Source organism: Pan paniscus, chromosome 1 (assembly GCF_029289425.2).
Source record: "Pan paniscus chromosome 1, NHGRI_mPanPan1-v2.0_pri, whole genome shotgun sequence".
Classification (NCBI taxonomy): domain Eukaryota; kingdom Metazoa; phylum Chordata; class Mammalia; order Primates; family Hominidae; genus Pan; species Pan paniscus.
This window is the reverse complement of record NC_073249.2, coordinates 98,551,815-98,797,235: the sequence shown is the minus strand read 5'-3', so window position 1 is coordinate 98,797,235 and position 245,421 is coordinate 98,551,815. Positions and strand designations below refer to the sequence as shown.

The window sequence follows — 245,421 nt, the reverse complement described above, 5'->3', positions numbered from 1 at the left end:
GCGATTCTCCTGCCTCAGCCTCCCAAGTAGCTGGGATTATAGGCATGTGTCACCACGCCCAGATAATTTTTTTTTTTTTTTTTTTTTTGTATTTTTAGTAGAGATGGGGTTTCTCCACATTGGTCAGGCTGGTCTCAAACTCCCGACCTCAGGTGATCCACCTGCCTTGGCCTCCCAAAGTGTTGGGATTACAGGCGTGAGCCACCACGCCCGGCCAGAAACACAACGGTTTCTACTGGTTTTTTTGCTTGTTTGTGTAAAGAGCAACTTTGAGAGGGATATATGGAGTCTGGAAAGGAGAACAAATTGCCTTCCTAGACTCAACCAAGACTGGACCCCACTAGAAAATGCACTCTCCTCCCCAAAACCCGCCCCCTCACAGGAGGCAGGGTTTTTCTTTTGGGCAAACCTGCTTCTGGGGAGAGGAGTGGCAAAACCTGTTTTGAAGATGAGGTTACCTCCCTTCCACACCTCCCTCCTTGGAGGCAAGAGCTACAACGGCTGAGACAGAAAAGAGGTAAGGAAGTGTTGGGGGCTGGGACAACCAGCTCCCCAACAACTCCTAGGTGTTTAAAGAAGGAGGCAGGAAGACTTGTGAAGATGGGAACTATACAAGAGGCAGGAAAAAAGACAGATGTTGGGTAAGTAAGATCTTGGCTCACTTGATTGGTAACAGTGAATAAACAGTCCGGAGAGACTTCCCCACCACCCAGCTCTTACCGGGTCAAATCTCGGGTTCCTCAAGGAGACAAGACTGTAAGAGAATTTGCAGAGAAGAGATGAGGGTGGTTTTAGGTAGGAAATGTCAGTATGGTATGGAACTGGGGAACAGGATTCCAGGATAATTCCCTGGTTTAAAAATCAAGGAAGTTTCTATAATATGTTGTACCTGATAAATCTTCCTGTGTTCTTTTATTTTCTAACCCTCACCCTCCAGAATGGCCATCAGGAAAGCTGAACCAGAACTGAGTTTAGGTCCAGGTTCTCGTTCCGGCAAATCTTTCTCCTTACCTTCTTCCTCCACCCCTCCACCTATGCCATGTTTTCCCTTAGCCACTCCCCAGCTCGGTGGAGGAAAGGCAGGCCTGACTAGGTACTGTCTTCCCGACTTTGCTCAGTGATAGCTGGGTGGGTATAGCTGGGTTCCAGCCACTTGTAATGTGGGACATCTCTCACCCCAACTTTGTAGGTGGAGCAACTGCTACAGAGGTAAATATGATTAACTTTACATTCCATCTCTCATCTGCTCCCAAACTTAACAGCAGGTAATCTGCTTCTAGCAAGTGGTGAAGGTAAGAGAAACATCTGTATAGGAGGCAAGAGATCTGAGTCCTTTTGAAGGCCTATCCTCTGCTCTGTATCTCAATTACTGTTCTTCATTTCAATTATTCTTACCTACTATTCAGTTCCCTTGATCTTTTCTTCTTGGGGGCTGTCTTAGGGTCAGGGAGATTGCAGAAGCACCAGAACTAGGAGCAGCCCTGAGACATGGGGAGTTGGAGCTGAAGGAGGAATGGCAGGATGAAGAATTCCCTAGGTGAGGACGTGTGAGGGTGGCTGGGAGAAGGGAGGGATGGTCACGAATGGACGGAGGGGATGGCACGGCGGCTCATGGCTGTAATCCCAGCACTTTGGGAGGCCGAGGCAGGTGGATCACCTGAGGTCAGGAGTTTGAGACCAGCCTGACCAACACGGTGAAATCCCGTCTCCACTAAAAATACAAAATTAGCCAGGTGTGGTGGCGCATGCCTGTAATCCCAGCTACTCGGGAGGCTGAGGCAGGAGAATCACTTGAACCTGGGAGGCAGAGGTTGTAGTGAGCTGAGATTGTGCCATTACACCTGAGCTTGGGCAACAAGAGTGAAACTCTGTCTCAAAAAAAAAAAAAAAAACAAAAAACAAATGGACACAGGGATGGTGAATTAGGACTTGAAGGAAAAAAATGGGAAAAAGAAAACAGAGGCCGGGCGTGGTGGCTGATGCCTGTAATCCCAGCACTTTGGGAGGCCGAGGCAGGTGGATCACTTGAGCTCAGAAGTTCAAGACTGCTCTGGGCAACATGGCATAACCCCATCTCTACAAAAATACAAAATTTAGCCAAGTGTGGTGGTGCACACCTGTAGTCCCAGCTACTCGGGAGGCTGAGGTGGGAGGATCGCTTGAACCCTGGAGGTAGAGGCTGCAGTGAGCTGTGATTGTGCCACTGCATTCCAGCCTGGGCAACAGAGTAAGACCCTGTCTCAAAAAAACAATTAAAAAAAAAGCAGCATAGGTGATAAAATCATGGTGGGGAGAGAGAACCTATATATTGAGTCCTGGCTTGATGCCTTTGGTGTATATGTCTGCCGCCTTTTAATCTCTTCCCCTCTAGATTGCTTCCTGAGGAGGCTGGCACTTCTGAAGATCCTGAAGACCCTAAAGGAGATTCACAGGCAGGTAGGTCAAGTAGAAACCAGGCCTCAAGTTCTTGATTCTAGTCCAGTAAAGGGCTATGCCACCTCTATCCTTTTACAGTTCCATTTCCCCCTTTTCCCAAATCTCCCCTGCGTGAGTCCTTCTTCAGCATTCACCCCATATTATCACTTTCACATACAGGAATTCTAGCCCTCTCGGCGCTCCAACACACACACCCATCTTGGTTCTCTTTTTCCCCCTTTCTCCAGCTGCAGGTACCCCCAGCACTTTAGCCCTGTGTGGCCAGCGCCCCATGCGCAAGCGTCTTTCTGCCCCAGAGTTGCGGCTGAGTCTGACTAAGGGGCCTGGAAATGATGGAGCTTCACCCACCCAGTCTGCACCTTCCTCTCCTGATGGCAGTTCTGACCTGGAGATAGACGAATTGGAGACACCTTCAGACTCGGAGCAGCTGGACAGTGGACATGAATTTGAATGGGAAGGTGGGAAACAAACCAGAGGACTCAGCTGGTAGAAGTAGAGGCTAGAGCTAAAGGATCAGGATGGACTTAATGGGACTGCAGTTAGAACTAATAAGGTGGGACCAAGGGCTACGGCCAGCAAAATTAGTTTCCTCAAATGGAACTTGGGCTTATAGGTCCAATGTGAGAGTAGTCAGTAGAGGGGGAGGGGAGCCCATTGTTTATTAAGGAAAATTTAATTGAATGCCTGTTACATACTATCATGTATAGGACTGGGGTTATAAAGATGAATAAGAGGGGGCCTACAGGGAATTCTCTGCTTAGTAGGAAATAAACATATATAAAAATAATTGCAGTTAAAGGTTATGATCTATATATGTGTAGGGTACAGTGTAGACAGGGAGAAGGAAAAGGTCAGTTCTGCCTGAGAGATGTTAGGAAAGGCTTCATGAAGGAGATGATTCTGAGCTAAGTGTTGAAAACTGAAGCTGACATTTATCAGGTAGTTGGAGAGAGGGCATTCTAAGGAGAAGAAGCAGAAGCAACTCAAGCAATAGCATGGCATGTTGGGGAATTCAAAGTATGAGCATGACTATTTTAATATGAAGGGCCGGGAGGTGAAGAGAGAATGACAAAAGATAGTGCTGCTGGGTTAAGTAGAAAAAGGTCACATCATGGAGGCCCTTGCTGCCATGCTAAGGAGTTTAGGTTTTATCTTATAGACAATAGGGAGTCATGATAAGTTTTTTTGTTTTTTGTTTTTGATACAGAGTCTTGCCCTGTTGCCCAGGCTAGAGTAGAGTGGTGTGATATAGGCTTACTGCAACCTCTGCTTCCTGGGTTCAAGTGGTTCTTGTTCCTCAGCCTCCTGAGTAGCTGAGATTACAGACGTATGCTACCACGTGTGGCTAATTTTTATATTTTTAGTAGAGATGGGGTTTCGCCATGTTGGCCAGGCTGATCTTGAGCTCCTGGCCTCAAGTGATCCGCCTGCCTTGGCCTCCCAGTGTGCTGGGATTACAGGTGTGAGCCACCATGCCTGGCCCAGTAAGGTTTTAATCAAAGGAGTAACATGATCAAATTTAATGAGTCTGAAAAGATTGGAAACAACCTAAAGATCCAGCAGTAAGGTATTACGTTTGTTATGGTGCATCCATCCAATGGAATACTAAATACTAGGCAACATTTTGTTTTTGAGACAGTCTTGCTCTGTTGCCCAGTCTGGAGTGCAATGGCACAATCTTGGCTCACTGCAGCCTCAACCTCCTAGGCTCAAGCAATCCTCCTGCCTCAGCCTCCCAAGTATCTGGGACTATAGGCCCACGCCACCAAACCTGGCTAATTTTTATATATTTTTGTAGAGACAGGGTCTTGCTATGTTGCCCAGGCTGGTCTTGAACTCCTGGCCTCAAGCAATCCTCCTGCCTCAGTCTCCCAAAGTGTTGGGATTACAGGCATGAGCCACTGTACTCGGCTATGCAACTATTTTTTAAAATGAAGCAGTTCTTAGGCTGGGAGCGGTGGCTCACGCCTGTAATCCCAGCACTTTGGGAGGCTGAGGCAGGTGGATCACCTGAGGTCAGGAGTTCAAGACCAGCCTGAGCAACATGGAGAAAGCCCATCTCTACTAAAAATACAAAATTAGCTGGGTATGGTGGCACACACCTGTAATCCCAGCTACTTGGGAGGCTGAGGCAGGAGAATCGCTTGAACCGGTGAGGTGGAGGTTGCGGTGAGCCGAGACTGCGTCACTGCACTCCAGCCTGGGCGACAAGAGCAAAACTCCATCTCAAAAAAAAAAAAAAAAAAAAAGAAGCAGCTCTTTCTATTGCTATGGAAAGATCATGCAGAATGGTGGGTATAATATATTATCATTTGAATAAAAAGCTAAAGAGGCTGGGTGCAGTGGCTCATTCCTGTAATCCCAACACTTTGGGAGGCTGAGGAGGGCAGATCATCCGAGCCCAGGAGTTGGGACCAGCCTGGGCAACAAAGTGAAACCCTATTTCTACAAAAAAAATTTTTTTTAAATTGGCCGGGCTTTGTGGCACAGACCTGTAGTCCCAGCTACTCGGGAGGCTGAGGTGGGAGGATCACCTGAGCCTGGGAAGTAGAGGTTGTAGTGAGCCAAGATCATGCCACTCCACTCCAGCCTGGAAGACAGAGTGAGACCCTGTCTCAAAAAAAAAGGTAGAGAAGAAAGGAAAGCTTGCTCTAGCAGTGGTATAGAGGGTCTATTGGAAAAAAACAGACTAGAGGCAGGGAAAGCAGTAAGGAGGCTAGTACCAAGGCCAGGTGAGAAATACTAAGAACCCAAACCAGGATAGCAGTAGTGGAAAGGATGATGAAAGAATATCATAGAGATAGATGGATGACAATCTGGAGTCCAGTTCATTTCAGGGCTGATAGAGAAGAAAGAGTTTCACATGACATGCAGTTTTCTCACTAGCCAGGCATGCTGATGTGTACCCATAGCCCTAGCTACTTGGGAAGCTGGGGTGGGAGTATCACTTGAGCCCAGGAGGTCAAAGCTGCAGTGAGCAAAGGTCGAGCCACTGTACCCCAGCTTGGATAGCAGAGTCAGTCCCTGTCTCTAAAAGAAAACAACAACAACAACAATAATAATAATATAATTTTCTCATTCAGGCAGCTAGATGGATTCAGTCATTCATCAATACAGGAAATATGGCTGGGCACGGTGGCTCATGCCTGTAATCCTAGCACTTTGGGATGCCAAGGCAGGTAGATCACCTGAGGTCAGGAGTTTGAGACAAGCCTGGCCAACATGGCAAAACCTCGTCTCTACTAAAAATACAAAAAATTTGCCAGGCATGGGGGCGTGCACCTGTAGTACCAGCTACTCGGGAGGCTGAGGCAGGAGAATCACTTGAACCTGGGAGGCGGAGGTTGCAGTGAGCCAAGATCGCACCACTGCACTCCAGCCTGGGCAACAGAGCAAGACTCCATCTCAGAAAAAAAAAAGGAAATAGGAAATATGAGGGAGAATAAGAATAATAATTTATTTATTATTATTATTATTATTATTATTTTTGAGACAGAGTCTCACTCTTGTTGCCCAGGCTGTATTATTATTATTTTTTTAGAGACAAAGTCTCACTCTGTCACCCAGGCTAGAGTGCAGTGGTATGATCATAGTTCACTGCAGCCTTGAACTCCTGGGCGTGAGTGATCTTCCCACCTTGGCCTCCCAAAGCAGAAAAGAATGATTTTGAGTTCCATTTTTTTGTTGTTGTTGTTATTGTTTTGTAATTTGTAATTTTATTATTTTTTAAATTTTTTGTAAAGATGAGGTCTCACTTTGTTGCCCAGGCTGGTCTCAAACTCCTGGCTTCAAGCAATCTTCCTGCCTTGGCCTCCCAAAGTGCTGGGATTACAGGCACGAGCCACTGAGCACAACCTTGAGTTCCCTTTTGAATCTGGTGATTTGTTGATGACAAGCAGACACGAAGTGAAGATGTACACTCTAGGCATTTAGGGATACGGCTAGAGTCAAAACAGAAGCCTGGGTTAGAGGCTAGGTGTGGTAGCTCATGCCTCTAATCCCAGCATTTTGGGAGGCCAAGGTGGACTGATTGCTTTGAACTCAGGAGTTCAAGACCAGCCTAGGCAACATGGCAAAACCCTGTTTCTACAAAAAATACAAAAATTAGCTGGGCATGGTGGTGCATGCCTGTAGTTCCAGCTACATGGGAGCCTGAAGCTAGAGAATCGCTTGAGCCCGGGAAGTGGAGGTTGCAGTGAGCTGAGATCCCACCACTGCACTCCAGCCTGGGTGACAGAGTGAGACTCTGTCTCAAAAAAAAGGAAAAAAAAAAAAAAAGAATCAAGGAAAAAATTGAGTAATGACAGATTAGAGTAACAAACTAGGAATCTGAGGAAGTTACAAAAAACTGAAGGTAGGAAATCTGCCTTGTTGATCCTTCCCCATCCCTCTCTTTTAGATGAACTACCCCGGGCAGAGGGTCTGGGCACCAGTGAGACAGCTGAAAGGCTGGGCCGAGGTTGTATGTGGGATGTGACTGGAGAAGATGGACATCACTGGAGGGTGTTCCGAATGGGACCACGGGAGCAGCGCGTAGACATGACTGTCATTGAACCCTATAAGAAAGTCCTGTCTCATGGAGGTAATGGCTAGCATAATGCAGGTGTTAAGAGCTATGGCTTCTTAATAAAATGCCTAAGCTGGAGACTCAGTCATTGGATCCAAAATCTATCCTGGAACTTTCAGAGACCCTCAGAGTCCCTCAACTTAAACAGATATACTATCTGTCAATACATATTTGTTGACCAAATGAATTTTCCCCTTACACTCTCCAGGTTACCACGGTGATGGCCTCAATGCTGTCATCCTTTTTGCTTCCTGTTATCTACCCAGAAGCAGCATCCCCAACTACACCTATGTCATGGAACACTTGTTTAGGTGAGGTGGAAGGCCTGAAGGGCTACAGGGCAGTGTTAGGGAGGGAAAAGTAAAAAAGAACTCCTTCAAATATCAGTAGCTGATGGGAGAGTCTACAGTAATGTTCCTCTCACTCTCTGAAGCCCCCAACACATACCTTCCCTGCAATTTCATCCCCCCAGGTATATGGTGGGAACTCTGGAGCTGCTAGTAGCTGAAAATTACCTGCTTGTTCATTTGAGTGGAGGCACAAGCAGGGCCCAAGTTCCACCTCTAAGCTGGATACGTCAGTGTTACCGTACCCTGGATCGGCGGTGAGACCTGGGATGAGAGGGCTACAACTCTCTATCTCATCTTTTTTTCCCCATCTTTCTGTTATTTCTTCTTCCATTTAGTCCTTTTCCTATTTTCTTTGTCCTTTTACGTTCCTTTCCCAGCTCTTTTGTCTTCTGTCTTCTCTTGGAGTCAAGGAAATCTAGCTTCAAATCCTGCTGTTACCACATTACCGTTTACTAGCTGTATGGCTTTGGACAAGTCACTTAACCTCTCTGGGCTTCAGCTTCAGTTTTTTTGGTTTTTTTTTTTTTTTTTTTTTTTTTGAGACAGGATCTGGCTGTGTCATCCAGACTGGAGTGCAGTGGCACGATCTCGGCTCACTGCCACCTCTGCCTGCCAGGCTCAAGCGATCCTCCCACCTCAGCCTCCCAAGTAGCTGGGACTACAGGCATGGGCCACCATGCCCAGCTAACTTTTGTATTTTTTATAGAGATGGAGTTTCACCATTTTGCCCAGGCTGGTCTCAAACTCCTGAGCTCAAGTGATCTGCCCGCCTCCACCTCCCAAAATGCTGAGATTATAGGCATGAGCCACTGCACCCAGCCACTTCAGCTTCTTTATCTGTAAAATGGCAATAGTTATACTTTTGCCACTGGGTATTTGTGAAAATCGAGTAAATTAGTGTGGCATATTGCCTGGCACACAGAAAGCACTCTTCTCTCAGTCTTGCCATTTATTTCCCTTTCCACACCTCCATTATCTTCTTCTCTGCCTTCATCACTGACCTATGTGTCTTCTCTGTCACCAGGCTGCAGTGCAGTGGTACGATCTTGGCTCGCTGCAACCTCTCCCTCCCTGGCTCAAGCCATCCTCCCACCTCAGCCTTCCAAGTAGCTGGGAGTACAGGCATGCGCCACCACCATGCCTAGCTAATTTTTGTATTTTTGTTGTTGTTGTTAGAGACAGGGTTTTGCCATGTTTCTCAGGCCAGTCTTGAACTCCTGAGCTCAGGTGATCTGCCTGCCTTGGCCTCCCAAAGTGCTGGGATTACAGGTGTGAGCCACTGTGCCTGGCCCTGTGTCTTCTTTTCCTTCTCAGGTTTTTTTTTTTCCCCCTTTTGGTTCCCCCATCTCCATTTGCTCACATTTCTCTTCTTGCCCCCTTTCCTTTTTTCGTCCTTGCTGGTCTTCTTCCACCTAGAGTTTTATAAGTAATCTTGGTCATGGAGCGATGTAGAAGCATGCAAAAGGAACTTACGCGAGGGTAGAGCACAAGATGGAAATGGAGCAGAAAAAGACCAGGTGGTCGGGCGCGGTGGCTCACGTCTGTAATCCCAGCACTTTGGAAGGCCGAGGCGGGCAGATCACGAGGTCAGGAGATCGAGACCATGGTGAAACCCCGTCTCTACTAAAAATACAAAAAATTAGCCAGGCACGGTGGCGGGCGCCTGTAGTCCCAGCTACTCAGGAGGCTGAGGCAGGAGAATGGCGTGAACCCGGGAAGCAGAGCTTACAGGGAGCTGAGATAGTGCCACTACACTCCAGCCCAGGCAACAGAGTGAGACTCCGTCTCAAAAAAAAAAAAAAAAAAAAAAAAAATCTTGAGAGTTTTTTTTAAAATGAGGATCATGGAGGGCTAAATAAGATGGGTGGAGCTGAGATTACAGCTGACGGAATGGGGATTAGACCCAAGTACCAGAGAAATCTAGAAACTAGAGAAGTGAATGAAGGAAGTTACAGTACAGAAAACAGTTCCACTTGATCTTCACACATAAAGGTGGAAGAAGAAATAGGATGATCTCATGTTGTTTTTCAGGCTACGGAAAAACCTGCGAGCCCTGGTGGTTGTCCATGCTACATGGTATGTGAAAGCATTTCTGGCACTGCTTCGGCCCTTCATCAGGTACTAGTTCTAGGAACAAGGACTCCTTTCTCCTTCCCCCCATTTTCAAAATCAAGATTAGGATCTTTCTCCACCTTGATTCTTTCTAGCCTTAACCACTCTACTTCTACATTTTTCTTTGCAAGGATTTTTGGGAACCCTTCTCCCAATACAAAACACAGTTGATTTATTCTCTCTTTTCAGTTCCAAATTCACACGAAAAATCCGTTTTCTGGACAGCCTGGGGGAGCTGGCCCAACTCATATCCCTGGATCAAGTCCACATCCCTGAAGCTGTCAGACAGTGAGTTTCACACTTAAGAATAAAGCTTTGGGGTGGGATGTGTAAAGCCAATCTCTACTTTTTTAATGCCTTGGGGGACATACAAAAGAACGAAAAGCTAGAGGGCCCTGTTTTCGGGTGCTTTAATGTATATGGGGAAACTGCACACACCCAGAGAAGAAATGAAGGACACTACTGCATCCAACAAGAATAAATGAAAAAAAAAAAAAAAACCTATACATATAAGTGCAGAGGCAATAAGGAATAAAGGAATAATCACAGTGCAGAGGAGATTCAGACTGGCCCTAGAAATTAGGAAGAGATGTGTTGGCAGTGAACAGATGATATCCAGTGGGGGAGAGGGTGTTAGGGAGCAAAAGTGCTAAAGATGACTCAACCCAATCATCTAGCTCTTCCAATTCACCTGGCTTCTCTCCCCAAACCAGAAAATAAAACCCAAGTCCTACCCCCTGAACCACTTCTCTCCTCCCCCTCTCCCTCTCCTAGGCTGGACCGGGATCTCCATGGCTCAGGAGGGACCTAGCACAGGACTGGATAAAGGGCCTTAGAACCAGTTAGTGATCTGCCTACACCCGAATCCCTGAAACATCTGAACTGTTTTGTAAATCATCTTATCCCCAACCTCAGTACCACCGGATCTTCACTTTCTCAGTGGGATTTTGTCCTTTGCATGACCCTACTTTCAGCAGGGCTTTGAGGCTGGGAAACTGATCTGCTGGGTGACTTTCATTCCAGTTGCTGGGACGGAAGGCTGAATGTAGGGTCATTTTGTATGGGATATGCAGAGCTCTGGGTTTTTTTGTTTTTTGTTTTTTGAGACGGAGTCTCGCTCTGTCGCCAGGCTGGAGTGCAGTGGTGCGACCTCGGCTCACTGCAACCTCCGCCTCCCGGTTCAAGCCATTCTTCTGCCTCAGCCTCAGCGAGTAGCTGAGACTACCGGCGCACGCCACCACGCCCAGCTAATTGTTTTGTATTTTTAGTAGAGACGGGGTTTCACCATGTTGGCCAGGATGGTCTCGATCTCTTGACCTCGTGATCTGCCCGCCTCGGCCTCCCAAAGTGCCGAGATTACAGGTGTGAGCCACCGCGCCCGGCCAGAGCTCTGGGTTTTAATCCTACTTTAGCTGTAGAACCTTGGGCAAATAACTTCATCTTTTTGGGTCCTAATTTTCCTCCTGTCTAACTGGAGGGACTGTGATCCTTCCACCTTGGATGGAAGAGGCTTACCTGACAGCCAGCCTGCCTGCTGGGAGCCAGGAGAGTCAGCTCATTAAATCTTGAAGAACCGCTGTATGCCCTTTTTCCTTCTAAGTCATGTCTGCTGCCTGTGAGCCTGGGAAGGAGTGCTTTCAAAACCTGTATTTTTGCCCTCTTTAGTAAATTTAGAACTGTAGAGGCTAATAAACTGCGATGAGACATTTAAGCTCTGCTCCAAAGAAGTGAACGACTCTTTCACCACCCCTTGCATCCCAAACCTTCGGTTCTGGCAGAGTTCTTGCCGCAGAGGTTCCTTAGGAGCACCCCGCGCGGCCCGCGCGAGCGCGCCTGCGCGTCGAACCCCACCCCCTTCCCCGCGGGCCTCGGTTCAAACGACCCGGTGGGTCTACAGCGGAAGGGAGGGAGCGAAGGTAGGAGGCAGGGCTTGCCTCACTGGCCACCCTCCCAACCCCAAGAGCCCAGCCCCATGGTCCCCGCCGCCGGCGCGCTGCTGTGGGTCCTGCTGCTGAATCTGGGTCCCCGGGCGGCGGGGGCCCAAGGCCTGACCCAGACTCCGACCGAAATGCAGCGGGTCAGTTTACGCTTTGGGGGCCCCATGACCCGCAGCTACCGGAGCACCGCCCGGACTGGTCTTCCCCGGAAGACAAGGATAATCCTAGAGGACGAGAATGATGCCATGGCCGACGCCGACCGCCTGGCTGGACCAGCGGCTGCCGAGCTCTTGGCCGCCACGGTGTCCACCGGCTTTAGCCGGTCGTCCGCCATTAACGAGGAGGATGGGTCTTCAGAAGAGGGGGTTGTGATTAATGCCGGAAAGGATAGCACCAGCAGAGAGCTTCCCAGTGCGACTCCCAATACAGCGGGGAGTTCCAGCACGAGGTTTATAGCCAATAGTCAGGAGCCTGAAATCAGGCTGACTTCAAGCCTGCCGCGCTCCCCCGGGAGGTCTACTGAGGACCTGCCAGGCTCGGAGGCCACCCTGAGCCAGTGGTCCACACCTGGGTCTACCCCGAGCCGGTGGCCGTCACCCTCACCCACAGCCATGCCATCTCCTGAGGATCTGCGGCTGGTGCTGATGCCCTGGGGCCCGTGGCACTGCCACTGCAAGTCGGGCACCATGAGCCGGAGCCGGTCTGGGAAGCTGCACGGCCTTTCCGGGCGCCTTCGAGTTGGGGCGCTGAGCCAGCTCCGCACGGAGCACAAGCCTTGCACCTATCAACAATGTCCCTGCAACCGACTTCGGGAAGAGTGCCCCCTGGACACAAGTCTCTGTACTGACACCAACTGTGCCTCTCAGAGCACCACCAGTACCAGGACCACCACTACCCCCTTCCCCACCATCCACCTCAGAAGCAGTCCCACCCTGCCACCCGCCAGCCCCTGCCCAGCCCTGGCTTTTTGGAAACGGGTCAGGATTGGCCTGGAGGATATTTGGAATAGCCTCTCTTCAGTGTTCACAGAGATGCAACCAGTAAGTGTTTGGTGATGAGCCAGGGTCTTTGTTGACGGATCTGAAAAGTCCTGGTATCTAAAACCCGGTTGCTAAGCCAGCCAGTGTTGCTTACATGAACTGTTACTGACTTACCTGGTTATTGATTCATAACATGCATTGGTTATTCACATTGTTAGCCATTGATTCCACCTATTATTTATTGAGCAACTACTGGTTGGTCATTAGGTAAAATGTCTTACTGCTCATTAGGTGATTATTGACCAAATAGTTAAGATTGGAAATATTTTTTTTTTTTCAAGACAAGAGTTTCACTCTTATTGCCGAGGCTGGAGTGCAATGGCGTGATCTTGGCTCACTGCAACCTCTGCCTCCCAGGTTCAAGCAATTCTCCTGCCTCAGCCTCTTGAGTAGCTGGGATTACAGGCACCCACCACCACACCCGGCTAATTTTTTTTTTTTTTTTTTTAGAAGAGACAGCATTTTACCATGTTGGCCAGGCTGGTCTAGAACTCCTGACCTCAAGTGATCCACCCGCCTCGGCCTCCCAAAGTGCTGGGATTATAGGCATGAGCCACCATGCCTGGCCCTGGAAATTCTTTCTCTGTTTTTTTCACAGACAAGATCTCGCTATCTTGCCCAGGCTGGTCTTAAACTCCTGGGCTCAAGCAATTCTCCTGCCTCAGCCTTCCAAAGTGCTGGGATTACAGGCATGAGCTACTGTGCCCCTGACCATAAGACTTTTTTTTCGAGACAGGGTCTCTCTCTCATCACTCAGGCTGGAGTGTGGTGGCGCAGTCACAACTCACTGCACCCTCCATCTTCTGGGCTCAAGCAATCCTCCCACCTTAGCCTGCTGAATAGCTGGGACTACAGACGTGCACCACCATGCCTGGCTAACAAGATCTCGCTATGTTGCCCAGGCTGGTCTCCAACTCCTGAGCTCAAGGATCTGCCCACCTTGGCCTTCCAGAATTCTGGGATTACAGACATGAGCCACTGTGCCCGGCCCATAAAGTCTTTTTGATGCACAGATAATTAACAGATATGAAGGATCTTAATCAATTAATAGTTTTGACCTAATACAGCTTAACAGCAACAAGTGCCAAAATTTGAGGTCTTACTATGTGCACTTTACCTGAATCGATCCTCACATCCTATGAGGTATTATTATCCCTGCTTTTCAGATGAAGAAACTGAGGTTTACAAAGCTATTAACTGGCAGAGCCACGAGATTTAAACCAGGTTTGACACCAGTGCCCACTCTCTTCACCACTACCATTTGGGAGTACTGTCCTTCCGGGACAAGGAAGGATAGTCCTCTGCTTTTCCCAGAATTAGCAAAGGTTCTGACTGACTTGATAAGGTAGTCTCAATTGATACGGATGATAGGACTTTGAGGAGGGAAAGGTAATAAAGCTTACACTTGGTCATTTTGCTTGTTTCTGTTTTTCTCCTTGTGTGTCCAATACCATTATTGCATACAAAAATAAGTAAGGGGTGGGCAGTAGGGTTGAGGGAATATGGGTTTGTGGGAGGGGGAGATGAAGCAAGGAAGGGAAAAGAATATAGATGTGGTTGTAATTTCCCTTTTTCTCTATTTTTTTTTCTTACGCAGATAGACAGAAACCAGAGGTAATGGCCACTTCATCCACATGAGGAGATGTCAGTATCTCAACCTCTCTTGCCCTTTCAATCCTAGCACCCACTAGATATTTTTAGTACAGAAAAACAAAACTGGAAAACACATTGTTTGGTCTTGTGTTTCTTTACAGAGGTACCTGAGGGAGGAGAGACATAAATCCCTTCATCCCTAAGACTGAACTATGTAACTAGCAGCCTCTGGCTTGTTTTCTACTCCCTGTCCCTCAGGATAAAATGTTGATATTGCTCATTTTCCTCATTTCCAACATTGTTTTAAAACAAGTACTTCTTTTACAGGCTTGAAAAATCTCAAATAAACGCTAAGAAAAGGGAGTAGGAAGAACAAGGAGTTGAGCCCTTGAAAGATGACAGTGGTCTTCTTGCCTTCATGCTTGGCCCTCTCTCCTCAAAAGGGCAACGTTGGTACAAAATTCCATCTCAGCCACTTTCGAGGAGTTATCTTCATTAGCTATATCCATCCTTTAATCCAACACACACCTGCAATGATTACTGTGCAACTATTTTGCTTAATTTTTTATTTGAAAAAATGTATTTAAAAGTCCAACAACTTTTTAATATAAATTACGACTCTCAAACCCATTCCCATCACTTTATTAGTGATGGTAGCATACGTATTAGAGAAGGTAGCTAAAGGCAAGAGAGCACCAAAGGAAAAAGACTGTGTCCAAAGAACAGGTATTAGAATGAGGCCGAAGATCACGGTGACCAGAGATTTCTAGGAGTCTCTAACCTTTCCACCCTATCCTGTTAACCCTTTAGATCTCTAGTATAACACTCAGGCTACTGAGGTATTTTAGAGCAACAAGCTGGGTTACTTTCAGAGCAACCAGCTTGAATGGAACTGAGAGTAAATTGGGAATGTATGACCAATCTTAGACCCTGAAAAATGGCAGAAAATACATGGAAATTTGAAAAAAAAAAAAAAAAAAAAAAGAATAGAACCTCAGTCACTGTTCTGTAGGGATAAGCAAACTGAATGGGTGGTGGAATTGGCAGAATGGATACCAGTTCCTACATTCCTGACCCCACTACCCTAAAACAGGATGTTTCCTGTTGCAAAGCTAATGAGACCCCACCCTTCTTGTCTCAGAGCAGGCAGGAGCTCATCTGTCTTGTTCTGCCTTCCTAATTACCCTGGAAGGGCCAGAACGAAGAACACCTGAGAATACTGAAAGTGCCTAAAGACCCCTGCTCCTACGTTGTTTTCCCATTTAAAGCAGACTCTTCAGCCAGGGGGCAGTGGGACCTGGTCTTCAGACAAAACTCCCTGAGTCTAATGTGTGTCTAGGACTAGGGCACAGAAATAGAGCTTAAAATTTGGGGAGGATAAGGAGTGTATCTACTGCTTCTCTCTCCCCTTTCCCCAATCCTACCATACCCTGTTCATATCTCTACACTGCAGGAACCACTTCTCCAGAGGGCGAGAATGGAGGAGGGGGACCTGTCCATCACAGCAACATGCGAACACAAGCAAAACACTGAATAAAGAATTGTTTGGAGATTATGTGCAGCCCTACTGAGCCTCATTTATATGGGCTCCTAGTTGATCCATGGCTCGGGCTTAAGATGAGTAACATGATGAGGGTAGCGTGCCAAGCAGAAATCACTTCAGAGAAAAATATCTTGACTTTAGAGTTGTGGTTCTCAAATGGAGGCGATTTTGCCCCCTAGGAGAAATTTGGCAATGTATAGAGACATTTTTGGTTGTCATAACTAGAGTGGGCCAGGGATGCTGCTAAATATCCTGTAATGCACAAAATAGGAAACAGGTTTTCCTTACAAAGAACACTTCAGCCCAAAATGTCAAAGGCATCTCGGTTGTGAAACCCTGTTCTAGATAGAGCCTCTCCCTGCTCCCGTGCTGTGAGGATCTTAAGACTCCTAAACTCACAGATGATTGTTTTCAACCTATTTATCTCACCATCCTCAATGATCAGAAGTCCACCTTGAGATGGACTTACTCCTAGTTCTGCCGCATTCTGGGTTTCTTTCCAGACCCCTCTTCCTCCTCTCACCTGGGCCAGCAGGGAGGTTGGCAGAGGGCAGGAAAGATGCCCCAAAACTTAAATGGAATGTCATCAGGTGAAGAGCTACCTCTTACCTTAACTCTTATTCGGTGGGAAACAAGGTTCCTAATAGGGATAGAGTTAAGGGCGGAGGCAACAGCAGGATGAGGATAATTGAGAGAACCTGAATTAAATTTTTAATATTTTAAAAAAGGAAAGTTGCTGGGAAGCTGGTAAACAGAAACAGAAGATTAGAGGCCTAACTAGAGAAAGAGACACTGGTGTTAGCAGAGAGATATTGAGGGGCTGTAAGCCTAAGGTTTGAAATCTAAAGATAGAGTGGAAAAGGGAGTAGGCACCCCCACCAGCCCCTGCTTGACATCTGCTTTAGTTCATTCCAGGAGGAAGGAGGAGAAGGGCAGGGAGGTAGGGAGCTTCTCAGCAAAGCCAGCTTCAGCTTTGATAATCTCACCCACCTACCCCATTTAAGGAGTTCCAGGTTTAAGAGTTTAAAAACAGGTGGCACCCAGACCATCATTCAGGAGACAGGAACTCATTCCAGGTTCCTAGAGAACTCCTATCTCAGACCTGAGGGTTTCCAGGGCTTCAGCTGAGCTCCTCTGGCTAACCAGTAGTCACTTGATCAGTCCTGCTGCCTTGACCCCATCTCCAGGAGGGGCTATAGCCAGAGGGAGTAGAGGGAGTCCAGCCCCCAAGCCTTGTGAGGCACTGTTAGGCAGATAGGGAAAAGAGGGGTCCTTAGATCACTGGTTCAAGGAGGGATCTGGTAGGGGCAGCATTTCTTCTGGGCTGGAAACAGAATGGGGGTTTCAAGATGGCAGAACCTGAAATAAAAAAAAAGTTTTTCTTAAAGAAGATTAGCCTCAAAGAAAACCAAGGCTTTAGGAAGAAGGCACTACCTAGCGCAGACTTTAAGCTATTTCCACAGTGTGTTCTTTACTTCTGTCTGCACAACACCCTCTCAGTCTTTCTATATCCTACATTCTTTTTTTTTTTTTTTGAGACGGAATCTCACTCTGTTGCCCAGGCTGGAGTGCAGTGGCGCAATCTAGACTCACTGCAACCTCTACCTCCCGAGTTCAAATGATTCTTCGGCCTCAGCCGCCTGAGTAACTGGGATTACAGGCGTGTGCCATCATGCCTGGCTAATTTTTGTACTTTTAGTAGAGACAGGGGTTCACCATGTTGGCCAGGCTGGTCTCAAACTCCTGACCTCAAGTCATCTGCTGACCTCGGCCTCCCAAAGTGCTGGGATTATAGGCGTTAGCCACCATGCCCGGCCTAGATCCTACATTCTTGAATCTTCCCTTCTAATTCCTATCTCCCATTCTTTTTTTATATTTTGAGATAGAGTCTCGCTCTATCACACAGGCTGGAGTGCAGTGGCGCGATCTCAGCTCACTGTAACCTCCGCCTCCCGGGTTCAAGTGATTCTCATGCCTCAGCCTCCCAGGTAGATGGGACTACAGGAGCACGCCACTGTGCCCGGCTAATTTTTGTATTTTTTGGTAGATACAGGGTTTTGCCTCGTTGGCCAGGCTGGTCTTGAACTCCTGGCCTCAAGTGATCCACCCATCTCGGCCTCCTAAAGTGCTGGGATTACAGGCATAAGCCACCATGCCCGGCCACACCTCCCTTTCTTGCATAAGATCAGGGTTCTGAGTCAGGGTATCAGGTTGTGCTGTTATGGGGGCTGAGGTGTTGGATGGGTTTCTCTAATCACTCACCATTCCATTATTGGAGCTATAAGCCCCTAGAATTGCTCCATGGCCTATCTCGGTTTCCCTTGGATCTCATCTGCTCCTGAACTGCACCTGTCTGTAAAAAAACCGATGTGAGACACCTTCTAAGTCTTCATATCCTACAGTAAGAACTCTACTTTGTGCCTTCCAGGGAAGAGGCTGACGCCATCTCCTTGACAATAGCAGCCATCTGCTAACCACCATTCCTCCTAGGGGAGTCTCAATGCCTCTTTTCACACTGGCCTTCATGAGGATGAGGTAAAATGGGTCTTTTACTAATAATATTCCCTCACAGTGGATTCTCCCCTATATATCTGAGTTTCAGGATCTGAGAAAAGACTATCTCTAGACCCATTTCCCTTATTTTGGGAACAGAAGCGCATCTTAGACATTATTTAGGATGAAGGTGCTCAGCTTTTTTCCTGTCCCAACACTCCTAAATATATGATTTACTGTGGCACTGAGATAGCAGTTCTTAATTAGGAGAAGGGAGAGTTATAAGTTTTTGGAAAAAGCCCTCCAACTATTAAGATATATATACCCCCTACCCCAGTGAAGAACAATCTGCTAAGTTGTAAAGATGAGAGAACCTAGGCCCAGACACCTAAAATGCCAGGTCTCGGGTTTCCACAACTGGTGACCAGGACTAGAATCCCAGGTTTTTACTTCCCCATTGAGTATTTTCATATGTCCCTAGCTTGAACTTTCAAAAAGAGGGAACGGTTATAGACCTCACCCCTGTATCAACCTCTCCCCATTTCCTTGTTACCATGGCAAGTCCATCTCCGGCCCCCATCTCCCCTGAGCCAATGTGAGTCAGGTGGACAAAATTCATTGGTTCCCCAATCATGGTCCGGTCAATCCGTCTTCTCTTCTTCTTCTGCTTGGAGAAGATAAGGAGTCATGTCTTAAGGCCCCTCCTCCAGTCAGCACGGAGGAAGGGAAAAGAGTCTTCAAAACCACTGAAAAGCTAAGGGCCTGGTGGGAAGAGGGGATGTGGCATTTTAACAGGGAAATCACTGGGGCATGAAAGACAAAGCTGGAACAACAAAAGCACACAGAAGACATGAACCAGAGTAGTGAGGGCAGTGGCCTGCAGAGTGAACACTGGACAAAGAAAGGACATGTCAAAGTCACCTCTGACTGATGACGAAATAATGGGGAAAACTGACAGGTATGCAGCTCCACCTACAAACCCCACCCAGCTCAGAATGGACAGGAACAGGAGGTAATAGCTAGGACTATTCACTTCTTCCATCACCCAGTCCCCTTTGTTCCACATATACAGCTGCCTGACCATCGAAGCTCCTGACACAGAGGGAGGCAAGAAGTGTGCTTTTTTAGATGGCAGATCCTAGATGGTGTGGCTACCTCACAGCACACGGTAACTGACTGCTCTTTGGGTTAGGATGGGGGGTGGGGAGACTCACCGGCTGGGGTTTCTCTACCACACAGCAGCCCAGTTTGTGCCAAAATTCACTCATGTTCCCTGATGGTTCCAGCTTCACTCCTCTGTCTGAGGCCCCAAAGGGCTCTATCCCTGGTGTTTGGACAACCCACTCCTCACTCTCCCCAGATACACCACCACCCTGGGTTCACTCAGCCGGATGGGTCCAGACAAAGTGGAATCCCTGGAACCTTTAACTGAGCAGTGAAGGTCAGTGTCTCAGAGCCTGAGAGATGAACAGGACCAGAGAGAGAGGTGGGCAGGCAGGCACAAGGTTATGTCTTCCTCAGACTCGGAACCCTGGATTAGAAGAAAGTAAAAAGAAAGATCAGTGAGAAATCTCCCCCTCCCCCAATCCTTGAGAAACCTCCTGATGAGCCTATATCTTCCCAGTCCTCCCTGAGAGGCCCTAGACCTGTACACCAACACTCATTCCCAAACACTATGAACCTCAGTTTGACTCTAAAAAAAAGGAACAGAACCAAAAGGACACCAAGGGGTTAAGGAGCAGTGGCTGGTGGTACCAAGGGAGAGGAAGGGGGCTAGAAGCACTTAGAGTTAAGAGGATGGGCGAGGACCAAAGGATAGTGGCAGAAATTAGCAAAGTTTGGGGTGATACAAGCTCCAGCTCCCTTCTCTCTGAGTTTAGGGCAGAAGGGGAGGGGCATTTAAGTGACTCTGAAGAGGAAATAGTGGTTTTTTGTTCTCACAAACAAGGTCTCCACCCTGTCCCTGCCTTTTTTCTTACCTTGCCCTGAACGCCTAGAGTTTCTTTAAGAACAGGAGAGCCCTGGACCACTGAGGTCCTAGGAGACTAACTGGCAGGTTGGCCCTCAGGAAAGACTTTCTACAATAAGGAATTTCTTCCCTTTCTGTTTGCTGCCCTATTCCTCCTGATTTCCCTCCAGTGAAATCCAATCCCTCCCAGAAGCCAGTCAGCAGTTCCTTTATTACCTGACCTTGAGATCCTTCCTGAAGGCTGTGTACATTCTGTTTATCTGTGTCCTGTATCACTGCACTCCTGTGTGTACACCTCTGTTTGCACATGCGTGGCATGGCCATATCTCCACGTGTGTCCAGTACAGATCATCTGTGTACAGGTTGTGGGTACATGTGCCAGGTATCTTCTGTCCCATGAGGAATATTTTCCCCACCGTCCACATGTCCTATCTGCCACTCTGCTCTGCCTCACACCCTATAGGGCCCAGGCTCCCCTCCAGCTGTGACCTGTTCTCCCCTCCCTCCTCACCAATTCTATCCTCAAGCTTCATCAGTGAACCAGACATAAGGAACTTTCCAATAGTACTAGTGTCCAAGGAAGAACTTCCTCCCTTCTCACTACTGCCAGCCAGGGTAGGACACATCTGGGTTTCTTCTTAGACTCACTTGCATTTCCCCAGTCCTATAGTACAGACAATCTCAAAGATTCCAAAAAGGGCAGTTTCATAAATATGACACTTTAACATGAACAGCAATCTCCCTTTCTTGCAGGCCGGGAACCCTGATGCTTTGGCACCCTAGACCGATTAAAAAACAAGAGATAGGCCGGGCGTGGTGGCTCACGCCTGTAATCCCAGCACTTTGGGAGGCCAAGGTGGGCGGATCACCTGAGGTCAGGAGTTCCAGACCAGCCTGGCCAACATGGTGAAACCCCATCTCTGCTAAAAATACAAAAGATTAGCTGGGCGTGGTGGCGGATGCCTGTAATCCCAGCTACTTGGGAGGCTGAGGCAGGAGAATCGCTTGAACCGGAGATTGCAGTGAGCCGAGATCGCCATTGCACTCCAGCCTGGGCAACAAGAGCGAAACTCCGCCTCAAAAAAAACACACACACAAAAAGGAGATAGCAGGGTGTGGTAGCATGTGCCTGTCATCCCAGCTACTGGGGAGGCTGAGGCAGGAGGATCACTTGAGCCCAAGAGTTGCGGCTACAGTGAGCCATGTTTGCACCCCTGCACTCCAGCCTGGGTGACAGGACAAGACCCTGTCTCAAATACAAAACACACACACACACACACACACACACACACACAGAGGCTTTTTTTTTTTTTTTTTTAACAGCCTTGAGATGAGATCACACAAACACTCAAATGTAGCTTCTAGGGGAGGGGAGAACCCAGGAGGCTGGGCTTTCTCTTACTTCTCTTCTCACCACTGGAAGGGAGGAGTAAACAGAAGGAGCGGAAGCTAAAACACGCTGTCCAGAGAGGGGCGCTGTGGTCAGTGGGACGTCAGTGAGTCAGTCATAGGGTTTGTCCTGATGGTGGTGGTGGCAGGTGGTAAGGGTTGGGGAAAAATGAAGAATTAGAGGAAACCCCCAACACCAGCAGGCAGGCTGTACTGTGACTAGACTCTCCCTCAACATCCCCCACTCTGCTCAAAGCTGAGGGACAGAGGTGGATAGTGCTGGGAGGGAAGAGAAGAGAGGGGGAGGAGAAGGAAAGAGGGAAAGGGGCAGTGGAGAGAACAAGGCCATTTCTGTTTCTTTTCCAGGGACCTGACCAGAGCTGGGTGGAGGGAAAGCGTGTGTGTGGGACTTGGCATGAAATGACCAATGATGACGAGAAGTGACCAGGAAATTCCATTCCCTAGGACATTAGGGTCTCTGAAACTTGAGGGTGGGGTCAGAGTGTGAAGAAGACAGGTCAGGGTGAATGTGATGGTAGCGCAGGGCAGTGGGGGATGGGAACAAAGCCAGAAAAGGAAGTAAGAGCCACTGGCGGCCACTCTTCTTTAAAGCAGCCAGAAGAGAGTGGGTTGAGGAAAAATGAAGTCCTGAGCTGGTCAGCCCAGGCGGAAGAGCCACCCGATTCCAACCCCACAGTGAATAGGGAAGGGGCTGAGAAAACAGGAGGGATGAGGATTAGACCTCATAAGGCCACGTCCTGAGAGCCAAGTGGTGCTCAGAACTCGACCTCTCTGAGTTCCAAATGGCAAGAGTGAAATATGGAACCGGGAAAGCCACCCCCCGCCCCCACCAAGATCACACTAGGACTTGAGGGTCTCAGAGCTGTTGGGAGGTGAGCAGAAGGGATGGGAAAGAGGTGCCAGGGAGGAAGGATGTACAGGCTAGTTCTCTGGTCCTATTCGGGCCCCAAACCGGTTCTCCCGGTCCCACCGCCTCTGGCCCTAAGGCCTCCAACCCGCGGCCTGACAAGCCCTCACATGAAGCAGCTGGAGAGAAAGAAAGAATCGAGAGAATGGCATGGGCAATTCTGGCTAGAAGCCCGGGGCAGCAGCTGGTCCCTGTGTGGAGACCCCGAGACATGGAGGGCTGCTGAGGGACTCTGGAGAAGCGGAGTGGACTCCATATTTCAGCCAAGTGACAGGCCCAACACCAACCTTCCCCTTCCCCAGGAAAGGTCTTCTGGGGGCTTAAGAGGAAAGAGGGCTAGGCCCTAAGCCTCCCCTCCCCAAATATATTCAATCACACAGATTCCATATCTGTCTCCCCCCCACTACACAACTCTACCTAGACGTTCTCTGCTGTTCCCAACCCTTAACCGGACTGGGACCTCTCTGGGAATCTTTCGGACCCTCTCCCTCCCACCTCCCCCAACATTCCAGTTCCTTCTTTTCCTTCTACTCTTCAGCGGCCTCAGCCTGCGCACCCCAGGAGCGTGGATGACTACGGCCACCCCGGGCGCGCACCCCTTTCCCACCACCCCAGCATCTCTGCAGCCCAGGACACCCGCCTCCCCCACACCCCGCATCCGGTGTGTCTCCGCCTGGCCCGGCCGGCGCGGCAGGCGGGCCAGGTGACCAACTGCACGGCCTCACCTGCTCTTCTCCACCATCCAGACGTTCAGCTACAGCTGGTGGGGGTGAGGGACTCTGCTCCGTGGCCGCTAGTGTGGGCTTCCCGGGCTAGCTCTGCGGCGAGGTGGGGGAGCCGAGTACGAGCCGGCAGAGGTGGGGCCGGCTGAGGGCGGAAGCGGCGGCGAAGCGATTACGAAACCCGTCCGGCTCGGAGCCGGGCGCACTGCTCCCCTCTGGACTGCGGAGGCACTGCACTGCGCGGGACGTGGGAAGGTGCCTCTGCCGCCCCTCAAGGCCGCCGCCCCTGCGGGGAGAACTGGAGAATGCGGACACCTAGATGAGGGCCTGGCACCCAAGCTGGGGCCCCCGGAATCTCACGTTCCCTTTACTCGCCAGGCATTTCGGGGCAAAACGAAGCGGAGCCCCCCAAACCCCCAGACCTAACCAAGTTCAGAGATTCGCAGAAGCACGCCCCCCACCCCAAATTTATTGTGCTCTACCCAAAATGGAATAGGACTAGGTTTATTTACCCATTGTGAGGGTAGAGAGGCGAGTCTGGAGGAGCAGGGATTGGGAGAAGGGGTGGAAAAATACTCTGATTCTTAAAAATACTTTGTAACCTAAAGTCCTTAAATTGTGGAAGAAAGGAACACTCCTCCTTTCCATTGTAGTCTAGAGTTAAGATTTCAAATCCATAAATTAGAGGACCTAAAATTAGAGGGCAATTAACTGCTCATTCATTGGGCCCCCAGTCAGCACGGGGGTGCTGGAAGAGATCGGGAATAATAGCGCAGACCAATGAGCCTAGGGAGATGCTTTCATCGTCTCTCCTTCCCTCAAGTGTTCTGGAACCTATCATTTGAATTAGCCGAGTCAGGCAGGAGGGGGCGGGGAATCCTTCCGCCCTTCTTAGGAGGGGCTGCATTGCAGGGGGAGAGTGAACTGACAGACTCAGTCACTGAAGAGGGAAAAGGAGTGAGAAGACAAAGCCGTCAAAGCCCCAACAGCTTTGTATTTCTCCAGCCCGGCGCAGACCCCGGAGCTCCCGAGGCACTCCCTCCATCTTTGGAACACGCCGGTAATTGATTGATAACAGGTAAACCAAACTGAGGGAGGGGCAGGGGGCTGCAAAGATAGAAGAGCGGCTGCTTATGGTTAGATTGAAAGACCCCACATGAGGTGGGGGACAGCTGAAGAGGAGAGAAGGGGGCGCTATGAACAATGGGTAGTTATTTCTTCACAGCATCCATGCCTTGTTACCTTATACAGACCATTAATTTCTAACAATTTACTTGTAGTTATTTCTCAGCACCTACCTCATTTCAAGTATCCTTTTCTGTAATTTATTGTCCTGTGTATTTAATATCTTCAGTCTACTTATCTTCCTTTTCAAACCATAATTTGTTTTACCAGCTGTTTAATTTTTAGTCCTACTGTATCTCTCTGTCCTCTACTTCCCTATACTTGCAATTTTTTTCTGTAGTGTTCTATGTTTCTCTGTAGGAGGGAGTTTGGGAGGGGGTTATATGGGATAATGTTGGGTGTAATCCTGACCTTTCTTTGGATAATCTCTTTCATTCCACCTCGAATCTTTGCTCCAAAGAAAGAGGGAGCCTAGGGTAGGAAAGGTGGGGGCCTCTGTGTTGGAGAACTGCCTGATTCCATAGTGAAATCAGTATAGCCCACAGGAGCTAGGTATGGGGACAGATTCTGGAAAAGAATGATTTGCAGCTCAGTGGAATTGGTGGAGGAATGCTAATAGGAAAATCCAAGCTCTGACTGAGGCACACATTATGAGATGTCAGAGAGGTTCTGCTCCCCTCTACCACCACCACCACCTTGTCCTTCCCCCTTCCCCATGGTGGCAGCATGACACAGCAAGGCCCTGTTGAGTAGGCCTTGGATGCCCACAAAGGGTCTGGACAAAGGATATTTGGGCGTGTCTGTGTGGCTCCGAGAGTGTATCTTTCTAATCTATACATTTGCTAATCATGTATCTCTAAGAACAGAGTGATAATTAGATATTGCCTTTGCCTAAAATACCCGGATAATTTAAAGTGAAGGATAGTGGGAAGCATTTATTGAACATATATTGTGGTACAAGGCACTGTCAAAACCCTTTAAGTAAATGATACCATTTAAGATAATGAAAGATGTAAAGATAGATGAAGTAGGGCTGGAGAGCATTTGTGGAGGGGAAGGGGAAGCTAGCCAAAAAAGGATCTTTTGCGAAATTTGGAGTATTTGATAATTAAATCCATACTATATTAAATCAAAAATGTCATTACTATTTACATTAGTGAATAGCATTTTAACTTCAATTTTCTGTGTAGTATTACTTTATGTTCTTGACTTGATTTTAATGCCACGTATGTTTGCATGCATGTCTTTCTTGAATGTATTTGGTACCCTGTGTACATGTCTCTGGGTCAATGACATAGAGATTTTAGGCCTTTTGAGTTAATATTTCATAAAATTTGCTTTAGCTTTTTAAATTGCAAGATAGCTCTACCAAACACTCACGGACTGTTTGAGCAGTTTTTTATACATACTCTGGTTGTAAGAAAAGGAGTCAGTTTGTCGAAGAGCTTTTTTTTTTTTCTCAGATTCTAGCTTGCTCTACTGCCCTTTGCTTTTCCCCATTCAGATCACAATTACAGGAACAATCACCTAACCCACAGAAAATCTATTCTTCGGCAACTAAGAATTCTTTTAAGTTTTGGGAATACTGGTATAGGGTTATATAAAGCTGTTGGCAACTATCCATGTACAACACAAAAAGGGATGGGATCAGATTGGGAATTATGAGACCTGGATTCTATACAAACTGGCTGGAAGTCTTCCCAAGTCATTAATTTCTAAGATGTCTTCTAGTTTTAAAATTCTATGATTTTTCCCCCCATGATTCTATTTTTTTTTTTTTTAAAGATGGAGTCTCGCTCTGTTGCCCAGGCTGGAGTGCAGTGGTGCAATCTTGGCTCACTGCAACCTCCGCCTCCTCAGTTCAAGCGATTCTCCTGCCTCAGCCTCCCGAGTAGCTGGGATTATAGGCGCCTGCCACCACACCTGGCTAATTTTTGTATTTTGAGTAAAGACGGGGTTTCACTATCTTGGCCAGGCTGGTCTCGAATTCCTGACCTTGTGATCCACCTGCCTCGGCCTCCCAAAGTGCTGAGATTACAGGCGTGTGCCACCGCGCCTGGCCCCATGATTCTATTTTTTAAAGAGCCTATAATGTGCCCTGCATTATACTAAACTCATTCTGGAGAAGACTTGTCAGGGAGGATAGAGAAAAGAACCCAGCTAGCTGTGAAAATAACTGGTAACAGTAAGAATCCCTGTAGCCACAAGTCCATAACAGTATTGACTCCTAGGGTATGCTTCTTGGAATCTCTATAGTCCCAGATTTAAGCAGTGGGTGGTTGGTTAATGGATACAACCATTTTTTGTAGCTCTCTTTCTGCACACGTCTCTGCAAAGTACTATGGAGATTATCAGAGTTGGGTATCATAGGATGATGACCTCACCTTTCCAACATGCTCCCCGACCCTGCTGCAATCCCGGCATCACCCTCCTTCTAAGCAGCTTCTCTGCTGAGTAATGCTCAGTTCCCAGGGTTTATTTTGGAACTTAAACTAAGAAAAAGAACAACTCAGAATTCACTTTCAACATTAAAAACATCCTAGCCTACCCACTCACCATTCCTGAAGCCCCCACACACTCACACATCACTGTGTTCTAGATTAACACTTTCTTTTTCTGCCTTAGTACAGTCATTTCACATTATACTGGAGCATTCTGGAACCTATTTAAGGCCATTATTTAGGAGTCTCTGGCCTGGTGAGACCCAATAGGGTGTGTTGGAGAAAGGCCTTTTGAAACTTGGGGTTCTGTTTTTGGAGGTGATAGAATGTTCTTTCTGCTCCTTTGGGAACATTTCAACTAATGCTTCTTTTTTAAATTTTTATTTATTTATTATTATTATTATTGAGACGGAGTCTTGCTCTTTCACCCAGGCTGGAGTGCAGTGGCGCTATCTCAGCTCACCGCAAGCTCCGCCTCCCAGGTTCGCGCCATTCTCCTGCCTCAGCCTCCCAAGTAGCTGGGACTACAGGCGCCCACCACCGCGCCCGGCTTAATATTTGTACTTTTAGTAGAGACGGGGTTTCACCGTGTTAGCCAGGATGGTCTCAATCTCCTGACCTCGTGATCCACCCGCCTCGGCCTCCCAAAGTGCTGGGATTACAGGCGTAAGCCACCACGCCCGACCACAACTAATGCTTCTTGACCCTTGGCTAGTAAGTAGCAGGGTGGAGGCTGTAGGCAGCTCTAATAGTCCTATAATATCAGGCAGGGCTTGGGTAGAATGAGTAGAGAAAGTGATAGATCCATTAACGCATGGAAGAGTATCTGATTCTGTTAAAAGACCTTCTTCCAATCTGAAGTTTACTTTAAATCCAAATGGATTTCCAATCCATTTGCTCTCATTATCATCAGTATACTCGAGCACTGGGATCAGAGAAAAGAGATCCCTGTTACAGCATAGGAAAGTTATTTATTTATTTATTTATTTATTATTACTTTTTTTGAGATGGAGTTTCGCTCGTTGCCCAGGCTGGAGTGCAATGGCGAGATCTCGGCTCACTGCAACCTCCACCTCCCAGGTTCAAGCAATTTTCCTGCCTCAGCCTCCCAAATAACTGGGATTACAGGCATGCGCCACCTCATCTGGCTAATTTTGTATTTTTAATAGAGACAGGATTTCACCATGTTGGTTGGGCTGGTCTTGAACTCCTCACCTCCTGATCTGCCTGCCTCAGCCTCCCAAAGTGCTGGGATTATAGGCGTAAGCCACTGCAGCTGGCCAGGAAAGTTCTTTTAGCACCTGGGTTTTGTTCTGAAGGAGAGGTAGGCTAGAGAGAAATGGATTGTTAAGGCTTACCTGTGGGCTAATATATGGGAATGGCAAGGTATTAATTAAATAGTGAGGGAAAGTTAATCAGCAGCCTTGAATGGCTTTGTGTACAAAGCCCACCACTTGTGTACAGAGAAAGTAGATTGGTTTTTACCCTTGGGGAAACTCCTAGGTATGGGGACAGATTCTGGAAAAGAATGATTATTTGCAACTCAGTGGAACTGGTGAGGGAATGCTAATAGGAAAATCCAAGCTCTGACTGAGGCACGCATGGTGAGATGCCAGAGAGCTTCTGCTCCCCTCTACCACCACCTTGTCCTCCCCCTTTCCCCATGGTGGCAGCATGACACAGCAAGGCCCTGTTGAGTAGGCCTTGGATGACCACAAAGGGTCTGGACAAAGGATGTTTGGGCGTGTCTGTGTGGCTCCGAGAGAGTGTATCTTTCTAATCTACATATTTGCTAATCATGTATCTCTAAGAACAGAGTGATAATTAGATATTGCCTTTGCCTAAAATACCCGGATAATTTAAAGTGAAGGATAGTGGGAAGCATTTATTGAATATATATTGTGGTACAAGGCACTGTCAACCCTTTAAGTAAATGATACCGTTTAAGATAATGATAGATGTAAAGATAGATGAAGTAGGGGTGGAGAGCATTTGTGGAGGGGAAGGGGAAGCTAGCCAAAAAAGGGGTCTTTTGCAAAATTTGGAGTATTTGATAATTAAATCCATACTATATTAAATCAAAAATTTCATTACTATTTACATTAGTGAATAGCACTTTAACTTCAATTTTCCGTGTAGTCTTATTTTATGTTCTTGACTTGATTTTAATGCCACATATGCTTGCATGCATGTGTTTCTTGAATGTATTTGGTACCCTGTGTACATGTCTCTGGGTCAATGACATAGAGGTTTTAGGCCTTCTGAGTTAATATTTCATAACATTTGCTTTAGCTTTTTAAATTGCAAGATAGCTCTGCCAAACCCTCAGGGACTATTTGAGCAGTTTTTTATTCATACTCTGGTTGTAAGAAAAGGGGTCAATTTGTCAAAGAGCTTTTTGTTTTTCTCAGATTCTAGCTTGCTCTCTACTGCCCTTTGCTTTTCCCCATTCAGAAGGCAATAAGGCCATCCCTATACATAAAATACATTAACAGTGATCTGTAATCCCAAACTGATGGAGTTAGGTAAAACTCTACAGGGTGTTGAGGGAGATGCTGGAGGAAATAGAGTAGATGAAGCTGAGTAAAAGTTTAAGGAAGTCATCTGGAAGAGGTGAGTTTATAGTAGGATTTAGAAGGCAAGAAGGAAAATAGAAAGCAGAAAAGTCACGGAAGGCCTTTTCACACATACCATGAGCTATTAAACCAAAGTCAGGAGGAAGTCAAATATTTTTAAGTATAATAGGAGTTTGGGCTAGGGGAACGGGGGTTCCTCTATAGACTTGGAGTTTTTTGTTTGTTTTGTTTTGTCTTTTTGTTTTTTGAGACAGGGTCTCACTCTATTCCCCAGGCTGGAGTGCAGTGGCACAATCTCAGCCCACTGGAACCTCTGCTTCCTAGGCTCAAGTGATTCTCCCACTCAGCCTCCCAAGTAGCTGGGACTACAGGCGTGCACCACCAGGCCCAGCTAATTTTTTGTATTTTTTGTAGACGGAGTTTTGCCATGTTGCCCAGGCAGGTCTGGAACTCCTAGTCTCAAGCCATCCGCCTGCCTTAGCCTCCCAAAGTGCTGGGAATACAGGTGTGAGCCACTGAGCTCTTGAATGGAGTCCTGAAATGTGGAAAGTCTTTTTTTTTAGACAGAATCTTGCTCTGTTGCCCAGGTTGGAAGGCTCACTGCAACCTCACCCTGCTGGATTCCAGCAATTCTCGTGCCTCAGCCTCCCTAGTAGCTGGGACCACAGGCACAAACCACCATGCCTGGCTAATTTTTTGTATTTTTAGTAGAGGCAGGGTTTCCCCATGTTGGACAGGCTGGTCTCAAACTCCTGGCCTCAAGTGATCCGCCCACTCTGCCTCCCAAACTTCTGAGATCACAGGCATGAGCCACCACACCTGGCTGAAACGTGGAAAGTATTTTAAGGTGGAGAATGGAGAGAGTTAAGCAAGACAGGAATGAGCATAACTGTGACAGAGGATATACCACTGCTGGGAAGAATGGGCTAGATTTTGGAAGGCCTTGAAAATCAGACCCAAGATCAATTTGATGCAATAGATGGTAAATAAGTCATTCCAAGATGGGAAGAAGTTTAGAAAATAGTAGAAATTCGGCCGGGCGCGGTGACTCACGCCTGTAATCCCAGCACTTTGGGAGGCCGAAGCAGGCAGATCACGAGGTCAGGAGATCGAGACCATCCTGGCTAACATGGTGAAACCCCATCTCTACTAAAAAATACAAAAAATTGGCCGGGCGTGGTGGTGGGCACCTGTAGTCCCAGATACTCGGGAGGCTGAGGCAGGAGAATGGTGTGAGCCCAGGAGGTGGAGCTTGCAGTGAGCCAAGATCGTGCCACTGCACTCCAGCCTGGGCGACAGAGCAAGACTCCGTCTCATTGAGAGAAAAAAAAAAAAAAAAAAAGTAGAAATTCATAATAAAGGGTTTCTGAAGCTTGTCCAAGGGAACTTGGATTCTCTCCAGAGGCAATTGGGGAGGGTGAGTTTCTTTTTTTTCCTCCCCAAATTCCTTTTTACTGGTGGGATTGGAGGATATACAATTTTCTTTAATAGAAAAAAAAAAAAGAAATTCCTTTTTACTGGTATGTGGAGTATCTAAGCAAGGAAAGGCCATGGGCCACAAAGAAGTTGCTGTAGCATGAAGACTGACAAGTGGTTTCTTTCTAGGAAGCTATGAGGGACCCTGTGAGTAGCCAGTACAGTTCCTTTCTTTTCTGGAGGATGCCCATCCCAGAACTGGATCTGTCGGAGCTGGAAGGCCTGGGTCTGTCAGATACAGCCACCTACAAGGTCAAAGACAGCAGCGTTGGCAAAATGATCGGGCAAGCAACTACAGCAGACCAGGAGAAAAACCCTGAAGGTGATGGCCTCCTTGAGTACAGCACCTTCAACTTCTGGAGAGCTCCCATTGCCAGCATCCACTCCTTCGAACTGGACTTGCTCTAAGGCCAAGACTTCTCTCTCCCATCACCTTGCCCTCATTGTCCTCCCTCTCAAGCCCCTTCCTTTCCACTCCTTTCCCATTTTAATCTTGTTCTCTCCCTACTGTGTTGGTGGTGCTGATGAATCTGCCAGAGTTGAGTTCTATGTATTTATTTATCTATCTGTCTACTCCATTTCTCTCAAAAGCCCTCAAGTCACAAAGTAAATGGTTCAAGCAATGGAGTACTGGGTCACAGGGATTCCTCCTTTCCCCCCCAAATATTAACTCCAGAAACTAGGCCTGACTGGGGACACCTGAGAGTAGTATAGTAGTGCAAAATGGAAGACTGATTTTTGACTCTATTTTAATCAGCTTCAGAGATTCCTTAAACCTTCCTAATTTCCTGCTCCAGGGCAGTAAACACAAATATTTCTTCAAGGGGTGATGAAAACCTCGGAAGTTTTAATTTGAGGTTATCTGCTACGAAACAGTATTTCTAAAAGGCTAAAGTGATAAGTCTCTTGCTTTTTTTTGATCCTGCTCTTATATTCTTTTTTTTCCTCAGAGAAATCAGGAGGGTAGTTAGAGGTATAAAACAGGAGGAAATATTATGGAAAATGAAAATAGGGAAAATAATTGAATCATTTTAGAAGTAGCTAATTTCTTTTCTCAAGAGTGTCCCTTCTTCAAACCTACTCACTTTACAACTTTGCTCCTAACTGTGGGTTGAAAACTCTAGCTAAAGAAAGTTATCAAATCTTAACATGCATTCCTACTATTATGATAGTTTTTAAGGTTTCAATTCAGTCTTCTGAACGGCATAAGTCCTATTTTAGCCTTACCTCCTGCATTTGCAATACGTAATACTGATCAGTGGGCACAGTTCTTCAGCTACATTGAGACCCTGAAATGAACAATTATATTCTGACTCGACATCTTGTCCCCAATCCTTCCAAAAATATTGATGGTGATTTGTGCTACCATTTACTCCTTTATTTAATAAAGACATTCAATCCCAGGACTGGAGTCTAGTTTTCTCTCTTCACAAGAAAAGCCATAGAAATCTGAGAAATTAGCCTTGCTTTCACACTTAGCTTATACATCTTTTTTTTCTTTTTTATTTTTGAGACAGGGTCCCACTCTGTCACCCAGGCTGGAGTGCAGTGGCGGGGATCACCGCTCACTGCAACCTCCACCCACCAGGGTCAAGGGATCCTCCCACCTCAGGCTCCCAGGTAGCTGGGATTACAGGCGCCTGCCACCAGGCCTGGTTAATTTTTGTATTTTTCATAGAGACGGGGTTTCACCATGTTGGCCAGGCTGGTCTCTAACTCCTGACCTCAGGTGATCTGCCCGCCTTAGCCTCTCAAAGTGCTGAGATTACAGGCGTGAGCCACTGAGCCCGGCCTCATTTTATCTTTCTATAATAATATTCAACTTAGAGGAAGAATGATTTGAATAGCATTTAGACATTAGATGGTGAACTTCACATTGAACAGATAATGAAAGGGCAAAATCAACTTAAAATTAGAAAAGTAGTTAGGGAGACAGGTACAACCACTCTTCTGCTTGCCCACTAACTACCAACATTATATTTCAGGTAATAATTCTCCTAGGTGCCTAAGAAGATAAACGAATTCACTCAAATATGTTATCTGCTTAACTTCTGGTTTTTGTGTGCCTACTATAGGAAAGCACTGAGCCAAACAGAATGTAAACGGGAATGAGACAAGACTCCAACTCTCAAAAGAGAAACTGTAAATACCAATATGGATAGGATAGAATTGGGCAGTGTACTATAAATAAGGATGACACTATACCCTAAATAAGGATGATCTAGAGAAGTCCCCAGGTGGGAGAAAAAAAGACAAATCCTCCCTCTAGGCCATGAAAAGCCCACATCTAAAGACGGTCCCAGTCTAACGAAGAATGGGGCCAGGAAGGATAAGTAGTGCGTCCTTTTCTATTTTTACTGAGTTTTGAAGGGCCCCTTCAGAGTCCTTCAGCCATGGCAATTGGTGGGTGGAGACAGGGATCAACTGTTTGGTAAATAAAGTGACTAAATGGATTTGCAAACTCATGCTCCATCCTCTTGCAGGCCTCCAAAAAGAAATGACTCAGGCCGGGCGCGGTGGCTCACGCCTGTAATCCCAGCACTTCGGGAGGCCGAGGCGGGCGAATCACTTGAGGTCAGGAGTTCGAGACCAGCCTGGCCAACATGGTAAAATAAAACCCCATCTCTACTAAAAATACAAAAATTAGCCCAGCGTGGTGGCGGACGCCTGTAATCCCAGCTGCTGGGGAGGCTGAGGCAGGACAATCACTTGAACCCGGGAGGCAGAGGTTGCAGCGAACCGAGGTCACGCCACTGCACTTCAGCCTGGGCGACGGACGAAGCGAGACTCCGTCTCAAAAAAAAAAGGCCGCGCGCGGTGGGTCACGCCTGTAATCCCAGCACTTTGGGAGGCCGAGGCGGGTGGATCACGATGTCAGGAAATCGAGACCATCCTAGCTAACACGGTGAAACCCCGTCTCCACTAAAAATACAAAAAAATCTCCGGGCGTGGTGGCGGGTGCCTGCAGTCCCAGCTACTCCGGAGGCTGAGGCAGGAGAATGGCGTGAGCCCGGGAGACGGAGCATGCAGCGAGCCGAGATCGAGCCACTGCACTCCAGCCTGGGCGACAGAGCGAGACTCCGTCTCAAAAAAAAAAAAAAAGAAAGAAAGAAAGAAAGAAAAGAAATGACTCAGTTATTTGTTTCACTGTTCTCACTGACAGCTTGGCTCTGGGGTCCTTACATTCGGGCTGTAACTGGAAAAATGTGTCCATCAGGCACCAGAACCCAATGCACAAAGCCAGGAACGTCCCAAACAGCTGCAGCCGAGGTTGGGATAAGGAAACGAGGCTTTCCTGTCAAACTAAACCTGGCCGCCCCAGACCCCGAAGAAGCAGCCAAGAGTTAAGACGCAATCTGCATGACTGACGCACGATGCGAGTCTCCCTCAGCGGTTCGCCAGGTTCTTGGCGCCAACACCAGACCCAGGATCCGTCCCCTGCTGGAACTATTCAGACGCGCAAGATACGTAACCAGCAGTCCTCCGCCCCGTTAAATAGTCCTGCCTAGCATGCCTCGGTGACGCACTTTTCCACCTCAGAAGTGCCTCAGCAGAAAGGCGATGAGCCTCGGGGGTGCATCATCTTTCTGTTAGAATGGGAGCATGAGTTTTCCCTTCACAGATTCCTCCGCCAGAAATCTTACTCGCGGCGCCTTCATTTCCGGGTCCGCCATTTTGTTGCCTCTGTTTCTCCACGAGGGGGGGTTAAAGGCCCCCAAAACATGCACACATGAAAAGGGCAAAAAGTAACCGTCCTTGACAGGGAGTCTTAACTAGAGAAGGAAACGGGACTAAACTGGCGGGCTCCGTGGAAGCGTGGCCGGCAGCGTCCCGGACGAGGAGGTGAGGAGGAAAGAAGAGATGTGTGGACTCCGGGGGGCGTCAGGGCTGGAAAGGAAAGTGCCGTGAGAAGTCACACCGCTTCCCAGCCCAGCCTCGGACTTCTGGGTGCAGACCTCGCGGCTCCCCGTCACTGAAGCGGGGGCAGCGGGGGGAGGGGGACGGGGAGGAAGGGGATGCTGTCGGGAGGAAGGGGAGGGGACTGGAAGGAGGTGAAGAAGGGGGTGGGTGTAAGACCTGGGGCTGGGGAGCTGGACCAAGGGAAGCCCAGGCCGCGGAGGTGACCACTAGGGGGCGGCGCGGAGCCGGGGCCGAGGCCTGTCGCCGAGGCTGAGTTTGGCCCCCTGCCCCAAATTGGTTCCCATCTTTCAGACAGACATTGGTGTGAGGAACTGTAGGGTTTATGATAGAGAGGGAAACGGCGACTCTCTCATTATCTGACCCTAATAATGACCTGAAAGATTACTAGTGAACTCGGTATTCTGAATGAGAGCAGTACGGGCCCCGCCTCTGCTTTTTTGCTCTTTTTTTTTTTTTTTCAAAACTGAGTCTTGCTCTGTCACCCAGGCTGGAGTGCAGTGGCGCGATTTCGGCTCACTGCAACCTCCAGCTCACTGCAACCTCCGCTTCCCGGGTTCAAGCGATTCTCCTGCCTCAGCCTCCCGAGTAGCTGGGATTACAGGCGTGCGCCACCATGCACGGCTAATTTTTGTATATTTTTAATAGAGACGGGGTTTCACCATGTTAGCCAGGCTGGTCTCGAACTCCTGACCTTAGGGGATCCGCCCGCCTTGGCCTTCCAAAGTGCTGGGATTGCAGGCGTGAGCCACGGCTCCCGGCCTCGCCTCTGCTTCTTTCACAGTTGTTTGTACAGCTGGCCGCCCAGTGGGGACTTGAGCAATACTAAAAGAACCATAGATTCTTCCATTGCAATTCTGAAAACAGGCTGTCTCCTGTTTTCACATACTTCCTTGAGCCAGAGGTCATCCCATTCCTCTCCCTTTTCCCAAAAGGGCTTTCTCTCTAGGGGGTGCCCCCCAACCCAACGTCTTTGGAAAAGGACAGTCTATGGCTTACTATCAACGATGTAACAAAATTTTGGCCATCCAAGACCATATTTTCATCTAATCACTTGGTCCACCCAATCCAGTAGAGATGTTCTTAGGCATGTATTTTCACACGTGCTTTGATGACAATAAAGAGAAAACTGCCCCATCCAGATTCTTAAATAAACAAAAGTAATTACTCTAATTATCTTGGATAATAGAGTACTTTGTTGTCAAGAGCTCAAGCACTTCATGAATTATTAAAACACACACTTATTGAAAGGTTTTGGCCGGGCGCAGTGGCTCACGCCTGTAATCCCAGCATTTTGGGAAGCTGAGGTGGGAGGATCCCTTTAGCCCTGGAGTTCTAGACCAGCCTGGGCGAAATAGGGAGACCCCTGTCGGTACAGAGAAAAAAAAATTATTTTTAATCAGCTGGGCGTGGTAGTGCCCACTGGTGGTCCCAGCTACTCGGGAAACTGAGGTGGGAGGATCGCTTGAGGTCGAGGCTGCAGTGAGCCGTGATTGCACCACTGCACTCCAGCCTGGACCACAGAGTGAGGCCCTGTCTCTTTAAAAAAGCAAACAGGCCGGGCGTGGTGGCTCTGGCCTGTAATCCCAGCACTTTGGGAGGCCGAGGTGGGTGGATCACCTGAGGTCAGGAGTTCGACACCAGCCTGGCTAACATGGTGAAACCCCATTTCTACTAAAAATACAAAAAATTAGCCGGGCGTGGTGGCACACACCTGTAATCCCAGCTACCCAGGAGGCTGAGGCAGGAGAATGGCTTGAACCCGGCAGGCAGAGGTTGCAGTGAGACAGGATCGCGCCATTGTACTCCAGCTTGGGCAACAGGAGCAAAACTCCATCACAAACAAACAAACAAACAAACATACTTTATCCAGTCCCCTATTGATATATATTTAGGTTCTTTTCAATCTTTTTATTTCTTTTTATTTTTAGTTTTACTTTTAGAGACAGGGTCTTGCTCAGTACTTTATCCCATCCCCTATTGACATATATTTAGGTTCTTTTCCATCTTTTTTTATTTTTTTGTTTTTAGAGACAGCGTCTTGCTCAGTCACCCAGGCTGGAGTGCAGTGATCATAGCTCATCGCATCCTTGAACTCCTGGGCTTAAGCTATCCTCCCGCCTTAGCCTCCTGAATAGCTAGGACCACAGGTGTGGGCCACCACACCCTGCTAATTTTTTTATTTTTGTATTTTTGTAGAGACAGAGTCCCTCTGTGTTGTCCCGGCTGGGATCAAATTCCTGGCTTCAACTGATCCTCCTGCTTTGGCTTCCCACAGCACTGGGATTTATTTTATTCATCTCCAAAATCCTAGAAGGCAAGTGAGACAGATTTTGTTTCCTCAGTTTATGTATAGGGAAAGTGGAGGTACAGCCAGCAAGGGAGAACATGTTAGTTGTCTGTAGTCAAGGAGTCAGAAGTGCCTAGACTGTTTTCTGATGTATCAGGCTTCATCTCTTGTCTGGTTGATGGGCCACCAGGCAGGTATTGACCACCTGCCAGAACCAGCATGGACAAGATACTGGGAGAATGGCATATAGTTCCCCTCAAAATGCTGTGTTTTTTGTTTGTTTTTTGTTGTTTTGTTTTGTTTTATTTTAAGTGAAAGCAAGTTGCTTGAGAAAGTAAAGGAAGGCCGGCGCGGTGGCTCATCCCCATAATCCCAGCACTTTGGGAGGCTGAGGCGGGCAGATCACAAGGTCAGGAGTTCAAGACCAGCCTGGCCAACATGGTGAAACCCCGTCTCTAATAAAAATACAAAAATTAGCTGGGCATGGTGGCGTGCATCTGTAGTCCCAGCTACTTGGGAGGCTGAGGCAGGAGAATCACTTGTACCCAGGAGGCAGAGTTTGCAGTGAGCCAAGATCGCGCCACTGTACTCCAGCCTGGTGACAGAGCAAGTCTCTGGCTAAAAAAGAAAGTAAAGAAAAAAAGAATGGCTACTCCATGGGCAGTATTTTTATGGTTATTTCTTTTTTTTTTTTTTTTTTTTTTGAGACAGAGTCTTGCTCTGTTGCCCAGGCTGGACTGCAGTGGCGCTATCTCGGCTCGCTGCAAGCTCCGCTTCCCGGTTCATGCCATTCTCCTGCCTCAGCCTCCTGAGTAGCTGGAATTACAGTCACCTGCCACGGCGCCCGGCTAATTTTTTGTATTTTTAGTAGAGATGGGGTTTCACCGTGTTAGCCAAGATGGTCTCGATCTCCTGACCTCGTGATCCTCCCGCCTCAGCCTCCCAAAGTGCTAGGATTACAGGCGTGAGCCACCGCGCCCGGCTGGTTATTTCTTGATTGTGTGCTAAACATGCCTCCGCTTTTTTTTTTTTTTTTTTTTCAGACGGAGGAGTGCAGTGGCGTGATCACGGCTCACTGCAAGCTCCACTTCCTGGGTTCACGCCATTATCCTGCCTCAGCCTCTCGAATAGCTGGGACTGCAGGCCTCCGCCACCATGCCCAGCTAACTTTTTTTTTTTTTTTTTTGTATTTTTAGTAGAGACGGGGTTTCACCACGTTAGCCAGGATGGTCTCGATCTCCTGACCTCATGAGCCGCCCTCCGCAGCCTCCCAAAGTGCTGGGATTACAGGCGTGAGCCACCGCACCCAGCAGCCTCCTCTTTTTAGACCATATAGGGTAACTTCCTGACATTGCCATGGCATTTGTAAGCTGCCATGGCATGGCACTGGTGGGAGTGTAGCAGAGAGAACAACCAGAGGTCACTCTTGTCCTCTTGTCGCCATCTTGCTTTTGGTGGGTTTTAGCCAGCTTCTTTACTATGGCCTGTTTTATCAGCAAAGTCTTTATGATCTGTATCTCGTGCTGACCTCCTATCTCATCCTGTAACTAAGAATGCCTTAACTGACTGGGCACAGTGGCTCACACCACTTTGGGAGGCCGAGGTGGGTGGATCACTTGAGGTCAGGAGTTCAAGACCAGCCTGGCCAACATGGTGAAACCCTGTCTCTACTAAAAATACAAAAATAAGCCAGGCAGTAGTGGCACACGCCTGTAATTCCAGCTACTCGGGAGGGTGAGGCAGGAGAATTGCTTGAGCATTAGAGGCAGAGGTTGTGGCGAGCCGAGATCGTGCCACCGCACTCCAGTCTGGGCGACAGAGTGAGACAGTCTCAAAAAACAAAACAAGGGCCAGGCGCGGTGGCTCATGCCTGTAATCCCAGCTCTTTGGGAGGCTGAGGCGGGCAGAGGTCAGGAGATCAAGACCATCCTGGCTAACACGGTGAAACTCCATCTGTACTAAAAATACAAAAAATTGGCCGGGCACGGTGGCTCATGCCTGTAATCCCAGCACTTTGGGAGGCCCAGGAGGGCAGATCACGAGGTCAGGAGATCGAGACCATCCTGGCTAACATGGTGAAACCCCATCTCTACTAAAAATACAAAAAATTAGCCGGGCATGGTGGCGGGCGCCTATAGTCCCAGCTACTCGGGAGGCCGAGGCAGGAGAATGGCGTGAACCCAAGAGGCGGAGCTTGCAGTGAACCGAGATTGTGCCACTGCACTCCAGCCTGGGCGACAGAGCGAGACTTCGTCTCAAAAAAAAAAAAAAAAAAAATTTAGCCGGGTGGGAGACTGGGACAGGAGAATCGCTACAACCTGGGAGGCGGAAGTTGCAGTGAGCTGAGACTGCACCACTGGACTCCAGCCTGGGCAACAGATCGAGACTTCATCTCAAAACCCCCCCCCCAAAAAAAAACCCAAAAAAACACAAAACAAAACAAAAAAAGAATGCCTTAATGGGAATGCAGCCCAGTAGGTCTCAGCCTTATTTCACCCAACTCCTATGCAAGATGGAGTTGCTCTGGTTCAAACACCTCTGACATTTCTCCCATCCCTTTTATTAGAGAACCCTTAATCCTAGGGGTTACAAAGAAATAAAGATCCATCTTCTGTAACTTTTTCAGGGTGAATAGGGGCGATGATATTCCTGCCTGACTCTTAGGGTCTCTTGTATTCAGGGTTCAGAGAGGAGCTCAGTCAGAAAGCATCAGTATGGTGAGAGCTATTCATAACTCCAACAAAAGGTGATATCTGGAAGATTAAAAGGTGTTCAGTTTAAGAAAACATTCAGTAAGCTTATCCTGCATTCCTACACAAAGAGTACAACAGCAATATACTCCTCAACGGTAAAGCAAAATAAGCAAAACTATCCCAAGTAAACTAAATAAGAAGGTTTTCCATGAACTGGGCAACTGTTGGAACCAAGCTGATTTGGGGTTACTAGCTGATTCCAGTATGTGCCCAGAATTAGAATATTGATCCAGATTTTTACATTACCCATTCCTTTTGTTTCTTCTGAGCAGCAGCCAGAGATCACTGGTTGGTTCACAGGAATAAGCAGGGTTAGTCTAAGTTGCAGAAAAAAACTTAAAAACAACTGATGAGACTAGAATTTTTATTTTTTTTATTTTTTGAGACAGAGTCTTATTCAGTCACCTAGGCTGGAGTGCAGTGGCACAATCTTGGTTCACTGCAAGCTCTGCCTCCTGGGTTCAAGCAATTCTCCTGCATCAGCCTCCGGAGTAGCTGGGATTACAGGCATATGCCACCACGTCCGGCTAATTTTTGTATTTTTAGTAGAAACGGGCTTTCACCATGTTGGCCAGGCTGGTCTCGAACACCTGACCTCAGGTGATCCACCCGCCTCAGCCTCCCAAAGTGCTGGGATTACAGGTGTGAGCCACTGTGCCTTGCCAGTCTCCCATTTTTACTAAAGGCAAATCATGGTAAAATAGATTGGCTTTATTACACTTGGTCTGGTTTTTTTTTTTTTTTTTTTGAGATGGAGTCTCGCTCTGTCGCCCAGGCTGGAGTGCAGTGGCGCAATCGTGGCTCACTGCAAGCTCCACCTCCTGGGTTCATGCCATTCTCCTGCCTCAGCCTCCCAAGTAGATGGGACTACAGGTGCCTGCCACCACACCCGGCTAATTTTTTGTATTTTTAGTAGAGACGGGGTTTCACTGTGTTAGCCAGGATGGTCTCGATCTCCTGACCTCGTGATCCGCCCTCCTGGGCCTCCCAAAGTGCTGGGATTACACTTGGTCTGATTATTTGTATAAAGTGCAGCAAGAATAATGATTTTTCACATAGGCTTTTTAAATTGGCTTTGAAAGAACTTTGTTCCGTAAAAGGAATCTCACGTAAGACTTACAAAGCCAATTAAAGCCCTTTGGGAAAACTGGCCTCATACCTTGTCTGAAGTCCCTGTACAGGGTTCCTGATCTGTGGTAAGTAAAGAATGTCACTTTCTGACTTTCTGACAGGCCCGGGAGCCCCAAATTATCCTGGGACCTCAGGAGGGGAGGAATTTATCCAACTCATAGGTTTTTTTTTTTTTTTTTTTTTTTTAAGATGGAGTCTCACTCTCTCACCAGGCTGGAGTGCAGTGGCGCAATCTCGGCTCACTGCAGCCTCCACCTCCCGGATTCAAGTGATTCTTCTGCCTCAGCCTCCTGAGTAGCTGGGACTACAGGCATGCAACACCACGCCCAGCTAATTTTTGTATTTTTAGTAGACACAGGGTTTCACCATGTTGGCCAGAATGGTCTTGTTCTCTTGACCTTGTAATCCGCCGCGCCCGGCCACTCATAGGTATTTGAGAGTATAAACCCATGGCTGGGCTCAGCTTTAAAAAAAAAAGAGAGGCCAGGCGCAGTGGCTCACGCCTGTAATCCCAGCACTTTGGGAAACCAAGGCAGGTGGATCACAAGGTCAGGAGTTCAAGACCAGCCTGACCAACATGGTGAAACCCTGTCTCTACTAAAAATACAAAAATTAGCCGGGCATGGTGGCATGTGCCACCTAATCCTAGCTACTCAGAAGGCTGAGACAGGAGAATCGCTTGAACCCAGGAGGCCGAGGGTGCAGTGAGCCAAGATCACACCACTGCACTCCAGCCTGGGCAACAGAGCAAGACTCCGTCTCAAAAAATAATAATTTTCTTTAGAATAATAAAAATAAAGGCCAGGCATGGTGGCTCACGCCTGTAATCCCAGCACTTTGGGAGGCTGAGGCAGGTGGATCCCCTGAAGTCAGAGTTCAAGCCTCGCCTGACCAACATGGTGAAACCCTGTCTCTACTAAAAATACAAAATTATCCAGTTGTGGTGGCACGAGCCTGTAGTCCGAGCTACTCGGGAGGCTGAGACAGGAGAATTGCTTGAACCTGAGAGGTGGAGGCTGCAGTGAGCCGAGATCACACCACTGCACTCCAGCCTGGGTGAGACAGAGTGAGACTTCAACTCGAAAAAAAAAAAAAAAGAGTAAGAATAAAAATTTATTTTACACTGGGCGCGGTGGCTCACGCCTGTAATCCCAGCACTTTGGGAGGCCAAGGTGGGCGGATCACGAGGTCAGGAGATCGAGCCCATCCTGGCTAACACGGTGAAACCCTGCTTCTACTAAAAATCCAAAAAATTAGCCAGGCGTGGTGGCGGGTGCCTGTAGTCCCAGCCACTCGGGAGGCTGAGGCAGGAGAATGGCGTGAATCCGCAAGGCAGAGCTTGCAGTGAGCCGAGATCGCGCCACTGCACTCTAGCCTGGGCCACAGAGCAAGACTCTGTCTCAAAAAAAAAAATAGAAAAAAAAATTCATTTTACTTTTTCTTTTTTTGTTTTTGTTTGTTTGTTTGTTTGTTTGTTTGAGACAGTCTCGCTCTGTTACCCAGGCTGGAGGGCAGTGGCACAATCTTGGCTCACTGCAACCTCTGCCTCCCAGGTTCAAGTGATTCTCCTGCCTCAGCCTCCTGAGTAGCTGGGAGTACAGGCGTGCACCACCACACCTGGCTAATTTTTGTATTTTTAGTACAGGCGGGGTAGTAAAATTTTGTATTTTAGTAGGGGCGGGATTTCACCATGTTGGCCAGGCTGGTCTCCAACTCCTGCCCTCAAGTGACCCGCCTGCCTCTGCCTCCCAAAGTGCTGGGATTACAGTCGTGAGCCACTGTGCCTGGCTACATTTTACTTTTTCTTATGATGGATGCTTCAGGTTAACTCAAAAGAGTAACTGAGGATAGGAGGAGAAAAGAGCCTTGAAGAACGCATTTCTATATCTTTCTTATATTAGGAGGTAAATATAGCACCCTATTTACATTCTAATCCCAAAGTTTAATTATATATATAGTAAGAAATAGGGCTTTAAAATCATGGCTTGTTGAAAGAATGGGATGACAGATTTGGGTTGGTTGTCATTTAGTAGTATTGATATGTGACAGAAAGATGATTAAAGAAGAGTGATAGGCCAGGTGCAGTGGCTCACGCCTGTAATCCCAGCACTTTGGGAGGCTGAGGCTGGCGGGTTACTTGAGGTCAGGGGTTCAAGACCAGCCTGGCCTAACCTGGTGAAACACTGCCTCTACTAAAAATGCATAAATTAGCCAGGCGTGGTAGTAGGTGCCTGTAATCCCAGCTACTCAGGAGGCGAGGCAAGAGAATCGCTTGAATCCAGGAGGCAGAGGTTGCAGTGAGCCATGATTATGCCACTGCACTCCAGCCTGGGAAATAGAGTGAGACCCTGTCTCAGTAAATAAATATATAAATACGATAAATGTAGATATGAAAGCAGACCACAGTATAAAACACTGCTCAGAAACATTTTGCAACCGGGCGCAGTGGCTCACGCCTGTATCCCAGCACTTTGGGAGGCCGAGGCAGCGAATCACCTGAGGTCAGGAGTTCAAGGGGCTGACCAACATGGTGAAACCCTGTCTGTACTAAGAATACAAAATTAGCTGGGCATGGTGACACATGCCTGTAATACCAGCTCCTCGGGAGGCTGAGGCAGGAGAATAGCTTGAACCTAGGAGGCGGAGATTGCAGTGAGCTGAGATTGCACCATTGCACTCTAGCCTGCGTAACGAGCAAAACTCTGTCACACACACACACAAAATAATAACAACAATAATAATAAAACATTGCCGGGCACAGTGGCTCATGCCTGTAATCCCAGCACTTTGGGAGGCTGAGGCCGGTGGATCGCGAGGTCAGGAGTTCGAGACCAGCCTGGCCAAGGTGGTGAAACCCCATCTCTACTAAAAATACAAAAATTAGCCAAGCGTGGTGGCACACGCCTGTATTCCTAGCTACTTGGGAGGCTGAGGTAGGAGAATCGCTTGAACTTTGGACGCAGAGGTTGCGGTGAGCCGAGATCACGCCATTGCACTCCAGCCTGGGCAACAAGAGCCAAACTCCGTCTCAAAAAATAAAATAAAAAAAAAAAACAATAATTAGCTGGGCATGGTGGTGGGCAGGCCAAGCTGGGCAAATCACCTGAGGTCAGGAGTTCAAGACCAGCCTGACAAACATGGAGAAACCCTGTCTCTACTAAAAATACAATATTAGCTGGGCATGGTGGCACATGCCTGTAATCCCAGGTACTCGGGAGGCTGAGGCAGGAGAATTGCTTCAACCCAGGAGGCAGAGGTTGCAGTGAACTGAGATCATTCGATCACTGCACTCCAGCCTGGGCAACAAAAGCAAAACTCCATCTCTAAATAAATAAATAAATAAATAAAATAAAAAGGGTTTAGGCCAGGTACAGTGGCTCACGCCTGTAATCCCATCACTTTGGGAGGCCAAGACAAGCAGATCACTTAAGGTCAGGAGTTCAAGACCAGCCTGGCCAAGATGGTGAAACCCCATCTCTACTAAAAATACAAGTATTAGCTGGGCATGGTGGCATGGCACCTCTAATCCCAGCTACTCGGGAGACTGAAACACAAGAATCACTTGAACCCAGGAGGTGGAGGTTGGAGGTTGCAGTGAGCCGAGATTGCGCCACTGCACTCCAGCCTGGGTAATAGAGGAAGACTACGTCTCAAAAAAAAACAAAAAAAAGAAAGGTTTTTTTTTGAGACGGAGTCTCGCTCTGTCCCCCAGGCTGGAGTGCAGTGGCGCAATCTCGGCTCACTGCAAGTTCCGCCTCCCGTGTTCACGCCATTCTCTTGCCTCAGCCTCCCGAGTAGCTGGGACTACACGGGCCCACCACCACGCCCAGCTAATTTTTTTGTATTTTTAGTAGAGACGGGGTTTCACCATGTTAGCCAGGATGGTCTCGGTCTCCTAACTTCGTCATCCGCCCGTCTCGGCCTCCCAAAGTGCTGGGATTACAGGTGTGAGCCACCACACCCGGCCAACTTAAAACATTTTTATAAAAAATATATCTTCAGGCCTGGTGTGGTGGCTCATGCCTATAATCCCAGCACTTTGGGAGGCTGAGGCCAGCGGATCACTTGAGTTCAGGAGTTTGAGACCAGCCTGGACAACATGGTGAAACTCCGTCTCTACTAAACATAGAAAAATTAGCCAGGCATGGTGGTGCACACCTGTAATGCCAGCTACTTGGGAGGCTGAGGCACAAGAATCACTTAAACACTGGAGGCGGAGGTTGCAGTGAACCGAGATTGTGTCACTGCCCTCCAACCTGGGCAACAGAGCAGCAAGACCCTGTCTCAAAAAACCCCAAAAAAGAAACAAAGAAACAAACTGTATATATATATCTTCAGAGTTAAAAAATGGTGAGAACAAGAGCATTGTTTTATATATTTTTTCAACTCTCTTTAACTTCTGGCTTAATAGAAGACAGCTGCATTCTCATTATTATTTATTTATTTATTTTTAGATGATGTCTCGCTCTGTCACCCATGCTGGAGTGCAGTGGCGTGACCTTGGCTCACTGCAACCTCCACCTCCCGGGTTCAAGCAATTCTTCCGCCTCAGCCTCCCGAGTAGCTGGGACTGCAGACGTGCACCACCATGCCCAGCTAATTCTTTTGTATTTTTTGAAAAGACAGAGTTTCACTATGTTGGCCAGGCTGCTCTCGAACTCCTGACCTTAGGTGATCTGCCCGCCTCAGTCTCCCAAAGTGCTGGGTTTACAGGCGTGAGCCACCGCACCCAGTTGACAGCTTCATTCTTATATCTACTTCATTTTGTTACAATATGTACTTGTCGAAGGAAAGAGTATTATAATAACTTTTTCCAGTAACAGTGAGTATTCTTTGATACTGCACAAAAACTTGACAAGTGGTAATTTCTTTTTCTTTTTTTTTTTTTTTTTTGAGATGGAGTCTCACCCTTGCCCAGACTGGAGTGCAGTGGCGCGATCTCGGCTCACCACAACCTCTACCTCCCAGGTCCAAGCGATTCTTCTGCCTCAGCCTCCCAAGTAACTGGGACTACAGGCACATGCCACCATGCCCAGCTAATTTTTGTATTTTTAGTAGAGACGGGGTTTCACCATGTTGGCCAGGCTGGTCTCAAACTCCTGACCTCAGATGATCCACCCGCTTTGGCCTCCCAAAGTGCTAGGATTACATGCGTGAGCCACTGCGTCTGGCCAACGAGTGGTAATTTCTTTTTTTTTTTTTTTTTTTGAGATGGAGTCTTGCTCTGTCGCCCAGGCTGGAGTGTGGTAGCTCGATCTCGGCTCACTGCAGGCTCCGCCTCCTGGGTTCATGTGATTCTCTTGCCTCAGCCTCCTGAGTAGCTGGGACTACAGGCGCCCGCCACCATGCCCAGCTAATTTTTTTTTTTTTGTATTTTTAGTAGAGATGCAGTTTCACTGTGTTAACCAGGATGGTCTCAATCTCCTGACCTCGTGATCCGCCCACCTCAGCCTCCCAAAGTGCTGGGATTATAGGCATGAGCCACTGTGCCAGGCCAACAAATGGTAATTTCTTAAAAGTTAGTTTACGAAGGCAGGAGGATTGCTTGAGGCCAGGAGTTTGAGACCAGCCTGGGCAATATAACAAAACTGCACCTCTACAAAAAACTAAAAAATTAGTCAGGCATGGTTGTGTGCACCTGTAGTCCTAGCTACTCAAGAGGCTGAGGACAGAGGATTGCTTGAGCCCAGGAGTTCAAGGCTGCAGTGAGCTATGATCATACCACTGCACTCTAGCCTGGGCAACAGAAAAAGACCCTGTCTCAAAAAAAAAAAAAGAAAAGAAAAAGTTAGTTGCAATGAGGAATTTGAAAACACATCAGTGAATTTTTCTATTCTGTAACCTTAAAACCCATTGATCTTTCACTTTGAATTGTTTTACTTGTGCATGATTTCATTACATTAAACATTGGTCATTTGGAAAGTATTGGTTCACCAAATTGTATAGGTCATCTAAATATTGATGCATTTTATTATACAATATCAAAAAATCACATTCATTAATATTACCACTTATTTCATCAGGAAAGTCTTTAATGTGAGTTACCAAGTTGATGGTGGTGGTTATAGATTTTCCAAAATTCTAATTTTTGCTTGAAAGCTCAAATTGTAATTGATAATTGGCAATAAATACTGTCAATTGGCTGGGTGCGGTGGCTCACGCCTGTAATCCCAGCACTTTGGGAGGCTGAGGCAGGCAGATCACCTGAGGTCAGGAGTTTGAGAACAGCCTGGCCAACATGGCGAAAACCTGTCTCTACTAAAAGTACAGAAAAATTAGCTGGACGTGGTGGCACATGCCTGTAATCCGAGCTACTCGGAAGGCTGAGGCAGAGAATTGCTTGAACCCAGGCAGCGGAGGTTGGCAGTAAGCCGTCATCTTGCCACTGCACTCCAGCCTGGGTGACAGGGCAAGACTCCGTCTCTATAGAGAGAAAAAAAAATTATATACATATATATATATATATATATATATATATATATATATATATATATATACTGTCAGTTGTTCTCCTTGAAGTGGCAGCTCCCTTTGTTCACTTTTTATTTTATTCATTTATTTGTTATTATTTTTTTTGAGATGGAGTCTTGCTGTGTCACCCAGATTGAAGTGCCTTGGTGCAATCTTGGCTCACTGCAACCTCCACCTCCCAGATTCATGCAATTCTCTGCCTCAGCCTCCCGAGTAGCTGTCATTACAGGCACCCGCCACCATGCCCGGCTAATTTTTGTATTTTTAGTAGAGATGGGGTTTCATCATCTTGGACATGCTGGTCTTGAACTCCTGACCTCGTGATCCAGCCCCCTCAGCCTCCCAAAGTGTTGAGATTACAGGCATGAGCCACTGTGCCCATCCTTTTATTTTTATTATATATATATATATAATATATATATATTTTTTAATGTGGAAATGGGGCCTTACTGTGTTGCCTGGGGTAGTCTCTTACTCCTGGGCTGAAACTGTCCTCCCACTTCTGCCTGCCTAAATGCTGCAATTGCAGGCGTGAGCCACTGTGCCCAGCTGTTTTTTTTTTTTTTTTTTTTTTTTTTGAGACAGAGTTTCACTCTTGTTGCTCAGGCTGGAGTGCAATGGCGGGATCTCGGCTCACCGCAACCTCCCTCCCGGTTCAAGTGATTCTCCTGCCTCAGCCTTCCTGAGTAGCTGGGATTACAGGCATGCGCCACCATGCCCGGCTAATTTTTTTTGTATTTTTAGTAGAGATGGGATTTCTCCATGTTGGTCAGGCTGGTCTCAAACTCCTGACGTCAGATGATCAGCCCGCCTTGACCTCCCAAAGTGCTGGGATTACAGTCATGAGCCACCGCGCCCGGCCCTAGCTGTTTTTTTTTTTTTTTTTTTTTGAGACGGAGTCTCACTCTGTCGCCCAGGCTGGAGTGCAGTGGCGCAATCTCAGCTCACTGCAAGCTCCGCCTCCCAGGTTCATGCCATTCTCCTGCCTCAGCCTCCCGAGTAGCTGGGATTACAGGTACCCGCCACCATGCCCAGCTAATTTTTTGTATCTTTAGTAGAGACGGGATTTCACCAGGTTAGCCAGGATGGTCTCGATCTCCTGACCTTGTGATCCGCCCGCCTCTGCCTCCCAAAGTGTTGGGATTACAGGCGTGAGCCACCGCGCCCAGCCAGCTGTTCATTTTTAAAAAACATACCTGCCATATACCTGAGCCCTTGGTCTATTCATCATTCCTTCATATAAAAGTGATGTTGCAGACTCTGTCTCTACAAAAAATTAAAAAAAAAAATTAGCTGGGCATGGTGCCACTTGCCTGTAGTCTCAGCTACTTGGAAGGCTGAGATGGAATTGCTTGAGCCTAAGTGGTCAAATCTGCAGTGAGCTGTGATCACAGCACTGCACTTCAGCCTGGGTGACAGAGCAAGAACCCGTCTCAAAAATAATAAAATAAAATGGCCAGGCGCGGTGGCTCACACCTGTAATCCCAGCACTTTGGGAGGCCGAGGCAGGCAGATCATCTGAGGTCAGGAGTTCGAGACCAGCCTGACCAGCATGGCAAAACCCCTCTCTACTAAAAATACAAAAATTAGCCGGGCATGGTGGTGGGTGCCTGTAATTCCAGATACTTGGGAGGCTGAGGCAGGAGAATCGCTTGTACCTGGGAAGCAGAGGTTGCAGTGAGCCGAAATCATGCCATTGCACTCCAGCCTGGGTGATGAGAGCAAAACTCTGTCTCAAAAATAAAATAATAAAATGATGTTCCATGATAAAAGCAGTTATTTATTTTATTTTTTTTTGAGACAGAGTCTCGCTCTGTCACCCAGGCTGGAGTGCGGTGGCACAATCTCGGCTCACTGCAAGCTCCGCCTCCAGGGTTCACACCATTCTCCTGCCTCAGCCTCCTGAGTAGCTGGGACTACAGGCATCTGCCACCACACCTGGCATATATATATATATATATATATATATATATATATATATATATATAGTATTTTTAGTAGAGATGGAGTTTCACCGTGTTAGCCAGGATGGTCTTGATCTCCTGACCTCGTGATCCGCCTGCCTGGGCCTCCCAAAGTACTGGGATTATAGGCGTGAGCCGCTGCGCCTGGCCAAAAGCAGTTATTTTAGCTTGTAACTTAATCGTGTAGTGCTTTTTCTCAAGAAAACCATCATGTTTCAGTAAGCAGCAGAAGTATTTTATGTCGGATAGGCACAGTGGCTCATGCCTGTAATCCCAACACTTTGGGATTCTATTGCTATGGACAGATCATGCAGAATAGTGGGTACAATATAATTGTCATTTGGGCAAAAAGGTAGAGAAGAGGCTGGGTGTGGTGGCTCACGCCTGTAATCCCAACACTGGGGGGGCCAAGATGGGTCGATTGCTTGAGCCCAGGAGTTTGAGAACAGCCTGAACAATATTGTGAATCCCCATCTCTACAAAAAATACGAAAATTAGCTGGGCATGGTGGTGTGTGCTTGTAGTCCCAGCTACTCGGGAAGCTGAGATGGGAGGATCCCATGAGCCCAGGAGGTCAGGACTGCAGTGAGCTGTGATTGTGCCCACTGCACTCCAGCCTGGGTGACAGAGTGAAACCCTGTCTCAAAAAAAAAAAAAGTGCTTTATGTATACTCCCCATTTTGTCACACATAAATTATAAACACATATATTCAGGTGTTGAGATTTAATACAATTAATAATTTTTGCTGTGTCATCCAGGACACTCCTAAGTAGAACTGGCAATTTTCCCTTGAGATTACATGGCAGTGAAGAATACAATAACCAATAGCACAGTTTGATTCATGCTAAGGCACCAGGAGTTGTACCCACTGTTGGATTTGCACCGTTAGTGCTAATGTAAACATGGAAAAAGAAAAAAGGCAAATAATGTTTTTGTATTATAACAAAAATAGTTTTGACCTCATAGTTCCCTAAAAAGGCATCAGGGACCACCAGGGGTCCATAAACCATATTTGTTGAGCTACTGGCCTAACGAGATCAGTGTTTAATCAGTGAAAGCTTGTTCTTAATTTTTTTTTTTTTTTGAGTCAAGATCTGGCTCTGTTGCCCAGGCTAGAGTGCAGTGGTGCAATCTCAGCTCACTGCAACCTCCACCTCCTGAGCTCAAGTTTTCCTCCTACTTTAGCCTCCTGAGTAGCTGAGACTATAGGCACGCACCACCATGCCCAGCTGATTTTTGTATTTTTTTGTATATATATTTTTTATTTTTTCGAGATAGTGTCTCGCTCTGTCGCCCAGACTGGAGTGCAGTGGTGCGATCTCAGCTCATTGCAACATCCACCTCCCAGGTTCAAGCAATTGTCCTGCCTCAGCCTCCCAAGTAGCTGGGTCTACAGGCATGTGCCACCACACCTGGCTAATTTTTGTATTTTTAGTAGAGACAGGGTTTCACTATGTCGGCCAGGCTGGTCTCAAACTCCTGACCTCAGGTGATCTGCCTGCCTTGGCCTCCCAAAGTGCTGGGATTACAGGCGTGAGCCACCGCGCCCGGCCAATTTTTGTATTTTTTGTGAGACGGTTTCGCCATTTTGCCTAGGCTGGTCTCAAACTTGTGAGCTCAAATAATCCTCCTACCTTGACCTCCCAAAGTGCTGGGATTACAGTCCCAAGCCACTGCACCCCTCTTTGTCTCCTTAAATTTTAAGCATGATTATATGATTACACCATAGTCAGAAGATAAAAACTAGATTAAGATGCAGTTTGGGCCGGGCGCAGTGGCTCATGCCTGTAATCCCAACACTTTGGGAGGCTGAGGTGGGTGGATCACTTGATTTCAGGAGTTCAAGACCAGCCTGGCCAACATGGTGAAACCCCATCTCTACTAAAAATACAAAATTTAGCCAGGCATGGTGGCGGGTGCCTGTAATCCCAGCTACTCAGGAGGCTTAGGCAGGAGAATTGCTTGAACCCGGGAGGCAGAGGTTGCACTGAGTCAAGATCACACCACTGCACTCCAGCCTGAGCAATACAGCGAGACTCAGTCTCAAAAGAGAGTTACAGTTTTATTTGGAAACCTTGATGTGTCCTGTTTCATTGTGCTATCCAAAGACCTACAAACCTCCAGAGAGAGCAGTTAGTTGCTAATAAGGGCTCTCATAATTTCCATCAAGCAGTAGTTTCACAGATGGGCATCCACCTTGCTCCCTTCCTGGAGATCAAAGTACATACTTTATTATTTTATATTATGTTCCTTAAAATAATATTGTACCCTTCTTCATTTCAGGGGAATGAAATGGTGTTTTATCGATTCCTTAAACTAGAAAGGTCATAGTGTGTTGCAGATATTTCCAGAGTATTTTTCTGGGGATTGAAAGTGATAGAACTATGTGTTAGGGCTTGAAACATTCCCAAATATTTTATTGTTTGTGTTAGACGAGGTAGAAAGGAAGTGACCTACCAGACAGTCAACTTGAGATGTATCTTATATACATTCAAATATAAGAAGTCTTCTAAAAAATGTATTGGCAGCTTTCCTTATTTTCGAGTTATAGCTACCTGAAAACTTTTGTTCCTATGCATAAAGATGTCTTTGGTGGACTTGGGAAAGAGGTTGCTAGAAGCAGCAAGAAAAGGCCAAGATGATGAAGTGAGAACGTTGATGGCAAATGGCGCCCCATTCACCACAGACTGGGTAAGCTTAGAGGAGAGGTCTCTTAATTATTTCCAATGTATGCTTTTACCAACATTTTTCTTAAAGGCTAACAGACTATTGGTTTTTCTTCACTCCCTTTCTACCTCATATCCCTTACAAGAGTTTTATTTTCTTTGTCTCATCTGAATATGTGGTTTTCTTTTTCTTTTAGTTTTCCAAATTGAGAGTCTCCTGTGGATATATAGGTGATAATTGTAAGGTATTATATACTTGTGATTTTCTATAATGTTTTTTAGAGTATTTTCTAAAGGTTTAACTGTCTCTGGAGTGTATTTGGGTTATAGGCTTCTGTAATTAGCTAGAAATTAAACAAAATCAATATAATAAGAATGCATTCCTAGACTAATAAATTCCTTGTTTCCTTTTCTCTAATATGCCCTGGTTAATAAGAAATTGTCTAGGCTGAGCGTGGTGGCTCACGCCTGTAATCCCAGCACTTTGGGAGTCCAAGGCGGGCGGATCACCTGAGGTCAGGAGTTCGAGACCAGCCTGCTAACATGGTGAAACCCCGTTTCTACTAAAAATACAAAAAATTAGCTGGGCATGGTGGCGCACGCCTGTAATCCCAGCTACTTGAGAGGCTGAGGCAGGAGAATCGCGTGAACTCGGGAGGTGGAGGTTGCAGTGAGCCGAGATTGCACCATTGCACTACAGCTTGGAAACTCTGTTTCAAAAAAAAAAAAGAAGTCATCTAGCTGTTTTGTTTCCTTTACGACTGTTCAAAAAACATTAAAGAGGAAGGTGTAATTTAGCCTCAACCATCTTGGAAACCAAAGAGTTTCAGAAGAAACAGGTCCAAGTTATAATGTGGGCTTTCTTAGCAGTCACAGATTTTGTACACATTGCCTAATTTTAACAATTTCAATGAATGAGTGACCTCTATTCTGGACTGATTAATTGAGAGGCCAACAGATTCTTAGCATTTCACAAAAAGAAAGAAAAGGAAACTCATGAAATTAGCATTTCTATAAATAGACCTGGAAAGAACAATGTGAATTAAATTCAGTCAGGCAGAGAGGCTAAATATATGAAAAAGCAAAGAATAAACTAAACAGGCTTAAAATAAAGAGCATAACAAAAAGAAGGGAATAGAGCTCTGGCCAAAGTGGATGCTGATAGATAACTCTTACAAGATTTACACTGGGATGACAGACTGACTTATTGCTGTTGATACATCATTGCTAAATTTTTATTGCGTCTTCATCTCATCATTCATTTTGCCCTGCTTTACTGTGGCAAAAAACTTTTCTTCCAGTCAGTCAAATTTGTACCTCAAATTCCACATGTAACTTTCTAGTCTGTACCCTTTTTCTTTTTTTAAATTTACTTTATTTATTTATTTTTTAATTTATTATGAGATAAGGTCTCTCTATGTTGCCCAGGCTGGTCTTGATCTCTTGGGCTCAAGCAGTCCTCCTGCCTTGACCTCCCAAAGTGCTGGGATTGCAGGCATGAGCCACCACATCCAGCCTGATCCTTTTTTTGTTTGTTTTAACCTTCTAGACGCTGCGTAAAGTCACGTCCTTTAGGGAATCTTAACTGATAAATCCACCTGACATAAAGCCATTATACTTAGTACTTATTCAATTGGTGGTATATTTATTTGTCCATTAGCATGTTAATTTTTTTTTTTTTTTGAGACGGCGTTTCACTCTGTCGCCCAGGCTGGAGTGCAGTGGCACAATCTCAGCTCACTGCAACCTCCGCCTCCCAGGTTCAAAGCAATTCTCCCTGCCTCAGCCTCCTGAGTAGCTGGGATTACAGGTGCCCACCACCACGCCTGGCTAACTTTTTTTGTATTTTTTAGTTGAGACGGGGTTTCACCATGTTGGCCAGAAGAGTCTTGAACTCCTGACCTCAGGTGATCTGCCCACCCTGGCCTCCCAAAGTGCTAGGATTACAGGTGTGAGCCAGTGCACCTGGCCCCTGGCCTTTAATTTGTAAATTTAAGCATTTTTTCAGTTTTATCTGCCCAACCAGATTCTCTCTTGAAGGACAAGAACCATAGCTTGTTCATTTGTATCTCTCCAGTAACGATCTAGGACTCTGCACACAGTGGATATTCAATGAGCATTATTTTTCCACAGCTTGGAACATCACCCCTCCACCTTGCAGCTCAATATGGTCATTATTCCACAGCAGAAGTACTCCTTCGAGCAGGTGTTAGCAGGGATGCCCGGACTAAAGTAGACAGGACCCCCTTGCACATGGCTGCAGCCGATGGACATGCGCACATCGTGGAACTGCTTGTTCGGGTAAAGCAAGAATAGGGGCAAGGTTATATTGTTAAAAAGGCATCCACTTTCCTGTTTTCTTACTTAAATGGGTACTAGGAAATGACTTGGGAATGATTAAGTTTAGGACAGTTATAGCATTAAGTTGCATCTCCAGGAGTCTTCATGGCAGGCCGGGTGCCTATAATCCCAGCACTTTGGGAGGCCGAGACGGGTGGATCACAAGGTCAGGAATTCGAGACCAGCCAGACCAACATGGTGAAACCCCATCGCTACTGAAAAAAAGCAAAAAAAAATTAGCAGGACGTGGTGGTGTGCGACTGTAATCGCAGCTACTCAGGAAGCTGAGGCAGGAGAATCGCTTGAACCTGGGAGGCGGAGGTTGTGGTGAGGCAAGATCGCGCCACTGCACTCCAGCCTGGACAACAGAGCAAGAATCCGTCTCAAAACAAAACAAAACAAAACAAAAAAACCTTCATGGCTATGAGGAGTCTGTTTTCTTATTTATTTTTTGTTTGTTTGTTTGATTTTTGAGAAGGAGTCTTGCTCTTGTGGCCCAGGCTGAAGTGCAGTGGCACGATCTCTGCTCACCACAACCTCTGCCTCCTGGGTTGAGGTGATTCTCCTGCCTCAGCCTCCCGAGTAGCTGGAATTACAGGCGCCCGCCACTACACCCAGCCAATTTTTGTATTTTTAGTAGAGATGGGGTTTCACCATGTTGCCCAGGCTGGTCTCAAACTCCTGACCTCAGGTGATCCACCTGCCTTGGCCTCCCAAAGTGCTTGGATTACAGATGTGAGTCACCGCACCTGACTGTTTTCTAATTTATTAAAACAATTTTTTTTTTTTTTGAGATGAACTCTCAGCCGGGTGCGGTGGCTCACTCCTGTGTCTCCAAAAAAAAAAGATGAAGTCTCGCACTATCGCCCAGGCTGGAGTGCGGTGGCACAATCTTGGCTCATTGTAACCTCTGCCTCCTGGGTTCAAGCGATTCTCCTACCTCAGCCTCCCAAGTAGCTGTGATTACAGGTGCCCGCCACCATGCTCAGCTAATTTTTTTTTGTATTTTTAGTAGAGATGGGGTTTCACTGTGTTGGCCAGGCTGGTCTCAAACTCCTGACCTTGTGATCTGCCTGCCTCGGACTCCCAAAGTGGTGGAATTATAGGTGTGAGCCACCACGCCTGGCCCTAAAACAATTTTTTAAATTTGAGACAGGGTCTCACTCTTTTGTCCTGGCTGGAGAGCAGTGGCATGATCATAGCTCACTGCAGTTTTCAACATCTGGGTTCAAGCAATCCTACTGCCTCAGCCTCCAAAGTAGCTGGGAGGACTACAGGCATGCAGCACCATGCCCAGCTAATTTATTTTTGTTTTTATTTTTTGTAGAGAATAGGGTCTCGTTGTATTGCCCAGCCCAGGCTGGCCTTGCACTCCTGGCCTCAAGCAATTCTCCTGCCTCAGCCTCCCAACACTGACAGGTGTGGGGTTACTGTGCCTAGCCAGTTTTCTAATTTTTTTTTTTTTTTTGAGACGGAGTCTTGCTCTGTCGCCAGGCTGGAGTGCAGTGGCGCAATACTGGCTCACTGCAACCTCTGCCTCCCAGGTTCAAGCGATTCTCCTGCCTCAGCCTCCAGAGTAGCTGGGACTACAGGCGTGCTCCACCACACCCAGCTAATTTTTATATTTTTAGTAGAGATGGGGTTTAACCATATTGGCCAGGATGGTCTACATCCCTTGACCCTCGTGATCCACCCGCCTCAGCCTCCCAAAGTGCTGGGATTACAGGCGTGAGCCACCGCACCCAGCCATTTTTTTTAAATCGTATTTTAAAAAAAAAATACAGATGAGATCTCACTACATTGACCAGGCTGGTCTCAGACTCCTGGCCTCAAGTGATCCTTCCATCCTCAGCCTTCCAAAGTTCTGGGATTACAGGCATGAGCCATTGCTCCCAGCCTAGTTTTCCAATTTATTATTATTATTATTAATGGTTTTTGTTTTTTTTGTTGTTGTTGTTTTTTTTTTTTGGAGACGGTGGTCTCACTCTGTCACCCAGGCTAGAGTGTGGTGGTGCAGCCTCCACCTCCCAGGCTCAAGAGATTCTCCTACCTCAGCCTCCCCTTTAGCTGGGACAACAGGCACGTACTACCATGCCTGGCTAATGTTTTAAATTTTTTGTAGAGGCATGTTTTTTCACCATGTTCCCCAGGTTCATCTTGAACTCCTGAGCTCAAGCTTTTCTAATTTTTTAAAGGCTAAACAGACTTACTGATTTTTCTTCTTTCCGTTCCTGAAGGTATTCTCTGCACTTATGCCTATTTATTCAGGCACTTGGCTTTCTGTTAATAAATGCCACAAAAATCTGTTCTTTCTCTCTTTGTCTTCCATCTGTTTAATTTCCCAATGATGTCCTTAGAGGACCCACTCGTTGAAAGCATTATGTCTGTCAGCATTTAGGAGAATTTGAGAAATGTTTTTCCCTTTGATATTCCTTAAATGTGATCTAGATTTGAGTACGTAATCTCTATGGAAATCCTCTGTATTTGATGATGGGATGTTGCACCTGTGCTACTATAACCGCTGTTTGTTGAAAAAAATGCTTTTCTGTGACAGAATGGTGCAGATGTGAATGCCAAGGACATGCTGAAGATGACAGCTTTGCATTGGGCCACAGAGCGCCACCATCGAGATGTCGTAGAGTTACTTATCAAATATGGAGCTGATGTCCATGCTTTCAGCAAATTTGATAAATCAGCCTTTGACATAGCTCTGGAGAAAAACAATGCTGAGATTTTGGTCATCCTCCAGGTGTGGTTCTTTTTATACTCTCCAGAATGTATGTTAATTGAAGTTAAGGATTTTTTTATAGGAGCTGAAACAAAACTGAATTTTCCCTATTTTATTAAAGTAGCACTTCTAATATGTCTCAATCTTGTGACTCAGTGTCATTAGTATCTTTAAAATACAGCTATGTATAGAATATATATTTGTGTGTATATATGTATATGCATATTTTTTTTATATTTTTATATATATTTTTAATATATATATTCTATAAAGCCCTGAATTAATCATGGTGATTAAAGAACCATGTTGTGGCTAGTACCAAAAACATTTATTTGGCTTTAGAATGTCTTTTTCTCCATGAAAATTTCCCTTTCTAATTAAACTTGACTTGGGACAATATTAAAAGTTACTTGATGTTTTCTGAATATTCATCAACTGATGTGAGACAGTATACAGATGCTCCTTGACTTATGATAGGGTTACTTTGAATCCATTTATGATGAGTTTATGCAGCTGTAACCCCATCATAAGTCAGATCACTTTCACACCATGGCAAAGTTGAAAAATTGTAAGTTGAACCCTTGTAAATTGGGGACTATCTATGAAGCTCTAAAGCATATTGAGTGATAAGGAAGCCACTTCAGAATTTAAAATTAACTGTGACGATTTCGTCCTTTTTTTTTTTTTTTTTTTTTTTTGAGGCAGAGTCTCACTCTGTTGCCCAGGCTGGAATGCAGTGGCATGATCTCAGCTCACTGCAGCCTCCATTTCCTGGGTTTGAGGGATTCTTCCACCTTAGCCTCCCAAGCAGCTGGGACAATAGCCACACACTACCATGACCAGCTTATTTTTGTATTTTTAGTAGAGATGGGGTTTCGCCATGTTGCCCAGGCTGGTCTCGAACTGCTAACCTCAGGTGATCCACCTGCCTTGGCCTCTCAAAGTGCTGGGATTACAAGTGTCAGCCACTGTGCCGGCTGTATCCCATTAATTTCTGTTTCCCACCCCCGACCCCGAGATAGAGTCTCACTCTGTCGCCCAGTGCAATAGCACGATCTCGGCTCACTGCTTGGATTCAAGTGATTCTTCCTCCTCAGCCTCCTGAGTAGCTGAGATTACAGGCACCTGCCATCATGCCCAGCTAATTTTTGTATTTTTGTAGAGACAGGGTTTCACCATTTTGGCCAGGCTGGTCTTGAACCCCTGACCTCAGGTGATCCGCCTGCCTCGGCCTCCCAAAGTGCTGGGATTACAGGTGTGAGCCACTGCGCCTGGCCTGCCCATTAATTTCTTAAGCCAGCACTGTACATCAGGGAACAATAGGACAGGGGATATAAAAATTAACAGGACATGGGCCAGGCGTGGTGGCTCATGCCTGTAATCCCAACACTTTGGGAGGCCGAGGCAGGTGGATCACCTGAGGTCAGGAGTTCGAAACCAGCCTGGCCAATATGGTGAAAGCCCGTCTCTACTAAAAATGCAAAAAAAATTTGCTGGGCATGGTGGCGTGTGCCTGTAATCCCAGCTACTCGGGAGGCTGAAGCAGGAGAATCACTTGAACCTGGGAGGCAGAGGTTGCAGTGAGCCAAGATCGCGCCACTGCACTCGAGCCTGGGTGACACAGCAGGATTCCATCTCAAAAAAAAAAAAAAATTAATAGGACATGAAGTGTTGAAAGCATGATAAAAGTAAAGACAGGCAAGAAAATATTATAATATTGCATGATAAATAGATATCTAGTAAGTGCCATGGGAGCACAAAGGAGGGAATAGTGGAATGTGAACTGAATATTGAAGTAGGCAGAGAAGTGAGAAAACTATATTCTAGCCTAGAAAAAGAGCAAATCAAAGACACAGAGGTGTGAAAGAACGTGGAATGTTCAAGAAAAAGTAGTTGAGTGATGAGAGAATGGGCAAAGGAAGTAGAGTTTGGGAGTGGCAGATGCTAAGCTTGAAAGTTAGGCTGGATTCTGAATGTAGGGATGCTTTACAGCATGTGAAGGAGTTTGAACTATTATGTGGGCGATGCATTTGGATAGAAGTTTTTAAATAGAGGAATGATATGACTAAATTTGGTTTAAAAAGATGATTGTTTGGAATGTGGCACACAGATGAGAGAGACACTTAATGCTAAATAACTATACGGTGACTTTCATTAGGCCAGGCAAGGGCCAATGAGAACTTGAACCAAGGAAGTGCTACTATTTCGCCACGTAGCAGTGCTACTCTTCCCTCCTCTGTGCTCCCATAGCACTTACTAGATGTCTATTTATCATGTAATATTGTAATATTTTATTTCCTATCTTTAATTTTATCGTGCTGTGAACACTTCAGGTCCTAGTGGAGGATAAAGGAAAAGGGCAAATTCAAGAAGGAATTTAGGCCAGGCATGGTAGCTCACGCCTGTAATCCTAGCACTTTGGGAGGCCGAGGCGGGTGAATCCCCTGAGGTCAGGACTTCAAGACCAGCCTGGCCAACATGGTGAAACCTCATCTTTACTAAAAATACGGAAATTAGCTGGCTTGGTGGTGGGTGCCTGTAATCCCAGCTACTTGGGAGACGGAGGCAGGAGAATCGGTTGAACTTGGGAGGTGGAGGTTGTAGTGAGCTGAGCTGAGATCGTGCCACTGTACTCCAGCCTGGGAGACAAGAGTGAGACTCTCAAAAAAAAAAAAAAAAAAGGAATTTCACAATATCCAAAGAATGGATAACCTGTTTCATTTGAAGCTCTTAGTCAAGGGGATAATTATATATGAAAAACAGTCATTTCTGGCTGGGCGTGGTGGCTCATGCCTGTAATCCTAACACTTTGGGAGGCTGAGGAGGGTGGATTGCCTGAGCTCAGTTCAACGCCAGCCTGGGCAACTCGATGAAACCCTGTCTCTACTAAAATACAAAAGAAATTAGCCGGGCATGGCAGCGTGCGCCTATAGTCCCAGCTACTTGGGATGCTGAGGCAGGAACCCTGGAGGCGGAGGTTGCAGTGAGCCGAGATCGCACCACTGCACTCCAGCCTGGGCGACAGAGTGGGACTCCGTCTCAAAAAAAAATAAAAAGAGAGAGAGACAGAGAAAGCAAGCAAGCAAGCCATTTCTGCTGCATTTTCAGTATTTTTTTTTAATTGACAGGTGGTCTATATACTGGTTAGTCCCTTGAACTTTCAATTCTTTGTTTAGAGCCCTTTCATAACTGGACTTTTTAAAGTAATGATTATGTTTGTAGAAAATTGCTTCTGAAAGTAATAAAGATAAGCTACTTTTCACCAAAATTGAACAGATATCCCTGGAAGCAAAAGTACAGCATATGGAGCGAGACTTTAAAATCTGGCACTTATTTATTTGCTTGTTATATATTCTCTCAGGAATTTTTTCAATGGCCAAATGGAACAAGTAGTTGGACAAAACTCTAGAGAATATTGTTCTCTATAGATACTCTGCAGGGATCTCTTGCTAGCACACTGACTTGTAGATAATTAATCACAAAATGTTAGTGCTGGAAATTACTTTTTAGACTATTCAGGTCAACTCCCTCATTTTTCTTTTTTCTTTTTTTGAGACGGAGTCTCACTCTGTCGCCCAGGCTGGAATATAATGACGCCAACTTGGCTTACCGCAATCTTGGCCTCCTGGGTTCAAGCAATTCTCCTGCCTCAGCCTCCCGAGTAGCTGGGATTACAAGCACCTGCCACCACGCCCAGCTGATATTTTTGCATTTAGTAGAGACAGGGTTTCACCATGTTGGCCAAGCTGGTCTCAAACTCCTGACCTCAAGTGGTCCACCCGCCTCAGCCTCCCAAAGTGGTGGGATTACAGGCATGAGCCACCGTGCCTGGCCTGACTCCCTCATTTTTCAAATGAAAAAACAAGATTCATAGAGGTTAATTGAATTGTCTAGAAGTTTTTGCAAATGATACACCTTTGCTTTCCTGAAGTAGGAACAAGCTTTGGAAAGCAACCTAACAACTCTGTTGGCCTGGTCTGAAAAAAAATGGTGGTCTTAATGAGAACTCTGATCTCCCTGGGACATTGTGTACGGGAACTAGTTATAATTGATAGAGCATTGGGATGGGAGTGGAATATGCTGTTCAGTAACTGTGTAACTAAAGCTAATAAGTGTTCTTGGGCTGGGCACGGTGGCTCAAGCCTGTAATCCTACCACTTTAGGAGGCCAGGGTGGGCGATTTGCCTGAGCCCACAAGTTCTAGACCAACTTGGGCAACATGGCAAAACCCTCTACTAAAAATACAAAAAATTAGCTGGGCGTGGTGGCGTGTGCCTGTAATCCCAGCTGCTTGGGAGGGTGAGTCATGAGAATTGCCTGAACCCAGGAGGTGGAGGTTGCAATGAGCCGAGATCGTGCCACTGCACTCCAGCCTGGGTGGCAGAGTGAGACTGTCTCAAAAAAAAAAAAAAAGAAAGAAAAGAAAAGCTAATAAGTGTTCTGATTGAAATATCCTGCCTTGTTTGATAGGAAGCAATGCAGAATCAGGTGAATGTTAATCCAGAGAGAGCCAACCCTGTGACTGACCCTGTGAGTATGGCTGCTCCATTCATCTTCACGTCGGGTGAGGTTGTTAACCTCGCAAGCCTTATTTCTTCAACCAACACCAAAACAACCTCAGGTAATGTTCTGATAACATGAAATTTATTTTAGACTCAAAAAAGAACAGAACCCTAGATTTTCCAGAAGATGAATGGATACCCTTTCTAATACTCCTTAATTAAAATATTGCCAAAGCAGAAGATTTGTAATGGATTTTAAAGCTGAGGTACTTATTCTTTCTGGGGAAGGGAAGATCATACATAGGGATTACAAAGGAATACTTATTGTGTTAAAAGTAAAATATTCTGGCTTGGGCACAGTGGCTCATATCTGTAATCCCAATGCTTTGGGAGGCCAAGGTGGGAAGATTGCTTGAGGCCACCCTGGACTGGACAACATAGCAAGACCCCATCCTCTACTAAAAATAAATTGGGTGGGCATGGTGATGCATACCTGCAGTCCCAGCTACTCAGGAGGCTGACATGGGAGGATCTCGTGAGCTCAGGAGTTGGACTTACTGTGAGTTATAATTGTGCCACTGTACTCTGGCCTGGATGACAGAGCAAGACCCTGTCTCTAAAAAAAAAAAAAAAAAAGGAAAATATTGTACAGATTAATCTATTGAAGGGTTATGCCTAGACCAAAAATGAAAATATGAAGGTGCCTCAACATGATACTGATAAGGGAAATAAACATTAATAGTTTAAAGCAGTAACAAAGCAGAATAAACATAAGCGGCTTTTGGAGTACTGATATAAAAGAGGTAAATGTGATTATCTGAATAAAGTATAAGAGTCTGGATTTGTTCTTAGTGCATATATAAAAAGAAAACAGCAGAGAAAACTACTTGGTGTTGATCTTTTGAAACCTGTATGTTTTTGACTTGGCGCGGTGCCTCACGCCTGTAGTCCCAGCACTTTGGGAGGCCGAAGTGGGTGGATCACCTGAAGTCAGAAGTTTAAGACCAGCCTGGTCAACATGGTGGAACCCCATCTCTACTAAATATACAAAAATTAGCCGGCTGTGGTGGTGGGTGCCTGTAATCCCAGCTACTTGTGAGATTGAGGCAGGAGAATCGCTTGAACCTGGGAGGCGGAGGTTGCAGTGAGCCGAGATTGCGCCATTGCACTCCAGCCTGGGCAACAAGAGTGAAACTTCATCTCAAAAAAAAAAAAAAAAAAGAAAGAAAGAAACCTGCATGTTTTCAACAAAACCTTCTATCTAAATAAGAATGAATGAGTTTGTTTTTCAGCATCTCCTTTATTTTTTATTTTTTATTTTTTATTTTTTTCTCTGAGGTGGAGTCTCACTGTGTTTCCCAGGCTGGAGTGCAGTGGCGCAATCTTGGCTCACTGCAACCTTTGCCTCCCGGGTTTAAGCGATTCTCCTGCCTCAGCCTCCTGAGTAGCTGGGACTACAGGCATGTGCCACCACGCCCAGCTAATTTTTGTATTTTTACTAGAGACGGGGTTTCACCGTGTTAGCCAGGATGGTCTTGATCTCCTGACCTCATGATCTACCCGCCTCGGCCTCCCAAAGTGCTGGGATTACAGGCATGAGCCACCGCACCTGGACTTTCAGTTAGCATCTCCTTTTATAAATATTTTTTTTACAATGAAATAACTTGTGTCCTCATTTAAATAAATTTTCCAATTGACTATTTGTTTCTTTTTCTGTTTCTTTTATTTGAAATAACAGTATTCTTAGTTAAGTTTCTATAATGTCAAAGGAAAGATCTTGACTAAGCTATTGATATTGAGAGGTAGTGTGGTAAAAGAGAAGAAGCAATGTATGTGATATACACAGAATTTTGGAATCAGAATTGTGCTCAAATAATTATTGGTTGACTAGCTGCTTAACCCTAGGAAAACTTCATACTTTTCTATGCCTTGTTTACTTATCTGCAAAATTGGGATATAATAATACCTAGTTTATGAGGTTGTTGTGAGAGTTTGAGAATTTGTATTTCAAGGTCCATTTTATAGTAGGGCTTCAATAATAGCTATTAAATGAAAACGTAGTATCTTAGCGAAGTTTGACCCCAACATGCCCACCAGGGGGCAATAGTGATCTTCATTTTATAAGCTATCAACAGTTATTTAAAATAATTTTGCATTCAGCAGGATGATACAAAAACTTTACATTAAATTTATATATACATGTAATCAGAACATTCACAATCTTTTGTATTCATATTGGTTCAGTCACACTGATTAAAACAACTTTTTTTTTTTTTTTGAGACGGAGTATCGCTCTGTCGCCCAGGCTGGAGTGCAGTGGCCCAATCTCAGCTCACTGCAACCTCCGCCTCCTGGGTTCAAGTGATTCTCCTGCCTCAGCCTCCCGAGTAGCTGGGATTACAGGCGCCTGCCACCATGCCTGGCTAATTTTTGTATCTTTAGTAGAGACGGGGTTTCACCATGTTGGCCAGGCTGGTCTCGAACTCCTGACCTTGTGATCCACCCGCCATGGCCTCCTAAAATGCTGGGATTACAGGCGCCTGCCACCACACCCAGCTAATTTTTTTGTAGTTTTTAGTAGAGATGGGGTTTCACCATGTTGCCCAGGCTGGTCTCAAACTCCTGGGCTCAAGCAATTCACCTGCCTTAGCCTCCCAAAGTATTGGGATTACAAGTGTGAGCCACTGTGCCTGGCCCTTTTTTTTTTTTTTTTTTTTTTTGGAGACAGAGTTTTACTCTGTCACTCAGGCTGGAGTGCAGTGGCATGATCTTGGCTCACCGCAAACTCTGCCTCCCAGGTTCAAGCGATTCTTGTGCCTCAACCTCCTAAGTAGCTGGGATACTGGTGCCTGCCACCACGCCCAGCTAATTTTTGTATTTTTAGAAGAGACAGGGTTTCACCATGTTGGCCAGGCTGGTTTCAAACTCCTGACCTCAGGTGATCTGCCTACCTCGGCCTCCCAAAGTGCTGGGATTACAGGCATGAGCCACCGCGCCTGGCCCTGACTTCTTGAAAGAAGAAAAACTGGAAAGAATATTTAAGCATAGGTAGTGGGAAAACTTAAAAATTAAGAGTAGGCTGGGTGCGGTGGCTCACGCCTATAATCTCAGCACTTTGGGAGGCTGAGGCAGGTGGATAGCTTGAACTCATGAGTTCGAGAGCAGCCTGGGCAGCATGGTGAAACCTGGTCTGTACAAAAAATACAAAAAAAAAAAAATTAGCCAGGCATGGTGATGCACACCTGTAGTCCCAGCTACTTGGGAGGCTGAGGTGGGAGGACAGCTTGGGCCTGGGAGGCAGAGGCTGGAGTAAGCCAAGATTGTACCACTGCACTGCAGCCTGGGCGATAATGCCAGAGTTTGTCTTGAAAAAAAAAAAATTAAGAGTACATTTAAAAATAAAATATATTGCTTAGTGTGCTGGCTCACGCCTATAATCCCAGCACTTTGGGAGGCCGAGGTGGGCAGATCACTTGAGGTCAGGAGTTCGAGACCAGCCTGGCTAACATGGTGAAACCCCGTCTTACTAAAAATACAAAAATTAGCTGGGCATGGTGGCGCATGCCTGTAGTCCCAGTTACTAGGGAGGCTGAGGCAGGAGAATGGTGTGAACCTGGGAGGCAGAAGTTGCAGTGAGCTGAGATCGCGCCACTACACTCCAGTCTGGGCAACAAGAGCAAAACTCCGTCTCAAAAAAAAGAAAAAAGAAAAGAATACAGGAATAGCCAATAGAGGGTGCAGCAGCTACTTCTACTTCTATACTAACAAAGCTTAATATCATGCCAGCTGACAAGAAATGTTTATAGGGTCCAGCCCCAGCATCACCAGGCAGGACAAAGAAGGGTAGATTCGGAACTGAGAGGCAATAAATTTGTAACTGGCATAATAGGTATCTCTGAAATTATAGTGAAAGAAATAGAGAAATATAATTCATTTTATAAAAGTAAGATTTATACAAAACTGTTGAGTAATACTTTTTTTCCCCAACAAGGAAATATCTACAGTTAGAGTAATACTTTTGGTTCATAAAGTTAGGCATGTCTGTTGCCAGATCTAGTGTGCTTCCCTCTTACAACTTAGCTATGAGAATAGCACACAGATATAAGAGAAGAAGGTTATGAACAAAGTCTTTTTAAAAGTACATCTTGGCTGGACACAGTGGCTCATGCTTATAATCCCAGCACTTTGGGAGGCCGAAGCAGGCAGATCACCTGAAGTCAGGAGTTCAAGACCAGCCTGGGCAACATGGCGAGACCTCGTCTCTACTAAAAGTATAAAAATTAGCTGGGCATGGTGGTGCACACCTGTAATCCCAGCTACTCAGGAGGCTGAGATAGGAGAAGTGCTTGAATCTGGGAGGCGGAGGTTGCAATGAGCTGAGACCGTGCCACTGCACTCCAGCCTGGGAGACAGAGCGAGACTCCATCTCAAAAAGTAAATAAATAAAAAATAAAAGTACATCTTGACATAACTAAAGTATTTTTAGCATTTAGCATTTTTAGCGTTAATCTATTGTACTACCCTTTGACATTCAATATATGAAACTTTTTATTTATATATTTATTTATTGAGATGGAGTCTTTCTCTGTCACCCAAGCTGAAGTGCAGTGGTGCGATCTCGGCTTACTGCAATCTCCACTTCCCAAGTTCAAGCGATTCTCTTGCCTCAGCCTCCTGAGTAGCTGGGATTATAGGTGCCCACCACCAACCCAGCTAATTTTTGTATTTTTAGTAGAGACAGGGTTTCACCTTGTTGGCCAGGCTGGTCTCGAACTCCTGACCTCAGGTGATCCATCCGCCTCGGCCTCCCAAAGTGCGAGGATTACAGGCATGAGCCACAGCGTCCGGCCATGAAACTTTAGGTTTTTAACTATTCTTGTACTAGAGGTGAATCCTATTCTTCACATCTATCTAGCTGATGAAAAAAGGTAGTATGATTGGGTAAAGCCCAGAAGGGGACTATTCCCTTATCACTGCTGAGCTTGGGGTGAGGTATGCATTTTACACTTACTGCCTGCTGCCAAGGAGAGCTCTGCCCAGCCAGCTTAGGGAGTGGGTAGCACTCTTGGTCTGTTAGCTACTAATGCTCAGCACTGGCAGTGCCAAGAGAATGATTAAATGAGGGGAATGTAGTGGCCCTGTACAAAGTATACTTTTTTTTTTTTTTGAGAAGGAGTCTCGCTCTGTCGCCCAGGCTGAAGTGCAATGGTGTGATCTCAGCTCACTGCAAGCTCTGGCTCCCGGGTTCATGCCATTCTTCTGCCTCAGTCTCCCAAGTGGCTGGGACTACAGGCGCCCACCACCACACCCAGCTAATTTTTTGTATTTTTAGTAGAGATGGGGTTTCACCATGTTAGCCAGGATGGTCTTGAACTCCTGACCTCGTGATCCACCCGCCTCGGCCTCCCAAAGTGCTGGGATTACAGGCAGGAATGGCGCCCGGCCCTCCAAGTATATTAATTTAATCCACTTTAAAGGAAAAACTTTTTAAACCTTAAAAGAATTTTAACACTGATATAATTGGCTTATATCAGTTTGAGTTAGAGAACAAGATTGAGGACATTAGAAGGAAAAGCTGAGGTTTTGATTTAATAAGCTGTTTTTAATTTGCCTCAATTTTTTCTCTACATTGGACCTCATTTGTCTTTCTTACTGAAATAGGTGACCCCCATGCCTCAACAGTACAGTTTTCAAATTCTACCACCTCAGTGCTGGCTACCCTTGCAGCTCTTGCTGAGGCATCAGTCCCCCTCTCCAACTCACACAGAGCCACAGGTAGGTAAGGGATATGCTGCTGGGTGAATCACCACTTTTTCTTTTGTTTTTAAGTCTCCAGCAGATTTAATTTGCATGAAATATTATTAAAGAATTGCATTTAATTAGAGGCAGCTAAGGAAAAGGGATGTGGCATCATTGAACATCAGAAAGAAAAATTGCTAGGTGGTATAATCAGACAGCTGAATAATATCAGAGAATGACTGAATTATTCCTTTGTGTGTTTACAATTTGAAGTTTCTTCTCCCTGACTCTAGTTACTTCAGATTGAAATGTCTATTCTCATATTAGCAGATTTTTTTGGAGATACTCTGTTATGTTTTGACTGATGCTATCATGGAATGATTCAAAATAGCAGCCCAGATATCTTATATTAAAGTATCAAAATACATGGGACTGGTACCTTTTTCGTTGTCATATCCTTTGTACTTCATGGCTTGCTTTTATTTTCACTGGAGATGTTATTTTGGCATTTCCAAAGGAGTTGAGCAAATATAGGCTATGTATTGCCTTTCTGATATTTAAAACAAAAAAGTTTTCAAGTCATTTAGCCAGAGCTAGTGGTCTGTGGGGGGAAGACTTAAGGCTTCATATAGGCAGGGGCATATAGTCATAGGTAGGGCTCAGTAGACATTTAGAAATCTGTCTGGAACCCTCTGGCCATCTGCTCCATCATATATGAAAGCAGAATGTTCTGATTTCTTTCTGCCATGACATTTGGGTGGTAAGAACATTCTTCCAATTCCAATCCTATTTTTCTGAATGGGTGTAATCATAAAGAACTCTACTCAGATGTATATGAGGGAACAACATAGCAAAGGGAAAAGCAGTGTATTAAACTTGTCCTTGCTATTCTTTTGCTTTGCTCTTTGATCTTGGATAAATCACTTCTCCAGGTTCTAGTTTTCTCATCTTTGGCATGATGGTTGGATTAGGTTATCTATCCAGGACCTTTCAGCTTTAATATTTAACTGTTCTTTGTTTCTAAGAGGTGTGAATCCTTTATTTCCATTGAACTACCTAGATGTGTTTCATATGGATGGTTGATACCCCACTTATTACTGCAAAGTTCTATCTGTGACTCTTTCTTTCTTTCTTTCTTTCTTTCTTTTTCTTTCTTTCTTTCTTTCTTTCTTTCTTTCTTTCTTTCCTTTCCTTTCCTTTCCTTTCCTTTCTTTCTCTCTCTCTCTCTCTCTTTCTTTCTTTCTTTCTCCTTCCCTCCCTCCCTCTCTCTCTCTCTCTTTCTCTCTTTCTCTCTTTCTTTCTTTCCTTCTTGAGACAGAGTCTCACTCTGTCACCCAGGCTGGGATGCGGTGGCGTGATCTCAGCTTACTGCAATCTCCACCTCTGGGGTTCAAGCACAATTCTCCTGCCTCAGCCTCCCAAGTAGCTGGGATTACAGGCGCCCACCACCATGCCCAGCTAAATTTTGTATTTTTAGTAGAGATGAGGTTTTGCCATGTTGGCCAGGCTGGTCTCAAACTACTGACCTCAGTGATCCGCCCACCTCAGCCTTCCAAGTGCTGGGATTACAGGTGTGAGCCACCACGCCCGGCCCTGTGACACTTTAGATAGAGAAATTCCATAGTGGTAGGAATTATTTCCTCTAATAGTGCTTAGTTTATTGGGATATTGACTAATCAAACTGAAAATCTCGATTGAACATAATACACATAACACTCATAGGATGGTACCTGGCACATAAGCGTTGGCTATTTTATATATATATATGTGTGTGTATATATGTATATATCAAATGTATATCAAATATATATACAAATGTATATACAAATATACATATATGTATATATACAAATATATATCAAATATATATACAAATGTATATATATTTGATATACATTTAATATAAACATATATATATATATGTTTGGGGTTTCTTTTGATATAGACAGGATCTTATTCTGTTATTCTGTCACCCAGGCTGGAGTGCAGTGGCACAATCAGAGCTCACTGCAGCTTGAACTTCTGGGCTCAAGTGATCCTCCCACATCAGCCTCCTGAGTAGCTAGGACTAAAGGTGCATGCCACCACGCTCAATTAATTTTTCAAATTTGGGGGGATGGTCTCACTGCTCAGGCTGGTCTTCAACTCCCAGCCTCAAGCAGTCCTCCTGCCGTGGCCTCCCAAAGTGCTGGGATTATGGGCGTGAGCCACCATACCCAGCCAGCTATTATTCTTGATTTATCAGATGAAAAAAGCCACCTAACATTTTTGTCTATCAAACTTCAATATTTTGACTACTTCACATATTATTCTGTGAATTCACTATTAAATATCCCTGTTTTCTTATAGAAATGATCTACTGTAATTTATGGTTATTTTAGATTGTTTTTTTTTTTTTGAGATGGAATCTCGCTCTTGTCACCCAGGCTGGAGTGCAATGGCGTGATCTTTGCTCACTGCAACCTCCGCCTCCCAGGTTCAAGCAATTCCCCTGCCTCAGCCTTCCAAGTAGCTGGGATTACAGGCGCCCACCAAGACGCCCAGCTAATTTTTGTATTTTTAGTAGAGATGGGGTCTCACCATGTTGGCCAGGCTGGTCTCGAACCCCTGACCTCAGGTGATCTGCCCACCTCGGCCTCCCAAAGTGCTGGGATTACAGGCGTGAGCCACCGTGCCCAGCCATTTTAGACTTTCAAGATACTTTCTGAAAAAAAAAAGGGTTCCAATATCAAATATGTTGGGGAAACAGCATATCTGGTTTTTTTGTTTGTTTTTTGAGACAGAGTCTCGCTCTGTCGCTCAGGCTGGAGTGCAGTGGCTCCATCTCGACTCACTGCAACCTCTGCCTCCCAGGCTCAAGCGATTCTTGTGCCTCAGCCTCCAAAGTAGCTGGAACTACAGGCACGTGCCACCATGCCTGACTAATTTTTGTACTTTTAGTAGAGACAGGGTTTTGCCATGTTGGCCAGGCTGGTCTCTAACTCCTGGCCTCAAGTGATTCGCCCATCTTGGCCTCCCAAAGTGCTGAGATTACAGGCGTGAGCCACTGTGCCCAGCCGAAACAGAGTATCTTATACTCTGTTGGAGAATCACACCCTGTTGGAAAATCACAATGTTTATTAGCCTATTGAAGTCTCTGATACTCCTACAAAACAAAAAAGTTTAAGCATGTTTAAACCAGAATTTTGAAAACATATTTATACATAGAATCCATCTTTAGTGAAAGTTATTAATACCTCAGTGAACACATTTTACAAAATACTGTTCTAATGCATTCTGTTTTCTTTTCTCCTCTGACTTAGCATTGTTCACAAAACCTTTTGCGAACTGTTGAATCTCACTTTTTTTTTTCAAATGTTCCTCTCCCTGAATGTTGTCAGGTTCAAGGAGGTTGAAATTGCTATACTCCTATGTTTTTAAAAAGCTGAAATTTTAAATTTGCTTTTGTCATCTCTAGCCAATTCAGAGGAAATTATAGAAGGAAATTCCGTTGACTCATCAATCCAGCAAGTAATGGGGAGTGGAGGCCAGAGGGTCATCACCATAGTGACTGATGGAGTCCCTCTGGGTAATATCCAAACTTCAATCCCTACTGGAGGCATTGGCCAGCCATTTATTGTAACTGTGCAAGATGGACAGCAAGGTGAGTTATCTCTTGTAGACAATTGTTTATTAAAAGATATTTTAGATACTCCATACTCACCTAAAAATGAGGCATTAAGACAAATAGTGGAAGTGGGAGATTGCCAGATGCAAGTTGGGGCAAAGAAGCTCTGAAAAAGAAAAAGAAACGGAACCAGACTGGCAAAAGCTAATTGCCTAATATGTATAAAATCTGTAGTAAAAACCAGTTGGTCTGGTGGAAAAAATAACAAATAATATGAACCAATAGTTCACAGAAAAAAAATGTACTGATGGCTCTTTTTTTTTTTTTTCTTCAGAAGGGATTCTCACTCTCTCACCCAGGCTGGAGTGCAGTGGCGCAATCTCAGCTCACTGCAGGCTCCGCCTCCCGGGTTCACGCACCCGGGTTCACCGCGCCCGGCCCTGATGGCTCTTAAAAATATGAAAATAGCTGGGTGAGGCGGCTCACGGCTGTAATCCCAGCACTTTGGGAGGCTGACGCAGGAGGATCACTTGAGAGCAGGAGTTCAAGACCAGCCTGGCCAAAATAGCAAAACCCCATCTCTACTAAAAATACAAAAATTAGCCAGGCATGGTGGCGCACGCCTATAGTCCCAGCTACTCAGGAGGCTGAAGTGGAGGATCACTTGAGCCCAGGAGGTTGAGGCTGTACTGAGCCGTGATTGTGCTACTGCACACCAGCCTGGATGACAGAGTGAGACTCTGTCTTTAAAAAAAAAGGAAAGAAAGAAAAAGAAAATATTTTCGACCTACTTCATTCATAACGAGAAGTGCAAATACTGTACTGACATACCATTATAACACTATGTTGTTAAAGGTATAGGGAAACAAGCACTCTTATAAATCACTTGTGAGAGTGCACATTAATGGATCCTCTAAAAAGGATATTGGTAATATCTGTAGGTATTAAAGATGTACATAAAGATGTACCTTTGGGTTTTTTTGTTTGCTTGTTTGTTTGAGATGGAGTTCCTCTTTGTTGCCCAGGCTGGAGCGCAGTGGCAGGATCTTGGCTCACTGCAACCTCCAGCTCCCTGGTTCAAGTAATTCTTGTGCCTCAGCCTCCTGAGTAGCTGGGACTATAGGCGCACACCAACACGCCCAGTTAATTTTTGTGTATTTTTAGTAGAGACAGGGTTTTACCATGTTAGCCAGGCTGGTCTTGAACTCCAGACCTCAAGTGATCCTCCCGCCTAAGCCTCCCAGAGTGCTGGGATTATAGGTATGAGCCATCACACCCAGTGATGGTGTGTACCTTTTGGTTAAACAGTTCTTTTTTCTTTTTTGTGTGTGTAACTGGGTCTTGTTCTGTCACCCAGGCTTGTGTGTGGTGGTGCAATCATGGGTCACTGCAGCCTCGACCTCCTGGGCTCAAGCTATCCTCCCGCCTCAGCCACCTGAGAAGCTGGGGCTACAGTTCCACGCCACCATGCCCAGCTATGTTCAGACTGAGGCTATACATTAGTATACTGAGGCATAACATTAGTTGCTTCCAGGGAGGGCAATTGGGTACTAAGGATGAGTGGGAGGCTTTTCAATGTATATGCTTTTATAGTCTTGATGTTTTTAATCATTTAATGTATCAGTTATTCAAAAAAGACATAGTTAAAATTTTTTGAAAAGAGGAAGCCCATCATTACAACTCCATGCCTTAAAAATACTGGAGGTTGGCCAGGCACAATGGCTTACGTATGTAATCCTGTAATCCTAGCACTTTGGGAGACCAAGGCAGGAGGATTGCTTGAGGCCAAGAATTCCAAATCAGCTGGGGCAACATAGCAAGACCCCCTCATCTCTACACAATTTTTTTAAAAAATAGCCTGGTTGATGGCACGTGCTTATAGTCCCAACTACTCAGGAGGTTTTGGCAGGAGGATCAGTTGAGCCCAGGAGCTCAAGGTCGCAGTATGCTACCATAATCATGCCACTGCACTCCAGCCTGGGCAACAGAGCAAAACATTGTCTCTAAAAAATAAAAATGTATATTGGAGGTTGAAACGAAGGGTACTGGTATAATTTCCTTTCTTAATGTCACTAAAATTTTGACTTGGCTTAAATGATTGTGGGGATTTATATATATATATACACACAAATATATATATATACACAAATATATATATACACAAATATATATATACACAAATATATATATACATACAAATATATATATATATATATATATTTTTTTTTTTTTTTGAGTCAGAATCTTGCTCTGTCACTCCAGGCTGGAGTGCAGTGGCACAATCTCGGCTCACTGCAACCTCCACCTCCTGGGTTCAAGGGATTCTCCTGCCTCAGCCTCCTGAGTAGCTGGGATTACAGGTGTGTGCCACCACGCCCGGCTAATTTTTTTGTATTTTTAGTAGAGACGGGGTTTCACTATGTTGGTCAGCCTGGTCTCGAACTCCTGACCTCGTGATCCACCCTCCTCGGCCTCCCAAAGTGCTGGAATTACAAGCGTGAGCCACCACACCCGGCCTATAGTTTTTTTTTGTTTGTTTTGTTTTTGTTTTTGAGATAGGATCTCTCTTTGTTGCCCAGGCTAGAATGCAGTGGCATGATTATGGTGCACTGCAGCCTCGACTTCCCAAGCAACCTTCTCACCTCAGCCTCCCAAGTAGCTGGGACTACAGGCATGCACCACCACACCTGGCTAATTTTTTTATTTTTTTAATTTTAGACAGGGACACAGTCTGTCACCCAGGCTGGACTGCAGTGGCGTGATCTCGGCACACTGCAGTCTCCACCTTCCGGGTTCAAGTGATTCTCCTGCCTCAGCCACCGGAGTAGATGGGATTACAGTCATGTGCCACCATGCCCAGCTAATTTTTTTTTTTTTTTTTTTTGCAGAGACAGGGTTTCGCCATGTTGGCCAGGCTGGTCACGAGCTCCTGAACTCAAGTGATCTGCCTGCCTTGGCCTCCCAAAGTGCTGGGATTACAGGTGTGAGTCACCACCCCTGGTCTTTTTTTATTTTTTGTACAGACTGGGTCTTACTATGTTGCCCGTGTTGGGATTTATAATTTTTTAATTATTTCAACTGATGGATCAGAAAGTATGGGAAGATAAGAATTAAACTTATTATAATCCAAACTTTGGTATCATAAATTCTAATTTATGCATTGCTGATATTTTTGTGAACATAGTTATCATTTTAAGTTTTTAGGGCTCATTGGGTAGGTGAGAGACTCTGCTTATAACGGAAATAAATAAATGAAAACTGAGTTGTTTTGGAGAAAAAGAATAGAATTGAGGTTTTACCTAAATAAACTATACTACTTTTTTATTTTTATTTTTTAAATTTATGTATTTATTTATTTAGAGGTGCAATCTCAGCTCCCTGCAACCTCAACCTCCTAGGCTCAAGCAGTCCTCCCACCTCAAGTCCCAAGTAGCTAGGACCACAGGTGCGAGCCACCACACCCAGCTAATTTTTTACTTTTTCGTAGAGACAAGGTCTTCCTATGTTACCCAGCCTGGCCTCAAACTCCTGGGCTCAAGCAGTCCTTCTACCTTGGCTTCCTAAAGTTCTAGGATTACAGGCATGAGCCACTGTGCTCAGCCTACACTACTTTTTACAAATATGTTTAAGGCCCAAAGAAGGAAAACAGATTTCATGAGTTATCTGCAGAAAAATTTAAATCCCAGACTAAACTTCCATTTCTACTCAACATATATCTAAGCTGCTTTCCACTGACATCAGTTGATGAGTTTATAAAGAAATACAAACCAATTTTTAAATCTGCCAACCCCAATGATTATGTAAATCTTCTGTTTTTTTGTTTTTGTTTTTAAATTTTTGTCCGGACATGGTAGCTCACACCTGTAATCCCAGCACTTTGGGAGGCTGAGGCGGGAGGAGCGCTTGAGGTCGGGATTTCAAGACCAGCTTGCCAACACGGTGAAACCCCATGTCTACTAAAAAAATACAAATATTAGCCGGATGTGGTGGCCCCAGCCTGGAGTGCAGTGGCACGATCATGACTTACCGCAGTCTTGATATTCAGGACCCAAGTGATCCTCCTGCTACAGCTCCCGAAATTTTTTTTTTCTTTTTTTTTTTTGAGACGGAGTCTTGCTCTGTCACCCAGGCTAGAGTGCAGTGGCGCAATCTCGGCTCACTGCAACCTCCACCTCCTGGGTTCAAGCAATTCTCCAGCCTCAGCCTCCTGAGTAGCTGGGATTACAGGCGCCCACCACCACCCCCCACTAATTTTTTTTTCTTTTTTTTCTTTTTTTTTGAGACACAGTCTCGCTCTGTCACCCAGGCTGGAGTGCAGTGGCGTGATCTCGGCTCACCGCAAGCTCCACCTCCCGAGTTGACGCCATTCTCCTGCCTCAGCCTCCTGAGTAGCTGGGACTATAGGCGCCTGCCACCGCGCCCGGCTAATTTTTTTTGTATTTTTAGTAGAGACGGGGTTTCACCGTGGTCTCCATCTCCTGACCTCGTGATCCACCCGCCTCAGCCTCCCAAAGTGCTGGGATTACAGGTGTGAGCCACCGCGCCCGGCCTAATTTTTGTATTTTTAGTAGAGACAGGATTTCACCATGGTCTCGAACTCCTGACCTTGTGACCCACCTGCCTCGGCCTCCCAAAGTGCTGGGATTACAGGCATGAGCCACTGTGCCCGGCCTTTAATTTTCATATATGAAGAGCTAACATGGTTTTTCATTGGGTGCATGCCTTGGATAATCCATTCAAGAGAGATCACTTAGTCCAATTTAATGAAACCTATATCCTGTGGCTGGGCGCAGTGGCTCACACCTGTAATCCCAGCACTTTGGGAGGCCGAGGCGGGCGGATCACGAGGTCAGGAGATCGAGACCATCCTGGCTAACATGGTGAAACCCTGACTCTACTAAAAATACCAAAAATTAGCCGGGCGTGGTGGTGGGCGCCCATAGTCCCAGCTACTCGGGAGGCTGAGGCAGGAGAATGGCATGAACCCGGGAGGTGGAGGTTGCAGTGAGCCGAAATCACGCCACTGCACTCCAGCCTGGGTGACAGAGCGAGACTCCATCTCAAAAAAAAAAAAAAAAAACCTATATCCTTCGTGTACTGATGGAAAGGCTGGCGGTATATATTGAGGCCATATTTCCGGATCAGACTGTGCTGATTTTTTCTTTTTGTTGTTGTTTTTGTTTTTGTTTTTTGAGATAGAGTCTCACTCTGTCGCCCAGGCTGGAGTGCAATGGTGTGGTCTCAGCTCACTGCAACCTCTGCCTCCCGGATTCAAGCGATTCTCCTGCCTCAGCCTCCTGAGTAGCTAGAATTATAGGCGTTTCCCAGCACGCCCGGCTAATTTTTTGTATTTTTAGTAGAGACAGGGTTTCACCATGTTGGTCAGGCGGGTCTTGAACTCCTGACCTCAAGATCTGCCTGCCTCAGCCTCCCAAAGCACTGGCATTACAGGTGTGAGCCACCGTACCCGCCCACTATGCTGGTTTGAGCAGACATGACAAGAGCAAGAACCCTGGCCAAATTTTTGTGGGTGGCTCCAGTAGAACTGCTGGTAACCCATCTTGCTCTCAAGAGTGCAAGGAGGTAAAAGGAAGGAGCTCCCGATTTTTTTTTTTTCTTTTTGAGACAGAGTCTCGCTCTATCACCAGGCTAGAGTGCAGTGGCATGGTCTCGGCTCACTGCAATCTCTGCCTCCCAGGTTCAAGCGATTCCCCTGCCTCAGCCTCCTGAGTAGCTGGGACTACAGGTGTGCACCACCATGCCTGGCTAATTTTTTTTTTTTGTATTTTAGTAGAGACAGGGTTTCACCATGTTGGCCAGGATGGTCTTGATCTCTTGACCTAGTGATGTGCCCACCTCAGCCCCCAAAGTGTTGGGATTATAAGCATGAGCTACTGCGCCTAGCCCCCCAATTTTTTTTTTTTAATAGAAATGAGGTCTTGCTAAGCTTCCCAGGCTGGTCTCAGACTCCTAGACTCAAGCTTTCCTCCCACTTTGGCCTCCCAAAATGCTGTGATTGGCCAGGTGCGGTGGCTCACACGTGTAATCCCAGCACTTTGGGAGGCCGAGGTGGACAGATCATGAGGTCAGGAGATCGAGACCATCCTGGCTAACGTGGTGAAACCCTGTCTCTACTAAAAATACAAAAAAATTAGCCAGGCCTGGTGGCGTGCACCTGTAGTCCCTGCTACTCCGGAGGCTGAGTCAGGAGAATGGGGTGAACCCTGGAGGCGGAGCTTGCAGTGAGCAGAGATCGCGCCACTGCACTCCAACCTGGGCAACAGAGGGAGACTCCAACTGCAAAAAAAAAAAATGCTGTGATTACAGGCATGAGCTACCGTGTCTGGCCAAATCTTCTGTTTTAAAATAATCATAATATATCCTAAAACGTAAATATAATTTTTAACTTTTTATTTTTAGATCATTAAAGATTCAGTAGAGTTCTAAGAAATAATACAGAGAAATCTATTGCTGGGATTACCGGCACATGCCACCATGCCCACCTAATTTTTTGTATTTTTGGTAGAGACAGGGTTTTGCCATGTTGGCCAAGCTGGTCTCGAACTCCTGACCTCAGGTGATCCACCCACCTTGGCCTCCCAAAGTGCTGGGATTACAGGCATGAGCCACCGTGCCCATCCTCTACTTTGTCATTTCAATAATGTTATATAAGTGGAATCATACAGTATACATGATTTTGAGATTGGCTTTTTTCCTTTCAGCATAATTCCCTTGATACCCATCCAAGTTGTTGTTTGAATCAATATTTCATTCCTTCTTATTGCTGAGTATTATTCCATGATATGGATGTACCACAGTTTGTTTAACCATTTACCCAGTGAAGGACATTTAAGCTGCTTCCAGTTTCAGCTATCTAAAAATAAAACTGGCTGGGCACAGTAGCTCATGCCTATAATCCCAGCACTTTGGGAGGACTACGCTGGCAGATAGCTTAAGCCCAGGAGTTTGAAATCAGCCTGGACGATATGACGAAACCCATCTCTAAAAAAAAATACAAAAAAAAAATATATATATTAGCCAGGCGTGCTTTTGTGTGCCTGTAGTCCCAGCTACTTGGGAGGGTCACTGGAGGCCAGGAGGTTGAGGCTGCAGTGAGACATAATTCTGCCACTGCACACCAACCTGGGTAACAGAGTGAGACTCTGTCTCATAATAAATAAATAAATAAATAAATAAATAAAGCATTATGAACACCATAATTGTTTACAGGTTCTTATGGGAAATAAAAAAATGGGAAATAGGGCCGGGCTCAGTGGCTCACACACTTTGGGAGGCCGAGGTGGATGGATCACAAGGTCAAGAGATCGAGACCATCCTGGCCAATATGGTGAAACCACATCTCTACTAAAAATACAAAAATTATCTGGGTGTGGTGGCATGTGCCTATAGTCCCAGATACTCGGGAGGCTGAGGCAGGAGAATCTCTTGAACCCAGGAGGTGGAGGTTGCAGTGAGCCGAGATTGTGCCACTGTACTCCACCTGGAGACAGAGCGAGACTCTGTCTCAAAAGAAAAGAAAAGAAAACAAATGAGAAATAGGCCAGGCATGGTGGCTCAAGCCTATAATCCCAGCACTTTGGGAGGCAAAGGTGGGTGAATCACCTGAGATCAGGAGTTTGAGACCAGCCTGCCCAACATGGCAAAACCCCATCTCTACTAAAAGTACAAAAATTAGTCAGGCGTGGTGGCAGGCACCTGTAATCCCAGCTACTCGGGAGGCTGAGGTAGGAGAATCACTTGAACCTGGGAGGTGGAGGTTGCAGTGAGCCAGCATCATTGCACTGCACTCCAATCCGGCCTGGGTGGAGCCAGACTCCGTCTCAAGAAAAAAACAAGTAGGAAATAAATTTTCTATTCTCTGGGATAAATGCCCGAGAGTACAATTGCTGGGTCATAAGGTAAGTGTGTGTTTTGTTTTGTTTTTTAAGAAACTGCCAAACTTGGGCGGATCACCTGAGGTCGGGAGTTTGAGACTAGCGTGACCAACATGGAGAAACCCCATCTCTACTAAAAATACAAAATTAGCCGGGTGTGGTGGCACATGCCTGTAATCCCAGCTACTCAGGAGACTGAGGCAGGAGAATCGCTTGAACTGGGGGCAGAGGTTGCGGTGAGCCAAGATCGCGCCATTGCACTCCAGCCTGAATAATAAGAATGAAACTCCGTCTCAAAAGAAGGAAGGAAAGAAAGAAAGAAACTGGCAAACTATTTTCTTTTTTTTTTTTTTTCAAATGGAGTCTCACTCTGTCACCCAAGCTGGAGTGCAGTGGCACTATCTCAGCTAACAGCAACCTCCGCATACCAGGTTCAAGTGATTGTCCTGCCTCAGCCTCCCGAGTAGCTGGGATTACAGGCAGGTGCCACCACACCCGGCTGATTTTTGTATTTTTTGTAGAGATGGGGTTTCACCATGTTGGCCAGGCTGGTCTCAAACTCCTGAGCTCAGGCAGTCCGCCTGCCTCGACCCCCCAAAGTGCTGGGATTACAGGGCATGAGCCACTGCACCCAGCCTGCCAAACTATTTTCTAGAGCGGCTGTACCATTTTACATTCCCACCAGCAATTTATGAATAATCCAGTATGTCTGCATCCTCTCCAGCATTTGGTATCATCACTTTTTAAAAAACTTTTAGCCCGGCGCAGTGGCTCACACCTGTAATCCCAGTACTTTGGGAGGCCAAGGCAGGTGGAATATCTGAGGTCAGGAGTTCGAGACCAGTCTGGCTAACATGGAGAAACCTCGTCTCTATTAAAACTACAAAAATTAACTGTGTGTGATGGCATGCACCTGTAGTCCCAGCTACTCAGGAGGCTGAGGCAGGAGAATTGCTTGAACCCAGGAGGTAGGGGTTACAGTGAGCTGAGATTGTGCCACTGCACTCCAGCCTGGGTTACAGAGTGAGACTTCTCGAAAAAAAAAGGCCGGGTGTGGTAGCTCACGCCTGTAATCCCAGCACTTTGGGAGGCCAAGGCAGGTGGATCACATGAGGTCGGGAGTTCGAGACCAGACTGACCAACACGGAGAAACCCTGTCTCTACTAAAAATACAGAATTAGCCGGGTGTAGTGGGGCATGCCTGTAATCCCAGCTATTTGGGAGGCTGAGGCAGGAGATCACTTGAAACCGGGAAGCGGAGGTTGCAGTTAGCCATTGCACTCCAGAGATCACGCCATTGCACTCCAGTCTGGGCAACGAGAGCAAAATTCCATCTCAAAAAAAAAAAAAAAAAAAAACAACTTTTAGCCATTCTGACAGATGTGTAGTGTGTCATGTGTGTTGTGTGTGTGTTGACTCTTCTCTCACTTATCTATGAGAAGAGAATTAATTTAGGTACAGATAATGGCTATTGGCTTTTATTAGAGGTCTCAAAAATATATAAAGACTTCAGGCCTTCTTTTGACAGATTATTTCTGCAGTTTTTTTTGTTTGTTTGTTTGTTTTAAGACAGGGTCTCATTCTGTCACCCAGGCTGGAGTGCAGTCGCGAGTTCTTGGCTCACTATGGCCTCAACTTCCCAGGCTCAGGTGATCCTCCCACTTCAGCCTCCCAAGTAGCTGGAATTACAGGCATGCTCCACCATGCCTGGCTAATTTTTTGTATTTTTTTTGTGGAGACAGTGTTTGCCATGTTGCCCAAGCTGGTCTTGAACTCCTGGGCTCAAGTGATCCTCCCACCTTAGCCTCCCAACATGCTAGAATTATAGGTGTGAGCCACCTTGCCCTGCCATTTCTGGGCGAATTGATAAGCTAATTGGCCATAGGTGACCTAGAGTCAGACACCTTCGTATAAGAGCTTCAGACTTGGGACTTACTTGCATGGCTTCCAAGCCTGCAAATCTATACCCTTCCTTTTTGAGCCATTCTTAGTGCTCTATTAATCCTTTTTGTTTCTCTCTGAAGGGCCATGCCTTACCTGTTGATTCTAAAATTCAAAGAGATATTAAAAATAATATATCAAGGAATATATTTTACTTTCTCTTTCTTTGCTTTTTTGTTGAGATGGGGTCTTGCTGTGTTGTCTAGGCTAGTCTTGAACTCCTAGACTCAAGAAGTCCTCCAGTCAGCTGCCTGAGTAGCTAGGACCACAGGCACACACCACTGTACCCAACCTAGAATATATTTTAGTTTATTTTCTAATTAAAAGCAAGCAAAACCTCTTTGTTTTATTATGCATTCATCACCTCAAATTGGTGTCCTTTGACTTGTAGTTCTAACTGTACCTGCTGGTCAGGTTGCAGAGGAGACTGTAATTAAAGAGGAAGAAGAAGAGAAGTTGCCACTAACAAAGAAACCAAGGATAGGAGAGAAGACAAACAGTGTGGAGGAAAGCAAGGTAATGTTTTTAGGAGTGATGAAAAGAATTTAAAGCCTTAATTATTAAGGCCTGAACCCTTCTTCATCTTTTCTTTTTTCTTTTTGAGACGGAGTCTTGCTGTGTTGCCCAGGCTGGAGTACAGTGGCATGATCTCAGCTCACTGCAACCTCCGCCTCCTGGGCTCAAGTGATTCTCATGCCTCAGCCTCCTGAGTAGCTGGGATTACAGGCACCTGCCACCATGCCTGGCTAATTTTTGTATTTTTAGTAGAGACGGGGTTTCACCATGTTGGCCAAGTTGGTCTCAAACTCTTGACCTCAGATAATCTGCCTACCTCTGCCTCCCAAAGTGCTTGGATTATAGGTGTGAGGCACCGCTCCTGGCCTGTCTTTTTGTCTACTGTCTGGATAATTTATGATCAGGAATTTACCTGGTGGTGACATGGCTTACTTTTACAGGAAGGCAATGAAAGAGAGCTACTACAGCAACAACTCCAGGAGGCCAATCGAAGAGCCCAGGAATACCGACACCAGCTCCTAAAGAAAGAGCAGGAAGCAGAACAGTACCGTCTTAAGCTGGAGGCCATAGCCCGACAGCAGCCCAATGGAGTTGATTTCACCATGGTTGAAGAGGTGGCTGAGGTAGATGCTGTAGTAGTCACAGAGGGGGAGTTGGAAGAGAGAGAGACAAAAGTGACTGGGTCAGCAGGGACCACAGAGCCTCACACTAGAGTTTCCATGGCAACTGTTTCATCTTAATATGCAAGGGCCACAATTTGCACTGTGTTCATATTAATCCTCTTTTAAAAAAGAAAATATACAGAAGACAAACATTGTATAAAAACTAAGAGTGTCTTTAAGAAGAAAACTATAGCAGGGTACAATGCTTGGGCTCAGGAAGTTTCTCTGTGCAACTGGAAAATTCAAAGCCATATTTAGGGAACATTTTTTCTGAGGGGCCAAAAGAATAAGGACCAAATTTCTTAGCTCATATCATTGCTTTAAACATAGAAGTAAAAGAATACTGCATGTTGTGGGTTGATTTTTTTTTTTAAATAACTGACTTTCTCACAAAAGATTTTAAGATAACATTTCTAATATATATGCACCAATATATATGCCTTTAATAATTATACCATCAAGTGACCTGAAAATGCCCCTTAGATTTATGATGCGTATCTGTTGGAAAAACCAATTGGAAGGGAGGTTAGACAAGCTTTGGGGGAGAGAAAAGGAATATAGTCCATTTCTAAAGGAGCAGGAACTCCCAACCTTAAGTTAATTTCACTGAAGAGAATTTTCCCTTTTTTTTTTTTTTGAGACACGGTCTGACTCTGTCACCCAGGCTAGAGTACAGTGGTGCAATCTTGGCTCACTGCAACCTCCGCCTCCAGGGCGCAGCCTCCTGAGTAGCTGGGAGGACAGGCATATGCCACCACATCACTGAGAAGAAATTTTTGATTGTCTGACAGATACTTATCCATTATGTGTCTATAGTTCAGATGCTTGTGTAAGAAACTGAAATAAGCTGCGTGTGGTGGCTCACACCTGTAATCCCAACACTTTGGGAAGTTGAAATGGGAGAATTGCTTGAGTCCAGGAGTTTGAGATGAGCCTGGGCAACATAGAAACCTGTGTCTACAAAAAATTTAAAAATTAGCCAAGTATGGTGACAGGCACCTATGGTTCCAGCTACTCAGGAGGCTGAGGTGGGAGGATCGCTTGTGCCTTGGAGGTCAAAACTGCAGTGAGCCATGGTTGCACCACTGCTCTCCAGGCTTGAGTGACAGAGCAAGACTGTATCTCAAAGGAAAAAGGAAACTAGGCCAGGCGTGGTGGCTCACGCCTGTAATCCCAACACTTTGGGAGGCCGAGGCGGGCGGATCACGAGGTCAGATCAAGAACATCCTGGCTAACAAGGTGAAACTCCATCTGTACTAAAAATACAAAAAATTGGCCGGGCACAGCGGCTCACGCCTGTAATCCCAGCACTTTCGGAGGCAGAGGCGGGCGGATCACAAGGTCAAGAGATTAAGATCATCCTGGCCAACATAGTGACACCCCGTCTCTATTAAAAATACAAAAATTACCCAGGCATAGTGGCACACGCCTGTAGTCCCAGTTACTTGGGAGGCTGAGGCAGGAGAATTGCTTGAACCTGGGAGGCGGAGGTTGCAGTGAGCCAAGATCGTGCCACTGCACTCCAGCCTGGCGACACAGTGAGACTCCGTCTCAAAAAAACAAAACAAACAAACAAAAATACAAAAAATTAGCCGGGCGTGGTGGCACCTGCCTGTAATCCCAGCTACTTGGGAGGCTGAGGCAGGAGAATCGCTTGAACCCGGGAGGCGGAGGTTGCAGTGAGCTGAGATCGCACCATTACACTCCAGCCTGGGCAACAGAGCCAGACTCTGTCTCAAAAAAAAAAAAAAAAAAAAGGAAATTGAAATAGAGTTTTTAAAAACTGAACTGGAAAGCTGAGGCGAGTGGATCACCTGAGGTCGGGAGTTCCAGACCAGCCTGACCAACATGGAGAAACCCTGTCTCTACTAAAAATACAAAATTAGGGCCAGACCCGGCAGCTCATGCCTGTAATCCCAGCACTTTGGGAGGCCGAGGCGGGTGGATCATGAGGTCAGGAGTTCAAGACCAGCCTGGCCGAGATGGTGAAACCCTACTAAAAATACAAAAATTTACCTGGCGAGGTGGCAGGCACCTGGAATCCCAGCTACTCGGGAGGCTGAGGCGGTAGAATCACTTGAACCCAGGTGACAGAGGTTGCAGTGATCCAAGATCATGCCACTGCACTCCAGCCTGGGCGATAGAGTGAGACTCTGTCTCAAACAAACAAAACAAAACAAAATTAGCTGGGTGTGGTGGCACATGCCTGTAATCCCAGCTACTCAGGAGGCTGAGGCAGGAGAATCGCTTGAACCCAGGAGGCGGCAGTTGCAGTGAGCCGAGATGGCACCATTGCACTCCAACCTGGGCAACAAGAGTGAAACTCAATTAAAAAAAAAAATAGAAAAGAAAGAAAACTTGTTTATGTGGGAGGAGTATATATAAAACCAAAATCCAGGCTGTGTTTCCACAGTGCTGGGAAGTGGCCAGAAAAAGGCTTATAGGGGCTATGAAACTCTGTCTTGACATATAAACTTTGCTCTGACTGGATTTCATAAAATTACAGTGAGGAGGGTAGTCTCTTGTCAGAACAACTTGTTTCCAAACATTTATGTAATGTCAAGCTCAGTCTCTCTTTTTTTTTTTTTTTTTTTTTTTTTGAGACGGAGTCTTGCTCTTGTTGCCCAGGCTGGAGTGCAATGGTGTGATCTCAACTCACTGCAACTTCCACCTCCCGGTTTCAAGCTATTCTCCTGCCTCAGCCTCCCGAGTAGCTGGGATTACAGGCACGCGCCACCACGCCTGGCTAATTTTGTATTTTCAGTAGAGACAGGGTTTCTCTATGTTGGTCAGGCTGGTCTGGAACTCCTGGCCTCAGGTGATCCACCCGCCTTGGCCTCCCAAAATGCTGAGATTACAGGCGTGAGCCACCCCGCGCACAGCCTAGACTCTAATTTTATAAAACTTTGTTGAATTTTCTAAGTGTCATTTAGGACATATTGTGCTTTTCTGTGGAGGTTATATCTTATCCTCTTATGTGCAACAAAAAGGGGGTCGGAGGTAAATGCTGATGATGTTGTTTAGTTTTATTTCCTTTTGATCTGGCATGAGTAAATTGCTCTGTTTCCTTAAGCTTGGGTCTGTTACAGAGCTTTGTGCCTTATAGGGTGCTCAGTGTGTGTTGACAAAGGGAATAAGAACTGTCAGTGCCATAAAGAACCAAAGATTCTGGCTACTTTGTCTTCTTCCTTTCTCTCCCACTATGCCTACACTTCCTCTGCCCAGACACTTTTGGAAAGTGTTTAACTGCTGGGTTTTCTTTTTCTTTTTTTTTTTTGAGACGGAGTTTCGCTCTTGTTGCCCAGGCTGGAGTGCAATGGCGTGATCTCGGCTCACCGCAACCTCTACCTCCTGGGTTCAAGTGATTCTCCTGCCTCAGCCTCCCGAGTAGCTGGGACTACAGGCATGCGCCACAATGCCTGGCTAATTTTGTATTTTTAGTAGAGATGGGGTTTCTCCATGTTAGTCGGGCTGGTCTTGAACTCCTGACCTCAGGTGATCCGCCTGTCTCGACCTCCCAAAGTGCTGGGATTATAGGCGTGAGCCACTGTGCCTGACCACCTGCTGGGTTTTCTTTGTATGTCAGCATGGAGTTTTTCCCAAAGAAAGGGAATATGGATGGAGAGAGAGAGGTTATGAACAGGTTATGTTACAGAGGTTATTGCCTTTGAAACTGGGCCCTCATCATTCTAGACTTGCTTGCTTTGTTATAAATTAGAAGAAACCAGAGGGAGATGTGCCAAGTAAACATTCGAATGACTGTTTAGAATATGGTTTTCTTAATTAGCAGTCATGGGGAAAACATGCATTTTTAATTTGGAAAAAACCTGACAGTTAACATGGTTCTGTTTACCTTGATTAGTGAAGTAATTTGCTGCAGTGTTACAGAGGAGCAGAATCACTTGGGTCTCAAAATAGACTGAAAATTTAACTCCCCAAACCAAATTTAACAAACAGAATTGGTTATTAGAGATTTATAGGCAAAAATATCAGTTTGGAAATTAACCTTGGCTACTGGCCACCTTAGCTAGGTTTTCTCCACAGATCTGTTTTCTCCACAGATCTGAGTACTTAACACTTCCCAGATGATTGGAGAATATTCTGGGCTGTTGGGGATGACAGGGAAATGTGAGGGGGAGTAGCCTAGGTAAGGGTGATGATGAAATTGTTCTATCTGCTGTCAAATAATCTTTTCCTGTTTGCAATGTTTTTATTTTTTCTGAGTCCCTTTGGGAACCAGGTGCTAACAAGAAGCTGTTATGTGTGGGATTTCGGAGCCTTACTTTAACGATAGAGGAACCAAGTATCATTTTAGATGTCTTTTATTTATGTTCTCGGTGCATATGTTGACTTTAATCCCTCTTCCCCCACACCTCGCCCATTAAGGGGAAGGAGGTTAACTCTGCAGATGATATTCAGGCCCAACCAGCTCACTCTCTGGGGTGGCTACTGACTAAAGGCAGAGAATGTCCATCCAACATGCCCTTCTGACTATACAGTCACCACTTTTTTGGGGGAATTCTTTAGCAGATCTTATTGTTCTTTCTGCAGAAGCTATCATTCCTACCTCCCCAACCCCCAAAATCTCTAATACAGGCCAAGTCATTTTTTATGATGGGTCTCTGAGATAGGGCAGTTTGTTAGAGGAGAGGCTAGGGTAGAGAGGGAGAGAATGGAGGTATCTGAAAATAAGTAAGAAAAAGGCATTGATTTTTATTTACTCGGAACAGTCCTCTTGGCATCCCAGATAAGGGAAATAGGATTTGATCTCCAATTGTATTGCCATGGAGAGAATGGCAGGTGAGGATGCTTTGAAGTAGTTAGAAATTAAATATTGAATACATTAATGGCAATACCATTTCATGACTTTGCATATCTTTCTGGATTAGTCATGGAAGTTGGGGAAATATTGCTTAGATCTTCTGGGTTAGAGGATTCCAACTGGCTTATTGGCAAGGTTGGATTATTAAGAATCAAATAGCAGACAAAAATGGCTGGGCACGGTGGCTCACGCCTGTAATCCCAGCACTTTGGGAGGCTGAGGTGGGTAGATCACTTGAGGTCAGGAGTTCGAGACCAGCCTGGCCGACATGGCAAAACCCTGTCTCTACTAAAATACAAAAATTAGTTGGGCATGATGGCATACGCCTGTAGTCCCAGCTACTCTGGAGGCTGAAACAGGAGAATTGCTTGAACCCAAAAGGTGGAGTTTACAGTGAGCTGAGATTGTGCCACTGCACTCCAGCCTGGGCAATAGAGCGAGACTCTGTCTCAAAAAAAAAAAAAAAAAAAAGAAGGAAAGAAAGAAAAAACAGACAAATGGATCAGAATTGGTGCTTGAGCAAGAGAAACTTCGAGCTTAGGATGGTTGTCTACTTTAAAATAAAGCTGCTGGCCGGGCACAGTGGCTCACGCCTGTAATCTCAGCACTTTGGGAGGCCAAGGCAGGTGGATCACGAGGTCAGGAGATTGAGACCATCCTGGCTAACACAGTGAAACCCCGGCCCTACTAAAAATACAAAAAAATAGCCAGGCGTGGTGGTGGGTGCCTGTAGTCCCAGCTACTCGGGAGGCTGAGGCAGGAGAATGACGTGAACCCAGGAGGCAGAGCTTGCAGTGAGCTGAGATCGCCCCACTGCAACAGATCGCCTGGGCAACAGAATGAGACTCGGTCTCAAAAAATAAAATAAAATAAATAAATAAAATAAAATAAAATAAAGCTGCTGGCCAGACATGGTGGCTCACGCCTGTAATCCCAGCACTTTGGGAGGCCGAGATGGGAGGATCACTTGAGGCCAGGCCAGCGTGGTGAAACTCAGTCTCTACTAAAAATACAAAAATTAGCCGGGGGTAGTGGCACATCATCATACTGGTGAGAAAAAAAAAAAAAAACAAAAGAGGCCGGGCGTGGTGGCTCACAAAAAAAAAAAAAAAAGAAAGAAAGAAAAAGAAAAAAAAGAAATATCAGTTTGAGAAATGATTTTTTTTTCTTTTTTCTTTTCTTTTTTTTTTTTTAAACAGAGTCTCTCTCTGTCACCCAGGCTGGAGTGCAGTGGCATGATCTTGGCTCATTGCAACCTCTGTCTCCCGGGTTCAGGCGATTCTTCTGCCTCAGCCTCCCAAGTAGCTGGGATTACAGGCACGTGCTAATTTTTGTATTTTTAGTACAGACGGGATTTCACCATATTGGCCAAGCTGGTCTCGAACTCCTGACCTCGTGATCCACCCTCCTTGGCCTCCCAAAGTGCTGGGATTACAGGTGTGAGCCACCACGCCCAGCCTCTTTTTTTTTTTTTTTTTTTTCTCACCAGTATGATGATGACCATTTTAAGAAAGCTTGTGTGGCTCTCTCCTATCATTACAGACCTCCAGAGCTGGAAAATTTGATGCATTTACTGAACTCTTCCTGAAAGTTTAATATGGAGTGGGAATCAGTTTTTGTCCTAATTTATTAGAGAAGGCTTCCTCTTCTCTACTCCTTGTGCAAACCCATCTCTGGATAGCTAGAAAAGGAACTTCAGAATGGACTATATGTGATGACCACCTGTATGCACTCTAGGCTCTTATTCTCTATTTTATGTGGTGACTATATCTCAGAAGTACTACCCCTTCTGAGTAGTACTATTATTTCCTATGCCAATTTTTTTTTAATTCTCTGATGCTGCCCTTTTTAAATTTTTATCTTATTTTTTAGCCTCTTTAGTATTAGGGGGTGAGGTGACATTCCTAGACTCTACAGTAGCAGTTTGGCATGTTAGTGACAGGAAATTGTGATTCCCTATCTCCCCCTCCTCCTACCTTTTCTGCTTTTGTGATTCCATTGTTCCTATCTCATTGAGGCTTTCCCAGGCATTCGAATTTAGTTAGCAGGTCATTTCTAATCTCTGGGCCTTGTCTTTTCTCTCTCTGTTCCCCTCCTTTCCTACCACATATTTTTTGTTTATTCTGAGGTGGTTTGTTTCTGAAAGTTAATCTAGGTCACCTTCTATATCCTGTGCTTTCTAGTTGGCTTTAGACATCTTGTTCTAGCAACAATGATGGTAGCAGCTCTCTCCCTGACCTTGCCCCATGTGCTCTCCTTCTGTCAAGGCCATTTGTGTGTGTACTGCGGCAGGTGTGTGTGTGGGGGATGCACCCAGACTGTTCTCACAATGTCCTCAGTTTTTCAGGTTGTCTGACAGCTTTATGTACAGCGTATTTTTAGAAAAACTTAAATATACTTCTTTATTTAGGGTTTTATTCTGATGAGCAAGTTTGTGTGTATATGTGTGTATGAGCATTTGTATGTATATATACTTATACAGATCTATATTATATATACAGTTTTTGTACTATCATTTAAAATAAAAATGTTTCTCAATAAAATGTCAAAGCCGACCATTTCAGGGTGTCATTGAATTTGTTTTCATCTCCTGGGCAAAATTTGTATCTATTCTCTAATGACAGGTGAACCACAGAGCTCATTTTCCCTGTCCAACTGAGCTAACTGAAGGGGGAGGGGTATAGATCTACTAACCCATGCATGGCCATTGCCTTTTCCTTATCCACCGCTCCTCAGCCTGGTATTCTTGACAGGCAGAGCAAGTTGAGGTAAGAAATGAAATGAGAATGAGGAGAGCTTTTGACCAGCTTGTTAAATGTACATTTTCCTTCTTTATCTCATTCCCCACTCCCTTCCCTAAAAGCAAACAACCAAGGGAGGAGAAAAGTAGCTGAAGAAAATGATTATGTGCCTTGTGTGGGAGTAAAGTCAATGCTGAGACGTATGGGGAAAAACATCAGGCTCAGGAGTGCTTGGAAAGAGTAGATTTACTTTGCCAGCTTCTCAGCTATTCTTGGTTAATAGGGTGGTTGCTGCTATCTTAGTCCAAAATCAGCACACATTTATATTTAAAAATAGGAGGATCAGTCTGATAGTAGCACAATCCCCATTGATAGCCAGGGGTGAACAGACCAATTTGACTAGCAAGATGGGTATCCTATCTAGTGTATAGAGTTCTGAAAAGCTGTTTTGTTGGCAAGAAGGATACCTTTCTTTACAAAATTAGCTTTGAGGCTGTCCAAAGCTAAGGACATATAAGCATCTGTGTTCAGTGACTGGAATCTCAAGTAAGTTATCAAAGTCAATATTTAGGAAATTGGACACCTACCATGTACTAGGGTACATGTAGATAATTTCTTTTTGGTAAATACATATAGTCAGCAAATGCTGTGCACATATTCAAGTAATAGAAAGTAATTCTGGCAGGTACTTTAGCAATATATATAGTCTTGGCTGTGCTGACAGAAAAAAAAGCAGGAACTTGTGGAGCCTTAAGAACCAAAGAACTAAAAATCTTGTTGAATTAAATCCTGGTGAGAGAAATCATCAAGATGGGCAAGTTGGAGGGAACTAGAGAGATAGGAACCTAGAGTTCTCTGATGGGTGATACTATTTTTTTTTTTTTTTTTTTTTTTTTGAGACAGAGTCTCACACTGTTGCCCAGGCTGGAGTGCAGTGGCATGATCTTGGCTCACTGCAGCCTCTGCCTCCCAGGTTCAAGTGATTCTCCTGCCTCAGCTTCCCTATTAGCTGGGATTATAGGCATGCACCACTACACTCAGCTAATTTTTGTATTTTTAGTAGAGACGGGGTTTCACCATGTTGGCCAGGCTGGTCTTGAACTCCTGACCTCAGGTGATCCACCCGCACTGGCCTCCCAAAGTGCTGGGATTACAGGCGTGAGCCACCGTGCCCGGCTGGGTGATAGTCTTAAGTAATGGGAAAAATTATGAACTAGGGCAACTTTCCTAAGACTTCCTTCCTCTGTGAAAAAGAACCCTCTACTCCAAGGAGATCAATAGGTAAAAAATACAGGTGAAGGCTGAAGTGGGAGCAACCCAGTGATAACTACACCTATGTAAGGCTTGTGCAAGACATTTGATAGGTAATTGAGTAAGTTAAGACTATGGGAGACTTCTGAACAAAAGTGTGGGGTTGCAGTCTGCTCCTATAACCAGTCCTAAAATTTAAGGGTAGTGCTGTAAAGGAAAGGAAAGTTTGGGAAAGGGCCCAATATTATAAATAACAATAGCCACGATGTTTTAAGCTTTTGCTACATGTCTGGCAATGTGCTAGGTACTCTGCATATACATATAAATACCCATCTTGTAAGGTGAGTATTATCCTCATCATATAGTTGTAAAAGTAGGTTGACTTTGCAGAGTCACACACTTGTAAAAATTGTCCTTTTTTTTTTCTTTTTAAAGACAGGGTCTCACTCTTGCCCAGGCTGGAGTGCAGTGGCATGATCTTGGCTCACTGCAGCCTCGACCTTCGACCTCCAGGTCTCAAGCAATCCTCCACCTCAGCCTACTGAGAAGCTGGGACTACAGGTGCACACCACCATGCCTGGCTAATTTTTGTATTTTTGGTAGAGACAGGGTTTCACCATGTTGCCCAGGCTGGTCTTGAACTCCTGAGCTCAAGGGATCCACCTGCCTTACCTTCCCAAACTGTTGGAATTACAGGCGTGAGCCATGGCACCCTGGCTAAAATTGTTCTTTCTAAAACTACAGTTTCTACATTGAGTTAATTAGTGTACTTTCCTCTGTGATTTCCCTTTTGTCAGAATGCTATTTTATTCACTAGCCTTGGGCAGCTTAATTCATCTCAGATTTGCATTTAAGAAACTGAGGGCCGGGTGCCGTGGCCTGTAATCCCAGCACTTTGGGAGGCCAAGGCCGGCGGATCACGAGGTCAGGAAATTGAGACCATCCTGGCTAACATGGTGAAAACCTGTCTCTACTAAAAACACAAAAATTAACTGGGTGTGGTGGCAGGCGCCTGTAGTCCCAGCTACTCAGGAGGCTGAGGCAGGAGGCGGAGCTTGCAGTGAGCCGCAGTTGCACCACTGCACTCCAGCCTGGGTGACAGAGTGAGACACTATCTTGAAAAAAAAAAAAAAAAAAGCCAAACTCGGGCAGATCACCTGAGGTTGGGAGTTCGAGACCAGCCTGGCCAACATGGTGAAACCCCATCTCTACTGAAAATACAAAAATTAGCCAGGCATGGTGGCACATCCCTGTAATCCCAGCTACTCGGGAGGCTGAGGCAGGAGGCTTGAACCCAGGAGGCAGAGATTGCAGTGAGCGGAGAGAGCCGAGATTGCGCCACTGCACTCCAGCCTGGGCGACAGAGCAAGACTCCGTCTCAAAAAAAAAAAAAAAGAAACTGAGAAGAAAAATATGATCCAAGCAGCATTTCCTATAAGCTCCCCAAAGTACATTTTGCTCCAAAACTAATTTGGGGGTATCTGCATAGAGTTTCTGGCCAGCAATACTTGAGCAAGAAGAGTAAAAAATAATCTCTCTTGTGGGGAATGAATAGGGTCTTCATCTCCAGGTATGCTGGATGTTTTCTTTCTTTCCTTCCAGATTACACTCCTCTATTCTGTAGCCTGTTCTCTGTCCTGGGAGACTGACCTATATGAACATCAATGGGCTTCCTGTGCTTTGGCCTCCAGTTGGATTCAGCCAATAGGGAGCCCTGACAGGAGACTGGGGGAAGAGAAAAGACTGAAGTCGATGTATTGACATCTGCCAGGCGCAGTGGTGCACTCCTGTAATCTCAGCTACTCGGAAAGCTGAGGCACGAAAATCACTTGAACCTGGGAGGCGGAGGTTTTGGTGAGCTAAGATCACACCACTGCACTCCAGCAACTGTATCGCAAAAAAAAAAAAAAAGTCACTGCTTCTCTCAAGGCACTCTCCCCCTCCAGGACCTAGAAACTAATAACTCCTTTTATCCTTTTAGGCCTAATACAGTTATTAGCCTCCAGTTACTGACCTATCCTTTGCCCATACCTTTCAAAATAGCCCTTCATTATTTTGAGAATGTTATTTCCTGTTGGGACCCTGTCTGATACACCTGGTAAAGGTAGGTGATCTTTTAGATTTACAGGCTTCATATTTTATCCATGTACTTGAACCTTACTCTCATACATATAACCTTATATTCTTATGAGCCAACAGTTCTGAAGGGTCAACTGCTGGATTAAGTAGCAGAGAGTGACGCATACCTGTGTGGTTCTCATGGATGGGACAGTGACATCAAGGAGTTAAAAACCTGAGAGACAATAATATCTCAGGCCCCTGTGACTTAGCCCCCAAAGAACCCAAGATGCTGAACAGCTTTTCAAGCTCTGTGACTGTGGAACCTTCTGTGATTCAAGTCCCCAAAGCCTTACACAAACTGATGGAATCTGTCTGCTGGGGCCCTGGTTTCTCCATAACCTCCCAGGATGCCTCTGAGAAATCAGCTTAGAAATCCCTGAGGATGATGATGCTATCCTCCCGTTGGCACATTCTGGTTTTCCTAAAGACAAAAACTGAGCTAATGGTATGATTTTTAAAAAAAGAGTATTAGCAGATTCCTTGAGGTCATATTTATCCTTCTATTGTCAGGGAAAATTTACTTTAATTCATCCTCTTAATTTATTATTCACTACTCTATCAGGGAGAGGTATCTGTATTAATGAACTGCATACTTGGTAGAAGTCTGCTTTATTTTGGGCAAATAATTTTCCCACAAAGCACTTAATTTAAATATATATATTTATACGGTACTTTACAAATCCCTGTTGCCATATGTTCTTTTCATTCCTTACCAAAAAAACAGCCTCAAAGATGTTGGTTGAATTGCCAAGGTCACATAGAAAACAAGAGGTAGAGACCCAGGACTGTTGCTCTCACTGCAACATAGTTACTTCTGTTAGCTCTGAGAGTTCAGTTTAGATACTCTTTGGCTAAAGAAGTCACCATAGTGATAAATACTAATAAAAGAACATATTTTATAATTAAACTACAACCAGGACTTTAACCTATAAATTACTGCTGCCTGCAAAGAATTACAAGATTAAATTTCCATTGTATATATCTCTTTTAGGTCTATATTTAAACCTTAGGATCATTTACCCTTTTTGTTTGTGACCACCTTCAAGGCAAGAACTATATTTGAGTTTTGTCCCTCAGAGGACTGTGAAAGGCTGCAGCCTTGAAACTTTTCCTTGTCCTTCCTTTAAAATTTCGGTTTGAAGAGGATAATGAAGTCAAGTGACTGGATTCTCTACTCCTTCCTTGCTTGCTTTCCTCCAGTATCTAGGAAACTAGCACTGGCCCCGAGGCACCTTGGTTTAAGTAAGGCACCCCATACGGGAAAAACTGAGACCTAAAGGACCACTTCAACCTGGTGAAACAAGCGCCAAGCAAAAACAGGTCAGACTCTGGAGGACAACCAAATTTGGCCAGACAAGCTTAACTGAAATGGAAATAATGTTCAGAGGGCATTAAAAAACCCTGGGGGTAAAATCTATAGGTGAAAATTATAAGGATACAAAGGGAAAGGGATTGCCTAGTGAAAGCAGATCGCAAAGTTAGGAATAGGAATAGCCTATGCGTGAGTTTGAAGGAATTACTATCTCACAAGATACCATGCCTTCGCCTTTAGAAAGCGTTTTCACATTCTGGTACTTGAGCTTCTCAACCCCATTTTTCAGATGAACAAATGGAGGCTCCGGGCGGAGTTTTGACCAGTCATGATCACAAGTAATAAAGCGCGGAACTAGGAACAAGTTCAGGCTTCCCCAAATTGTTCTCAGCAGTTTCCCGCCGAGGACATTTAGGTAGCAAACGGGAAGGGGACTGGTGAGGCTTCCTTAGCAGCAAGAGTTGGCCCGACCCCAGGCGGAGCCAGCGGGAGAATGTGGGGCTCGAACTGGGCGGACATTGCAGCCACGCGGGGGTGAAAAACCCGATTTGTAAATTCGCACCAGCTGCCGCCTGAGTTAGGCCTTAAAGCGTTGTTAGCGAGGGTGGTGGGCGGTGCAGGTGGTCCTGTTCGTCCCTCTCATTGGTGCCGGGGATAACGGACAGGTATCCGCAGCCAGTCCCAACCGGAGCAAAGGGAGCTTCACGACAGCTACACGCTACCTGGTCCTGAGCGCGCGGAGCTTGAGCGCGGCGGCGGCTTCTTGGGGGGTGGCTAAGCGTGCGTGTGACGCCGCGCGCGCTCTCGTCCCCCGTCCCGCTCTCCGTGGGGGCCGCTCCTGAAGTAAGAGCTGGGGGCAGACCCTTGCCTCCAACAGGGACGAATACTTTGCTGTTTTTTGTAGCCTATCCCTCATGCAACCCAAAATCTGCCAGACAAATTCTCCTCAGGACAAGATTTTCTGATGTGGAACTTCAAGTAACGTACGCTGCAGCTTCATTTTATTTCTCAAAAAATTCCCTCCGCCGCCCCATCCCATAGACTAGGCCTTTAAGAAAGTCCCTCTTACCTCGATCTGGAAACGAGCTCCGAGGGCCTTCCCCAGCCTCAACTAAACTTTACCGGGGTCCCCCGGGCCCTGGCTCACCTCGACACCGTTAGTTCGCTCGTCTCCTTTAGGAAACCTTTCCAGACTGCCCCCCGGCGGGACCGCAGCCATGCCATTACCCGGGAGAGCCCTGGGCCCAGATGAAGGCAGAGAGCGAGGGCGCCCAGAGCGAGCCGACCGACTGCCGCCCTCCCCCGCCCGAGTGAAGTCAGGCAGTGGCTGCAGACACGGCTGTATTGGGAAGCGGAGGCTCCTACACAGTAGGAGAGGCACGTCCCAGACCCAGGAGGCCCGAGGACTCTGGACACAGCGCGCGCGGCCCGCCCGGGGCACAGTCTCTGGGGGAGCCCCGAGGGGCGAGTTAAGGCAGCTTGGCTGGAAGGGAGCGGGGAGTGGGAGTCCGCCAGCTCCCCCTGAAATGCTGGCTCACTGAGGGGACGGGCTTCTCACCTCCCACTCCTCTGTCGAGGACAGGGGGAAAGACAGTCAATAAATAAACCCGAGGCGAAAAGGGGCCTCCGGAGACTCTGCGAGTCGGGAAGGCTGGAGGTGCGGGGCGAGGGGGCGGTGAGACGTCCTGAAGAGCGTCCAGCTCGTGGCCGAGAGGACTCGGGCGCTCCCCACGCTGGAGGCCGTGGGCCGCTCCCTTTAAAAGTTGAAACGGCCGCCGTTCGGGACGGCCTGGCGGGAGGAGGGCCCGACGAGGGGAGGCTTCAGGGACAACTGGGGCTTCTCGACGTCCACCCTTTTCAGGGCGCGGCCCCGGTAGCCCTCGGGCCGGCCCAGGTACAGGAGGTGCTTCCCGGGACCCCCGGAGTACCTGGAGGGACCTCCCGAGGGGACTCGAGTGAGCAGGGCAGGGGGGGCCCGGTGGCCGGAGAAAGGCAACCTCCGGCCTCCGCCGACGCCCAGCCGGGGAGCGGGGGCGGAGAGCGCGGGCCGGGCGGGGGCAGAGGCGCAACTGCCCTCGGGGGGCACGTCCAGCCTCAGCGGCGGGGCGCACTCGTGGGGCCTGGGGCTGGGGCCGCCCAAGAGGGCGGGGGCGGGCTCCGGCGGGAGCGCCCGCGAGGTTAAAGGGGCGGGGGGCTCGGCCCCCTTTCTGGGCGGCTGCGGGCCGTGCAGGTAGCGCAGCAGTTCCTCCAGGGTGGTGACTTCCACGGCCTGCCCGGGACAGCCGGGCGGCGGTGGCCTCACCAGCACGCGGGGCGCGGGCCCGCCCGCCGCGTGCCCGCCCCGTGAGCGGCCCGGACCCTCCTTGGCGTTGTTCCTGTTCTGGTTCCACTCCCAGGGGTCCCCGGCGGCGCGGAGGTGCTTGACCGGCAGCTCCGGCGTGGACTCGGGGGTGGGTAGGCAGGCCAGCTCCGGCGGGGGCACGCCCTCCGGAGGCGGCAGGAAGGTGGTGTAGAGCTGCGGCGTCTGCACCGCGTCCCGGTCCTTGGAGGGCGGCGGGGGCTCTGGGCCCCCACCGTGGAGCCGGGCCAAACTGCGGAGGGAGAGAGGGCGCGGGAGCCCCGGAGTCTCGATGTCCTTGCCCCGACGTCGGTGGGCGCGGCGACAAGCACAGGAGACCAAGAGGCCAGAGACTGAGGCGCCCAGGGCAAAAGCTGCAGCCACACTGGCCAGGAGGAGTGGGATGGGGACGGAGCGGGAGGCCGAGGCTGGGGGCAGGTCCCGGCGCACGCCTGCCGACCGAGAGGGAGGAGGGAGGCTCAGCCAAGGGGAGGCGGTGCGGGGGACCTAGGCCCAGAGGCGCCGGCAGTTCCCAGGCCTGACATCATCGTCCCTCCCGCTGCTACTCAGCCTCACTCCTACAGCCTCCACCATCCTCAGGATTCACCTCTCCTGACTCCTCAGCATACAGCCCACGCACTACCCCTCACACTCAGGCCAGAGCTTGGGCCTGAGGATTCCACATCCCACTTCTGGCCCCTGTAGCCATGCCAAGAGCAACTGCCAAAAACTGCTCGTGCAGGAGAACTCGGGGCTGGGATGCCCAATTCTGGGGAAGGGAGGCTCCAAACAGGCGTTAGTGAGCACCAAACACCATTCAGTGAGGGGCTTAGAACGCTCCGAGAATCAGCAGCCCCACACTTCACTCCTGTCTCTCCCAAGTAGCCCCCTTGCCCCGAGTGTGAACTCCAAGAGTGGAAGACTGGGGCCGGGGGTGGGCATCACTGGGAGGACTGGGGGTCCCAGGGGAAGGGCCAGGACCCGGAAGCACTGGTGGCAGAGACCAGGTCAGAGCCAGTGAGGCTCTTGATCTCTACCCCTGACACCCTTCCAGGGGTCCTTCCTCCCTCCTGTGGAACCCAGGAGTCCAGAACGCCAGCCTCTAGTTTCTTCTGGGCCTGGGGAAGGGCTCATCATGCAGGACATTGATTTATTTGTTCAAAAAGTACCCTACTGTGTGCCAAGTACTGAGCTACATGCTGGGTATCTGGAGGATGCCGACCCTTTTCCGATACTCCCAGGGTATTCAGAATGCTGCTCTGCTGCTGCTACAGGACACACACTCAGGTATGTGGGCTGAGCAAGGGAAGGTGAGGTTGGGACAAGAGGACTCACCATAAGCAGAATCCCCAGGGCCAGACTGACTCCCAGTAGCTCCATCTATGAAGAAGGGACAGGGTGAAGATGGGGGGAAAGAGAAGCTTCATGAAGAACTGATGGGGTGACTGTGCCACAGAAGGAGAGAAGGACAAAAGGCCAAGCCTGGGATGGTGTCTGTGGCCATCATGGCCATGTGCAGCTTTGGCTGCAACAGCAGCTGCCTCTTCTGTTTACCTTGGCAGTCACCATGCTCCATGGATTCCTGGTTCCCAGCCTGATCCACATCAGTCCTAGGAGGAAAACGAAGTGGCTCTAGAATTCTGTACGTTGTCCGTATCTCCCACTCTGGCCCTCAGCTTGTCTTATTGGTGGGGAATTTTATGCTCAGGAAACCCAAGGACCCATCACTTACCCACCAGATCCCCTGATATCCACACAGCCCCTGGAGCTATGCCATCCACAGTATGGGTCCTGAGAAGCCAAACAGCTCCTAGGGAAAACGGAGGTGTGTGAGGCTGGATCCCTTTCTACTCCAGTCACTTTCCATTCTGCTGCCTTTTCCCACCCTGGCTTACAGGAGGCTCCCAGCCTCATTCTCTCCTGTCCACCTCAGTCTCTCCACACCCTGGTTGCTGCCCACCTTCAGAATGCTTGAGGTACCTAGGCACCCCACAGCCATCCCCTGTGTTTTCCTGCCACCCCAAAGACCTGTGTTTCTGTGCTCTTGCTGGCCCGGGGAGCTTGCCCACACAGGGCCTGGCCTCAGGCCCCTCTCACCTCTGACAGGCCCCATGCCGGGCACACCGGCTGAGAGGGAGGTAGACAATACAGCCAGAAAAAGCCACAAAAAGCCTGTGACCCTCAGTGTCCAGCTCCAGCCCTATGATCCGTCGTGCTGTTTGGGCTGTCCGCTTCCCACTGCACCTAGGGTGAGGCCAGAAGGAACCAGAGATGGACAATGAGGCTACCTTTTCCCTGAGTGAGTGGAAGAACAGAAAGCGGGGAGGCACACAAGCAACTGAGCACAACCCATGGAGCTGCCCCGCCCTACCACACTGTCCAGTCTTCTCGCCAAGCCTGTCTAGCCCAGAGCTCCCACCCTGCAAAAGCCAATGTTGATGTTTCCAACCTATTCCCGAATCTGCAGCTGCTACCTCCCATCCCATCCCTGCTTTGCAGGGGGCCTGCCCTCCAAAGGCCTCACCGGGCAGGGCTGTAGGCATCAATCTCTTCCAGGAGGATGGGCTCAGTTCCCCCGGATCGCCCACCTGGGGGCAGCACCTTCAGCACTGTCCCATCATTGGAGCCAAGGAACATGACTGTGATGTTACTGTGGGGACCAGCCATGCCATCCACAGCTACTTGGGTCAGTAGGGCCCTGGAGGAAAGGGCCTCAGGTCAGGGAACCTGTCTAGTGGAAACCTGAGCGTTTCAGGGAGAGCCCAACTGCCTTGGTAGCTGTGCCTGTGCCCTTCCCCCAGGCCCCAGGGTTGCCTTCTTAGCTCTCTCCCTTCTACTTTCACAAGTTCTTCCTCCCACCAATGCAGTTTACCTTGTTGGGTCAAAGAAAGAGGAGGGTGGCTGAGAACAGGGAGGCAGTGGTCAGTGTTTTTCAGCCCCATACCTGCTAGTGAGAGTGAGTAGAGGCTGATGGGTGACAGGTGGTACAGCGGGGTCCAGCAGCGGGTGAGCCTTGATGAAGGTCAGGACATCATCAGGGAGGTCTCGGGAAGAGGAGAACAAGGCAGCTCCCCCTACTCCTGCACAGGATCCTGGCCTGGTGGGTGAATGGGAAGGGGCTGCCTTTGGACTGGGAGCTGGAGCTTAGTTAACCTCTGTGCCCCCTACTGCTCCCAAACCTGACTGGAAAGCCTTGCTCCCCCTCCATACAGACACTCGTAGCACTGTCCCCTTCCCTGCCGCAGCTCTTCGGCCCCACTGCCACCCCACTATAGCTCCCCACCCTGAGGCCTTGGACATCTCACTACCTCCTCACAATCCCATCTTGGGGGCAGACGCTGCTTGCTTCTGCCCCCACAAAAACAACTCCATCCTGGGTACCTGGGTGAGGGAACTCTGTCCTCAGACACAGGAGTCCAGGCCCCATCCAGACTCCTCTGCTCCTTGAACTTGCCCTCAAACCCACGCTCAATCTCATCCAGGTAGAAGGCGCAGACGGCAGAGCCAGGGATGCTGAAGGAGCCAGAAAAGATGCAGGACAGGTGCTGAAAGGAACTGCACAACTTCCCCCAGGAAGAAGTGGTGGCACCCTTCATACCACGTTAAGAGGTAGAGACTGAGGAGGTGGGGCAGCCACTGGGTGCCACACTAGGAGAAAAAATGGCAACACAGCAAACTGGCTTTGTTCGGAGGTTCCCTTAACTGCCCCATCAGTAGGCTGTGAAAGGGGAGTTTGGAGGCTGGTGAGGCAGGGGACAGATTGGGTCACACTAGTCAGCCTAGTACCAACCTATTGGTCTGGGTGGTGAAGACCCCAAAGAGAGCAGAGCGGCCATGCAGGTTCACAGGCCCAGTCAAGGCCTGTAAAACGTCAAAATAGAAAGTAGAGTCCCCAGGGACAGAGCAGTTGAGCCGAAGCTTCAGGAAGGATGTCCAGTGGCGGTCCAAGGCCCGAGGCGAGCCGCCCATGTCACGTTTACATACTCGGGCTACGCGGGAGAACTGCACCTAGGGGAGGAGAGCAGAGTAGACAATGGTGAGACAGACCCACAGGGCCAGCTGCATGCAAGGAGTGTGGTGAGTTAAGAGCAGTAAGGGGCTGGGCGCGGTGGCTCACGCCTGTAATCCCAACACTTTGGGAGGCTGAGGTGGGTGGATCACGAGGTCAGGAGATCGAGACCATCCTGGCTAACACGGTGAAACCCCATCTCTACTAAAAATACAAACAAATTAGCCAGGCGTGGTGGTGGGCACCTGTAGTCCCAGCTGCTCGGGAGGCTGAGGCAGGAGAATGGCGTGAACCCAGGAGGCGGAGCTTGCAGTGAGCCAAGATGACGCCACTGCACTCCAGCCTGGGCGACAGAGCAAGACTCCGTCTCAAAAAAAAAAAAAAAAAAAGAGCACCAAGGGAGCAATGTGAGGGGCACAGTGAATGAAGGGTATGGCATGGTAGGTCAACTTGGGTCAAGGGTGAGGGACAAGCAGGATGTGGGGTCAGAGGGCTTGGGGCTATTCCAAGTTGAGGGGTGAGAGTCCAGGGGATTGCTTTGTGGAGATTATGGTGAGGAGATCTCCTCCCACTCAGACTGGCTCCTCAGGATCCAGCAGAACCCTCCAGCTACCCACCCTGATGCCCACCTCCTTACCCTCCCCAGCCGAGCATCCTCCACAGAGACCTCGCGGAAGAAGAAGTAGACATGGTCTCCATGCTCCAAGGCCTGGACAAAGTGTGGCTCTAAGATGGGGAATGACAGGAAAGGGTATAGAAGAGTATCTGTACCTGCTCAGAAGCTCCTGGCCCCACACCGCTCTCCCCATTGCATACATACACACTACCACACCATTTGCCTGCTCCCCGCCACAGTCCTCCCTCTGTGCCTCCTCCCCAATAACAGTCTCCTTTCCCCAGGCCCGCCCTGACCTCGGAGCCACTTGGAGTCATACTTGGCGGAGCGGAGTGGGGGCTGGGGCCCAAGGCTTCTGTAAACTACAGCATCACTGGCCTGGAAATCCGCAGCTGTGGCTGAGTACAGGCTGCCCTCTGGAGGGATGGGTGGAGTGGGGTCAGGGGAGGGCTCAGGGATCTGTATCCTGCCTCTTCTTGGGCCTCCTGCACCCCTACCTAGGCCTGGCCCTGGCCCCTACCTCAACCCTCCACTCAGGGGAATGGGGGAAAGACCCACTGGGAGAGGAGCTAAGGTGGGAGCTCCCTCCAGCCACATGCTTTCTTCTCACATGCCCAGTTGCACACCTGCAAAGATGGCCACGTTGGACTGGGTGGCATCAAAGGGGCATCGAGCCTGCCCACTCAGTTCCTCACCCTCCTGCTGCAGCGAAGTTATCTGAGGGCAGAGGGAGCAGATGCCTGGAACCTTTAGGGTCTTGGAGTCTGGCTCCATAGCCTATTCCCTCCTGTCCCGTTGCCTCCTCCCCAACCCCTCTGGACCCTTGCATTCTGGGCACTCCCATTCCCCAACCGCAGTCCTTGGTCCTTTCCCATCAAACCCATTGCCCATCTTGGGGTCCCCCCAACTCCCATCCTAACCCCCACCCTCTCTTTTGTACCCCATAGCTGCGGCACACAGGGCTGAATGAGTTCGTTCCACAGGCAAGGAGCGTCTGGGAGTCCCAGGGAACAAGAACACGAATATAGTTGTAGCACTCATCCTAGAGAACCCAAAATTCTAGGTCAGTGACAGAGGGTCCTGGGACTGAGAACAGGAGGTAATAGAAAGGTGGGCTTACAGGGCGGGCGTGGTGGCTCACGCCTGTAATCCTAGCACTTTGGGAGGCCAAGGTGGGCAAGTTGCCTGAGTTCAGGAGTTCAAGACCAGCCTGGGCAACATGGTGAAACCCCATTTCTACTAAAATACAAAAAATTAGCTGGGTGTAGCAGCATGTGCCTGTAATCCCAGCTACTTGGGAGGCTGAGGCAGGAGAAATGCTTGAACCATGGAGGCGGAGGTTGCAGTGAGCCAAGATCGTGCCATTGCACTCCAGTCTGGGCAACAGACTGAGACTCCGTCTCAAAAAAAAAAAAAAGAAAGAAAGAAAGAAAGGTGGGCTACTCCTCTGGAGCCCAACAGAGCAATGTGAGATAAAGTCCCAAATAAGCTGTTTGCTGGCCCTCTGGCCTTCTGCAAATCCTTTGGCCTCTCTGAGCCTCATTTTTCTTTTTTGTGAGGCATGTAAGAGAAACTGAAAATCAGGAATTCTCTTTCCTTCTCATTTTCCCCTGTGGCCTGGGATGGAAAAAGTGTGAAGGAAATTGGGCATAGTAGAGGACCAGTTGGACAGAGACTGGGGGCAGAGTAATCCTCTCCTTCCCTCCACATTCTCGTCTCACTCCTTACCGTCAGCTTTCCCCGTACAGCACAGTTCTCCACATCTTGGCTTCTCCATGTTAGATACTGAAGGGATAAGTTGAAGAGGGAAAATCATGGGCAACTGGGTTCCCTCCTCACATTATGGCTCCTTTTGGATTCTTCTTCCCACCCACCTGACCCACATTAGACCTTTCCCAGCCTCATCTCCACGTCTGCACCTCTTCCCACACAGCCCCTCACCTTGTTGGGCACCAGCCCCTCCCCTTCTTCTTCGGCTTGAAGATCGAAGGAGAAAACGTGATCCCTGAGGGGGTAGGTAAGGAGGGGTCAGAGCCTAGTCAAGGCACCCCACTTTACCCACAGTCAGCTGTTCAGGGACAAACAGTGCAGACCTTCTGTCCCTCCCCTTCCCCCTTCCTCCATGCCTTGGCATTTGTGCTCTGGGTCCAAGCATGTCCACACCCCATGGCTTGTGCACCTGCATGTGTCCCCTGCAAGATGCTACAGTGGCCATACAGGTCCCAAGTCTTCCCAGGAGCATGCATGTCTGCCCCACAACTGTGCCACGGCCAGTTTACCGGGCAGCCACTAGCAAGGTCCGGTTCAAGGTCAGGAATCTCTGAAAGTCCAGCCCAAGTTCTGCAGCCACAGCATCATCCTCCAGGCCCCGAAACCAGGATAATGGGGAAGTACCTAGAGGACACAGAGAGATAGGATTCTGAGGATACCACAAACTTCCCCAACACCCTCTCCAACCAGATGAAACCCAGCAGTGGACACAGTGGATGTGTGAGGTTAGAGTGCCCAAAAGCTATTCTTAATACCAATAACACTGAGTACTTAATCTCTGCCAAACACAGTGTTAGCACTTTACACGAATTGTCTCATTTAATACATGGTCCTATGAGGTAGCTTTGGCCCCATTTTACAGATGAGGAGCCTGAGACTAGAAGCCATTTAGGAATTTGCTCATTTAGCTGGGAAGTGGCAGGTATCAGGATTCAGATCCAGGTCTGTCTGCCTCTGGAGTTGAGCCTAGTCCCTTCTTGGAACTGCCTTAGGGCTAGCAATTTCCTTTCACTCCCACCTTGTGCACTGTCCCACTGGAGCATTTATTCACTCCGTTTCTCCCAGCCCTCTGCACCCTCCCCTCAAGGCTCTTCACAGGCCACCTCAGCCCTCCAAGGTTTCTGCCTCCTCTGACCACCTCACCTCCAGCATCCACCTGGCCTGATCATGGTGGAAACCACAGTCATCAGTGGTCAAAGGATAGCCAGAGTTCAGGGATAAATGATTTAACATTTATAATGTGCTCAGCTGGGAGCGGTGGCTCACGCCTGTAATCCCAGCACTTTGGGAGGCCGAGGCGGGCGGATCACAAGGTCAGGAGATCAAGACCATCCTGACTAACATGGTGAAACCCCATCTCTACTAAAAATACAAAAACAAAATTAGCCAGGCGTGGTGGCAGGCGCCTGTAGTCCCAGCTACTCGGGAGGCTGAGGCAGGAGAATGGCGTGAACCCAGGAGGCGGAGCTTGCAGTGAGCCGAGATCACGCCACTGCACTCTAGCCTGGGCAACAGTGCAAGACTCTGTCTCGAAAAAAAAAAAAAAAAATTCATAATGTGCTTGGAGCTGCTTCTAGCACATAGGAGTGTTTGCTATTCTTATATATCCCTCAACAATTACTCCCAGTAACCCAACTGCAGCTCCTCTATCCTTAAAATTACTCTAAATCCTACAAATATAACCGGAACTGCAAATAGATAAAGGTTCTTCTCAGAAAAAGTGGGTTTATGCTTTCTATCATGGTGGGCTTATTGGTGGTACCAGTGGTAGAGAGGCGAGTAAGAGGTGTTGGGAACCACTGAACTAGTATTAGACTTTCTCTATGTAGCTAAGAATAACAGGAAACACATATAAAGCATTTACTTTGTGCCATACAGTCTTCTCAGCACTTTACATGTATAACCTCATTTAATCCCTAAATAATTCCATGAGGTAGAAGACTTTTGTTTTTTGTTTTTTGAGACGGAGCTTCACTCTTGTTGCCCATGCTGGAGTGAAATGGCGCGATCTCGGCTCACTGCAACCTCCGCCTCCTGGGTTCAAGCAATTCTCCTGCCTCAGCCACCCGAGTAGCTGGGGTTACAGGCACACGCCACCAAGCCTGGCTAATTTTTTGTATTTTTAGTAGAAACGGGGTTCCACCATGTTAGCCAGGCAGGTCTCGAACTCCTGACCTCAGGTGATCCACCCACCTTGGCCTCCCAAAGTGCTGGGATTACAGGTGTGAGCCACCGTGCCCAGCTGACTTTTTTTTTTTTAATCGGCTTTTTTTTTTTTTTTTTTTTTAAAGAGATGGGATAGGGGGTTGGGGGGTGGGATGACTCTGGCTGTGTTGCCCAGGCTGGACTGCAGTGGCTATTCACAGGCGCCATCACAGAGCACTACATCCTGGGCTCAAGTGATCTTCCTGCCTCAGCCTCCTGAGTACCCACCACTGGCTCAGAATACTATTATATTCATTTTACAGCTGAGGAGACTGAGACAAAGAAAGGTTAAGTAACTTAACCAAGGTCACACAGCTAGTGAGCAGCTTGGCAGGGATTCAAACCTGCTAAGGTTTGGTCTAGCTGAGAGTCCATGTTCTTTTTTTTTTTTTTTTTTTGAGACGGAGTCTCGCGCTGTTGCCCAGGCTGGAGTGCAGCGATATCCGCTCACTGCAAGCTCCGCCTTCCGGGTTCATGCCATTCTCCTGCCTCAGCCTCCCGAGTAGCTGGGACTACAGGCGCCCGCCACAATGTCTGGCTATTTTTTTTTGTATTTTTAGTAGAGACGGGGTTTCACCGTGTTAGCCAGGATGGTCTCAATCTCCTGGAGAGCCCATGCTCTTAACCTCCACACGATGCTGCCTCTAAGTGAAGAAACCAAGCCCAGGGATGAGAAGCAGCTGGCAGGAGGTGTCAGCTCACTCTACCTGTTTCCTTCTTTTTGCTGGTCTGGCTGTTAGCTTCCTTGAGGCTGGGAGCCTTCCTGCACCTTGCCTCCCACACAGGGGGTCTCAGTCTCTAATTGTTCACAGAGATGGGGCAAGGTAGGTACTGGGCACTCACCTTGAAGGTCAGAGATCAACAGAGGGAGGGGGTCCTGGGGAAAGGCGGCCTGAGTATGGGGAAGTGAGAGCAGCAGCAGCAGTAGCAGCAAGGGCATGAAGTGGGGGGCACGGGGCATCCTGTGCGGGGCAGCTCAGGCCCCAGGGGGTGCCCCCTCACCCATAAGCCGGCCCTGAAAGGGGAGACAGGGAAAAGTGGGGGAGGAGTGAAGTTCCCTCTCCCCTGAAGCAAGCCAGCAGGCTCCTCTCCTGGTGTATCCCCAGAAGACCCTGTGGGGTGGGGGAAAAGAACCCTCTCTCCAGCACTGCCCCAGTTCCAGCCAGCTGTCATTGTCACTCAAGGCCCTTCCCTCTGCAACTGGCCCAAACTGGCTGGTGTGAGGCCTGCATGCATGACCCCAGGTAAGGACAGGACACACCCACCCCCATCTCAGCTTTTCCTCTTCTCTCCTGACTGGGTCTGGGACATTCAGTAGGTGACACCTCCTGGCCCCCCTCTTGCTAACCCCTTCTCAGCTATAATTAGAGACTGAAGCCTTAAAATTATAAATAGTGACTCCTTGGCACTGGGAGGAGGAAAAGGGCACCATGTCTGACTCCCCCTCCCTCCCAGACCCCCACGGCACCCTGGGAGCAATGCAGGCACTGCGCCTAGGCGGGGGCAGCTGTGTGGCTGACACTGTCCTTTCTAGAGTTGAGGAAGACACAGTTGGGGGAGGCAGCCTAGAGGTCACTGTGCTGGTCTAAGCTCATGCTTTGGGGGCCCTTCCCACTGCTAGGGAAGAACTGAGTAGGGAGGAGAGTTGGTGGGGGGGACTGTCTTCGCCAAAAATGAATCTGCATCAAAGCCAGATCAGAGGCTAAATTTAGCTCTGGCTGCAGCTGTCTGCCCGACCACTGTGCCACCCCCTCCAGGCTCTCTAGCCCCCTGCTCCTTCCCTGGCTCCTAAGAACCAGTGCATGTACTTGAGGGGGGAAGAGCAGACCCACCCCCTATGAGAAGCCAGGGGTACAAGGGACTAGTGAAGCAAAATGGCTAAACGTGCCCCTCTTTCCCTTCCTTCCCTCATCTGCTGCCTCTGAAATTAAAATATAAATTATTCAGTGACAGGCAGGTAATTGTAGCCCAAAGTCCAGGAAAAGATGGATATGGTGGAAGAGATGGTGAGACAGGTCTCCTTCCACCCATCAGCCTCCCTCAGCCAAATGACCCTGGCTGGGGCCCACAGTAGGAGGTATACACCAGCTTCCTGCCTTCCCCTAAAATTGAAGTGAGGGACTTGGTCGGCTCCAAAAATCAGGTCAAGAAGGGTGAGACTCCTTTCTTTTGTGAACAGATAACTATCCTTCACCAATCCTTAGTTGCCCATCCCACCGTGTCCCCTAAAACAGACCCTAAGCTTCCAGGCCAAGCCCCCTTCCATCTCCCCAGTAATTCTACTCTCCCAGCCAGGACCCAAGTGTCCCCCCACCCCCAATCCAGCATCACTGGTGGGGAGGCTGACGTCAGGTGGGGCCCCAAGAGAGCTGAAGAAAGGAAAAGAGTAGGAACACCTAATGATGACCCCCCTTCCCCAGGGCAGAGTAGCAGCTAGCTAACGACCCTCTGGTGTTGAAAGGCTGGGCCTTCCTCCCTCCCCCGACATGTTTCCGGATACTGTTGTTCCCAGGGGAAGAGAAAGGGACATAGCTTGTCTCTCATCCTCCCCAACCTGCTCTCCCCACCACCCCCCTGCCTCCAAGTTGCCCTGAGCAACTGGTATCTTCACCCTGGAAACAACTTTGGTCTCTGGCAAGTGGGGAGAAGAGCCAGCCCCTCTTTCTGCTCCCTGCTCATGCCTGCTTCCACCCCCTGCCCTCAGGAGCTGCTGCCCTTTCCTTACCTGGGTTGGTGACTCCTGTGGGGGCTTGAGGGGGATAGGAAACCTCTGACCTGATGGAAGACAGGACAAAGGAGAGAAGAGACTGCATTATGCTCCCCTTACCACATCCCTTACAAGTAAATGTAAAAATTCAAGAAAAGTCTGCTGACGCTTGGGTAGGGGAGATGCTGCCTTGAAAATGGGAGGGGGCTGATGACACTTCTTAATAGTTTGGTTACAAAGGTGCTGGTGGCTTTATGCCCAGAGATGCAGGGGAAGGGGATGGCCCCTTTCTAGAAACTGCTAGAACTGCAGGGCTAGCCTTGGCAAAGGGGGTCACTGGGAGAGTTTGTGGGGCATGGCGACCACTCCCATGTTAAGGCCCTCAGAATCCAACAGCCTTCTTAGCAAAAGCGCCTTAGCTAGGGACAATAGAGGCTAATTTGCATCTCATTTACATGCTCTTCATTTCCAGGCAAAATGATCTGATAGCAAGCACCCTCAACCCTTTCCTTCCTCCCTGAGAGAGCAGGCTGTGCCTCCCTTCCACCCAGTCTACACACACACACACACACACACACACACACTCACACCCCACTTTAGGCTGGATTAGTCCAGCCTCTACAAACACTTGGCTGGCCTTTGCATTGGCCCTCTAGACTCAACTATGATACACCTTTAAGAGGGCTTCTTGTAGCTGTTTCTGGGGAGCAGCATCTGGTCAGCTCCTCAACTCCTGGCCTGGAGAAAAGATCACTCTGCCCTGGAAGAATCCGAGCTGCTTCACACACCCCATCTGAAGCACATGGGAGAGACCTGGCCGACTCTCCCCTTTCCAGATCCTCCCGTTGCTGGGAAGAGGAAACAGCCCTTCTCTCTCCTGGCCCCGAAGCCACCTCTGGGGAGTGGCTGGGGTCACAGCCAGAGTCTAGGAGAGCTGTGGAAGGGATGGAGAAGGGGAGACTGGGCTGGGGACAATAGCAGGAAGCCTTTGGGCTGGTCACCCGCCCCAGTCCACCTTCCTCAGAGGGAGCAGGGTCGCGCCAAGGAGCCTGTGGAACCGGAGCTTTCCTTTCTCCAAGCCATTTCCCCCACTCTTAGCTCTTAGCCCCACACTCAGCACCTACCCTCCTTCCCACCCAACCCCCAACCAGGACAATCCAGGTGTCTAAAGCCTCGAAAAGAGGTGGGCCTAGGGCCAGGGGCTCGACGTGTCTCCCCCTCACCGGATCCGGGGCTCCGAGGAGGGGCCGGTAGCAGAGTCTGGGCCGGGACCGGGTCCCAGAGCCACGTTAGCGAGAGGAGGGGCTGGAGGGGCCTGCAGGCGCAGACGGAGAGGGGATAGGAGCGGGGGTTGGGGAGCGGAGGCGGGTCTCCCAGGCCAGGGAAACGGGGCCAGAGGCTGAGAACCGACGAGGGCGGGCCTGAGGCCGGCGCTCAGTGGGGACCGTGGGCTCAGGAGGCAGTTGCCAGCTCGGATGTCCTCCTTGGGAGACCTCAGTCTAACAAAGCCCCGGGCCGAGCGGGCTGAAGGAAGGAGATAGGCGCTGGGACCGATGTTGCTCGAGGGCCCCATTCGCCGCCTCTTTGCACGAGCCAACCCTTCAGAGGGTGCTCAGATTCCGGCTTGCACAAGGACAGAGGAGCACCCGTGACACAAAGTCCGGAACGATGCGCCCCTCTTCCCATCCCTTCAGGGGCGTCAGGAGGGTCTAGTTCTCCGTGGGTCTCGGAGCCCTAGTTTCCTTGCTGGGAAAGCAAGGGGCCAGGTTTTCCACCCTCTCTATGGAGCGCGCCTCAAATAATCCCTTTTCGCGCTTCCCAGTCCAGCGGGATGCGACTCGACGAAAGCCCAATTGAACGAGGTGCCCAGACTCTGCTCTCACCAGTACAGTTACGGGGCTCGGCCACTGTCCCTCCTTCCTCCCTGCACCCCAATTTCGTTGACCCTTTCCGTCAGCCAGGCACACCGGGCGCCGACACCCTCCCTGGTCCCCTAGCGCTTCAGAAGCTTGCCCCCCGCCGGCCGCGCCCTCCTGCTCCCTCCCCGCCTCCCCGCAGCCCCTTCCCTGCCCGGGGTACTTGCTCCAGGATTCGGGTCAGCGGGATCGAGATCGCCGCGGGCGGCCAGCGGCCACGCGCTGCGCTGAGTTCGCAATCCGTGGTTGTGCTCAGGCGAGATGCGATGAGCGTCCGAATTGGATGGTGCTTGAATTTGGGTTCCAGGGCGCAGTCGGGAGAGCCCTGGGTCCAAGTCCAGCCGCGGATCCGCGGAGGAAAACAATGCGACCGCCCGGGGCTCTGGGCTCGGCCCCAGTGGCCCCGCCCGCCTCCCAGCCGGGCCCACCTCCTGCCCGCCTTTGGGTCGCCGCGACTAATCCCGCCCTCGGAGGGCGGCTAGACACCGCCTTCTCGTCACCTCTCCGCCAATAGTGCTGCCCGGGGAGGGGCGCCAGGAGCACCGTCCACCCAGAGGGCCAGGCCGGGAGGCTGAACTGGAGACCAGAGACAGACGCGAGATGGAGAGGCCCACGGACAGTCGCCGACACCGGGCAGAGGAAGAAATACATACAGAAGCAGAGACAGGCTGGCACAGGAGAGGCTCTGGGGAGAAATTTCACAAGAGAGGAAGAGGAGCTGGGAGGAGAAACAGACAGGAAACCTGGGAGCCTCGCGGGGCTGGGCTGGGCTGTCAGAGCCTGCGCGATCCGTCCTCCCTTCCCCTCCTATACGGCTTGGGCGACCTTGCTCCCGAGGGCGCATCCCGCATCTCCCTGACTCTGCCCCCAACTCTCTGTTGCTCCTCTCTATGCGTTGTCCCTCTGTCTCCTTATTTCTCCCCGTAGGCCTCCTCTGGTTCGTCCTGACCCGGATAAGGAGGCCTAGCATGCGCGTGGGGGCTGGAGGCCTGGGAAAGGAAAGGAAGGTGTCAGCAGGAGGTTTCCCTTGTTTCCATGATCTCCTCCCCTCCCACCTCTACAAAGCAGCATGAGTTTGGGCCACTATGGCAAGAACTAGCTAGCAGTCAGGCTGTTGGGTAATGGAAGAGGGCAGGTGAGAGAGGCTGAAGCCAAAACAGATGTGGAAATCAAGACTAACTGACTCAGAGAAAGACACAAAGAGTAGCAACGCTAAGACTTGATAAAGTAACCCACACAGCCTTCCTGCCCCACAGACATACGTCCCACCTTTCCTCAGAGGACCCTGACATCCCTCCAAACAGCAAAACTGCCCCTTCTCCCTCCCCACCCTTCATAAAGCCCCTGGGAATGTCAGTGAGGAGGAAGAATAAACTACTACAGACAGGATTGCTTGGTACCTTGGTATTGCCTGGTAGGATTCTTCTCTATGTGGGGCTGGGACAAAAGACATTCTCAAAATTCTCCAGGAAAGTGGGTGGCCTGGGAGACACTGGCATTCTCAGATAGTTTTATCTGACTGAACACTTCTACCCACATCTTGGACTCTGGACTAGAGGAAAGGAGGGGGAAGGGGTTTGCCACTTTAGGCCAGCCTTAACTGGACTGTGATCAGGGAGGGGAGTATCAACAACTAGGCTAAGCCCCACAGCGAGTACACAAGAGACCTAAACATACACACACATGTGCACACGCACACACAGAGAAAGAGAGAGACAGAGAGACAGATTTAAGGCCAGGTGAACCAGTAAGATGAACAGTAACTCAGTAAAGTCAGATCTAAAAAAATAGAAGAAGATAAACAGGGACAATATCTACACAGAATTAACGGCCGAGGGATCTTGGGTCCAAGGCAATTCAGCAAACTGTCAGACAGTTGGGGTTGTTTTAAAGGCTGGAAAGAAATTTTCAGAGAAAGACACCTCAAAATATAGAGGCACTGAGAGGTTAAAAGAAATCTCCTCAGCTCCTAGCACAGGGTTTAGGTACTCAGATACATGCTTATTGAACAGATTAGTGAGTGGGGATTAAGGTGTAATTCATTTAAAGTTTTAGGACCCAGCTCAAATCTCAGTTCAATCCAATAAGTATTAAACACTTACTTGAGACACAATCTACTACACAATCCACTGTGGGTTGTGGTTCCAGACTTTAAGAAAATGATAATATATTTGAATTAAAATAAGATTTGCACATACTAAACTATTAAAAAGTCTAAACTATTAAAAAGACAGTACTAAATATTAAATATTTAATAGTACTAAACTATTAAAAAGACAACACCAAGTCTCAAAAGAAAAGCTACATTGAACATGAATTTCCAAATGTGCAAAGAAGACAATAAATATTCTCCGAAGACTGCACAGAAAGATGCTGGATACATTTTATCATGAAGGACAGGAAAACTTTGGTGGGAGTTGGCTTGGTGCAAAAGAAGAAAATGTTCCCGAGGGACACAGCTTCAGCAAAAGCTTTTACTTGGTTAGCAAGGAGCCTGCAGCATGGATTAAAAAAAGGTCCTGTGAGGCTGGTGTGTGGGAAAGGCACTAGTTAGGAGCAAGGGGAGGGAAAAGGGGAAGACAAATTACAGAAGGCCTGGAATGACTAGGTGAGCTGGTTAAAATCATCTGACAGGAGTAGGACGTCATTTTAAATTCTTGAAAAAGGGTGCAACTTGTATTTTTTTATTTTTTTAAGCAAGAAGACAGAGACCTACTAGCAAGTAAACAAGGTTTAAAGGTGAGGGGAGAGGGACAATCAGACAAGGGTGATGGGAACAGGTTTAGAAAGAAATACATGAATCTGAGAGCTATTTTGAAGGACAAATCAAAATGACTCTCTTGGCTGGGCGAGGTGGCTCACCCCTGTAATCCCAGCACTTTGGGAGGCCGAAGTGGGCAGATCACCTGAGGTCAGGAGTTCTGAGACCAGCCTGGCCAACATGGAGAAACTCCAGCTCTGCTAAAAATACAAAAAAACATTAGCCGGGTGTGGTGATGGGCACCTGCAATCCCAGCTACTCAGGAGGCTGAGGCAGGGGAATTGCTTGAACTCGGGTGACAGGAGATTGCAGTGAGCCAAGATCGTGCCACTGCACTCCAGCCTGGGTGACACAGAGGGAGACTCTTAAAAAAATAAAAATAAAAAAAAAAAACCTCTCTTCCTACTCCCTTAGTGTTTTGAAGAAAATCACACAGTCCTGGCCGGGCGCAGTGACTCAGGCCTGTAATCCTAGCACTTTGGGAGGCCAAGGCGGGTGGATTGCCTGAGCTCAGGAGTTCGAGACCAGCCTAGGCAACAACGGTGAAACCCCGTCTCTACTAAAATACAAAAAATTAGCCGGGCGTGGCGGCGTGCGCCTGTAGTCCCAGCTACTGGGGAGGCTGAGGCAGGAGAATTGCTTGAACCCAGGAGGCGGAGCTTGCAGTGAGCCGAGATCGTACCACCGCACTCCAGCCTGGGCAACAGAGCGAGACTCCATCTCAAAACAAGGAAATCACACAGTCCCACAGATTGGATTGGAAAAGCACTCTCTTCCAATCCCCAGGGAGATATTTCAAACTTCCTCCTTTTTTTGCAAGTTCCTTTCCTTACCATTTCCTTGTTCATCTCAGGAAAACCCTCATCCGTCTTCAGAGAAAACAGAGATAATAAAGTGAGAATTCCACCAACTTTTTGCTCCCTACAGATATACTTAGCTGCATCATGTCTCTCTCATCCTAGTGAATGCCATCCGTATCACCTGTTGAAGGTTCACCTATGACTTTCCTATAAGTTGTATGCAGTCCCTGGTTGTCTATCTTGCTCAACACTGTATCCTTTCCTTGTAGCATAGTGCCTGCACACAGAAAGTATTAACTTAAAAAAAAAATAGAGGCAGAGTCTCATTGTGTTGCCCAGGCTGGTCTTGAACTCCTAGGCTCAAGTGATTCTCCTGCCTCGGCCTCTCGAACTGCTGGGATTACCGGCGTCAGCCACCATTCCCAGTCTTAACCTGTCCTTTTCTACTGATATTTTCCCCTTAGCATATACACATGCTCAAGTAATTCCCATGATTAAAAGGAAAACATTCCAAACTTTCTCTTGATCCTTGTCTGCACCCAGTCATCACTCAATTTCTCTTCCCTTCATAACTAAGCTTCTAGAGTTACCTATACTTGCTATATCCACTTTCATGATTCTCATTCTCAATCATTTTAGTTTTTGTCCCCATCAGTCCACTGAGATTGCTCTCATTAAGGCCACCAATGACCTCCTGGTCACATTCAATGAACAACTCTTCAGTCGTTATCCTTTTGCCCTCTCTGTGCCATTTGACCTGTTGACTCCCCCCTCCTTGAAATGCTTTCTTCTTTTGGCTCCTGAGGTCCCTCTTTCTCTTAACAGAGACTAGGGGCTTAATAAATATGTATTTTTAATGAATGGATAGTTTCACTTCTATTAATATGGCTTTTCTTTTCTTTTCTTTTTTTTTTTTTTTGAGACAGAGACTCACTCTGTTGCCCCAGGCTGGAGTGCAGTAGCATAATCTTGGCTCACTCACTGCAACCTCCGCCTCCTGGGTTCAAGCGCTTCTCCATCTCAGCCTCCCGAGTAGCTGGGATTACAGGCGCCCACCACCACGCCCAGCTAATTTTTATATTTTTAGTAGAGACAGGGTTTCGCCATGTTGGCCAGGCTGGTCTCGAACTCCTGACCTCAAGCGATCTGCCCACCTCAGCCTCCAAAGTGTTGGGATTACAGGTGTGAGCCACCACACCCAGCCTAATATGACCTTTCTTAGCCTTCTCTGACCTCTCTAAATGCTGGTGTTCCCTATGGTCATGTCCTTAGCCACCTCTTTCTTCTCTACCCATTCTCATTGGTCAAGATAATTCGACAATGAGAACAGTTACAAAACCAACAGTTACAATAAACTGTTTTTTTTTTTTTTTTTTGAGATGAGTCTCCCTCTGTCACCTAGGCTAGAGTGCAGTGGCTCACTCGGCTCACTGCAAGTTCCGCCTCCCAGGTTCACACCATTCTCCTGCCTCAGCCTCCAGAGTAGCTGGGACTACAGGCACCTGCCACCATGCCCAGCTAATTTTTTTTTTTTTTTTTGTATTTTCAGTAGACACAGGGTTTCACCGTGTTAGCCAGGATGGTCTCGATCTTCTGACCTCATGATCTGCCCGCCTGGGCCTCCCAAAGTGCTGGGATTACAGGTGTGAGCCACTGTGCCCAGCCACAATAAACTGTTTATATGTTGCTTACCATAAAATCTAGGTGTTCAACTCAGGTCTTTCTCCTGAGTTCTAGACTCATGTATACAATTGCTTATTGGATACTTCCATTTGGATTTTTCATGTTTACCACTTAAAGACAGGAAGTAGCCAGGCGCAGTGGCTCACACCTATAATCCCAGCACTTTGGGAGGCCAAGGTGGGCAGATCACCTAAGGTTGGGAGTTCAAGACCAGCCTGACCAACATAGAGAAACCCCGTCTCTACTAAAAATACAAAATTAGCCGGGCATGGTGGTGCCTGTAGTCCCAGCTACTCAGGAGGCTGAGGCAGTAGAATCACTTGAACCCGGGAGGTGGAGGTTGCCGTGAGGCAAGATCGCGCCATTGCACTCTGGCCTGAGCAACAAGAGCGAAACTCCATCTTAAAAAAAAAAAAAAAAAAAAAGACAGGAAGCTTGTCTTTTATCTTTTTATCCCCAGCACTTAATCGTAATGCCTGGCATACAGTAAGTAGAGGAAGAAATAAATGCATCAAAGATTAAAAACAAACAAACATCCTATGGCTCAGAGGAAAAACAACAACAACAACAAAAAACAACAACAACAAAAAAAAACAAGCCAGGTATGGTGGCTCATTTCTGTAATCCCAGCATTTTGGGAGGCCAAGGCAGGCGAATCATGAGGTCAGGAGATCGAGACCATCCTGGCTAACACGGTGAAACCCCGTGTCGATTAAAAATACAAAAAATTAGCTGGGCGTGGTAGTGCGTGCCTGTAATCCCAGCTACTCAGGAGGCTGAGGCAAGAGAATCGCTTGAACCTGGGAGGCAGAGGTTGCAGTGAGCCGAGATCGTGCCACTGCACTCCAGCCTGGGCGACAGAGTGAGACTCCATCTCAAAAAAGTAAATAAATAAAAATAGGACAGGCACGGTGGTTCACACCTGTAATCCCAGCACTTTGGGAGGCCGAGCTGGGCAAATCATGAGGTCAGGAGTTCAAGACCAGCCTGGCCAACATAGTGAAACCCCGTCTCTACTAAAAATACAAAAATTAGCCGGGCGTGGGGGTGCGCGCCTGTAATCCCAGCTACTTGGGAGGCTGAGGCAGGAGAATCACTTGAACCCAGGAGGCAGAGGTTGCAGTGAGCCGAGATCATGCCACTGCACTCCAGCCTGGGCGACAGTGTGAGACTCGATCTCATAAATAAATAAATAAATACCCCAAACAAAAAAAGAGTAAAAGCTGTGAACTATCTCCAGCTATGTCAGGCTGACTTACTTGACTGCTTTAAATCACACTAAACTTACTCTTTCTGAACTGATATGAGAGTATTGATCTTAACCATGGTAAAACCTCACCTAAAACAAACATCGGACTGTTCCATCCTGAATACTTTTCCAAATAACTGAAGTTTATCCAATTAAGTGCAAAATATCTTCATTTTGCTTCAAAGTAGAAATTGCTCAAAAAAGTACTATTCACTTCCTGTAGATTATACAGTGGAAAGAGCACCATTGAAAGTCATTGAGACTTAGCTAGATTCATCTCTGGAGTATGGCTTTGGATAAACTACTTATCTCTAAATCTGATTCTGTCTTCTGTAAGTGGACATACTACCTTCCTGCCTACTTCTTAGGATCAAATAAGATCCTGTAGGTGAAACATTTTGCAAATTCAAAAGTGTTTTGCACATTTAAGATACCATCATTTGGCCAGGGTACACAGTGACTCACTCCTGTAATCTCAGCACTTTGGGAGATTGAGGCAGGAGGTCTGTTTGAGTCCAGGAGTCCGAGGCTGCAGTGAGCAGTGTGAGCCACTGTACTCCAGCCTGGGCAAGATAGCAAGACCCTATCTCTAAAAAAAATTTGTGGCCAGGCGCAGTGGCTCACGCCTGTAATCCCAGCACTTTGGGAGGTCGAGGTGGGTGGATCACAAGGTCAGGAGTTCGAGACCAGCCTGGCCAATATGGTGAAACCCCATCTCTACTAAAAATACAAAAAAATTAGCCGGGCATGGTGGCACATGCCTGTAATCCCAGCTACTCGGGAGGCTGAGGCAGGAGAATTGCTTGAATCCGGGAGGTGGAGGTTGCAGTGAGCCGAGATCACGCCACTGCACTCCAGCCTGGGTGACAGAGCGAGACTCCATCTCGAAAAAAAAATTGTTTTTGGCCGGGTGCAGTGGCTCATGCCTGTAATCCCAGCACTTTGGGAGGCTGAGGTGGGTGGATCACGATGTCAGGAGTTCAAGACCAGCCTGGCCAAGATGGTAGAAACCCCGTCTCTACTAAAAATACAAAAATTAGCCAGGCATGGCAGTGGGTGCTTGAAATCCCAGCTACTCAGGAGGCTGAGGCAGAGAATCACTTGAACCCGGGAGGCAGAGGTTGCAGTGAGCCGAGATTGCACCACTGCACTCCACCCTGGGCGACAGAGTGAGACTCTGTCTCAATTGAAGAAAAAAAAAAAAAGAGAGAGAGAGAAAATAAAAGACTTCCCCATGAATGAAGTAAATGAACATTATAACATGTGACTCCTATGTTACTACCATTTTCCCCTCATATCCTGGTTCTTGGATATGTTTTGACTTTATTCTTTCAGCACATATTTATTGACCACAGTATGTGCCAAGCACTGTGTAGACACTAAAAGATAATCTGAGCTCAGTGGGTAGACAGTTAATAAAATCACAAATTAAAGACAGGCGCTATGGCTCATGCCTGTAATCCCAGCACTTTGGGAGGCCAAGATGGGCAGATAGCCTGAGGCCAGGAGTTCAAGACCAGCCTGGCCAACATGGCGAAACCCTGTCTCTACTAAAAATTCAAAAATTAGCCAGGTGTGGTGGCAGTGTAATCCCAGCTGCTCGGGAGGCTGAGGCAGGAGAATCACTTGAACCTGGGAGGCAGAGGTTGCAGTGAGCTGAAATCGCATCACTGCACTCCAGCCTGGGTGACAGGGACAGAGCAAGACTCTGTCAAAAAAAAAAAAAAAAAAAGAGAGAGAGGAAGGAAGGGAGGGAGGGAGGGGAGTCTGAAGCTGGAGAGGAAAACAGGTAAAGACTAGGTAGCAGAATTCTGAATCCAGAAGTTATTATTGTATTTGCATCTTCTTATATTTTTATTCCCTTTATTCTTTTTCTTCTTTTCTTTTTTTGGAGACCGAGTCTCACTCTATCACCAGGCTGGAGGGCAGAGGCGCGATCTCGGCTCACTACAACCTCTGCCTCCCTGGTTCAAGCAAATCTCCTGCCTCAGCTTCCCGAGTAGCTGGGACTACAGGCATGTGCCATCATGCCCAGCTAATTTTTGTATTTTTAGTAGAGATGGGGTTTCACCGTGTTAGCCAGGATGGTCTTAATCTCCTAACCTCGTGATCCGCCCACCTCGGCGTCCCAAAGTGCTGGGACTACAGGTGTGAGCCACCATGCCCAGCCGAGACAGGGTTTCACCACGTTGGCCAGGCTGGTCTCAAACTTCTGACCTCAGGTGATCCACCCACCTTGGCTTCCCAAAGTGCTGGGATTACAGTCATGGCCTGGAGCAACTTTTTTAAAGTTTGCCATGATCTGATCTTTTTCCTTCTTCACTTATCTCTCAAACAACTTACATTCCAGACATAAATCACCACTTCCTGAGAATGTCCTGTATTTTGTTTTTTTCCTGCATGTGCTTATGCCGTCCCCATCATCTGGGACTTCTTCCCTATCTCTGGCTATTAAGTAGTTGAATCTATCTTTCCAAGTCTACCTCTTCAGCCCTATCATAATTAAGCTTCTTTACTCTCAAAATTATTTAAATCTCCATTAAAGTTAATGGCATTGTTTGACTAGTATTACTGTTATTTATGTTTAAGCTTATCTCCCTCGCCAGATTCCCCATAAGATTCTTGATAGCAAGTGTTTTTGTCTCATTCAACAACTGTGACTTCCAGGATGGGTGCAGTGGCTCACGCCTGTAATCCCAACACTTTGGGAGACTAAGGTAGGAGGATTGCTTGAGCTTAGAAGTTCAGCCTGGGCAACATAGTTAGACCCTCCTCTCTACAAAAAAAAGGAAGGCTTGTGAGCCTCTGGTCCCAGCTACTTGGGAGGCTGAAGTAGGAAGAGCTCTTGAGCCCAGGAGGTCAAGGCTGCAGGCAGCTGTGATGATGCCACTGCACTGTGGCCTGGGCGACAGAGTGAGACCCTATCTCAAAAACAAAGCAACAAACAAACAAACAAAACCCAATTGTGACTTCCCCTCATTTTGTATCCCTTTAGCAGCTACAAAGTAGCTACTACAGTAGCCTACTCAGTAGGCCCTGCGGGGTGCATTGGCTCACACCTGTAATCCCAGCACTCTGGAAGGCCAAGGTGGATCACCTGAGGTCAGGAGTTCAAGACCATCCTGGCCAACATGGTGAAACCATCTCTACTAAAAATACAAAATAAGCCAGGCATGGTGGCACAGGCCTGTAATTTCAGCTACTTGGGAGGTTGAGGCAGGAGAATCACTTGAACCCGGGAGGCAGAGGTTGCAGTGAGCCGAGATCACCCCATTGCACTCCAGCCTGGGCTACAAGAGCAAAACTCTGTCTCAAAAAAAAAAAAAAAAAAAGGCAACTCAGTAGGCTTGTTCCTCTACGCTAGTGATTCAGTGCTGTGCTGGCACCTGCTGGTCACCTGTGGTGCAGCAGCCCTGGTCCCAGAACCTTCCTCCCTTCAGTATTAAGGGTTGTGACAGTCTGTGCTCTTACCTGGCAATCACTGGAATAATATATTAAATACTTGCCCCCCAGCACCACCTTTCAATCTTCAGAACTTTTCCCACTGACCTCCTACCCCAGAAATTTGGGCTTTACATCCTTCCCAGTACTGTAGAAATGTAAGGACAGGATCTTCAGGAACTGGGCAGCAAGAAAAGAAAGAAGCAATTTGAGAGTGGAGGATGCAAATCCCTTTCCCCCCTTCAAAGAATCGAGACTATTTCCAACAGAATTCCACTCTTTTTGACCTTTGTCTTATTTCTAGGTTGCTCTTGGGCCAGAGGCCTTCTTGGTGACAGAAGTGATGAACCGGAGGTTAAGCAGAGAGTAGGTAGGCGGGGCTCAAGGGGTGGGGCCAAGCCAAAGGGCTCTCACACTAAGTGAAGCTTCTCCATTCTGTAAGCTTTCCGGGAACATCCAAGGCAAGACTGGCACCCAGCACAGCAGGTGAGGGACCGGCAGTGACAGAATGGTAGACTTTAGGGGTAATGGTGGCAGAGGAGTCTCTAGCTCTTTCAGTCTTAGCTTTTCATATTGTGAAACTCTCGCTTGTACAATTCTTGGGTCCTTTGTAGAGCTTAGCTTAGTTTTTCTGGTGGCAAGGCAGCCTCTGAAAGACCTGGTTTTGGATGCGGTGGGGGCAGGGCTGAGGGATGCAGGTGGATCCATATCCATATGGATGTGTGCGAAATGCAAGGAAATCTTAGGAAACAAGGAGATAGATGGGTAAGGGCCAGAGGGAGAGTATGGCCAGGCCAGAGGATCATAGGGAGGACCCAGACAAGAGAAAAAGGGAGACTGAAACAGGGAGAGAGGGAGAAGACAGCGGAATAAATGTGAGACGGCAATGGGGGCAATGGAGAGCTGGGTAACAGGAAGGCCAAGGAGGAAGGAAGGCTCACATGGAGCAATCTCCTCTTCCGGCTGGGGAGCATGGTCCAGAAAGCCCCAAGGCAAGCTGGGAGCAAAACAAGGTTCAGGTTTCCACTGGAAGGATTCAGCTGGGGAAAAAAAACCCCACAGTCCCCACCTCCTCTGCCTCTTCAGACTCCCATTTTGGTTTGGGGGAGAGGGCGAGGCTGCTCCTCACTGCGGTCACAGCCACATCCTGCAGAGCAGAGGAGGGGGAAGTAAGAAGCAAAACAACCAGAAGAACCACAGGCGAAGACCATGGGGAGAGAACCCTGGACACATGGAGCTGATATGCCACCAAGAGGGTCCTGAGTTCAGTGTAGCAGAAGGCTCAGACCTTCAGGACTGCCTGCCCTTCTTGAGGTGCTGGCTTCTCGTGCTTCCTCAGTGTGCTTTAACCACACTGGGAGCATTCCGGGGAAGGAGGTTTCTCTGGATTATTTGGTTTGAAGCCCATCTTTATAATTTACTAGTGACTTTGGCCAAATTGCTAAATTTCTCTTCGCTTCAGTTTTCTCATTGCAAAATGGGGATACCTACCTTAACCTTACACAGGATTGGGAAGGCTAAGATGACTGACGTAAAGCACCTGCATATAGTAGGTTCTCAGTAAATGTTAGTTATTACTCCTATTAGGATTCCTGGGATGCTTATGCTTCTTACTTTAAAGGAAGTATAGTGCACTAGCTGCCACTGGCTTTGGGGGCCAAAAAATGAGTTGCGTTTGATCTTGGGTAAATTACTTAATGTAAGTATCATTTGCTTAGCTGTAAAACAAGGATGGTAATATCTATGCCACACAGACATATGGCACAGAGTCAGTGTCCAAAAATGGTAGCTGTAAGAATTCTGTCAGGCTGGGCGTGGTGGCTCACGCCTGTATTCCCGGCACTTTGGGAGGCTGAGGTGGGCAGATCATGAGGTCAGGAGTTCGAGACCAGTCTGGCCAACATGGTGAAACCCTGTCTCTACTAAAAATACAAAAATTAGCCGGGCGTGGTGGTGGGTGCCTGTAATCCCAACTACTTGGGAAGCTGAGGCAGGAGAATAGCTTGAACCCGGGAGGTGGAGGTTGCAGTGAACAGAGATCACACCACTGCACTCCAGCCTGGGTGACAAAGCAAGACTCCGTCTCAAAAAAAAAAAAAAAGAATTATCTGTCAGGTAAGCCCTGTCTTCACTGCAGCAGCAACAGCCTACTTCCCCTTGAGATGTAACTTGTGCTAGGCTAGCCTCCCGTGTGCCCACATTCCTCCAGCCGGGGCTATCGCCACTCCCGTGGGCTGTTTTGGAGTCAAGATTTGCTACAGCACTAAGGGGAAAAAGCAGGCAGGAGCAAGGCATAGAGGACTGAGGGGCCCCAGGGGGCGGAGAGGATGACAAACAAAGATGATGATGACATGGAAACTAAAGAAGCAACAGAAAGGGGAAAAGCCATTTCTCTCTTTCTAAGGAAGCCTGTGGCCTTTCTTCTAGTGACTGACCACATACCCCACTCTCCAGGACCCATGGAGTCCTTCAGCTCAAAGAGCCTGGCACTGCAAGCAGAGAAGAAGCTACTGAGTAAGATGGCGGGTCGCTCTGTGGCTCATCTCTTCATAGATGAGACAAGCAGTGAGGTGCTAGATGAGCTCTACCGTGTGTCCAAGGAGTACACGCACAGCCGGCCCCAGGCCCAGCGCGTGATCAAGGACCTGATCAAAGTGGCCGTCAAAGTGGCTGTGCTGCACCGCAATGGCTCCTTTGGCCCCAGTGAGCTGGCCCTGGCTACCCGCTTTCGCCAGAAGCTGCGACAGGGTGCCATGACGGCACTTAGCTTTGGTGAGGTAGACTTCACCTTCGAGGCTGCTGTTCTGGCTGGCCTGCTGACCGAGTGCCGGGATGTGCTGCTGGAGTTGGTGGAACACCACCTCACGCCCAAGTCACATGGCCGCATCCGCCACGTGTTTGATCACTTCTCTGACCCAGGTCTGCTCACGGCCCTCTATGGGCCTGACTTCACTCAGCACCTTGGCAAGATCTGTGACGGACTCAGGAAGCTGCTAGACGAAGGGAAGCTCTGAGAGCCCTGAGCCTAGCACATTCCACCTTGACAAAATGGTTGACTGAGAAAACACAGATAATGGGCTTCCTAACCCTGCTCACCTGGCACTAACACTTTTCAATCTTCAGGCTTCATTCCTTCCCAAGAGTGCTTTTGACTCTGAGACCAGCCCACCCCCAAACAGCTAGTGGAGAAGGAGCAATGCTGAGGGGTGAGGCCTCTCTCCCACTCCAGCCCCAGGACAGGAAACAGAACTGCCTGAAAAAGGTGAAGTGAAACTTGGATCTCTATTTCTCCCATAAGGGACTTCTGAAACAGGGAAGCCCCCTCCCATGTGAACCAAGGAAAGGAGGCACAGCCCAGAGAACCCCTTTGGGGATACTAAAGACAGAAGAGGGGAAGGTGGCCCTTAGAGACAGAGCTTGGACAGATGCCAGAGGCTCTGTTCCAGAGTGCAGGAAGAAGGGGCTAGGGCAGGGGACATTCTCATAGGGGAAATAAAACTACTAAAATATGCACAGGGCTCAATGTTTAATCTGTCCAGCTTCATATACCTTATAATCATCACAGAAGAAAGGAGGTATATAAACATTACTTATCTCACCTCTCATCATTTCCAAACAGGAGACTGAGGCAGATTTCCATTATTACTGAGGTTCCCTTACCTACTTCTGTTTAAGAAACAAAACAACTGTACCATAGATCAGTGCTACAAATCGCAAATAAATATGCAGTGAGGAGGAAGGCATAGAGAGAGAGGGTCTGGAGGGGAGGGGGTGTAACAAAGAGACTCCCACAACTGGCTTCCTCTTCAAACCCCAAGGAAAGCCTTCTTCCATCTGTTCCCCTCACCACAGGCTGAGCAGAACAGGTCAGAAGGGTGAACTGGTAGAATGGAGAGCTCAGGTCCCTACAGTGCTGCTTTTTCTCAGAGTCAAGAATTGTGAAAAAGTTACAGGGAATTGGTTTGTCAAGACTGAGCCCATTCAACAGGAATGGGGTACCAAAAAAAAAAAAAAAAAAAAGAATCAGCCCAAATCTGTCACTTTGAGATTGGAGAAAAGGCCAACAGTCATCCATTCTCTGTGGTGGGCTAGATCACCGATTGCCTCATCCTCAATAACATGTTTGGCTAACAAGGTGGGGAAAGTGGAGAACCAGCAGTCACTGGCTCACTGTTCCCGGGTTCTCCTCACCCCAGGGCTATAGAAATTCCATTTTTCAGCTAAGAGTGGGAAGAAATAAAATATAGCAAATAAATATTACTTCAATATTAGCACCAAATAAATTATGTCACATAGGTGGAGATGAGGAAGAAGCTGAGGGGGAGTCTCTGCTTCCCTGTTCTAAGGCCAGGGAAAGGTAAAAAGGATAGGAAAGGCAACAAGGATATAAAAAGAGCCTTTTGAGTCTAAAGGACTCAACTCTAGATTCAGCCCAAGAACTGGGAAAGGTCCAGTTCCCATTCCCTAATCTTGCCAATAAAACTGCCCCAGGCCAAGGAATTTTTGGCAGACAAGGAGGCTGGGGAGGATGGCTGGAGTGGAGGGAGGCAGGCTCATAAGCCATGTTCTTGAGCCTCACCTCAGGCTCCTCTCCCCCTGAAGTTTCTCTTTCAACATCTTGCTTCTCTCAGTCAGTTCTGGGGACATCAGAGTTTGAAGATTTCATCCTCCTGGTCCCGTAGTGTCCGGGTCCGAGAGGTACGGGTCAGCGGCACAGGACCTAGGACTGCTCGTTGCTGCATCCAAGGGGAGCTCAGGTGGAGACCTGCATCCTCCCCAGGTACCCTGCAAGTGAGGAAAGGGGGGAAAGAGTGACAGATCAAGGGAAGAACCTGACAATGGGCCAAGTGAGAGGTACATGGAAAGCTGTCTTCTAATACATAAGCTGGTTGCTTCAAGACAGTCTCAGTACCCTCTAGATAAATCCTAACCCTAATGCTCCTTCATGGATGATCAGAGCAGTAAAAACAGTTAACTGTCAGCTGGCCGCTGTGGCTCACGCCTGTAATCCCAGCACTTTGGGAGGCCGAGGCTGGCGGATCCCGAGGTCAGGAGATTGAGATCATCCTGGCTAACATAGTGAAACCCCGCCTCTACTAAAAATACAAAAAATTAGCCGGGCGTGGTGGCGGGCGCCTGTAGTCCCAGCTACTCGGGAGGCTGAGGCAGGAGAATGGCGTGAACCTGGGAGGCGGAGCTTGCAGTGAGCCAAGATCGCGCCACTGCACTCCAGCCTGGGCAACAGAGCAAGACCCCGTCTCAAAAAAAAAAAAAAAAATAGTTAACTGTCTGACTCCAATAAGAACACAGAACCCAGTTTTCCACTGCCTCTACCCATGCCAGCAGCCATCACCTCTGCTCATTGTCTTGGGGCCACATGGGGGAAAGGTATCACCTTGCCTCTGTTGGCACTGTCCTTACTTACTTGTGTTTGTGGTTAGGTAAGACAGGAATGATGGAGGAGTCTAGGGAGGAACTTATAAGGAACCATTCAAGACTCACCCATTTTCCCCTTTTTTCAGCTTCTGAGCAGCAGCCTTCTTGGACAGGCTGATCTGTGAATCAAGCTTCTTAAGGAAATCAGAGGCAGAGAGGTCATGGATGGGTGTGGGGGTTTCCTGGCCAGGTGTGGGGAGGACTTCACCATTGGCACGTCCTGCTCCTGTCTCTTGTTTCTTCCTCTCAGTTGAGTGTGGCCAAACTTCATTGTTACTTGGGTGTACTTTTTCCTCTCCATCTTTCTCTTCCTCAGAGTCTAAACCATTGAACAGGTCTCTGGGCTCTGTCAGGATGGGGATGTAGAGGGTTTTCTTCAGGAAGATGGAGTCATTAGTATAAAGGCGGTTTGCACGTTTAATCTGTTCCATCTTAAAAAAAAAAAGTCACCAAAATTAAGGACAGTAATAATGATCAATCTTACATTACATCTTGAGCTTTTTAAAGTGACTGTACAGAGTCTTCTTTGATTCCATAACAACCAAGCTAAAGTACAAAGGGCTGACATTATTTCTATTCTATAGATGAGTGGTTTTCACACTTTTTGGTCTTAGGGCCCCCTTACATTTTAAAAAATTATTGTGCAAGCCAGCCGCAATGTCTGATGCCTATAATTCCAGCTACTCAGGAGGCTGAGGAGGGAGGATAGCTTGAGCCCGGGAATTAGAGTCCAGCCTGAGTAATATAGTGAGATGCCATTTCTAAAAATTAAAAAATTAAAAATAAATGAATAAATAAATTAATGAATAAATAAAAATGAAGGAACTGCCGGGCGCGGTGGCTCACGCCTGTAATCCCAGCACTTTGGGAGGCCGAGGCGGGCGGATCACGAGGTCAGGAGATCGAGACCATCCTGGCTAACACGGTGAAACCCCGTCTCTACTAAAAATACAAAAAATTAGCCGGGCGTGGTAGCGGGCGCCTGTAGTCCCAGCTACTCGGGAGGCTGAGGCAGGAGAATGGCGTGAACCCGGGAGGCGGAGCTTGCAGTGAGCCGAGATCGCGCCACTGCACTCCAGCCTGGGCGACAGAGCGAGACTCCGTCTCAACAAAAAAAAAAAAAAAAAAAAAAATGAAGGAACTGAGGCTCAGAGAGGTTAAGCTACTTTCCTAAAATTATCTATCAAGTTAATGACAGAGCTAGAATGATAATCCTGGGTCTTTTCACTGCTTCTGGGAATGCTTTTCACACTATACTATTAACAATGTCATTAATAAATATTTATTTTGACCTATTTATTCATCACTGGACATAGTGACTGGCATCACCATCTATCTGCCTGGCCTCCCAAGGTAGAAACATCAATGTCATCCTTAACTAATACTTGCCTTTCATCACCATACCAAGTGGTCAACAAAACTGCTTCAAAAATCTCTCTCACATCTGGTCTCACCTTCAGGTCTACTGCCAAAGATTTAAAATAGACCCTCAGTATTTCTCATCTGGGGTTATTGCAACAGTTTAACTGGCCTTCCTCGCTCTATTTCTACTCATCCTCCTCTTGGCATCTATCTTTCTAAAAAAATAAATCTGATTAACCCACTACCCACCTATGGCTCCGCACTGGCTAAAAGATAAAAACCAAATTAGCATTCAAGGGCTTTCTCAATCCAGCTCCCAAAGGAAATGTCTAGATTAATCTCCCTCTGCCACCTCTACATTTTGCTATCCTGAACTTTTTATTTTTCTTTGAACATTCCATGATTTTTTTCACACTTTATTCATGCTGTTACTTCTGCCTGAAATGCTCCCACCCCCCTACTATCCCATTCTCTGCTTGGAAAACTTGTATTCATCAACTATCACTCCCTTTGTGCTACCTTCTTCAGGGCTCCCAATGCATACTGTAAATATTGCTATAATAATACATAACCCTACTATAATATTATTCACCTCTTTAAATATCTGCTTTGCCTAAACCCTATAAGTCCTTTAAGGGCAAGGATTGTGACTTGCTGTCTCTGTATCCCCAGGCAGTCATTAGCATCCTACAGACCTTGACACATAGCAGGGGCTCATTAATGCTTTATTTAAAAATTATTACTTATAATTATCTAATTATTATCATAATTAGATAATGAAATATAGAAACTACAGATAGAGTGTATTCGTATTTTCTTTCTTTCTTTCTTTCTTTTTTTGGAGACAAGGTCTCACTCTTCGCCCAGCCTGGAGTGTAGTGGCGCGATCTCGGCTCACTGAAACCTCCGCTTCCCCGGCTCAAGTGATCCTCTGCCTCAGCCTCCCCAGTAGTTGGGATTACAGGCACATGCTACCATGCCCGGCTAATTTTTGTATTTGTTGTAGAGATGGGGTTTCACCACATTGCCCAGGATGGTCCTGTACTCCCGAGCTCAAGCAATCCACCCACCTCAGCCTCCCAAAGTGCTGGGATTACAGGCATGAGCCACCACGCCTGGCCCACCACAGCCCCTTTCCAACTGAAATTTAATCTTTTCTGATTTCCTATCTTTGTGTGTGTGTGTGTGTGTGTGTGTGTGTGTGTGTGTGTGTGTGTGACAGAGTCTCACTCTGTTGCCCAGGCTGGAGTGCTGGAGTGCAGTGGTGCGATCTCAGCTCATCGCAACCTCCCCCTCCTGGGTTCAAGCGATTCTCCCGCCTCAGCCTCCTGAGTAGCTGGGATTACAGGTGAGCACCACCACGCCCGGCTAATTTTTGTATTTTTAGTCGAGACAGGGTTTCACCATGTTGGCCAGACTGGTCTCGTACTCGTAACCTTAGGTGATCCACTTGCCTCTGCCTCCCAAAGTGCTGGGATTACAGGGGTGAGCCACCATGCCTGGCCCCTATTCGTTGTTAATACCTTTACAAACTCACCACATTCTGTCACTTGTAATCATTATTTGTGTCCCTGTTCATTTCTCATTAGGCCATAAATTACATGAGGACAGCAACCATATAGTTTAAGTTTCTATCTCCCAGAAAAGTTATCACAGTGCTTTAAATACAGCAAGCATAAAAATGTTGGCTAAATTCAACATTTGTTTGAGTGAGATGGAACAAGAAAACAGGGGCAGGGATAGGGGGAGTAACCCCATCAACTTCAATGCTGTACATTTTTACATCTATCCAATTTCCCCCATGCATGACCTGAAATACTTGGTGTAGAGTACCTGTTTTGCACAAAGGAGGCCACCTTACTGGAAAGAAGGCAGAGCATTGAGGAGGAACCAAGAGCAAAGAGAGGTGGGCACTTTAGGAACTGAGAACTAAAAATCAGCTCTCCATTAGTTGCTGTAAACGTTTAATCACTCTCAACGTAAAATTTTCTGTGTGGTTAATAGAGTCAGGCAGACCTGTTTGAATCCCAAATCTGACGCTCATTATTTGACCTTAGCCAAACTGGTTAACCAATCCAAGTCTCAGTTTCTTCATCTGCCAAAAGGGAACGATAAATGTATACTTGATACAGATGTGAGGGTGAAATGAGCTAATGTATGTGAAGCCCCCAGCACAGTGTCTGGCATAATAAAATAGGAGCTGTTCCTCTCCGTTGGAATAGTAGGGCAGGACTTGTGCAACACTGTGATGGGAAAACAAAGATAAAGGCAGAACAGAGTGCAACACATTAGGAACATTTCAGGGGAGGTTACCTAGAAGGGCCACTACATTCTTCTCAGGACTAAATCCCTCCTGACTGTTGTCTTCACCCCAATCCTGGAAAACTCACCGTCACCCCATATTTGAGTGCTAGTCCAGCCAGGGTGTCTCCGGGCTCCAACTGATGCTCCAGGCGTCTTTCCCTCACTGGGGAGCAGGCCGATTGCACCAGGCTTCCATATGAACGAGCCCGGCTCCCTTGAAGCAGTCCTGACCCCCCTGGCGGGGGCTGTCTAGACGGGGAAGCCATCTCTTCACCCTGCCAACAGCTAGGGTTGCAACTAGGGGAGGTACGACCGAGACTGCGAGTGACAGGCCTGAAGTCTGGGAATGGATATTCAGGGGATTCCTTTCCCCCTCTCTCTTCCCCTGTGTCCCCGCCTCCCCAGCACTACGCCATCTGCCCCCTCCCGGTTTCTCCTCCCTCCAAGCTACTTATCCACAAATCTGTCCCTTGAGTATTCAGTCCCTCCCTAATTCTCCCCTAAGCACCCCTCCGACTTTGGACTCCCCCACAACTCCTCGCTACATTGACCTCTGACCTTTGAACTCTAGAAATAATCCTCAACACTCTTTCCTCAGTTTGCCCCCAAGTAGCCTGGCCTCAGGGCGCTCCAACATCCCAGCTCTGCCCGGTCCCGGGGTTTGTTTGCTAGAGTCAGGAACGAATCAGGCCCACCCCAGGTGAACTGTCGCCGCAGACGAAGAGCGTGAGGATTGCAAGAATTTGTAGTACACCTTCCACTCAGAGATCCTCAAAGCTCCGCTCCGCATAAGATAGGTCACACCCTCAAATTTCGGCTCCACATCTAGGTTGTTGTCCCTCCAAACGCCTCAGATCCGCCAAGATGCAAGGGCCTGGATCCAGCTGAGCGGCAAGGTCTTTGAGAAAAGACTTCATTTCCCAAAAGGCTCCGCGTCTGCGGAGTCGCAGGGCACCATAGGAAATGCAGTTCCCTCCGCGCACCAGAGAGTGGATTTCCGGATCGCGCAATGCATGCGTGGAAGTGCGTCCCCGGAAGTACGGAGGCCGACAGGAAGAGAAGGAAAAAAGAGAAGGCGCTGTCCCGCTCTTGCTACGGTGGCCTGGAGGAGTGGCGAAACCGGAACAGAGAATTTATCACTTCTGGGACTCACAGTCGTGATGTCTTTCAAGAGGGAAGGAGACGATTGGAGTCAACTCAATGTGCTCAAAGTAAGCGTGAGCGGAGAGGATCTGGAGCCGCTTCAGTCGCTCTCTGAAGGTTGGGAAGGAGCTTTGTTTCATTGCTCTGGCAACAACTCGGGGGTGCAGGAGAGAACCAGGCGACTTAGAGCTGTGTAGTGACTCCTTTTTCGGTCTATGATCGCTGTTCTCCCCAGGGTCCTTATTCCATTTCACTCCTCATTTCTATAATTTCACTTCCACCCCTCTCTCCTATCCCGCTGATCCCGTCCGGATTTCTTCCCCTACTCCCTGCAGAAAAGAAGAGTCGGGGACCTCCTAGCCAGTTACATTCCAGAGGATGAGGCGCTGATGCTTCGGGATGGACGGTAAGAGCAAGGAGTGGCTCAAGCCTGAGGGTTCTGCGGTTAGAGGCTCAATAGACTTTTTTTTTTTTCCTTTGAGACGGAGGTCTCGCGGTGCTGCCCAGGCTGCCCTCGAACTCTAGGGCTCAAGTGATCCTGCCTCCTCAGCGTCGCGATTAGCTGGGTTTACAAGCGCATGCCACCACGCCTGGCTTCAACAAACTTTTGTTATTAATTAGGACAGCAGGAGTACCTAGGATTCTTTGGCGGCCAGTGAGGACTGGAAGAAGTGGAGATTGGGTCACCAGGGAGTTGGGTTTTGCAAAGACTGCTAGGACAGGGTGGGACCTATGGCAGGGACGGGCCCAACCCTCTTCCCCTGGACCACTTATCCTCTTCTCTACCCCTGCTCAGCTTTGCTTGTGCCATCTGCCCCCATCGACCGGTACTGGACACCCTGGCCATGCTGACTGCCCACCGTGCAGGCAAGAAACATCTGTCCAGTAAGTTAGGGGGAAGACGGGATGGGAATAAACCCTCGAAATCTTTGCACACCACTCTTGGTGCTATGCTTTTAATTCTGTTTCCCTTTCTCCTCAGGCTTGCAGCTTTTCTATGGCAAGAAGCAGCCGGGAAAGGAAAGAAAGCAGAATCCAAAACATCAGAATGAATTGAGAAGGGAAGAAACCAAAGCTGAGGTAATCAGAGAGTGGAGAGTGTGTTCTAGGCAAGACTCTGCTGCACACACCAGGCTGGAAGGGCGGAGGGCTGAAGGCTCTGACTCTGTCTCCCATCTCCTTACCAGGCTCCTCTGCTAACTCAGACACGACTTATCACCCAGAGTGCTCTGCACAGAGCTCCCCACTATAACAGTTGCTGCCGCCGGAAGTACAGGTATGGGACGGGAAAGCCAGAGGTAGGAAGGCTCAGAAGGAGACAGATGGCTCTAAAAGAGTTTTCCAGTGTGTATTCTGAGGAATACTAGTGTTCTGGAGATGTTACTTAGTGTTTCAAGAAAAGGAGAATTTTGGCTGGGCGCGGTGGCTCACGCCTGTAATCCCAGCACTTTTGGAGGCTGAGGTGGGTGGATCACTTGAGGTCAGGAGTTCAAGACCAGCCTGGCCAACACGGTGAAATCCTGTCCCTACCAAAAATGTAAAAAATTAGTTGGGTGTGTGGTGTGTGCCTGTAATCCCAGCTACTCAAGAGGCTGAGACAGGAGAATTGCTTGAATCCGGGAGACAGAGGTTGCAGTGAGCCACGGTCACACCACTTCACTCCGGCCTGGGTGACAGAGTGAGACTCCATCTCAAAAAAAAAAAGAAAAGAAAGAAAAAGAAAAGGAGAATTTTGTGATTTTTAAATAAAGTTTGGGAAATGGCACTTTGTAATTCTACTTGAAGAATAACAGTTTTAAAAACTATACAAAGTCTTAAGATTAAAAAAAACTTGTAAAATTTTAAGCTAGCCTTTCCCAAATTCATGATTCTGAAATCCTTTGTATGCAGAACTTATTAATATCTTGAGAAATATAGTTTAAGAAGCACTGTTTTAAGAGGTTGGGAGTCATAGGAGAGTTGGCCCTTTCCCTTACTGCTTTTACAGACTATTCTTCTCTACCTAGACCAGAAGCCCCTGGTCCCTCTGTCTCCCTTTCCCCTATGACACCCTCAGAGGTCGAACTCCAAAGTGGGAAGATCAGTAGGGAACCTGAACCTGCGGCTGGCCCACAGGCCGAGGAGTCAGCAACTGTCTCCGCCCCTGCACCCATGAGCCCCACAAGAAGACGAGCCCTGGACCATTATCTCACCCTTCGAAGGTTAGTATGCCTAATCAGTTTCCTCAGATTTTCTTTTCTTTCTGACACCCTTGTTTCAAAGCTATTGTTTTTCCTTTTTTTTTTTTTTTTTTTGAGATGGAGTTTCACTCTTGTTGCCCCAGCTGGAGTGCAGTGGCACGCTCTCGGCTCACTGTAACCTCCACCTCCTGGGTTCAAGCGATTCTCCTGCCTCAGGCTCCCGAGTAGCTGGGATTACAGGCATGTGCCACCACGCCCGGCTAATTTTGTATTTTTAGTAGAGACGGGGTTTCTCCATGTTGGTCAGGCTGGCCTCGAACTCCTGACCTCAGGTGATCCGCCTGCCTCAGTTTCCTAAAGTGTTGGGATTACAGGCGTGAGCCACCACACCCGGACTCCCATTGTTGTTTTCCATCTTTGGTTTCATTTTGTTTTAGCCACCCAACTTACATGGCTCTCAATTTTTTCTCACCGCTAACTTTTTTTTTTTTTTTTTTTTTTGGTAGAGACAGGGTTTCACTATGTTGGTCAGGCTGGTCTCGAACTCCTGACCTCAAGTGATCCACCTGCCTCGGCCTCCCAGAGTGCTGGGATTACTGGTGTGAGCTCACCACTAACTTCTTAATAAGCCTCTTTCCTGATCGATGCTATTTTCTCTGATGTTTCCAGCTCTGGATGGATCCCAGATGGACGAGGTCGATGGGTAAAAGATGAAAATGTTGAGTTTGACTCTGATGAGGAGGAACCACCTGATCTCCCCTTGGACTGATACCCTTTTCCCATTCATTCACAAATAAATTACAATGGGTGCTGAGAACTTAACTTTCCTTAAGTCTGGTTCCTTGTTGGATCTCAGGATTTCAGATCTGTTCATTCTCATTCCAGCTACTCCTTGCCTGCAAGGTACACAGCTCTCCACACTCCTTTTTTTTTTTTTTTTTTGAGGCGGAGTCTCGCTCTGTCGCCCAGGCTGGAGTGCAGTGGCACGATCTCGGCTCACTGCAAGCTCTGCCTCCCAGGTTCACGCCTTTCTCCTGCCTCAGCCTCCTGAGTAGCTGGGACTACAGGCGCCCGCCACCATGCCCAGCTAATTTTTTGTATTTTTAGTAGAGACGGGGTTTCACCGTGTTAGCCAGGATGGTCTCGATCTCCTGACCTCGTGATCCGCCCTCCTGGGCCTCCCAAAGTGCTGGGATTACAGGCATGAGCCACCGCACCCAGCCACAGCTATCCATACTTCTAACCCCTCCCCCACCTCCTACCAAAGCCATGCCAAGCGTCAGCTGCATCAGCCTGGTGCCCTATTAATAAGACTGTCAAAAAGAGGTCTTTGCCCTTCATGTTGTCTGCCTGCTTCTCCACTACCACTCAAAGTCCTTTCCCCCTTCAAATCACATGAGGACTGCGGGTAGGCACTAGGGGGACCTGGCCACATCTGGAAACAGGGCTGTGGCTAAGTTCCCTGTGAAAGTAGAAGAGTCAAAAGGCATTGGCAGGGTTATGGGGAACACCAAGGGAGGGAGCACCCCCACCTCCTCCTAGTAACCTGAACCTCCCTGCCTGCTGATCCCCAGAGTATAAATAATCCCCTGGTGAACTGGCAGTAACCCTTGGGGGTTAGTGCCAAGATTCTCACCCCAAAGCCCAAGGAAGGAGGCAGGCAAAATGGATAGAAGGGCTTTTATTTACAGGAAAGGAGGACAGATGAGGATTTAAGTGTCCAGTGCTCCCAGCTCTAGTTGGTAAAGGGAAATGCAGTGTTATCTCTTCTTTTGCTGGCGACCTGTAAAGGAGCAATATTAAACATAAGTGTTTGTTCCAGCTCCTGCTTTCTGCAAAGGCACTCTTCTCCTTTCCAGTCCCTTAGCCAAACTCATAAATTGGTAGTGTCTTAGGCCACCTTACAGGCCCATCCCACATTAACAAAACAAAACAAGAAACCACACCACAAATAAAACTACGATACCTCTAAACAAGTATGATTATCTCTGGCATCCTTTCTACCTCTCTACTGGTCCATATTTGGGGCAGGGGGAGTTTTCTGTTTACTTTCTGATCACTCTTGGGATTTGAACTTCTCATATGAATAGCTCTTTGGTAGCACCCTGGGCTGTTAGTCATTAGGTCTGCTTTCAGGAGGATCCACCAATTTCTGCACTTCCCTGACCACTCCACACATCATGTCTGCAGTTACTCACGTAGTTCATTGTTTCGGGTCATGGCCTGGGCTGCCCGAGCTCGTGGCCCCTGCTGCGTAAAGTGGTAGCCAAAGCGGACAATAGAGGGACACTGCTCTAGCACGGTGGCCATCTCCATCTCCACTGCATCACCAGGCCACTGGCGCTGGGGGAGGGAGAGGCAGAAGCTGACAGTCACCCTCTCTGGGCTGTTTACCATCCCAGATCACAGACCCCTTTGGGAGGTCAAAGAAGCTTGTTTCTCCACAGTGGGTGAAGAGAGATGCTGACTTGGCTTCCCTCATAGAGACAATGAAGAGGAGAATTCAAACAAGATTAAGTAAGATAGCTGCCCCACTGGCTGGCTCAGGGAGGAGACTCAATGAGACTGAATGCTAACATCAGGGGAAGGGAATGCTGACCTGATTGTCTACACGGAGCTCAGTGAGTGTGGCATTTTCCCGAACTGCCTTCAGCACAGCCATGAGTCCTGTGCTGCTAATGAAGTTGGATTCGATGTTTAGGCTCTGGAGGCTACGATTCTCACGCAACATGTCAGCCACTGCCTGGGTAGTAGGGACTTGGGTTAGGATTAGGGAACAGTTTCACAGATGACTGAGGAAAGAAAGAACAGGAGCAAGAGGGAAACACAGCTCTTTGAGAAGAGTCTTTCAGGTGCTGTAAATGGAGCTAGAGGGATACAGAAAGCAGGGCGGATAGCAGGGGAAAGCAGGGAGATGAATGTGCAGTGGGACTAGGGGTGTTAGAGAGGGTTGAGAGTTATGATCCATAGCACTGAAGGTAGGAGTCTCCATGAGGGCTGCCCTAAGAAGGCATGATGAGAATAGCACTCCCTAGCAAAACCCTTTATGACAGCCATGCAACGGGTGCATGTAAGATGTGGGGAGAGGGCTGGGGATGTCAACTAGCCTTACATTGGCAATAGGGTCACCACTCCTCGTGGCTACCAGACTGAAGCTCCGCACATAGGTATTTGCCTTCATTGCCTCACACAGCTCACTTAGCATGGGTATTGGGATGTCCTACCGGAGGGGAATAGGAGATGGTGGGCTAAGGGACTCTCGGATGTCAGTGGTTATCCGGTGTTATGGTTTGGAGGATGCAAGTCAAATACCTGTATATTATTCAAGTTCACCTCCTCCAGCTCCTTGTCATTGCTTCGGACCCTCTTTAGTATCTCCTCAATGTTTGTGGGATTTGGGGGTTCATCCGGCACTGGCTTATACTTGTCAGGCTGTACCACACCTGGTGAGTGAGGGCAGGAAGGGAACCCCAACATGTTCCCCATAATCTCCTCCCCATTGGTTTTCTTTTCTTTTTTTTTTCTTTTTTTGAGATGCAGTCTCGCTCTATCCACCTAGGCTGGAATGCAGTGGCACAATCTCAACTCACAGCAGCCTTGACCTCCCGGGTTCAAGAAATTCTTGTGCCTCTGCTTCCCAAGTATAATATCTGGGATTACAGGCATGCAACCAGCTAATTTTTGTATTTTTAGTAGAGACAAGGTTTCACCATGTTGGCCAGGCTGGTCTTGAACTCCTGACCTCAGGTGATCCACCTGCCTCGGCCTCCCTAAATGCTGGGATTACAGGCATGAGCCACCTCACCTGGCACTCCACAGGTTTTCTTATCACTCATGCAGCATGTCCTCTCCCAGAATCATCAATTTCACCCTTTTCTACCTTCTCCCAGACACTAGGACTGCCTGCCCAGCGCCCTGGGGACCATGCTCCCCGAACACACTCACTGCTAATGCCTTCAGTGTTGCAGATTTCTCCACTGCAGAGGGCATCATAGTATTGCTTGTTACTCATCAGTGTGTACATGTCCAGAATTGCTGGAGAGGGTAAGCAGAGGAGTCACAGGGAATGAGAAGGAACCTGTTCCAAGCCTCCCTCCTACCTATTTCTGAATCTGTTGCATTTGTAAAGCCTGACCACTTACACTTTGCCAAAGAAGTTTCCCACCCTCTTTCAGCCCCAGGGGTCCTTTCCATAAACTTCTTAAGGCAGTAGTTTCTAAAACATTGAGAAAGGGCTAAGGGAAGGTCCCTTATGAGCCACTAGAGGATAAAGGAGTCTGTAGAGACTCTCCTCTTTCAGCCAGAATGGTTCCACTTTTTTTCCCCCCGAGACGGAGTCTCACTCTGTCCCCCAGGCTGGAGTGCAGTGGTGCGATCTTGGCTCACTGCCACCTCCACCTCCCAGGTTCAAGCAATTCTTCTGCCTCAGCCTCCCAAGTAACTGGGACTACAGGCGCATGCTGCCATGCCTGGCTAATTTTTTTTGTTGTTGTTTTTGTTTTTTGTTTTTTGTTTTTTGAGACGGAGTCTCGCTCTGTTGCCCAGGCTGGAGTGCAGTGGCACTATCTTGGCTCACTGCAAGCTCGGCCTCTTGGGTTCACACCATTCTCCTGCCTCAGCCTCCTGAGTAGCTGGGACTACAGGCGCCCACCACCACACCCAGCTAATTTTTTGTATTTTTAGTAGTGACGGGGTTTCACCGTGTTAGCCAGGATGGTCTCGATCTCCTGACCTCGTGATCCGCCCGCCTCGGCCTCCCAAAGTGTTGGGATTACAGGTGTGAGCCACCGCACCCGGCCAGTTTTTTATATTTTAGTAGAGACGGGGTTTCACTATGTTGCCCAGGCTGGTCTTGAACTCCCGAGCTCAGGCAATCCTGAGTGCTCCCAAGTGCACTCAGGCCTCCCAAGTGCTGAGGTTACAGGTGTGAGTCATGGCGCCTGGCCCAATGATTCCACTTTTATTTGCTCTTACAATCCCTGTAAAATTGCTCTTGAGGTGTTATTAAATTTAAAAATGAATAAATATATAAACAAACAAGAAAAGCTTGAAACTACTGCTTGAGGCTTTCTTAGACATCCACATTCTGGTTGAGGGCCTTCCTCACTAGTCCCATGTCATGGCTAGAATCCACCTGCCCCTGATCCTCTCACCCTCAACTTCCCACAGCTACCCACCTGCAATGTCACACATTTCAGCATCTGTGGCATGTGCCAGTGCCTCCTCCAGCTCAGGCTCCAGGGTGATCTGCTCCTCTGCTGGGATTTCCCTCTTGGGCTGAATATAGGGTTTCCCTGATGGGGAGATGAAGGATGGCTCACGTAGAGGTAATTTCTCCCAAGATCCTGGCCTCCAGGTTTCTTTCCTCCTCCAGGAGGTAGAATGCTGGGTCATGAAGGGACACTGGAAAGCCTGAGTCCTCTACAAACTCAAGAGTCCTTAGCCCCCTGATCTCTCAAGAACTGAAGAGTGCGGGGCCGGGCGCTGTGGCTCACGCCTGTAATCCCAGCACTTGGGGAGGCCGAGGCGGGTGGATCATGAGGTCAGGAGATCGAGACCATCCTGGCTAACATGGTGAAACCCCATCTCTACTAAAAATACAAAAAATTAGTGGCCGGGCGCGGTGGCTCATGCCTGTAATCCCAGCACTTTGGGAGGGTAAGGCGGGCAGATCACGAGGTCAGGAGATCGAGACCATCCTGGCTAACACAGTGAAACCCCATCTCTACTAAAAATACTAAAAAATTAGCCGGGCGTGGTGGTGGGCGCCTGTAGTCCCAGCTACTCAGGGGGCTGAGGCAGAAGAATGGCGTGAACCCGGGAGGTGGAGCTTGCAGTGAGCCGAGATTGCGCCACTGCACTCCAGCCTGGGTGACAGAGTGAGACTCCGTCTCAAACAAAAAGAAAAAAAAAGAACTGAAGAGTGCAAGCTCGCATTTAAGTGTCAGGGCATCTGAGTCCCTAGGCAACTAGGAGCTGGAAGGTGAGAGGGAAACTGGAGTGGGGACGAGTGAGAGACAGCACAGCCACTTGGGTTCTACGAGGCATGGATGTCAGGGTCCCCATACCCTTCTTCTCGCCTGTGAAGGGCACCAAGTCATCACGCTCTTTGACTTCTAGTGCCTGTTGCTCCAAGTACTGCAAAAGGGCCTCTCGGTCCAGTGGCCCCGTTGGGCTCTTCTTTGTCTGGTCACGTTGTCTTAGTCCAGCTGGCAGGAGCATGTTCTTAGGGATGAGTTTTGGGGAGCAAGTCAGACCTCCCCTCTGACCTAGGTACTGCTAGGGCTCCCTAAAACATCACCAGACACCTTTCCCCTGGCCTTCTTAGGACTCTAGGTCCTGTAGCAAACCCTATTCTCAGCCACCCAGAGCCCAACACCCTTCCCAAATGCCTGGGACTGCCTCTGGTTCCCTGTGCTGGAGCCCCTACCTCAGGATCCATCTCCTGTAGTTCGCAGTCCAGCTGCTCTAGCTCCTCGGGGCTCAAGGTCCTTAGGATCTCATCTTCATCTATGTCTCTGTATTTCTCCAGTTCCTTCTGATATGATGACATGGTGGCCCCCACCCCCTCCCCACTGTGTGGTACTCACAGAGCCTGGGCAACATGGGACAAAAGGATGGACAATGGTAAGATGGACAGGGACACAGCAGGGACACAAAGAGACCAGCCAGGGGGGCAGAACATTGGATTGGATTTCTTGGAGATTAGAAATCTAGTTGAAGATGGGAAGTGGGGAAGATTAGGTTGTTTAGAGTTAGAACTAGAGTCTCCTTTCTGCTTCCCCAGCTTCCAGCCACTCTGGATGGGGATCCCAGACATCTAAGTTGGGTTTGTCTTCCCACGGTATGACAGAGAAATCCTGGCAGCACCCCTCCCCTATAACCTCACTTGTCAGTGCCTTCGCCCTAACATAGCTGCTGGAAGCCCTGCCAACACAGCTGGTCCTATGCCCAGTTCCTATTGAAAGGGGATGAGGGGTGGGGGAATAGAGAGCTTCAGGGAAATTCCTCCTCTCCTCCTCATAATCCAGGCTTTTTCCTAAACCGGATAAAAAAACCAAGGACAATGGGGTGTAAGGGGAAGAGAGAGTCTCTTACCCCATCCTCATTTCCCTTTTATTGTGGGGGATCAAGATTTCACTTTCTGTGTTTGCTAAAATTTGAAGTCTTAAGGGAAAGCAAGGGCTCGGAGCAGTTGGGGGACTTCCAGGTTGGGGGAAGGGTAGTAAGGCCTCTGGAGAAGGGACTGAGTCCCCATAATCTGTCCCTTGCTTTGGACAGGAAGGTGACACCAGACCAATGGGTGTAAATAGGGTAAAGTTTCTTTAAAAACAGTGGGAATATTAAACTCACACAATTTTGTACAATATAAGATACGCACAAGGAGCTATGCATACACACCATGCTGAATATGAAAGATCCAGAAAGTATGTGAGACACTCACATTGACAATGTAAACTATACACAGTTAAGGGGTAGGACGGCACAGTGGCAGAAATATACACTGAGTGACAGAGACAGGGACACACTCCACATCATTCCCCATAGGAGCCACTCTTCTCCTCCCATCTCCCACCGGGCTCTCATCCATAAGCCCCCTGTCTTCCCCACCTACCAGTCCTGGTGGTCACCTCCCTTCTCACCTCCCCTGTGTCAGTAGGTCTGTCTGTTCTACTAGAGCACTGTCCCAGCAGCAGGAGGAGCCCGGTGCCGGGGGAGAGGGTGGGGGAACAGTGAGCTCAGCATTTTATTATTTTAGCTCTGGCCAGGTGGGGGGTAGTGGGAGATCACATATACACAGCCCCCATACCCTGCCCAGCCCTGAGAGCCTCTAGTGGTCATTAACAGCCATGGCATCTCTTCCACTTCCCTTCATACAAGCCCCAGTCTGAGACATCGGAGTTCGACTAGAATCAGCCAGTTCCTCCTTATTTGGTGCCTGCTGTATTCAAAACAGTGAGTGTAAAGTGATAGGAAGGTCAATACAAGGATGTGTTTTGGTGTGCAATTTTCAGATGTTTATAATTTAGTTGGAGGAATGAATACAATTTAGAAAGGACAGCTCATAATAAATGCTATCGAATAAAGACCCAAATATATGCAGGTATTCAAATACTTCTTGCTCCCAACCCTAGACTGGACACCAGACAAAAGGGATCTTTCTATTTTATTAGATTAAAAAACACAACGAAACCTGTAAGAACTAGGGGAAAAGGAAAAAGAAACAGATTAGGCAAAGATCAGAGGTGACAAAGGGGAGAAGCAGGGAGAAGAAACGGAACAGCAAGAGCCCCAATCAGGGCAGGAAAGAAGTTTCTGAGGACTAGACATCTCTTCATTTAATGACAATTTTCTGGCGCAAGGCTCGGGGCCCAGAGCCAGGGAGGGGCTCAGGAGGTGGCGGGCCAGGGCCCAGGGCTGAGGCAGTGGGCGGCAGTCCATGGGCAGTAATGTACTTCTTGTAAGCCTCACGAATGATCTTGAAGGCTCGAGCAGTGGCATAGGGTATGTCTGTAACAGGGTCCCGGTATAGGGCTGGACGATGGGTCACTGGACAAACCTCACGAACAGGGACTTTTGGGGGCCGCCCTTGGGGGAACCATTCCTCGAAAGTTGCATCATCACTAAAAGTGATGAAGGTACGTGAGCAGCGAGCAGGGGGGTTGACGGGTCCAGTCCCAGCATGAGGAGTCAATGCAGACGCCGAGGGAGCAGGATCAAGTCTGAGGACAAAAGACAAGGAAAAACACAAAGAGCTGAGGAGAGAAGACAACAGATACAGAAAGAAGGAAATCAGGCTGGGTGCAGTGGCTCACGCCTGTAATTCCAGCACTTTGGGAGGCTGAGGCAGGCAGATGACGAGGTCAGGAGTTCGAGACCAGCCTGACCAACAAGGTGAAACCCTGTCTCTACTAAAAATACAAAAATTAGCCGGGCATGGTGGCAGATGCCTGTAATCACAGCTACTCAGGAGGTTGAGGCAGGAGAATCACTTGAAGCCAGGAGGCGGAGGTTGCATGGAACCAAGATCGTGCCATTACACTCCAGCCTGGGTGACAGAGCAGCGAGACTCCATCTCAAAAAAAAAAGAAAGAAAGAAAGAAAGAAAGAAAGAAGGAAATCAGAGAGATGAGGAAAGAGAAAAAGGAGGCAGGGTGTTGGGAACATTCTGAGGAACGTACTAAGTGACTGATGGGAAAAGAAAGCTAGGCTAGAAGGAAAAACAGGAAAGAGAAGAACAGAGAAGCTAAAAGAAAAAGGAATAAGAAAGAAATAAGCTGGGCTGGGCGCGGTGGCTCACACCTGTAATCCCAGTATTTTAGGAAGATGAAGCGGGACGATTACTTTAACCCAGGAGTCTGGGCAACACAGCGAAACCGTCTCTACAAAAAATACAAAAATTAGCATGTGTGGCTGTACTCCCAGCTACTTGGGAGGCTAAGGTGGGAGGATCGCCTGAGCACAGGAGGTGGAGGTTGCAGTGAGCCGAGACTGCACCACTGCATTCCAGCCTAGGCGACAGAGCAGCATCATGTCTCAAAAAAAAAAAAAAAAAGAAAAAGAAATTGAGCTGAAGGGAGTTAGGAATCTGAAAGAAATCTCCAAGTGTTAAGGAGAGCTGTGTGAGAAAAGCAAGCAAAATGGGGCCAAGAGAACATGAGCTGAACACACAATCTCTTTTCCTCTTGAGATTCACTCACCCTTCTATGTCAACGTTCTCTTCCTTGGGGCCTGGCTCCCCAACAAGTGGCACTGTCACTGAATGATAGGTGATTATGGGCCCGGGGCACTTCCGCTTCTTATGAACCTGCTTCTTTTTATCAGCCTCGAGCCGCTCATATGTCTCTTTAGGGTCAAAGGAAGAAATGAGGGGATGATCAGAATGTCCCTTTTTCCCATATCCCAGTACTGTCCCACGATCTCTCAATTATCTTCCTGGCTATCTAGTCACTGCCAACTACCAGAGACAACTATGGAAGTCCCCTAAGGCCCTCTGGCACCTCCCATTTTGTAAGTTTTCTGCTTATAAGTTTTTTCTTGACATCCTCTCTGCTCATTTCTCAAGTACACCTGGGCCCTCTATAGTACCTCAGAGTTGGAAGGTACCCTTTGATGAGGAGCTTATTTGCTTTCCCAGATACCAAAATCTCCTCTACAAATGCCCTGTCAATTCACTCCTACAGCTGGGTGTGCTGGCACACGCCTGTAATCCCAGCTACTTGGGAAGCTGAGGTGGAAGGATCGCTTGAGCCAGGGAGGTGGAGGTTGCAGTGAGCTGAGATGGCACCACTGCACTCCAGCCTAGGCAGCAGAGTGAGATCATATCTCCAAAAAAAAAAATTAATAAGGTAGGAAATTATATTTAAATATAGAGATTTCTGGTCGCTCTTAAACACCAAGAAAATCTCGCAACCCTGGGTCTGCATTCTTACAGGGGAACAATTAGCTGAGCTGAGTAACCGTTCCTCCTTTCAGGCACTCCTCTCCAGTTCACCACCATCCCTCTGGCTGGCTGCACACTTCATGTTACCTGCCTGGTCTCCGTGATACTGCTCCATGGCGATGCACTATTGGTATATATGTCTCCTCCTTAAGGGCAGTGACTATAACTCATATTGCCTAAATATTATCAGGGTGATACAGCATTTTCCACATTACAGGCACTCATTAAATATTTGTTAATGAATAAATGAATCAAGGCCGGGCACAGTGGCTCATGCCTGTAATCCCAGCACTTTGGGAGGCCGAGGTGGGTGGAGCACCTAAGGAAAGGAGTTCAAGACCAGCCTGACCAACATGGTGAAACCCCGTCTCTACTAAAAATACAAAAACTATCCGGGCGTGGTAGCACATGACTATAATCCCAGCTACTTGGGAGGCTGAGACAGAAGAATTGCTTGAACCTGGGAGGCAGAGGTTGAAGTGAGATTGCATTATTGCACTCCAACGCAGGCAATAAGAGCGAAACTCTGTCTCAAAAAAATAAATAATTTTAAAAATTTTAAAAAAAGGGCCAGGCTTTTTTTGGTGGCTCACACCTGTAACCCCAGCACTTTGGGAGGCCAAGGTGTGCGGATCATGAGGTCAGGAGATCAAGACCATCTTGGCCAACATAGAGAAACCCTGTCTCTACTAAAAATACAAAAAATTAGCCGGACGTGGTGGTGAGCGCCTGTAGTCCCAGCTACTCGGGAGGCTGGGGCAGGAGAATGGCGTGAACCTAGGAGGCAGAGCTTGCAGTGAGCTGAGATTGCGCCACTGCACTCCAGCCTGGGCAACAGAGTGAGACTCCGTCTCAAAAAAAAGAATCACCATGCACGGTGGCTCACGCCTGTAATCCCAGCACTTTGGGAGGCTGAGGTGGGCAGAGCACCTGAGGTCGAGAGTTTGAGACCAGCCTGACCAACTTGGAGAAACCCCGTCTCTACTAAAAATACCAAATGAGCCAGATGTGGTGGTGTATGCCTATAATCCCAGCTACCGGGAGGCTGAGGCAGGAGAATTGCTTGAACCTGGGAGGCGGAGGTTGCGGTGCGCCAAGATCATACCATCGCACTGTAGCCTGGGAAACAAGAGTGAAACTCCGTCTCCAAAGACAAAACAAACATACGAAAAAAAATGAATCAAAATATTCCTCGTCCCCTTCCTCTGAATGAACTCCAGATTTCTGTGTCCTTAAATATGGTTATGATGAACACAATTCCCTAAAGTCTGACCATAAAAGAGTACTCTGGAGGCCAGGTGTGGTGGCTCACGCCTGTAATTACAGCACTTTGGGAGGCCTAGGCGGGTGGATCACCTGAGGTCAGGAGTTTGAGACAGACCTGGCCAACATGGTGAGACCCTGTCTCTACTAATAATACAAAAATTAGCTGGGCGTGGTGGCTTGCACCTGTAATCTCAGCTACTCGGGAGGCTGAGGCAGGACAATCACTTGAACCTGGGAGGCGGAGGTTGCAGTGAGCTGAGATTGTGCCATTGCACTCCAGCCTGGGTGACAGAGCGAGACTCCGTCTCAAAAAAAAAAAAAAGAGTACTCTGGAAACCCTTCCAATGATTGAACCTCTCTTGCACTTGAACTGTTTGATAATACTGCTTTCTCTCCCTTAAGCCAGTCTTCCAACGCCTCAACCCCTTTACTTTCTTTTTCTTTTTTGAGACAGAGTCTTGCTCTGTCGCCAGGTTGGAGTACAGTGGCACAATCTCGGCTCCCTGCAACCTCCCCCTCCCAGGTTCAAGCAATTCTCCTGCCTCAGCCTCCTGAGTAGCAGGGACTATAGGCACGTGCCACCATGCCCAGCTAATATTTGTATTTTTAGTAGAGACGGGGTTTCACCATGTTGACCAGGATGGTCTGGAACTCCTGACCTCGTGATCCGCCCACCTCAGCCTCCCAAAGTGCTGGGATTACAGGCGTGAGCCACCATGCCTGGCCCAACCCCTCTACTTTCAAACACTTGCCTACACCCTCTGGAACTCGTGCTCTGTAATCTGCCAACTCATCTATATCCTCAAGCTCCTCACTCAGCATTCCTTCCATGACTTGCCTTAACAGAAACCTGGTCATTCACTGAGGCCACCACTCCTCTCTGCAGACCTCTGGTGGAGGTTGCTCATTCTCTTACATCCCTACAGGATATACCTATGTCCTACTGGGCCCCAGCCTGTAGCTTTCAGATCACTGCTTTTCTGCCTACCAGCAAACTCCCTTCTCTTTTGAGACCTGTGCCAAGAGTCTAGATTAACTTCTCTCCTTCCTAGTCATGGTCACTCCTTCATTCACTGAAGACTTTGGCAGTGGTTTCCACTCTTCGTCTCTACCCCAATTCCCATCATCTTAGGGTCACCCTGGTGACTTCGAAGTGCACATGGGTAGCCCCTTCAACACTGCATGGCCACAGTTTATCACCTCATCTCTAACAACCTTCTTTTCCATGTCACTTTACTTTTTTTTTTTTTTTGAGTCTCACTCTGTTGCCCAGGCTGGAGTGTAGTGACACGATCTCCACTCACTGCAACCTCCGCCTCCCGGGTTCAAGTGATTCTCCTCAGTGATTCTCAGCCCCCCGAGTAGCCAGGACTACAGGCACGCACCACCATGCCTGGCTAATTTTTTGTATGTTTAGTAGAGACGGGGTTTCACCATGTTGGCCAGGCTGGTCTCGAACTCCTTACCTCGTGATCCGCCTGCCTCGGCCTCCTAAAGTGCTGGGATTACAGATGTGAGCCACCGCGCCCAGTCACATTTTCCTTTTTAAATCATGCTTAGGTTGCTCACTGTATCATTTCAATCACTTCAGTCACTCTCCTGTCAATAATTCCCTTGCCCTGATCTGGACTGCTGAGTGCTACTGGAGAAAAATAACAGCACAGACTGGAACCACCATAAATTCATGGTCCTAGCCTTCAGCAGGTCCCTCAATACTGCTCAATATCCCACATCAATAACTATTTAAATGCTCCTCAGTCTCCTCAAGCTTCCAGCTGTATCCTTAATGTTTGACAGATGGTGCTGCATAATGAAAAAGACATCAGGTGAGAACCTCCGCCATGCCCTCCCTCTGGATTACAAACCTACAACTGTAAGCCACATTTTTAAACAGAGACAGGGTCTCACTATGTTGCCCAGGTTGGTCTTGAACTCCTGGGCTCAAGCGATCCTCCTTCCTTGGCCTCCCAAAGTGCTGGGATTACAGGCATGAGCCACTGCACTCAGCTAAGCCACACTTTCTTTCTTTTTTTTTGAGACAGAGTTTCACTCTTGTTACCCAGGCTGGAGTGCAATGGCACGATCTCGGCTCACCGCAACCCCCGCCTCCCAGGTTCAAGTGATTCTCCTGCCTCAGCCTCCCAAGTAGCTGGGATTACAGGCATGTGCCACCACACTCAGCTAATATTTTGTATTTTTAGTAGAGACAGGGTTTCTCCATGTTGGTCAGGCTGGTCTCGAACTCCTGACCTCAGATGATCCACCCGCCGCAGCCTTCCAAAGTGCTGGGATTACAGGTGTGAGCCACGGCGCCCGGCCACCACACTTTCTTTCTCCCTTCCCCCATCTGAAGCCAATTCCTCCACCATGCTGCTCTGGTTCCCAGCCTTGCCTCCCATCTCCAAAAACCTACACTATTAATAACCGTTTTTTCTTCTCTTTCTTTAAACTCAGTTGTTTCTCATGAAAGATATAATTTCTAATATCTTCGGATAAAATAAAAACAACTTTACCTTAATCTCAGACCCCTCTATAGCTTCCATTCCCTCTTCTACCCTTCATGGCCAAGCTTGAAAAGTTTTGCTCCCCAATATACTTTGATTCGACTTGGTCCCCAAAAAGTGCTAAGGTAATGTCTGACCTCTATCTCACCAAAACCAATGGGCACTTCTCAGTTCTACTAATCATCGTCTCAGCAGCAATTACTCTCTTGAGACATTCTCTTTCCTGGCATTTTTAACACAAACTCTCCTGGGTTTCTCCAACTCGTTGGTCACTTCCAGGCTCTTTTCAAAGCTCCTCCTCTTGTATGAAACTATCACATTTTAGTGTCTGCAGGACTCTATCAGGCCTCTGTTTTCTCACTCTGAGCTTTCTCCCTCCATGCTCAGATGCACTCCAATATCGTCAATTACCACTCATATTCTAAAGACTTCCAAATTTGTATTTTCAGCCCAGATCTCTTATTGGAACACCAGATTTGCATATTTCACTGACCTCTCATCACTGCATGAATTGCTCACAAACTCCTTAAATTCAACATGTTCAAAAATAAATTTATTTTTTCCCCACTGAACTTGCTCCTCCTTCAGGGTCTCCTAAGCCAGTTACTGATGTTGAAAACCTGGGAATTGCCGCGGGGTGGCCCAAGCCTGTAATCCCAGCACTTTGGGAGGGTGAGGCGGGTGGATCACCTGAGGTCAGGAGTTCAAGACCAGCCTGGCCAACATGGTGAAACCCCATCTCAACTAAAAATACAAAAAAATTAGCTGGGCATGGTGGCGGGCACCTGTAATCCCAGCTACTTGGGAGGCTGAGGCAAGAGAATCTCCAGCTCAGGAGGCGGAGCTTGCAGTGAGCCGAGATCACACCACTGCACTCCAGCCTGGGCGACAGAGTAAGACTCTGTCTCAAAAAAAAAAAAAAAAAAAAAAGAAAGGAAAACCTGGGAGTCACTCTCCTTACAGTGGTCCAAACCAATCGCTCTGTAGCCCTGGCTGGAGTGCAGTGGTGTGATCTCAGCTCATTGCAACTTCCACCTCCCAGGTTCAAATGATTCTCTTGCCTCAGCCTCCCAAGTACCTGGGATTACAGACATGCGCCACCATGCCCAGCTAATTTTTGTATTTTTGGTAGAGACAGGGTTTCACCATGTTGGCCAGGCTGGTCTGGAACTCCCAACTGCAAGTGATCCACCCACCTTGGCCTCCCAAAGTGCCGGGATTACAGGTATGAGCCACTGCACTTGGCCCAAACTGAAGAGATTTTTAAAGCAATACCATAAAATGAAGAGATTTTTAAAGCAATTTATCTCATGAAGGACTAATCTGCTGACTTCACATTCTCATGATTATCATTAAAGTCAACATTATCACCCCCTGCTTTTTTTTTTTTTAAGAGATGGGGTTTCACTATGTTGTCCAGGCTGGTTATGAACTCCTGGCCTCAAGTGATCCTCCTGCCTAAATTTCCTGAGTCATTAGGTATATACCCCATTTTATAAACAAGAAAAGCAAAATGTGAATAAGTAATTTACCTACAGACTTAAAGCAAGTGAATAGCAGAACGAGGATTTGACCTCAGTTCTATACAACTCTTATTTTACACCAAAGTACCTTAGCTTGTTCTTCAGAGTGCTCATAACTGCCTAGACTCTTGCACCTAATTACCTACTCTCCGCCATTTCTTCCTTCTGATTCCATCATCCCAAATTTCCATCTCTCCATTTCTTTGGTCCTCCAGGTCTCATGGTTTTTCTCATGCCCCTCAGCCCCTCTACCCACTTTTTCTGAAACCACAGACTTACCCAGTGAACGTAAATTAAGCTCTTCTGTGATCTTGGCCTCCCGGAGCAGTTCCTCCTGGGTTAGTGGCCGCTCACAGTGGGGCCCCTTTCGCCGTCTTGACTGGCCCTGCCTCTCCTGTACCCGAAGGAACGTTTGTCTTGTATGCTCAGCTGTAGACTGACGCATAGACTTCCGACCTGGAAGAGAGTGAGATAAGAAGAAATCTTTGAATTCATGTCCACATATTTTATTTATTTATTTTGAAATTTTGTACTGGAAATAATTTTTTTTTCTTTTTTTTTTTTTTGAGATGGAATCTCGCTCTGTCGCCCAGGCTGGAGTACAGTGGCACAATCTCGGCTCACTCCAACCTCTGCTTCCTGGGTTCAAACAATTCTCCTGCCTCAGACTCCCGAGTAGCTGGGACTACAGGTGCATGCCACCACATCCAGCTAATTTTTTGTATTTTTAGTAGAGATGGGGTTTCATCATGTTAGCCAGGATGGTCTTGAACTACTGACCTCGTGATCTGCCTGCCTCAGCCTCCCAAAATGCTGGGATTACAGGCATGAGCAACCGTGCCTGGCCTGGAAATAATTTCAAACCTACGAAGTTGCAAGAATAGTACAAGGAATACTCATGATCTTTTACCCCATCACCTATTGGTAATATTTTGGCCCTTTTGCATTTTGTATGTGTGGTTTTTTTCTGAATGATCTAAATTAGGTAACTAAAGTTGTACACATCATGGCCTTTATCCCTAAATATTTCAGTGTGTATTTCCTAAGAATGAGGATTTTCCTACCCATAGTAAGTTATCAACATCAGTGAATTTTTTCTTCTTTTTATTATTTTTTTCTGGTGACAGAGTTTTGCTCTTGTTGCCCAGGCTGGAGTGCAATGGTGTAACCTCCACCTCCCAGGTTCAAGCAATTCTCCTGCCTCAGCCTCCCAAGTAGCTGGGATTACAGGGGCCCACCACCACACCTGGCTAATTTTTGTATTTTTAGTAGAGACGGAATTTCACCATGTTGGCCAGGCTGGTATCGAACTCCTGACCTCAGGTGATCTACCCGCTTAGGCCTCCCAAAGTGCTGGGATTCTAGGAGTGAGCCACCGCACCCAGCAACATCAGTAAATTTAACACTGATATGATACTTTATTATTATATTCCAATTTTGCCAATTGACCCAAACATCCCTACTCACTGTCAGAGCCGTCATCTTGTAGTTCTAATGGCAGTAGTGCCTTCTCTTCTTGGGCCTTCTGAGAGCTACCAGCCGGGGTGTTGACCTTTCGAGGCCTTAAGCTCTTGAGAGGTTCCTGAGGACAGATTGGAATCAGATACTGGGGAACAGAAGAAGTCAGGAGAAATATGAGGATCTCAATGAGAGAAAACTAGCATTGCCAGAAATGGAAGTGGCATAGGGAGTACTGGGACCTGATGAAAGAGAGAATAGGAATTGAGGAAATCCAAGACAACTAGGACTCCCCCTGTACCTTATAGGCCTTGGTGACTACTCGGCGCTTCCTTCTTGGCTCTTCTGCTTCTCCATCACTGGATGGTTCATCCCCTTCATCAATGTCAAAGTCAGAGTCCACTTCGTCCTCTGTGTCTGACTGGTCCCCTTGATACTCATCATCTCCGGATTCCTAAGGACACAGGGAGATAAGGGTTGGCTGGCAATGGAAGCCTTAATGCCCCTTCAGGAGGAACAGAATCTCTCGACTTTCTTGATAAGGGCTGCCCTACTCTCCTTCCTAATCCAGCCCTTCATTTTCCTCAGGCAAGAAAACTTTCTAGCTAATGGCCTTTGGCTCCAGTACCACCTCCTTCCAACATTAATTGATAGCCCTTTACCTGCAACACACTGTTAAGTACTGGGGAACAAAAGGATATGGTTTGGTCTCTACCTTCAGGGGCTTACAGTAAAGGGGAGAACATAATCTTACTTTTTTTTTTTTTGAGATGTGGATCTCGAACAGGCTTGGTGGCTCACGCCTGTAATCCCAGCACTTTGGGAGGCCGAGGTGGGCAGATCACTTGAGGCCAGGAGTTCGAGACCAGCCTGGCCAACATGGTGAAACTCTGTCTCTACTAAAAATACAAAAATTAGCTGGGCATGGTGACGCACACCTGTAGTCCCAGCTACTTGGGAGGTTGAGGCAGGAGAACTGCTTGAACCCAGGAGGCATAGGTTGCAGTGAGCTGAGATAGTGCCACTGCACTCCAGCCTGGGCGACAGGGCAAGACATAGTCTCAAAAAGAAAAAAAAAAAAGGATGAAGAGGACTTAAACTATGATTGAAAACACTGTTAGTATTTAGACAGCCAAGAGGGAGGAAGGAATCATGGGCAGATGAAATAGCAGAAACAAAGGCACAGAAATGGTAATGTGTATAGCATGTTTATGGAATAAGGATTTAGATCTAAGTAAAACTTTTCTCTGTCAAGAAACCTTGTTAGCCAACTGCATTTGGCTCCAGCACTGCCTCCTTCCAACACTGATTGCACTGTAGGACTGTATGATTTGAAAAGAAGGTTGCATTCCATTTATGGAGAAACTTAAATGTCACACTAATAAACACGCTTTTAACCTGCAGGCCAGTGATTCTCAATCCCCTCCATCTCCTTATTTGTCCTACCATTGATAATCATTGTTGAGGTAAACTAAAGTTACTGAGAGAAATATGTGTCATTCCTCAGGTGTGCTGGGACAGAAAAACAGCTGAGTACTGCTACAATGGATAATGGAAAGCCACTGAAGATTTAGGGGAGGGGTAACGGTATGTACAATGGGTATTGCAGAAAGCTCTGGAGGCAGTTAGATGGCCTGGAGTAGAGAACGTGAAGTACAGCCTAGACCTCAGGTGAACTGGTTAGGGCTAGAATGGCAGCCATATTATAAAGAAAAGGGAAAAAAGCCACTTGAGGGAGAGGGAGTCAACTGGGCTGGGTGACACCTCACATATGTGGTTCTCTCTTCAATCAGTGATGCAGACTAATGGGCTAATCTTGGTACACGTGATGCCAAAGCAAGCAAATAACACAGATGGCTGACACTCTAAGCCAGCCAGAGTTCAATTTTGCACTGATGACCATCATTTCCTCCTAACTGATGTTTGTAAAAGACAGCCTGGGAACACATTAATCCCCTCAGCTTTAATCTGGTATTAAGCCATATCACCAGAGGGTAGTAGATCAACCACACATTTAGCTTAGTGCCCAATCAACATACTTGCACTAAATTAAGGATTTACTACCATTCCTTCGGCTTTTATTGAGAGTCATTAAGAGACATCACTAGATAAGAGAATGTTTGTATATCATCTATGAAAACCATTACTTTTTATAATATAAGGATATAATGATAAATGCTCCCTAGGATTTAAGGCTGAAAAAGTTTGTGTCTCTTGAAGAACTTGTATGCTTCTTTCTTACTAAAAAAAGAAATACAAGGTTTGGCTACCAGGAAGCTCACAACTAAATTTAATATCAATTGCTATTACCATTTTAGCAGAGGTTCCTGGTACAATTACTTCTGATCTGTCTCTATTTTTACTGTTCCTACTTTTTGTTTATATTGTAAGCCTCCTTAAATCCTTTTTGGAAGCATGAAGGGTACATATTAAATAACAAGTCGTAAAATGACAGAAATAGGAAAATGGCCTTAGAGGAGGGATGAGAAAGTTCTATTTTAAACTAGTTGGTTAGGGCTGTGTCAGTAATGACTCTGTCAGTGATGTGGGTTTTTTTTTTTTTTTTTTTTTTTTTTTTTGAGACAGAGTCTCACTCTGTCGCCCAGGCTGGAGGGCAGTGGCGCAATCCACTGCAACCTCTGCCTCCTAGGTTCAAGTGATTCTGCTGCCTCAGCCTCCTAAGTAGCTGGAATTACAGGCACACGCCACCACAACCAGCTAATTTTTTGCATTTTTAGTAGTGACAGGGTTTCACCATGTTGGTCAGGCTGGTCTCGAACTCCTGACCTCGTGATCCACCCGCCTCAGCCTCCCAAAGTGCTGGAATTACAGGCATGAGCCACCACACCCAGCCCCTAAGTCCTGTGGGTTCTACTCCTTAATTTCTCTTGAATCTTTCTGTTTCTCTACTGCCATGCCCCCTTCAAGCCATTCTCATTACAGAGTAAGTAACCTTCCTAAAGTACAAATTTCATCATGGAATTCTGATGACTCTTCTCAGTCCTCTGGATGAAGAGCAAAATTCCTTAACATAGCTCACAAGGCCCTAAAGGATCTGGCCCATGCCTACTCCCTGCAGGCTTATCAATCTTTAGTCTCCTGCAGGCTTATCAATCTTTAGTCTCCTTCATGCTCTGGAGAATGAAAGTAGACTTGCAGGTCCTAGACCAGGATCTCAATGTCTTTACATACTCAGCCCATCCTGCTCTGTGGACTAACCTTTCTCCTTCTCCTGCTTTTCATCAAGCTAAGGTCTACTTTTCAAACTGTCCTCAGCTTAAACATCATCCCTCCAGGGATGCCTATCCTGATCAACAACTTTGGTTCAGATGTATTACCTTAACACTCTTACACCTTGTTTTAGTCCTTATCACACATTTTTTGTTTGTTTTTGAGACGGAGTCCTGCTCTGTCGCCCAGCAGTGGTACGATCTCGGCTCACTGCAACCTCCTCCTCCCGGGTTCAAGCGATTCTCTGCCTCAGCCTCCTGAGTAGCTGGGACTACAGGCGCACACCACCACGCTTGGCTAATTTTTGTATTTTAATAGAGACAGGGGGTTTTACCATGTTGGCCAGGATGGTCTCGATTTCCTGACCTTGTGATCCACCCGCCTCGGCCTTCCAAAGTGCTGGGATTACAGGCATGAGCCACTGTGCCCGGCCAAAGCCACTGTGCTCGGCCTATCACACAGTATTTTAACTGTTAATCCAGGCAGTTACCCCACTGGGGCATGTAGTATGTAAGGACAGAGCACTGTTTTTAATATTCTGTTTCCCTAGAGCCTAAAACAACCTATTACCGATGGCATGCTCTGGGTACTCAACACATTTAATAAACGGGTAGATTCAACTAATAAAAATTTAGCAAGTGGCAGCCCAGTCCGGACACCTCACACATAATGTTGAACAAAACAGACCATCTCTAACTTTATACAGTTTACAATGCAATAGAAAAGCATAAGCAAGTAAGCAAACCAAATCTAATTGCAAATTGAAATATGTTCTGTGGAAGAAATAAATGGGGACACTTGTTAGGATAGTCAAGGAAGGGTTATCTTCCTGAGAAAACATTTACACTGAGACCTGAAAGCTGAAAAAGAAGTGGGCTAAGCTCCTCTACTTTTGGAGCGGTTCCTTTCCATGTCTCAGGTGAATAATCCAGCAGTGGGCCAACGAGTATACATCGAGCAACTGTCTACTATTATGTGTGTGCCTCGTGTATGCTGGACGTCAGAAGTACAGTGAGAGATGCAACCACCCAAGTACACGGTAGGTTTCTGCCGTTCTCTGTTCTCTGGAGTGCCTCCGGAGAGCTTCTCCGTCTCAGGCCCCTTTGACCCCATCCAGAGCTCTCCCTTCTAGGACTCCACACTATCCGTCCCCCCGCCTCGCCCCCCGGCTCCGATTCACCCACCCAACTCGAGTATCAGCTCCCAGAGCTCCTCTCTATTCCCCGCCCTCTTCTTCTTTGTCCGGGGTTTCTCCCTTCAGGGCTCCTCTTCGCCTCCTCCCCTCCCTTTTCCCAGGCCCGGATCTTGCCTCTGTGAAACCCCCATAAGTCGTCTGGTAGAACTCATCTTCCTCCTCTGCCTCCAAAAGCCCAGAAAGCCGGTTCCCAGCGGTCTTCCGGGGTGCCCGGCCCCCAGCCAAACTCATACCGCCTACCGAGACTGCGCCGCCACCTGCAGCCCCTCACCAGCTCGGTTCTGGGAGCTCGACGCTCGACATCACTACCTGCGGGTGGCCACCAGCGGCGGAAGTCGGGCGTTTACAGGCAGAAGTAACAGAGTGTCGAGAGACTCCCAGTCCCACCCTCTAAACCCTCTTTACTCTTCAGCCTCTCCTACTCCTGCGCGGATGCTCTAGGCCGCTTGCTCTAGTACCCAGCGATCTCCCTTGCTCAATGAGTCCACTTGGTGGTACGAAGACCCCCATAACCCTAAGTCAACACATTTTCTTTTATTTATTTTTATTTTTAATTTATATATATATATATATATATATATATATGGTTTTTTTTTTTTTCCGTAGGGACGGAGTCTCGCCTCGCTCTGTCGCCAGACTGGAGTGCAGTGGCACGATCTCGGCTCACTGCAACCTCCGTCCCCCGGGCTGAAGCGATTCTCCTGCCTCAGCCCCCCGAGTAGCTGGGATTACAGGCGCCCGCCACCATGCCCAACTAATTTTTGTATTTTTAGTAGAGACAGCTTTCACCATGTTGGCCAGGCTGGTCTCGAACTCCTGACCTCAGGTGATCCGCCCGCTTCGGCCTCCCAAAGTGCTGGGATTACAGGCATAAGCCTGCGCCCCCGGCTCACATTTTCTTTTAGAAGAGGTCATTCTCTCCGCTCCAGTCCGTTTTCTACACTGCTGCTAGTAGGAAACTTTCTAAAAACCCACATTTTGCCACTCCTGTCCTCAAACATTTTTAATGGCTCCACATCATCTACAAGATAAAGTCAAAAATCCTTGAGGAAGGAAGCATAGTATTGTGGTTAAAAACACAGCCATAGACATTTATCCAAAGGAAAGGACATAATTCAACCTGAGGAAGCCAATTTAGGAGAAAAAAAAAAGGAAATCAGTATATCCAAGAGACGTCTGCACTCCATATTTATGCACCCCCATATTTATTGCAGCACTACTTAGAGTAGCCAAAATAGGAAATCAATCTCTGTGTCCAACAACAGATGAATAAAGGAAATAGGGTGTATAATACACAATGGAATACTTTTCAGCCATTAAAAAGAACAAAATCCTGTCATTTGCAGCAACATGGATGGAACTGGAGGACATGTTAACTGACTTAAGCCACGAACAGAAAGTTAAAACACTGCATGTTCTCACTCATATGTGACGCTTTTAAAAAGTTGATTTCATAGAAGTGAAAGATAGAACAGAGGATACTGGAGGCTGGGAAGAGCAGGGGGAAGGAAGGGACAGGGAAAGATTTGTTAAAAGACACAAAATTGTGGCTCACACCTGTAATCCCAGCACTTTGGGAGGCCGAAGGGGGTGGATCATGAGGTCAGGAGTTCACGACCAGCCTGGCCAAGATGGCGAAACCCCATCTCTACTAAAAATACAAAAATTAGCTGGTCGTGGTGGTGGGCGCCTGTTATCCCAGATACTCGAGAGGCTGAGGCAGAGAATTGCTTGAACTCGGGAGGCAGAGGTTGCAGTGAGCCGAGATCGCGCCATTTGCTCTCCAGCCTGGGAAACAGAGCAAGACTCCGTCTCAGAAAAAAAAAAAAAAAAGACAAAATTGGGCCTGGCACAGTGGCTCACACCTGTAATCCCAGCACTTTGGGAGGCTGAAGCGGGCAGATCCCGAGGTCAAGAGATTGTGACCATCCTGGCCAACATGGTGAAAACCCGTATCTACTACAAATACAAAAATTAGCTGGGTGTGGTGGCATGCACCTACAGTAGTCCCAGCTACTAGGGAGGCTGAGGCAGGAGAATCGCTTGAACCCGGGAGGCAGAGGTTGCAGTGAGCTGAGATTGTGCCACTGCACTCCAGCCTGGCAACAGAGCAAGCCTCCATCTCAAAAGAAAAAAAAAAAGACACAAAATTACAATTTTTTTGAGACAGGGTCTCTGTTGCCCAGGCTGGAGTGCAGCAGCAGGATCATGGCTCACTGCCTCCTTGACCTCCTGGGCTCAAGCTGTCCTCCCACCTTGGCTTCCAAAAGTGCTAGGATTACAGCTGTGAGCCACCACACTGGCCCCCAATTACATTTGTTTGTTCGTTTGTTTGTTTGTTTGAGATAGGATCTCACTTTGTCACCCAGGCTGGAATACAGTGATGCAATCACTGCTCACTGCAGTCTCGACCTCCTGGGTTCAAGTGATCATTGCACCTCAGCCTCGTGGGTAGCTGGAACTACAGGCTTGTGTCACCACGCCTGGCTAATTTTTTGTACTTTTTGTGGAGATGAGATTTCATCATGTTGCCCACGGTGATCACCTGAGCTCAAGTGATCCCCACTCCTCAGCCTCTCAATGTGCTGGGATTACAGGCGTGAGCCACCTCGCTTGGCCCCAAATTACATTTAGATAGGAGGAATAAATTCTAGTGTTCTTGGCCGGGTGCGGTGGCTCACACCTGTAATCCCAACACTTTGGGAGGCTGAAGTGGGCAGATCACCTTAGATCAGGAGTTTGAGACTAGCCTGGCCAACATGGCGAAACCCCATCTCTACTAAAAATACAAAAATTAGCCGAGCACGTTGGCGGGTGCCTGTAATCCCACCTACTAGGAGGCAGAGGCAGGAGAATCACTTGAACCCCGGAGGCGGAGGTTGCAGTGAACCAAGATCGCACCATTGCACTCCAGCCTGGGCAACAAAAGTGAGACTCCATCTCAAAAAAACAAAAAAAAAATTCTGGTGTTCTATATCACTGGGGGATAACTATGATTAACAATAATATTTTCAAATAGCTAGAAGAAGGATATTGAATGTTTGTGCTGGAGACAAATAAATTATATATTTGTGAGGCCAGGCACGGTGGCTCACGCCTGTAATCCCAGCACTTTGGGAGGTTAAGGTGGGCAGATTATTTGAGGTCGGTAGTTCAAGACAAGCCTGACTGACATGGTGAAACCTTGTCTTTACTAAAAAGTACGCAAATTGGCCAGGAGTGGTGGCAGGTGCCTGTAGTTCCAGCTACTTAGGAGGCTGAGACATGAGAATCACTTGAAACCGGGAGGTGGAGGTTGTAGTGAGCCAACGTCGTGCCACTGCACTCCAGCTTGGACGACAGAGCGAGACACCATCTCAAAATAAATAAATAAATAAATGATAAATTTTTTAGATGACAGATATACTAACTATCCTGATCTGATCACTAAACATTTTATGTATTGAAACATCACTATGTGCCCCATAAATATGTACAATTATGTGCCAATTAAAAATTAAAATAAAATAAAACAACAACAAAAAGAGAACACAGCTTTAGAGCCAGCCAGACCTGAATTTGAGTGTGAACTTTAAGGTCTTTTAGCTGTATGACTTTGGACAAGTTGCTTTACTTCTCTGAATCTCAGTTTTCTCATCTGCAAAGTGGGACTGATAATAATACCTATCTTTTAAGGTCGTAGAAGATTAAGAGATATAATTATTGGCCAGGTGCCATGGCTCACGCCTATAATCCCAGCACTTTGGGAGGCCGAGGCGGGTAGATCACAAGGTCAGTAATTCGAGACCAGCGTGGCCAGTATGGTGAAACCCCATCTCTACTGAAAATATAAAAATTAGCCGGGCATGGTGGCGGGTGCCTGTAGTCCCAGCTAGTCGAGAGGCTGAGGCAGGAGAATAGCTTGAACCCAGGAGACGGAGGTTGCAGTGAGCCAAGATGGCACCACTGCACTCCAGCCCGGGCGACAGAGCCACATTCTGTGTCAAAAAAAAAAAAAAAGACAGAGAGAGATAATTCTTGTCAACTGCTTAGCACAGTGTTTAGTAAGTGCATAGTAAATGTGTAGTAGGTGGTAACTACTACATGGCATTCAGTATTCAGATCCTTCATAATTTAGCCTCTCCCTGTCCTTCTAGTCACACCTCCTGCGACATCACTACTCCAGCATCACTCCCCTAACACCCAATTCTCTGTCATGCCTCTATGCCTTTCTTTCTCCTTAGAATCCCTTTCCTTTCTTTTCTAATTTTATGGGAGAGTGGAGTCTTCCTGAACACCCATTCCTCTTTCCAGGCACAATTCATATAACTATGGAGATGATGTCTTCTGTAGTCTCTGGAATAGTTCCAATCTCAAATATTGTCTGTTGTAAAGACTGTTCTCATTTTTTATTCTGAAAATATGGTTATCAAACCATAGCACTTACACAAACTTTATGATGGCACCTATTACATTGTATTCTAATGATTCACATGTCTGTTCCCCTCATTAGTCTGTGATCTTTTTGAGGGCAGGGGCTTAATCTTTTCCTTTTTTTAATTAAAAAAAATTTTTTTGGAGACATGGTTTTGCTCTGTCGCCCAGGCTGGAGAGTGGTGGTGCAATTTTAGCTTACTGCAGCCTCGACCTCCTGGGCTCAAGTGATCCACCCATCTCAGTTTCCTTAGTAGCTGTGACTACAGGTGCGCACCACCACGCTTAGCGAATTTTTGTATTTTTTGTAGAGATGGGATTTTTGCCATGTTGCCCAGGCTAGTCTTGAACCCCTGGGCTCAAGCAATCTGCCTGCCTCAGCTCCCAAAGTGTTGGGATTACAGGAGTGAGCCATCCTGCCTGATGATGGGCTTAATGGTCATCTGTGTATTCCAGGAACTCTAATAGTGCCTGGGACGTAGCTTGGGCTAAATAATGTTAATTGAGTGAATTAATTAATGAATGATTAATTGAATAAATAACCCATCCTCTTATTGTAGAATCCTTTCCTTGCTCTTGCCAGTCCCCATCCCTTCATTCTAATCTTAGAAACTGTTCTGGCTGGGCGCAGTAGCTCATACCTGTAATCCCAGCACTTAGGGAGGCCGAGGCAGGCAGATCACGAGGTCAAGAGATCGAGACCATCCTGGCTAACACAGTGAAACCCTGTCTCTACTAAAGATACAAAAAATTAGCCGGACGTGGTGGTTTGTGCCTGTAATCCCAGCTACTTGGGAGGCTGATGCAGGAGAATCGTTTGAACCCGGGAGGCGGAAGTTGCAGCGAGCCAAGATCGCACCACTGCACTCTAGCCTGGGCGACAGAGGGAGACTCTGTCTCAAAAAAAAAAAACAATAATAAAATAAATAAATAAATAAATAAAATAAATAAACTGTTCTAAAATATGAATGACACTTTAATAAAGGTGTGGGTGTGTACTCACAGGTACTGAAGTCTGTACCTGTGGCCCTACTTTGAGGTCATCAGATTGTACCCCCTTTCCCAAAGTATGTATTGGTGAACTCCCTTTTCTGTTTCCTTGGGGGCACTAAGCCAACATGTCCTGCTCTGCCCCTGTTTCCACACCCTGCCACGTCACCACAGTTCTACTATGCTAGGAATGTTACTGGGGAGGAGTGGTTCCATGACTCAGAGGACACCCCAGGTACTGAGTGGGAGTGGGGGCGCCCCAGGGACTGAGTGGGAGTTGGTGAAATTAAAAATAAAAATAGTACTTGATGAAAATAAAAATTAAAAATATAAAAAATTAGCTGGGCGTGGTGGTGCATGCCTGTAGTCCCAGCTACTTGGGAGGCTGAGGCAGGAGAATCGCTTGAACCCGGGAGGTGGAGGTTGCAGTAAGCCAAGCGCCACTGCACTCCAGCCTGGGTGACAGAGCCAGACTCTGTCTCAAAAATAAAATAAAATGGAATTCACAGATTAGCTCACAGGGAGAAGATTCCTCTGTTTGACTGCGTTGGTCATTCTGGGATTTATTAGTCTGTTTCCAATTTTAAAATCAGAAACAGCTTTACATCAACACCAGCCGAATTTTTTTTTTTTTTTTTTTTTTTGAGACGGAGTCTCGCTCTGTCGCCCAGGCTGCAGTGCAGTGGCACGATCTCGGCTCAGTGCAAGCTCCGCCTCCCAGGTTCATGCCATTCTCCTGCCTCAGCCTCCCGAGTAGCTGGGGCTACTACAGGCGCCGGCCAACTCACCCGGCTAATTTTTTGTATTTTTAGTAAAGACGGGGGTTTCACCGTGTTAGCCAGGATGGTCTCGATCTCCTGACCTCGTGATCCGCCCGCCTCGGCCTCCCAAAGTGCTGGGATTACAGGCGTGAGCCACCGCGTCCGGCTACACCATCCGATTTCTAAAGTAACTCAGGAAATGGTAGCAACCCTATGCCTTTTCGGAAAACAAGGATAATTTATTCAACAAATATTTATTTATTGAATACCTATGAGCCAAATCCTGTGCTCAGTGTGCCCCTCACTAGTTCCTGTCCTGTTTAGTTGAGTGGAGGGTATAGGTACAGGGAATTATAAAATACTTCAACACAACAAAATTCCACTGCTGTGGAATTACAAACAAGATTTTGTCTACTTTCGGTGCCCAAAGGAAGACGAATAATCCAGCAGGTGGCAGCAGGGAAACAATTATTTTAGATCTTCATAAGGGAGGAGTAGAAGGCTGCCGTAAATGCATGGGGATTTTTTTTTTTTTTTTTTTTTTTTTGAGTTGGAGTTTCGCTCTTGTTGCCCAGGCTGGAGTGCAAAGGCGCCATCTCGGCTCACCGAAACGTCTGCCTCCCAGGTTCAATCAATTCTCCTGCCTCAACCTCCGGGGTAGCGAGTAGCTGGGATTACAGGAATGCTCCACTACGCCTGGGTAATTTTGTATTTTTAGTAGAGACGGCGTTTCTCCATGTTGGTCAGGCTGGTCTTGAACTCCCGACCTCAGGTGATCCGCCCGCCTCGGCCTCCCAAAGTGCTGGGCTTACAGGCGTGAGCCACTGCACCCGGCCTTTTTTTTTTTTGAGACTGAGTTTCGCTCTCGTTGCCCAGGCTGGAGTGCAATGGCGCGATCTCGGCTCACTGCAACCTCTGCCTCCTGGGTTCAAGCGATTCTCCTGCCTCAGCCTCCCGAGTAGCAGGGATTACAGGCACCCGCCACCACGCCCAGCTAATTTTTTGTATTTTTAGTAGAGACGCGGTTTCACTATGTTGGCCAGGCTTGTCTCGTACTCCTGAGCTCAGATGATCCACCCACCTCGGCCTCCCAAAGTGCTGGAAATTCAGGCGTGAGCCACCGCGCCCGGCCTGCATGGGGATATTCTATGGATGTTCGGGTCCTAGGTTACTTTATGAGGACCCACAAGACATCTGGAAAGAGGATAACCAGGTCATTCTGGGGGTTACAAAACCTGTTTTTTTTTTTTTTTTTTTTTTTTTTGAGACAGTTTCGCTCTGTCGTCCAGGCTAGAGTGGAGTGGCGCGATCTCCGCTCACTGCAAGCTCCGCCTCCCAGGTTCATGCCATTCTCCTGCCCCAGCCTCCCGAGTAGCCTGGGACTACAGGCGCCCGCCACCACGCCCGGCTAATTTTTTGTATTTTTAGTAGAGACGGGGTTTCACTGTGTTAGCCAGGATGGTCTCGATCTCCTGGCCTCGTGATCCACCCGCCTCGGCCTCCCGGAGTGCTGGGATTACAGGCGTGAGCCACCGCGCCCGGCCACAAAACCTGTTTTAATGGAGTTATTTCATGGGCCATGAATTTGAGAGGATCTATCTGACCGACTCTTACCCCGAATGTTTTACCATTCCTCTTTATTTATTCATTCCATAGATAATTATGGAGCCCCTACTATGTACGAAGTCACGGGAGGAGCTGGAGATACAAGAGTGAACCAAACACAGTCCTTGCTCCCCAGAAGTTTTACAGTTTGCTCAGAGAGACTGGTCTTCCCACCAGGGTTCATAGCCTACGGGGTACTTTGTTAAAAACGAGCAGTTACTACGAAGACTACAATGGGAGAAATTTTTCTGTGTATCTCCATGCCCTTTGGAGCACAGATAATTGACAGTTGGAGGCTAAAGGGGTTGGGTCGCGGGAAGGTTGTGATAAGTCCCTGATAGCCTCCCGTGCCCTTTTTTGACAGGTCTTCACTGATTCATGCATCAAATATTTACTGAACTCCGTCACTGTGCAGTGCCTAGCTTTGTGCTTGAGGCAAACAAAACACAGATCTATTTCGAATGCCATTCCGAGGAAGGTAAGACATGCACGCACGTTTAATCAAATAGTAAACAAGAGTAGTAAAACAGGAAAAAGACTAAGAAGAGTTCTTGGTGGTATTAAATGTTTTGTGATATTCGACACCTTAACGTCTCTGACTTGACACCAGTACTCCCGCAGAGAGTTCTTTCCTGGGTTAGGAATTTCAGAGGACTTGGCGGACCGACTCTTGTCCCGAGTTCAGATCACTCGACCCAGTCCTAGCAAAGAACTGAACCTAAGAGGACCTGCCGAGCCACCGTAGGGACTGTCGGCCAACCCGCGCGCGCACATCTTCCACCCGTGGACTCGTCAGGGCGTGAGGACCCACCTCACGTGACCATTAGCAGCCTCCCGATTGGTTTTGCTCCTTTTCTCTCCCCAATGAGTGGGCTGATGCCCCGAGAAGGTCGGGCGCATGCGCAGTGCTCGGATTTTGCTTGGCTACCCGGAGTGAAGCGGCCAGGTTGGGCGATTAACAGGCCGTGGTTAGGGCGGACGGAGAAGGGGCGTTCGCTCCTCTGGGACTTTTCATGCCTCGTATTTTTTTCAGATGTGGCTTGGTCTGGGCGCAACGTCCCAGCAGCCAGCTTAAGCTTACTCTTCTGTGAAAGGGGAAAGTATCCCCTGTGGAAAGCGGTTAAACTTGTGGAGGGGGTGCGGGACGTGAGTTCTTCCCCATGCCAGGCGAATGGTGTGGCCTTGAGCTGGTCCAGGAGCCGGCTCGACGTGTCTGAGGGAGGCCCCGGAGGGGGCGGGGAGGTGGCCCACAGAACGCGGGTTCTGTAAAGAGACGTTGGGAAGATTCGATTCCGAGAAGAGGAAGAACCGGATTGAAAGAGAGCCAGGCCGCTGAGGGGGAGGGGGCTGCCAAGATGGCGTCGGCCTCCTCCGGGCCGTCGTCTTCGGTCGGTTTTTCATCCTTTGATCCCGCGGTCCCTTCCTGTACCTCGTCCTCAGGTAAGCCCGGCAGGGCGTGGGTAGGGAGCTGGTGAGGAATATGCGATGGGAGGAAGAGCGAGACCTAAGAGGGTACCTGTAGCTGGGAATGTCCTACGTGTTACCGGTAAGTGGGCGCGAGCTGGGCTTTCAAATAGGGATTTATGAGCGGGCAGGAGTTTGAGGAAAGGGTAAGTTTGATTAAGAAGTTGTCGAAAACTTTGGTTGTCTTTGAGGAGGACGGATGGAGATTGAAGGTGGGGGTAGGGTGGCCGGGCGCGGTGGCTCACGCCTGTAATTTCAGCACTTTGGGAGGCCTTGGCGGGCGGATCATTTGAGGTCAGAAGTTCGAGACGAGCCTGGCCAACATAGTGAAACCTCGTCCCTACTAAAAATACAAAAATTATCCGGACAGTAGTGGCGTGCGTCTGTAATCCCAGCTACTCGGGAGGCTGAGGCAGGAGAATCCCTTGAGCCTGGGAGGCAGAGCTTGCGGTGAGCCGAGATTGGGCCACTGCTCTCCAGTCTGGGCGAGAGAGTGAGACCCTGTCTCAAAAAAAAAAAAAAAAAAAAAGAAGTTGCGGTAGGAAACAAGAGAAACGGAAGGGAGTAGAGGATCTAAGAAAGTAAATGGAGGCCTAAGAAGTAGAGAGAACTACTTAGTGTGAGAGGCAGGTGGAATCTAAGTTGATTGTGGGCTAATTGGATGAAAATGTTGAAGAGAAGCCATGGGGCTTAAAAGATATCGAAAAGTTATTGGACGCTTTCGATTTCTGGAGAGGTAGGGAATCGTGAATTTTGTTGGGTGGGTGGGAGTTGTTGAAGCCATCTTTTCCCTCAGATACTCCCCCCTAATGTGTCACCCCTTCTCACTTCGCACCCCCACCCTTAGGGCCGCACAGGCACACAGACACACATACATACTTTCTCAGACTAATTCCTTTGGTGATTCCCAACTCTAAACTGCCCAACTTTGGGAAGGAATGGAAATTTTGAAGAGAGTCTAAGGAATGTAGGAAATTAAGGTCAAAGACCTTAAAAACAGATGAGAAAGATGGAATGGAGTCTTGAATTGCAGTAGAGACTGCGAGAAGTGATGTTTTGGAAATTAGGCCTGAGAAGAAGAAAGATGGGTGGGGGGGTGACTGTAAGTGTTGTGGGGGAGTATTGCATAATAGAAAAATGGACTGGAAGAATGCTTAGGCTGTATCAGGAGATTGGAATTTGGAGAATGGAGCCAGGTTAATGTAGAGAGCTCAGCGTATTAATAGTTAAAAACGAATGAAGATTGAGGGAGGGCTGAGGAGGCTCACAAGAAAAGCAGTAGATTGTGTGTAGGAGAGAAAGTGTGTGTATGTGTGTCGGGTGGGGGGGCGGGAGGTGAGTCAGAAACTGAGCGCTTCCATCAGAAGTGTCTGGTGTTTCACAGTAACTGCTGCTTCTACACTTGAATAGACGCTGCCAGATGTTGGATGCTTTGCTTGAGATTTTGGTATTTCCTCAGGCCTGGTGTTGCGTTTTTGCTGTTTAGAATTTGCTGAATAGGGTTCCTTCCACCTTTCACATTCCAGCTCAGATGCTGGAATATCTAGTCACACATATCTTCTTAATAAGCTGCAGTTTTATTTATTTTTAATAAATCTCTATTTTTAGTTTGTTGAGAGGGGATTTTTTACCTTTCCTATAAAAGTATTAGGGGACCAGAACAACTCATGCTGCATTATAAGCATGAAATAGGATAAAGTAAAAGTGACAAGGTATTTATTTATTTATTTATTTATTTATTTTTGAGACGGAGTCTCGCTTTGTCGCCCAGGTTGGAGTGCAGTGGGGCCATCTCGGCTCACTGCAAGCTCCGCCTCCCGGGTTCACGCCATTCTTTTGCCTCAGCCTCCCGAGTAGCTGGGACTACAGGCGCCCACCACCACGCCTGGCTAATTTTGTTTTTTGTATTTTTAGTAGAGACGGGGTTTCACCGTGTTAGCCAGGATGGTCTCGATCTCCTGACCCTGTGATCCGCCCGCCTTGGCTTCCCAAAGTGCTGGGATTGTAGGCGTGAGCCACCGTGCCCCACCTGAGTTTTTATTTTTAATAGAGTAGCTCCTTAATTTGAAACCTGCTTCCCCTCTAATCCCCAACCCAGAAAGAAGAAGGGTTGTGTATGGTCCATAAACAAACTTCTCAACTATTAAGTCAGGTGTTTGCTTTGTACTCTTTGGTATTTTTGTAGGTCTTTATGTTTTCTGTCAGATCCTCTCACTAACAGTTAATAATACAGATTGTATAAATGTTTTTGTGGTTTTTTTTTTGAGACAGAATATCATTCTGTCACCCAGGCTGGAGTGCAGTGGTGCCATCTTGGCTTACTGCAACCTCTGCCTCCCAGCTTCGAATGAGTCTCCTGACTCAGTCTCCCAAGTAGCTGGGAATACAGGCATGTGCCATCATGCCTGGCTATTTTATTTTTTTGTGTTTTTAGTAGTGATGGGGTTTCATCATGTCAGCCAGACTAGTCTTGAACTCCTGACCTTAAGTAATCCGCCCACTTCGGCCTCCAAAAATGCTGGGATTACAGGCATATCGCAAGGTCAGGAGTTCGAGACCAGCCTGGCCAACATGGTGAAACCCCATCTCTACTAAAAAATACAAAAAAATTAGCCAGACATGTTGGCGCAGGCCTGTAATCCCAGCTACTTAGGAGGCTGAGTCAGGAGAATTGCTTGAACCCGGGAGGCAGAGGTTGCAGTGAGCTGAGATCACGCCACTGCACTCCAGCCTGGGTGACAGAGCAAGACTCTGTCTCAAAACAAAAAAAAGGTGGCAAAAAGTGGCTAAATTTCAAGCTCTTGATGGACTATGGAAAGATTATAATGGCCTCCACCAAATCCAAACATGGTAATTGCTCCAATAGCAAAAGTAGTTAAACATCTCTTAGAGCTTATGGTTTGCTTTACTCTGTGTATTTCACTTGTCAACAGTGTAAAAGCTGACAGCTTAATGGTGAAACTATCTTTAATATTGGCAGGGAACAAACTCTCCTAAATAACCTCTCCTTCCCAATTTAAATGCCAGAAGATTTGGAGTGCCTAGAAGTTGTGAGTGGCTGATCAAAAACTGTCAATATGTCCTTGGCTATGACATTTTTGTTTTATATCCATTTTCAGCATTGTCAGAGAACATTGTCCTTTAGGATTTCAGAGTTTCACCAAAACTTAAGTGGAGTTCAGCTAAACAGCTAAGAACAGTAAATGGTTTTAGGGTGGTTGACACTCACACTTCTTGAACTTCTACAGGGCCAGCCTTCTAGCCTTTAACAATTCAGGAAATCATAAACCATCACTTGTTCCTGCCAACTTTCTAATTCCTCTGGTACCATGCAGACAAAGAAACACTCTCTTCCAATCGCAAATAAAATCTTTTTTCTCTTTTTTTAGGTGGACTCTTGCTCTTGTCACCCAGGCTGGAGTGCAGTGGGGTGATCTTGGCTCATTGCAGCCTCAGCCTCCCGGGTTCAAGCGAGTTGCCTGCTCAGCCTCCCAAGTAACAGATTACAGGCACCTGCCACCACATCTGACTAATTTTTGTATTTTAGTAGAGACAGGGTTTCACCATGTTGGCCAGGCTGGTCTCAAACTCCTGACCTCAGGTGATCCACCCATCTCGGGCTCCCATAGTGCTGGGATTACAGGCGTGAGCCACCATGCCCTGCCAGTAAAGTCTTTTTTTTTTTTTGAGAGGGAGTCTCTCTCTGTCGCCCAGGCTGGAGTGCAGTGGAGCAATCTTGGCTCACTGCAGCCTCAGCCTCTAGAGTTCAAGCGATTCTCCTGCTTCAGCTTCCCAAGTAACTGAGATTACAGGCACCTGCCACGTCTGGCTAATTTTTGTATTTTAGTAGAGATCGGATTTCACCATGTTAGTCAGGCTGGTCTCGAACTCCTGACCTCAGGTGATCCTCTCGCCTCAGCCTTGCAAAGTGCTGAGGTACATACAGGCTTTAGCCGCCGCCGCTGGCCTTACTTTTTGCCCTTTTTACCACCATGAGGAGAGTAAAGAATTTCTGTCTTGGAGGCTTGATTTGAAGTTAGTGGTTGGGTTAGAAGGGATAGGATACTAAGGTGTACACTGCTCCTATGAAATAAGAATTGTGGAGTAAAATCATGTGTGACTTCCTCAAGGAAAAGCACTTGAGGCTGGGTACAGTGGCTCACACCTATATTCCCAGCACTTTGGGAGGCCAAGGCAGGCGGATCACCTGAGGTCAGGAGTTTGAGACCAGCCTGGCCAAAATGGTGAAACCCTGTCTCTACTAAAAATACAAAAATTAGCCGGGTGTGGTGGCAGGCACCTGTAATCCCAGCTACTCAGGAGGCTGAGGCAGGAGAATTGCTTGAACCCGGGGGACAGAGGTTGCAATGAGTCAAGATCACACCATTGCATTCCAGCCTGGGGGACAAGAGTGAAACTCCATCTCAAAAAAAAAAAGGCCAGGAGCAGTAGCTCACGCCTGTAATCCCAGCACTTTGGGAGGCCGAGGTGGGCGGATCACAAGCTCAAGAGATGGAGACCATCCTAGCCAACGTGGACCCCATCTCTACTAAAAATACAAAAATTAGCTAGTCATGGTGGCACACTCCTGTAGTCCCAGCTACTCGGAAGGCTGAGGCAAGAGAATTGCTGGAACCCAGGAGGCGCAGGTTGCAGTGAGCTGAGATCACGCCACTATACTCCATCCTGGAGACAGAGTGAGACTCTATCTCAAAAAAAAAAAAAAAAAGAAAAAAGAAAAGCACTTAAACCCTAGATAATCATGAGCTGTGCAGTTCCTTTTGCTTCAGACTAGAACATTTTTAAAATGGTCGTCGCTCACCTATATGATTTTATCATGTGCACAAATGATTTAGACATAACTTTACAGCTGCTTACCTGACTTTTTCTCCCCCTTAACTGCTCAGGGAGATCCAGAGGATACAGTATTGGAGCATTTTTGCTTGGGACTTTTATAGTAGGGACAGCCTCATCAGTCTGTGATTCTGATTGCTTTGTTCTTCCCAGCAGAGCCCTACTTGTAACCTGCAGTAATCTGTTAACTCCAGTAGTAGGGATTATTGTTGATATATATATATATTTTTTTGAGATGGAGTTTCGCTCTTGTTGCCCTGGTTGGAGTGCAATGGCGCGATCTCGGCTCACTGTAACCTCTGCCTCTGGGGTTCGAGTGATTCTCCTGCCTCTGCCTCCTGAGTAGGTGGGATTACAGGCACCCGCCAACACGCCCGGCTAATTTTTGTATTTTTAGTAGAGACGGGGTTTCGCCATGTTGGCCAGGCTAGTCTCAAACTCCTGATCTCAGGTGATCTGCCCACTTCAGCCTCCCAAAGTGCTGGGATTACAGGTGTGAGCCGCCACGCCCGGCCTGTTGATGTTTTTTTGATCTGTGTTCTTTTGTGTACAGTGTAAGCCCTTTGTAGGCTGATTTCTTTCCCAATTCTTCCTCTTAGTGAAAAGTAAAGCAGTTTAGATCATGTTGAATGAGAAACTGAAATTTAGAAATGTAAACATAGAATACAATGTCAGAATATCACCAGGTGCCATTTTGGTTGATATTTTATAAGTAGGGAGATATTTTTCTGTTTACTCTCCATAGGGATTTTGACACTCTCCACCCACCCCTTTTTCCTTTTGTCACCTTGGTATATTCTGCCAGAAAACTGACATCAGAATGTCATTGCTTCTGATCGATTTATTTCTGCCATGACACTCAAGCCCATTGTCAGTTATAATTAACTAGTCTAATAGGTATCCAGTTTCTGATATTAATTGATAATGTGTACTTACACATTAGCGTTGAGTATCAAAATAGTACGTTTTGCTTGTTAATGTCTGTGGGCTTTTTAAGGTTAATTTAAACCTCTTCTGATTAATACCTTTGCTCAAATATGTGCTACCTAATAGCTATTAAATATTTTATTAGCCTGTTTTTCTTTGATAATAAAGTGGAAACTATAGCCTGTGAAGTGAACAACAGAGATAATACCAGGCCAGCTAGCAAACTGGGGAGAGGGAAGGTGGTAATTTTATCCTTTAAATTGTTCTCTCTTAGAATGTTATTTATTATTTTTTTGAGACAGAGTCTTGCTCTGTCGCCCAGGCTACAGACCAGTGTAGTGCAGTGGTGCGATCTTGGCTCACTGCAGCCCTTGCCTCCCAGGTTCAAGCGATTCTCCTGCCTCAGCCTCCTAGGTCACTAGGATCACAGGCGTGCGCCACCACGCCCAGATAATTTTTGTATTTTTAGTAGAGGCGGGGTTTTCCCATGTTGACCAGGCTGGCCTTGAACTCCTGGCCTCAAGCGATCCTCCTGCCTTGGCCTCCCAAAGTTCTGAGATTACAGGCGTGAGCTACTGCCCGGCCTCTCTCCTAGAATTTTGGAGCATTCTTACTTGACGTAAAGAAGGGAACAAGAGCCGGGCATGGTGACTCACGCCTGTAATGCCAGCACTTTGGGAGGCCAAGGCAGGTGGATCACCTGAGGTCAGGAGTTCCAGACCAGCCTGGCGAAACCCTGTCTCTACAAAAAATACAAAAATTAGTCAGACGTGGTGGCGTGCTCGTGTAATCCCAGCTACTAGGGAGGCTGAGTCAAGAGAATCACTTGAACCCAGGAGGCGGAGGTTGCAGTGAGCTTAGAGTGCACTACTGCACTCCAGCCAGGGCAACAGAGCAAGACTCCGTCTCAAAAAAAAGAAAAGGGAACAAGAAAACTGAAGTTAATCAGTTTATTTTTCTTTCTTCTTTTTACTGGGTTTCCTTGATCAAGGACAAAAGTGTACTTCAAGAATATACTCTTTCCTGATGGCCAGGTAGAAAGGGAATCTTTGTTTTTCTGTGCTCCATACCCAGCCCAGAGAGACTGAATGAAACACCGATGGTGTTTCCTAGAGGAAACCCTAAGAAGCCCGTTTCCCCTATTGCACCTCACTTCTCTGCCCTTTCCCATCTAAATAGAGAATTTAATTTCGACATATGTTTATCCTGTTTTGTTCATATCTCCTACAAGCTTTTATTCTTTTACTGTTTTCTATTTGAAGTGAACTTTTTTCCCTCAACCCCTCCATCTTTTTAAACTGTCTCCATTTTTCTTTATTCTCCTGTGAAATTTCAGTCTGTTTATTTGTAATGGTTGTATTCAGTATGTATTAATTTACAAATATCTAATTCCTGGAAAATCTCTCTTGTTGGAATCTGAGGAAGACATTGGCAAAAAGAGAGGAAGGTAGGTCTGTTGTAGGGAGTTCAGCATATTCTTATTATTTACCTTGTATACTTAACTGAGCAATATGGAAGTAATCCAGAATAAGCTGTCCGAAAAGATTAGAGATATTGGTTGGGGGTGGGCAAAGGGGAGGTGAGCAAAGGAAGTTGGCGAGAGGGAATGAGAAGAGGGTTTTTTGTTCTTGTTTGTTTGTTTTTAGGATATTTAATTAGAGTATATTAATACTTTTTTTGTTTTGTTTTGTTTTTTGAGGCGGAGTTTCACTCTTTTGCCCAGGCTGGAGTGCAGTGGTGGAATCTCAGCTCTCTGCAACCTCCACCTCCCGGGTTGAAGCGATTCACCAGCCTCAGCCTCCCAAGAAGCTGGGACTACAGGCACGTGCCACCACATCCGGCTAATTTTTGTACTTTCAGTAGAGACAGGGTTTCACCATGCTGGCCAGGCTGGTCTCTAACCCCTGACCTCAGGTGATCTGCCCACCTCAGCCTCCCGAAGTGCTGGGATTATAGGCGTGAGCCACCTTCCCGGCTATTTTTGTATTTTTAGTAGAGACGGGGTTTCGCCATGTTCGTCAGGCTGGTCTCGAACTTCTGACCTCAGGCGACCCTCACTGCAACCTTCGCCTGCTGGGTTCAAGCGATTCTCCTGTCTTAGCCTCACTAGTAGCTGGGATTACAGGTACACACCAACATGCCCAGCTAATTTTTGTATTTTTAGTAGAGATGAGGTTTCACCATGTTGGCCAGGATGATCTTGAACTCCTGACCTCAAGTGATCTGCCCGCCTTGTCCTCCCAAAGTGCTGGGATTACAGGCATGAGCCACCGCACCTGGTCTGAAATATGTTCATTTTAATCCAGCAGAATTCATTGCTGTTTCAAGATAGAACCAGATTTGGAAATAAAATTGGAAGGTGGCTATATGCCAAAAATTTCAAGTGCCTCTTGGCCATGGGTAGCTTATTCAGGAAACCCAAGTCTTTTAAGGAAGGACTTGGATTTTTTTCTTAATTTCAAAGAACGTTTTTGTGCCAAGGGATACATATTTGAGGTCTGAGAACCATGAAACTTGTTTGTAGGATTAGAAGCAAAAGTTGACTAGAGGGAAATGTAGAGTTATTTTAATTTAACTCCCTCATTTTCCAAATTAGGAAACTGAGGTAAAGATGTTGCATAAAGGCTGTATGTTACCAAGATTAATCTTTTTTTTTTTTTTGAGATAGAGTCTCGCTCTGTCCCTCAGGCTGGAGTGCAGTGGCGTGATCTCGGCTCACTGCGACCTCTGTCTTCCGGGTTCAAGTGATTCTGCTTCCTCAGCCTCCCGAGTAGCTGGGATTACAGGCGCACGCCACCACGCCTGGCTAATTTTTGTATTTTTAGCAGAGTCAGGGTTTCACCATGCTGGCCAGGCTGGTCTCGAACAGCTGACCTCGTGATCTGCCTGCATCGGCCTCCCAAAGTGCTGGGATGATTACGGGCATGAGGCACCACACCTGGCCATCAAGATTAATCTTAATAAATATGTTGCTCCTTCTTTTTTTTTTTTGAGACAGAGTTTCACTCTTGCTGCCCAGTCTGGAGTGCAGTGGTGCGATCTTGGCTCACTGCATCCTCCTCCTCCTGAGTTCAAGTGACTCCCCTGCTTCCCTAGTAGCTGGGATTATAGGCACATGCCACCACGCCTGGCTAATTTTTGTATTTTTAGTAGAAATGGGGTTTCTCCATGTTGGGTCAGGCTGTTCTGGAACTCCTAACTTCAGCTGATCCACCTGCCTTGGCCTCCCAAAGTGCTGGGATTACAGGTGTGAGCCACCGGGCCCAGCTGGCTCATTCTTTGATATACTGCTTTTAATTGGCTATTAGCTGAGGTGACCCCAGGACTGGTAGATCAAATTGCTTTCAAGCTTTTGTTTCTAGGGACATCCTTGCACTTCTGACTGTTTCCTAGAAGAGCGTTAGGAAAAATTTACACCAGCTAAGAAACAAAATTTAGCTTTTCTCTGAGATGTGGCTTGGTTTTCTTTTCTTTTTTTTTTTTTTTGGAGATGGAGTCTCACTCTGTTGCCTAGGCTGGAGTGCAGTGGTGCAATCTTGGGTCACTGCAAGCTCCACTTCCCGCTTTCAAGCGATTCCCCTGCCTCAGCCTCCTGAGTATCTGGGATTACAGGCGCACACCACCACGCCCAGCTAATTTTTGTATTTTTAGTAGAGACGGGGTTTCACCATGTTGGTCAGGCTGGTCTTGAACTCCTGACTTTGGCATCCACCTGCCTCAGCCTCCCAAAGTGCTGGGATTACAAGTGTGAGCCACTGCATCCGGCCGTGGCTTGGTTTTCTTAATTGGCTTGATCCAGTCATTATTAAGGATGTTGTAATGGTACGCTTTTTTTTTTTTTTTTGAGACGGAGTCTTGCTCTGTTGCCCAGGCTGGGGTGCAGTGGCGCAGTCTCGGCTCACTGCAAGCTCCGCCTCCTGGGTTCACGCCATTCTCTTGCCTCAGCCTCCCGAGTAGCTGGGACTACAGGCGCCTGCTACCACGCCTGGCTAACTTTTTGTATTTTTTTTGGTGGGGGGGTTTCACCGTGTTAACCAGGATGGTCTCGATCTTCTGACCTGGTGATCTGCCTGCCGCGGCCTCCCAAGGTGCTGGGATTACAGGCGTGAGCCACTGCGCCTGGCCGCTTTTTTTTTTTGAACACACTTCCTTAGAGCTATGTGTTCAGCAGTACTTCTCAGGAGGCAGGTTGACATTTCAAGAGTATTTTCAGTTGAAGAACAATTTGTGTCTCCCACCTGCAGGCGTATAGAGTGTCTTTCAGTATTCCAAATTAACTAGGACCAGTGAGATTGCCTCAGATAATCCAGCAAATAACTGGGTAGATTTTGTTTTTGTTCTATTATATTGTAAGGGATCTTGCTTTTTTTCTTTCCCCCGCCCAAGACAGAGTCTTGCTCTGTCGCCCAGGCTGGAGTGCAGTGGCACGATGCCATCTCACTGCAACCTCCGCCTCCTGGGTTCAAGCAATTCTGCCTTAGCCTCTCTAGTAGCTGGGATTACAGGCGCGTGCCACCATGCCTGGCTAATTTTTTTTTTTTTTTTTTTTTGAGATGGAGTTTTGCTCTTGTCGCCCAGGCTGGAGTGCAATGGCATGATCTCTGCTCACCGCAACCTCTGCCTCCCGGGTTCAAGCAATTCTTCTGTCTCAGCCTCCTGAGTAGCTGGGATTACAGGTATGCGCCACTATACCTGGCTAATTTTGTATTTTTGGTAGAGACGGGGTTTCTCCATGTTGGTCAGGCTGGTCTCGAACTCCTGACCTCAGGTGATCCGCCCACCTCAGCCTCCCAAAGTGCTGGGATTACAGGTGTGAGCCACCGTGCCCCGCCTGTATTTTTAGTAGAGACAGGGTTTCACCATGTTGGCCAGGCTGGTCTTGAACTCCTAATCCTAACCTCGTGATCTGCCCACCTCACCCTTCCAAAATGCTGGAGTTACAGGCGTGAGTCACCGCAACTAGCCTGCATTTTTTTTTTCTTTTTTCTGAGATGGAGTCTTGCTCTGTTGCCCAGGCTGATTGATGTGCAGTGGTGCAATCTTAGCTCACTGCAATCTCTGCCTCCTGGGTTCAAGAGATTCTTGTGCCTCTGCCTCTCGAGTAGCTGGGATTATAGGTGCCCGCCACCATGTCTGGCTAATTTTTGTATTTTCAGTAGAGACGGGGTTTTGCCATGTTAGCCAGGTTGGTCTCGAACTCCTGACCTCAGGTGATCTGCCTGCTTCCGCCTCCCAAAGTGCTGGGATTACAGGTGTGAGCCACTGCGCCCGCCCTCCCCGGCCCCCCCACTTTTTTTTTTTTCTTGAGACTGGATCTCACTCTGTCATCCAGGGTGGTGTGCAATGAATGGCATGATGATAGCTCACTGTAGCCTCAAACTCCTGGGCTGAAGTGATCCTCCCACCTCAGCCTACTCAGGATTACAGGCATGGGCCACCACACTGCTGTTTTTTTTTTTTTTTCTTAAGTAGAGACAGTCTCATCATATTGCTCAGTCGATCTCAAACTCCTGGCCTAAAGCGATCCTCCTGTCTCAGCCTCTCAAAGTGCTGGAATTACAGGCATGAGCCACCCTGCTTGGTGTGGCTCTCCATCTTTATCAACCAAAAGTCCACTGAGAGTTAGCATTTTAATTCCAAAAAAGCTGCTTATCTCTTTGTGCTCTATGTAGGAACTATTGACATACATATATATTTTTTGAGATGGAGTCTCGCTCTGTTGCCCAGGCTGGAGTGTAGTGGCATGATCTGGGCTCACTGCAGCCTCCCATCTCCTGGGTTCAAGTGATTCTTCTGCCTCAGCCTCCCGAGTAGTCGGGATTACAGGTGTGCGCCACCATGCCCGGCTAATTTTTTTGTATTTTTAGTAGAGACGGGTTTTGCCATGTTGACCAGGCTGGTTTTGATCTCCTGACCTCAGGTGATCTACCTGCCTCAGCCTCCCAGAGTGCTGGGATTACAGTCATGAGCCATTGTGCCCGGGCTTATTGACATATTTATGTAGTAGTGTTGGTAGGCAATTAAATTGGACCTCAGGGATTGTTTCCCTATGACCTGTTTGGGCAAAACTCCAGTTGTCTGAGGAATGCATATCTGGCTAGCCTTTAGTGTCCCCAAATTATATGTTTATTTCAAACATTAGAGTCAGTCACACACTGCTTCTTGGTTTCTCATCAGTAGATGATGTCATTGCATCTCTGACAGAAATGCTTCTGCTCTGAAAGTGCAGGGAGAGGCTGTGCTATTAAGGCCAACTCCGTTTTGTTCTACACACTAGAGTGAGGAGAACTCATTTCAGAACTATTTGGGCACAGTGGTTTCCACCTGTAGTCCCAGCACTTTGGGGGGCTGAGGTGGGCAGATTGCTTGAGCTCGGGAGTTTGAAACCAGCCTGGGTAACATAGTGAAACCCTGTCTCTACAAAAAATATAAAAATTAGTTGGGCATGGTGATGTGTGCCTGTAGTCCCAGCTACTCTGGAGTCTGAGGGGAGAATCACTTGAACCTGAGAGGTTGAGGCTGCAGTAAGCTGTGTTCCTGCCACTGCCCTCCAGCCTGGGTGACAGAGTGAGACCTTGTCTCAAGACCAAAAAACTTAAAAGATATTTTGTTGGCCAGGTGTGGTGGCTCATGCCTGTAATCCCAGCACTTTGGGAGGCTGAGGCGGGCAGATCACAAGGTCAGGAGATCGAGACCATCCTGGCTAACATGGTGAAACCCCGTCTCTACTAAAAATACAAAAAATTAGGCGGGCGTTGTGGCGGGCGCGTGTAGTCCCAGCTACTCCCAGCTGCTCGGGAGGCTGAGGCAGGAGAATGGCATGAACCCGGGAGGCGGAGCTTGCAGTGAGCCAAGATCGCGCCACTGCACTCCAGCCTGGGCGACAGAGCGAGAGTCTGTCTCAAAAAAGAAAAAAAAAAGGCCGGGTGCGGTGGCTCACGCCTGTAATCCCAGCACTTTGGGAGAACGAGGCGGGCGGATCACGAGGTCAGGAGATCGAGACCATCCTGGCTAACGTGGTGAAACCCTGTCTCTACTAAAAACAAACAAACAAACAAAAATTAGCTGGGTGTGGTGGCAGGCGCCTGTAGTCCTAGCTATTCGGGAGGCTGAGGTAGGAGAATGGCGTGAATCCGCAAGGCAGAGCTTGCAGTGAGCCAAGATCACGCCACTGCACTCCATCCTGGGTGACAGTGTGAGACTCCGTCTCAAAAAAAAAAAAAAAGATATTTTGTTTACATTATCTCTTTAAGTTATCTCTTAAACATCTTTGTGGCTGGTGAGGTAGCTTATCGCCTGTAATCCCAGTACTTCGGGAGGCCAAAGTGGGTGGATCAGTTGAAGCCAGAAGTTCGAAACCATCTTAAAGTTCAGCTCATTTCTCATTCTGAAGTTTCCTTTTTTCACACTTCTCAGATTATACTGATGGATTTTCACTTCCTTTACATTTTCTCCTTCCTCTCAATAGTGAATATTAGTCTCCAGTGGCTGGGTAGTAGCAAGTAAATTTATGAAGAATCATAGTTGTGTTTGCCAAGTGACTGGAAATCAGCTTCCCCAGTACCTCTTCACCACAAACACAATTAAAGGTGGGGCCAAGGATCAAAATGGAATGCTTCCTTAGGACTGGTACAGAGTTACTCAGAAAAATTTTCTGTGACATGGTGTGATGATTCGACTTTGCCTTTTTTTTTTTTGAGATGGAGTCTCGCTCTGTCGCCAGGCTGGAGTACAGTGGCATGATCTCTGCTTACTGCAATCTCTGCCTCCCGGGTTCAAGCCATTCTCCTGCCTCAGCTTCTCGAGTAGCTGGGACTACAGGCGCACGCCACCACGCCTAGCCAATTTCTGTATTTTTAGTAGAGACGGGGTTTTACCATGTTGGCCAGGATGGTCTTGATCTCTTGACCTCGTGATCTGCCTGCCTCGGCCTCACAGAGTGCTGGGATTATACGCGTGAGCCACTGTGCCTGGCTGACTTTGCCTTTTTTTTTTTTTTCTTTTTTTTGAGACAGAGTCTCGCTCTGTCGCCCAGGCTGGAGTGCAGTGGCGTGATCTCGGCTCACTGCAAAGTTCGCCTCCTGGGTTCATGCCATTCTCCTGCCTCAGCCTCTGGAGTAGCTGGGACTACAGGCGCCCGCCACCACGCCCGGCTATTTTATTTTTTATTTTTAGTAGAGACGGGGTTTCACTGTGTTAGCCAGGATGGTCTCGATCTGACCTTGTGATTCCCCCGCCTTGGCCTCCCAAAGTGCTGGGATTACAGGTGTGAGCAACCGCGCCCGGCCTGCCTTTTTTTAAAAAATAAAATTTGTATTTTTTTGGGGTACTGCTCCTTGTGGAGCAGGGCTACCTTATAGGCAGTGTGTCCAGAGTAGGCCTGACATTGTATTTAGCAAAAATTGACTGGGTTGTTTTCACTTTGGCATTTGACTTGACTGGTTCTGCTGTTCTGGAATTATTTTAGTAACATTAATGATTTCCTAGCTTATTTTCATAATTTAGAAGCTAGTTCTTTAATATTTTTGAAGTCTTGGCATCCAGGAATTATGCTGAAGTTGGGTATCCCTGTTTTATAGGAGAGTGTTGATTTCTGAGGGGTATGGTTCCCTTTTTAAGAGAGAATCTCTTATATGTGCTGATACAGGTATGTTTCAGGTTTTATAGTCATCTGAAAGTAATATGTAGTTGAGAAAGAGGGTATGAGAACATAAGACTTATACTTATTTTTAGCTTAGGATCGTCAGCAGCATTTCTGGCATTTTCTTTTCATATTTTTTCTTGTTCCTTATCTTTGCAATAGCATAACGTGGTTGTAATGAGCTTGAGTTAATGTGTGTGTGGGGAGTGTGGTGGTTTGTATGTGTGGGACTGTTGAGTAGTGGTTTACTGGGAAAAATGGGTTATTAAGCAAAGAAAATGACAGTAAAGCCATTCCTTTTCTTTAATTGTTAAATTATGTAACATACACATTAAAATATTTGTATAGTTTATATAGGTAAGGAAAAATAGAAATTTAAAGTTACAAAATAAGCCTACTCCCACTATCAGGAAATGGTCATCTTTTAACATTTTGGTATATAATCTTGTGCATCTTTTCTATGTGTATAAGTTCATGTGAATTTATAGATAAAGTTTTTATAAAAAATTGTATTATATAATTTTTTGACCTTTTTCCACTCAATATATTGACATCCATAAATATACATAAAAATAATGGTTATATAGTGTTCGATTTTATGACTGCGCCATGATGTATATTATCAGTTCCCTATTGTTCACTTAGATTCTTTCCAATAATGGGATCTATGCAATTATAGTTATATATACACTGCTGTAATCCTTGTATATCCTTGTAATGTATAACCTTGTATATACATCTTTGTTTGCTTCACTAAGATAACTTAGTACTTCTTGGTCAGATTGTACATAATGATTTTTAAGGCTTTTTGCTTTGTTTTTTTCTGTTTTTTGGTTTTGATTTTTGTTTTTGTTTTTGTTTTTGTTTTGAGATAGAGTTTCGCTCTGTTGCCCAGGCTGGATTTCAGTGACCCCATCTCGGCTCACTGCTGCCTCTGCCACCCATTATCAAGCGATTCTCGTGCCTCAGCATCCCTAGTAGCTGGGATTACAGGTGATCGCCACCATGTCCAGCTAATTTTTGTGTTTTTAGTAGAGACGGGGTTTTGCCATGTTGGTCAGGCTGGTCTCGAACTCCTGACCTCAAGTGATCCGCTTGCCTCAGCCTCCCAAAGGGCTGGGATTACAGGCGTGAGCCACAGCACCCGGCCGGCTTTTTGCAAGTTAGTACCAAATTGCCCTCAAGGAGCGGAAGAGCCTCAAACAAAATCTACCTTGTGACTGTCGCCCAGGTTGGAGCGCAATGGTGTGATCTTGGCTCACTGCAACCTCTGCCTCTTGGGCTCAAGTCATCCTCCCACCTCAGCCTTCTGAGTAGCTGGGACTACAGGCTTGCGCCACCACACCTGGCTAAATTTTTGTATTTTTAGTGGAGACCAGTTTTCACCATGTTGCCCAGGCTGGTCTCGAACTCCTGGCCTCAAGTGATCCACCTGATTTAGCCTCCCAAAGTGCTGGGATTACAGGCATGAGCCACCATGCCCAGCCTGTGCATTCTTTTTTTTTTTTTTTTTTGAGATGGAGTTTTGCTCTCGTTGCCCAGGCTGGAGTGCAATGGCGTGATCTCAGCTCACTGTATCCTCCGCCTCCTGGGTTCAAGCGATTCTCCTGCCTCAACCTCCCGAGTAGCTGGGATTACAGGCAGGCGCCACCACGCCATGCTAATTGTTTTTTTTTGTATTTTTAGTAAAGACGGGGTTTCTCCATGTTGGTCATGTTGGTCTCGAGCTCTCGACCTCAGGTGATCCTCCCGCCTTGGCCTCCCAAAGTGTTGGGATTACAGGCGTGAGCCACCGCACCCGGCCTTTTTTTTTTTGAAAAGGCGTCTCATTGTGTCATCCAGCCTGGAGTGCAAAAGCAATCTTGGCTCACTTCAAGCTCTGCCTCCTGGGTTCAAGCGATTCTCCTGCCTCAGCCTCCTGAGAAGCTGGGATTACAGGTGCCTGCCACTGCGCCGGCTAATTTTTGTATTTTTAGTAGAGACGGGTTTTCACCATGTTGGCCAGGAGGCTGGTCTTGTGAACTCTTGACCTCAGGTGATCACGCCTCCCAAAGTGCTGGGATTACAAGTTTGAGCCTCTGCGCCCGGCATTCTTTTTTAAAAGATAAAAAAGTCTGGCTGCAGAGGAACCTTATACCTGAAATGTTTTGCTGTCTGAATTCACTCCAGAGTGAAATGACTTGAAGTACAAGTTTTGTGACTGCTCCTAGAATTTTTGTGTCAGAGGCTTCTCCTTCTGCCATTTTTTGAACATTTACCTAGAATTACAAAAAAACATTCTACATTTCACAGTATGGTGCTAGGAATCTGACCAGGTCCAGTTCATAATTTTAAACTTTAGAGTTTTAAAAACGTGTGCTTATCATGCTGTAAGCAAATGGGACCCCAGGAGTAAGGGGTAACTTTCTGTTTTTCCTCATTAGGTTTCAACTTTCTGTGCTGTGGGGTCAGTCGTAAGAGAGGTAGATCTGATGTGTATCTGTGCTAAAGAAGCATGAGCTCCTTACAGTAACTAGCAGCCAATTCCTCTTCCCCATAACAGTTGCAGACTTCTAATCCCAGCACCTTGGGAGGCCGAGGCGGGCGGATCACGAGGTCAGGAGATCGAGACCATCCTGGCTAACACAGTGAAACCCCGTCTCTACTAAAAATACAAAAAAATTAGCTGGGCATGGTGGCGGGTGCCTGTAGTCCCAGCTACTCGGGAGGCTGAGACAGGAGAATGGCGTGAACCCGGGAGGCAGAGCTTGCAGTGAGCCGAGATCGTGCCACTGCACTCCAGCCTGGGCAACAGAGCAAGACTCTGTCTCAAAAAAAAAAACCAGTTGCAGACTTCTGGGAGTGGTAGTTCATGGTCTTCTTCTAAGAAGGCTGTGGATGCCTTAAAAGCATTATTTGACGCTGGCTCCCATATCTCACCGCCCTCTCCAAAAAATATGTTACGCTAACATAGAAGTATCTTTTCTCAGAATTCTTCAGTATATTATGAATCAGTGACTACCTTTTCTCTCCCTTGAAATTTTCCTGTAACTTAATGTTCATTTCCTTTTGTTTCAGTAAACCAGCCTCAACTCTTTTCCTTTTCTCTTTCTGTTGTACCTCTCATTTCCCCGACCCTTCCTGTCCTGTAGATGGCATTTCATAATTCACATTGATAATAATTGCTAGAATTTATAGGCATTTATTGTAGATTAAGTAGAGCATTTATTATTGATTAAGCCTATACGTAACTTGTTGAATTCTCATAACAACCTTAGGAAGTACATGTTGTTACTTCCACATTTTATAGATAAGGTAGCCAGTCTGCTCTAGAGAAATTTTAACCAACCTACCCAAGGTTACCTACTTAGTAAACGTTTTTTTTTTAGACAACGTTTTGCTTTGTCACCCAGGCTAGAGTGCAGTGCTGTGATCTCAGCTTACTGCAACATCTGCCTCCTGGGTTCAAGCAATTCTCGTGCCTTAGCCTCCAGAGTAGCTGTGACTACAGGTGCGTGCCACTACACCCAGCTAATTTTTGTATTTTTAATAGAGACAGGGTTTTTCCACGTTGGCCAGGCTGGTCTTGAACTCTTGGCCTCAAGTGACCCACCCACTAGGCCTCCCAAAGTGCTGGGATTACAGGCTTGAGCCATTGTGCCCAGCTGTAAATGTTAAATCTAGTATTCAAACCTAGCAAACCTAGGTGTTCTGATTTCTTTTTCTGTTTTTGGTTTTGTTTTCCCTGGGATATAGATTTTCAGGTGTTCTGATTTCAGAGCCTGCATTCCTACTCACTGCTGCTGCTCCCCTCACTAATTTGAAATTCTGTGTGTGAACTAACTTTACTTAAAACCGGGTTAAATGTTTGTTGTTACTGTCTGAACCAAGAGTCCTTGGGGTGAAGGAGAGAGTAGTACAGAAGGAAACTTCTCCTTCTGACTTTAACCTTCCTAAATCAACAAAATTCTGAGCTCCTTTGTGTACAGTAGGTGGAATTGTTCATTTTTTCAGAAGCATTTTAATTTTATTAATGTATTAATTTATTTATGTATTTTGAGACAGGGTCTTGTTCTGTCACCCAAGCTGGAGTGCAGTGGCATGATCATAGCTCACTGCAGCATTGACCTCCCAGGCCCAAGCCATCTTCCCACCTCAGCCTCACAAGTAGCTGGGACTACAGACACCACCATGTCTGGCTAATTGTTTTTTCTTTCTCTTTTTCTTTTCTTTTTTTTTTTTAATTTTTTATTTTTGAGATGGAGTCTTGCTCTGTTGCCCAGGCTGGAGTGCAGTGTTACGATCTTAGCTCACTGCAACCTCCACCTCCTGGGTTCAAGCGATTCTCCTGCCTCAGACTCGCAAGTAGCTGGATTACAGGCACATGCCACCACGTCCGGCTAATTTTTGTATTTATAGAGATGAGGTTTCACCATGTTGGCCAGGCTGGTCTTGAATTCCTGGCCTCAGGTGATCCACTGCCCACCTTGGCCTCCCCCAAGTGGTGGGATTGCAGGCGTGAGCCACTGTGCCTGGCAGTGTTAAAATTGTTAATGTCTTGTTACAAAGACAAAAAGGTATTTTCTATGCTAGTGAGGACCTTAACGTCTGTAAAACTGTGAAACTGCGCTTTCAAGTATCAGACTTGAAAGTTTCTGCTCCTCTAGAATACTGGCATTGCCTAATTCAGAACAAAGGTAATCTCCCTAAAAGAAAGGTACTTTCATATTCTTTTTGCAAATGATGTTGATGAGTGTTGCTAGAGGAACAGTGTTGTTAATTTCCTTGAGAGGACCTGAAGGAGGACAACTGTACTCTTAATCCTATCAGTGAAAATGAAACATTTCCTTGTCTCAAGCAAAAAGGGGGTACCTTGAGGGAAGAATATATGTCTTCATATTGTCCATTAGCAAATCTGAGATTTATTTAGTTTGTTAGAGCATTCTAGTTCCATTGGTGCTTTCTTGTTCCAGCTGCTTTCTAGGTGGCCAGGAAATTAAAAACCAAAGGTGAGGCCGGGCTCAGTGGCTCACGCCTGTAATCCCAGCACTTTGGGAGGCCAAGGCAAGTGGATCACAAGGTCAAGAGATCGAGACCATCCTGGCCAACATGGTGAAACCCCGTCTTGACTGAAAATACAAAAATTAGCTGGGTGTGGTGGCGTGCACCTGTAGTCCCAGCTGCTTGAAGGCTGAGGCAGGAGAATCGCTTGAACCTGGGAGGTGGAGGTTGCAGTGAGCTGAGATCACGCTACTGCACTCCAGCCTGGCAACAGAGTGAGACTCTGTCTCAAAAAAAAAAAAAAAAAAAAAGGCCAGAGATTATTCAGAAGAAAGTATTGAATTAGGGATCATGAATTGAATGTGGGCTCTAGTTTTGCCTCTGTCACTGCCTATGCTTTGATTTTGAGCCCATTCCTTAACCTCTTCTTCTGTGTTCTTATAATAAAAGGGATTAGACTAAAAATTAGACTAAAAATCTCTTTCTGAATGATTTTTTTTTCTAATATAAGTGGTTTATTGATTTGTAATAAATGGTTTTAGCTTGAAAATTGGAAAGTAGGCTGGGCACAATGGCTCACGCCTATAATCCCAGCACTTTGGGAGGATGAGGTGGGCAGATCACTTGAGGTCAGGAGTTCCAGACCAGGCTGGCCAACATGGTGAAACCCCGTCTGTACTAAAAATACAAAAATTAGCCAGGTGTGGTGGTGCACACCCGTAATCCTGGCTACTCGGGAGGCTGAGACAGGAGAATCAGTTGAGCCCAGGAGGCAGAGGTTGCAGTGAGCCGACATTGTGCCACTGCACTCCAGCCTGGGCGACAGAGCAAGACTCTCGTCTCAAAAAAAAAAAAAAAAAAAAGAAGAGGGCTGGCCCGGTGGCTCATGCCTATAATCCCAGCACTTTGGGAGGCTGAGGCGGGCGGGTCACCTGCAGTCAGGAGTTCGAGACCAGCCTGACCAACATGGTGAAACCCCATCTCTACAAAAAATTAAAAAAAAAAAAATTAGCTGGGTGTTGTGGTGCGTGCCTATAATCCCAGCTACTCGGGAGGCTGAGGCAGGAGAATCTCTTGAACCCGGGAGGTGGAGGTTGCGGTGAGCCGAGATTGCACCATTGCCCTCCAGCCTGGGCGACAAGAGTGAAACTCCATCTAAAAAAAAAAGAAAGAAAACTGGAAAGTAGGCCTTGTGCGGTGGCTCATGCTTCTCATCCCCGTACTTTGGGAGGCTGAGGTGGAAGGATCGCTTGAGCCCAGGCATTCAAGACCAGCTTGGGGAACATGGCTAAACCCTGTCTTTACATATTCTTTCCTTTTTTTTTTTTGCCGAGATGGGGTCTCCCTATGTTGCTCAAGCTGGTCTCGAACTCCTGGGCTCAATTAATCTTCCCATCTTGGCCTCCCAAAGTACTGGGATTATAGATGTGAGCCACTGTGCTCAATGCCTGTCTCTGTTTTTATTTATTTATTTATTTTTGAGACAGAGTGTTGCTCTGTTGCCCAGGCTGGAGTGCAGTGGCGCGATCTCGGCTCACTGCAATCTCTGTCTCCCAGGTTCAAGAGATTCTCCTGCCTCAGTCTCCCGAGTAGCTGGGATTACAGGTGGTGTCATCATGCTTGGCTACTTTTTTGTATTTTTAGTAGAGACGGGGTTTCACCTTGCTAGCCAGGATGATCTCGATCTCCTGACCCTGTGATATGCCCACCTTGGCCTCCCCAAGTGCTGGGATTACAGGCATGAGCCACCACACCCGGCTTGCCTGTCTCTATTTTAAAAAAGCCAACTCAGATCAAGAATTTTGATTATCCAGACTTGTTTTATTTTCTTCTGTGGTATTTTTTTCCTTTACTTACATTATAAAATTCCTCAGATGCACGTGAAGTAGAGAGAATAGTATAATGAACCTCCATATACTTACCACCTAGCTTTTTTTTTTTTAAGACAGGGTTTCACTCTTTCGCCCAGGCAGGAGTGCGATGGTGCGATCTCAGCTTACTGCAACCTCTGCTCCCCGGGTTCAACCGATTCTCCTGCCTCAGCCTCCAAGTATTTGGGATTACAGGCGCCCGCCACCTTGCCCAGCTAATTTTTGTGTTTTTAGTAGAGATGGGGTTTCGCCATGTTGGCAAGGCTGGTCTCGAACTCCTGACCTCAGGTGATCCACCTGCCTTGGCCTTCCAAAGTGCTGGGATTACAGGCATGAGCCACTTTACCTGGCCTATCACCTAGCTTTGATAACAGCATTTTGCCAATCTTGCATCTATACTTCTCCATTTTTCTACCTCTACCTCCCTGGAATATTTTAAAGCAAGCCCAGTCCTCATGGGATTTCACTCCTAAATACTTAAGAATGTATTAATACACTCAGGGAATCTTTTAGAGGTGAGGATGGGAGAGTATAATATAACTACAGTGGTATTGTCACATCTATAAAATTAATAATTGTTTAACTTTGCTTCTCAAGGCTCTTTTCTCAGAAATGTCTTTTTATGGTTTCTTTTTTTCTAATCAGCACCCAAACAGGTTTCACATATTCCATTTGGTTATTTCTCTCTTAAATCCTTAATTAAAATAGTTTCCAAACCCTGTAGTGTTTTTTGAGGGCTAAATGAGATATATTTGTAGGCTTCCAAAGTGTTTATACAAACATAAGTTGTTTGGTCATAGGAGAGAAATAACCTTTCTAAAAATATATCAGCATTGCAGTTTAGTGTTAATAACATTAAAGAGAAATGAGAGAATGTAGAGATGCCTGAGTGATGGAGAAAAAAGCAGGAATAATTTGGCATTAAACTAAGGCTGAGATGTATTAAAATTGAGCCAGTATGGAGAAGCTGGCCTAGGACCTTCTCTGTAGCATTTATAGCCAAGCAATTAACCTGTATACCCACCCTTGGGTAATAGGTTCTCCTCTCTTATAGTACATGCCACACTTCCAAGTGTAGACTGATGATAATGAAGACATTGGAATAATGCCCTTTGAGAGTTTTGCCTTAGATTGGGAAATGCAGGTCTCAAGATTCTCAGACAAAATATTTTCCTCTAGGGAAGAGTACATTTTAATGTTGTTTCCCTGCCCAAAAAGATAATGATATATATAAATCATGGGTATGGATTACAAAACGATAATGTATTCCTACAGTATTTTTCACAAAGACACTAGAAAACATTTTCTGTTGAACAGTATTCTGGTTTTATCCATAGGGATGAATCTCATTCTCTTTAAAAATTGTCTGGCTAACAGCCAGGTGCAGTGGTGCAGGCTGATAGTCCCAGTGACTCAGGAGGCTGAGGTGGGAGGATAACTTGAATCCAGGAGTTTGAGACCAGCCTGGGCAACATAGTGAGACCTCATATCTACAAAAAAGAATAATAGCAAAAAAAGCAAAATCAGCTGGGCATGGTGGTACACACCTGCAGTCCCAACTACTCAGGTGGCTGAGGTGGGAGCATCATTTGAGCCTGGGAGGAAGGGGCTGCAGTGAGCAGAGATTGCACCACTGCACTCCAGCTAGGGTGACATTGTGAGACCGTGTCTCAAAGGGAAAAAAAATTACATATATTTTTTCCTTTTTTTGATATAAAATAGATACGATATTTTTCTCTTCTGTTCATTGGTAGGTTGGATCTCTGATGTGTGCCATAGGGGCAAAACTTTAGGCAAGGAAGAGAGAAGGTTTTGTGTCCTGATTCTGCTCCTCTCTTTGTCACTTGGTCTGAGTATTATTACTTAGACCCTAATAGCATCATCACCCTGCGTGCTCTTGGAATTAGTCCCAGTTTTGCAGTCACAGATAGCTAAGCAGTTGGCACCAAAATTCCATGGAGCAACATCGTCTCATCTTTATTCTAGGTATTTTGCAAGAGTATAGCAGCCCTAGAGCTACATGTTCGTGTGATAAAACTAGGAAAGGTAGCAAGGTAGAACTTTTTAGGGAGTAGAAAGTTTCAGAGCCACTCTGCATTGAAATTACTTACTTGCTTTTTTTCTCTTGTTTAACTTTATTCAGTGACTTTTTGCATACAGAGGAGCTTACTTTCTAGGTGGTAACTACCAGACTAGAAGCAGATGCTGGCTTTTGGTTCTGCCTGGTCTCTTCTAAACCGTTTCCTCTGGGTAAAAGAGGAGAGGATAGGCCAGGCACTGACCAAAGAGTCTAGAATCAGCATTTTTATTTTCAACTGAAAGCATACAGAGTACCTCATTGAGAATCAGATTCCATAGTTGCTAGTGTTGCACAAGCATGTGGGTATGCTGGGGGATGGGGCAGCTGAGGGTTTTGACAGGAACCGTGTTCTTTGAGATGGTAATTAGAATTTCATGAAGGTCTAGGTAAATTGAAAATTAAACCTTGCTGTGAGCCTAACTTTGCTCTTGCATCACACGTAATGGCCAGGCATGGTGGCTCATGCCTGTAATCCCAGCACTTTGGGAGGCCAAGGCAGGTGGATCACGAGGTCAGGAGTTAAGACCAGCCCGGCCAAGATGGTGAAACCCTCTCTCTTCTAAAAAAAAATACAAAAATTAGCCAGGCGCAGTGGCTCACCCCTGTGATCCCAGCACTTTGGGAGGCCGCGGCGGGTGGATCACCTGAGGTCAGGAATTCAAGACCAGCCTGGCCGACATGATGAAACCCCATCTCTGCTAAAAATACAAAAATCAGCCAGGCATGGTGGCGGGCACCTGTAATCCCAGCTACTCGGGAGGTTGAAGCAGGAGAATCTCTTGAACTGGGAGAAGGACGTCGCAGGGAGCCAAGATGGTGCTGTTGCACTCCAGCCTGGGTGACCAGCAAAACTCCGTCTCAAAAAAAAAAAAAAAAAGGCCGGGTGTGGTGGCTCACGCCTGTAATCCCAGCACTTTGGGAGGCCGAGGCAGGCGGATCATGAGGTCAGGAGATTGAGACCATCCTGGCTAACACGGTGAAACCCTGTCTCTACTAAAAATACAAAAAATTAGCCAGGCGTGATGGCACACACCTGTAATCCCAGCTACTCGGGAGGCTGAGGCAGGAGAATTGCTTGAACCCAGGAGGTGGAGGTTGCAGTGAGCCGAGATCGTGCCATTGCACTCCAACCTGGGCAACAGAGCGAGACTCTGTCTCAAAAAAAAAAAAAGCGACAGAGCGAGACTCCATCTAAAAAATAAAAATTAAAAAAAAGGGACAGGTGCGGTGGCTCTTGCTTGTAATCCTAGCACTTTGGGAGGCTTGAGGTGGATGGATCACTTGAGGTCAGGAGTTCGAGACCAGCCCGGCCATCATGGTGAAATCCCGCCTCCACTAAAAACACAAAAATTAGCTGAATGTGGTAGGAGGCGCCTGTAATCCCTGCTACTCAGGAGGCTGAGCAGGAGAATCACTTGCAGTGAGCTGAGGTCATGCCACTGCACTCCAGCCTGGGCGATAGAGTGAGACTCCATCTCAAAAAAAAAGAAAAAGTTATATTTCCCAGAGAAAATATGGATATTTGAATAAGAAAGGGGTCTAGAATAAAAATGGAATATGCACGAGGCCTATGTGAGTATGGAGAAGGAGAGAGGGACATACACAGTTGCTATCCAAAAGGATCTGGTATTACTGAGCAAGAGGCAGGAGTTTATACTTACGTTTAGTTTGACTCAAACTCTGATGCTTTCAGTACGCTTGACAGAGATGTGAGTGTGTGATACACTCTTATGATTGTTTTTTTTTCCCCCCCAGCAGCATCTGGAATCAAGAGACCCATGGCATCTGAGGTGAGTTTCATACTGATACAATGGTTACTAAAACCTTAATTCTGGGATAGAAGGAACCTGTTTATGACATTTTTATTTTTTCTCTACTTAGCTCTTGGAAGCTAGACAGGATTCTTACATCTCATTGGTGGGCTAGAAATTATGCAACTCATCTTTTATTGTAGTTTATTTTAAATATTAACAATATCTTACATTTATTGAGCATTTTTAATGTACCAAATGCAATATATACCAAAAAGTAAATACTGTACCTAAGTGCCCTTTAAGATATTCTTATTTAATCCTTCAAACAACTACAGTGAGGCAAATACTGTTATCTGTTTTACAGATGAAGAAAGTGAGGATTGCATAGTTACTAAGTGGGATTAGTAAAGCTGGGATTCAAATTCAAACCCAGGCAGTCTGACACTAAAGCTCACTTTCTTTGTTTTGCTGTTATGGCCTCCTGATTGCATACCTTCGATGAATATGAAGAACTTTTAGCCATGCAGAAGCTGTTAGTTTCGCAAGTTTCTCTTTTTTGTCCAGAATATCGCCATTTTGCTCAACTTTCTTCCCATGGTGTATTTCCTAACCCTCTTCTCACTTCTTGCCTCTCCCCTGGGTTTTGTGAAAGGGGTCTCAGAATGCAGGCCCTTTTGACCTGGGACTTCAAACTTTCTCTCAGAACATCTTCCAGCATCTGTCAGGTGATATACTGAGAGTTTTCTGGTACTAAGGGCCTTGGCTAAAAGAATAGAACTTGAATATCAGGTCTTAAGATTGGGACATCCAGCCAGTCATGGTTGCTCATGCTTGTAATCCTAACACTTTGGGAGGCCAAGGTGAGAGGATTGCTTGAGGCCAGGAGATCGAGACAGGCCTGTGCAACATAGTGAGACCCTGGTTCTACAAAAAAATAAAACATTAGCCAGGTGCACACCATAGTCCCAGCTACTCGGGATTGCTTGAGCCCAGGAGGTTGAGGCTGCAGTGAGCCATGATCACACCACTGCCCTCTAGCCTGGGTGACAGAGACACCCTGTCTCAAAAAAAAGCTGTGATACCCTGTTTCCACTAGCCTCTCAGCCTTCTGGCTTATAAACTTAATGAGTATTGATGTTATGAAGAGTAACTTCATGTCTGTTGCTCTGGCATCTTGGCTCTTGGGGATAACTTTCTAGACTGCTATACTGGTTTACTCCTCCCTTCTTGCCTTTTTTTTTTTTTGAGATGAAGTCTTGCTCTGTTGCCCAGTATAGAGTACAGTGGCTCGATCTTGGCTCACTATGTCCTCTGCCTCCCAGGTTCAGGCAGTTCTCCTGCCTCAGCCTCCCAAGCAGCTGGGATTACAGGTGCACGCCACCATGCCCGCCTAATTTTTGTATTTTTAGTAGAGGCAGGGTTTCACCCTGTTGACCAGACTGGTTTTGAACTCCTGACCTCAGGTGATCCACCCGCCTTGGCCTCCCAATGTGCTGGGATTACAGGTGTGAGCCACTGCGCCTGGCCTCTTTTCTTTCTTTCTTTTTTTTTTTGAGACAGAGTCGCACTCTGTCGCCCAGGCTGGAGTGCAGTGGCATGATCTTGGCTCACTGCAACCTCTGCCTCCTGGATTCAAGTGATTCTCCCGCCTCAGCCTCCTGAGTAGCTGGGATTAGAGATGCACGCCACTACGCCAGGCAAATTTTTTGTATTTTTAGTTGGAGATGGAGATTTGCCATGTTGCCCAGTCTGGTCTCAAACTCCTAGGCTCAAGTGATCTTCCCCACTTGGCCTTCTGAGTAGCTGAGATTACAGGTGCATGCCACACCACCCAGCTATGTTTCTTTTCTTTTTTTTTTTTTTTTTGAGACAGAGTCTCGCTCTGTCACCCAGGCTGGAGTGCAGTGGTGCGATCTCGGCTCACTGCAACCTCCACCTCCCAGTTTCAAGCAATTCTCTGCCTCAGCCTCCCGAGTAGCTGGGATTACAGGTGCCTACTACCACGCCTGGGTAATTTTTGTGTTTTTAGTAGAGACAGGGTTTCAACATCTTGGCCAGGCTGGTCTTGAACTCCTGACCTCGTGATCCACTTGCCTCCACCTCCCAAAGTGCTAGGATTACAGGTGTGAGCCACCGCACCCGGCCATCGCCGAGCTATGTTTCTACTACTGTTTAAAAATACTCACCTTTGGTTGGGTGCAGTGCCTCACACCTATAATCCCAGCACTTTGGGAGGCCAAGGCGAGTGGATCATCTGAGGTCAGGAGTTCGAGACTAGCCTGGTCAACATGTTTGAAACCCCATCTCTACTAATAATACAAAAAATTAGCTGGGTGTGGTGGCACATTCCTGTAATCTCAGCTACTCGGGAGGCTGAGGCTGGAGAATCGCTTGAACCTGGGAGGCGGAGGTTGCAGTGAGCCGAGATCGTGGCATTGCACTCCAGCCCAGGCGACACAAGTGAAACTCTGTCTCAAAAAAAAAAAAAAAAAGTACTCTTATTTTCTGGCCGGGCATGGTGGCTCACACCTGTAATCCCAGCACTTTGGGAGGCTGAGGCAGGTGGATCACTTGAGGTCAGCAGTTTGAGATCAGCCTGGCCAACATGGTGAAACCTCATCTCTACTAAAAATACAAAAATTAGTCAGGTGTGGTGGTGTGCGCCTATAATCCCAGCTGCTCGGGAGGCTGAGGCGAGCGAATTGCTTGAACCGAGGAGGTGGAGGTTGCAGTGAGCTGAGATTGTGCCACCGCACTCCAGCCTGGGCAACAAGAGCGAGACTCTGTTTCAAAAAAATAAAGAGTAAAAATACTCACTTTTATTTTCTGTGTCTTCTTTCTGAGGACCAAAGGGAAAATATGTGTCCCTTGGAGTTTTCTTCTGTGATCTTTTAGCCACTTAATTCATTGGGAACCAACATTATAGCTGTATATTTGCATGGGATAGATCTGAAGATTTTGTAAAATGTTTTTAATCTAGAAAGAATATGTTGTTTCAGTTTATTTTGTTTTGATGTACCATTGTGGTAGCTATTTGGTGTCTTACATGGGAATTGTATTATAATCTTGACTCTTCTTCTAGGTGCCTTATGCCTCTGGCATGCCCATCAAGAAAATAGGCCATAGAAGTGTTGATTCCTCAGGAGAGACAACATATAAAAAGGTGTGTCTGGATGAAACCTTCTCATCTTACTCCAGGAGCTCAGCAGCTTACTCTGGGAACTCAGTCTCCTTGAAATTACTCTCCATGTACTGTCCTGTTTCTTGATCTCCTAAGCTTTTGCACATAATACAGCTTAGACTTTAGATTTATTTCTCAAAGGGTAAATTGTCTCCTTTTTGTATATGAATGTTTAAATGAGATTTTTTTTGGCTGGGCACAGTGCCCCAGGCCTGTAATCCCAGCACTTTGGGAAGCCGAGGCAGGCAGATCATTTTAGGCCAGGAGTTCAAGACCAACCTGGCCAACATGATGAAACTCTGTCTCTACTAAAAATACAAAAATTAGCTGGGTGGTACACGCTTGTGGTCCCAGCTACTCGGGATGTTGAGGCAGGAGAATCGCTTGAACCTGAGAGGTGGAGGTTGCAGTGAGGTCAAATTGTGCCACTTGGTGGCACTAGCCTTGGTGACAGAACAAGACTCCATCTCAAAAAAAAAAAATTAGTGAACAAATCTGGCATTGGTTGCTATTTTACTGAGCTGAAGAAACTGGGTCTCCCTGTTAGGTATAAATATGTAACAAGGCCATGAAAGCCATTCTTATCTTGCCACAGGGAACCATGTCTCTCGCAGTCTTTCTGTCTTTTTGTCCATTGCTGGATATATATCAATAGAGGGCCAGGTCCCAGCCCAGCCTGTTGATACAAATATACACAATAGGTCAGACTTTTTTTTCTCTTCAATTTTTTTTTTAGAGCCAGGGTGTCAATCTGTCACCCAGGCTGGATTGCAGTGGCATGATCATTGGCCGGTAGCAGGAGGCTATTGTAACCTCCGACTCCTGGGCTCAAGTGATCTTCCTGCCTCAACCTCCTGAGTAGCTGGGACTACAGGTGCACACCACCACACATGGATAATAATAAATTAGTTTTATGACATGATCTCGCTGTGTCGCACAGGCTGGTCTCAAACTCCTGCCCTCAAGCATTCCTCCTACCTAAACCTTCCAAAGTGCTGGAGTTACAGGGGTGATTGACCGTGTCTCACCCCCTTTTCCTCCACAAAGACAGTCATTTAGCTGGCGAATAGTACCTAGGACATCTGCTTTTTTGAGCTCTGAATATCAAATGGACTGGAAAGGAGCAGTAATAGTGAAAAAGTGGAAATTGGGCTGGTGAAGGGAAAACAGAAGCATCCTGGATCCTTGAGGGATCCAAATTCTTGAGTTCTGGACTGGTTTTCAGATGGTTTAGGCTTCCTGAGGGACAGTGTTCAGTCTCCCATTTAGCATCTGTGGTTTGTCTAATATGGGATGTGAAGATTTCTTGGAGTTCTAGGTTTCTGGCCTATGTAAATTTTGTGTTCGTTCTCTATTTCATTGTCCCAAGTAGCAGAGGTGGACTGACTCATTCTCAGTCAAGGACTTGACAGTCCCCAGAATGGACTCTGTGGCTCATGTCAATTACTTTTACTGAGCTCTTCATTTTTAAATTTTTTTTTTTAAGAAATGGCATCTTGCATTTGGGAAGCTGAGGCGGGTGGATCACCTGAGGTCAGGAGTCGGAGACCAACCTGACCAACGTGGCAAAGCCCCATCTCTACTAAAAATACAAAAATTAGCTGGGCGCGGTGGTGGGCATCTGTAATCCCAGCTACTCAGGAGGCTGAGACATGAGAATAGCTTGAACCTGGGAGGCGAAGGTTGCAGTGAGCCGAGGTCGCGCCATTGCACTCCAGCCTGGGCAACAGAGCGAGACTCCGTCTCAAAAAAAAAAAAAAAAAACAGGAAAGAAAGAAATAGGATCTTGCTCTGTTGCCCAGACTGGAATGCAGTGGGTGCGTTGATGGCACACTGCAGCCTTGAACTCCTGGGCTCAAGCCATCCTCCTACCTCAGCCTCCAAAGTAACTGGGACTACAGGCCTCAGCCACCACACCTGGCTTATTTAGCTTTTTTTTTTTTTTTTTTTCCTGAGGGAGTTTTACTCTTGTTGCCCAGGCTGGAGTGCAATGGCGTGATCTCCACTCACCACAACCTCTGCCTTGCGGGTTCAAGCGATTCTCCTGCCTCAGTCTCCCAAGTAGCTGGGATTACAGGCATGCACCACCATGCCTGGATAATTTTGTATTTTTAGTAGAGATAGGGTTTCTCCATGTTGGTCAGGCTGGTCTTGAACTCCTGACCTCAGGTAATCTGCCTGTCTCGGCCTCCCAAAGTGCTGGGATTACAGGCATGAGCCACAGCACCCAGCCATTTAGCTCTTTTTATATGTTGAACATTAAGATAAAAAGATGAGTTTCTATTATAACTGGGGAGGCAGATACTTAAAAAAAAAAAAGAAACTAATAATTTATTTTCCTTTGACCTATTTGTACATGAAAAAAACTAGTTGTAGGCTGGGCATGGTGGCTCATGCCTGTAATCCCAGCACTTTGGGTGGCCGAGGCAGGTGGATAACGAGGTCAGGAGATCGAGATCATCCTGGCTAACACGGTGAAACCCCATCTCTACTAAAAAAAAAAATACAAAAAATTAGTCGGGTGTGGTGGCTTGCGCCTGTAGTCCCAGCTACTCAGGAGGCTGAGGCAGGAGAATGGCGTCAACCAGGGAGGCGGAGCTTGCAGTGAGCCAAGATCACGCCACTGCACTCCAGCCTGGGCGACAGAGCGAGACTCCGTCTCAAGAAAAAAAAAACAAAAAACTAGTTGTAATTTATTGCCCATTGAGGACCAAGTAGAAATATAAGTAATGCCTGGCCGAGGTTGGGGATGAGGCAAATAGAGCAAAGCTATCTAATCAAAGTTTCTGCAGTGATTGAAATGTGCTGTATCTGTGCTATCCAATATGGTAGCTAGTAGCCACACTTGAACTGTAAGTAGTAAGACTGAGAAAATGAAGTTTTAAATTTGAATTAACTTAAATTTAAATAGCCATGTGTACCTAGTGGCTACTGTTATCAGACAGCAAATATCTAGATGATGCTATACTTTCCCACGGGCTTGGAATCCTGGATTGTAAGAGTGGGGCTCTTGTATTTGTGTTTTGACCAAGTTTGATAATTCTAAGTCTGAATACTGCTCTCAGAAATAATTTGAGTCTTTCATGCTTTCTTCTTCAGTTAGGAGCTCTTTTACCACACTGTTGCCCTTTTTTTTGAGACAGTCTGGCTGTGTTACCCAGGCTGGAATGCAGTGGTGTGATCTTGGCTCACTGCAGCCTCCGCCTCCCAGCTTCAAGCAATTCTCCTGTCTCAGCCTTCTGAGTAGCTGGGACTACAGGTGCACACCACCTCATCCAGCTAATTTTTGTGTTTTTAGTAGAGACGGTTTCACCACATTGGCCAGGCTGGTCTCGAACTCTTGGCCTAACGTGGTCTGCCCACCTCAGTCTCCCAAAGTGCTTGGATTAGAGGCGTGAGCCTCCGCCCGCGCCCACCCCACCCCACCCTGTTGGCCTTGAGACACACTAGTCAGGCCCTTCCTTAGAGGACTGAAGTTTCTGCCGCCAGGCAGTCAGATCAGAATATTGGTTAATTTTAGGGCTGGGCATGGTGGCTCATGCCCGTAATCCCAGAGCTTTGGGAGTCCTGAGGTTAGGAGCTTGAGACCAGCCTGACCAACATAGTGAAACCCCATCTCTACTAAAAATATAAAGAATAAGCAAGGCGTCGTGGTGCATGCCTGTAATCTCAGCTACTCGGGAGGCTGAGGCATGAGAATCGCTTGAACCGGGGAGGCAAAGTTTGCAGTGAGCCGAGATCATGCTGCTGTACTCCATTCCAGCCTGGGTGACAGAGTGAGACTTAGTCTCAAAAAAAAAAAAAAAAAAAAAAAAAAGGAATATTGGTTAATTTTAGTTACACTCGATATCAGATGAAGGAAATGTTTAGAGGGCTCCAGATACACTCTGGGGGCAGAAACCTTAGGAGTGAGAACTAAGAACGTTGTGTCAATACAATGTATCTTCCAAATACAGATATGGAACTCTTGTTTAGGCAGGCCAACAGGAGGGAGCACCTTGCCTAGCTGAGGCTGGCTCAGAGAGTCCCAGCTTTGCTACTCTGTATCCTCACTGTCCTTCCAATCTTTACTAAGCTTAATTGCAGAGTACAGCATAGGGATGGGGAAACTGGATTGTCCCAGTTTTATCTGAACTATTGCTCAGACTAAAGGACTTTTGTTTTAAAGTGTTCCTTCTAGCTTCCCCTTTCTGAATTTTTATTGTTATGATCCTACTTATACTAGGAATTTTCTTCTCATTTCTGTTGTTTCTCAGACAACCTCATCAGCCTTGAAAGGTGCCATCCAGTTAGGCATTACCCACACTGTGGGGAGCCTGAGTACCAAACCAGAGCGTGATGTCCTCATGCAAGATTTCTACGTGGTTGAGAGTATCTTCTTTCCCAGGTACAGAGTTTAATGTTCAGGAGCACATCCTGGAAATGTGGCCTTTTCACATCAGCCCAGGGCAGTTTTAGGGGTTCAGGTCGGACAATTTAGACATGTGTCCATTTCTTAACCTGGTTATAATCAGGGCGATGTGGGACTAGAGAGTTCGGAGAGCAGATACTGTCCTCTAGATGCTTCCATTAGCCTCTGTCCTATGGATTGACCCGTAAAAAACAACCTCATGCATTGGATAGGAGGCAGTGTGATTTCTTCTTCTTCTTATGTCTTGCTGTCCATGCTGTGCCATTGTCTCACTAACTCATCTAAGAAGGGCTGTAATTATCTTAGGAGGAATGTATTCCCCCACTCCCCCCACCATGAGGTGACTCTGAGTGTCTTCGCAAGGTAGATTCTCTGGATGATAGGGACTGGCAAGTTATGGCTACCTCTGTTTAACCCCACAGCGAAGGGAGCAACCTGACCCCTGCTCATCACTACAATGACTTTCGTTTCAAGACCTATGCACCTGTTGCCTTCCGCTACTTCCGGGAGCTATTTGGTATCCGGCCCGATGATTACTTGGTAAGCATCTGGATATCAGGACACTGTGACTCCAGTATCAGAGGGATATTCCCAAAGGAAGGCCCCTTTTCTCCACAGTCTCGCTCTGGTTTTTATTTAGAAAAGAATTGCATCTGTAGTTGATTTTTGTGTTGGGCAAGGCCCTGATGTGTCTAAATCTCTTAGTTCTTCTCTGTTTGCCCCAGTATTCCCTCTGCAGTGAGCCGCTGATTGAACTCTGTAGCTCTGGAGCTAGTGGTTCCCTATTCTATGTGTCCAGCGACGATGAGTTCATTATTAAGACAGTCCAACATAAAGAGGCGGAATTTCTGCAGAAGCTGCTTCCAGGATACTACATGGTAAGGGAGAGAGAAGCACTGTCTACCTGTGCTGCTCACTTCTGGGCAAGGCTGGGGAGGCTGTCTTCAGCAGGGTAAAACAGTGTCAGCACTTCTATCTTAAGAGTGTAGTTCAGGCCAGGCGCGGTGGCTCACGCCTGTAATCCCAGGACTTTGGGAGGCTGAGGCAGGAGGATCACGAGGTCAGGAGATCAAGACCATCCTGGCCAACATGGTGAAACCTCGTCTTTACTAAAAATACAAAAAATTAGCCAGGCGTGGTAGCGGGCGCCTGTAGTCCCAGCTACTCAGGAGGCTGAGACAGGAGAATGGCGTGAATCTGGGAGGCGAAGTTTGCAGTGAGCCGAGATCCTGCCACTGCACTCCAGCCTGGGTAACAGAGCAAGACTCCGTCTCAAAAAAAAAAAAAAAAAAAAATGTTCAGTTTTGTGCTTTTCACCCCATTTCTTTTGCCTCTCTATGGTAAAAGGGGTTTTGTTTATCTGTTCTAAGTGTTGTTGATCTCCCAGGCTCAAGTGATCCTCCCACCTCAGCCTTTCACGTAGTTGGGACTAAAGGCACGCACCACCACACCTGGCTAATTTTTATAAACTTATTTTATTTTTTCGTGACGGAGTCTCGCTCTGTTGTCCAAGCTGGAGTGCAGTTGCACAATCTCGGCTCACTACAACCTCCGCCTCCCAGGTTCAAGCAATTCTCCTGCCTCAGCCTCCTGAGTAGCTGGGATTACAGGCATGCGCCACCATGCCAAGCTAATTTTTTATTTTTTAGTGGAGACGGGGTTTCACCATGTTGGTCAGGCTGGTCTTGAACTCCTGACCTCATGATCTGCCTGCCTCGGCCTCCCAAAGTGCTGGGGTTACAGGCATGAGCCACTGCACCTGGCTATTTTCGTCTTCTGTTCTTAGTTCAGCTTCTAGTTTGGGGAATGAGGTAGGTTATTTCCCTTGATAATACTCTCTGCAGCCTTACTCTGATTGCTATTGGAGGTTCTGGAGAAGTTAGGTAACTCTCCTTACCTGCCTTACCATCCCCAAGAATATACTATACCCAGGGCAGAGAGTGTCGTCTTCTCTTAAATCTCTCTGAAGAAATATATCCATCTTATATTGGTATCCTGACTGATTTCTGTATTGGAGAGTCTGTGGCACAGCTTGATGGTGAACTTACCATTGAAATAGATGCATAGGGAAATTTAAAGCATATATGATGTAGGTTTATGGACACATTGTGTCTAAATCTCATATAGGAGATAAAGGGAGGATGGGTGGTAACTTTTACTGGTGAGTTTCACTGAAAATCAGCTAAGTTGTTCTCCTACTTCTGTTTCCTTTTGTGTTCTCAGAACCTCAACCAGAACCCTCGGACTTTGCTGCCTAAATTCTATGGACTGTACTGTGTGCAGGCAGGTGGCAAGAACATTCGGATTGTGGTGATGAACAATCTTTTACCAAGATCGGTAAAAATGCATATCAAATATGACCTCAAAGGCTCAACCTACAAACGGCGGGCTTCCCAGAAAGAGCGAGAGAAGCCTCTTCCCACATTTAAAGACCTAGACTTCTTACAAGACATCCCTGATGGTCTTTTTTTGGATGCTGACATGTACAACGCTCTCTGTAAGACCCTGCAGCGTGACTGTTTGGTGAGTTTGTTACTTAGACACCAAAAATCTCAGTTACTAAAACAGCTTGATTGTTCTTAGGCATTAAGTTTGTGGGAGATGGAACTCTGTTCCTTAGCACTGTATGTCCTGGGCTGTATTTAAAATAACTCTTAATTAGTTCATTGCCATTCCTTTACATTTTTACTTTCTCCCCGTTTATCCTCCCACAATGGGATTTATTTCCTTCTCTAGCTAGCCTGGGCCTCATAGTCAAATGTTCTGCTTATTTTCACACCAACATCATCCTTCCTCAGATTTTGGTCCTGGCTGCCAAATCCAAATTTATATTTTGGAAGCTGAGTGCTGCTGAAGAATATTACACAACTGTGTATACTGGCATCTACAGAATTATGATATCCAACCCCACTTGGGCTTTCAATATCGATCTTCAGTACACTTGCTGTTGCTCTCAATAGAGATTTCAGATGTTTGGCATTCTAATCAAACCATTTTCTGACTCTCATCTCCCTAGCTTTGTTTCTCAACAAGCTACCTTAACTTTTTATCCTATTTCATCCTCTCATGCTGCCCCTGTCACCAATGGATAAATGTATCTACATTTTACTTTATTTTTTATTTTTTGAGATGGAGTTTCACTCTTGTCACCCAGGCTGGAGTGCAATGGCACGATCTCGGCTCACTGCAATTTCCACCTCCCAGATTCAAGCGATTCTCCTGCCTCAGCCTCCCAAGTAGCTGGGATTACAGGCGCCCATCACCACGCCTGGGTCGTTTTTGTATTTTTAGTAGTGACAGGGTTTCACCACGTTGGTCCCGCTGGTTTCAAACTTCTGACCTCAAATGATCTGCCTGCCTTGGCCTCCCAAAGTGCTAGGATTACAGGTGTGAGCCACCGCACCCGGCCTAGATATCACTCTTGACCTCTGTACTCTTCTGTCATGTGAACACTTCCCACTGTTGCACATATTAAACTGTATTGTGTTCATTTTACATTTGTATCCCTTTCTAAATGTATAATGTCCTTGAAGACAGAAACTCTCTCTTTAATATCTTTATATCTCTGTAAGGAGGCACAGTGCCTACATGGTGGAGATTCAGTAAATGTTTAACTGAATTGAAGCTAGTCATACAAGGTCCTACCACAGATCTGTTCTGTCACAAAGTGTACTTTACCAGAACCTCATTGTGGAATCTTCACAGCACAAATATGTATTCCTTGTTCTTTTGAGAAGGTAGTGTTCTCTTCATGGAGACATACATGGAAAGAACAAAGATGGTCTTGTGGGCTAGGCAGTGGGACTTGGAAAAATTATATTAACTCAAATGAGAGAAAGCTAAGGGTATGTAAATAAAGACTAACCAGGCCGGGCGTGGTGGCTCACGCCTGTAATCCCAGCACTTTGGGAGGCTGAGGCAGGCAGATCACCAGGTCAGGCGTTCGAGACCAGCCTGGCCAACGTGATGAAACCCCAACTCTACTAAAAATACAAAAATTAGCTGGGTGTGGTGGCACGTGCCTGTAATCCCAGCTACTTGGGAGGCTGAGGCAGGAAAATCGCTTGAACCAGGGAGTTGGAGGTTGCAGTGAGCCAAGATCGCGCCACTGTACTCCAGCCTGGCGACAAAGCAAGACTCCGTCTCAAAAAAAAAAAAAAAAAAAAAATTTAGCCTTACAGATTCACTGTAAGGCTAAATTAAATAATTACATCATGAAAGCTGTCAAGCCAGGCGTGGTGGCTCATACCAATAGTCCCAGCACTTTGGAAGACTGAGATAGGCAGATCCCTTGAGCCCAGAAATTAGAGACCAACTGGGCAGCATGGTGAAACCCTGTCTCTATGAAAAATAAAAAATTAGGCAGGTGTAGTGGTGTGTGCCTGTAGTCCCAGCTACTTGGGAGGCTGAAGTAGGTGGATATTTTGAGCCTGGGAGGTTGCAGCTACAGTGAACCGAGATCACACCACTGCACTCTAGCCTGGGTTACAGATTGATACCCTTTCTCAAAAAAACAAAAAAATTGTGAGATCCTGAAAAATATTTTTATTTCTTTCAAGGCTCAGATCATGTTTTTTTCCTTCCATTAGGTGCTGCAGAGCTTCAAGATAATGGATTATAGCCTCTTGATGTCAATCCATAATATAGATCATGCACAACGAGAGCCCTTAAGCAGTGAAACACAGTACTCAGTTGATACTCGAAGACCGGCCCCCCAAAAGGCTCTGTATTCCACAGCCATGGAATCCATCCAGGGAGAGGCTCGACGGGGTGGTACCATGGAGACTGATGACCAGTAAGTGGGCTCAGGGCCACTAGGGGGGAGAACATAGGCCCACAGCACTTTTCTTTTCTTTTTTTTTTTTTTTTTTTTTTTAGTTTCACTCTTGTTGCCCAGGCTGATGTGCTGATGTGCAATGGCACGATCTCAGCCTACTACTACCTCCACCTCCTGGGTTCAAGCGATTCTCCTGCTTCAGCCTCCTGAGTAGCTGTGATTACAGGCACCTGCCACCACACCCAGCTAATTTTTTGTATTTTTAGTAGAGAAGGGGTTTCATCATGTTGGGCAAACTAGTCTACAAACTCCTGACATCAGGTGATCCACCCGCCTTGGCCTCCCGTAGTGCAGGGATTACAGGCGTGAGCCACCGTGCCCAGCCACAGCACTTTTTCTTTAGGAAGGGACCCAGCTTCTGGAAAGGAGTAGCCTTGACTCAGCAGTTGGATCAGTAACATTATTGTTGACAGAAGTATAGAATGAGCTTGAACGAGCTTTCTTAATACAAAATGAAAAGAAGATTAATTTCGGGTTTATAGTATATGTGGGAAGGAGAGCTGTTCAAGAGTTAAAGACTTAAAAAATTATAGTCTTAAATGCATGTCTGCAAATTATATTAGAACTTTATTAGGGCTGGGCACAGTGGCTCATGCCAGTAATCCCAACACTTTGGAAGGCTGAGGCAGGCGGATCACTTGAGTCCAGGAGTTTGAGATCAGCCTGAGCATCATGATGAGACCTCATCACTACAAAAACTCAAAAATTACCTGAGTGTGATGGTGAGCACCTGTGGTCCCAGCTACTCAGGAGGCTGATGAGGCAGAATTGCTTGAGCCCAGGAGGTCAAGGCTGCAGTGAGCCACTGTACATGCCACTGCACTCCAGCCTGGGCAAAAAGAATGAGACCCTGTGTCAAAAAAAAAAAAAATTATTATAGACTTCTTTGTGGAAGGCATCCTTCTTCATCATGCCTAGTAAGTGTAATTACTGAAGTGTCACAAATATCTTAGATTGTTTCATTTTTTTAAGGTACCTTGTAATATGACTCTCAAGAAGAGTGTCTTAGTGGGCATAAATTAAGATAGCAAAAGTACTGAAGAAGTTGAGTTAATTAGGAGAGCATTCCCAAAATTGCTGAGTAGTGGCAATTTTAGATTCTCTTTGGTGGAATCAGAGTGGAAGAGGTAGGCAAGAAGATTTGGAGAAAACTAGATTATAATACATACTGTAGAGAGTTCCTGGGGTTAGAGGAAGGATCTCATTTTCTCCTGTTTTTTTAATGTATTTTTTTCTCTTTTTGTTTTCTTGATCACTTATTGTCTGACCTTCTGGTTTATGGAGGATGAGGCAGTTATGTGTAGGTTTCACTTCCCCATCCTGATCTGACTAAACTAGCCAACAGATTTTCTCACCCTTTCCTTTTTGCCTTTTCCAGTATGGGTGGCATCCCTGCCCGGAATAGTAAAGGGGAAAGGCTTCTGCTTTATATTGGCATCATTGACATTCTACAGTCTTACAGGTGAGGAGCATATGGATCCCAAATTAAGAGAGGGTGGATACAGATAACCAGTCACGTTTCTCTTTTAGATAGGTTTGTTACCAAGTTCTTCCGGAAGCAAGAACAGTGAGTTGAAGTCTGGCTACTTACTTCATTAGTTTTCAGATGGTTTATTTCCTTGATTTTGCCTCTTTCCCCGGCCTTTATAACCCTTCCTCCCCCATCTTCCCAGACATAATGTATACCTTCTGTGGAAAGCTGAGTCAGTCCTTGGAAGCACCAGGATAGAATATGCCATCTGTCTGGCTCTTTGCAAAAACCTATGAGATGAGTCATGTTCCACATGGGGATACAACTGGAAACGTTACCCTTTTCCATGGAGGAAAAGCAGGAGGGTCACTGTGTTCTGTAAAATGTATTAGACTGTGGAACTAAGAGGCAATGGAGTGATCATCAGGGAGGAGCTGGAATTGTTAGACCCCAGTTTTGTTCCTGTAAGGTTTTAAATACTAATGAGGACTGGACGGTACTTGATTTGTTGGTTCAGTATTATCATCCAGTTTTAACTACCCTTTCCAGTCTTGCCTATCTGTTCCTTCAGCTCTCCTTTTATAATAAATATTCATGTTCCTGATTTGCCAGGGACATAAATTGCCCTTTTCCCATGGGGGGAATAATTGACTTACCTAGAAACAACATTGGTCTCCGTGATGAACCAGCACTGCCATGCCTGTTCTTGGGAAAACCAGTGTACCAGTAGATGTGCTTTCTCAGCTTCTGTCTTTTCAAGAGTTTCTATTACCCCTTTAACCCCCTAAAATATAAAGCTATTAAGGTCATTTATTTAAAAATGACGTGAGTAGGTGATGTACATTTTTCTTGCAGGTTTGTTAAGAAGTTGGAGCACTCTTGGAAAGCCCTGGTACATGACGGAGTAAGTAGTAATACTAGAGGCTCTCTTACCATACACTTCTGCCTCCATCACTTCTGATTGGCCTCAGTTTCTTGCAATTTTTTCTTTTTTTTTTTTTTTGAGACAGGGTCTCACTCTGTCACCCAGGCTGGAGTGCAGTGGCGTGATCTCGGCTCGCTGCAACCTCCGTCTCGCATTTCAAGTGATTCTCCTGCCTCAGCTTCCCGAGTAGGTGGGACCACAGGCGCGCGCCACCACGCCCAGCTAATTTTTGTATTTTTAGTAGAGACGGGGTTTCACCATGTTGGCCAGGCTGGTCTCAAACTCCTGACCTCAAAGTGATCCGCCTACCTTGGCCTCCCAAAGTGCTGAGTTGAGATGGAGTCTTGCTCTGTCACTCAGGCTGGAGTGCAGTGGCACAATCTCAGCTCACTTCAACCTCCATCTCCCAGGTTCAAGCAATTCTCATGCCTCAGCCTCCCATGTAGCTGGGATTACAGGTGCCCACCACCATGCATGGCTAAGTTTTGTATTTTTAGTAGAGATGAGGTTTTGCCATGTTGAACAGGCTGGTGTCGAACTCCTGACCTCAGGTGATCCGCCCACCTCGGCTTCCCAAAATGCTAGGATTACAGGTGTGAGCCACTACGTCCGGCCCCTTCTATTTATTTCATCTGTGGGTTTTACCCTTCTGCTAGGGGCTCAGTCTGGGGGAAGATGGCCCTTGGACTAGAGTTCCTCTTGCCGGGCCTCCTTCTAACTCTATAGCATTTCTTCTGCTCTGCAGGACACTGTCTCAGTGCATCGCCCAGGCTTCTACGCTGAACGGTTCCAGCGCTTCATGTGCAACACAGTATTTAAGAAGATTCCCTGTAAGTGGTTTCTACCAATTGACTGCCTACTCCTGCCCAGTGGCTCCCTTACCCCAAGAGAACAGAGGGCAGGACACCTCTGGTAGGGAGCTGCCAATGCCAGAGGCCTCTCCTTCCACCTACATCCCATGAGAGCCATTTCTTGTCCTTTGTGTTAGCCTGTCATAGTCATTTCCAAGTTGCTGTTTCCCCCTTGGCTCTTCCTGCATATGTCAATGAGGTGAGGGCCATTTCTGGGGAATTGGGATTTGCAAAAAAATAAATAAATAAATAATGTGTAGTTGTGGATGTAAGATCCATGCCACAGAGATAGGCAGAGCCTATGTACAGAGATACGCAGTGAGGTTAATGGTGTTCTGTTTTGTCTTCTAGACTATCTCAGGTGGTTACAGAAGCATTTACTGATTTCTGCTTAGCACATGTTTTTAGTCTCTTTTCTCAACTTTCTTGTTTAGGAAGTGCCAGTATTTTTTTGCAAATCTTCCATGCTGCTGCCATAGCAAATTCTAGCTTCTCTTTCCCTTCTTCTCATATTAGGCATCATTATTCCCATAGCGAGGGAGAGGGGACCTAGGCATGCCAGTCTTAAGGGATATGGAAAAACCAGGCTGGGTGCAGTATCTCACACCTATAATCCCAGCACTTTGGGAGACCAAGGCAGGAGGATCGGTTAAGCCCGATAGTTTGGAACCAACCTGGGCAACATCATGAGACCTTGTCTCTACAACAAATTTTAAAAAGATAAAAAAATTTTTACAAAGTGATAAAAATTACAAGTATCAATTATTTAGTGCTGGGCACATACATGCTAAGAAAATGTAGAGTGAAAGAGTTATCTTTCTTGGCCCGGCACAGTGGCTCACACCTGGAATCCCAGCACTTTGGGAGGCCAAAGCAGGTGGATCACCTGAGGTCAGGAGTTCGAGACCAGTCTAACCAACGTGTTGAAACCCTGTCTCTACTAAAAATACGAAAATTAGCCGGGTGGTGGTGAGCACCTGTAATCTCAGCTACTCAGGAGGCTGAGGCAGGAGAATCACTTGAACACGGTAGGCAGAGGTTGCAGTGAACTGAGATAGTGCCATTGCACTCCAGCCTGGGTGACAAGAGAGGAAACTTCATCTCAAAAAAAGTTATCTTTCTCAGGTTTTACTATAGGATACTATTAAAGAAAAAGGGGGGCCAAGCGCAGTGTCTCACACCGGTAATCCCAGCATTTTGGGAGGCCGAGGAGGGCAGATCACAAGGTCCGGAGATCGAGACCATCCTGGCTAACATGGTGAAACCCCGTCTCTACTAAAAATACAAAAAAAAATTAGCCGGGCATGGTGGTGGGCGCCTGTAGTCCCAGCTACTTGGGAGGCTGAGGCAGGAGAATGGCATGAACCCGGGAGGCGGAGCTTGCAGTGAGCCAAGATGGCACCACTGCACTCCAGCCTGGGCGACAGAGCAAGACTCGTCAAAGAAAAAGAAAAAGGGGGCAGGGCAGTGGCTCATACGTATAATCCCAGCACTTTGGGAGGCCTAGGTGGGCGGACCACCTGAGGTCAAGAGTTCAAGACCATCCTGACCAACATGGTGAAACCCCGTCTCTACTAAAAATATAAAATTAGCTGGGTGTAGTGGCGCATGCCTGTAATCCTAGCTACCCAGGAGGCTGAGGCATGGGAATCACTTGAACTCTGGAGCGGAGGTTGAAGTGAGCCAAGATCGCGCCATTGCACTTCAGCCTGGGCAACAAGAGCGAAACTCCATCTCAAAAAAAAAAAAAAAGGAATTATGCAATAGGGTACATTTCATCTGATGGAAGTAAAGCAGTCATCAAGGCTCCATGTTGGAGGGGTAGGTGTGGATATGTTTCCTTTCTTCTAGGTTTTCATGCCTCTTGGAAAGTGAAGTGAGCTAACACCTTGTTCTCTGAATAGTAATTCATAGGCCTGTCTTTGTTGACATTAGCCTTTTCACTTTTCAGACCAACTTTGGGTGTGTGTTGGGGATACTAGCAATTATTTGTATCTATGTCTTGGTAATAGTTGCTAAGGTAGTTGCTAAGTAGGCTCTCTCTTTCCCTTTTGAAGTGAAGCCTTCTCCTTCCAAAAAGTTTCGGTCTGGCTCATCTTTCTCTCGGCGAGCAGGCTCCAGTGGCAACTCCTGCATTACTTACCAGCCATCGGTCTCTGGGGAACACAAGGCACAAGTGACAACAAAGGCAGAAGTGGAGCCAGGTCAGCGCTAGGGCTGGGGTCCCCATGTGATTGGGTACTCCCTCCCTTCCTTCTGAGCCGTTACCTTGTCTGGCCAGGACCTCTGCTCCCATTTCTATCCAGGAAGCCTAGCTGCTACATATTTTTCCTTGTATTTACTGTACCCCATCTTCTCTATCTTTTTTCCAGGCGTTCACCTTGGTCGTCCTGATGTTTTACCTCAGACTCCACCTTTGGAGGAAATCAATGAGGGCTCGCCTATTCCTGACCCCAGTTTCTCACCTCTAGTTGGAGAGACTTTGCAAATGCTAACTACAAGGTTGGTTTATTGGCCCCTTTCTCCATATAATCTTATCTCTCTTTTCAAGTCCTTGGAAACCTCTATAATTTGATTGCATCATAATAAATTACCCCAAAGATTAGTGGCTTAAAATAACAAACATATATCATACTTTCTGTGGGTCAGGAATCCAGGCCCAGCTTAGCTGGGTCCTCTGGCTCAAGATTTCTCATGAGGTGGCATTTAAGCTGTTGGCCAGGGCTGGGGTCTCATCTGAAGGCTCAAACAGGAAGATCTGCTTTTAAGCTTATTTATGTGGTTACTGGTAGGATTCTGTTCCTTGTGGGTTGCTGAACTGAGGGCCTTAGTTCCTTGCTGGCTGTTGTCTGGGGGCTTCCCTCAGTTCTTTGCTACATGGACTTCTCCATAGGACAGCTCAGAACATGGCACCTGGGCTATCTGACAAGTGAACAAGAGAGCATGTGCCTGTGCAGAAACCATGGCCTCTTATAACTTAATCTCAGAATTGACATTCTACTTGTGCTACATTCTGTTCACTAAATGCAGCCCACACTCAAGAGGAAGGAATTACCCATGGGTGTGAATACCAGGAGGTGCAGGGATCATTGTGAGCCATCTTAGAAACTGCCTGTCATAGTCTGCTCTCTGGTCTCCAGTAATTTACATACCTCCATGTCGAAAATACACTGACCCCCTCCCAGGGTCTCATCCCATTGTAGCGTTAGCTCAGAGTCCAGAGTTTTATTACCTAAATTAGGTCCGGTTGGATGAGCCCCCCAGGTATAGTTCCTTAAGCACAGCTCCTCAAGTACAGTTCTTCTCAATCTGTGAACTTGTGGAACCAAAGAGACAAGTTATCCTTTCCCCATGTACCTAGCATACAATGGTGAGACAGGCATTAGATAACCAATATACACATTTCTGTACATAAAAGGGGAGAATGGGAGACACAAAAAGGAGTCATTGATTTTATTTGCTGTTCCAAAATCCAGGAAATGTTGGAGTTTCTTTTATCAGGCCTCAAAGCAGAAGAATAATTCTCCGTGGTTCTTGGCTCTACCCTCTAGACTCTTGGTTTTGTCTTCTGAGTCTTCCTTTTTCATCAAAGCTAGAGTGTGTTTTTACCTGAGTTCTTTTCTCAGGCTGCTTCTTTCCAGTAGAATTTTGAGGGAACTAGTGGTCTCTATTTTGTACTGTTTCTGTCCTTTTTGATCCAAGATGGCAGTGTTTCTACTGATACAGAAGATTTTGTGGGCCCCCTGTGATTCTCCTTGGGATTTACTCCATTAGACAAAAGCCACACTCATAAATATCTTCTTTATGAGACCTAAGCTTCTTACAGACTCTGTTTTTCGGTTGAAAGGATCTGTGAGACATAATCTTCTGAACAGCCTTTTGTATGACTGAATAGCACAATCAGCCCTCCGTATCCACAGGTTCCACATCCCAGGTTCAACCAACTGTGGACTGAAAATACTTGAGAGCCTGGTGTGGTGGCTCATGCCTGTAATCCCACCACTTTGGGAGGCTGAGGTGGGAGGATTGCTTGAGGCAGTTTGAGACCAGCCTGGTCAATATAACGAGACCCCATCCCTTTAAAAAAAAAAAAAAGAAAGAAAGAAACGAAAAAATACTGAAAAAAAAAAAAAGTCTTGAAAATGTTATGTTGTTGCTGATATGTACTGTACAGTTAGGCCTGTACTTAACATGTACAGACTTTTCTTGTCATTATTCCCTGAACAATATAGTATAACAACTATTTACATAGCATTTACATTGTATTAGTTATCATAAATAATCTAGGAATGATTTAAAGTATATGGAGGGCCAGGCGTGATGGCTCACGCCTGTAATCCCAACACTTGTGGGAGGTAGAGGCGGCCAGATTACTTGAGCCTAGGAGTTTAAGATCAGCCTGAGCAACATGGCGAAACCCCATCTCTACCAAAAATACAAAAAAATTAGCCAGGCGTGGTGGTATGTGCCTGTAGTCCAAGTTACTCAGGAGGCTGAGGCAGGAGGATCGCTCGAACCCCGGAGGCAGTGGTTGCAGTGAGCCGAAATCGCGCCACTTGACTCTAGCCTGGGTGACAGAGCGAGACCCTGTCTCAAAAGAAAAATAAAATAAAGTATATGGAGGATGTGTGTGAGTTATATGCAAATACCATAGCATTGTATATAAGGGACTTGTGCATTGTGGATTTTGATATTCAAGGAGGGGTCCTGGAACCAGTCCCCCACAGTTATTGAGGGATGACTATACTCTGAACCAATACCTTTTGTTTTTCTGAGGTCTTAATAAAATGTTTCACAGTCATATGTTTGCCTTCATCTTTAGACCACATTTTCTTGGCAGTGCCCTGGAGCTTATCCTTGCTCAAAAGCCTTTTTTTTTTTTTTTTTGGTAGAGATGATGTCTCATTGTGTTAACCAGGCTGGTCTTAAACAATCCTCCTCCCTCTGCCTCCTGAAGTGAGCCACCGTATGTGGCCTGCCATTTCTTAATTTTAGCATCGTTTGCTCTCTGGAGAGGCTTAGAATTTTCAAAACTTATCAAGTTCTGGCATTTTTGTTTAATAGTCCTTCCCATAATTTCTTTATTTTCTCCTATATTTTATTATAAGCATCAAGAGAAAACCAGGTGGCACCTTCAGGACTTTGCTTGGAAATCTCCGTAGCTAGATTGTCCAATTCATTAGGCACATATTCTACTTTTCACATAATCACAAATCACATTGTTGCTAAACTTTGTGCTGCTGCCTTACTAGGATCTCCTTTCCTTCAAGTTCCAATAAAATTTTTCTCACTTTAAGCCCTCACTGGTAACCCCCTTTAAGTCCAAAATTCTATAAACAGCATATTCAGGACACTACCTTTTCACTAAAATGCTCCTCCAAGCCACCCCCAATGTTTTGTTTTGTTTTGTTTTTGTTTTTCGAGATGGAGTCTCACTCTGTTGCCCAGGCTGGAGTACAGTGGCACGATCTTGGTTCACTGCAGTCTCTGCCAACAGGGTCTCCCTCTGTCACCCAGGCTAGAATGTAGTGGCACTATCTTGGTTCATTGCAACTTCCGCCTCCCAGGTTCAAGCGATTCTCCTACCTCAGCCTCCCGAGGAGCTGGGATTACAAGCGTGCACCATCACGCCTGGCTAATTTTTGTATTTTTGGTAGAGATGGGGTTTTGCCATGTTGCTGAGGCTGGTCTTGAACTCCTGGCTTCAGATGATCTGCCTGCCTCAGGCTCCCAAAGTGCTGGGATTACAGGCATGAGCCACTGCACCAGGCCACCACCCCCAAATTTTAGATTTTTGTTACAGCAGCACCTCAATTCCAGGTACAAAAATCTGTATTATCTATTATTGTGTAACAAATTACCCCCAAACTTAGCTGTTGAAAACAAACATTTGTTATCTCAGTCTGGGTGTGGTGGCTCACACCTATAATCCTGGCACTTTGGGAGGCCGAGGAGGGCGGATCACCTGAGGCCAGAAGTTCGAGACCAGCCTGGCCAACATGATGAAACCCCATCTGTACTAAAAATAGAAAAATTAGCCAGGTGTGGTGATTTGTGCCTATAATCCCAGGTACTCAGGAGGCCGAGGCGAGAGAATTGCTTGAACCCGGGAGGCAGAAGTTGCAGTGAGCCAAGATAGTGCCACTGCACTTCAGCCTGGGCGACAGAGCGAGATCCGTCTCAAAAAGAAAACAAAAATTTGTTATCCCAGTTTCTGTACCTTAGCTGGATGCCTTTGGCTCGGGTTCTCTCGAGATTACAGTCAAGCTATTAGTCCAAAAGCTTATCTGAGGGAAGATCAGCTTCTCAGCTCACTTATATGGTTGTTGGCAGTATTCGGTTCCTTGTCACATCGCCCTATCCATAGCCAACTCATAGCATAGGAGCTGGCTTTCCTCAGAGCAGGCAAGCAGGGGCTAGAGCATGAGTCCAAGAAGAAGATACAGTATTTTTGTAATCTAATCTCAGAATTGACATTCCATCTCCTGTGCTGCATTCTGTTCATGAGAAGAGAATCACTAAATGCAGCCCACACTTGAGAGAGAATTACACAATGGCATGGATCTCAGGAGGCAGGGATTATTGGGGGCAATCTTAGAGGGTACCTACCACACCTGGAGATTGAAACAGAAGAGGGCAGGGTACTGGGAAATATTTTATAGTATTCAAGAAGCTAAATATGGTTAATTAAAACAGTGTGCTTCTAAATCTAGTAGCTTCTCAGCCTCTTCTTTCCAAATTCTAAATTGATTCTGAAGTGAAAATTAGAGAAGCAGTATGAGATTTAAAAGGAGAGTCCTTTGTTGTTGTCTTCTAATTCTTTTTCTCTCTGCTTCCATTTTTTTTCTCCTGTTAGTACAACCTTGGAAAAGCTTGAAGTTGCAGAGTCAGAGTTCACCCATGTGAGTATCTGGGATGTGTAGGAGGTGAACGTTTTGCAAGGTATAAAGAGGATCACTGATGGCCTGGAGCAGGAAGTTAATTGGCAAGATTAGAGGATCTGGGTACCTCCTAAATCTTGTTTTTTATTTTTTATTTTTTTTTTTATTTTGTACTTATTTATTTATTTATTTATTTATTTTTGAGATGGCATCTCACTCTGTTGCCCAGGCTGGAGTGCAGTGGTGCAATCTCGGCTCACCTGCAACCTCTGCCTCCTGGGTTCAAGCAGTTCTCCTGTCTCAGCCTCCGGAGTAGCTGGGACTACAGGTGCGTGCCACCACGCCCGGCTAATTTTTGTATTTTTTAGTAGGCGCAGGGTTTCATCATATTGGACAGGCTGGTCTTGAACTCCTGACGTCGTGATCTGCCCACCTTGGCCTCTCAAAGTGCTGGGATTACAGCCGTGAGCCATTGCACCCAGCCATCGTGTTTGTTTTTTTGAGACGGAGTCTCGCTCTGTCACCCAGGCTGGAGTGCAGTGGCGCGATCTCGGCTCACTGCAAGCTACGCCTCCCAGGTTCACGCCATTCTGCTGCCTCAGCCCCTTGAGTAGTTGGGACTACAGGCGCCCACCACCACGCCCGGCTAATTTTTTGTATTTTTAGTAGAGCAGGGTTTCACCGTGTTAGCCAGGATGGCCTCGATCTCCTGACCTCGTGATCCACCTGCCTGGGCCTCCCAAAGTGCTGGGATTACAGGTGTGAGCCACCGTGCGTGGCCGCCATCTTGTTTTTTAAAAAAGATTTTTGGTACCTCATACTTGGAGGCTGAGGCTGAAATAGAAACTTCTTAACGCTTGAATTCCATTTCTGCTTAATCTCATACTCCACATCCTTAACTTTACACTCTCCCTTTTCAGTAAGCGCAAAGCCTCAGAAGACCTGGAACAAGATTCTGCCATCTCTGTGATCCCAAGATGTCAGCCCTTGCCCCAGCAATGCTGAATTTTCTTCTACTTGGTCATCAAAAAAGGAGTGTAATAGAAGTGAGGGGAGCTGCTCCTCCATCTTCTTCCTGAAGAAGAACCTTCTCTCCTTCCTCTTCCTCATGAATGGGCCTTAGTGCCTCAGAGAGTTGAGGACCGCAGCATCCCCTCCACTCCAGAGTTGGGTGGTACGGATTTTCAACTGGCCAACCCTTTGCCTCCACTATTGAGTTTTTTTCAGACCCCCATTCTTCATGCTGGAAATGGGATTGCTGGACTTGGCAGCTTTCTTTCCCCTCGTCTTTGACCAGGAACCGGACTCTTAATTTCCTCAGGACAGACTAGCTGGCACATTATCCCTACCTTAGTTCTTTCTCTCTGACTCCTGGAAGAATACTCCTGTAATCTCTGTAAAGGTTTTTGGGGGATAAGGGTGTTTAACCACCTCCCAGCTTTCTTCTTTTTTTTTTTTTTTTTTTTTTCCTGAAAAAAGGAAAAAGCACACAGCACACAATTTCAAGCCATTTTCAGATCAGAACTCCAGAAGTGTTGACAAGATGCCTATTCGTAGAGTTCCCTCAGAAGAGCCATGGTGTTTATGAAGAGAAGAGTAGTGATTGCTCTGCCAGAAGCAGCTCCTCTTTAAACTCCTCCTCTCTTGATGAATTTCTTAAGGCTGAAGGAATGAAGAGAGTGGGACATGGGGTAATCTTTATCCCTTTTGTTAAAACAGGAGGCAGCCATGGGCTGGGAGATCATAGCCCTTCCTAGGCAGAATCCTGTTCACTGCCAGGCTATAATAATTATTACTATTTTGCAATTTGAAATATATTCTGGTTGTTTTTCTAAATGTGAAGACTTACCAAATGAATTTTAGATCATTCTCCAGAGGAGATTTTTTTTGCTCTTCTCATCTTTTCCAACAGTGTTCTTCTGTTTGTGGAGCTAAGGTAAAGAGGGGACACCTCTGTCTGTTTAACAGACAGTCCGTATCTGTGAGGCCAGCAAATATTTTCTTAAACTCATGGGGAGACAGCAGATTCTTGCCTTGGTGAGGTCATTGCTGTGCCATATGTCCTATCCCCCTGTCTTCATGCAGGGAAGTTGGAAATGGGGGCTACATATGCCCTCTCCTCCCTGTCTACAAGAGTTGTGGTTTTCCATCTGATCCTTCCACTCTTGTCAGGGGAAGAAGGGGGCCTGGTATCTCAGGCAGATTGTTGAATTCCTGTTCTATCCCTTCTCTATCCCACCCTGCCTTGATAATATGTTAGCCGATACCCCAAATAACTGTCTATATTAGACACCCCCAGCCAGTTTCTGGCTGCCTGTCTTTGCTGCCATGTTTTTTACAAGAAGGAAAGAATTCTTGCTATTTTTTTTTCATAATTTACTATTTATGATGTATTTAAGTGTTTTATTAAGGACAGAGTTCTGTTAGGGGTGGGAGGGAATATTTGAGGGAGGGCTGGGTCTTAGGGAAAGGAATGGGGAAGCAACATTTTTATTAAGTGTTACTATTTGCCTCTACTTTGTATTGTTCAGAAATGGCAAATACAATATAAAAGTGATATATGGTTTTAATGTAATAAACTTTAATCAGTTATTTAGACCTCTTATTTTTTCTGATTCTTTTTCATATACCATCTGCTCACCCTCCTACTCCACCACCCAGGCTCAGTTTTGTTCATGTTGCCCTAAACAAAGGCTGCATACTTTCCAGCTTGCAACACTCCAGCTTCACTCTTAAGGCTTTATGTCCTTATATCCTCTTCCTCAGCAACCCCATTATCTTCACGAGGAAAAGCAGTGAATGAATATGAGGGGAATTACTGTAGGTCTCTTGCCTAGGTTGCAACCCAATTTAACAGGGATTTGAGGTTCAAAACTCACTTTACTCAGTTAAGAGGAAAGGAGAGGGACAGTGGGAAAAGTAAGTTTGAGGTTAGCTGGCCCTAGTGATTCCCTCCCTTTCGTTCTCTTGACCTGGCCCTAGGGCGTCACTCTTAGAAGATCATAGAGATTGCTTTCTTTAACTGTTTTCTTCTATGAGGTTGAGCTAAGGCTCCTTTGATAGGAAACTAGACAAAAAAGTAGGGGCAGGCCAGGCGCGGTGGCTCACACCTGTAATCCCAGCACTTTGGGAGGTGGAGGCAGGTGGATCACCTGAGGTCAGGAGTTCGAGACCAGCCCAGCCAACATGGCAAAACCCCGTTTATTGAAAATTAGGGGATGGTGGCATGCGCCTGTAGTCCCAGCTACTTTGGAGGTCAAGGCTGGAGAATTGCTTGAACCTGGGAAGCAGAGGTTGCAGTGAGCGAAGATTGCGCCAGTGCACTCCAGCCTAGGCGACAGAGTGAGACTGTCTCAAAAAAAAAAAAAAAAAAAAAAAAAAAAAAAAAGTAGGAGCGATGAGGCTCATTCTGAGGCATGAAGATAGGGAAACTTTGGAGAGAAGCAGTTAAGCAAACAGCTGCTTTTCATACCACTATTCCCTGTCTTGTTAAGGGCACTCCAAATATTTATATAGCAGCTAATGAGCAATGCATGGAGTAAATGGAGATCAAAGAAATAATTGTCCTTCAAAAGTTTCTAGTTTCCAGGAGGAACACAAATCACAAAAACAATATGTTATATGTGAGACAGCTACTTAAGCTCTCTGAAGGTGGCACAGAACATAAAAGGGGGAAAAATTAGCAGTTAGGTGCGTAAGAAGTGTTAAGAGAATGTTTCACTTCAGCACAAGGACCTACATGCATGAGAATGGTCTGTTTTTGAGAACAAGGAAGAGATCATGATGAGAATATTGGAATAGGTATAGGTAGAGGCAATATTGGGAACCCTGAAATATTTTTTGCCCCAATAGGATGTGATACAAAATAATTGAGAGACTAACAAAGTTCCATCAGAATTAAACAGAGGATTGGCCTAGTCCAGTGGCTCACACCTGTAATCCCAGCACTTTGGGAGGCCAAGACGGGTGGATCACTTGAGGCCAGGAGTTCAAGAGCAGCCTGGCCAACAATGCGAAACACCATCTCTACTAAAAATACAAAAATTAGGCCAGGCGCGGTGGCTCACGCTCGTAATCCCGGCACTTTGGGATGACGAGGCGAGCAGATCATCTGAGGTTGGGAGTTCGACCAACAGGGAGAACCAGCATAACCAACATGGAGAAAACCCATCTTTACTAAAAATACAAAAAATTAGCTGGGCGTGGTGGGCGCACGCCTGTAATCCCAGCTACTTGGGATGCTGAGGCAAGACAATCGCTTGAACCTGAGAGGCAGAGGTTGCGGTGAGCCAAGATCGAGCCCTTGCACTCCAGCCTGGGCAGCAAGAGTGAAACTCCTTCTCAAAAAAAAAAAAAAAAATTAACCGGGCATGGTGGTGGGCGCCTGTAATCCCAGCTACTCGGGAGGCTGAGACAGGAGAATCGCTTGAACCCAGGAGGCAGAGGTTGCAGTGAGCTGAGATTGCACCATTCATTGCACTCCACCCTGGCAACAGAGTGACACTCCATCTCAAAAAAAAAAAAAAAAAAAAGAGAAAGAAAAAGCAAGTACTTGGATTGGAAGAGGAATGGGGGATTCTCAAAGTTTCTTTTCATTTTTCTTTTCTTTTTCTTTCTTTCTTTCTTTTTTTTTTTTTTTGAGACAGATTTCACCATGTTGGCCAGGCTGGTCTCAAACTCCTAGCCTCAAGTGATCCGCTCACCTTGGCCTCCCAAAGTGCTGGGATTACAGGCGTGAGCCACCGCATTCGGCCCAGATTCTCAAAGTTTTGAATTTGATTTTCCCACAGCCCCAGCCAGTCCTCCTTTTGTCTGGATAAGGAGAAAACTTTTTTCCCTAATAGGAATTGGAGGTTAACATGTTTTAGGCATAAATGTTCTGCATCCCTGACCTTGTCACTCAGAGTGTACTCAAAACTACTGAATGGGTGGTGTAGATAATCCTCTTATGATCAGAGGGTCCCTCTAGCGGTGAGCAGCGACTAGTGCTTATTCTCTAGCTATATGCTCTAATTTATATTCAGATACAAGTAGGGTCTATTAGTGTAAAACTTCTAACTAAAAGAGAAATTAAAATCATAGGATAATAAAGTTGGAAATCGTCATCTGGTCTGATATTTTACCCTTAAGCATGTCAATCTCAGCTATTCTGAGATGTATTCAGAGATGAAGTCTCATTCTTTATTAGTTTTGTTTTTCTTTTTTTCTTTTTTTGAGACGGAGTTTCACTCTTGTCGCGCAGGTTGGAGTACAATAGCACGATCTCGGCTCACTGCAACCTTTTCCTCCCGGATTCAAGTGATTCTCCTGCCTCAGCCTCCAGAGTAGCTGGGACTATAGGCACCCACCACAATGCCCGGCTAATTTTTGTATTTTTAGTAGGATGGGATTTCACCATGTTGGCCAAGATGTTCTCGATCTCCTGAACTTATGATCCGTCCGCCTCGGCCTCCCAAAGGGCTGAGATTTCCCAGCCTTGGTTTTCTTTTTTAGTCTTGCTCTGTTACCCAGAGCAGTCTCAGCTCACTGTAGCCTTGACTTTCTGGGCTCAGGCGACTTTCCTACCTCAGTCTCTCAAGTAGCTGGGACTACAGGCTGGCACCATCACAATCAGCTAATTTTTGTATTTTTTTGTAGCGACGGGGGTATCCAGGCTGGTCTCGGACTCCCGACCTCAAGTGATCTGCCCACCTCGGCCTCTCAAAGTGCTGGGATTACAGGCGTGAGCCACCGTGCCCAGCTGGCCTTCTTTTTTTCATTATGGAAATTTCCAAACCAAAAGTAGAGTAGTATGGTGAACCACTATGTACACATAACCCAGCCTCAATAATTATCAACATAAATAAGACCAGTGTGGCCGGGTGCAGTGGCTCAAGCTTGTAATCCCAGTTTTCGGAGGCTGAGATGGGAGGCCAGGAGTTAGAGGTTGCAGTGAGCTATGTATGATTGCACCACTGCTGCACTCCAGCCCAGTGAGACCTTGTCTCTTTTGTTTTACTTTGAGACCCTGTCTCAAAAAACAAAACTATTTGTTTCTTCCAAAGGATTAAGTTAAATCCCAAACTTCATATACTTTTTTTATCTATGAATACAACATATAACCCTTAATAAAGACTACTTTTATAATGGTGATAACTTTAACACTATTATCATGCCTAAAAAAATTGCTTAATATCAAATATCCAGCTCATGTGATGGCTCACGCCTGTAATCCCAACACTTTGAGACTTTTTTTTTTTTCAGAGATGGGGTCTGGCTATGTTGCCTACGCTGGTCTCGAACTCATGCGCTCAAGCCATCCTCCCACATCAAAAAATTAAAAACAAATTAGCTGGGCTTGGTGGCATGCACCTATAGCCCCAGCTACTCAGGAGGCTGAGGCAGGAGGATGGCTTGAACCCGGGAGGTGGAGATTGCAGTGAGCCGAGATCAGGCCACTGCACTCCAATCTGGGCAACAGAGCGACACCCTGTCTCAAACAATAAAACTTTGTAGAGACGGAGTCTGGCTGTGTTGTCCAGGCTGGTCTCAGACTCCTAGCCTGAGTTGATCCTCCTGCCTGGGCCTCCCAAAACGCTGGGATTATAAAACCTAAGCCATTGCATCAGGCCTTGAATGTAATTTTTGATTAACCAAAACGGTTTAGTGGTTTGTTCTTTGGCAGATTAGTTAATATAATTGAGTTGTCAAATCTTTTCCGGGCTCTGTACTGGGCTTAGGGAATTGTAAAGATTAAGACACGTTGCCGGCCAGGTGTGGTGGCTCACGCCTGTAATCCCAGCACTTTGGGAAGCTGAGGTGGGTGGATCATCTGAGGTCAGGAAATCGAGACCAGCCTGGCCAACATGGTGAAACCTCGTCTCTACTAAAAATACAAAATTAGCCGGGCATGGTGGAATGCCCCTGTAGTCCCAGCTACCTGGGAGGCTAAGGCAGGAGAATCCCTGGAACCCAGGAGGTGGAGGTTGCAGTGAGCCGAGATCGAGCCACTGCACTCTAGCCTGGGTGAAAGAGCGAGACTCCTCCGTCTCAAAAAAAAAAAAAAAAAAAAAAGGCACGTTGCCCACCCTTAGTTAAACGAGGGAGGAGATAAATATACAAATAAATTCAATTGAAGGGTATAAAGGCTTGTTGAATTAAAATTCTACAGGGAACTGAGGGCTGTAGAAAGTCATTAGCGATCCCGACACTTTTTTTTTTTTCTTTTTTTGAGACGGAGTCTCACTCTGTCCCCCAGGCTGGAGTGCAGTGGCGCGATCTCGGCTCACTGCAATCTCTGCCTCCCGGGTTCAAGTAATTCTCCTGCCTCAGCCTCCCGAGTAGCGGGGATTACAGGCGTGCGCCACCATGCCCACCTAATTTTTTGTATTTTTAGTAGAGACAGGGTTTCACCATGCTGGCCAGGCTGGTCTCGAACTCCTGACCTCGTGATCCGCCCGCCTTGGCCTCCCAAAGTGCTGGGATAACAGGCGTGAGCCACCGCGCTCGGCCGATCCCGACACTTTTTTAAAATGACGAAGCCGGAATCGACACAGCACTTTCAAAGGTTCCTCCATAGCTCCCCTGAGATCCGGCCAGCGGGAAACCCCAACTGAGAACTGCAATGGCAGGGAAAGTGGAGGCTAGATCCTGTTTTTTGTGTTACCGCGATTCCCTCCAACTACCCTCAAGACGCCTACAAATTTGTTTGGCGGCACCTACAACTCCCAGAACGCAACGTGGGGGACGGAGGCGGAAGCAGCTGGCCAAGCCGAGGTCTGTGATTGGTGAAGAGCGACGGGCCAATTGGAGGAGTTGTTGTTAGGCCGTCCCGGAGAACCGGTCGGGAGGGAGGAAGGTGGCAAGATGGTGTTGGAAAGCACTATGGTGTGGTGAGGAGCTACTTCGGGGCAGGAGGGGCAGAGCTGGGTTTCGGGCGCGTGTAGCGCCAAGGCAGGGAGGGCCTGGGGTGGGGGCCGGGGGCTCATGGGCGAGAGGCGGCCCTGGCCCCGGAGGTAAGGAGCCCGCTGGACTCCCTGAGTCATCCCGGGGCCCTGGAGTGGCGGATAGTCCCGGGTTACCACTGTTACCCCCAGGGGGACGGTCATTGACTGGTCATTCCTGCTTCCTTTCTCTGTTCTAGCGCCGTCTTCTCTAGAGCAGCCCGGGTCTGTCTTTAGCTACAGTTCTGCTTTTCGGACTCATCGTAATAGTTTTCTGCCCTCCTTTCTTTGCAAAATAACGTCTATTAGGAAAATAGATTATTAATCCCTTCCTCTCCCCATTCCCTCGTCTCCTAACTTCATTACCTTTCCCTGTATCATCTTCAAAGGTACCATTTACAGATTGCTTTTTATGTATCAGTCATTTTGTTTATCTCACTTATACCTCACAACCACACCTTAAGGTAAATTATCTCTCCATTTTACGGTTCAGGATACCGAGTCTCAGCGATTTTAAGTGATTTGTCCAAAATCATACAGCTAGTTAAGTGGTGGAGTCAAGATTTAAACCCACGGCTGTCTGACACAAAGGCTTTATCCGGTGAGGTAGCTCTCTTTGTCAGTTTCAGGCTTGGGCTGAGTACCTATTACGAGTCACATTAGAAAAGGAGGACATAAATTTTTGCAGGGTTTCAAGAGTTCCTTCTAAGTGTAATCACTGAATGTAATACAGAATAGTTGACGAACACAAATCACCAATTGGGTGAAACAGGCACCTATGAGATTTCTTCTTTTTATTTTCTCGGGGGAGCATAGCGTTGCCAGATAACATACAGGATGCCCAGTGAAATTTGAGTTTCAGATGAACGATGAATAATTTTTTTTTGAGACGGTCTTGCTCTCTCTCCCGGACTGGAGTGCAGTGGCCCAGTCTGGCTCACTGCAGCCTCCGCCTCCCTGGTTCAAGTGATTCCCAGTGATTGAACTAATTTACACTTGCACCAACGATATAACAGTGTTCTCTTTTCTCGCAACCTTGCCAGCATCTGTTATTTTTTTATTTTTTAGTAATAGCCATTCTGACTGGTGTTAGGTGGTATCTCATTGTGGTTTTGATTTATTTGCATTTCTCTAATGATCAGTGATATTGAGGTTTTTTTAATAGGCTTGTTGGCTGTATGTATATCGTCTTTTGAAAAGTGTCTGGCTGGGGCGGTGGCTCAGGCCTGTAATCCCAGCACTTTGGAAGGCTGAAGTGGGTGTATCACCTGAGGTCAGGAGTTACTGACCAGCCTGGCCAACATGGTGAAACCCCATCTCTACTAAAAATACAAAAATTAGCCAGGCGTGGTGGTGGACGCCTGTAGTCCCAGCTACTCCAGAGGCTGAGGTGGGAGAATCGTTTGAACCCGGGAGGTGGAGGTTGCAGTGAGCCGAGATGGCGCCACTGCACTAGCTAGCCTGGGCGACAGAGTGAGACTCCCTCTCAAAATAAAAATAAAAATAAAAATAAAAATAAAAAATAAATAAATAAATAAATAAAAATAAAGTGTCTGATGTCTGTTCATGTCCTTTGCCCACTTTTTTTTTTTTTTTTTTTCTCTTTGAGAAGGAGTTTTGCTCTTGTTGCCCAGGTTGGAGTACAGTGGCGCCATCTCAGCTCACTGCAACCTCCGCCTCCCTGGTTCAAGTGATTCTCCTGCCTCAGCCTCCTGAGTAACTGGGATTACAGGTGCCCGCCACCACGCCCAGCTTTTTTGTATTTTTGGTAGAGACGGGGTTTCATCATGTTGGCCAGGCTAGTCTCAAACTGCTGAGCTCAGGTGATCCACCCGCCTCAGCCTCCCAAAGTGCAGGGATTACAGGCGTTGAGCCACTGTGCCCAGCTCCTTTGCCCACTTTTTTTTTTTTCGCTCTTATTGCCCAGGCTGGAGTGCAATGGCACAATCTCAGCTCCCCGCAACCTTCGGCTCACCGCAACCTCCGCCTCCCGTGTTCAAGCGATTCTCCTGCCTCAGCCTCCTTAGTAGCTGGGATTACAGGCATGCGCCACCACGCCCAGCTAATTTTGTGTTTTTAGTAGAGACCGGGTTTCTCCATGTTGGTCAGGCTGGTCTCGAACTCCCACCCTCAGGTGATCCGCCCGCCTCAGCCTCCCAAAGTGCTGGCATTATAGGCGTGAGCCACTGTGCCCGGCCCGTCTTCCAGGATTTTTATAGTTTTGGGTTTTACATTGTCTTTAATCCATCTTCAGTTAATTTTTGTGTATGGTATAAGAAAGGAGTCCAGCTTCAATCTTCTGCATATGGCTAGCCAGTATCCCCAGTTATTGAATAGGGACTCTTTTTCCTCACTGCTTGTTTTGTCAGCTTTGTCAAAGAGTAGATGGTCATAGGTGTGCGGCTTTATTTCTAGACTCTCTATTCTGTCCCATTGGTCTCTGTGCCTGTTTTTGTACCAGTGCCATGCGGTTTTGGTTATTGTAGCCCTAAGTAATAGTTTGAAGTTGGGTAAAGTTGCCTCCAGCTTTGTTCTTTTAGCTTAGGATTGCCTTGGCTTTTCTGGCTCTTTGTTGGTTCCATATGAATTTTCAAATAGTTTTTTCTAGTTCTTTGAAGAATGTTTTTGGTAGTTTGATAGGAGTAGCATTGAATCTGTAAATTGCTTTGGGAAGAATGGCCAATTTTAATTAATTAATTTATTTATTTATGAGACAGAGTCTTGCTCTGTCTCCCAGGCTGGAGTGCAGTGGTGTGATCTCGGCTCATTGCAACCTCTGCCTCTCAGGTTCAAGTGATTATTGTGCCTCAGCCTTCTGAGTAGCTGGGATTCCAGGCAGCCGCCACCATACCTGGCTTTTTTTTTTTTTTTTTTTTTTTTTTTGTATTTTTAGTAAAGATGGGGTTTGGCCATGTGGCCAGGCTGGTCTTGAACTCCTGGCCTCAAGTGATCTGCCCACCTCAGCCTCCCAAAGTGCTGGAATTACAGGTGTGAGCCACCATGCTCGGCAGTATGGCCATTTTAATGATATTGATTCTTCCTATTCATGAGCATGAGATGTTTTTCCACTTGTTTATATCTTCTTTGATTTATTTGAGCAGTATTTTGTAATTCTCATTGTAGAGCTCTTTCATCTCCCTGGTTAGTTGTATTCCTAGGTTTGTTTGTTTATTTGTTTGTTTTTTTGAGATGGAGTCTCGCTTTTGTTGCCCAGGCTGGAGTGCAGTGGCGCCATCTCGGCTCACTGCAACCTCCACCTCCCGGGTTCAAATGATTCTCCTGTCTCAGCCTCCCGAGTAGCTGGGATTACAGGTGCGTGCCACCATGCCCGGGTAATTTTTTTCTGTATTTTTAGTAGAGATGAGGTTTCATCAAATTGGTCAGGCTGGTCTCGAACACTTGACCTCAGGTGATCCGCCAGCCTCAGCCTCCCAAAGTGCTGAGATTACAGGCATGAGCCACAACACCCAGCCAAGGTATTTTATTCTTTTTGTGGCAGTATGCACATAGTTCTTGGCCCCATGTAGTGCATCATGGGGAACCTGCTGTTGATGTGACTGCCTTGCACATGTGCCATTGTATTACCCTTTTCGAGTGTTTTTTTTTTTTTTCTTTTTTTTTGGGAGACAGGGTCTCATTCTGTCACCCAGGCTGGAGTGCAGTAGTGTGATCTTGGCTCACTGCAGCCTCGACCTCCGGGGCTCAAGTGATCCTCCTGCCTCAGCCTCCTGAATAGCTGGGACTACAGGCACTTACCACCATGCCCAACTATTTTTTGTATTTTTTGTAGAGATGGGGTTTTGTCATATTGATTAGGCTGGTCTCGAACTCTTGGGCTCAAGAGAGCCTCCCTCCTTGGACTCCCTAAGTGCTGGGATTACAGGCATGAACCATCACACCCAGCCTGTATTCTCTTTTAAAATAAAGGTTTTGGCGGTAATCCCAGCTACTTAGGAGGCTGAGGCAGGAGAAGGGGTTAAGCCCAGGAGTTTGAGGTTACAGTGAGCTATGATTTCACCACTGGCCTCCAGCCTGGGTGACAGAGCAAGATCCTGTCTCAAAAAAATATGTGAAATGGCCAGGTGCGGTGGCTTACACCTGTAATCCCAGCACTTTGAGAGGTTGAGGTGGGCGGATCATCAGAGGTCAGGAGCTCAAGACCAACCTGGCCAACATGGTGAAACCCCGTCTCTACTAAAAATACAAAAATTAGCCGGCATGGTGGTGCACGCCTGTGGTCCCAGCTACCCGGGAAGCTGAAGTGGGAAGATCTATTGAGCCTGGGAGGTTGAGGCTACAGTGAGCTGTGACTGCGCTTGAACCTGTGCCTGCGCTTGAACCTGTGCCTGAATACTACCCTAGACAGGTTGAGTATTCCCTATCTGAAATGGCTAGGACCATAAGTGTTTCAGATTTTGGATTTTTGTCAGATTTTAGAATATGTACATTATACTTAACCAGCGGAGTATCCCTAATCTGGAAGTCTGAAGTGTTCCAGTGATAATTTCCTTTGAACATCATGTCAGCACTCAAAAACTTTCTGATTTGGGGCATTTCGGATCTCAAGAGTTTCTGATTAAGTGTACTCAACCTATATATTCCCTTTTCTATTAATACTTGTTTTCCAGTAACTTCTTAATTACCTCTCTTTACCATTTTTGGTTTATTGCCAAACAAAGCATACTAAAGAAAAAAAATTGCCCCAGGCTCACATTTTGCTTGCCAATAGAAATGAGATGTCTTGGCTAGGTGCCGTGGCTCACACCTGTAATCCCAGCACTTTGAGAGGCCAAGGCAGGAGGACTACATGAGTCTTGGAGTTTGTGACTAGCCTGGGCAACAAAGTGAGACTCCATCTCTATAAAATAAAAAATAAATAAAAAATGTGGTTTTTTTTGGTAGATACTGGGTCTTCCTGTGTTGCCCAGGCTGTTCTCCAACTCCTGGGCTCAAGCGATTCTCCCTTCTCAGCCTCCCAAAGTGCTGGGATTACAGACGTGAGCCACCAAGCCCAGCCTAAAAAATAGATAAAATTCTAAAAAGAAGAAATGAGGGCCAAGTGTGGTGGCTCATGCCTGTAATCCCAGCACTTTGGTAGATTGAGGTGGGTGGATCACCTGAGGTTGGGAGTTTGAGACCAACCTGACCAACATGGAGGAACCCCGTCTCTACTAAAAATACAAAATTAGCCGGGTATGGTGGTTGCATGCCTGTTATCCCAGCTACTTAGGAGGCTGAGGGAGGAGAATTGCTTGAACCTGGGAGGCGGAGGTTGCGGTGAGCCGAGATCGAGCCATTGCACTCCAGCCTGGGCAACAAGAGCGAAACTCTGTCTCAAAAAAAAAAAAAAGAAAGAAAGAAAGAAATGAGGTATCTCATCTAAGGCACTGCTTCCGTCCATTAGCACAGGTAGAACCTTAACTATTAGAGCTCTCAGGGACCTCAGAGGTCATCAAGAATTGATCCTTACAGGAGCTTATATAACTGCATCACTTACCTGCCTTCTTCTGGTCTTTGGGAAACTCGAGATTATATTTCACATTAGCTGGATACTTTTAGATCATGAAAAGTTGCAGGGATCTAAGAGGTGAGACTTCAGATCCACAAAACCTCATTTTTACCGTTCAGTTCAGCTGTCAAAGCTGTTAAGCATTTAATGAGATGATTGCATTGTACTTTTCTGCACTCAGTGCTGCCAAGTGTGTGTTATTTTATAGACCTCTTTTTTTGAGGCAGTGGCACGATCTCGGCTCAATGCAGCCTCCACCTCTCAGGTTCAGGTGATTCTCCTGCCTCAGCCACCCGAGTAGCTGGGATTACAGGTGCCTGCCACCACGCCCGGCTAACTTTTATATTTTTTAGTAGAGACAGGGTTTCACCATGTTTGCCAGGCTGGTCTCAAACTCCTGAGCTCAAGAGATCTGCCCACCTCGGCCCCCCAAAGTGCTGAGATTACAGTTGTGAGCCACCATGCCTGGCCCTATTTTATAGATTTTTTTTTTTTTTTTTTTGATGGAGTCTCACTCTGTCACCCAGGCTGGAGTGCAGTGGCGTGATCTTGACTCACTGCAACCTCGGCCTCCCGGGTTCAAGCAATTCTCCTGCCTCAGCCTCCTGAGTAGCTAGGACTACAAGTGTGCGCCACCATGCCTGGCTAATTATTGTATTTTTAGTAGAGACGGGGTTTCACAATGTTAGCCAACACTGGTCTCTAACTCCTGACTTCAGGTGATACACCCGCCTCTACCTCCCAAAGTGCTGGGATGCACTTGGGAGGCATAAGTCACTGTGCCCAGCCTATTTTATAGATTTTTTTTTCTTTTTCTTTTTCTTTTTTTGAGACGAAGTTTTGCTCTTGTTGCCCAGGCTGGAGTACAATGGCGTGATCACCGCAACCTCCGTCTCCTGGGTTCAGGCGATTCTCCTGCCTCAGCCTCCTGAGTAGCTGGGATTACAGGCATGTGCCACCACGCCCAGCTAATTTTCTACTTTTAGTAGAGACAGGGTTTCTCCATGTTGGTCAGGCTGGTCTTGAACTCCTGACCTCAGGTGATCCACCTGCCTCGGCCTCCCAAAGTGCTGGGATTACAGACATGAGCCACCACGCCCAGCTATAGATATTTTTAAGTTACCTTCTTCATTTCCTATATTTGGATTACTGCCATTTAATGGCAGACTTAGAGTATTTATCCATGACAAAGCTTAGTAGCACTTAAGTGCAGCTTGTAAGAAGTTGCTGTGGTTCATCAGTAGATCACCACCTTTGGTGCTCATCAGAATCATTTTGTAAGGATTTAAAAATTTTTTCGGCTGGGCACCAGGTGGCTCACACCTGTTATCCCAGCACTTGGGGAGGTGGAGGCAGGAGGATCTCTTGAGCTCAGAAGTTCAAGACCAGCTTGGGCAACATAGCTAGATCCCTGTCTCTACAAAAAAAATTTAAAAGGTAGCTGCGTGGTGGCTCACACCTATAGTCCCAGCTACTTGGGAGGCTGAGGTGAGAGGATCACTTGAGCCCAGGAGGTGGAAGCTGCAGTGAGCCATTAGTGCACCACTCTACTCCAGCCTGAGTGACAGAGCAAGACCCTATCTCAAAAAAAAAAAAAAAAAAATTCCTCGTTGGTTATTCTGAGTCAATAAATGTGGGCTAAGGCTTGATCATCTGTATATTTAAAAAAGAAAAAAAGCTACAGGTGACGCTATGAAGACTGCTGCTATAGGGGGCCTCTGGAACTGGAGAGAAGGTTTTGGAAAACTTCCACATTTCTTCTCTCTTGTCCTTCAACCCTAATCTGACAGTGTGGACAACAGTGAGTATATGCGGAATGGAGACTTCTTGCCCACCAGGCTGCAGGCCCAGCAGGATGCTGTCAACATAGTTTGTCATTCAAAGACCCGCAGCAACCCTGAGAACAACGTGGGCCTTATCACACTGGCTAAGTATGGGGGACAGAGGAGGAGGGGACTCAGTAGGTGGGTGGTTGTTACATGCTACTCTTCTTTAGATTCCATGAAGCTGCTTTTGCCCATCACCTTCCTAGACTGCCTTCTGCACTATTTAGTGTAAATGTCAATAGCAACTTGTTTTTTGTATTAACCTGAATTTAATGTAGTACGGAAGCTAAATCTCCTGGGGTGAAATTTCTGTTTCTTTTTATTGTTTGTTGGGCAGGGCTAGGGTAGGGGGTGAAATTTCATAATATATTTTAAAGTCAGTGAAAAGTGATTTTGGGCTGGGCACAGTGGCTCATGTCTGTAATCCCAAGAGTTTGATACCAGCCTGGGCAACAGCACAAAACCCTGTCTCTACTAAAAATACAAAAATTAGCCAGGCATGGTGGTGGCTACCTGTAATACCAGCTACTCAGGAGGCTGAGGCAGGAGAATCGCTTGAACCCGGGAGGCGGAGGTTGCAGTGAGCCAAGATCACACCACTGCACACCAGCTTGGGCGACAGAATGAGACTCCATTTCAAAAAAAAAGAAAAAAGTAATTTTTGGATCAGAGCCCCTGGGCATATATCACTCATCCTTTTACCCTGAAAGTGTTTTGTTTTAGGAACTGATAATTCTTAAATGAGTGGCCTCCCACTCCAGTGTACATACTGTTAGCTGGGAGAATGGGTCTGGAGGTGGAGAAGACAGGAGAGATACAAATTAGCATCGTTATTTTGGTGGATTCTCAGGGCCCTGTGAGCCTTTAAAAGGAGTTAGGGGAAAACATTTGGAAGTAGAGGGCAGCTTTCTTACAAAGCCAGCCACTTAATTATTTCTGTGCTTGGTTTCCATTAAATACTAGATGTTTGATTGAGAAGAATAGAGGCCAAGCACAGTGGCTCACGCCTGTAATCCCTGCATTCTGGGAGGCCAAGGCAGACGGATCACTTGAGGTCAGGATTTCGAGACCAGCCTGACCAACATGGCAAAACCCCGTCTCTACTAAAAATACAAAAATTACCCGGGCGTGGTGGTGTAGATCTGTAATCCCAGCTATTCAGGAGGCTGATGCACGAGAATTACTTGAACCCGGGAGGCGGAGGTTGCAGTGAGCTGAGATTCGCCACTGCACGCCAGCCTGGGTGACAGAGCGAGACTCTGTCTCAAAAAATAAAAAAGAAGAATAGAGATTACAATTAGAATGGAAATAATGGTTATTATCCAGGTCTTTAAAGAAAAGTCAGACACAGGCCAGGTGCGGTGGCTCACGCCTGTAATCCCAGCACTTTGGAAGGCCAAGGTGGGCGGATTACGAGATCAGGAGATCGAGACCATCCTGGCTAACACAGTGAAACCCCGTCTCTACTAAAAAAAATACAAAAAATTAGCCAGGCGTGGTAGTAGGTGCCCGTAGTCCCAGCTACTTGGGAGTCTGAGGCAGGAGAATGGCGTGAACCCGGGAGGCGGAGCTTGCAGTGACCCGAGATCACGCCACGCACTCCAGCCTGGGTGACAGAGCGAGACTCCGTCTAAAAAATAAATAAATAAAAGTTAGACACAGTTTAGAGGTACTTGTGCTGACCTGAATTCACTGAAATGCTTTTCCTACATCCCAGTGACTGTGAAGTGCTGACTACACTCACCCCAGACACTGGCCGTATCCTGTCCAAGCTACATACTGTCCAACCCAAGGGCAAGATCACCTTCTGCACGGGCATCCGCGTGGCCCATGTGAGTCCTACTGGGTTCCCTGGACCTTTCCTCCCTGCTCTGAGGTCCTGCCTCCATCATACTCATTTCTCCCCTGGAATCCTGAGCTAGGACCAGAGCAAGAGAAAGCTAACTTGGAGTAGAAAGGATATGGGGGATGAATCCCAGGGTAGTTGAGGGTTGTGAAGGGAAAAATCCCTAGAATTAAGAATTAAGGCTGGGCGTGGTAGCTCATGCCTGTAATCCCATCACTTTGGGAGGCCAGGGGAGGAGGATTGCTGAAGGCTAGCAGTTCAAGACCAGCCTGGGCACATAGTGAGACCCTGTTTCTCTAAAAAAAAAAAAAAAAGGCCGGGCGCGGTGGCTCACACCTGTAATCCCAGCACTTTGGGAGGCTAAGACAGGCAGATCACCTGAGGTCACGAGTTCAAGACCAATCTGGCCAACGTGGTGAAACCCCATCTCTACTGAAAATATAAAAATTAGCCAGTACTAGGGAGGCTGAGGTAGGATAATCGCTGGAACCCGGGAGGTGGAGGTTGCAGTGAACTGAGATCACGCCACTGCACTCCAGACTGGGCGACAGAGCGAGACTCCATCTCAAAAAAAAAAAAAGAAAGAGAATTAACCTCCCTTCTTTATGCACAGAGAGTCATAGCAAAAAGGGAGGAGGTGGGGGTGTTAAATCTTGTGTGAACGTGATGGTAGATGGTGTACTTCAGGTACAAAGAAACTGTAAGAAAAAGGGAACCGAGTGACAGAGGAAAGAGCTGAGTGATTCCTCTGGTTAACTCTGAGAACTTCCTCTCCCTTTACAAGCTGGCTCTGAAGCACCGACAAGGCAAGAATCACAAGATGCGCATCATTGCCTTTGTGGGAAGCCCAGTGGAGGACAATGAGAAGGATGTGAGTCCAAGTGGCAGCTGGGGAATGTGGGGAGCCCATGTTTGGGACTGAGGTTCTTCCAGCCCTCAGGAGAACCTGGCAGAGGCATCAGGCTCATCACTTTGGGGAAAGGTGAATGTGGAGAATTCAGTGATTCTGTTGGAGGACCTTGGGGAGGTCAATAGATTTCTGTATGCTTTTATGTGGCGGGTCCTTTCCCCCCTCGAGTATGGAACAGATTTCTTGATTTTTCTTCCCTTCTTCCCAGCTGGTGAAACTGGCTAAACGCCTCAAGAAGGAGAAAGTAAATGTTGACATTATCAATTTTGGGGAAGAGGTGAGTAGGGACTGATTGGAGGGCATTGACTTAATTTGGTCATAAACAGAATGGTCCTTAACCCTGAGGAGTGCGGGTACTGTGGCAGAGTAGTGCAGAAATGGGAAAGAACAGGGAGCAAGGCCTGAAGAAGGGCGTCATGTGTTCTTTCCTCCCCAGGAGGTGAACACAGAAAAGCTGACAGCCTTTGTAAACACGTTGAATGGCAAAGATGGAACCGGTTCTCATCTGGTGACAGTGCCTCCTGGGCCCAGTTTGGCTGATGCTCTCATCAGTTCTCCGATTTTGGCTGGTGAAGGTGGTGCCATGCTGGGTCTTGGTGCCAGTGACTTTGAATTTGGAGTAGATCCCAGTGCTGATCCTGAGCTGGCCTTGGTGAGCAAATGTTGACCCCAGGTAGAGTCCAGAGGTCCCTCTTTGTTCTCTTCTGGCACACACATCACAGAGCTTCTATCAGGCTGGACAGTCCTAGACACTACCAATCACTTATTTTCCAAGACCTCCTTTTGCCGCCTCTTCCCTATAATTCTGTCTGATCTCTAGGGGCACCAGTGTCAGATGCTTTCTTGTTCACTTCTGATGAAAACCGAGGCTTCTCCCAAGTCCTTACTTTTTAATCCCGTACCACTGCTTATCCCTCCAGCTTCTTCTCTGTGTGATAAACCAGAAGCTGCCCCTTTATGTTCCTTTCCCACACCCCAACTGACTTTCCCAGCTCCCTGTAGGAGTGAGGGCAGGGGAGCCCTGATTATGCCCTGCCCTTCACCAGGCCCTTCGTGTATCTATGGAAGAGCAGCGGCAGCGGCAGGAGGAGGAGGCCCGGCGGGCAGCTGCAGCTTCTGCTGCTGAGGCCGGGATTGCTACTACTGGGACTGAAGGTGAAAGAGGTGGAATCCGAAGTCCTGGGACTGCGGGATGCTAAACATTGAAAGCTGGGTGTAGGCACTGCAGGGAGAGTGTGGAGGTCTGACAGGGTAGGAATATGTGGGAGGGCTGGGCTAGGAATGGCCTTGGAGGCTGGCCTCTGTGGATATGGCACCAATTCTACCCTGCTCCTCTTTTCCTTTTCCCAGACTCAGACGATGCCCTGCTGAAGATGACCATCAGCCAGCAAGAGTTTGGCCGCACTGGGCTTCCTGACCTAAGCAGTATGACTGAGGAAGAGCAGATTGCTTATGCCATGCAGATGTCCCTGCAGGGAGCAGGTGAGCCAGAGCCTGGGTGATGCCTAGGCAGAGGTTGGGGTGAGGAAGTGTAACTGAACAGACTGACCTCTCTTCCTCAGAGTTTGGCCAGGCGGAATCAGCAGACATTGATGCCAGCTCAGCTATGGACACATCCGAGCCAGCCAAGGTGAGACCCAACCCTGCCCCCATCAGTTTTAAAGTCCTTGAATTTAGATCCTCATCCCTCTGGGGCTGGGAGCATTTCTACCATAGCCAAGTCCTTTGAGGAGCAGAGGGAAACACATGGATATGCATTTCTTACGTGTAAACCTTGCTGAGGTAGCAATGCTAATGGTCAGAGTTGGAGAAATGTCCTCTTGTTCTGTAATTTTCCTTTCTTGCTGGTGGGAGCAGCCTGGGCAGTTCTCTAGGATGTCTTCCCAGGAGGGAAAAAAGAGGGTCTGGGAAAAAGAAAAAGGAGAACTGGGTGTCTTGAGAGCAGGAAACCTCAATGTGATGGCATCTGTTTTTCTCCTCAGAGCTCAATTAACAGAGTTCTCAGCAGGCCCCTCTATTTGGTTAGTAATAACTGCATTCATGCTGTATAAAGGATTTTGCTGACTTGTCCTTTCCTTACGTCGACCAGAGGTGCCCAGATCCCCACACAGTCAGAAGGCAGGGGGCCTCTGGCAGCGGCATGCTCCTGTCCTTAACACCTGCTTACTTCCTGCCGCTCCATACCCTCCCTTGAGCTCACACTGCCTGTTTGCAGGAGGAGGATGATTACGACGTGATGCAGGACCCCGAGTTCCTTCAGAGTGTCCTAGAGAACCTCCCAGGTGTGGATCCCAACAATGAAGCCATTCGAAATGCTATGGGCTCCCTGGCCTCCCAGGCCACCAAGGACGGCAAGAAGGACAAGAAGGAGGAAGACAAGAAGTGAGACTGGAGGGAAAGGGTAGCTGAGTCTGCTTAGGGGACTGCATGGGAAGCATGGAATATAGGGTTAGATGTGTGTTATCTGTAACCATTACAGCCTAAATAAAGCTTGGCAACTCTTTTTCCTTTTTTGCTTCAAATATTGATGGTTTTGAGTGTGAGAGAGGGGAGGAGCCCCTGGCCTGAAGGAGAGCCTTCCTTGTTGAGTTCTCCATGTCTCTGTTTCCACCTGTCTGGGCCTCCTAATGTGCTGGGATTACAGGCCCAGGAGCCGGGTTTCCATTTCTAATGAACGAAGACCTTATTTAAACCACCTTCTTGCCAATAACTTTTACTCTGCACTCACACAGCTGAACCCCAAGCATGGAATGGTACTCAACCTTTTCAGTTTTTTCATGTGGACTTCTGAGGTTCAGCAAGTTTAGGTTATTTGGCCAAGGATATTTAGCTAATGAAGAGGCAGAACCAGGATCAAAATCCAAACTTGTCTCAGACCTGTCTCGCCAGGAGTTGAATCACCACCAAACAGTAGTTTCCCATTGGTCAGCTGCCTTCAGTGACTCTGCTCAGCCCTGCAAGTCAGTTCCTTGTAGCAACTACTATACCTTCCTCTACTCCCCCATCACTCTCAACAGAAGCCTGACATCTTTACAGAGAGTCAAGGCCATGAGGCAGGAAGTTCTGGCTCCCTCCCTCCTGCCAGCACCTCCCTGCATCAGTTATGCTGTCTCCTGAGTCTCTGCTGTCCTAAACACCCTGCTGGCGTTTTCCTCTCAGTGTACACGCATAAAATCCACTCTACAAGTAACCTTACCTTGAGACTTTATATTATACTGTTTAAATATTATTTTACAAGGAACATCTATTCCCTTTATAATTTTTTTTAAAGTTTTTTTTTTTCAGCCAGGTGCGGTGGCTCACACCTGTAATCCCAGCACTTTGGGAGGCCGAGGTGGGCAGATCACAAGGTCAGGAGTTTGAGACCAGCCTGACCAATATGGTGAAACCCCGTCTCTACTAAAAATAGAAAAAAAATTAGCCGGGTGTGGTGGTGCATGCTTGTAATCCCAGCTACTCAGGAGGCTGAGGCAGGAGAATTGCTTGAACCCAGGAGGCGGAGGTTGCAGTGAGCTGAGATCATGCCACTGCATTCCAGCCTGGGCAACAGAGGGAGACTCAAAAAATAAAAAATTAAAAAAAAAAAAGATATATATTTTTATTTATTTTAAACAAAGTCTGTGCTCTGTCACCCAGGCTGGGGTGCAGTGGTGTGATCATAGCTCACTGTAGCCTCAACCTCCTAGCCTAAAGGATCCTCCTGCCTTAGCCTCCTGCATAGCTGGGACTAAGGCACACACTACCACGCCCAGCTAATTTTTTTTTTTTTTTTGGAGATGGAGTCTCTGTCGCACAGGCTGGAGTGCAGTGGCACTGTCTTGGCTCACTGCAACCTCTGCCTCCCAGGCTCAAGCAGTTCTCATGCCTCAAGCCTCGCAAGTAACTGGGACTATAGGTATGTACCACCATGCCTGGCTAATTTTTAATTTTTTTTATAGATATGCGGTCTATGTTTCCCAGGCTGGTCTTGAACTCCTGGGCTCAAGTGATCCTCCCACCTCGGCCTCCCAAAGTGCTGGGATTATAGGTGTGAGCCACCGTGCCTGGCCTATATAGTTTTAAAAGTTAGATTTGTAATAAAAATTGGTAGGGTCCTGCCCCACCCCTCTGCACTCTTGAGGTCTACTCCCAGAAGTAATCAATTTAACTTCTTTAGCTAGCTCTTCCTCTGCTTCCTTATTCCCAAAGAATGAACTTATATGGCTATTTCTTAATTTTTCCATTTTAGCCATTATCTATACTGTTTACTATAGAATATTATAATTTAGTTTTTTTTTTGTTTTCGAGGCAGAGTTTCGCTCTTGTTGCCCAGGCTAGAGTGCAATGGCACAATCTCTGCTCACTGCAACCTCCGCCTCCTGGGTTCAAGCGATTCTCCTGCCTTAGCCTCCCAAGTAGCTGGGATTATAGGCATGTGCCACCACACCCGTCTAATTTTTTTATTTTTAGTAGAGACGGTTTCATCATCTTGGCCAGGCTGGTCTTGAACTCCTGACCTCGTGATCTACCTGCCTCGGCCTCCTGAAGTGCTGGGATTACAACGCCTGACTAATTTTTATATTTTTTTTGTAGAGACGGGGTTACGCCAGGTTACCTAGACTGGTTGTGAGCTCAAGCAATCTGCCCACCTCAGCCTCCCAAAGTGCTGGAATTATAGGCGTGAACCACCACACCTAGCATTTTTTTTTTTTTTTTTTTTTGAGACGGAGTCTTGCTCTGTCACCCAGGCTGGAGTGCAGTGGCACGATCTTGGTTCACTGCAAGCTCCGCCTCCCGGGTTCACGCCATTCTCCTGCCTCAGCCTCCCGAGTAGCTGGGACTACAGGCACCTGCCACCACGCCCGGCTAATCTTTTGGATTTTTAGTAGAGATGGGGTTTCACCGTGTTAGCCAGGATGGTCTGGATCTCCTGACCTTGTGATCCACCCGCCTTGGCCTCCCAAAGTGCTGGGGTTACAGGCTTGAGCCACCACCTCCCAAAGTGCTGGGATTACAGGCTTGAGCCACCACGCCCGGCCCATTGTTTTTGTTTTTATTCTTTTACCATGAGAAATAGAAACCTCCTCTCATTGGTCAAATACAGTAGGTAACCTATTAACCTCACGTGATGGCCTCCTGAGCTTGCTCCAATGTGGATTGGTTGTCCTCGACCTGCTGCAAAGTTTTAGTTCTGGCCCTTCCCTGCACCTTCACCCTGGGACTCACTTATTTCCTGGATGCCATATTTTGGTTTTCCTTTGTTTCATCCTCTGTTTTAAAGTAGAATTTGTCATCCAGTAGCTTCCTGAGAAAGGAGCACAGCAAGTTTATTTTTTGTGTGTCTGAAAACATCTTGGCAGAGTATAGAATTCTACATTTAAAATAATGTTTCTTTAGAATTTTGAAGGCATTGCCTCATTGTTTTCAGTTTTCTTCTTGTTTGTTTTTTCTTTTTCTCAATGTTTCAGCATCCAGAGGAATGCTTGTTGGTGTTGAGACAGGGTCTCACTTTGTCACCCGGGCTGCAATGCAGTGGCAGGAACACGGCTCAGGCTGACTGCCACCGCTACCTCTGAGGCTCAAGCAGTCCTCTTGCCTCACTATCTCAACTGTCTAGGACTACAGGTGCATGCCACAACACCCATCTGGTTTTTGTATTTTTTGTAGAAATGGTGGTTTTTGTATTTTTTGTAGAGATGGTGTTTCACCACGTTGCCCAGGCTGGTCTGGAACTCCTGACCCTAAGTGATCTGCCCACCTCGGCCTCCCAAAGTGCTGGGATTACAGGCATGAGCCACCTTGCCCATGGCCTGTATTCTAGTTTTCAGGGTGTATTATTAAGAAACCAGGGCTGGGTGTGGTAGCTCATGCTTGTAATCCCAGCACTTTGGGAGGCCAAGGCGGGAGGATAACTTGAGCCCAGGAGTTCAAGACCAGTCTGGGGAACATGGCAAGACCCCATTCCCCCACATTTTCTTAATTAAAAACAAAAAAACAAAAAAAGTTAGCTGGCTGTGGTGCAGTGCACCTATAGTTCTAGCTACTCATGAGGCTGAGGTGGGAGTATCACTTGAGCTAAGGGGTCCAGGCTGCAATGAGCAGTGATCACATTACTGTACTCTAGCCTGGGCAACAGAGCAAGACTGTCCCAAAAAACAAACAAAAAAAAGCATCCTGTTTTTGTATCATGGGTGCAATATCTTCTATTTCTTTTTTTTTTTTTTTTTTTGATACAGAGTCTTGTTCTGTCACCCAGGCTGGAGTGCAGTGGCATGATCTCAGCTTACTGCAACCTCTGCCTCCGGGGTTCAAGCAATTCTCCTGCCTCAGCCTCCCGAGTAGCTGGGACTACAGGCATGTGCCACCACGCCCAGCTAATTTTTGTATTTTTAGTATAGACAGGGTTTCACCATCTTGGCCAAGTTGGTCTTGAACTCCTGTCCTCATGATCTACCCACCTCAACCTCCCAAAGTGCTGGGATTACAGGTGTGAGCCACCACACCCAGCCAATCTTATATTTCTAAGTATAGTCATTGCAGTTTTAGGATATTTTCTAACAGTCCCTTCATTATCTGTTACTCTCTGGGCTCCTCCTCTTTTGGCTTCTTTTATGTTGGAGGCTGCCTTCAACTCTCAGATGATCCTTGGCTGGCTGTCCCCACTTAAGAGAGAGCTGCCTGGAAACTCCATGGGTGGGGTGAGCAGAGACCGTCATATGTGGGCCTCCCTGGGAGTAAGGAGGGAGGGAGCAGCCTTTGAGTTCCTGTTGGCTTCTTCTCCTGAGTCAGTCATTATCTCCAACAAGGAATTTTCCAATCTTCCTTCCCCTGCTTTCAGAGGCCCAAGGACTTTTCTGTTTTTGAGCCTTTTTGGGATCTAAGACTGATTATTTTGTTCTTTGTTGGCTCTTCACTCCCTACATTATGAGTAGAATGGAAAAATCCCCAAACTTAAGTCAGTTATCCTGCACATCTGGCTTTCTGCACATCCTGTGCAGAAATCCTGTGTCAGTTATCTGCACATCTGTATCAAACTAAATCAGTCTCTCATTTGCTGTAGTCTTCTCTTTGTCCTTGTGCTTTTTCATGTCTTATTATTTATTTATTTATTTATTTGTTTATTTATTTTTGAGACGGAGTCTCGCTCTGTCACCCAGGCTGGAGTGCAGTGGTACGATCTCGGCTCACTGCAAGCTCCGCCTCCCGGGTTCACGCTATTCTCCTGCCTCAGCCTCTTGAGTAGCTGGGACTACAGGCGCCTGCCACCATGCCCGGCTAATTTTTTGTATTTTTAGTAGAGACGGGGTTTCACTGTGTTAGCCAGGATGGTCTCGATCTCCTGACCTCATGATCCGCCCGCCTCGGCCTCCCAAAGTGCTGGGATTACAGGCGTGAGCCACCGCGCCCGGCTATTTTTTATTTTTCAGACAGGGTCACTTTTTTGCCCAGGCTGCAGCGCACTTGGGCCATCATGGCTCACTGCAGTCTTGGCCTCCCAGGCTCAGGTGATCCTCCTACCTTAGCCTCCCCAGTAGCTGGGACTACAGGCACGTGCCACCATGCCTGGCCTTTTTCACTTCTTTACTCTTATTTTGATGTGATTTCTAGGGTGAGCAGAGATAAGCTCAATTCACCACATATAACCAGAAGCTCTTTACTTCTTTAAGTTCAATTACCTAATTCCTCTAACTCACAAGGTGGTCATGAAAATTAAAGGTGGCGGGCAACCTGCTTGGGTCCCCTACTGTAGAAGCTTTGTTCTTTCGCTCTTTGCAATAAATCTTGCTGCTGCTCACTCTTTGGGTCCACACTGCCTTTATGAGGTGTAACACTCACCACGAAGGTCTGCAGCTTCACTCCTGAAGCCAGCGAGACCACGAACCCACCGGGAGGAACGAACAACTCCAGATGCGCCGCCTTAAGAGCTGTAACACTCACCGCGAAGGTCCGTGGCCTCACTCCTGAGCCAGCGAGACCACGAACCCACCAGAAGGAAGAAACTCCAAACACATCCGAACATCAGAAGGAACAAACTCTGGACACGCTGACTTTAAGAACTGTAACACTCACCGCAAGGGTCTGCGGCTTCATTCTTGAAGTCAGTGAGACCAAGAGCCCACCAATTCCGGACACAATGCCATTCTCCTGCCTCAGCCTCCCGAGTAGCTGGGACTACAGGCGGCCGCCACCACGCCCGGCTAATTTTTTGTATTTTTAGTAGAGACAGGGTTTCACCGTGTTAGCCAGGATGGTCTCCATCTCCTGACCTCGTGATCTGCCCGCCTCGGCCTCCCAAAGTGCTGGGATTACAGACGTGAGCCACTGTGCCCAGCCCAGCTTAGCTTTTTAACAGCTTAGTTCTTTCATCTTTGTTTGAATACAAAGGCCAAGGAAAATAGTCTACATGTTATTTTCAGGAAAATTTTCTGTATAAATTACTGTTATTGAAGCATTAATTTTCTATTTCATGATCAGGTTACATGCCTTGGAAAGGATGTAGTATATGATGAAATTGCCCAAATCATTTGAATGATAATAAAAGTTTAAAAAAAAAAAAGAAAAAAAAATTAAAGGTGGCTGTGTGTAACAAGGTGTTGAAAGGTTTTCCTGGTTGTGTTGGAGTTTGAGCTGAGTCTTAAGGACAGAAGTGTACACAGGTACCCCCACATTGTAGAAAAATACTTTTCCAGCCACGCAAAAGACAGCACAATTCCTCCAGCTGCCATGGCCCCCACTGCCACCTGCAGCCTCTATGAGATGACACATTTGACACAGGAAAGAGAGCACGCTCATGGAGATAGATCTGTTGTTGATTGCTGATCTGTCTGGAGTCCTTTGGTATTCCCTGTTTCTTGTTCTTTAGGGGCGAGGGGAGGACGCAGGCCAAGGTAGGACAGTACCAAGAGACTGGGAGTGCCTGTAAGAAACTGAGATGGGCATCTGAGTCCTTGGCTGGATGTTTCCTGGGTGGCAGAACTCCTGACCCAGTGTTGTCAAAGACCACAAGCAAGTCACTGAGAGAGAGTTCTGGAAGAGCCTGACATGAATTTACTGGTATTTGGGAGATATAAATGAACATAGAGACCAATGTCTGCTGAAAGCTTGGTGAATGGGACATGTGGGAGGTTGGCTGGAGCCCAGACCTGGAATGGTGGCACTAGTGGGTAGACTTTATTTCAGCACCTGGCATGCTAAGAATGTGGGAGTTTCCCATGGACCAAGAGGAGAGCATGGAAAGTACCCAAGCTTGAGCCATCCAGATAAAGCCTGCCCAAAAGGAGTTCCTGAAGGGCAAGAAGAGCCCAATGGTAAGATGCCATGGGGCAAAAGTGCAGGGTACTGTGCAAGAGGTCACCTGGAGAGTGCACTGCAGATGCCAGAGAAAAGGGCAGTGGAGAGGTCCCTGTAAGTCTCCCAGGGACCTTCAAATATGCTCCACCCAAGAGAAAGCGAGCATTTAGGAACCTGTCACACAGAGGGCTCTGACAGCCCCTGTCATGTAAAACTTGACTCCTTTCCTTCCTCGCACCATCCCAACTCTGGAGAAGCCAGAGGCAGGAAGGGAAGGGAGGGTGAAAGAAGAGCAACAGGCCGCGCGCGGTGGCTCACGCCTGTAATCCCAACACTTTGGGAGGCCGAGGCGGGCAGATCATCTGAGGTCAGGAGTTTGAGACCAGCCTGGCCAACATGGTGAAACTGTCTCTACTAAACATATAAAAATTAGCCAGGCGTGGTGGCGGGCGCCTGTAATCCCAGCTACTGGGGAGGCTGAGGCAGGAGAATTGCTTGAACCCAGGAGACGGAGGTTGCAGTGAGCCAACATGATGCCATTGCACTCCAGTCTGGGTGACAGAGTGAGACTCAGTTTCAGAAAAAAAAAAAAAAAAAAAAAGAGCAACAAGGCCAGGTACAGTGGGTCACACCTGTTATCCCATCACTTTTGGAGGTCAAGGCAGGAGGATCATTTGAGCCCAATAGTTCAAGACCAGCCTGGACAACAAAGTGATAGCCCCCCCATCTCTAAAAAAAACAAAAAAGAGCAAAGAAACAGGCTCCCTCCCTGCCCATGCCATTGCAGATCTCTATGCTGTGGGTCCAGGTTGCACTGGGGGAAGACGAGGCTTGAACTGAATAGAAGATTGAAACTTTACAAGTGAACTGTTTAAGACTTGCAATCCACGAAAATGACCAGAAGGCAATGGGGCCTTTTTGAGAAATGTATTCCTGGGATGGAGAAGGTTGCTGACAGCAGAGATGAAGGCAGTGGTTGATGGGGGAAGCAAAGAAAAGGCCTACTCCTCCCTTTGCCCTTTTTGAACCTTATTGAGTTCAGATAATTCAATAAACCAGCCGGGTGCAGTGGTTCACGCCTGTAATCCCAACACTTTGGGAGGCCGAGGCAGGCGGATCACCTGAGGTCAGGAGTTTGAGACCAGCCTGGCCAACATGGCAAAACCCCATCTCTACTAAAAATACAAAAATTAGCCAGACATGGTGGCACGTGCCTGTAGTCCCAGCTACTCAGGAGGCTGAGACACAAAAATCACTTGAACCCAGGAGACAGAGGTTGCAGTGAGCCAAGATCGTGCCTGGGTGACAGAGCGAGACTCCGTCTCAAAAAAAAAAAAAAAAAAAGGAAAGAAAGAAAGAAGATAATTCAATAAACCAGTTACAACTTAAAGCACCAGGCATTCATTCAACAAGTCTTTATTGTGTACCTACTCTGTGCCAGATTCATGTGAGTTGCAGATTAAAAAAAAAAAAAAAAGATGAGCAAAACCTAAGTCCCTGCCTCAATCAGTGAGGACCACTAAGGTAGGAACTGCATTTGGCTACTAATAATGGAGACCAGAACTAACAGTGGCTTAAGTTAGATTCAAGTTTTATTTTTCTCTCATGTAAAATAATCTCCATAGGTAGGTAGCTCACAGCAGCTCCAGCATCATCAGAGGTCCAGGCTCCTTTTATTTTTCTCCATCACTATCCTCAGCCTGTGGTTTTTTCTTTTTTTTTTTTCTTGGGACGGAGTTTTGCTCTTGTTGCCCAGGCTGGAGTGCAATGGCGTGATCTTGGCTCACCGCAACCTCCGCCTCCCAGGTTCGAGCGATTCTCCTGCCTCAGCCTCCGGAGTAGCTGGGATTACAGGCATGCACCACCATGCCCAGCTAATTTTCCATTTTTAGTAGAGACAGGGTTTCTCCATGTTGGTCAGCCTGGTCTCGAACTCCTCACCTCAGGTGGTCTGCCCACCTCGGCCTCCCAAAGTGCTGGGATTACAGGTGTGAGCCACCACGCCCAGCCTATCCTCAGCCTGTGGTTTTCATTCTCAGGGTTACCTCATGGTCCAAGATGATTGCTGGAGCTCCAGCTATCATATCTGCATTCCAGCTGGGAATCAGGAGGAATGAAGAAAGGGCAAAAAAAGGATCAATGTCAACCTTTCCCCGTGTAAAAAGGCTTTCTTGGAAGTCTTGTCCAACAACTTTTGCTTATACCTCATTGGCCAGAATTTTGCCACATGGCCACTCTCAGCTGCAAGGGAACCTCAGGAATACAAGGGTTCCAGTGGCTCACGCCTGTAATCCCAGCACTTTGGGAGGCTGAGGCAGGTGGATCACCTGAGGTCAGGAGTTCGAGACCAGCCTGGCCAACATGGCAAAATCCTGTCTCTACTACAAACACAAAAATTAGCTGGGTGTGGTGGCACATGCCTGTAGTCTCAGCTATTTGGGAGGCTGAGGCAGAAGAATTGCTTGAATCTGGGAGGTAGCAGTTGCAGTGAACCAAGATCAAGCCACTGCACTCCAGCCTGGGTGACACAGTGAGACTCTGTCTCAAAAAAAAAACAAAACAAAAAAAAGAAGAAATACAAGGGTTATTTTATTAAGGAAGAAGAGAATGGCTTTTCTTTTTTTTTCTTTTTTTTTTGAGACAGAGTCTTGCTCTGTCACCCAGGCTGGAGTGCAGTGGCGCGATCTCGGCTCACTGCCAGCTCCGCCTCCCAGGTTCACGCCATTCTCCTGCCTCAGCCTCCCGAGTAGCTGGGGCTACAGGCGCCCACCCCCACGCCTGGCTAATTTTTTGTATTTTTTTTTTAGTAGAGACGGGGTTTCACCATGATCTTGATGTCCTGACCTTGTGATCCACCTGCCTCAGCCTCCCAAAGTGCTGGGATTACAGGCGTGAGCCACCGCGCCCAGCCGAGGATGGCTTTTCTTAGGTAACTACCAAACTCTGGAGTGGCACATCCCTTCGGCTACTTAATGTCTCTCTATTAGTTCTTCATGTGGCTATTTGTCGTTCAGCAACCTATAAACTGAAGACAAGTTATCAACTCTCAACACACCTGATATACAGTAGGAAACATTGACCACAGTCAAAATTCCCAGTTGGGAAAGGAGAGCATAGGAGATAGCCCACTGAAAGGTGGGTCTATGTTCTCTCCCTTGAACCTCAATTGGTTGACCAATTGAGTGTGGTAGAAGGGATGCTTTGTAACTTCTGAGGTTAGGGCCTGAAAGGTGATGCAGTTTCTGCTTTCTTTTCTGGAACAATTATACTGGGACTTTGGACATCTAAGTTAGCACAGCAACTGCCCTAAAGCTGGCATCTTGTGAGGAAGCCCAAATTAGCCACATGAGGTGGGGGTCATTAAGTAGCCCTGAGAATATATAAAGAGACTGAGATCCAGTCAGCCCTTACCTGCTCCGGCTTCAGTCATTGCCTGCCTACGACCCCAAAATGCCTGGGGCCAGAGTGCCCAGCCAAGCCCTTTGGATCCGTGGAAACAGTAAGAGGTAATAGAATAATTGTTATTTTAAGCCACTAAATTTTGGGGTGATACATTACACAGCATTAGGTCACCAGAACAACAGTATGTAGCAAATCTGGGGTTGGGGATGAGGATGACTTGCCCTGACAGAGGGGTGAGTTGCTGGGTTAGTCTATCTGGCTTCCCCTGGTTCTGCCCCCTGGGAAAATCTCCCCTGTTCTCCATGGCCCTGGCTCTGCCCTCAGAGAGGTTGTTCCTTGTCCCTCATCCCTCATGGCCCATCTGAGGAGGCTTCTGTGGTTAACACTCTCCTTAAAGGCTACACACCATTGGCAGCCACTTCTAGAGGGATGCATTTGGCATCCAAAATGTTTTAGTTTTGTGGGACAGGTGTGGTTTTTTTGTTAGTTTGTTTTGGTAACATAATTTCCTGAAATAACTGTAGGCATCCAGTCAATTCTCAAGCATGAGTTACTGTAGCTAAAGGTCTTACATGTAATATTAAGCCTAAAAACTCGTATTTTGCATATTGTCCTCTGTGTTCTGATGATCCCCCCCTAAATCTCTGATTAATGGTAGCTTGAAGGGGAAGACAACAGTGTTAATCTGATCTTTGCTGGTAGTCTTGCACGATTGCAGTGACAAAACCTTTTTAAAAAAATTGAGATGGGGCCGGGTGCAGTGGCTCATCCTGTAATCCGAGCACTTTGGGAGGCCAAGGCAGGCGGATCACCTGAGGTCGGGAGTTTGAGACCAGCCTGACAAAAATGGAGAAACCCTGTCTCCATTAAAAAATACAAAATTAGCTGGGTGTGGTGGCACATGCCTGTAATCCCAACTACTTGGGAGGCTGAGGCAGGAGAATCGCTTGGGTGGAGGTTGCAGTGAGCCAAGGTTGCACCATTGCACTCCAGCCTGGGCCACAAGAGTGAAACTCCGTCTCTCAAAAAAAAAAAAAAGAAAGAAAATTGAGATGGGGTCTCGCTTTGTTGCCCAGGCTGGTCATGAACTCAAGGGGGTTTGAATAATCTTCCCAGCTCAGCATCAGGTGTGTGCCACCGTGCCCATTGATCACAAAACTCTTAACAGAAGATGCTTGAGAAAAGTTTGGGGCTGCAGTGTTATCTCCTGCTTTTCAGCAGCTACCACTCTTAATTGCTTCAGTTTGGGTTAGAGAAGCAGTTGGCTTCTTCAAGCCATCAGTCTCCAAATAATAAAACTCTCGGTCAACTTTTCTATTTTTGCTTTTCTTGGGTGTGGGCCCTAAGCAGAGAGTGCATTCTTTACTAGAGTAATATGTGTTATTTCCTTTTTATTTTATTTTATTTTATTTTTTTGAGACGGAGTCTCGCTCTGTCGCCCAGGCTGGAGTGTAGTGGTGCGATCTTGGCTCACTGCAAGCTCTGCCTCCCGGGTTCATGCCATTCTCCTGCCTCAGCCTCCCGAGTAGCTGGGACTACAGGCGCCCACCACCATGCCCAGCTAATTTTTTTTAAAATATATTTTTAGTAGAGACAGGGTTTCACCATGTTAGCCAGGATGGTCTCGATCTCCTGACCTCATGATCTGCCAGCCTCGGCCTCTCAAAGTGCTGGGATTACAGGTGTGAGCCACCGCGCCCAGCCTTCCTTTTTTTTTTTTGAGACAGGGTCTCATTCTGTCACCCAGGCTGGAGTGCAGCAGTGTGATCCTGGCTCACTGCAACTTCTGCCTTGTGGGCTCAGGTGATCCTCCTACTTCAGCCTCCTGAATAGCTGGGACCACAGACGGGCGCCACCACGCCCAGCTAATTTTTGTATTTTGTGTTGAGATGGGGTTTGCTATGTTGCCTAGGCTGGTCTCAAACCCCTGGGTTCAAGCAATCCACCTGCCTCGGCCTCCCAGAGTTCTGGGATTATAGGCATCAGCCACTACATACAGCCTTAACTGCTTTCTAAGGCAAAATAGGGAACTATCTGACTAAGTGCTTCGCAGGTACTAAGGGTTACCAGCTTTTCAGCCTGTACTGGGTGTATCCTTCCTAATAACTGCCTAACCCACTTCTCCTAAGCCAATGCCAGATTTTATTTATTTTTGTTTGTTTTTGTTTTTGAGACAGGTTCTCACTTTGTTGCCCAGGCTGGAAGACAGTAGCGCAATCTCAGCTTACTACAGCCTCCACCTCCTGGCTTCAAACGATCCTCCTGCCTCAGCCACCTGAGTGGCATGTGACACCATGCCCGGCTAATTTTTGTATTTTTAGTAGAGACGGTTTCGCCATGTTGCCTGAGCTGGTCTCCAACTCCTGAGCTCAAGCAATCCGCCCACTTCGGCCTCCCAAGTGCTGGGATTACAGATTACAGTCATGAGCCATGCACCCGACCCCTATTTTATTTCATTTTTTGAGATAGGGTCTCACTCTGTCCCCAGGGCTGGAGTGCAGTGGCATGATCACAGCTTACCACAACCTTGACCTCCCAGGCTTAAGCAATCCTCCCACCTCAGCCTCTGAAGCAGCTGAGACCCACAGGCATGCACCACCATGCCCGGCTTATTTATTTATTCATTCATTCCATGAACCAGCTAATTTATTTATTTATTATTTATTTATTTTTTTATTTTTTAAATTTATTTTTATTTTTATTTTTATTGATCATTCTTGGGTGTTTCTCGCAGAGGGGGATTTGGCAGGGTCATAGGACAATAGTGGAGGGAAGGTCAGCAGATAAACAAGTGAACAAAGGTCTCTGGTTTTCCTAGGCAGAGGACCCTGCGGCCTTCCGCAGTGTTTGTGTCCCTGGGTACTTGAGATTAGGGAGTGGTGATGACTCTTAACAAGCATGCTGCCTTCAAGCATCTGTTTAACAAAGCACATCTTGCACCACCCTTAATCCATTTAACCCTGAGTGGACACAGCACATGTTTCAGAGAGCACAGGGTTGGGGGTAAGGTCATAGATCAACAGGATAAGAATTTTTCTTAGTACAGAGCAAAATGAAAAGTCTCTCATGTCTACCTCTTTCTACACAGACACGGCAACCATCCGATTTTTCAAGCTTTTCCCCACCTTTCCCCCCTTTCTATTCCACAAAACCGCCATTGTCATCATGGCCCGTTCTCAATGAGTTGTTGGGTACACCTCCCAGACGGGGTGGTGGCCGGGCAGAGGGGCTCCTCACTTCCCAGTAGGGGCGGCCGGGCAGAGGCACCCCTCACTTCCCGGACAGGGCGGCTGGCCGGGCGGGGGGCTGACCCCCCCCACCTCCTTCCCGGACGGGGCGGCTGGCCGGGCAGAGGCGCCCCTCACCTCCCGGACAGGGTGGCTGGCCGGGAGGGGGGCTGACCCCCCACCTCCCTCCCGGACGGGGCGGCTGGCCGGGCAGAGGGGATCCTCACTTCCCAGTCGGGGCCGCCGGGCAGAGGCACCCCTCACCTCCCGGACGGGGCAGCTGGCCGGGTGGGGGGCTGACGCCCCCACTTCCCTCCCGGACGGGGCGGCTGGCCGGGCAGGGGGCTGACGCCCCCACCTCCCTCCCGGACGGGGCGGCTGGCCGGGCAGGGGGCTGACCCCCCCACCTCCCTCCCGGACGGGGTGGCTGGCCAGGCGGGGGGCTGACCCCCCCACCTCCCTCCCGGACGGGGCGGCTGGCCTGGCGGGGGCTGACCCCCACCTCCCTCCAGGACGGGGTGGCTGCCGGGCGGAGACGCTCCTCACTTCCCAGACGGGGTGGCTGCCGGGCGGAGGGGCTCCTCACTTCTCAGGCGGGCGGTTGCCAGGCGGAGGGTCTCCTCACCTCTCAGACGGGGCAGCCGGGCAGAGACGCTCCTCACCTCCCGGATGGGGTCGCGGCCGGGTAGAGGCGCTCCTCACATCCCAGACAGGGCGGCGGGGCAGAGGCGCTCCCCACATCTCAGACGATGGGCGGCCGGGCAGAGACACTCCTCACTTCCTAGATGGGATGGTGGCAGGGAAGAGGCGCTCCTCACTTTCCAGACTGGGCAGCCAGGCAGAGGGGCTCCTCACGTCCCAGACGATGGGCGGCCAGGCAGAGACGCTCCTCACTTCCCAGACGGGGTGGCAGCCATGCAGAGGCTGCAATCTCGGCACTTTGGGAGGCCAAGGCAGGCGGCTGGGAGGTGGAGGTTGTAGCGAGCCGAGATCACGCCACTGC

The 245,421-nt window shown here is 47.1% G+C and overlaps 13 protein-coding genes across 45 annotated transcripts; 8 read left to right on the top strand and 5 right to left on the bottom strand.

Annotated features, from left to right (window-relative positions):
* Nucleotides 1-1,417: 1,417 nt before the first annotated feature.
* On the top strand, nucleotides 1,418-10,373 carry BNIPL (BCL2 interacting protein like). The gene is made up of 9 exons (XM_003817278.5): nucleotides 1,418-1,537; nucleotides 2,372-2,436; nucleotides 2,664-2,894; nucleotides 6,836-7,018; nucleotides 7,212-7,314; nucleotides 7,476-7,607; nucleotides 9,385-9,471; nucleotides 9,655-9,753; nucleotides 10,240-10,373. The coding sequence occupies exons 3-9, from the start codon at nucleotides 2,708-2,710 to the stop codon at nucleotides 10,274-10,276; spliced, it is 828 nt and encodes a 275-aa protein (XP_003817326.4). The 5' UTR covers nucleotides 1,418-1,537; nucleotides 2,372-2,436; nucleotides 2,664-2,707; the 3' UTR covers nucleotides 10,277-10,373.
* Nucleotides 10,374-11,332: 959 nt separating this feature from the next.
* On the top strand, nucleotides 11,333-14,170 carry C1H1orf56 (chromosome 1 C1orf56 homolog). Its single transcript, XM_003817283.5, has 2 exons — nucleotides 11,333-12,442; nucleotides 14,040-14,170. Exons 1-2 carry the CDS (start codon nucleotides 11,438-11,440, stop codon nucleotides 14,058-14,060), a joined length of 1,026 nt encoding a protein of 341 aa, XP_003817331.1. The 5' UTR covers nucleotides 11,333-11,437; the 3' UTR covers nucleotides 14,061-14,170.
* Nucleotides 14,171-14,586: 416 nt separating this feature from the next.
* On the bottom strand, nucleotides 14,587-23,578 carry CDC42SE1 (CDC42 small effector 1). Of its 3 annotated transcripts, none has more exons than XM_008970433.5 (6): nucleotides 23,083-23,578; nucleotides 20,257-20,392; nucleotides 19,286-19,602; nucleotides 18,625-18,735; nucleotides 17,841-17,931; nucleotides 14,587-16,937 (listed from the first exon to the last, which is right to left on the bottom strand). In XM_008970433.5, exons 3-5 carry the CDS (start codon nucleotides 19,337-19,339, stop codon nucleotides 17,857-17,859), a joined length of 240 nt encoding a protein of 79 aa, XP_008968681.1. In that variant the 5' UTR covers nucleotides 19,340-19,602; nucleotides 20,257-20,392; nucleotides 23,083-23,578; the 3' UTR covers nucleotides 14,587-16,937; nucleotides 17,841-17,856. The 3 variants fall into 3 exon arrangements, with proteins under 3 accessions (XP_008968681.1, XP_008968682.1, XP_003817332.1); XM_008970434.6 differs by having other exon boundaries at nucleotides 20,262-20,392; XM_003817284.5 differs by lacking the exon at nucleotides 20,257-20,392.
* A 418-nt stretch (nucleotides 23,579-23,996) lies between these two features.
* On the top strand, nucleotides 23,997-32,100 carry MLLT11 (MLLT11 transcription factor 7 cofactor). The gene is made up of 2 exons (XM_003817285.5): nucleotides 23,997-24,157; nucleotides 30,827-32,100. The coding sequence occupies exon 2, from the start codon at nucleotides 30,833-30,835 to the stop codon at nucleotides 31,103-31,105; it is 273 nt and encodes a 90-aa protein (XP_003817333.3). The 5' UTR covers nucleotides 23,997-24,157; nucleotides 30,827-30,832; the 3' UTR covers nucleotides 31,106-32,100.
* Nucleotides 32,101-34,021: 1,921 nt separating this feature from the next.
* GABPB2 (GA binding protein transcription factor subunit beta 2) lies at nucleotides 34,022-94,379 on the top strand. 11 transcript variants are annotated; one of them, XM_063605427.1, is made up of 11 exons: nucleotides 34,022-34,540; nucleotides 51,809-51,916; nucleotides 52,089-52,136; nucleotides 54,025-54,192; nucleotides 56,786-56,980; nucleotides 61,430-61,580; nucleotides 67,123-67,236; nucleotides 70,658-70,843; nucleotides 81,035-81,159; nucleotides 81,600-81,782; nucleotides 92,238-94,379. In XM_063605427.1, exons 2-11 carry the CDS (start codon nucleotides 51,809-51,811, stop codon nucleotides 92,394-92,396), a joined length of 1,437 nt encoding a protein of 478 aa, XP_063461497.1. In that variant the 5' UTR covers nucleotides 34,022-34,540; the 3' UTR covers nucleotides 92,397-94,379. The 11 variants fall into 11 exon arrangements, with proteins under 11 accessions (XP_063461497.1, XP_034791030.3, XP_063461502.1 ...); XM_034935139.3 differs by lacking the exon at nucleotides 52,089-52,136; XM_063605432.1 differs by lacking the exon at nucleotides 67,123-67,236.
* A 668-nt stretch (nucleotides 94,380-95,047) lies between these two features.
* On the bottom strand, nucleotides 95,048-115,936 carry SEMA6C (semaphorin 6C). Of its 11 annotated transcripts, none has more exons than XM_034935067.3 (19): nucleotides 109,793-115,936; nucleotides 107,732-108,647; nucleotides 105,850-106,021; nucleotides 103,311-103,425; nucleotides 102,973-103,036; nucleotides 102,760-102,816; nucleotides 101,972-102,073; nucleotides 101,658-101,748; nucleotides 101,328-101,447; nucleotides 101,053-101,141; nucleotides 100,197-100,414; nucleotides 99,788-99,919; nucleotides 99,351-99,503; nucleotides 98,931-99,104; nucleotides 98,504-98,650; nucleotides 98,139-98,216; nucleotides 97,961-98,016; nucleotides 97,742-97,786; nucleotides 95,048-96,858 (listed from the first exon to the last, which is right to left on the bottom strand). In XM_034935067.3, exons 3-19 carry the CDS (start codon nucleotides 105,965-105,967, stop codon nucleotides 95,825-95,827), a joined length of 2,793 nt encoding a protein of 930 aa, XP_034790958.1. In that variant the 5' UTR covers nucleotides 105,968-106,021; nucleotides 107,732-108,647; nucleotides 109,793-115,936; the 3' UTR covers nucleotides 95,048-95,824. The 11 variants fall into 11 exon arrangements, with proteins under 11 accessions (XP_034790958.1, XP_034790994.1, XP_034790985.1 ...); XM_034935103.3 differs by having other exon boundaries at nucleotides 105,850-106,118; nucleotides 107,732-107,781; XM_034935094.3 differs by having other exon boundaries at nucleotides 107,732-107,781.
* A 701-nt stretch (nucleotides 115,937-116,637) lies between these two features.
* TNFAIP8L2 (TNF alpha induced protein 8 like 2) lies at nucleotides 116,638-123,074 on the top strand. Of its 2 annotated transcripts, none has more exons than XM_008970425.4 (2): nucleotides 116,638-120,049; nucleotides 122,018-123,074. In XM_008970425.4, exon 2 carries the CDS (start codon nucleotides 122,023-122,025, stop codon nucleotides 122,575-122,577), a length of 555 nt encoding a protein of 184 aa, XP_008968673.1. In that variant the 5' UTR covers nucleotides 116,638-120,049; nucleotides 122,018-122,022; the 3' UTR covers nucleotides 122,578-123,074. The 2 variants fall into 2 exon arrangements, with proteins under 2 accessions (XP_008968673.1, XP_003817321.1); XM_003817273.4 differs by having other exon boundaries at nucleotides 118,919-120,049; nucleotides 121,991-123,074.
* On the bottom strand, nucleotides 123,073-129,624 carry LYSMD1 (LysM domain containing 1). 2 transcript variants are annotated; one of them, XM_008970428.4, is made up of 3 exons: nucleotides 129,420-129,624; nucleotides 125,066-125,430; nucleotides 123,073-124,348 (listed from the first exon to the last, which is right to left on the bottom strand). In XM_008970428.4, the coding sequence occupies exons 1-3, from the start codon at nucleotides 129,453-129,455 to the stop codon at nucleotides 124,210-124,212; spliced, it is 540 nt and encodes a 179-aa protein (XP_008968676.4). In that variant the 5' UTR covers nucleotides 129,456-129,624; the 3' UTR covers nucleotides 123,073-124,209. The 2 variants fall into 2 exon arrangements, with proteins under 2 accessions (XP_008968676.4, XP_008968675.4); XM_008970427.5 differs by lacking the exon at nucleotides 129,420-129,624 and adding an exon at nucleotides 128,752-129,051.
* A 54-nt stretch (nucleotides 129,625-129,678) lies between these two features.
* On the top strand, nucleotides 129,679-132,810 carry SCNM1 (sodium channel modifier 1). Its single transcript, XM_003817271.5, has 7 exons — nucleotides 129,679-129,876; nucleotides 130,144-130,214; nucleotides 130,605-130,693; nucleotides 130,791-130,888; nucleotides 130,996-131,084; nucleotides 131,815-132,009; nucleotides 132,658-132,810. The coding sequence occupies exons 1-7, from the start codon at nucleotides 129,679-129,681 to the stop codon at nucleotides 132,755-132,757; spliced, it is 840 nt and encodes a 279-aa protein (XP_003817319.3). The 3' UTR covers nucleotides 132,758-132,810.
* Nucleotides 132,811-133,654: 844 nt separating this feature from the next.
* Nucleotides 133,655-139,296, bottom strand: TMOD4 (tropomodulin 4). The gene is made up of 9 exons (XM_008970423.5): nucleotides 138,419-139,296; nucleotides 138,057-138,213; nucleotides 137,166-137,282; nucleotides 135,934-136,023; nucleotides 135,301-135,431; nucleotides 135,101-135,208; nucleotides 134,588-134,731; nucleotides 134,187-134,331; nucleotides 133,655-133,771 (listed from the first exon to the last, which is right to left on the bottom strand). The coding sequence occupies exons 1-9, from the start codon at nucleotides 138,539-138,541 to the stop codon at nucleotides 133,749-133,751; spliced, it is 1,038 nt and encodes a 345-aa protein (XP_008968671.1). The 5' UTR covers nucleotides 138,542-139,296; the 3' UTR covers nucleotides 133,655-133,748.
* Nucleotides 139,297-140,138: 842 nt separating this feature from the next.
* On the bottom strand, nucleotides 140,139-153,961 carry VPS72 (vacuolar protein sorting 72 homolog). The gene is made up of 6 exons (XM_003817270.5): nucleotides 153,724-153,961; nucleotides 149,485-149,637; nucleotides 149,193-149,307; nucleotides 148,005-148,181; nucleotides 141,690-141,834; nucleotides 140,139-140,711 (listed from the first exon to the last, which is right to left on the bottom strand). The coding sequence occupies exons 1-6, from the start codon at nucleotides 153,838-153,840 to the stop codon at nucleotides 140,324-140,326; spliced, it is 1,095 nt and encodes a 364-aa protein (XP_003817318.1). The 5' UTR covers nucleotides 153,841-153,961; the 3' UTR covers nucleotides 140,139-140,323.
* A 7,880-nt stretch (nucleotides 153,962-161,841) lies between these two features.
* PIP5K1A (phosphatidylinositol-4-phosphate 5-kinase type 1 alpha) lies at nucleotides 161,842-213,104 on the top strand. 6 transcript variants are annotated; one of them, XM_055101425.2, is made up of 16 exons: nucleotides 161,842-162,818; nucleotides 179,688-179,726; nucleotides 187,954-187,985; nucleotides 191,032-191,112; nucleotides 195,387-195,517; nucleotides 195,964-196,081; nucleotides 196,267-196,419; nucleotides 197,765-198,064; nucleotides 200,131-200,336; nucleotides 201,757-201,840; nucleotides 202,705-202,753; nucleotides 203,520-203,604; nucleotides 205,683-205,829; nucleotides 205,998-206,127; nucleotides 210,482-210,527; nucleotides 211,427-213,104. In XM_055101425.2, the coding sequence occupies exons 1-16, from the start codon at nucleotides 162,734-162,736 to the stop codon at nucleotides 211,427-211,429; spliced, it is 1,689 nt and encodes a 562-aa protein (XP_054957400.1). In that variant the 5' UTR covers nucleotides 161,842-162,733; the 3' UTR covers nucleotides 211,430-213,104. The 6 variants fall into 6 exon arrangements, with proteins under 6 accessions (XP_054957400.1, XP_034791186.1, XP_003817312.1 ...); XM_034935295.3 differs by having other exon boundaries at nucleotides 187,951-187,985; XM_003817264.5 differs by lacking the exon at nucleotides 179,688-179,726.
* Nucleotides 213,105-218,242: 5,138 nt separating this feature from the next.
* Nucleotides 218,243-231,022, top strand: PSMD4 (proteasome 26S subunit ubiquitin receptor, non-ATPase 4). Of its 4 annotated transcripts, none has more exons than XM_003817268.5 (10): nucleotides 218,243-218,377; nucleotides 225,728-225,868; nucleotides 227,481-227,595; nucleotides 228,394-228,480; nucleotides 228,728-228,796; nucleotides 228,956-229,171; nucleotides 229,566-229,674; nucleotides 229,870-230,001; nucleotides 230,082-230,149; nucleotides 230,735-231,022. In XM_003817268.5, the coding sequence occupies exons 1-10, from the start codon at nucleotides 218,352-218,354 to the stop codon at nucleotides 230,903-230,905; spliced, it is 1,134 nt and encodes a 377-aa protein (XP_003817316.1). In that variant the 5' UTR covers nucleotides 218,243-218,351; the 3' UTR covers nucleotides 230,906-231,022. The 4 variants fall into 4 exon arrangements, with proteins under 4 accessions (XP_003817316.1, XP_008968666.1, XP_054957414.1 ...); XM_008970418.3 differs by having other exon boundaries at nucleotides 229,566-229,683; XM_055101439.1 differs by lacking the exon at nucleotides 225,728-225,868 and having other exon boundaries at nucleotides 218,245-218,377.
* The last annotated feature ends 14,399 nt before the right edge of the window (nucleotides 231,023-245,421 follow it).

Coding starts and splice junctions, on each gene's coding strand:
- BNIPL (XM_003817278.5), top strand. CDS start 2,708: ATGCGCAAGCGTCTTTCTGCCCCAGAGTTGCGGCTGAGTCTGACTAAG. Junction 2,895..6,835: donor ACATGAATTTGAATGGGAAG/GTGGGAAACAAA, acceptor CCTCTCTTTTAG/ATGAACTACCCCGGGCAGAG. Junction 7,019..7,211: donor GAAAGTCCTGTCTCATGGAG/GTAATGGCTAGC, acceptor TACACTCTCCAG/GTTACCACGGTGATGGCCTC.
- C1H1orf56 (XM_003817283.5), top strand. CDS start 11,438: ATGGTCCCCGCCGCCGGCGCGCTGCTGTGGGTCCTGCTGCTGAATCTG. Junction 12,443..14,039: donor TGTTCACAGAGATGCAACCA/GTAAGTGTTTGG, acceptor TTTCTTACGCAG/ATAGACAGAAACCAGAGGTA.
- CDC42SE1 (XM_008970433.5), bottom strand. CDS start 19,339: ATGAGTGAATTTTGGCACAAACTGGGCTGCTGTGTGGTAGAGAAACCC. Junction 18,736..19,285: donor TGGTAGAGAAACCCCAGCCG/GTGAGTCTCCCC, acceptor TTCTCCAAGCAG/AAGAAGAAGAGAAGACGGAT. Junction 17,932..18,624: donor CCGGAGATGGACTTGCCATG/GTAACAAGGAAA, acceptor GTTTTTTTACAG/ACAGGTGCAGTTCAGGAGCA.
- MLLT11 (XM_003817285.5), top strand. CDS start 30,833: ATGAGGGACCCTGTGAGTAGCCAGTACAGTTCCTTTCTTTTCTGGAGG.
- GABPB2 (XM_063605427.1), top strand. CDS start 51,809: ATGTCTTTGGTGGACTTGGGAAAGAGGTTGCTAGAAGCAGCAAGAAAA. Junction 61,581..67,122: donor CAACACCAAAACAACCTCAG/GTAATGTTCTGA, acceptor TTACTGAAATAG/GTGACCCCCATGCCTCAACA. Junction 70,844..81,034: donor TGTGCAAGATGGACAGCAAG/GTGAGTTATCTC, acceptor TTTGACTTGTAG/TTCTAACTGTACCTGCTGGT.
- SEMA6C (XM_063605410.1), bottom strand. CDS start 109,286: ATGGGGCCCTCGAGCAACATCGGTCCCAGCGCCTATCTCCTTCCTTCA. Junction 101,448..101,657: donor CAACGTGGCCATCTTTGCAG/GTGTGCAACTGG, acceptor CCATCCCTCCAG/AGGGCAGCCTGTACTCAGCC. Junction 98,217..98,503: donor CGGCATGGGGCCTGTCAGAG/GTGAGAGGGGCC, acceptor CGTTTTCCCTAG/GAGCTGTTTGGCTTCTCAGG.
- TNFAIP8L2 (XM_008970425.4), top strand. CDS start 122,023: ATGGAGTCCTTCAGCTCAAAGAGCCTGGCACTGCAAGCAGAGAAGAAG.
- LYSMD1 (XM_008970427.5), bottom strand. CDS start 128,931: ATGGCTTCCCCGTCTAGACAGCCCCCGCCAGGGGGGTCAGGACTGCTT. Junction 125,431..128,751: donor CACTCAAATATGGGGTGACG/GTGAGTTTTCCA, acceptor TTTTTTTTTAAG/ATGGAACAGATTAAACGTGC. Junction 124,349..125,065: donor CTGAAAAAAGGGGAAAATGG/GTGAGTCTTGAA, acceptor CCTCACTTGCAG/GGTACCTGGGGAGGATGCAG.
- SCNM1 (XM_003817271.5), top strand. CDS start 129,679: ATGCGTGGAAGTGCGTCCCCGGAAGTACGGAGGCCGACAGGAAGAGAA. Junction 130,215..130,604: donor CTGATGCTTCGGGATGGACG/GTAAGAGCAAGG, acceptor ACCCCTGCTCAG/CTTTGCTTGTGCCATCTGCC. Junction 131,085..131,814: donor TGCTGCCGCCGGAAGTACAG/GTATGGGACGGG, acceptor TTCTCTACCTAG/ACCAGAAGCCCCTGGTCCCT.
- TMOD4 (XM_008970423.5), bottom strand. CDS start 138,541: ATGTCATCATATCAGAAGGAACTGGAGAAATACAGAGACATAGATGAA. Junction 135,209..135,300: donor TGAACTTGAATAATATACAG/GTATTTGACTTG, acceptor CCCCTCCGGTAG/GACATCCCAATACCCATGCT. Junction 133,772..134,186: donor GACCCGAAACAATGAACTAC/GTGAGTAACTGC, acceptor GCTCCTTTACAG/GTCGCCAGCAAAAGAAGAGA.
- VPS72 (XM_003817270.5), bottom strand. CDS start 153,840: ATGAGTTTGGCTGGGGGCCGGGCACCCCGGAAGACCGCTGGGAACCGG. Junction 149,308..149,484: donor TAGTCACCAAGGCCTATAAG/GTACAGGGGGAG, acceptor ATCTGTCCTCAG/GAACCTCTCAAGAGCTTAAG. Junction 141,835..148,004: donor GCTTAATTTACGTTCACTGG/GTAAGTCTGTGG, acceptor TTGACCCTAAAG/AGACATATGAGCGGCTCGAG.
- PIP5K1A (XM_034935295.3), top strand. CDS start 162,734: ATGGCGTCGGCCTCCTCCGGGCCGTCGTCTTCGGTCGGTTTTTCATCC. Junction 195,518..195,963: donor GAGAGTATCTTCTTTCCCAG/GTACAGAGTTTA, acceptor TTAACCCCACAG/CGAAGGGAGCAACCTGACCC. Junction 196,420..197,764: donor TGCTTCCAGGATACTACATG/GTAAGGGAGAGA, acceptor TTGTGTTCTCAG/AACCTCAACCAGAACCCTCG.
- PSMD4 (XM_008970418.3), top strand. CDS start 218,352: ATGGTGTTGGAAAGCACTATGGTGTG. Junction 230,002..230,081: donor GATGTCCCTGCAGGGAGCAG/GTGAGCCAGAGC, acceptor TCTCTTCCTCAG/AGTTTGGCCAGGCGGAATCA. Junction 230,150..230,734: donor ACACATCCGAGCCAGCCAAG/GTGAGACCCAAC, acceptor GCCTGTTTGCAG/GAGGAGGATGATTACGACGT.